We start from the raw sequence: 271,785 nt of genomic DNA on the forward strand, positions 1-271,785 counted from the left end.
TATGATACAATGTGACAAGAATTCTTGCAGTGACCTGGGTTTTAATGTCCGATTCCACAATTGCAATTTTTGACAATGACTCACTTTTAGGGTGCGTTCACACATAGGATCTGCTGTGAATTTGAAGTTGTAAAATCTGCAGTGTCAGATATTATAAGGCAGTTCTTATGGATTTTCAATTGCCTTGTAAAATCTGCAACTGCGGATCCGCAACTTCAAATCCAGTGTATGTGTGAATGCACACTTATAGCAGAGTGTTTCAGCTGTGAATGAATGCTGGTACATGAAAAGGGAAGTTGCATTCATGCTATATTTGGGAGTTATGTTCCCCTTCCTTTTCTGAAATTGCAGAATGGATCAGAACTCAGGGGGGAAAAAAGTTTGTTCAAAGAATTCATCTGTTCTTTGTGCTAGAGTGAATTTCGACCAAAATAAATACATCAAAGATCAGCTCTTCTAAAATGTTAAGAGGTTCTAGACTCATTTGTAACAACTTTGGGTTACAAAATGACAACTTTGACCACAATAGCTCATAAATTACGAATTCATTTAAAATGAGTTGTCTTCTATAATGCGTCTCTATCTATATTCTTAGGGTACATGGACTTTATAAAGGAATATATCCTGCTCTGGACTCTGTATGAAGAGGCAGATCAGATCATGCACCCATGCACATTACATGGATAGCTGCCCATCTGTGGCGATGAGATAACTGCTTCATTAGCTTCTTTTTCAACTCTACCATATCTGTGTTGTTGTGTATAACAAAATGATCACATAAACCCCATCAGCCCCTTAGTGTGTTAGCGCACATCTACACTATTATTGTTACTTGTCTGCATGCATAGTACTAGTTTCTGCTTTTTCATTGTCTGTCTGCTGTTTACTCCTCCCCTTGACTTTATAGCATGGTATGTGACCCGTTACAGTTTTGATTAAATATTTTCTCATTCTCATTTTAGTTATTTATTTTAGATTTCATCTCTTGTTCGCCAGCAATAATTTTCTGCTGTATTATCCAGAGAGAAGAGCCAGAAATTGTCATGAATGTAATTTAGTACTTTCTCCTCTTAGCACCTTGTTATATCTTTTTTGCACTGTGAAAAATGTCCGAGTCCTAAGAGATGATGTGTACGTTCTCACTCTCTGTAGAACATGTAACTAAAATGCACTGTAAATAACTGTAACATCTAATATATTTATATATATTAAATTTATTTAATGTTAACTGTGTACTTGTTATCTGGTTTGTTTTTCTTTTCCCAATGGTTTGATGGGCTCTAATCCTGTAAATTATGTTAGTTATAAAAGTGATTTGCAAAACATTATCACTTGATCCGTTTGATTCTTTAGGTCTGCCACCCTGCCACTATGGGCATATCATGAACTTGCCCCTATTAGCTTTGAGAGTGGTACACAGTGAAGAAGTACACAACTCTAAAAATTCGGGTCACAGATACACCAAAGCAGCACTTAATAAAATGATCGCTTCTGTCCTTGTTCAGTACTTTATTGCCCTTCAAACAGTACAATAATATATATATTAAGGATTCAACATGGCAATTATTTGCAAACAGCCGTGCCACCACTTTGCCACAGCTCTACCTTATATCAAATAACTGAAGGAATATGGAAACTGAGAAGATGCTGTTATTACCTGCTGTGTTGGTGGGTATCCGCTCACGTTGTTTAAAGCATTTGGATATGAATGTGTATCTCTTGACAATGTTCTAATGCAGCCAGCATCTGAGATCCAGTTTAGGGGTGCGGTACAGCAAGCCATTATTTCAGGTCTGTTGGGTGGGATCCTCAACATTGCTGCTTGTTATATCGAATAACGTTTTTGTGCACGTCAAGCTAGACCTGACTCTGACACATACCATATCGCCCCTAAAAAAGTGATGGAGCAACATTTATTATAGTCCACACTATTTAAGCTTACAACTTCCCTTTTTAATGTGTTTTTTTTTTTTTTTTTTTTAACCTCTCTCTATTGATTGATTTTCTCATGGGAAATCTGTTACTTAGTATCTGCACAGAGAAAAGTAAAGGAGCAGATCTTAAAGCAGAGTATATTAAAGTACATGCCCCTGCATTTTCAGGGAAGAAGTGTCTAGGGAAGGTTTTTGTGAAATTTAGACTGTTTACATGTTCAAGATTCTATCAAGATTTAGGTGTGGATTCTGCAACTAACTGCCAACTCCAAATGAATAGGGTATTATTTGGCCTATTCACATGCAGCAGCAAATGAGATTCCCTGGCACATCAATTCCAGTTCAAGCCTCATATTTCTGCCATATATTTTATTTGCAGTTTAGATTTGGCACTGTGTAGTTTATGTTCAGTTTGTGTCATTTTCCTACTTTTTCAAGTTATGGGAATAAAAATAACTTTTGAAAAGACTGGAGTTTTAATATACTTTGTTTCTGTAGCTAAAAGCTTTACTGCTTTAAAGCGTGCCTGTCATAGTTAAAAAAAAAAAAAAAAAAAAAAATTTTACTCTACCTAATCCTGATCATGTACATATAATTTTTATTTGTCTAGGACCTATATCCCTTACAAATAACATTTATATGTTGCTCCCTTGCTTTGCGTTCCTGCCTTCTGGAGGGGAATGTCCATCTCTCTCCCTCACTGTGGATGACTCGTCTGGGAGCAGCCTGTCAGTCTGCAGATCACTGGACTCTGTAACCCTTTCTTCCCTGGGTAGTCTACAAATCACTGCACAGTAGTTTTTATGCATACATTTTCTATCTGTTCCTAATAAAGCTGGATCCTAATCAACATAGCTGTCACTGTGTGTCATTCAGCTTTCACAGACTCCTGAATGTCTGATCAGCTTCTTTGTCATTCAGAAAGCTTTGGCTGTTTAAGCATGCTTGGAGTTGTAGTTTTGCAACAGCTGGAGCTGCAGTGTTTGTAAAGCACTGTGTTAGAGCAGTGTTGCCTTTAGCTGTTGCAAAACTACAATTCCCAGCATGCCCACACATCCTTTGTCTGTAGTTTTGCAAGAGCTGGCGAATACACAGCTCTAAAACAGAATTTTACAAAGATTGTACCCCCAGCTGTTGCAAAACTTCAACTCCCATCATGGGAGTTTTAGTTTAGGAACAGCTGAAGGCTGTAGTGGTGCAATGTTTATCTCCTATACTGGATACCAACACACTTTACGGCCGGTATCCAGTATGCTGCAAAATACAGAGTAGTCTGTCTGCATAAAGACAGATGACCCCTAGTGGCTGCTATTTTCATTGTAGATATTTTTTTTTTGTAAAACTGGCTTTAAAAAAAATAAATGTATATTTAAAAGTCATTGTACCAGTAGTACTACAAAATATAAAGTTTTTCATAGTGACAGTGCCTCTTTAACTACGCATAATCCTACCTCCTCAGCCAGCCTTCTTTTACCTATTACAAGATAGAGTTTAGGGATTTTCAGTGAGTAAATTAAAATAAATAAAAAATACTGTCTACTTCTTTACTGCAATGCTACACTGACCACACCAATCCCCTTGCAGTGCATTCTGTTATGTCCCAACCCATAGAAAAATCCTACTCATTCAATTTCCAGCTGAGGCAGGTGACCACTTTGACCATTGATTGATTGAGGGGGCATTTCTTATATTTTGGGACAAATAACAGGAAGCTCTAAGCAGCGAGAACAACATTGGTGGGGGATCCGCAACAAGTGGGTAAATTATTTTTATTTGAAATGTATTTCTGCCACCCTTAGCAGTTTCAACCCTTAAAATAACCTGTTTAACCCCTTAATGAGAATGGACGTAAATGTACGTCATGGTGATGTGGTACTTAACGCACCATGACGTACATTTACCCGCCACCATGATCGCGAGCATCAGAGCGGTGCTCGCATCATGCGCGGCAGGTCCCGGGTGCTATCAGCAGCCAGGGACCCGCCGGTAATGGCGGACATCCGCGCGATCATGCAGATACAGATCACGGCATCTGCGGCAGTGCCCGCGCTGCCGCGGGGATCCGATCATCCCGCATGGCAGCCGGAGGTCCCCTCACCTGGCTCCGGATGTCTCCTGGGGTCTTCTGCTCTGGTCTGAGATCGAGCAGACCAGAGCAGAAGATCACCGATAATACTGATCAGTGCTATGTCCTATACATAGCACTGAACAGTATTGGCAATCAACTAATTGCTATGAATAGTCCTCTATGGGGACATAAAAAGTGTAAAAAAATAAAAATTTCAAAAGCGTAAAAAAAATTAATAGACATACTTGGTATCGCCGCGTGTGTAAGTCTGAATTATTAAAATATGTTAATTTTCCCGTACGATGAACAGCATAAACGTAAAAAAAAAATTGGCCCAAAATTGCAGCTTTTTTTGTCACATTTTATTCCAAAAAAAATTTATAAAAAAATTTATAAAAAGTAAAACCTAAGCAAAAGTGGAACTGATAAAAACTACAGATCATGGCGCAAAAAATATCACCCCATATACGGAAAAATTAGAAAGTTATAGGTGGTCAAAATAGGGCAATTTCAAACATTCTAATTTTGTTAAAATGATTTGAGATTTTTTTTAAGAGGTACAATTATAGAAAAGCATATAACATGGGTATCATTTTAATCCTATTGACCCACAGAATAAAGAAAATGTAATTTTTACCGGAAACTGTACAGCGTGAAAACAAAACCTTTCAAAATTTGCTAAATTGCGGCTTACTTTTCAATTTTCCCACATAAATAATATTTGTTTGGTTGCACCGTACATTTTATGGTAAAAAAAGTGATATACTTACAAAGTACAATTGGTGACACAAAAAACAAGCCCTCATATGGGTCTGTGGATGGAAATATAAGAGAGTTATGATTTTTATAAGGCGAGGAGGAAAAAATGAAAATGCAAAAATAAAATTGGTCTGGTCCTTAACGACGCAGGACGTATATTTACGTCCTGCGCCGGCTCCCGCGATATGAAGCGGGATCGCGCCGTGATCCCGCATCCTATCGCATCGGTCCCGGCACTCATCAACGGCCGGGACCCGCGGCTAATACCACACATCGCCGATCGCGGTGATGTGCGGTATTAACCCTTTAGAAGCAGCGGTCAAAGCTGACCGCTGCTTCGAAAGTGAAAGTGACCCGGCTGTTCGGGACCACCGCGGTGAAATCGCGGCATCCTGAACAGCTTACAGGACACCGGGAGGGCACTTACCTGCCTCCTCGGTGTTCGATCGGCGAATGACTGCTCCGTGCCTAAGATCCAGGCAGGAGCAGTCAAGCGCCGATAACACTGATCACAGGCGTGTTAATACACACCAGTGATCAGCATAGGAGATCAGTGTGTGCAGTGTTATAGGTCCCTATGGGATCTATAACACTGCTAAAAAAAAAAGTGTTAATAAAGGTCATTTAACCCCTTCCCTAATAAAAGTTTGAATCACCCCCCTTTTCCCATAAAAAAAATAAAACCGTGTAAATAAAAATAAACATATGGTATCGCCGCGTGCGTAAATGTCCGAACTATAAAAATATATAATTAATTAAACCGCACGGTCAATGCCGTACGGGCAAAAAATTCCAAAGTTAAAAAAAGCGCATTTTTTGGGTCACTTTTTATACCATTAAAAAATGAATAAAAAGTGATCAAAAAGTCCGATCAAAACAAAAATCATACCGATAAAAACTTCAGACACGGCGCAAAAAATTAGTCCACATACCGCCCTGTACGTGGAAAAATAAAAAAGTTATAGTGGTCAGAAGATGACATTTTTAAACGTATAAATTTTCCTGCATGTAGTTATGATTTTTTCCAGAAGTGCGACAAAATCAAACCTATATAAGTAGGGTATCATTTTAACCGTATGGACCTACCGAATAATAAGGTGTAATTTTTACCGAAATATGCACTGCGTAGAAACGGAAGCCCCCAAAAGTTACAAAATGGCGTTTTTTCTTCGATTTTGTCGCACAATGATTTTGTTTTCCGTTTCGCCGTGCATTTTTGGGTAAAATGACTAATGTCACTGCAAAGTAGAATTGGAGACGCAAAAAATAAGCCATAATATGGATTTTTAGGTGGAAAATTGAAAGGGTTAGGATTTTTAAAAGGTAAGGAGGAAAAAACGAAAGTGCAAAAACTGAAAAACCCTGAGTCCTTAAGTGGTTAAAGGGGTACTCTGGTGAAAAACTTTTATTTTTATTTTTTAAATCAACTGGTGCCAGAAAGTTAAACAGATTTGTAAATTACATCTATTAAAAAATCTTAATCCTTCCTGTACTTATTAGCTGCTGAATACTACAGTGGAAATTCTTTTCCGTTTGAAACACAGAGCTGTCTGCTGACATCATGAGCACAGTGCTCTCTGCTGACATCTCTGTCCATTTTTAGGAACTGTCCAGGGTAAAAGGAAATCCCCATAGCAAACATATGCTGTTCTGGACAGTTCCTAAAATGGACAGAGATGTCAGCAGAGAGCACTGTGCTCGTGATGTCAGCAGACAGCTCCGTGTTTCAAAAAGAAAAGAATTTCCGCTGTAGTATTCAGCAGCTAATAAGTACAGGAAGGATTAAGATTTTTTAATAGAAGTAATTTACAAATCTTTTTAACTTTCTGGCACCAGTTGATTTAAAAATAAAAAAAATAGTTTTTCTGGAGTACGACTTTAAGTTTAGCTATTAGATAACAGTAAATTCAAAAGGAAATCCCTTCTTTCGGAAAAAAAAAAATCTCGTAAAAGAAAATATACTGCATTATAGGCTTCTATTAGAGAATAATGTAGAGGTTCATGTATATGCCTTCTGCTTACGTGTTTTTGCTGGTGTGAGATTTCTGCCATTTCTGATTGCAATTCCTAAATTTCCCATAAATACTCTGGCTGAGGGTGTGGTATCACTGCATCTGGTCATTTAATCAGGCTTACGGATTTTATGAAGTTTTAACTTTTGCTGCAATAAAATATCTATTTTGCCAAATTTATTTTTAATCACGGAGGAAAAAAATAATTACACCACAAGAAATGCATTGTGTTAACACAGCTACAGCAGTAGTGAATATCTACTACATATCCTCACTCATCCCATAGCAGCAGTATACAGATCCGGGATGGCTCTGTGAGCTAACAAGAGTTAGCTGACCCAGGAAGTACCTGTATGCCCTGGGTGCCTGGTACTTAGCACATCAGGATATACATGCATGCCCTGAGAGTCATCAGAACTATGAAGGGAGCGCAGCAGCTGCACTTACTTCAAATACCTTTTTCTTAACATTGAAAAAAATAGATCACAGCACAGAGAAAAAGAGAAACCTTTTATTTTTTTATTTTTTTTGAGTGCATTTTTTTGATTTTCAGTACAAAGACTCATCAGACCACACGCAGCATGATCACTGGGATCCGATAAATCAAGATGGCAGATGGAAATAGATTCAAAGGGTAGGTTTATTTGTCTTAGCTGTAAGATTAATAATGTCGCATATACAATACCGGGGGTTTACGTTCCAAATGAAGGCCAAGCGGCCTTTATAAGATCATTATTAGCAACTAAATTTTATCACTCTAAACATAAAGTTATTGTATTAGGAGACTTTAATGCGCCTTTATGGCCCTCGATAGACTCCACTACATCAAGAGTAATTAAGGAACAGACAGATATGTTTCAAATAATAGCTAAAAATAAATGATATGATGTATGGAGAATAGAACATCCTTCTGAAAGGGACTATACCTTTTTTTCTCATAGACATAAGGTATATACGAGGATTGATTACATATTAGTCACAGAATCACTTCTTAGTAATGTGAGTGACTCGTCTATAGGGACAATAACCTGGATGGATCGTGCCCCGGTTGTTGTCACTATACACGACTCACTCTCAAAACCTTGTAGAAGTATATGGAGAGCTAATCCATACATAGTGACGCATCCAGATCTGAAAGAGAAATTAGCGAGTAAGATGTGTGACTTTTTTAGATATAATCAGGATAGTGTAGCCAAACACCCCACTCTGTGGTGCGCTTTTAAAGCAAATTTAAGAGGCCATATAATAAATTAGAAATCTCTGCACAAAGGATTAAAATTTTACAGGAACTGTCAGAATTACATAGACAAAATAAATCATATTTTTCAAGAGAATTAAATCAGCAAATTTCTAAACCTAATGATAGGTTACACTTCTGGATTTTTATAAATATGATATTGCTATGAAGAAACTTAAGCTGCAAACGTATTCACAATCTAACAAAGCAGGGGCACATTTAGCCCGACAAATTTAGAGAAGATAAAGCTAGAATTACTTTTTTTTTTTTATTCCAGATGGTTCCAGAAGTTATGATCCTCAAACTATAGCAAACACTTTCTCAAATTATTACTCAACACTTTATAATATATCAAATGACACTCAAATTAACCACCCTACCCTCTCAGCTATACAATCTTATCTTGCGGGAATTACAACAAAGCCTCTCGCACCACTTCATATTCATAATTTATCAAGACCAATTGTAGAGTCAGAAGTGTCGCAAGTCATTAAGGCTCTAAAAACTGGGAAGGCTCCAGGCCCGGATGGGTTTATTAAGATAATTTCACCCCAGCTCACTGAATTATATAGGGAAATTAGGTATAATGCCTGCTGAAATGTTGGAGGTAATCATTGTTACTATTCCCAAGCCGGCCCCCACAAGTCCAATACATTTTAGGCCAATTTCCTTATTAAATACTGACCTAAAAATGTATTCAAAAATGTTGGCAGAGCGATTAGCAGAAATACTCCCCGATATTATTCACCCTGACCAAGTTGGGTTCGTTAAAGGCCGACAAACATCGGATGGAACGAGGCGGTTTTTGGATGTTATTGCAAAGGCAAAACACGGTCGAATGCCTTCTCTGCTCCTTTCTCTGGATGCGGAGAAGGCATTCGACCGTGTACATTGGGGATATTTAGAAGCAGTTTTGCGGAAATACCATCTCCCCCCTGAATTCATTAAGGCAATTATTGCAATGTATTCAGGACCTTCGGCAAAAGTATTTACAGTATGGGCCCTTTCTAAACCATTTTAAATTCTTAATGGAACTAGACAAGGGTGCCCCCTTTCTCCCCTATTATTTACTTTATTTATGGAACCCTTTGCCGAATATATACGCACGTCATCAGAAATTTTAGGAGTAGAAATAGGAGGCATTGACCATAAAATAGGTTTATTTGCAGATGACGTGCTAATAGCACTGACTTCACCGTCCGTCTCGCTTCCATCCATTATGAATTTTATTAAACTGTTTTCGGATGTTAGTTATAAAGTGAACATTAAAAAATCAGTTGTACTGCCAATATTGATCACAGATTCTCTTAGGAACGACCTAGAAGCTAATTATACATTAAACTGGGCAGAGGACAGTATTACTTATTTAGGGATTAAATTATCAACAGATTTCGTTAATCTTCCCCTACAAAATATAAACCCTCTTATCTCTCATTAAAGAAAAAGCTGATTCATATTCAAAACTTCCAATGTCATGGATAGGCCGAATTTCTGTGGTAAAGATGTTCCTTCTGTCCAAGATTATATACATATTTAAAAATTTACCAATCCTATATCCAGCAAAGCTATGACGCAATTACAGGCTATTATAAGGAACTATATATGGAAAGGTTGGAAACCCAGAATAACCGCTAACATATTACGCGCACCAATTGCATTGGGCGGGATGGGATACACAGATATTCCTACATATCACAGGGCAGTAATACTTAGTCAACTAAAATCTTGGTGGCACAACCACCATGATAAAGCCTGGTTTTCAATATAAACATCCATGTTGGAACTGCGAGATGCTGATCTAGCCCTGTGGTCTGTGGGAATCTCTCAACATAAAATTATTACAAATACACCAACAGTAAGGGCGGGCATTAAAATATGGAAAGAAATAATATCTAAAGACATTTTCAACCCCATAAAATATTTTGAAACGCCTTTTAGAGTCCTACAATTATTGCTCCCACAAACAGATTTTACCCAATGGAGTAAATTGGGAATGATAAATTTAGCTGATATATCTACAATAGAAGGGCTTACCCCTTTCTTGGATTTATGTTTTAAATTCAAAATTCCAAAGACAGATTTTTTTAAATATCTGCAATTAAGACATCTTATGAGTACCTTAAAATATAGTTCTTCAGAAGACACTTCCCTATACACAAAATTTTTCATAAAGGGATAATATGGAAAAGGCAATATCCTAAGCATATGCCCATATGGTCTATGTTAAGGAGCCAGATAGTTTTTCATTTCAAAAAGCTTGGGAAAAAGATTTGCGCCGTAACTTCTCTATGGAGGAATGGCATTTTTTTAAAATCTTCCACTTGAAATCTCTAGATGCTCCAACCACTTGGATATATCAAGGAAAATAATGTATAGGTGGCATTGGGTACCATACCGACTTAACCAAATTTCACAGAATTTTTCGAAATTTTGTTGGAGATGTAAAATAAAATATAGAATATATATAGAATATAGAAATAGACCAATTAGGTAATACCCTCTGGTTATGTAATATGTAACAAAGAATTAGATTGGAAGGAGTGAATGATTAGATGTGTGAATGTATGGTTTCTCTCTCTTTTTCCTTTTTTTATTTTATTTTCTTTGTTTTTTTCTTTGTTCTTTGTTTTTTTTCTTTGTTTTCTGTGTCTATGTGTAGATAGATGTTCTATACATATTTGACTGTATTGTTTATATGTGTTTGCAACAAAAAAAAAAAAAAAAAAATAAAAAAAAAAGATGGCAGTTGGAGATCTGCTCACCTGCTCCACAATCCTCTTGTGTAGTCTGACTTTTGGCAGTCCATACAAGTGGATCCCCAACCTCATTGAACAGTAATAGCAATCAAAAGATTATCCCCCATCCACAAAATAAGAGGATGGGTGTCTGATCATGGAGGGACCAACTACTGCATGTCTCCAAGGTGGGGGCCGCTCTGCTACACAATTAAGACACTTATCCCCTATCCACAGGATAGGGGATAAGTGCAGTTCTCTCAGACAACCCTTTTCCCCCTGGCCCTTTTTTTGTGAAACCACTTCCTGATCAGGGTGGCAGTCCCTCTCTTACTTTCTAGTGCAGAATAAAACAAAAACTGGTAAGGGGTAGAAACCTCTATAGCAGAGTCTGAAGTCACCCACACACGACATGCTATAGATATCTCTACCCCTTCCCCCCTTTTTATACTGCACAAAAAAATTAAGGAGGTGGATTCACCAAAAGGGCCAGGTTAAGTTTTAATACTAGGTCCAGGATATACCATGTTGGACCTGTGGTATATCTGTTCTGATCACTGGTGTGTGTTTTCAATGATTTGTTTTGTTTAGGTTGTGACCTTTTATTTAGGCTGTGACATTAATTTTTTTGGGACTCTGTGATCACTGTGGGACATGCCTACCTAATGATGGAACTACTTGCCTACTGTGGAAGACAGGGAGGGCACTGAAGAAATGTGGAGTCTTCATATGAAGAAGAAAAGGAAAGGGGATGACTGCAATCCGAGTCACCTATGAGTTGCTTGATGTAACTGTAATCACTGACATGGTATACAGGTATTGTGTACAGCTGGTATCTACTCCTAAATGATCCTGTATGTACTCACTTATATGGTATACAGATCCTGTGTACAGCTGGTATCTACCACTATATGGTGTATGTATGTGGGAATATTGGTCTTTTGTATAGTGGATTTTATTCAGTATCAATATAGCAGTGTTAGTCAGTGATACTGGTAGTGGTGGTCATGGTGTCACCTGTGCAGTTTTGTTTGAAGATAGTGACCATTTTTGTATTTTGTACTGTTATTATTGTTCTCTTTATACAGGATGTGGGCAGTAACAGTATGATGCTAATATGTATGGTCATAATATTCCTCCATGTATACTGGTATTATTGGTAATATTGGTCTCAGTATAGGGGATTTGGTCAGTAACAGTATGATGGTCATCGGTATGGTGAATATTTCTCCCTGTATACTCTTATTTTGTCACAGTATGACTGTCACGATTCGGCTTACGGGTTGTGGATCCGCTGTGTCAGCGAGGGATTGGCGTGGACCGTGCTAGTGGACCGGTTCTAAGAGGCTACTGGTTTTCACCAGAGCCCGCCGCAAAGCGGGATGGTCTTGCTGCGGCAGTAGCAACCAGGTCGTATCCACTAGCAACGGCTCAACCTCGCTGACTGCTGAGAAGGCGTGGGACAGAAGGACTAGGCAGAGGCAAGGTCAGACGTAGCAGAAGGTCGGGGGCAGGCGGCAAGGTTCGTAGTCAGGATGGATAGCAGAAGTTCAGGTACACAGGCTTTGGACACACTAAACGCTTTCACTGGCACAAGGCAACAAGATCCGGCAAGGGAGTGCAAGGGAGGAGATCAGATATAGCCAGGGAGCAGATGGAAGCCAATTAAGCTAATTGGGCCAGGCACCAATCATTGGTACACTGGCCCTTTAAGTCTCAGAGAGCTGGCGCGCGCGCCCTAGAGAGCGGAGCCGCGCGCGCCAGCACAAGACAGCAGGGGACCGGGACGGGTAAGTGACCTGGGATGCGATTCGCGAGCGGGCGCGTCCCGCTGTGCGAATCGCATCCCCGACGGCCATGACAGTGCAGCGCTCCTGGTCAGCGGGACTGACCGGGGCGCTGCAGGGAGAAAGACGCCGTGAGCGCTCCGGGGAGGAGCGGGGACCCGGAGCGCTAGGCGTAACAGTACCCCCCCCCTTAGGTCTCCCCTTTTCTTTGTCCGGTAACTGCCTCCCCTGGGATGAGGACACCGGGAAAGACTGGAGGGTTTCCTCAACGGCAGGCAGTACAGCAGGAGTGGGAATGGGGAGGGAGGGCAGAGGGCGAAGCCTGGCACGGGGCAGTGTGTCACCAGGACGGGGGCCATGAGGACGCACAGAGGCTTGCCTGACGGGGCTGGGAGGGGGGGAGAGGCACTTCTTATGGCAGGCAGAGTCCCAGTTCTTGATCTCCCCGGTGGTCCAATCAAGGGTGGGAGAATGAAGCCGGAGCCACGGCAGACCGAGGAGGACCTCAGAGGTACAGTTGGGGAGAACGAAGAGCTCAATCCTTTCGTGGTGGGGTCCAATACACAACAGGAGGGGTTCTGTGCGGTAACGCACGGTGCAATCCAGTCTGACTCCATTGACCGCGGAAATGTAGAGCGGTTTGACGAGACGGGTCACCGGGATGCAGAATTTATTAACAAACGACTCCAAAATAAAATTTCCAGAGGCACCAGAGTCCAAGCAGGCCACGGCTGAGAGGGAGGAGTTGGCTGAAGGAGAAATCCGCACGGGCACCGTGAGACGTGGAGAAGCAGACTTAGAACCAAGAGACGCCACACCCACGTGAGCTGGGTGCGTGCGTGCGTTTCCCAGACGTGGAGGACGGATAGGGCAATCCACCAAGAAATGCTCGGTACTGGCACAGTACAGACAGAGATTTTGTTCCCTATGGCGATTCCTCTCTTCCTGGGTCAGGCGAGACCGATCCACTTGCATGGCCTCCTCGGCGGGAGGCCCAGGCGTAGACTGCAAAGGATGCTGTGGGAGAGGTGCCCAGAGATCTAAGTCTTTTTCCTGGCGGAGCTCTTGGTGTCGCTCAGAAAAACGCATGCCAATGCGGGTAGCCAAATGGATGAGTTCTTGGAGGTTGGCAGGAATCTCTCGTGCGGCCAGCACATCCTTGATGCGACTGGATAGGCCTTTTTTAAAGGTCGCGCAGAGAGCCTCGTTATTCCATGATAACTCGGAAGCAAGAGTACGAAATTGGATGGCGTACTCGCCCACTGAAGAATTACCCTGGACCAGGTTCAACAGGGCAGTCTCGGCAGAAGAAGCTCGGGCTGGCTCCTCGAAGACACTCTGGACTTCAGCGAAGAAGGCCTGGACTGTGGCTGTGGCAGGATCATTGCGGTCCCAGAGCGGTGTGGCCCAAGACAAGGCCTTTCCTGAAAGAAGGCTTACTACGAACGCCACCTTAGACCGTTCTGTAGGAAACAAGTCCGACAACATCTCCATATGCAGGGAACACTGAGACAAAAATCCACGGCAGAGTTTAGAGTCCCCATCAAATTTGTCCGGCAGGGACAAGCGGAGGCTAGGAGCGGCCACTCGCTGCGGAGGAGGTGCAGGAGCTGGCGGAGGAGATGGTTGCTGCTGTAGCAGAGGCAGAAGTTGCTGTAACGTGGCGGTCAACTGCGACAGCTGCTGTCCTTGTTGGGCAATTTGCTGCGATTGCTGAGCGACCACCGTGGTAAGGTCAGCGAGACTTGGCAGCGGCACCTCAGCGGGATCCATGGCCGGATCTACTGTCACGATTCGGCTTACGGGTTGTGGATCCGCTGTGTCAGCGAGGGATTGGCGTGGACCGTGCTAGTGGACCGGTTCTAAGAGGCTACTGGTTTTCACCAGAGCCCGCCGCAAAGCGGGATGGTCTTGCTGCGGCAGTAGCAACCAGGTCGTATCCACTAGCAACGGCTCAACCTCGCTGACTGCTGAGAAGGCGTGGGACAGAAGGACTAGGCAGAGGCAAGGTCAGACGTAGCAGAAGGTCGGGGGCAGGCGGCAAGGTTCGTAGTCAGGATGGATAGCAGAAGTTCAGGTACACAGGCTTTGGACACACTAAACGCTTTCACTGGCACAAGGCAACAAGATCCGGCAAGGGAGTGCAAGGGAGGAGATCAGATATAGCCAGGGAGCAGATGGAAGCCAATTAAGCTAATTGGGCCAGGCACCAATCATTGGTGCACTGGCCCTTTAAGCCTCAGAGAGCTGGCGCGCGCGCGCCCTAGAGAGCGGAGCCGCGCGCGCCAGCACAAGACAGCAGGGGACCGGGACGGGTAAGTGACCTGGGATGCGATTCGCGAGCGGGCGCGTCCCGCTGTGCGAATCGCATCCCCGACGGCCATGACAGTGCAGCGCTCCCGGTCAGCGGGACTGACCGGGGCGCTGCAGGGAGAAAGACGCCGTGAGCGCTCCGGGGAGGAGCGGGGACCCGGAGCGCTAGGCGTAACAATGACTATCATTTAGAGCTACCATTTCATGCACAGATGTTACATTTAATATACTATGTTAACATATGTTCTTACTTATTTTTTTTTTTTTACTTTGTTAGAATTTTCTAAAGAATTTTTTTTATCTGTGAGATCCCGCCATGTCCAGGCTGTCAGAGGGTAATAAGAGTGAGGTTGCAGCAATCAAACTCCTATCGCCCCCAGGCTACCTGAGTATGTATAGGTTTGTGAGGGTTATGATGTGGTTGCAGCAATCACGCTCCTATTACTCTCAGGCAGTGTATTTTTGCAGAGATCTAAGGATGATAGGAGTGTGACTGCTGCAACTACACTGTACGGTTGCGCGCTGGTATTAGTGAGTATATTAAAGGAGGAGGCTGCGTGGTTAGGGGTGTGGCTGGGTCTGTGGGCTCTAGCCCCCAGTCTTTTAGAGACCTAGCAAAACCCTTGCTTATGGGAGTGGCGTGCGCATGAGACGCCGCTCTGATCACCCGGCCAGCTTATCGGGTAGAAGATCCCGCATATCTGATGCGTACCTGAGGGGGAGGGCGCCTGTTGCTGTGATGGTGCTGCGACTGCTGTGGAGTCCCTAGGGCGGGTGAGAGGAGTCCCGAGGGAGGCGGAGGGTGAGAAGCCGGTGTGAGGTGGTTTTTTGCGCCCCCGTAGATCCATGCGTCCGCTCCTCCCCCAACTCTCCGAACATTTCCGAAGCTAGAACTGGGGGAGGGCAGAGCAAGGGGAAGGAGGAGAAAGTTCACGCCCCCTCCCTCATCTCCCTGAGCTCGGCTGCTCGGCTGGACGCAGATCTCTACGGCACGCCCCCTCCCTGAGGACGTAAATCTCCATGGCAGGTCCGCTCCCTCATCTCCGCTCCCTGAGGACGTAAATCTCCACGGCAGGTCCCCTCCCTCATCTCCGCTCCCTGAGGACGTAGAGCAGTGCTCCCAATGAGCTCTATGTGTAAAGGGGGACATACTGCACGGGCTAAAGGGGGACATACTGTACGGGCTAAATGTCCCCCTTTAGCCCGTGCAGTATGTCCCCCTTTACACATAGAGCTCAGTATGTCCCCCTTTAGCTTGTGCAGTCTTTAGCCCGTACAGTATGTCCTCCTTTGTCCCCCTTTAGCCTGTAGCCTGTGCAGTATGTCCCCCTTTGAGGGGACCTGCCGTGGAGATCTGCTGGGGGAGATGAGGGAGGGGACCTGCAGTGGAGATCTGCTGGGGGAGATGAGGGAGGGGACCTGCCGTGGAGATCTGCTGGGGGAGATGAGGGAGGGGACCTGCCGTGGAGATTTACGTCCTCAGCTCGGGGAGATGAGGGAGGGGACCTGCCGTGGAGATCTATGTCCTCAGGGAGGGGGCGTGCCGTAGAGATCTGCGTCCAGCCGAGCTCAGGGAGATGAGGGAGGGGGCGTGAACTTTCTCCTTCGCCTTGCTCTGCCGTGGGCAACGCAGCAGGCTAGGCTACATTTTTTACAAGTTAAAAAAAAGGTTAAGAGAAGTAAATATTAGGTACTCGTTATTATTTCCGGCTAAACTTAGAGTGATACATAAAGATAGGTCATGGTTTTTTTGCCTCAGCAGAGGAAGCCCTTATACCGCCCTATATACGGAAAAATGAAAAAGTTATAGGTGGTCAAAATAGGGCGATTTTAGATTACTGATTTTGTACAAAAAGTTTTAGATTTTTTTTTAAGCATTACAAAAATATAAAAGTATCTAGCCATGGGTATCTAGCCATTTCCTCCCTAAAAATATTTTTTGGGGTTCGCCGTACATTTTATGGTAAAATCAGAGGTTTCATTACAAAATACAATTGGTCACGCAAAAAACAAGCCCTTATATGGGTCTGTAGATGGAAATATGAAATAGTTACGGATTTTAGAAGGCAAGGAGGAAAAAACGAAAATACTAAAATAAAATTGGCCTGTTCCTTAAAGGGGTACTCCGGTGCTAAGACATCTTATCCACTACCCGCCCCTGGGGACCCCTGTGATCTTCCACGCTGCACCCCATTAGAATCAGCCCCCAGAGCGTGCTCGCTCCGGGTCTGATTACTGGCGATCACGGGGACGGAGCATCGTGACGTCACGCTCCGCCCCCTCAATGCATGCCCCCTCCATAGGCTTGCATTGAGGAGGCGGAGCATGACGTCACACAGGGCCGAGCCGTGACGTCACTATGCTCCGTCCCCGTGATTGCCAGTAATCAGACCTGGAGCGAGCACGCTCCGGGGGCTGATTCTAACAGGGTGCGGCGTGGAAGATCACGGGGGTCCCCAGCGGCGGGACCCCCGCGATCAGGCATCTTATCCCCTAAGATTTAGATAGGGGATAAGATGTCTAAGCGCCGGAGTACCCCTTTAAGGTGAAAATGGGCTTGGTCCTTAAGGGGTTAAAGGCATCCCAGACAATCCCCTCTGAGGCTGTTCCATTATTAATCTCAAAATATGCTTGTATTTTATAACCTATTTCACTATCTTCTCCCCATACTTCTATCCAGAATGGATATATTCTCATGTTTATCTGCTGTGTCTTTTTAATTGCCATTTGAAGCATTAACAGTGCATAATCCGATAAACTCCAAGGTTTATATTTTATTTCCTATATCCATGGCATGATCTCCTTATCACCCACAATCATATCTATGCGGGATAGTGTTTTCTTGGATTTGTTATAACATGAATATACTCTCGAGTCTGGATTTCTCTTTCTCCAATAGTCCACCTACCCTAATTCCACCACATTTTTTAATCCTGTTATTCCACCATTCAGACTCTGTCTCCCTAACCTTAGCCTTAGCCTCTCTAATCTTTTCCTTCATTCATTACTGCATAATGTCACCCATCACCATGATTGGAATACCTCCTTTATCATTAGCATACCCACATTATTCCTTAAATACTCCAGATGAGAAGGGGGTGGCACATAGACGAAGGCGAACAGCAGTCTTCTTCCCTCCCAATTCAATACCAGAAACACATATCTTCCTTCTTTATCTACTTTTGAATTTAACACTTCTACCTTCAACCCTTTATGTATTAACACACTTACCCCTCTAGAGTAACAGGTGTGTGTTGAGTGAAATTGCTTGGCAATCCACTTTCTCTGCAAAATCTGGGTTTTATCCTTTGTTAGATGTGTCTCCAATAGACTAATAAGCCCCCTTCTGCCATCACAACCCCCCAGTTTTCTTTGATTTCTATAAGGAGTTATATACCTCACAACTGATAGCAGAACAAGATGATATACAAAGATATGTTGATGAATGGGAATTATAAAAATTAACAAAGGAAGATGTTGAGATATTGGAGGGTGAAATTCTAGAAAGTGAGGTGTGGAAGGTGGTAAAAGAAGCACCTAGGCCCAGATGGGTTACCATACGAATTGTACAAAAAATATGCTAGTATCCTTGTCCCCAGATTAGTGAAACTATTTAGAAAGATTTTTAGGAGTGGAATTCTACCCCACTCAGTGAAAAAGCTTATTTTGAAGCCTGGGAAAGATTAACATGAACCTGATGCGTATAGGCCAATCACACTGCTAAATACAGATATGAAGACACTGGCAAAGACCTTAGCAGTGAGATTGGCGAAGGTAAGGCCTTCGCTAATATCGAATCATCAATGTGGATTTATGAGCGATAGAACAACGGCGGACAATGTGAGAAGATTGTTCGGAAATCTGGAGATGGAAAAGGAGGAGGAAGGGGACCGCTTCATCCTGTCATTGCACGCAGTCAAGGCCTTTGACAGGGTGGAGTGGTCCTTCCTTTGTACTGTAATGAGGGGATACGGGTTCAAGAAGGATTTATGAAGTGGATGGGAATTTTGTATGGTTCCCCCAGGGCAGTAGTTTTGGTAAATGGGGCTCAGTCAGAAGGATTTCAATTAACTAGGGAAGCTAGACAGGGCTGCCCCCTGTGCCCCCACATCTTTGCCCTTTACATTGAACCATTAGCAACAAGAATAAGAAATATGGAAACAGTGGAGGGGTTTGGATGTCGCTTAGTATAGCAGATAGGATTAGTTTATTAAAAATTATAGTCCTGGCTCAGATTCTGTTTGTGCTGTCTAATACAGTGGGGATCAAAAGTTTGGGCACCCCAGGTAAAAATTTGTATTAAGGTGCATAAAGAAGCCAAGGAATCATTAAAAAATCTCCAAAAGGCATCAAATTACAGATTAGACATTCTTATAATATGTCAACAAAAGTTAGATTTTATTTCCAACATTTACGCTTTCAAAATAACAGAAAACAAATAAAATGGCATCTGCAAAAGTTTGGGTACCCTGCAGAGTTAATATCTTGTACTGCCCCCTTTGTCAAGTACCACAGTTTGTAAACGCTTTTTGTAGCCAGCCAAGAGTCTTTCAATTCTTGTTTGAGGTATCTTTGCCCATTCTTCCTTACAAAAGTCTTCCAGTTCTTTGAGATTTCTGGGCTGTCTGTCATGCACTCCTCTTTTAAGGTCTATCCATAGATTTTCAATTATGTTGAGGTCAGGAGATTGCGAAGGCCATGGCAAAACCTTCAGTATACACCTCTTGATGTAATCCCCCATGGATTTCGAGGGGTGTTTAGGATCATTATCCATTTGTAGAAGCCATCCTCTCTTTAACTTAAGCTTTTTCACAGATGGCATCAAGTTAGCATCCAAAATTTGCTGAAATTTTATTGAATCCATTTTTCCTTCTACTCGTGAGATGTTCCCTGTGCCACTGGTTGCAATACAACCCCAAAGCATGATTGAGCCACCCCCATGCTTAACAGTTGGACAGAGGTTATTTTCATTAAATTCTGTTCCCATTCTTCTCCAAACGTACCTTTGTTCATTCCGGCCAAAAAGTTCAATTTTAACCTCATCGGTCCACAGAACTTGTTTCCAAAATGCATCAGGCTTGTCTATATGTTAATTTGCAAAGTTCAAACGCAGATTTTTGTGGCGTAGAAGAGGTTTTCTTCTGATGACTCTTCCATGAAGACCATATTTGTACAAGTATCTCTTTATGGTGGAATAGTGTACCACAACTCCAGTGTCTGCCAGATCTTTCTGGAGGGATTGTGCAGTCAAACATGGGTTTTGAATTGTTTTTCTCACAATCCTGTGAGCTTTTCTGTCTGATATTTTTCTTGGTCTTCCAGATCTTGCTTTAACTTCCACTGTTCCTGATGACTGCCATTTGTTAATTACATTCCGAACAGAGGATATTGACATCTGAAAACATTTTGCTATCTTCTCCAGCTTTGTGAGCGTCAACTATATTCAGTTTCATATTTCTAGACAACTGCTTAGAAGAACCCATGGTGCTGATTGTTGGGGCAAGGTCAGATGAGTCTGGGCATTCCCAGATGACATCATCTGGCCTTCCCAGATGATGATTGAGAACAATCCATGACACTGGCAGGTCTCAGCTTTGCAAAGGGGGCAGTGCATGCTATAAATTCTGCAGGGTGCCCGAACTTTTGCAGACGCCATTTTTTGTTTTCTGTTATTTTGAAAGTATAAATTATGAAAATAAAATCTAACTTTTGTTGACATTTTATAAGAATGTCTAATCTGTAATTTGATGCCTTTTGGAGATTTTTCCATCTTTCCTTGGCTTCTTTATGCACATTGATACAAATTTTTACCTGGGGTGCCCAAACTTTTAATCCCCACTGTAGTCCAGAATGGTTGGGAGAACAATTTTTTAAAGAAATTGAAGCTATGGAAAGAGAATTGGTCTGGAAAGAGAAAAAAACAAGAATGAAACTAGGTTATTTATGTAAGGAACTGAAGAAAGGAGGATTAGCTGTTCCAGATTTTAGATTGTATTATATAGCAGCGCAATTGAGGTATGTAAAGAAATGGAGAGAAATGGATTCCTTTGTGAATATGGTAAAGGGAAAAAAAGATGTGTGTGAGGATATGGGGGAATTTCTAGAATCCAGGTTGAGTGGCAAAGAGCCTATAATAGAGATGGTGAGTAGAGTGTGGACACAAATGAAAAAAGTTATAAAGGTGGAAGGGTCATTAGATTGCACAAGATTATTTAATTATATGAAATTTGAGGAACAAAATAAAAATAAAATAAAAATGATACTGGATTCTGATGCTGTCGTGTGCATTATGGGTTGTCAGGGAACTGAAGTTTCAGAAAGAAAACTCCAGGCAAGCCTTGCGCTTGCAGAATATGTTACATGCGATGGAATGAACGACAAATGCCAATACAGAGGGAATGGAAGAAAACATGTATAATAAATAAAACTTTAAGCATTGGCATGTAATGTACCCTAATTACCCTGACATTTTTATAAAAGTGACAGTTACGCTTCACTTCGTGGTGCTGGGGCCCAATATGTCAATATGAGCTTCACTCACCAATCACTGACTGAGGCAGGACACTGTTGCAGCCAGTGATTAATTAAGTGGCAATGTGTCAAGAAGAATAAAAACAATACTTGCCTTTCATTCGGTCCACATAGCCTCCGGTATCATTGCTTCTGCTCTCTGCTGGACTTCAATACATCACATTGCGCTCAATCACTAGCCACAGGGGTGTCCCGCCTCAATTAGTGATTGGAAGAGCGGAACTCCGACATATTGGGCCCCAGCACCAGTAAATAAAGTTCACTGGAGACTGGGAGTAGTGATACTAAAGGCTACAGGGACCTAATGAGAGGTAAGTATAATTATTATTTTTTTGTCTGCTGACCGAAAGGAAGCCCAGAGGTCAGACCCTCAGTGATGGTATATAAGAAAAACCCATTTACTGAAATAAAAAATCCACAGTGGAACATAATATATAAAATAACTTTATTTCTTGTATTTTATGCAGAATAAAAATATTTGCACCATGGTATTGTGTTAGTGTATATGGCATGTCTGACATTTGTAATTTATGGAGTCCATTACAACACATTCAAAACTTTCTCATCCAGGCATCTTTTCCAGAATCTAGTTGGCATCTTAAAGTGTGTTATGTAATAGCACCAACACAGTTCTCAATAAGATTGTCAACAGGCATACTTGTAATGCGCTGCTACTGTTAGTGCCTTCAGTTGTGAAACAGACTGATGATGTTGGCGTAGGACTGCTTGTCTTTTCACTGAACTGGAAATTATAGATCATCGCAGACAGGTTTGAGCTTTCTGGTATAGTTATAGTCTTAAAAATTGATTTGTTTATCACTGTTACCTAAATAATAAAAAAGGGAAATTGTAAAAAGGAATACTGTTTGTGCATGAGGGTACATTCACACATGCGTATTTTCTGCTGCAGATCTGCTGCATGTTTTCTGTAGCAGATTTTTCTACCCATTGAAGTCAATAGCAATATCTGCAGCAAAAATCCGCATGTGTGAATGTTCCCTAAAACATGAAAACTGCCCTATGATTGGTTGCTATAACCAACAAAGCCTTTTTTCATTCTTTTAGACAGCTTGCATAAATCTTCCCCTATGATGGAATAACAACATTTTTAGCTGATTACGGTCAAAAACACAAAGGCCCAGATTTATCAAACTGTGTGAGAGAAAAAGTGGAGTGATTTTCCCATAGCAACCAATCACAGCTCAGGTAACAAGCTGAGGTAAAGTGAAAGCTGAACTGTGATTGGCTGCTGTGGGAAAATCTCTCCCCTTTTTCTCTCACACAGTTTGATAAATCTGGGCCTATGTTTTTTGTGTCGTTTTGTTTTGTCACAGCCATATTTTTTCTGTGTGAGAATATATCCTCATAGACAGTACAAGTTAATTCCTAGCAGTTATTCTATTTCTTGTTCTGTAGGCACCCACAAGAAGACTTGATAATATTACTACCATAACTCCTTTAGATTAAGTTCCCAAAAGTTTAGGTATACAGCTTTGTTACTTACATTGAATGTGTATGTTCCTGGACGAAGCAAAAGGTAATACTCTCCATTTTTATCTGTATGATAAGGGCATATACGTTGTCTTTCCAGGACATCAACTAGAGCATATTGGATGGGCACTCCGTTCATATCAAACACTTGTCCTTTTATTCCTACCAGGCCATTCAAAGAGAAAATACAACACAAATATTAAAAATGTGCTCCACATTAAATATGTTCATGCCATTTTTTAATGTTCACTCAAATAAATTCAACAAGAGCAATTATAGCACGTGGAAACCATTAATATGTTAATTAAGTCAAATTCCTCAAAGTTTTTCTTTATTTTAAATTATACTTAACTACAAGGTCAAAATGGGAAACCGCTAGGTTACTCACAAAGTAATGTATCTATTAGACCTATTTTTAAAGCCTCGGGCTTGGTTCACACTGTGTAAAGGGCTCCCTTCACAGGTATCTGTTTCCCATTGCGAATGGGATGCCGAAGTATACTGTAGCTGAAATCAGCGGAAACCACTCATTTCAGTGACCCATTTAAGTGGGCTGGACAATGCAGCAGACCATGCTTTCCAGTCCACTGAAAATAGGGTATATGGCCCAAACAGAGTCACTAGGGGACATTGTTTGGTCCTTTGAAATGAATGGTATCCACTGCACTCCTCTACAGTATAGGTTGGGATAGGTAGCTGGTTGCTACAAAAAATGCCAGTTTTTAGTGGGGGCGCTGCTATTTGTGTACGAAAGCACGGAGAGACTCAAGCCAGCACAGGTAAAACTTGTTTATTTTGCAAAAAAAGAGAGTGGACAACGCGTTTCGGCACATTTAAGGTGCCTTCCTCAGGTCCAAAGAGCACAATACTGAAAGATAGTAAAATCAAGGGTATAATAAAGAGACAGGGTAAAGAATAGAGGTACGATGGATATGCAGTATAGGGTAAGACAATTGTGTGCATGATCTAAAGCAGATTGGTTAAAAGTTGGTTAAAAGTAACAATAAATTTAACAATAAGTAATAACTTTTAATCAATCTGCTTTAGATCATGCACACAATTGTCTTACCCTATACTGCATATCCATCGTACCTCTATTCTTTACCCTGTCTCTTTATTATACCCTCGATTTTACTATCTTTCAGTATTGTACTCTTTGGACCTGAGGAAGGCACCTTAAATGTGCCAAAACACGTTGTCCACTCTCTTTTTTTGCAAAATAAACAAGTTTTACCTGTGCTGGCTTGAGTCTCTCCGTCCTTTCGTACACAAATAGCAGCGCCTCCACTAAAAACCGGCATTTTTTTATAGCAACCAGCTACCTATCCCGTCTCTCTACTGGCTCTTGCACAAGAGCCCAGATCCGGTCGGAGTGCAGCAGCTTTTGTTTAACAGCTCACAACCACAACTGGTGAGCCATCAGCAGGATCTGGCAACAGATCCTGCATTCCATTCCACCCTGGGAGCACCCCCCATTTTTTCGCCCTACTATCTACAGTATAGGTTGGCATCCCGTTCTCGATGTGATCTCAACAGATACTTGTGACGAAAGCCCTTATTGCAGTGTAAACCGAGCCTTATGGGCAGATTTAAAGGGGTAATCCAGGAATAGAAAAACAGAGCAAATTTGTTTCAAAAACAGCACCACTATATAGCAAAGGAATAACGTCACTTCAGATGTAAGCAAGGAAGTCAGCTATGTAGTGTTTAAAAATCCTAAAATTATAGTATACATGTGTCTCTAACAGGTAGCAGATGAATGGCATTACACCAGGTGTAATTAAAATTGGGGTTAATTACAGTCTGAGTAGTTGTCTCCCTTGTACCACCTCCATATCATTTATCCCAAATCCTTGTAAATTTCATACAATAACCTTTGGGAATGCAAGATCTGGATTTGGTAGAAAATGTATGCGCAGGTAAGGCTTTTTTCCCCTAATATACTATTCTGTTCTATCTCTGCCTACAAGCAGAAATGGGCAGCCCCACTTCTTAGTGGCTGATTTTTACTTGTGGCTATAAAACACCATACTACTTATCTATACCCAACACATTTCTCCTCCTTAATCTCAGGTTCATCAGGGGATTTCCCTTTATAACACAGGTTGTGAATAATAATCACCAAACAACAACAGTCAAATTTGGTGCTCACTTTCCTAATAATGACACCTGCCATAGCTTCCATTCCTGATGGGTACTGTTTGAATGTCTTCTTTGTCATTCAGTATATATGCATGCTTCCAAGTATCCAGTGCATTACCATAAAGTGATGTATAATTGATTAGTTGATCAATAACTGATTCTCACTTGTGTATTTTTGAAAGGGGAAAAAAAAGATACTCCAATAATTGGTTTAATGTGGCACCATTAGACATTAGACAAGTTTGTGCTTGCTAAATGTTAATGGATTAAACCAACAACTCAGGTTTTCATCCTAAATTAGGGTGGGTTCACACTACGTTTTGTCCCATACGGGAGCGCATACGGCAGGGGGGAGCTAAAATCTCGCGCTCCCGTATGTGACCGTATGCGCTCCCGTATGCGCTCCCGTATGTCATTCATTTCAATGAGCCGACCGGAGTGAAACGTTCGGTCCGGTCGGCTCATTTTTGCGCCGTATGCGCTTTTACAACCGGACCTAAAACCGTGGTTGACCACAGTTTTAGGTCCGGTTGTAAAAGCGCATACGGCGCAAAAATGAGCCGACCGGACCGAACGTTTCACTCCGGTCGGCTCATTGAAATGAATGACATACGGGAGCGCATACGGTCACATACGGGAGCGCGAGATTTTAGCTCCCCCCTGCCGTATGCGCTCCCGTATGGGACAAAACGTAGTGTGAACCCAGCCTTAGGCCATTTTTTTTCCAATGGCTTTATTATCATTGTCTGGACAAGAAGAGTTAATTTTACTGTACAAATTACAGCAAAAAACACAACATGTGAACTCATCCTTTGGATGGTGTAATATATAGCATTTGCCAGAAAAACGTAAAATTTTTTGTTGTGTTTTTACCAGTGTTTTTATTTTTTTAAACACTGTGGACAAATGTTAGTTGGAAGACAATAGGGAAATATAAACAAAACAACGAACAATAATTTTTTTTTGTGTGGCATTTCTCTTTATCTGTGGTAAGTTTTTGGGGTTATTCGCAGTTTATTTATTTATTTATTTTCTTTCAACTGTTTATTTTTCAAAATTTTCAACTTGTGTTGCAGCCAAAATTGCTTTGTAGCCCAAGCCTTAAAGAGTACCTCTTAAGATCTTGTTAAATGTTATAATCCTCCCAGTTCACTGCCCTCATCATGATAAACCACCCCCTGCCTTTATTTTTTATTATTTTTTAGTTTTCTACCTTGATATTGCTATGTATTTTCTGCTCAGTCCCAGTCAGATTCACAGACTGGGAAGTGACGTTACCTGGCAGGCGTGACATCAACTGAAGCCATACAGGGGAGAACTTCCTCCCTCACTCTGCTACACACAGCCCAGATCAGTTCAGTGGGAGATGAGCTATGAGTGGCTAAAGATTTTTTATTTACCATAAGGAGTGCAATAGCAAAAAATAGTTTTAATGAGAGTGCCCATTTAAGGGAAGGCTACATGGTGCCGCTGACCGCATGTACATGAAAGACAGACCCACATGCAGTAGGGGTGGTTTTCATGATTTTACAGTAAATCGGCAGTTTCACCCATTGGATTGTTTGGGTAAATGCACAGAGCATATTTTTTACGTATATTCCATTGGAATATGTGTGGAAATCTCATGTAATGTATATATCATAGTTAACAACACACAATTTTTTGCTGCACATTTGTCACACTGGTCATGTAATCCATTGCACATGTATTCTGGGTGGAAATTGTGTTTGAGAGCCAGGACATAGATTACAACAGGGCTATCCTGCATCCAAAACCACAGCAAAGCCTGTGACAATAGAAAGTTAAATATGTCTGACTCATTGGAGCTAATTTGTGCGTATTGGAACTAAACCAAAAAAAAGGAAGGAAACAAAAGCAAATTGGACATAATGTTACACCAAACTCCAAAAATGGGCTGGACAAAATTATTGGCACCCTTAACTTAATATTTGGTTGCACACCCTTTGGAAAAAATAACTGAAATCAGTCGCTTCCTATAACTATCAATAAGCTTCTTACACCTCTCAGCCGGAATGTTGGACCACTCTTCCTTTGCAAACTATTCCAGGTCTCTCTTATTGGAAGGGCGCCTTTTCCCAACAGCAATTTTAAGATCTCTCCACAGTTGTTCATTGGGATTTAGATCTGGACTCATTGCTGGCCACTTCAGAACTCTCCAGCACTTTGTTGCCATCCATTTCTGGGTGCTTTTTGACGTATGTTTGGGGTCATTATGCTGCTAAAAGACCCAAGATCTAAGATGCAAACCCAGCTTTCTGACACTTTGGCTGTACAGTACGACCCAAAATCTGTTGGTAATCCTCAGATTTCATGATGCCTTGCACACATTCAAGGCACCCAGTGCCAGAGGCAGCAAAACAACCCCAAAACATCAATGAACCTCCACCATATTTCACTGTAGGTACTGTGTTCTTTTTTTTGTAGGCCTCATTCCATTTTTGGTAAACAGTAGAATGATGTGCTTTACCAAAAAGCTCTATCTTGGTCTCATCTGTCCACAAGACGTTTTCCCAGAAGGATTTTGGCTTACTCAAGTTCATTTTGGCAAAATGAAGTCTTGCTTTGTTATGTCTCTGTGTCAGCAGTGGGGTCCTCCTGGGTCTCCTGCCATAGCGTTTCATTTTATTTAAATGTTGACAGATAGTTTGTGCTGACACTGATGCCCCCTGAGCCTGAAGGACAGATTGAATATGTTTGGAACTTGTTTGGGGCTGCTTATCCACCATTTGGACTTTCCTGCGTTGAAACTTTTCATAAATTTTTCTCTTCTGTCTACGCCCAGGGAGATTAGCTACAGTGCCATGGGTTGCAAACTTCTTGATAATGTTGCGCACTGTGGACAAAGGCAAATCTAGATCTCTGGAGATGGACTTGTAACCTTGAGATTGTTGATATTTTTCCACAATTTTGGTTCTCAGGTCCTTAGACAGTTCTCCTCTCTTTCTGTTGTCCATGCTTAGTGTGGCAAACACAGAAACACACTGTGCAAAGACTAAGTGAACTTCTCTCCTTTTTATCTGCTTTCAGGTGTGATTTTTATATTGCCCATACCTGTTACTTGCCCAAGGTGAGTGTAAAGGAGCATCACATGCTTGAAACAATCTTATTTTTCCACAATTTTGAAAGGGTGGCAATAATTTTGTCCAGACCATTTTTGGAGTTTGATGTGACATTATGTCCAATTTGCTTCTTTTCCCTCCCTTTTTTTTTTAAATTCCAATACACAAAATGGTAATAAACATGTGTATAGCAAAACATGTGTTACTGCAATCCTTTTCTGTGAGAAATACTTCATTTTCTTGAAAAATTTCAGGGGTGACAACATTTACGGCCATGACTGTATTTTTCAGATGAACAAACATGCTATGTGGAAATACCTGTCTGCATAGACCTATCACCTACATGCTATTCTGCAGTTTACATCATTCTAAATATAAAAACTAGTACAGACTTGTAGGCAACGTTCTTCCCCTAGCCCCCACCAGCTGTCAGACGTTGGCAGCTCTGAGGTGAAACCAAAAATGTAGATTTCTTTTTGCATCATTAGTTTTGATGATTTGCTACATACCCATATGGACCTGCTTCATGTACTCAATGAGAGACACTCTGTTGTCATTCCAAAACCCCTGAAGTGTGGATGAGTCTGGATATTTACAGCATGAAATCTCAAGAGTAATTTCCAAACACTGGTTGAAGATGTAGTTGTAATCTTGCATGCCACCTGGAATCATAAGAGGTAGGGGGGTCATATATTAATAACCACATAGGTAAACATAGTACCATCATCTATATCTATCTATCTATCTATCTATCTATATATATATATATATATAAAGATAAGGCCTGACTCATGGACTCATCAACGCCCAGCCTAAACCCTTGGACCTAGAAAGTTGTTTTTAAGACGTAGACGAGGAATAAGAAAGGATTTTTCTAAATTCAACCCTTAAGGGGGTGAAAAAGGGGTTGAAAGTTTGTATACGGAAGTCCGTCATTTTTTAAGATAAATGCAGGAAAATTTTTTTTTTAGGCTAACAATTAGAGATAAATAAACACCTGTTTTAACGTTTTCTAAAATTCCACCCCTGAAGGGGTGAAACGGGGGTTCAAAGTTTGTATGAATTAACCCCTTGCCACAGAACGCCAGGTATACCTGGCGCTGCGGCACAGGAGAATTATGAAGTAAGCTCAGGAGTTGAGCTTGCATCATACCCGCATGGTCCCGGCTGCTATCAGCAGCCGGGACCCGTGGCTAATGCCGAACATCGCCGTTATGGCAGATGTCCGGCATTAACTCTTTAGACGCGGCGATCAAAGTTCGGGTTGTTTAGACTTTACCCAAAGCGGCCTCATTACTATAGGATCATAAAAAGTAAATCTATGTTACCCCAAATATAACGCAAGCGAAGTTGCGGGCAAAGTCTAGTGTCCAAATATACACTGCTCAAAAAAATAAAGGGAACACTAAGATAACACATCCTAGATCTGAATGAATGAACTAATCGTATGAAATACTTTTGTCTTTACATAGTTGAATGTGCTGACAACAAAATCACACAAAAATTATCAATGGAAATTAAATTTATCAACCATGGAGGTCTGGATATGGAGTCACACTCAAAATGAGAGTGGAAAACCACACTACAGGCCGATCCAAGTTTGATGTAATGTCCTTAAAACAAGTCAAAATGAGGCTCAGTAGTGGGTGTGGCCTCCACATGCCCGTATGACCTCCCTACAAAGCCTGGGCATGCTCCTGATGAGGTGGCAGATGGTCTCATGAGGGATGTCCTCCCAGACCTGGACTAAAGCATCCGCCAACTCCTGGACGGCCTGTGGTGCAACGTGGCATTGGTGGATGGAACAAGACATGATGTCCCAGATGTGCGCAATCGGATTCAGGTCTGCGGAATGGGCGGGCCTGTCCATAGCATCAATGCCTTCCTCTTGCAGGAACTGCTGACACACTCCAGCCACATGAGTTCTAGCATTGCCTTGCATTAGGAGGAACCCAGGGCCAACCGCACCAGCATATGGTCTCACAAGAGGTCTGAGGATCTCATCTCGATACCTAATGGCAGTCAATCTACCGCTGGCAAGCACATGGAGGGCTGTACGGCCCCCAAAGAAATGCCACCCCACACCATTACTGACCCACCGCCAAACCGGTCATGCTGGAGGATGTTGCAGGCAGCAGAACGTTCTCCACGGCGTCTCCAGACTCTGTCACGTCTGTCACATGTACTCAGTGTGAACCTGCGTTCACAGGGCACCAGTGGCAAATTTGCAAATCTTGGTATTCTCTGGCAAATGCCAAACATCCTGCACGGTGATGGGCTGTAAGCACAACCCCCACCTGTGGACATTGGGCCATCATACCACCCTCATGGAGTCTGTTTATGACCGTTTGGGTGGACACATGCACATTTGTGGCCTACTGGAGATCATTTTGCAGGGCTCTGGCAGTGCTCCTCCTTGTACAAAGGTGGAGGTAGCGGTCCTGCTGCTTGGTTGTGGCGGCTTCCTCCATGTCTCCAGATGTACTGGCCTATCTCCTGGTAGTGCCTGCATGCTCTGGACACTACGCTGACAGACACAGCAAACCTTCTTGCCACAGCTCACATTTATGTGCCCTCCTGGATGAGCTGCACTACCTGAGCCACTCCGTTTCATGCTACCACTAGAGCGAAAGCACCGCCAGCATTTAAAAGTGACCTAAACATTAGCCAGGAAGCATAGGAACTGAGAAGTGGTCTGTGGTCACCACCTGCAGAACCACTCCTTTATTGGGGGTGTCTTGCTAATTGCCTATAATTTCCACCTGTTGTCTGTTCCATTTGCATGTGAAATTGATTGTCAATCAGTGTTTCTTCCTGAGTGGACAGTGTGATTTCACAGAAGTGTGATTGACTTGGAGTTACATTATGTTGTTTAAAGCGTACCTGTCATAGTGCAAAAAAAAGAAAAAAAGTGATATGTTACTCAGGACCCAATCCTGATCATGTGCATATAATTTATATGTGTCTCAGACCTATATATCCAGAGATATAAGCATTTATCTGCTGGTGAGTTACTTTTTCATTGTGCAGGCTGGAGGGGGCCTGTCAGTCTGTCTCCCTCACAGGAGCAAGCCTGTGCAGTCAGCCAATCAGTACTCTCTACTCTGTAACCCTTTCCTCTCTGGTTTTATGCTGTGTCAGGTGTCAGAGGAAGATACTTGGAGCTTGCCTGCAGTAATTAGACATTATGGTGAATTCATAACAGGATAAAATGTATAAATATAAGAATAGATCTTCATAAAATTAGTGCAAGGATTTTTTAGATAAAAGTAGAGCAATTTTATGAATACATGTTCTATCTGGTTTATCTTCTCCTAGTAAAGCTGGATGCTAATCAGCATAGCTGTCACTATGTGTGTCATTCATCTTTCACAGACTCCTGAATGTCTGATCAACTTCTTTGTCATTCAGGAATCCGAGAAAGCTTTGACTATTTCAGCATGTTGGGAGTTGTAGTTTAGTAACAACTGAAGCTGCAATGTTTGTAAATAACTGTGTTAGAGCAGTGTTGCCTCCAGCTGTTGTAAAACTACAGCTCCCAGCATGTCCACACATCCTTTATCTGTAGTTTTGCATACACAATAGAAATCTCCTATACTGGATACGGGTATGCTTTACGGACGGTATCCCGTATGCTGTAAAATCTAGACTAGTCTGTCTGGCTAAAAGACAGGCGACCCCTAGTGGTGGCTATTTTGAGCTTGAATTTCAGGTGAAAATGATTTTTTTTTTTAACAGGTGTATATTGTGAAATGTCATATTATAATGAGTCCTGCACTACATGAAAAGTTTTTAACAATGACAGTGCCTCTTTAACCCCTTAAGGACACATGACGTACTGGAACGTCATGTGTCCACTCCTGATCTATAACGCGGGGCCACGTCATAGCGGGTCGGACCCGGCCTCTAACAACGGCCGGGACCCGTGGCTAATAGCACACGGCATTGATCGCTGTGCTGCGCGCTATTAACCCTTTAGACGCGGCGTTCAAATTTGAACGCCGCGTCTAAAGTGAAACTGAAAGCATGCCGGTTAGCTCAGTGGGCTGTTCGGGATAGTCACGGTGAAATCACGGCATCCCGAACAGCTTACAGGACAGCAGGAGGGTCCCTACCTGCCTCCTCGCTGTCCGATCGCCGAATGACTGCTCAGTGCCTGAGATCCAGGCAGATCAGTGTGTGCAGTGTTATAGGTCCCTATGGGAGCTATAACACTGCAAAAAAAAGTGAATAAATATCATTTAACCCCTTCCCTATTAAAAGTTTGAATCACCCCCCTTTTCCCATTAAAAAAAAAAAAAACACAGTGTAAATAAAAATAAACATATATGGTATCGCCGCGTGTGGAAATGTCCGAATTATAAAAATATATCGTTAATTAAACCGCACGGTCAATGGCGTGCGCGCAAAAAAATTCCAAAGTCCCAAATAGTGCATTTTTGGTCACTTTTTATATCAATAAGATCAATAAGTCCTATCAATGCAAAAATGGTACCGTTAAAAACTTCAGATCACGGCGCAAAAAATGAGCCCTCATACTGCCCCATACACGGAAAAATAAAAAAGTTATAGGGGTCAGAAATGACAATTTTAAATGTATAAATTTTCCTGCATGAAGTTATGATTTTTTTCCAGAAGTAGGACAAAATAAAAACTATATAAGTAGGGTACCATTTTAACCATATGAACCTACAGAATAAATATCAGGTGTCATTTTTACCGAAAAATGCACTACGTAGAAACGGAAGCCCCCAAAAGTTACAAAACAGCGTTATTTTTTCAATTTTGTCTCACAATGATTTTTTTTCCGTTTCACCGTAGATTTTTGGGCAATTACAAAGTAGAATTGGTGGCGCAAAAAATAAGCCATAATATGGATTTTTAGGTGCAAAATTGAAAGAGTTATGATTTTTTAAAGGCAAGGAGCAAAAAACGAAAATGCAAAAACGGAAAAAACCCCGGTCCTTAAGGGGTTAAGTGTTCCCTTTATTTTTTTTTGAGCAGTGTATTAACCCTGCCAGTTTCATTATTTGCTACATGTCTTTCAGCCACAGCAGTCATCCAACACATTCTTAGAGATTCTAGCCTAAATGTTCTAAAAAGTGATAGTAAATAAAACGTAATGCTGAACTATATACAGATGTAGAAATTGCATTGAACATAAAGTGGAAGTTTATTGGCTGATGAGAACTGCAAGACTTACATGTGTTTATTGTGGACTACAGTACGGAATTAATGTTATTCAGTCAGGGCTATTTACAGGGACACAGAAAATATGTGTATATTTTAAAAACATAACATACACTACTGTCATCCAATTTGTACATAGAAAATGCCCATTGAAGTCTATGGAGAGGGATTAAAATATGAATTCATCTGTAGGTGTTCTGTGTTTGATCCGTATCGCATCAGTATGTTATCAGTATTTTAGTTTTTCCACATGCAGTTCAATATCCTAACTAAAGGACAGCTCATCACTATTTACTGTACAAAAATAAGAATGCAATGCTGATAACATACTGCTACCATTTTCTCCATAACACATTCATATTTCGAATTTGTATAATATTCGTGTAATATACATTTTTGTTTTTCTACTGGGTGCCTCTGTTTGAATAGGCTATGCTATTCCATATAGTTAAAAATATGCTGATGTATACCTGCCCAAGGTATGCTAAAAGAACGCTTTTGGCAATGGCAACTACAAAGTGAATGGGGTCCTATGGATATATTACGCATACGTGTCAGGAGCTACTCCAGTGCATATACCTAACATAGTAAAAATATACCCTTATTTTGATACCCACAACATATTACTGATAATTTGCTTTGTTATTGGAGTGATCCAATAATACAGATAAAGAACATTTTAAATACTCACCATTGCCCTGGAAATCCATCAGCCTGCATTATGTGAATGAGACACACATTAAAAAATGACACAAAGCAGCCTGTAATCTGCTAAAAACAGCCTGTTACTTTCCCTAGCAAACCTACCAATAATAATATGATATGATCACAATCCCTAAATATACATGTTCCTTCTCCAAAAGTAAACCTATAATTTCAAGCAGATTTGTCATGAAATTATGTCATATTTAAGGACAATATATTATAATCTCAGGGGGAATGAATATGAGGTTTTGGGGAAGCTTGTTTGGTTGTCATGCTGCCGTAATTTCCAAAATAGAAAATCTTCCCCTACTCTTTTGTATTGCATTTATTCCTCAATTCTGCTAAAAAACATGGCATATAGGAGAAATTATCTCCTGAACATAATATGAATGCTGCTTCAAACAGTCTATAAATGTTAGATTGATATCACTGTAGTAACATAGTTTGTAAGGTCAAAAAAACACAAGAGTCCATCGAGTTCAACCTAAAATTCTAGAGGAAACCATGCGGCTGATGACAATTCAGGGAGGAAAAATTCCTTCCTGATCCCAATATGACGATCAGAATAAATCCTCAGTCTCACTGCTCTTACAGTAAAGAATCTCCATCTGTGACAATGGGGAAACCGTCTTTCCTCTAAACAGAGAGGATGCCCCCTTGTCATTGTTACTGGCCTAGGTATAAAAATATCCCCAGAAAGATCTCTGTACTTTCCATTCATATATTTGTAAATTGTGATCAAATCTCCCCTAAGACGTCTTAAGTCGTGCTAAAGTTGAGCTTACTGTCCACCAGTACCCCAAGTCTTTTTCGGTAGAAGTTTGACCTAGTGACGTATTATTTAGCACATAATTGTACATTTTGGGGAGATTTATCATTAGGTGTCTATTGTAGACACAGATCTACCCCTTTACACTGCTTGTCTAATTTACACTCTTGCTCAGGATTTACTAAGGCTGTACACTCCTTTGATAAATTTTGTGCAAATATAGAAACGCCCCCCCTCGCTTTACCATACACTCCTTCTCTACCTAACAGGAAAAGTGGACGTAGGGATTTTGTTCTATTGCTTTGAGGCCAGAATTCCATTGAGGTTTTTTGTCCATCAGCAAAAACGACAGAAAAACTGTCCCAGCTTTTTCCTGGGTTTTGTCAGTTTTTCTTGTGTTTTTTTCTTGTGTTTTTGCTGGTGTGTGGAAACAAAAAAAATTTACTAAACTTTTTGTTGTTTTTCTTCTTCTTCGAAATTTAGATACATGAATGCAGAGGACTATGTCAGATTTGGTGGATTGCGACGATGAACAGTGTTTTTTTATGTCAATAAAAGGGTTAACGAGGGCTGTGGGGTGAGAGTTTTTTTTAATACATTTTTTCTTCAATGTGTTGTATTTTTATAATTGAATTTTCAGGCTTAGTAGTGGAAGGCGTCTTGTAGACAGAATCCATTATTAAGCTGGGGCTTAGCGTTAGCCCCCAAAACAGCTAGCGCTAACCCCAATTATTACCCCAGTACCCACCACCACCGGGGTGCCGGGAAGAGCCGGTACCAACAGGCCCGAAGCGTAAAAAATGGCGCTCCTAGGCGGTAACAGGCTGGCATTATTTAGGCTGGGGAGGGACAGTAACAATGGTCCTCGCCAACCCTGGTAACGTCAGGCTGTTGCTGCTTGGTTGGTATCTGGCTGATACTGAAAAAATTAGGGAACCACACACTTTTTTTTTAAATGTATTTATTAATAAACCAAAAAACGAATAGGGTTCCCCCTATTATCAGTATCAGCCAGATACCAACCAAGCAGCAACAGCCTGACGTTACCAGGGTGGGCGAGGACGATTGTTACTGGCCCTCCCCAGCCTAAATAATGCCAGCCTGTTGCCACCTAGGCCCAGGAGCGCCATTTTTGACGCTTCGGGCCTGTTGGTACCGGCTCTTAACGGCACCCCTGTGGCAGTGGGTACCGGGGTAATAATTGGAGGTTAACGCTAGCTGATTTTGAGGCTAAAGCTAAGCCACGGCTTAGTAATGGATTCCATCTATAAGACAGCTTCCACTACTAACATTGAAAATTCAAGAATAAAAAACACGACACATTGAAAAAAAAAAGTTATTTAAAAAAAACACTCTCCCACAGCCATCGATAACCATTTTATTGAAATAAAAAAAAACGCTGGTCATCGTCGCAGTCCACCAAATCTGACGTAGTTCTCCGCATTTGAAATGAGAATGAGAAGAAAAGAAAAACAAGAAATATGAGTTAGTAAATTAGTAAATTTTAGTTAGTAAATTGTTTGCGCTCTTCCCAGGGGAGAGCGCAAAAAATTTACTAACTCATATTTCTCATAATGGGGGGGGGGGGCTGTAGTTAAGCAACAGCTTAAATCTCCTTGTTTGGGAACACACTGCTCTGTACCCATTATGCAAAATGCATAATGTGAACTGAGATCTGCCCCTCTGCCCTTGGACTACTACTCCTATCATGGGGCAGAGTCTGTCCCATGATGGGAGTAGTTGTAGTACCACATCGCTGCTGAGGGATGGCACTTGCACATCCCCCGGATGCGGTACTTTTAGGACTACTACTCCCATCATGGACATACTCTGCCAATGATGGGAGTTGTAGTCCAGGGGCTGAGGTGCAGATCGCACCGGGTCATTCTGCAGAGACCCGCTGCGACCCGCATTTAAGTTAACAAGCCGGCGGTACATGCGGCTACAACGCGCTGCCCGCCGGCTCCTGTATACACTGTCATAATTCATAATCCCCACCGAGAGATGGGAGCTCTGATTGGTCAATAGCTATTCACAATCAGAGCTCCTGTGTTCCGGCGGTGGGGATTATGAATTATGACAGTGTATATAGATGCCGGCGGGCTGCGCAGGGTAGAGGCAGGTACAGTCGGTTTGTATAGTTAATAAATGCGGATCGCAGCGGATCTCCAGAGAATGATCTGCAGCGATCCGCATTTAAGTTAACAAGCCGGTGGTACATGCGGCTACATCAAACTGCCCGCTGGCTTCTATATACACTGTCATAATTCATAATCCCCGCTGCCGGAACACAGGAGCTCTGATTGGTGAATAGCTATTGACAAATCAGAGCTCCCGTCTCCTGGCAGGGATTATGAATTATGACAGTGTATATCGAAGCCGGCGGGGAGCGCAATGAAGCCGTATGTACCGCCGGCTTGTTAGCTTAAATGCGGATCGCAGCGGGTCTCTGCAGAATGACCCGATGCGATCTGCACCTCAGCCCTTGGACTACAACTCCCATTATGGACAGAGTCTGTCCATGATGGGAGTAGCAGTCCTATAAAGTCCCGCAGCTGGGGGATATGCAAGTGCCATCCCTCAGCAGCGCAGCGGTACTACAACTACTCCCATCATGGGACAGACTCTGTCCCATGAAAGGAGTAGTAGCCCAAGGGCAGAGGGGCAGATCGCAGCAGATCATTCTCTGGAGATCAGCTGCGATCTGCATTAACTATACAAGCTGGCGACACATGCGGCTACACTGCGCTGAATGCTGGCTCCTATATACAGTTCTTATAATTCATAATCCCCGCCGGGAGACGGGAGCTCTGATTGGTTAATAGCTTTTCACCAATCAGAGCTCCCGTCTCCCGGCGGTGATAATGAATTATGACAGTGTATACAGGAGCCGCCGGCAGCACAGTGTAGCCGCATGTGCCGCCGGCTTTTACAGTTAATAAATGCGGATTGCAGCGGGTCTCTGGATAATGACCTGCTGCGATCTGCACCTCAGCCCCTGGACTACAACTCCCATCATGGGCAGAGTCTGTCCATGATGGGAGTAGCAGTCCTTACTGTCCCAAAATAGACACTTTGGTACGTGTCCTACGAGGTGGTGTATATTTCCGCAAGAAAAGTCCTTTAGTGCATTTTTTTTCGTAAAAAAAACGCAGTTAATAAATTCGATTCTACAGTAGAAAGTGCTCTATGGTAAACTTAACCGTAGACATGGCCATGAAAAATTCTATCAGATTTTGCGGGGGAAAAAATGCGCAAAAAACCTCTTGCGCAAATTTTTGCTTAAAAAAAATACACCAAAAAAAGATCTATATGCAATGATAAATTCCCCTCTTTGTTTTTACGGCCCAAGTGCATAACCTTACATTACTCCAACTTAAACTTAATTTGCCATTTCTGAGCCAAAGCCTCCATCTTCCCCAGATTCCTCTGTAATATTAAGTTATCATCCTCTGTGGTGATCACCTTACCCAGTTTGGTGTCATCTGCAAATATAGAAATTCTACTCTGTAATCCTTCTACAAGGTCATTAATAAACATATTAAAAAGAAGTGGACCCAGTACTGACCCCTGTGGTATCCCACTTGTAACTGTCACCCAACCAGAATAAGTTCCATTGATCCCCACCCCCTGCTTCCTATAACTGAGCCAGTTGCTAACTATTTACATATGTCCTCCCCCAGTCACAGCATCCTCATTTTATGTATTAACCTTTTGTGTGGCACAGTGTCAAACGCCTTAGAAAAGTCCAGATATGTAACATCCACAGCTTCATCCCGGTCCAATCTATAACTGACCTCCTCATAGAAGCTGATCAGATTAGTCTGACAGGACCGATCCTGCATAAACCCATGTTGGTGCTGTGTCAGAAGGTTATTTTCATTAAGATATTCCAAAATAACATCTCTCAGAAAACCCTCAAAAATCTTACGCACTACGAGTGTTGAACTTACAGGCCTATAGTTCTCAGGATCCCTTTATGACCCCTTTTTGAATATTAGTACCATATTTGCTAAGCTCCAGTTCTGTGGAACAATCCCTGTCATTAAAGAATCTTTAAATATAAGGAATAGGGGTCTGTCTAGCACGATAATTAATTCTTGCAAAACCCTGGGATGGATGCCATCAGGGTCCGAAGACAATTTAATATTCATTCCATCTGTCCCCCAAAGGCAGATAATGGCAGAAGCAAGGCTTAGGCATGTTTGATTTTAACATTCTGAATGATTTGTTCTGGTAGTGGCATGTCTCTGTCTCTCCCTATTTAATTAAACATGCATGCTCACCATGATAGTAGAAAGGTAAAAGTATAAACTGTAAGGCCGTCCTTTAGTAACTTACACAAACATAAAAGGATAAGAAAATGCTATGTAATAGAAAGGCTTGTGATCATGCACACAATAGTGTTCTCACCTTTTATTTTGTACCAAACAGCACCATTTGTAATACCATTAGTAAAACCAAGTGAGTCAGGACAAGAATTGGCACTGGACATTTTGGCATTATTATTAGAATATAATCCCGCTATGTACGTCAATACATCATTGTCTGGGGGTGCTGTATGAAAGAGATTTTGAGATTAGTCACATGTTCTAGTAAGTTACCATTAGTATTTGTAAGCCCTAGGCTTAGAAATGTGCACACTACATACTTAAATACATCTTTCACATGCTCTAATTGAAGTCAATGGAAGTAACGCAAAGCGGCCCATGTGGTTTTTCAGCTTCCTGAACCATGCAGGCTGGAGATGGCAAGGGGGGCGGGGGGTCTTCTTAATTTCTAGATAGGTGTGGTTCCCAGAGGTGTGGCCTGGATTTACCACACAATTATGGCATATCCAGTGGATAAGCCAATAAAGGGGTTATCCATAAGCAGGAAAGATATTACCTGCTCTCTGATGCTCCACTTTTACTGCAGTGCTGTCTTGGAAGTGGTAGTATAAAGCACTATTGTGTTCTCAGCTGGCATGCAAAACTATGCCCCCATGTGATGACTAGAGTTGAGCGAACTTGACTAAGAGTAAATTGACTTGTAGCGAACCTCACGGCTTGGCTGTTGCTGTTGACTTTAGTCTGCATAAATTAGTTCAACTTTCCAACTGCTTCGGTTGCCTGGAAAAGGTGGATACTAGGAGACCACCTAAGAGACCTAAGACTGTCATCCCGGACTTTTCCAGTCAACCGGAGCACTTGAAAAGCTGACCTACTTTATGCAGACTAAAGTAATCAACGGCAGAGCCGCGAGGTTAATTACAAACAAATTTACAGTAAATTCACGAAACTCTAGTGATGACCCTTGGCCATGCAATGTTGTCAATGTTGCTGAACTTATTATTGATCTCTGAGAGGTTAAAAAAAATCTTACTGTTATACGAGTTATCATATGGGTAGCTGGCAACCATAGCACCACCATGGAAATTAGCAGAAAGCACAAAATGTTCACTTTTAATCCAATCCATAACTGCCTGTGTTTCTGGCTGGATTGGATCAGTGTTCTCCTCAAATGCATCAGGAAAATTCCTGTTTAGATCATAGCCATTTCTATTGTACCTAGAAACAGAAAATACAAGTTACAAATAGAATTTGAAAATGCAAAGTTTCTCAAATGTGGAAAAAACCTGACATGAGATATGGTACATTCTCTGTGTAACACTGCATTTATGATATGCCCCGATTAGTGACTAGTGTATGTTGGAACTCTTTGGCCTTTAAAGACACAGCAATTGGTCATAGCTAGAGATGAGCGAATCGAAGCTGATGAACCTGAATTTGTTACGAATTTCATGAAATATTCAATTCGCAACGAATGCGAATATCGCCGCGATTCTATTGCGCAAATCGCTTCATTAAACTACATTTACTGCGGTCCAGGTTCCAGGGCATCTAAAATGGCGGATCCACATGTCAGTACATAGGGGAAGGAACGCTGGGAAGGCGGGAAGGGAAGTAGGCGGGATGACCCTGAATCACATGCAGGATGCAGCCTATCAGCAGCCAGTCACACCTGTGATGTCACAGCCCTATATATTCAGCAGCCATTTTGCGGCTCGTCATATCATTCCTTACACTGCATACAGATAGGAAGGACATCGCTGCGTGTGTGTTACACAGAAAAGCTCATTCCAGCAGCGTTTCACATACTAGTCACATCAGCGTTCTGGTGGACAAAGAGCAGTGTTTTTTTCCACTGCAAAGGATTTTTACTGCAGCCATTAACCTTCCAGTCACTTTCTTCGGCATTGTATTACAGAGAGGGGCAGATAGCTGTGTGTTGCCTTATATATTTCAACAAGCTGCTTCAAATTCATAAACCTTGCAGAGAAGGCAGGAATAATTTTTCAGCACAATTCTGTGTCTTTGTTCTACAACAAATCATCTGCTGGTTATACTAGTCTGTAGACCCAGCAGTCCATTCCTAATAGTCTTTGACAGAGTGATATTTTGTGTTTAGTACACAGCTTTTTTGTGCTGCAGCACTGTTGTGTTCTGCTGATGTTGTGCAAAAATACTTTTTTTTAAGCGTACTGTACCATATTTTTCTTCCCTCATAAGTGCATACCACATACCTACATCTAAGTAGTGTAATATTTTGTACCTGTTAATCTGTCAAGGGCCTACATACTGTGAAAGTCCAAACAAAAGTAATCACCAGCCGGTGTTGTTACTCAGATACTTTTTTAAGTGTACTGTAGCACATTTTTCTGCCCTCATAAGTGCATACCACATACGTACATCTAAGTAGTGTACTATTTTGTACCTGTTAATCTGTCATGGGCCTACATACTGTGAAAGGACAGCCAAAATCCGGGGTAGACCACCTGCTTCACGGCAGCCTACCTTCCCTGGAGGTAGTGGAACAGGGGTTCCTGGAGACGGCAACAGTAGCAGTCAATTAGTGCGGAATGTTGGTGAGAAAATCAGCTACTCGGCGGTGTGGCAGTTTTTCATCAAGCATCCGGAGAAGGTTCACATAGCCACATGCAAGATATGTCAGCAGAAGGTGAAGCGTGGCCAGGTTCCCAATATTGGCACCACGGCCCTGCGTCAGAATATGCTTTACCACCATAAAGCGGCCTTGGAGAACCGTGGCTCCGATGTAGTGGTCCAGCCTGCTGCATCACCCAGTGGCACGCCGCTTCCTCTTTCAGCCAGCCAAGGCTCCACCACCTCAGCCGAAGGGAGCTGTGTGTCATATCCTCCTCCACTGCCCAGACAAGTCTCAGTGGCCATTCAGCATACCAAGTGTGCAGGGCATGGCTGTGTCACGCTGTTCTTGACATGGTTTGCCTTGGCGAAAAGAGTCACACAGGGGAGGAACTGCTAAAAGTTATTTGTAAATAAATCAGAGCATGGCTTACTCCATGAAATCTGGAAATGGGAACCATGGTGACTGACAACGGGAAGAACATCTTGCATGCGCTGCAACTGGGAAGGCTGAGCCATGCGCCCTGCATGGCACAAGTGCTCAATCTGGTTGTGTAGCAGTTCCTGAAGTGTTCCCCCCCCCCCCCCCCATTTGCAAGACATCCTATCAATGGGAAGGAAACTTTGCATGCACTTCAGCCACTCGTACACAGCAAAGCACACCCTCCTTGAGCTGCAGCGTCAGAACGGTATTCCCCCAACATAGTCTGATTTGTGACGTTGCCACACGTTGGAATTCCACCCTCCATATGTTTAACCGACTGTATGAACAGAGAAAAGCCATCACCGATTTCTTGATGATCCAAGCGGATAGGGGTATTCCCCTGTGTAACTTTAAAGTGAACCAGTGGCAGCTCATATGTGACACCTGCTGTTTGCTCAGGCCCTTTGAGGAAGCCACATTATTAGTAAGTCGACAGGATTACGGGATGAAAGATATCATTCCACTGCTTGATTTCTTACAACACATGTTGGAAACGATGGCTGGTCAGGGCACTGGAGACGTGGTGCTTACATCTCACTGCCACATGAGTCCTGTGGGGGCTGAACTGGAGGAGGAGGGGCACAGTGAAGCACAGTTTAGGTTTCGCCAAATGGGCGGGTTTTCTAGTAATCTGACAGGAGAGGAGGAGCAGCCAGAGGAGGTAGAGGACCCAGACACACCGTGGCAGTATGCAGTGGAGATGGAGACAGGGAGTCCCTCTGAGTCACTAGCACAAATGGCACGATGCATGCTCACTTGCTTGCATAGTGACAGCTGAATTGTCACCATTCGGCAGCGGGATGACTTCTGGATCTCCACCTTATTGGACCCTCGCTACCGCCACAAAATTGGGGCCTTTTTTACACCCACTGAGGACAAAGTGACCTACTACAGAGGCATCCTATGTAGTCAGTTGGCCGATACCTAACGGCACCATCGTACATCCTCTCGCAGGTCTGAATCGGGGAGCAACCTGTGCTCACCTTCCACTGCCATGGCTGCTGGGGAGGGGTGAAGTGGCAGGAGCAGTACCAGCTCCATCAGCAGCAGCTTGAGTTTACAGTCGCTTATGAGTAGCTTTCTTCACCCGCAGAGTGAAGCAACTCATCAGCAGCAGGTACACATGGAGAAGGACCTGAACCAGCAGGTGGTGGCATACCTTGACATGCCCATGCCAACACACCTTGAAGATCCACTGGACTTCTGGGCAGCCAAATTTGATTTGTGGCTCCAACTAGCAGAGTTTGCCCTGGAAAGGCTGCCCAGCCCGGCCAGTAGTGTGCCATCAGAGCGGGTGTTTAGTGCAGCGGGGGCCATAGTCAAAATGTGGAGAGACTGACCTTTGTGAAGATGAATCAGGTATGGATCAGCCAGGATTTCCAACCACCAATGCATGATGTATCAGAGTAGATTGACCATGGTGCCACACCAACACTTCACAAATATGGATAGTGCTAAACAGATTTAGTGCTCCCCAGTTACAAACATTCCTCTGCATCAGACCTTTTTTCACCCACCTTCCTCACCGGGTACTGGTATTGCCACCCACCGCACCACTCTGTCACTGGGTCACTTTCAGAATTCCTGATGCTGCTGCTGCCACCTCCAGGCTGTCTCATTCAGCCACTATATGGTCTCCTCATGCTTCGGCCACCTCCAGGCTGTGCCATTCAGACACTATATGGTCTCCTTATGCTTCAGCCACCTCCAGGCTGTGCCATTCAGACTGTATATGGTCTCCTCATGCTTCAGCTACCTCCAGGCTGTGCCATTAAGACACCATATGGTCTCCTGATGCTTCAGCCAAATCCAGGCTGTGCCATTCAGCCACTATATGGTCTCGTCTCATGCTTCAGCCAACTCCAGGCTGTGCCATACAGCCACTATATGGTCTCCTCATACTGATGCCACCTCCAGGCTCTGTCATTGTGCTGCCATGTGACATGTTGATGGATTTGGTCATTTGTACCCACACGCCGGGCCCGGGACACTAAAACTTGGGAGTTAAAATTTCTGTTTCAAAATCCTCAATTTCAAAATCTTAAATTTCTATTTTTAGAAATTGAAGATTTAGGGTAGCTAGTGCCACCATAAAAAAATTTAGGCCCAGACCCAGGCCCAGCAGCATCAGTAAACCATGTATTGGCTAAATGACACAGCCTGGAGTTGGCTGAAGCATGACGAGACCATATAGTGTCTGAATGGCACAGTATAGAGTTGGCAGCAGCATGAGTAGACACTAGGGCTTCACAATCCCTAAGATTAAAAGACGAATTTTGAAATTTAAATTGAAGATTTAGGGTAGCTAGTGCTACCATAAAAAAATTTTAGGCCAAGATCCAGGCCCAGCAGCATCAGTTAACCATATATTGGCTGAATGACACAGCCTGGAGTTGGCTGAAGCATCAAGAGACCATATAGTGTCTGAATGGCACAAGCTGGAGTTGGCAGAAGCATGTGTAGACACTAGGGCATTACAATTCCTTTTTAATATAGATTTGCCACAAATAAATTCAGATCGAACCAAATTTCGTCCGAATCGAATTTTTCTAAAGTTTGCTCATCTCTAGTCATAGCATAGATTCCACTAGGTGTTGAAAGCATTCTCCACACGATTGCGTCACTGCTATCAGCTTGATCTATTGTCACATGACAGGAACAGTTCACAGATTTATGCTGCGTGCACCCAATCCTGACCCATCAGCAATGTGCAAGAGGAATCTGGATCCATCTGACCAGGCAATGTTTTTACACTGCTCAGTCACTATATTTTTTGCTGTGCTTGCCCACTGGAATCTTGCACTTCTATTTCCCTTATACATCAATGGCATATAAACTGTTTTTCTGCTGTTATTGCCCCTTATATGTGAGCTGGAGCACCATTGCTGTATTCGGTTGCAGTTTTCGTGAATGGGCACCACCTATTCATCAGAACAATTGTTTACATCCAGAAGATTCCCTTTTTCTAGATGTTTTACCTTGTTCACACTATTCTTGGTATACTCTTACCACTGTTGTATGAGGAAACCTCCCAAGATTGTCATTTTTTTTTTAAATCCTGGCCCGGCTAGTCTAATTTTACTCAATTTTCTTATACTAACATGGAATTGATCTACAGAAAACTTGCTCAGTGATTTCCATACACACAAGATCTAATCAATAAAGGGGCAGTTCAGTGCATTTCCGGTATGTACGGGGGATTTCACAGCAATACATTTCTTTTTATCTTTTTCATGTGATAGGGCATTACCTCATGCACTTGTACTCTGCCCCAACTGTTCACTTTATACCTGTTTATAAAGGAGACATTGTATATTGTACAGACCTACTGGTCCCTTATACAGTTGTGCTGAAAAGTTTTCATACATTTGGTGAACTGGTAATAAGTGTAAATTTGTTAAAGAAAACAGGCAAAAAACACATTCTTTTAATTCTTATAGGATTTATATTTAGCTGTAGGGTATTATAGCCTGAATTTCTCCCGACTTTACATGTGGGTTTTTCTTTGTATCCCATACAATTCTTTTGGCAGTTGTGGTTGAAATCTTTCTTGATCTACCTGACCTTGGCTTGGTATCAAGAGATCCCTGATTTTCCCACTTCTTAATGAGTGATAGTACAGTACTGTCTGGCATTTTCAAGGCTTTGGATATTCTTGTTCTATAATTTTCCATCTATATAAAGTTCAATTACCTTGCTTTACAGGTCTTTTGACAGTTCTTTTCTCTCCCCATGGTTCAGTATCTATCATTCTCTGCGCGTCCACATGAGAGCTAACAAATCCACGATTTATACACAGACACTAACTGCAATTTAACAAGCCACAGGTGTGAATAATTACCCTTTAATTGCCATTTTAGCCTTTGTGTGTCACGTGTCTATGTTTGTAATGGCCAAACATTTAGGTGTACATAAATGTTTCATAAGGGCCATTTGGGATTTCTGGTATCCTTATGATTTAAAAAGAAGCCAAACAACTTTGTGATTATAAATGGCTTCATATGATCACTATCCTATAGCTAGTCTTTATTTTATGCTGACCTAATGCCATATCTAAATACAATGGCTTATGCAGGCTGGTTTGTAACCCTCACTCCTGGCACTCAGTGCACATGTCCCATCAGCTCACTACATTAAGTAAGAAAGTACACTATACTGCTGAAAGTATACTATTACTATAACTAAGCTAATTATTAGTAAATTCAAAAATCATTTATTGGTTCTTTATAATTGTTATCCTTTCATCACTGTTATGTATTTAATTCTCCTTCCTGTTATATACTTACATTAAGAGAAAGCACATAAAATAATTTAGATAAATATGATCTATGTGTTACGGTGAGTGCTCCGGTCCGGCGCTCTGACCGTGAGCACTCACCTCCCCGCTCTCCTGTCTGGGCCGCGATTCGCATTGCGGGATGCGCCCGCATGCGAATCGCGACTCGCTTCTCACCTGCCTCCGCTCGGCCCTATGGTTCCCATCCCACGCCCCCGTCTCCTAGGGTGCACGCGCCGGCTGCCTGAGATTTAAAGGGGCAGTACACCACTGATTGGTGCCTGGTCCAACTGCTATGTTGTATAAAGCAGCTCCTCCCTTTCCTCCCTGCCGGATCTCCACATACAGGACCGTTACAGCAAGATCCGGCCATGGAGCCCACTGGGGTTCCTTTGCCCAATAATTCAGATCTCGCTTCTATTGTGGCTCTCCAGTCGCAGCAGTTGGCCCAGCAGGTGCAACAGTGGAACCAGTTGTCCGCCATGATGCAGCAGTTGCTTTCAGCGCAACAACAACCGCAGCAGCCCCAGCCTCCTCCTGCTCCAGTGTTGTCTCTCGCTCCTGCAGTCACCATGGGATCAAAGCTCCGTTTGTCTCTTCCTGAGAAGTATGAAGGGGATCCCAAGTCTTGCCGTGGTTTTTTGACTCAGTGCTCCATGCACATTGAACTCATGGTGGAACAGTTCCCTACAGAACGTGCGAAGGTGGCCTTTGTCATCAGTGTTTTAACTGGAAGAGCCCTAGCCTGGGCAAGCCCGTTATGGGATCGCAGTGATCCACTCAAAGCTAATCTCCAGGCTTTCATGGCAGAATTTCGACGTGTCTTTGAAGAACCTGCACGAGCTTTCTCCGCTGAGACAGCCTTGCTGAGTCATTGTCAGAGCAACTCCTCTGTGGGCGAATATGCCATCCGTTTTCGTACTCTGGCTTCGGAGTTATCTTGGAATAACGAAGCTCTGTGCGCCACTTTCAAAAAAGGACGTTCTAGCCAAATTAAGGATGTCCTTGCTGCCCGGGAATTGCCTTCTACCCTGAATGAACTCATACAGTTGGCCTCTCGGATTGATATCCGTTTCTCTGAACGACGTGAGGAACTACATCAAGAAAGGGAGTCTGCACGATCTCGGCGCTTTCCTCGCCTGGCTCCAGTCTTCCAGCAACCACCGCAACCTTCTTCATTGCCTCCCGCCATGGAGGCTATACAGGTAGATCGGTCTCGCCTGACTCTGCAGGCACAAACTCGCCGACAAGCTGAGAATCTTTGTCTCTACTGCGCCAGTGCAGATCACTTCCTCAGAGATTGTCCTCAGTCATAGGGAAATGCTCGCACCTAGGGTTTGTGGAAGAGGCCTCCCTAGGTGTGATTACCTCCTCTCCACACTTGAATTTAACTGTCCAGCTTTCTCTTCCCTCCAAAGAGACTATTTCTGTCCTTGCATTCCTGGACTCTGGCCCTGCTGGACATTTTATTGATGCCTCCTTGGTACATAGGTATCGTCTGCCGGTGTCACGCCTATTGAAGCCTTTGTACATCTCTTCGGTAAATGGCGAAATACTGGACTGTACCGTGCTATTCCGCACGGAACCCTTATCTATGCAGGTTGGAGTCCTGCATAAAGAAGTTTTGTCTTTCTAAGTACTTCCTCATTGTACCTCCTCATTGTACCTCCGCTCTCTTACTTGGCCTTCCTAGGTTGCAACTACATGCCCCGCAGCTAGATAGGAAAACTGGAGAAGTACTCCAATTGCTGCAATAACAACTGTTTTCGTACATTACCATCTAAGTTGGTGTCTCCATCTACTCCTCTGCTTGATTTGCCATAATTTCTTCTGGACTTTGCTGATGTCTTCAGTGAGAAGCAAGCTGAAGTTTTACCACCTCATCGTCCCTACAATTGTCCTATAGACCTGCTGCCCGGGACCACACCTCCTCGGGGCTGAATTTACCCTTTATCTGTTCCCGAGACCCAGGCAATGGCTAATTACATCCGAGAAAATCTACAGAAAGGATTTATTAGGAAGTCTTCTTCCCCTGCAGGAGCCAGATTTTTGTTTGTGGAAAAAAAAGACGGATCTTTGCAACCTTGCATTGATTATCGAGGCTTGAATAAAATTACAATTAAGAACCACTACCCACTTCCACTAATCTCGGAATTGTTTGATCGTCTGCGTGGAGCGAGGATCTTCTCCAAACTTGACCTTTGTGGGGCCTATAATTTGATCCGGATTCGTGAAGGAGATGAATGGAAGAAAGCGTTCAATACTCATGATGGACACTTCAAGTATATTGTCATGCCTTTCGGACTCTGTAATGCTCCAGCAGTCTTCCAGGAGTTCCTCAATGACATATTTCGTGACCTCCTATACTTCTGTGTCGTGGTCTATTTGGACGACATTCTCATCTACTCGCCCAATGTTCAGACTCATCGCTCTGACCTCTGCCAAGTCCTACAACGTCTCCGAGACAATCATCTCTATGCAAAACATGAAAAGTGTACCTTTGAAAAAATCAGTCTTCCTTTTCTGGGCTACACCGTTACTAGTCAAGGTCTACAAATGGACCCTAACAAATTGTCTGCTGTTCTGGACTGGCCATGACCTTCCGGCTTAAAAGCTATTCAGCGCTTCATCGGTTTTGCCAATTACTATCGGCAATTTATTCCTTATTACTCCACCTTGGTAGCGCCTATTGTGTCTCTCACCAAGAAGACTTCTATTCCTAAGGTTTGGACTCCAGAGGCTGAAGAAGCTTTAAAACAGCTAAAGTCTGCCTTCGCTTCAGCCCCGGTTTTATCAAGACCCGATCCTAGCAAGCCTTTCCTTTTGGAGGTGGATGCTTCTTCAGTTGGAGCCAGTGCTGTTGTGATGCAGAAGTCTTCTAAAGGAAGATTTGTAACTTGCGTTTTTCTTCTCTAAGACCTTCTCTCCTGCGGAAAAGAATTATACCATGGAGATCATGAGCTTTTGGCTACAAAGCTGTCTTTGGAAGAATGGCGACATCTCTTGGAAGGCTCTGTACATCCGGTTACTATTTATTTTGACCACAAGAACTTGCTTTATCTTTCAGACTGCCCATCGTCTCAACCCTCGACAGGCCCGTTGGTCTCGTCTCTATTCTTCTCCAGATTAGATTTCTACATTCACTTTCGTCCAGCAGAGAAGGATTTACGAGCTGATGCTCTTTCTAGATCTTCTGATGTTCTTGACCAGGAATCTTTACCTCAACATATTATTCCTCCTGAACATCTCATCTCTGCAGCACCAGCAAGTCTTCAGCACCTGCCTCCTGGAAAGACTTATGTATCTCCCCGTCTAAGATTCAGAGTCTTGAAATGGGGTCATTCCTCTCTTCTGGACGGTCATTCCGGAGCTCGTAAGTCCTTGCAGCTCATCTCCAGACAGTATTGGTGGCCCAGTTTAAAACAGGATGTCTTAGATTTTGTCTGTTCTTGTTCGGTCTGTGCCCTGGACAAGACCCCTCGTACTAAACCTGCAAGTCGGCTACAGCCTCTACCAGTTCCAGAGCTTCCCTGGACCGATATTGCTATGGACTTTATTACTGACCTTCCCTCTTCTGGCGACAATACAGTCATCTGGGTTGTAGTGGACCCATTCTCTAAGATGGCTCATTTTGTGCCACTGCCTGGACTTCCATCTGCACCGCAGCTTGGTAAGCTTTTCCTTTGCCACATTCTCCTCTTACATGGATTGCCTTCTCATATTCTGGCGGGCCCTCTGCTCTCGTCTCAGGGGTAAGTTGGATTTTTCCTCATCTTATCACCCACAATCCAATGGACAGGTTGAAAGGGTGAACCAGGTTTTAGGAGACTATCTTCGCCATTTTGTTCCTGCTGGTCAAGATGACTGGGTCGAGTTACTTCCCTGGGCAGAGTTTTCATACAACCATAAAGATACAGAATCCACTGGGACATGACCTTTCTTTGTGGTTTATGGACTTCATCCTCATCCTCCTCTTCCCTTGTCTCCTTCTTCTGGAGTTCCTATGGTCGATGAGCAAGTTCGAAACTTTTCCACCATCTGGCAGAAGACTCATCACCCTCTATTACATGCCACGTCTCGTATGAAGTCTCAAGCAGACAAGAAGAGGCGTTCTCCTCCCGAGTTCTCTCCTGATGACAGAGTCTGGTTGTCTTCTAGGTATATCCTCTTTAAGGTACCCAGTTATAAACTTGGTCCTCGCTATCTGGGTCCTTTTACAGTTAAGAAACGCTTAAATCCTATTCTGGCCTATTCTGTCCATCTGCCGTCTTCTCTCCGGATCCCGAATTCCTTCCATGTCTCCCTCTTCAAACCTGTCATTCTTAATCGCTTTTAAAAAACAGACATTTCTCCTACTCCCATCTCAGATACTTCTGATGTTTACATTGTTAAAGAGATTTTGGATTCTAAGTTTATCAAAGGAAAAGTTTTTTCCTTGTGGATTGGGAAGGATTTGGGCCGGAGGAGAGGTCTTGGAAGCTGCAGGACAATATCTTAGACCCGGACCTGATTGAGAAATTATTTTCCTCCAAAAAGAGGGGGAGACCAAAAGGGGGGGGGGGGGGTTACAGTGATTGCTCCGGTCTGGCGCTTTGACCGTGAGCGCTCACCTCCCTGCTCTCCTGTCCAGGCCGCAATTCGCATCGCCCGCATGCTAATCACGACCCGCTTCTCGCTAAAAAAAATAGAAATTTCTCCTACTCCCCTCTCAGGTACTTCTGATGTTTACGTTGTTAAGGAGATTTTTGGATTCTAAGTTTATTAGAGGAAAAGTTTTTTCCTTGTGGATTGGGAAGGATTTGGGAGCCGCAGGACAATATCTTAGACCGAGACCTCATTCAGAAATTCTTGTCCTCCAAAAAGAGGGGGAGACCAAAAGGGGGGGGGGGTACTGTTACAGTGAGCGCTCGGGTCCGGCGCTCTGACCGCGAGCGCTCACCTCCCCACTCCCCTGTCCGGGCCGCGATTCGCTTCGCGGGAAGTGCCCGCATGCTAATCGCGACCCGCTTCTCACTTGCCTCCATTCGGCCCTCTGGTCCCCGGCATGCGTGCCCCTGTCCCCTATGGCATGCACACCGGCTGCCTGAAATTTAAAGGGCCAGTGCACCACTGATTGGTGCCTGGTCCCACTGCTATGTTATATAAAGCAGCTCCTCCCTTTCCTCCCTACCAGATCTTCAGTGCCCCTAGCCTGAGATTAATCGTTCCCTATTGTCTGTTGCCTTGCCTGTGTTTATTGACCCTTCCTCTACGTTTTTTGACTACGCACCTTTACCGCCTGCCTTGACCTACTGATAAGTCCGACTATGCCTCTGCCTTACCCTTCTGTACCTCGTCATTGCCCAGCTACCTGTGTGGTCGAGTCATATCGGGGGTAGCGACCTGGGTGTCGCCTGCCGCAGCAAGTCCATCCTGCCTTGCGGCGGGCTCTGGTGAAGACCAGCGGCACCTTAGACTCTGCTCCCCGATACGGCCTGTGTCATCTGCTACACAGGTTAGAGGATCCACATCCAGGACTGTTACACTATGTGACCTTGACAGATAATCTGCAGTGTTGCTGACCCTAAAGCAGAGCTTTCCAAACTGTGTGTCACACAAATATTAGCAACACCAACTTTGTATTTTTATGGCTTCCCCTTCTGTAGTATTCATGTACTGTATTCACATCTTGTTTGAGAGATTATACACAGTATATGAAATTCAGGTGAAACAGTAGAAGTGTTTCAATCACTGCAGGTGGAAGTATGATGTAAGACATCTTTACAAACACTCCTAAGACTGAATTACTGTGTTGCAAAAAGTGTGTCACTTATGAAAAGTTTGGAAAGCGCTGCCCTAAAACAAATAAATTAAATGAAGCAGATATTTGCAGTCATACATCGGAGCAGAAATGTACTGGCTACTTGCCTGCCGTTAACAGAGTCACAATCCAGAACCGATGACCTTTCAAAGCCATCTGGGTTCATTGAAGGCATAATATGTATTCTGGTATTGGTTATCAATTGTGTAATATTTGCATCCTTTTGATAATTTATTAGTAGGTACTCAATAAAATGGAGCATAACTTCTCTCCCCACTGCCTAGATAAAAAAACAAAACATATATTTAATACTCTTATCTCACTTTATTTGCACAGATTACATTTTCTGCAGATCATTTGTAGAAAAATGTACAGATTTTGATGTGGATTTGCCACTGTAGATTATTCTGTAGATTATGAAAAAATAATAGTCGTGAAATCTAAGTTGGAGATTTTGCTGAAGTTCCATAAATAATCCACAGCAAAAATTTACTTCAATGGGATCTTCAGCGCATAACCGCTTGGAAAAGAAGTGACATGTTTCTTCTTTTCTGCACGATTCCTTGATTCCCATTGAAGTTAACACACAAGTATATACTGCAGTAGCATACAGCATTATTACCTTTCTTTCCCAGTTCAGAAACCACAAACAATCCATTTAATTTATTGGTATGTAATCCTCTCCCCTACCATGTACTCTCAATACTTACTTGTTTCTCAGAACTACAATTTCCAGACTGTATTTCTGCCTCCCAGCTCTTCATCACAGCACTCCCACCTTGCCTGCATCCATCCCACAGCACCCTGCCAGTGCCAGTGCACCTGCTTCATGCATTCATTTCCTGTCTGCTTCTTTATTTGTGGCACTGCTCAGCACAAGGTGGAATTGTATAAATACACCTTATTTTTCTCTAAATGTTTCAGAAAGTGATGTAGGCTGTATAGGCTGGTCAGAGGTGGGGACAATACTTGGGGGAGTAGAGGTTAGAACTCAGAGCTGGGGGAGCTGCTGTGAAAACACCACACTGAAAATGAAAGGACTATACAACTTCCTGTCAGGGGTATTTCTTGCAAAACACACATAATTGTATTATTACATTTTCTGATACCAGAAACTGTTTTAAAGGGGTACTCCGGTGAAAAACTTTTTTTTTTTAAATCAACTGGTGCCAGAAAGTTAAACAGATTTGTAAATTACTTCTATTAAAAAAATCTTAATCCTTTCAGTACTTATTAGCTGCTGAATACTACAGAGGAAATTATTTTCTTTTTGGAATACAGAGCTCTCTGCTGACATCATGAGCAAAGTGCTCTCTGCTGACATCTTTGTCCATTTTAAGAACTGTCCACAGTAGGAGAAAATCCCCATAGCAGACATATGCAGCTCTGGACAGTTCCTAAAACGGACAGGCATGTCAGCAGAGAGCACTGTGCTTGTGAAGTCAGCAGAGAGCACTGTGCTCCAAAAAGAAAATAATTTCCTCTGTAGTATTCAGCAGCTAATAAGTACTGGAAGGATTAAGATTTTTTTTAATAGAAGTATTTTACAAATCTGTTTAACTTTCTGGCACCAGTTGATAAAAAAAAAATAAAAAAAAATTCCACCGGAGTACCCCTTTAACTATGTGAATATGCCCTAAAAGAAAAGGTCTAGGAGGGTTAACAATTGAAGACTGAATGGATATAATAACATTAGGCATATATATATATATATATATATATATATATATATAAAACACAACATTCTGATGTGAAGAGACCCATAGATGGAATTGCTCAACAGTTAGCAAGAGCCCTTCCTGCAATGCTGAAGAATCAGGAAGTCCTATTCTCATAATATTTCTAAACAAATAACATATAATTTGTGGTGTTTGTCAATTCAAATGCTGATTTTGCAAACAAAGGATGTTCTTTCCTGTTACTTGCATTTCCTTGCAAAAAAAAAATAAAAAATCAGTGTCTGACAATTTATTTGGTATACCATTTACTAGGATAACTGTAAGACATTGTGCAGAGATCCAGTGTGTGTTGCCCAAGCTGTCCATTAGATGTCACTGTTACTAGATGGAAGCCTAACTAGCTAAAACAAACCCTTTTAATAAATACTACTGTTCCTTACCTACATTGTATATAACATTGACAACTTCCTAAGCGATGCACAGAAACATTATAAACTTTAGGGACACTGTAACTAACACAAATAGTAATAGATGTCTGGGCAGAATTTACCAGATCTTCTTGGAACAAAACATCATTTACCTTTGATACAACTGAAGATGAATTCTTTTTTAAATGATAAATACTAGGAGATAAGTGCTAGCAGTTATTTTCACAACAGACACATACCTCATTCCCATGCATATTTGCAACATACTTAAACTCTGGAATTCCAACGGTGTGCATGTTTGGGTATTTTCCCACGACTAAAACCCAAAGATCTCTACCTAAAGAAAATGAGGACATAAAAACATGTTAGCTATAAGACATAGTAAAAAACTTACATCTCTCTGCTAACGCAAGTAAGCACGGTCAGATAACTCTATTTTAAAAGTTTAATTTTGGGTTCATTCACATCTGTGCTGTGTGGCAGTGTGGCAAGGAAAGGGTGTATTTCCCTTGCTATCTCTGCAGAATGCTCCACCTGTGGCCTGATTAATGAGGTATCAGGAAGGGAAAGTGTGTGTTTTAAAAGGAAAAGAGACAGAATAGTTGGGGCTCTTCCTAGGAGACAGCATGTGGGCTGTAGGGAAGAGACAGAGGCTGCTGAGGAGTACACAGCCCGAGCTGAGTGGCTCAAAGAGAGTGACATTGTGAGTAGAAGGTTGCAGGGGGACATATGTTTAACCGGCTGAGGGAAGCTCAGCGGTTGTTAGTCAGGACAAGCTGATCTGTTTAGTCAGTGACCAGACGGTCTAGGATTTTGTTTGTTCCTGCTTTTTTTGTTTATTTCTTTCCCTGCAACCTGTCTAATAAAACTGGCAAGGTGCCAGATTTGCATTATAAGCGTTTGTTTGCTGGTTTATTGAGAAGAAACGCATCCTGTGGCGTGGTCCAGGACGATCCCAGAGCTAATCCCCAAGACGGATCGTCACAGCTGCGACAGTTTGGGGCTAGAGATGAGCACATTTTATAAAAATTTTATTTGGCCGATTTGCCAAATTTTAGGAAAAGATTTGGTTCAATATGAATTTATTCACGGCAAATCGCTATTAAAAACGTCTATTTCCGGGCTTCAGAGAGCCTCAATAGGAGTGTAGAACACTTTGACTTGTCATAACACGCATAGGGAGTGTGTTAGTGAAATAATACTGTTATTCAGTATTACATGCAGATTCTTTTGAAAATGTCCTTCATGCCATGAGAATGTAGTGACAAAAGTTACCTTCCATTCTGTACTTCTTATCTGGCTTTTATGTATCGAAATTATTTATATAAAGGATATTAATTTATATTTAAAAATGTACAAGTCACTTTTCATCCATAATAAAAACGTCTTTAACCTCTTAAGGACTCAGCCCATTTTGGCCTTAAGTTTTATTTTTACGTTTTTGTTTTTTCCTCCTTGCCTTCTAAAATTCATAACTCTTTTATATTTTATGAGGGCTTGTTTTTTGCGTGACCAGTTGTCCTTTGTAATGGCATCCCTCATTTTAGCATAAAATATATGGCGCAACCCAAAAAATACTATTTGTGTGGGGAAATTGAAAAGAAACCCGCAATTTAGCAAATTTTTGAGGAGACCATATAGTGGCTGAATGACACAGCCTGGAGGTGGCAGTAGCATGAGGAGACCATATAGTGGCTGAATGACAAAGCATAGAGGTGGTGGAAGCATGAGGAGACCATATAGTGGCTGAATGACACAGCCTGGAGGTGGCGGAAGCATGAAGAGACATATAGTGGCTGAATGACACCGCATGGAGTTGGCGGCGGCATGCAGAGACCATATAGTGGCTGAATGATACAGCCTGGAGGTGGCGGAAGCATGAGGAGACCATATAGTGGCTGAATGACACAGTGCGGAGGTGGTGGCAGCATGAGGAGACCATATAGTGGCTGAATGACACAGCCTGGAGGTGGCAGCAGCATGAGGAGACCATATAGTGGCTGAATGAAACAGCCTTGAGGTGGCGGAAGCATGAGGAGACCATATAGTGGTTGAATGACACAGCGAGGAGGAGGGGGCGGCATGAGGAGAAAATATGGTAGCAGAATGACACAGCCTGGAGGTGGCATCAGCATGAGGAGAAAATATGGTAGCAGAATGACACAGCCTGGAGGTGGCGGAAGCATGAGGAGACCATATAGTGGCAGAATGACATAGCCTGGAGGTGGCATCAGCATGAGGAGAACATATGGTGGCTGAATGACACAGCCTGGAGGTGGCATCTGCATGAGGCAAACATATGGTGGCAGAATGACACAGCTTGGAGGTGGCATCAGCATGAGGAGAACATATTGTGGCAGAATGACACAGCCTGGAGGTGGCATCAGCAGCATCAGGAGTCCTGAAAGTGACCCGGTCACAGAGTGGGGTGGTGGGTAGCAATACCAGTACCCGGTGACCAAGGTGAGTGGAAGAAGGAGAACTTGGCATCAGATGTGTGGCATCAGGCAGGTGGCAGGATCAGAATAGTAGCTGAGGCAGGAAGGCAGAAGAAAACGGTCTCTTTTGTAAGTGTTAGTGTGCACAAGTAAGTATTGAGGATATGCATTACGTAAAACTTAACTTTTAATATTATTCTTAGGATCAAATATATGGACCCACATTTTTTTTTTAATCTAACAAAAGGAAAGCTGTGCAAAAAACACCATGTGCCCCCTACACCACCAAGTATTGATGTGATGCAAAGACCTCTAAAATGTAGAAGGGAACAATGTATGGTCCATTGTAACCGGTGGGGGAAAAAACTTCCCCTGTAAGGCCCTACTCTTGCACTATTAATTCCCTTCTTGGCAAGTGATACTCGCCCTAAAAAAGGCGGCCCCACACAGGAACATCTCCATATTTCCAACTAAAAACACTGACATTTCCCAGGGTTTTCAGTTGGAAATAGGGAGAGGTTCCTGTGTGGGGCCGTACTTTTTAGGACGAATACCACTTGCCTCCAAAAGGTGGAAGGGAACAACGTATGGTCCATTGTAGCAGGTGGGGGTAAAAACTTCCCTGTAAGGTACTACACTCGCCCTATTAATATCCTTCTTGGCAAGTGTTACTCACCCTAAAAAGGGCGGCCACACAAAGGGAACCTCTCCCTATTTCCCCCTAAAAACCCTGGGAAATGTCAGTGTTTGTAGGGGGAAATAGGGAGAGGTTCCTGTGTGGGGCCGCCCTTTTTAGGGCTAGTAACACTTGCCAAGAAGGGAATTAATAGTGCGAGAGTAGGGCCTTACAGGGGAAGTTTTCCCCCCACCTGTTACAATGGACCATACGTTGTTCCCTTCTACCTTTTTAGAGGTCTTTGCATCACATTAATACTTGGTGGTGTAAGTGGGTGGCACATGGAGTTTTTTGCACACCTTTCCTTTTGTTAGATTTAAAAAAAGATTTGGGTCCATATATTTTATCCTAAGAAAAGTTAAGTTTTAGCTAATGCATATCCTCAATACTTACTTGTGGTCTGATGCAGAGGAATTTTTTTAACTGGGCAGCAGCACCTTATATATGTTTTGCACTATTCATATTTGTGAACTGTTGGTGTGGCACCATGGTCAATCTACTCTGATGCATTAGGCATTGGTGGGTGGAAATCCTGGCTGATCCATGCCTGATTCATCTTGACAAAGGTCAGTCTCTCCACATTTTTGGTGGACAGACGAGTTCTCCTTGGGGTTACTATGGCCCCTGCCTCACTAAAAACCCGCTCTGATGGCACACTACTGCCCGGGTAGGACAACTTTTCCAGGGTAAACTCTGCTAGTTGCAGCCACAAATCAAGTTTGACTGCCCAGAAGTCCAGCAGATCTTCAAGGTGTGTTGGCAGGGTCATGTCAAGGTATGCCATCACCTGCTGTTTCAGGTCCTGCTCCATGTCTACCTGCTGCTGATGAGTTGCTTCACTATGCGGGTGAAGAAAGCTACTCATCAGCGACTGTAGACTCAGGCTGCTGCTGATGGAACTGGTACTGCTTCTGCCACCCCTCCAGCCATGGCGGAGGAACGGGAGCGCAGAGGGCCCCCTGAGTCAGACCTGCGAGAGGATGGACGATGGTGCAGATAGGCATCGGCCAACTGACTACATAGGATGTCTCTGTATTTGGTCAGTTTGTCCATTTTGTGCCAGTAGCGAGCGTCCAACAAGGTGGAGAGCCAGAAGTCATCCCGCTGCCGAATAGTGACAATTCAGCGGTCACTACGCAAGCAAGTGAGCATGCATCGTTCCATTTGTGCAAGTGACTCGGAGGGACTACCTGCCTCCATCTCCACTGCATATTGCCACGGTGTGTCTGAGTCCTCTGTCTCGCCTTCCTCATAACCTTCTAACTCCTCTAGCTGCTCCTGCTCCTCCTCTCCTGTCAGATGACTATAAAAACCCCCCATTTCTTGATTAATAAATTTTAGCAGTTTCTCCCCTGTGTGACTCCGCCAAGGCAAACCATTTGAAGAACAGCATGACAACGCCGTGCCCTGCACACATGGTATGCTGGATGGGCACTGAGACTTGTCCGTGCAGTGCAGGCTGAGGAGGTGGAGTCGCACACTGTCACAGGACCAACGGCCTAAGAGCGTGGAGGCAGAAGCGGCATGACCTGTCCAAGTTGCTGTTGTGGCTGTGCAGGAACCACATTCACCCAGTGAGCTGTAAAGGACATGTATTGTCCCTGACCGGAGTTACAGCTCCACACGTCGGCGCTGCTGTGCACTTTGGTACATACCGACAGGCTCAAGGACTGGCCCACCTTCTGTTCCACAAAATTGTACAGGGCTGGTTTTGCCTTCTTCGCAAAGATATGACGGCTTGGCACTCTTCACCTCGGCTCGGAACAAGCCATCAGTTCTCTGAAAGGAGTCCACCCCTTGAAAAGGAAGGGACTGCAGCACCAGCAACTTGGACAGGAGAACATTCAGCTTCTGCACCATTGGATGAGTGGGCGCATACTGTTGTCTCTTGGACATGGCTTCGCTGATGTATTGCTGGCGGAACGACTTACTCGAAGTAGGAGGATCAGGAGCATCCGGAGCGACAGAAGATGGGTATGACAAACAGCTCCCTTCGGCTGATATGGTGGAGCCTTGGCTGGCTGAAACAGGGAGCGGGTGATGCAGCAGGCTGGACCATTGCATCGGAGCCACAGTTCTCCCAGGCCGCTTTATGGTGATGCTGCATATGTTGATGCAGGGCAGTGGTGCCAACATTGGGATCCTTGCCACACTTCACCTTCTGCCAACACATCTTGCATGTGGCTAGGTTAACATCCTCCACATGCTTGATGAAAAACACTGCCGAGTAACTGATTTTCCCCCCAACAGTCCGCACTGATTGACTGCTACTGCCGCCGACTCCAGGAACCCCTGTTCCACTACCTCCCGGGAAGGTAGGCTGAAGCAAAGCAGGTGGTCTATCCCGGGCACGTTTGGCTCCAGACTTCCCACTTCTGCCACCATGCTGACTCCCAACCATGCTACCACCTTGCTGACTCAGCTGCTGCCTCACGGCCAACCTGCAACCCTCTTCTCCTGATGATGATGATGAAACCCCTTCTGCACCCAGCTCCCAAGTGCGATCAGCTTCCTCATCACGAGTTGTGTCTGCATGTCACTGATGTCCTCCTCAGGTTCCTCAACAGTGTCTGCTTCAGGAGCCTGTACACTCGCAACACCACCTCCCACACCACTCTCCTCATCACTACTTGCTCGCCTAGTGGAGGAAGCGGCAGATGTCTCCTCCACTTCTTGGCTGGGCAGTAGCTGCTGACTGTCCTCTAGTAGATCGTCCTCATTAAATAGTGGAGCTGAACCCACAGCATACGTTGCTTCTGTGGGGGAGGGTACAGCATAGAACAGAGGCAATTGGAGGACAGGGACTGCTCCCGGTTCATGCCAACTGAGGGTTGTGTTTGAGGAACCCAGCGACTGTTGACTGGGGGTGTCAGATGTCACTTGTGTTGAAGTAGATGACCGAGTAAACCAATCAATGACGGCAGATGGGATGGTGGTCGAGACACGACCGCTAGCTGATACCGGGAGCTCAGGCCTCTCGCTGCGACTCCTGCTGCCACTTGCCCCTAGTCTGCTGGGCCTGATGAATTTAGGCCTCTGCCACTCTTCTCTGCACGTCTTGGCACTTCTCTGCCTGACATACTTATAGACCAGCATGCGTGTATGTTACACTTATGAGAGGAGGACAATATGCTCCACTATGCTTAAAACTGTATTTGGCTACAAAAGAAGGTTTGTAGTTTTGGCTGACCTTTCAGAGTAACTAGGCCCTTAAGACTTAAACAGGAACAAAATCATACACCACTTAGGCACTAAAATCAGGTGACTATGGCTTTAAGTGCTCAGTGCCCTAACTGGCCCAGATTAGCACAGTGCCCTAACTGGCCTGATTAGTGCTGCAGCACAGAGTCGCTGTGTAGTACAGCCCAGTACAGTATTATTATGCACTAATAGCAGGTGACTGTGGCTAATAGTGCTCACCCTGACTGGCCCCTATTAGCTTTAGAGTTGTTGTACACCCCACTGCAGCAGTACACAGTCGCTGTGTAGTACACCCAAAAGTCTCTCTCTCTCTATCAGAGAAAAATACAAAAATAGGCCTATACTTATCAGTAAGAAAAAGGATGACTGATCTGAGATGTCCCAATGTGTTTCACGCCCCCCCCCCCCCCATTCATCAGGGGACGGTCAGGGGGCAAGATAATAGTAGGAGCCGATCCTTGATGACCAGCTGGAGAGCAGAGATAGCAGAGCTGCTGGTGGCCAATGCGTTGGACATCTCTGACCAGTCATCCTTTTTCTTACTGATAAGTATAGGCCTTATTGGTATTTTGTTCTGATTTGGATAATCGGAAATAGCTATTAGGAGTTTATGCTGTAGCTGATGACTTAAGCATGGCTTGAAATTGTAATATACATTGATTTTGGTTGCATGTATAAGTGTATTACAACATCTTTTGATACATCAGGTTGTGATTAAGACTGTTGGATACAGCTGTCTGAACTATATAGTACAGCTGACAATCATAGAATGGTTTAGAAATTGGTATATATACTCTTTTAGCTATGTGCATGAGTGGATTATATTATCTGTGGCACTTCTTTATTTTATATTACTTTATCCATGCTGGTGTAATATTTGTATAGCCTTTGCTATCTGTGAATCATCTAAAGTTCTATAAGATATGGTCAGCTATATAATTAAATCTCTGTGGCTTGGCAGCTATTGAAACCGTATTTACCTGTGATACCTTACCATGACTATATACATCCACCTAACCATTAGATTACATGCAATCTATTCTTAGCAATTTCTTCATTCTAGCCTGCATATCTATTTATTTTATATCATAAGCCATACTGAATACATTGAACCCAGTCTCATAAGTCGTCATATTTTCTCTTTTTTATGTAGGTGACATTATTGCCATCTCAACCTATTTTTTCTCACACTGGTGTAATCTGTGCATAGCTCAGGACATCATCTCCCTACCCATATAGCTATTCAGGGCACCCCAGTGAGAGAGAGCTATTTTCCCCTTTTTTTCCCTTATCATAGGGCATACAGGGTCAGTAGAGACTAGGTTCCAGCGTAAACTCCACCTAGGATTAGGGGTAGAGAGAGGGCATAATAGGGAGACTGTGAGGTAGTGGCCATCTATTACACCCAGGCCTGGCATATCCCTATACAGGCCCTCCCCATTCTCTCCCTTCCTATACCCATCATTTAGAAACGGAGTGAATTATCAATTATACCTTTTTGCATCTATTACAACTGTCAGAGTTTTATGAACATCATATTGTTTTTATTGGATTTTTCCAGGTGCGACCAGGACCAATACTGGGTCCTTGGCCCTGTGGTTTATCGATTGTTATATACTGTTTTGATGGTTATTGAGGACCTTATAGGTCTCCTTTTTTAAACGGCTCAATAAAGGTTAAGTCTTAGTTTTGTTTCGGTGATTACTAAATTTCTTTGCTAAGTAGTATTATTCTTGATGGTTAAATGATATTGTTATATGAAACTACTGTTTTGCACCTCCATGATGACACCATTTATGAGTTTACTACAGCCTAAATTTCACTTACAGGTGGTTTAGGGACAGACTCTCTTGCAATCCCATTGGTCACCATCATTCATTACTCACCATAACTATGTAATTACTTTGGTGTTATTAGTCTTACATGTACTATAAACCTCCTTGATGACATCACCATAAAATCTGGTGGTAGAAATGCGTTAGAATTGTTGTTTTATATTATCTATACAATTAGAGTGGTTTATGAGATACATATCCTCTATATGTGGCACCACTGTGGTACCACTGGGCAAGCTGGGCCCTGCAAAACCCACTGAGTGCCTTGTACTAATGTGTGAGGCCATAGTCTGATTTTGCTAAATTTTTGCTCCACTTGGAAACTCTTTTGATAATACTGTTTTAACTTTATTTAGACACATCCTGAGCACTGGTTTCTCTATTTTTGTTGGTAATCTGTGCTGGGTGTAATTTGTTCTATTATTTGACCCCAACTTTCTAACTATGTCCATTATTGACCTGCAAAAGACCCCATTCTCTGTGAAACTGGGCTTGAGAGGCTAAGGTTAACTACAGGAAGTTGGAGGTTATGTTCTGCAGAGTGGCACCTGATTTCCTCTTTCTTCTGCTCCATTTAAAGGGGTACTCCGGTGGGAAAAAAAACATTTTAATCTACTGGTGCCAGAAAGTTGAACAGATTTGTAAATTGCTTCTACAAAAAAAATATTTACCCTTACAGTACTTTTTATCAGCTGTATGCTACAGAGGAAATTCTTTTCTTTTTGAATTTCTTGTTTGTCTTGTCCACAGTGCTCTCTGCTGACACCTTTGTCCATATCAGGAACTATCCAGAGCAGAATAGGTTTGCTATGGGGATTTTCTCCTGCTCTGGACAGTTCCTAATACGGGCATCAGGTATCAGCAGAGAGCACTGTGGACAAGACCAAAAAGGAATTGTAAAAGAAAAGAATTTCCTCTGTAGCATACAGCTTCTAAAAGTACTGGAAGGCTAAAGATTTTTTAATAGAAGTAATTTACATATCTGTTCAACTTTCTGGCATCAGTTCATTTAAAAAAAAATGTTTTTCACCGGAGTACCCCTTTAACTAGACTTCATTAAGACTTGGTCAAAAAGCTAGGAGGGGCCCTAATGGCTATAGCTGACCAAAATATGTCCTATGGATCCTCAAACAGCTTACCTCTGAGAAAAGGACTCTTGTAATAAAATACTGACTGTACTTCAATGCATAGTACAAGCCTCTCCTTTCTACCTTATGTACTGTTCTCAGGGCCATTACCAGGAGTGTGTTTTACATTATTTGGTGCTTCAAAATGGATAGTATGTAGCAGAATGTTATGCACAAGAAGCTGCTCTAGAACAATACAGGAGTTCACAATGGGGGAGATTTATCAAAACCTGTGCAGAGGAAGAGTGGTGCAGTTGCCCATAGCAACCAATCAGATTGCATCTTTCATTTTCCACAGGCCTCTTTAGAGGCCTGTGGAAAATGAAAGAAGCAATCTGATTGGTTGCTATGGGCAACTGGACCACTCTTCCTCTGCGCAGGTTTTGATAAATCTCCCCCAATATCCCCACTTTGCTGCATGCTTTTTTAGTTTATGACTTTGTCTGCAAGACTTCGAAAGCTTTTAGGGGAAGATTTATCAAGGGATTTAGAGGAGTTTTTTGCTTACAAAAGCCACACAAAAAGTTGTACGTACACGTGAGCAACTTTTTGTTCGACTTTTGTGGGTAAGCAAAAAATACCAGTCAGCCCTACCTAAGCAATTTTCATTTTTTATTTTGCAGTGGTCGGAAATTTATCAAGTGCAAAAGTCGCAAACCCCTTTCAAAAAGTCACAAGTGGAAACCAGGTCAGACCTGGCTTACAAACTTGCTTCTGACAGCATTTTTAAAAAGTCCCACAAAAAGTTGCAGATGTGTCTTTTTGCGCAGCTCAGCTCCTCGACACCCGCTCACATCTACCACCCGTCCGCAAGCTGTTGGGACTACAACTCCCAGAATGTCCTCACTGTAAGGGCATGCTGAGAGATGTAGTCCTGCAGTAGCTAGCGGGTGGGTGTTAAATGCGGGCGGGTGGCTGGGGAGCGGGGCTTTACAAAAAGTTTCACAAAAAGTCACAAGTGAGGCCCGCTAGCTACTGCAGGACTACAACTCCCAGCATGCCCTTATAGTGAGGACATGCTGGAAGTTGTAGTCCCAACAGCTTGTGGGCAGGTGGCCGGGGAGCAGAGCCAGCCAACAGGAATATGAAATTACAGCACTGTAATTTTATATTTCCTGGGCAGACCTCTGATTGGTCTAGACCTCCTGGCCAATCACAGCTGTCAGAGGGAAATATGAAGTTAAAGTGCTGTAACTTCATTTTCCCCGCTGGGAAGCCAGGGAGCGGAGCACAAGCCACTCACTTTCCTGGCTTCCTTGTCACCTGTGCCACACTACTACCACTCCCAGCATGCCCTTACAATAAGGACATGCTGAGATTTGAAGTGGTGCAGTGCGGGCGTGTGACAAACTTGTCACCCACCCGCACATCTTCCACCCTGCAACACTACAACTCCCAGCATGCCCTTACAATAAAGATATGCTGGGAGTTGTAGTGGCGCAGGGCAGAAGATGTGCGGGTGGGTGACAAGCCTGTCACCCGCCCGCACATATTCCGCCCTCCCTGCACCACTACCACTTTCAGCGTGTCCTTACTGTAAAGGCATGCTGGGAGTTGTGGATATGCATCGGGGCAGGTGAGAAGCTTGTCACCCGTCCGCACATATCCCACCCACGCCGCATGACTACAACTCCCAGCATGTCCTTACTGCAAGGGCATGCAGGGAGCTACAGTCGTGCAGCGTGGGCGGCAGGAGATGTGCAAGTGGGTGACAAGCTTCCCTGACTTGCTTTTGACCAGCTTAATGCCCAGCTTGCCCTTACAGTGATGACATGCTGGAAGCTGTAGTCGTGTGGGGCGGGCGGATGACAATAAATGTACTAACCTATTTTCCGTGTTTTTTTTCTTCTCTTTTCAGATCCGTGTATCCTGTGGACTACTTTTGATTCGGTGGAGTGCTACTGCTACCTTTTTTTTATTTAATTTTAATAAAAAGGTTAACGAGGGCTTGTGGGGAAGTGTTTTTTTTTTTAAATAAAAGTTGTTTTAAAGTGTTGTGTTTTTTTTAATTTACTTTACAGTCTTATTAGTGGAAGCTAAGGAAGTAGAATCCATTACTAAGTTGGGGATTAGCGTTAGCTCCAAAAACAGCTAGCACTAACCCCCAATTATTCCCCTGGTACCCACTGCCACAGGGGTGCCGGGAAGAGCCGGTGCCAACAGGCCCAGAGCGTCAAAAATGGAGCTCCTGTGCATAGGTAGTAACAGGCTGGCGTTATTTAGGCTGAGGAGGGCCAGTAACAATGGTCTCAGCCCACCCTGGTAACCATCAGGCTGCTGCTTGGTTGGTATCTGGTTGAGAATGAAAATATTGGGAACCCTATGCATTTTTTGTTTTTTTTAATACTTAATTATTTATGAAAAAACGTGTGGTTCCCCATACTTTCATTCTCAGCCAGATACCAACCAGGCAGCAATAGCCTGACATTACCAGGGTGGGCGAGGACCATTGTTACTTGCCCTCCCAAGCCTAAATAACGCCAGCCTGTTACCACCTAGGCCTAGGAGCGCCTTTTTTGACGCTCCGGGCCTGTTGGTGCTGGCTCTTCCCGGCACCCCTGTGGTGGGTACCGGGGTAATAATTGGGGGTTAGCGCAAGCTGTTTTTGGGGCTAACGCTAAGCCATGGCATAGTAATGGACTCCGTCTATAAGACGGCTTCCACTACTAAGCCTGTTAAGTAAATAAATAAATAAAAAAACACAACACGTTTATAAAACTTTTATTTTAAAAAACACTCCCCCAAAAGCCCTTGGTAACCATTTTATTAATATTAAACAAAAAAAGGCTGGTCATCATACTCCACCAAATTGGAAGTGGTCCACAGGAAACTGTCACGATGCCGGCTGGCAGGAGGTGGATCCTCTGTGCCAGAGAGGGATGGCGAGGACCGTGCTAGTGGACCGGTTCTAAGACACTACTGGTTTTCACCAGAGCCCGCCGCAAAGCGGGATGGTCTTGCTGCGGCGGTAGTGACCAGGTCGTATCCACTAGCAACGGCACCTCTCTGGCTGCTGAAGATAGGCGAGGTACAAGGGAGTAGGCAGAAGCAAAGTCGGACGTAGCAGAAGGTCGGGGGCAGGCGGCAAGGTTCGTAGTCAGGGGAGATAGCAATAGTTCTGGTACACAGGGTATAAACACACAAAGAACGCTTTCACTGGCACTAAGGCAACAAGATCCGGCAAGGGAGTGCAAGGGAGGAGACTAGATATAAGCAGGGAACAGGTGGGAACCAATTAAGCTAATTGGGCCAGGCACCAATCATTGGTGCACTGGCCCTTTAAGTCTCAGGGAGCTGGCGCGCGCGCGCCCTAGAGAGCGGAGCCGCGCGCGCCAGCACATGACCGCAGGAGACGGGAACGGGTAAGTGACCTGGGATGCGACTCGCAAGCGGGCGCGTCCCGCTGTGCGAATCGCATCCCCAACGGCCATGGCAGAGCAGCGCTCCCGGTCAGCGCTGACCGGGGAGCTGCAGGGAGAAGGACGCCGTGAGCGCTCCGGGGAGGAGCGGGGACCCGGAGCGCTAGGCGTAACAGTACCCCCCCCCTTAGGTCTCCCCTTCTCTTTATCGGGTAACTGCCTCCCCTGGGATGAGGACACCGGGAAAGGATGGAGGGATTCCTCAACGGCAGGCAGAACCGCAGGAGTAGGAATGGGGAGAGAGGGCAGAGGGCGGGACCTGGCACGGGGCAGTGTGACACCAGGACGAGGGCCATGAGGGGACACAGAAGCTTGCCTGATGGAACTGGGAGGGGGGGAGGGGCATTTCCTGTGGCAGGCAGAGTCCTTAATGACCTTAGGGGGACCAGATACAGGAGGAACCACAGAGTTACGGCAAGGGTTACTGGGAACCGGTTTTAGACAGTTCTTGGAACAAGAGGACCCCCAACTCTTGATCTCCCCAGTGGACCAATCCAGGGTTGGGGAATGAAGTTGAAGCCAGGGAAGTCCAAGGAGAATTTCCGAGGTGCAATTGGGGAGGACCAAAAGTTCAATCCTCTCGTGGTGAGATCCGATGCTCATAAGAAGGGGCTCCGTGCGGAAACGTATGGTACAGTCCACCCTGGCTCCGTTGACCGCGGAAATGTGGAGTGGCTTGACAAGACGGGTCACCGGAATCCGGAATTTATTCACAAAGGAGTCCCGAATAAAATTCCCAGAAGCTCCAGAGTCCAGGCAGGCCACGGCTGAGAGGGGAGAGCTGGCTGAAGTGGAAATCCGAACAGGTACCGTGAGACGTGGAGAAGCCGACTTGACATCAAGAGACGCCACACCCACGAGAGCTGAGTGCGAGCGTGCGTTTCCCAGACGTGGAGGACGGATTGGGCAATCCACCAGAAAATGTTCAGTACTGGCACAGTACAAACAAAGATTCTCTTCCTTACGGCGATTCCTCTCTTCCAGGGTCAGGCGAGACCGATCCACTTGCATGGCCTCCTCGGCGGGAGGCCTAGGCGCAGATTGCAGTGGAGACTGTGGGAGAGGTGTCCAGAGATCTAAGTCCTTTTCCTGGCGGAGCTCTTGATGCCTCTCAGAAAAACGCATGTCAATGCGAGTGGCTAGATGAATGAGTTCATGCAGGTTAGCAGGAGTCTCTCGTGCGGCCAGAACATCCTTAATGTTGCTGGATAGGCCTTTTTTAAAGGTCGCGCAGAGAGCCTCATTATTCCAGGATAGTTCAGAAGCAAGAGTACGGAATTGTATGGCGTACTCGCCAACGGAGGAATTACCCTGGACCAGGTTCAGCAGGGCAGTCTCAGCAGAAGAGGCTCGGGCAGGTTCCTCAAAGACACTTCGAATTTCCGAGAAGAAGGAGTGTACAGAGGCAGTGACAGGGTCATCGCGGTCCCAGAGCGGAGTGGCCCATGACAGGGCTTTTCCAGACAGAAGGCTGACTACGAAAGCCACCTTAGACCTTTCAGTAGGAAACTGATCCGACATCATCTCCAGATGCAGGGAACATTGGGAAAGGAAGCCACGGCAAAACTTAGAGTCCCCATTAAATTTGTCCGGCAAAGACAGGCGGAGGCTAGGAGTGGCCACTCGCTGCGGAAGAGGTGCAGGAGCTGGCGGAGGAGATGGTTGCTGCTGCTGTAGCTGAGACTGAATCTGCTGTAGCTGCGACTGGAGTTGCTGAGTCATGGTGGTCAAGTACGACAGCTGGTGATCTTGTTGGGCAATCTGTCGGGCTTGCTGGGCGACCAGTGTGGGGAGGTCGGCGACAACAGGCAGAGGAACTTCAGCGGGATCCATGGCCGGATCTACTGTCACGATGCCGGCTGGCAGGAGGTGGATCCTCTGTGCCAGAGAGGGATGGCGAGGACCGTGCTAGTGGACCGGTTCTAAGACACTACTGGTTTTCACCAGAGCCCGCCGCAAAGCGGGATGGTCTTGCTGCGGCGGTAGTGATTAGGTCGTATCCACTAGCAACGGCACCTCTCTGGCTGCTGAAGATAGGCGAGGTACAAGGGAGTAGGCAGAAGCAAAGTCGGACGTAGCAGAAGGTCGGGGGCAGGCGGCAAGGTTCGTAGTCAGGGGAGATAGCAATAGTTCTGGTACACAGGGTATAAACACACAAAGAACGCTTTCACTGGCACTAAGGCAACAAGATCCGGCAAGGGAGTGCAAGGGAGGAGACTAGATATAAGCAGGGAACAGGTGGGAACCAATTAAGCTAATTGGGCCAGGCACCAATCATTGGTGCACTGGCCCTTTAAGTCTCAGGGAGCTGGCGCGCGCGCGCCCTAGAGAGCGGAGCCGCGCGCGCCAGCACATGACCGCAGGAGACGGGAACGGGTAAGTGACCTGGGATGCGACTCGCAAGCGGGCGCGTCCCGCTGTGCGAATCGCATCCCCAACGGCCATGGCAGAGCAGCGCTCCCGGTCAGCGCTGACCGGGGAGCTGCAGGGAGAAGGACGCCGTGAGCGCTCCGGGGAGGAGCGGGGACCCGGAGCGCTAGGCGTAACAGAAACATAGATCTGGAATAAGAAGAAAAAACAAACAAACAAAAAATGGGTTAGTACATTTAGGGTGAAAAAAGTGGTAAAGAAAAGTAATAAACACACACACACACACACATATATATATATATATATATCGCACATTTTTTTCACAGAGTCGACTTGAGCTGGGGTTACAAATTGGTGTTCTAAAGTCATTTATTGGCTTTTGCTTATATGTGCTCAAAAAATGGTATTCAAAAGTGATTTATTGTTTTTTGCTTATGTGAGCCAAATTTATCAACCCCCTGTGATAGTTTAACCCCTTGGGGACGGAGCCCATTATGACCCTAAGGACGGGAGCATTTTTTGCAAATCTGACCACTGTCACTTTAAGCATTAATAACTCTGGGATGCTTTTACTTTTACTTGATTCCGAGATTGTTTTTTCGTGACATATTCTACTTTATGGTAGTGGTAAATTTTTGTCGATACTTGCATCATTTCTTGGTAAAAAATTCAAAATTTTGATGAAAAATTTGAAAATGTTGCATTTTTCTAACTTTGAAGCTCTCTGCTTGTAAGAAAAATAGACAATCCAAATAAACTATCTATTGATTCACAAATACAATATGTCTACTTTATGTTTGCATCATAAAGTTGACATGTTTTTACTTTTGGAAGACATCAGAGGGCTTCAAAGTTCAACAGCAATTTTCCAATTTTTCAAACAAATTTCAAAATCGGAATTTTTCAGGGACCAGTTCAGTTTTGAAGTGGATTTGAATGGCCTTCAAATTAGAAATACCCCACAAATGACCCCATTATAAAAACTGCACCCCTCAAAGTATCCATAATGTTATTCAGTAAGTTTGTTAACCCTTTAGGTGTTTCACAGGAATAGCAGCAACGTGAAGGAGAAAATTCAAAATCGTCATTTTTTACACTCGCATGTTCTTGTAGACCCAGTTTTTTTATGTTTACAAGTGGTAATAGGAGAAAAAGCCCCCAAAATTTGTAACCCAATTTCTCTTGATTAAGGAAATACCTCATATGTGTATGTCAAGTGTTCGGCGGGCGCAGTAGAGGGCTCAGAAGAGAAGGAGCGACAATGGGATTTTGGAGAGTGAATTTTGCAGAAATGGTTTTTGGGGGGCATGTCACCTTTAGGAAGCCCCTATGGTGCCAGAACAGCAGAAAAAAAAACACATGGCATACCATTTTGGAAACTACACCCCTCAAGACACGTAACAAAGGGTCCAGTGAGCCTTAACACCTGACAGGTGTTTGACGACTTTTCGTTAAAATCGGATGTGTAAATGAAAAAAAAAATGTTTTCACTAAAGTGCAGTTTTTTCCCCAAATTTACTATTTTTACAAAAGGTAATGGGAGAAAATGCCCCCCAAAATTCGTAACCCCATCTCTTCTGAGTATGGAAATACCCCATGTTAGGACATAAAATGCTCTGCTGGCACACTACAATGCTCAGAAGAGAAGGAGCACCATTGAGCTTTTGGAAAGCGAATTAGTTTGGAATGGTAGTCAGGGGCCATGTGCGTTTACAAAGCCCCCCGTGGTGCCAGAACAGTGGACCCCCCCACATGTGACCCCATTTTGGAAACTACACCCCTCACAGAATTTAATAAGGGGTGCAGTGAGTATTTACACCCCACTGGCGTTCGACAGATCTTTGGAACAGTGGGCTGTGCAAATGAAAAATAAAATTTTTCATTTTCACAGACCACTGTTCCAAAAATCTGTCAGACACCTGTGGGGCGTAAATGCTGACTGCACCCCTTAATACATTACGTGAGGGGTGTAGTTTCCAAAATGGGGTCACATGTGGGGGGGGGGGGTCCATTGTTCTGGCACTATGGGGGCTTTGTAAACACACGTGGCCTTCAATTCCGGACAAATTTTCTCTTCAAAATCCCAATGGTGCTCCTTCTCTTCTGAGCATTGAAGTGCGCCAGCAGTGCACTTTACATCCACATATGGGGCATTTTCTTACTCAGAAGAAATGGGGTTACAAATTTTGGGGGGCTTTTTTCCTATTTTCCCTTGTGAAAATGAAAAATTTAGGGTAACACCAGCATTTTAGTGAAAACTTTTTTTTTTCCATTTTCCCATCCAAATTTAATGAAAATTCTTCAAACACCTGTGGGGTGTTAAGGCTCACTATACCCCTTGTCATGTTCCGTTAGGGGTGTAGTTTCCAAAATGGGGTCACATGTGGGTATTTATGTTTTTGCGTTTATGTCAGAACCGCTGTAAAATCAGCCACCCCTGTGCAAATCACCAATTTAGGCCTCAAATGTACATGGTGCGCTCTCACTCCTGAGCCTTGCTGTGTGCCCACAGAGCATTTTACGCCCACATATGGGGTATTTCCGTAATCAGGAGAAATTGCGTTACAAATTTTGGGGGTCTTTTTTTCCTTTTACTGCTTGTGAAAATAAAAAGTATGGGGCCTTCACCAGCATGTTAGTGTAAAAAAAAATTATTATTTTTTTTACACTAACAGGCTGGTGTAGCCCCCAACTTTTCCTTTTCATAAGGGGTAAAAGGAGAAAAAGCCCCCCAAAATTTGTAGTGCAATTTCTCCCGAGTAAGGAAATACCCCATATGTGGCCCTTAACTGTTTCCTTGAAATACGACAGGGCTCTGAAGTGAGAGAGTGCCATGCGCATTTGAGGACTAAATTAGGGATTGCATAGGGGTGGACATAGGGGTATTCAACGCCAGTGATTCCCGAACAGGGTGCCTCCAGCTGTTGCTTAGCTCCTAGCATGCCTGGATAGTCAGTGGCTGTCCAGAAATGCTGGGAGTTGTTGTTTTGCAACAGCTGGAGGCTCCGTTTGGGAAACACTGCCGCACGATACGTTTTTCATTTTTATTGGGGGGACAGTGTAAGGGGGTGTATATGTAGTGTTTTACCCTTTATTATGTGTTAGTGTAGTGTCGTGTTTTAAGGGTACATTCGCAACGGCAGGTTACGGTGAGTTTCCAGCTAGGAGTTTGCGCTGCGGCGAAAAATTTACCGCAGCCCAAATTTGAAGCAGGAAATTTACTGTAAACCTATTCTTCTATCTTCTCTGCAACTCATCCAGGACAGTGCTAGTACTACTCCTGTTACCCAGAAGGCTTGGCAGCGACTCCACCTTTGCAGTACCCCATTATCACTGGGGTGATATGCTCATTTTATCTAATTCATGGTGAGCGGCCATCTATATGGTTCCTATTTAAGTCAGGATCACTATTGCTCCCATCTCCAAGGGTAATACACCAGGAGCTGGTATCGGTGTCTCCATTTTTTTCTTCCCTACAGATTGCTTAACGCTTGTATGAGTATGTCAATTGTTCATTTTATACCTAACACTGTGTCACCTTTTATCAGATTAAATGTTTAATTAATCAGCTCTGGTCTTTGATCTCTAAATATAGGAGCTCGCCTTTCTGAAGAAAGCTCTGGTGAAACATGTTTATCAAAGGGTTAATGTGGTGACTTGCTGGGACTAGTAGTGAATACCCAGAGGTCTGGTGGCTTTAACCCTTCCACCATCAAACTCTCTCTAGCATCTTTGCTGGACCGATAGGGTGTGATCGTGAAAGGGGCAGATTCACTAATGTGTTAAAGCCTAGACCCTGTCATAAATTGTACCAAATATACCACATTTTGTTTTAGATTCGTTTATTATGTGTTTTAGTTCATGTGTGAAAGGGGCGAAACTTACATGAAAAGGGGTCTTGGCTAAAAATGCGTCAATATGGCGTAGATTATTAAAGCCAAACCAAACAAAATAAGCCAACAGTTAGTATAAAAAGACAGATAAAATTCTATCTGTCCAAGTTTAAGATACATTATTAGCTACTGTAAAAAATTTGGATAGATAACATGGTTAGATTGCTATATCTTAGTTTACTACATATTGCAAAGGATTAGCAAATTTACTGTATTGTGATCATTTCAATTTGTTATGTAAAAAACTAAAGTCTTACTATAAGCTCTGACACAAGTAGAGGCCTTACCTCTACAACTACTGACATTTGTGTATTCAAACAAATGACATCATTATACATTCCATAGCATGACTAAAAGGTTAAAGCTATTATGACAAAAGATACACATAAAGCAGTTTGAGTGTGAGTTCTACATGGCTTATGATCTCCAGGTTATAAAATAACAGCAGCTGCACCCACACATCATCCAGATCAATGCACAGCTAATGTCAACATTACCTTAGGCCATATTTGGCTCATTTATATATTTATAATATATTTATATATTTTCGCATTCATTCAGGAACATATAATTTCATTTTCACATATGGCTATTTGTATTGGTCATTTAGCATGGAAAATAGATACACTAGCATTTCCCTATTAATTTAACCCCATAAGGTCACAGTTCATTTACATTTTTGGGTTTTTATTCTTTCTTTTGCTTTTAATGACACTATTTATTTTATTAGCTAAACTTCGATAGTACTGTGTTGTCCACACATCTGCCAGGATATAGTCACCTTCCAGAATTAGATACAAAAATAAAAAACTGTCCCTCGAGACTTAATTATTAATAAAATCCACAGAATAGGTGAATTCCAAACATAAATACCAATATAGTAGAAAATAAATATGGTTTCTAAATCTCAGAAGTGTTTATCCATATAAGGGGACAATGAAACCTCATACAGATTTCTATAGAATTCAAGGCATATCATTTGATGCAACATACAAAGAAAGAACGTATACATATTAATACTAAATCAAACGCGTTTCTATCCAACCGAGGGTTCAAAGCATGGATGGACATCCTAAGAGGGTTTAGAACTAATATCACACTAATATAACATGCTATAAGTCACATGAGGTTGTTTCCAGACATAAGCAAAAATAACAATAATAGGACTGTAAAAGACCCATATTAGGGCTGCAGCTAACGATTATTTTAATAATCGATTAATTGCTGATTATTTCATCGATTAATCGGAAAATTTCAAAATGCCCAAAAAAGGGGTTCAGCTGATTCTACTTGAAAAGTTATGTACAATGGCCATATTAACCCCTTAAGGACCCAGGGTTTTTCTGTTTTTGCTTTTTCGTTTTTTCCTCCTTACCTTTAAAAAATCATAACTCTTTCAATTTTTCGTCTAAAAATCCATATGATGGCTTATTTCTTGCGCCACCAATTCTACTTGGTAATGACGTCAGTCATTTTACCCAAAAATCTTTGGCGAAACGGGAAAAAAAAATCAATGTGAGACAAAATTGAAAAAAAAAAACGCCATTTTGTAATTTTGAAATAAATAGAAAGAAAAAAGACTGGGGAACGGCGCCTCGTGTATTACCCTTAAACACAAACAGCAAGTGTAAATGTGGGAGAAACCCACGGCACTTATAGGTGGCTGCTCACCAGATGTAAATAGAAGTAACGCATATCACCCCAAATAGGGGTACTCACTGATGTCCAAAGGAGGGCTGCAAGCCGGAGGTCACAGGCACATACGTCCTGACGTAGTCATCAAACGGAAAATGGAAAAAGACCTCATTCATCCAGGCGCTGCCGGTTAGGTCATCAGGTGCACAAAATGATGCAATGTATACCTTGGAATATTGTATACATGAAAGTTTATTAAAAAATAATAAACAACATACAGATTACGCGTTTCGAGGGTGACTCCCCTCTTCCTCAGATCAGGTGTGCTGTCATACAACAAACAGGAAAGTATTTATGTGAAAAAAGGGCGCCAAAACACCTAAGGGGGCGTGGCCAGGAAGTGGGATTTAACCAAAAAGCAAGTGTAAACAGGTAAAATAAAGTAAAGAAAAAAAAAAAAAAAAAAAAAAAGAGAGGCTGTATAACGCGATGCGCTCATGTTTCCAAGGACGCGTCGCTAAGGTGAGCGCTCGGCTTTTGCTGCTCCGAGCGAGAGATGTTATAAAGCATAACTGTGAGGCAGAAACATAGAAAAAATAAAAAAATTAAAAAAATAAGGAAAAAAGTACCATATTAGATCCAAGATGAACGATGTATGTGTGTGTGTATCTATAATTAACATATCTATGTAGAAAGCAATCTAGTAGAGAAAATTGAAAAGAATGTAAAGAGCAAGGGGAACGCATTGCAGCGTGATTCACAGGCTCTATAGGAGTATAGTAGCCAGCCTGATGAATGAGTGTCGGCATTAAAGGGGTATATATAAAAAAAAATAAAAAATAAAATAAAATTTAATAATAAAACAAAAAAACAAACAAACAAAAAAACAAACAAAAAAAAAAAAACAGCGTGCAAAAATGCATAACATATAGAATGCATAACATAGTAAATTATGAAATATAAAAAATATACATATAAAATATATAAATAAATGTAAATAAATAATAATAATAATAATAATAAAAATACATAAAGATGGCATATAAAAGATAAAAAAATAAAAAAAATACAGATCCATGTATGTATACACATACATCCACACATCCACATGCACAACTACTCAGAATTATTGAATAACGACAATAGGATTGGGAGATACACATATCAAAATTAGGGCTGTAATGGATAAAAAAAAAAAAAAATTAATAATAATAAAATAATATATATATAAATATATATATACATATATATATATACATATATATACATACATATATATATATACACACATACACTACATAAAGAGCACTGAATGGATGATAAAAAGACAACGGAGGAAATTAGAAGTTACATTCGATCATTTCGTTTAATCCTGTAGGTATGAGAGTTTTTAATTTATATATCCAAAAATTTTCCCTCTTACGTAGTGTAGCAAATCTATGAGGGTCGTCTTTGGGTATCATTTCTATTGGGGTTAAACGAATACATTCAAAGTCTTGTTTGTGAAGTTCCGTGAGATGCCTAGAGACACTGTGTAAAAGGAAACCATTGTTTGTATTGCTCCTATGCTTTATATACCCCTTTAATGCCGACACTCATTCATCAGGCTGGCTACTATACTCCTATAGAGCCTGTGAATCACGCTGCAATGCGTTCCCCTTGCTCTTTACATTCTTTTCAATTTTCTCTACTAGATTGCTTTCTACATAGATATGTTAATTATAGATACACACACACATACATCGTTCATCTTGGATCTAATATGGTACTTTTTTCCTTTTTTTTTAAATTTTTTTTATTTTTTCCATGTTTCTGCCTCACAGTTATGCTTTATAATATCTCTCGCTCGGAGCAGCAAAAGCCGAGCGCTCACCTTAGCGACGCGTCCTTGGAAACATGGGCGCATCGTGTTGTACAGCCTCTCCGGCAGATACAGACGGGGATGGGCGCATCGCGTTGTACAGCCTCTCCGGCAGATACAGACGGGGATGGCGCACGCGCACCAGTGCGCTCACCTTAGCGACGCGTCCTTGGAAACATGAGCGCATCGCGTTATACAGCCTCTCTTTTTTTTTTTTCTTTACTTTATTTTACCTGTTTACACTTGCTTTTTGGTTAAATCCCACTTCCTGGCCACGCCCCCTTAGGTGTTTTGGCGCCCTTTTTTCACATAAATACTTTCCTGTTTGTTGTATGACAGCACACCTGATCTGAGGAAGAGGGGAGTCACCCTCGAAACGCGTAATCTGTATGTTGTTTATTATTTTTTAATAAACTTTCATGTATACAATATTCCAAGGTATACATTGCATCATTTTGTGCACCTGATGACCTAACCGGCAGCGCCTGGATGAATGAGGTCCTTTTCCATTTTCCGTTTGATGATTTTGTAATTTTGGGGGCTTCCGTTTCTGCACAGTACATTTTTCGGTAAAAATGACACCTTCTTTATATTCTGTAGGTCCATACGGTTAAAATAATACCCTACTTATGTAGGTTTTATTTTGTCGTACTTCTGGAAAAAATCATAACTACATCCAGGAAAATTGATACGTTTAAAATTGTCATCTTCTGACCCCTATAACTTTTTTATTTTTCCGCGTATGGGGCGGTATGAGGGCTCATTTTTTGCGCCGTGATCTGAAGTTTTTAGCGGTACCATTTTTGCATTGATAGGGCTTATTGATCATGATATATTTTTCATGATATAAAAAGTGACCAAAAATGCACTATTTTTGACTTTGGAATTTTTTTGCGCCTACGCCATTGACCGTGCGGTTTAATTAACAATATATTTTTATAATTCGAAAATTTCCGCACGTGGCGATACCACATATGTTTATTTTTATTTACACTGTATTTTTTTTTCATGGGAAAAGGGGGGTGATTCAAACTTTTAATAGGGGAGGGGTTAAATGATCTTTATTCACTTTTTTTTTCACTTTTTTTTTGCAGTGTTATAGCTCCCATAGGGACCTATAACACTGCACACACTGATCTTTTACATTGATCACTGGTTTCTCATAAGAAACCAGTGATCGATGATTCTGCCACAAGACTGCTCATGCCTGGATCTCAGGCACTGAGCAGTCATTTGGCGATCGGACAGCGAGGAGGCAGGTGGGGACCCTGTTCGGGATGCCGCGATTTTTTTATGTTTATGCCGGTTGCTGTCATTATTAATGATCCTGTACAGAAACCAGCGTAAATTTGATATTGCCACATGGGTAACTGTCTGAACTATTAAAATAAAATGCTAAAGATTCACTAATATTTTAATAGTTCAGACAGGTAGCCATGTGGTAGTATCAAATATGTAAAAGAAAAAGTTATTTAACTTTTTTTGTATAGCAATAGGAAAAGGGAGAGCTAATTTTTATTGGGGGAGCGGTTAATTAACTTATTTTTTTTTGCTTTTCTTTATATAGCACTCCTATACACATGGGGGTATATGCAGACCTGCAGAGCATTGCTTTTACAGACCCTAGGGTGCTATGCAGTCCTCACATACCCCCCCCCCCCCACACGTGTATAGCAGTGTATGTACATTCCTATACAGATGGGGGTATGTGCAGAGCATTGCACCCTTGTTGCCCCCTTTAGGCAGCAGGGCCACCCCACTTTAGACAGCAGGTCTACCCCACTTTAGACAGCAGGGCCACCCCACTTTAGACAGCAGGGCCACCCCACTTTAGACAGCAGGGCCACCCCCTTTAGACAGCAGGGCCACCCCCTTTAGACAGCAGGGCCCTCACTTTAGACAGCAGGGCCACCCCACTTTAGACAGCAGGGCCAACCCACTTTAGACAGCAGGGCCACCCACTTTAGACAGCAGGGCAACCCCACTTTAGACAGCAGGGCCACCCCACTTTAGACAGCAGGGCCATCCCCTTTAGACAGCAGGGCCACCCCACTTTAGACAGCAGGGCCACCCCACTTTAGACATGAATTGGGTATTGTTGTAATCATATGGACATACAGAATGAAGATAATCTGTAATTTTAACTGTAAAATATATTGTGTAGAAATGAACCCACACCCCCAAAAACTTTGCAAAATTGCGTTACTTTGCTATATTTTCTTTAGGAATTGAAAAATGCATTTATTGTATGTGGGCAGGGCATCTATATGGGTGTGGGTGCATGGGGGGCCCTATGAGTTGTCATTCCACCCCTGCTAGCTGGCAACAAGTCTCAGTGGGAGGGGAACAAGTCTCAGAGGGAGGGGGGACTGTCTTGGGGGCCCCATCATACTGAAGAGCTCAGTCTTCCAGGCAGCCTTAATCTGGCCCTGGTAGCAGCCCCTCCAGTAGACGGCAGCCCCCACCCTTGTAGACAGCACTCACTTGTGGCTGTCCTCTGCCCCGTTCTCCTGTCCGCATCATGTTGTCCTTTGGAGGAGCATGGGACATACACGTCACTCTGCTTCCTCCGTAGCGTTACGCTGGGCGCGGGGGAGGAGGTGGAGTGACGTGTTCGTCACATGCTCCTCCATGGGACGGGATGCGGGCGGGAGAACAAGAGAAGCAGGCATCGGTTTTGGTATCGGGGACACTGAACGAGTCCCCGATACCATGGAAATTGCAAGTATTGGCCCGATAGTTCCACTCACTGCCGCCGCCCGACATGTCCCTGCTGCTGTTCTACTCCTAGCGCAATTAGTGCACCGCCGGGACATGTCTATTCTCTGCTGTTCATCTCTGTCTGGTACAGAGATGAGCAGCAAAGAATAGACATGTCCCGGCATTGCGCTAATTGCGCTAGGAGTAGAGCAGCAGCAGGGACATGTCGGGCGGCAGCAGTGAATGAATGAAGCCTACATGCGGGACATGTCAGCTTCATTCATTCACTCTCTGCCGCCATGGACAATGAATCGGGTGATTATTCGATAACGGGATTCGTCGACAAAGAATCCCGTTATCGTATTTTATCGATTTTATCGATTAATCGTTGCAGCTCTAACCCATATATATCTTAACTGTTCCATATAACAGCAATGAAGTTCCCCTCTGATATTTAGGCCACAACCATGATCCAGTAGATGAAGAACGGCTGACCAGGAGAACAGTGCCCAAAAATGCTGAAAAGTTGTCTGGTGAGTAACGAGACCCTGCAGTGGCAGGATACCCGGCTAGTACCCTTTATTTTGCCAAAAAAAGTACAGTGAAATTTTTTTTTGTGAGGTGAAATTCAACCCCCCCTTCCTCAAATAAGCCCCCAATTTAAATCGATATATACTGACCACTATAACTTTTTTCTATTTTTCCATTTACAGAGCTGTAGTTTCCATAGATCAAACGTTTGGATCGCTGTTTATTCCATTTTTAGTATTGTTAATGTTATACTTTAAAGGGGTATTCCCATGAAAACCTTTTTTCTTTTAAATCAACTGGCTCCAGAAAGTTAAACAGATTTGTAAATTACTTCTATTAAAAAATCTTAATCCTTCCTGTACTTATTAGCTGCTGAATACTACAGAGGAAATTCTTTTCTTTTTGGAATGCTCTCTGATGACATCCCGAACACACTGTTCTTTGCTGACGTTATTATAATAATAAGTCTTTATTTATTGTTGTCCTTAGTGGGATTTGAACCCAAGTGCCCAGCACTGCAAGGCAGCAGTGCTAACCACTGAGCCACCATGCTGCCCTTAGCATACATCTGCTATGCATCTGCTATGCATGGTTGCTAAAATGGACAGAGATGTCAGCAGAGAGCACAGTGCTCGTGATGTCACCAGTGTTCCAAAAAGAAAGGAATTTCCTCTGTAGCATTCAGCAGATAATAAGTACTGGAAGGATTAAGATTTTTTTAATAGAAGTAATTTACAAATATGTTTAACTTTCTGGCACCAGTTGATTTAAAAGAAAAAGGTTTTCACCGGAGTACCCCTTTAAAGAGTTTGTCCAGGAATAGAAAAACAGAGCTAATTTTTCCAGGTTGGATGTTGTTCTTCAGCTCAGTTCCATTGAAATGAATGGAGCCAAGTTGTAATACCACACACGACCTTGGGACAGACGTGGAGCTGTTTTTGAAAGAAATTATCTCTGTTTTTCTATTCCTGGATAACCCCTTTAATAGTTGTGACATTTCCGATGCAACAAAATTAAATATGTTTTGTTTTGTTTTCTTTTTTTAAATTAATTTATAATGGGCCGTTAAGAGTGTATGGAGAGGGGTCAGGACACGAGCCTGCTCTCAGCAGTAGAGACCTGTTGCTAATAACCTGAATTGAGCATTTGCTGCTGCCAGCTATTAACTGTTTAGATGTCCCTGTCAAAGCTGACAGAGGCATTTAAACATGTTAGAGCCACGTTATTGGGGTTGCAGTGGCTGAATCGTCTGCACACAATGCGATCGCGGGAAGCCGATCTGTTGCCGTGGCAGCCTGGGGCCTGTTCTAGTCTATAACATAACTATTTTCCTATGGCAGCCTGTAGGAATAGAATGCCAATCGTTTGGATAACTCTAATACAATAGTGTTAAATTGATCTGTATAATCTATCTGTATGAGCATTCGAAAAGGGGACTAAAAAGTATAATAAAAAAAATTATAAATAAATCATCCCCTCCCCACACAAAACATTTTCAAATCACTCCCTGCTTCAAATAAAAAAATAATTATTAAAAAATGTATATATATATTTGGTATTGCCACATGCAGAATTGAAAAAAAAAATCAAAATTCCAGAATTGCTCTGTAGGATCACATTATATCACCAAAAAAAATTGATAAAAAAAGCAGGCAGTAGGAACAGATAACAGATGGCAGCCACAGAGGCCTATTACTGACCTCCTGCTGCCATAACAAGGGAATGGTTCAACTTCATTGTTAGCCAGGGAGCCAATCAAGCCCCCGCATCACCAATGATGTCATACCCTGTTTAAATGCAACTGTCAGCTTTGACAGCAGCACTTAAACAGTTAAATAGCCGCTCTGTACCGACAATGAATGCAGCAGACAGTCGCCGCTTATGAAGCGGGCTTGGTTCCTGAATCCCGTTCATTCCTTCTTAACACCAACATGACATCCTGGTATATCATGGTGTCTTAAGTGGTTGAAAGAGTATTCCATCTCATAATTCTGAATAGGCGATAACAAGTTGATAGATGGAGGTTTGACTTCTGGGTCTTTCACTGATCCAAAAAACAGGGGGCTATTACCTACAGGGGGTTACTACCTACAAGGGACAAGTTACTACAGGAGGCTGCTACCTACAGAAGACTATTGACTACAGGGGTTACTACTTACAGGTGGCTATTAGCTAAAGGGGGCTATTGCCTATAGAGGGCTGCAACCTACAGGGGGCTATTATCTACAGGGGGCTACTTCATACAAGGGGGCTATTGCCTACAGGGGGCTTCTACCTTCAGAGAGCTTTCAGTGACAATCATGAACAGCTTCCATAGTTTCTTTGTCCACCGATCAGCTCCCCAACCCCTGACACTAGCTGAAAAGCAACTAGTATTACAAGAATAATAATTATGATAGCAATATAGGTGAATTTCTATATAAAAACTAGCTAAAATGAAAAGGTTAATTAAATAAATACAAATGTACATACACAAAAACATACACACATTTACATCACACTCTGAAAAGAGAAATATAGACAGTGACAAAGCTGGGAACTTGCTGAGATTGCTGGAAATGTCCAGTTCGACACTTGTTTATCAAAACAAAACAATGTGACTGTGGGGGAAATGGATGCCGGATGCCAGATGCCTGGTGTCAGCAGATTATCCACAAAAAAAAAAAAACACTATTAGGTTATATCTTAATTACATATAAAGTAAAGCCATATAGATGACAACTTCTACCATACAGCTAAATGTGCACACAAGTCCAGAGGTAAGCTCACAAGACAATGCATACTGTCCACAATAATAACTGGCCCAGTCTCACATACTACCTGTGGTGGATATCAGTCAGCCCCCCCCCCCCCCCCCCCCCTAACGCGCATTTTGTGTTCGCTTGGTCACGGGATATCCTGTGACCAAGCGAACGCTAAATATGCGTTGGGGGGTGGGGGGTTGGGTTGACTGATATCCACCACAGGTAGTATGTGAGACTGGTGGCCACTAGGTGTACGATGCAATACATGATATGTACTGATATTATTTATTACCACATACCTGATAATATTGTTTCCCCGTATTCACTGCTGTTTATACTGTAATAACCTATACAAATCCTGTCTGAGTGACTATTATACTTTGCACCATACTCTGCCTCATATTATTACCCTGGGGATTTTGTTGTCTGTTCTTGTGCATTTGTAATGGATTTTATGTATTGTATGTGAAAATGTAATAAAGATTGTATTTTATTTGCACACATATTCAAGTCTACCGTGAATTCTTTCTAGGATTTTTCCGTCCCCAATAGAGTTTAATGGAGAGCCAGAAGAATCACAAGTTCTGCTCCCCTTATGCATCTAATCACCCTTCAGGATGTTTTGGAAGAACCTCTAGATCTACATTTATTCTCCAGTCCTGAGAATTCTCTGTGAAGATCCAGCTATAGAAACAATCGCATAATATCCTGACCCCATTCTGGTCCCAAAGGGTTTCTCTTATTGTAGAGGTTCTTAAAGGGCATGTTCTGGAAACTCCTGTATCAGAAAGGACTTTACCATCCAGACTTAGATAGACTATTGCACAGTTTGGAGACTAAGAGACTAAAAGAAAAAGGTTGTCAGATGCATCCATTAGCACTCTTCTTGCTGCCAGGAGACCCTCTACAAACAGAATATCTTCTAAAATTTGGTAAAACACCACCTGGGCAGAAAAAGTATTGGTGCTTCTTCAGGATACCCGCAATGCAGCTGGTCACCTTCCTCTACATATACCAGACATTGAAACACAAAGGAGAAAATGCTGGGGAAAGGTTGTACTGTACACCAATGGTGTTGCAATAAATATGGTACTATCTAGGGATACCCCAATTTAAAATATGGGCCGTATATTTATGAACTCCAATCTAAGATATGTTTTTTACCATTGTAATAAATAATAAAATTTGTGTCCTTTTGGATACATCATCTTTTTATAAATGACTCCGCTGTGCTCTTTTGTTTTTTTTTGATATACCAGACATTACTAGGAGTCCAGTCTTTATCACGGGAGTCATAAGTGCCGTGTTGCATTTATGACTTTTAAATTATTAGTATCATTATCTTCTAGTTGGGCGGTCCTTACAGTTCATACAAATTTTCCCTATTTTGTAAACTAAAATAGCTTTATATACTACAGGGATAAACTGCAATCTTAAAAAAAGAATGAAATGATGGTGACTAGAGATGAGCGAACTTACAGTAAATTCAATTTGTCACAAACTTCTCGGCTCGGCAGTTGATGTCTTTTCCTGCATAAATTAGTTCAGCTTTCAGGTGCTCCGGTGGGCTGGAAAAGGTGGATACAGTCCTAGGAGACTCTTTCCTAGGAATGTATCCACCTTTTCCAGCCCACTTGAAAGCTGAACTCATTTATGCAGGATAAGTCATCCACTGCCGAGCCGAGAAGTTCGTGACGAATCAAATTTACTGTAAGTTCGCTCATCTCTAATGGTGACCCATGAAGCTTTGTCTGAAATATCTATGAACAATAATCTACAATTATAATTTTCATAATGAAGTATCTATTAGTGTTTTAAAGGATCTAAATGAAGTTTAACAAGGCCTCACAAGGAATAACCAAACCTAAAGCTGTGGGGTGGGGACTACCACTCCTTGCTCTTAAAAAAAATATTTTCTCAACGAGTTCATCATTTTCTGCCTACAGGAAAAAGACAGGAAACATTTTACAACTTATCTGTGACAAAACGTTAAACACTGCAATTTCCTGGGAGCAACAATAAATGCTTCAATTGTTTCTATGACTGCAATACAATAACTAGCATCTCTGCAGGTTGTTACTGTGCTGTACATAAGGATTACAGTGTCACTGTCATGTATAAGAAAAACTTTGATACGTCATCGAGATATTTTAAAAGTTTTTATGCATCAGGATCTGGGTTTGCCAGAATAAGCAGGAAAAGTGCTAAGCTAATGGATTCTCTCCCCCTCCCACTGCTGGCTGCATAAGATGTACTCCACAGACTTGCTATAGAGTCCGCCTATGCAATGAGGAGGGATATGGGGAGAGAAGAACTTAGTTGAGCATTTCTACCGGCTCGTTCTAGATATGGCAGGGGATCTGAACAGCCAGATCTCGACTGATCAAAATATCTGAAACGTCTTTATGACACTTTATGCCATTTTAGAGGAGTGTGGTACAGCTGCAAGTATGTGTCTGTATTAGGCTTTACACTTGTTTTTACACTAAGAAAAAAAAACATAAAAAAACAAAACTGCCACACAGCATTTTTTCTAGAAAAACACTGGAAACAAAAGCAAGGCCTATTTTTTATTAAAAAAAAAAAACTCTGTGACCTGCCACTAGCTTGGAGTCAATAGAGAAATATAAAATGCAATACCTAAAATGCTTTCTAATTTGTAGAAGTCTTCTCTCACTTGGGGTACGTTATTTGTGTCAGTTTTTGCAAAAAGCCACAGCTTTAGTGTTTTTCAACAAGGTTGTGGCATTTGACTTCACCTGCAGATCTCAATTTTACTTTTCCTGCTTAAAACTACATGTGTAAGGGAACATTCACACATGAATACAGTGATCCCTCAACTTACAATAGCATCAACATACAATAGTTTCAGCATACAATGGTCTTTTTGTATGGCCATTGTAACTTGAAACCAGACTCAACATACAATGCTACTGACAGTCCAGATCTGCAAAATGTGTTAATGGCTGGAAGAACCGACCAATCACAGTAAAACCCCTGTATTCCTAAAGTGCATACACTGACTGGCTGTCTGGTAGCGCCCCCTACAGTACAGGGAGGTGCTACATGTTCTGTACTACTCTTTACCTGTACAATAATTAGCAAATAGCACAGTGCCTAATAGGTTCTACCAATATATCAATAATAAATTAATGATAAATGTATATCACTATGGGAGAGGGAACCTAGTACACAAAGGGCTTCATATATGAACTCCTTGTATTGAAAAAACTAAAGACAAAATCATCTAGGGATAAAGGATATCGCCGAAACGTACATTGGGGTGGCGTCACTCCTGCTGCACTCCCGCACTTCCTATTGTTTTAGGCTGGTACTGTATGTTTTCTGATGCATCTTAAAGACTTATGTCTATCCATTGTAATGTACAGCTTACCCACCCATTGTCCTTTTTGCACTTTATATTTATCTTTACATGTGTTGGCAGTAGTGACGCGTTTTTTTGTCCTATTTCCCCCCCCCCCCCCGGTGTCAGTTCCCCCCCCCCCCCCCGTGTCAGTTCCCCCCCCCCCCTCATTGTGTTTTTTAATTCTAAACAATAAAATATTTCTATTTTATCCATAAATGACTCCATTTTGCCATTAGTTTTTAGCTCCAGGTGGGGGCAGCTCCATTTTACATTTTTAGGACACTGTGTGAACTGTACAGGACCCTGAAGAAGCTCCTGTCCTCTACATAGACAGTGATTACAGCTCCCAGCAGATCTTTCTTACTTTTATATTTTGAGGACTTGCGTTATCAATATTAGTTATCTACTTATTTTTCTTTAATCCTCACTTTTTTTCGAATGACATTTCGAATGACATTTTGGTGGCTTCAGAACCAATTACCAGGTTTCCAAAGAGTCTCAACATACAATGGTTTCAACATACAATGGTCCTCCTGGAACCAATTAATATTGTAATTTGAGGGACCACTGTATTTTTGTGCAGATTTTGCTCCTCATTAGCTTCAATAGGTAGTAAAATATGAAGTAGAAAATAATCTACAGCAAAATATGCATGTGTGAACATATACTAATTTAACTGAAAAAATGACATATACTAATACATAGATGTTTGAGAGTATCATGACATAAGTCACGCATATACAATGCATTCATGAAGTCTTCAGATCCTTTCACTTTTTTACATTTTGATACAATGAGACCTGTGCTCACATATGTAAATTTCTCCCCCATCCATCTGCACTTAATGCCCCATAATACGAATGTGAAAACAGAATGGGACATTTTGAAAACTTTTTACAATTTTATTGTGTGTCTCCTTACATAGAGCTTGCCAGCTGTTTTATGTCCTTTTGTAGAAAATTTGGTCTTCCTGTCTTCCTTACTATGTGTTGATAATATTTGACCATGTAACTGTTAAATAAAATAAATACCTCTCTTAAAGGTTGCATACTTCCGAAAGGTTTAATAAAAATGCAGAGCCCTAGCACTGGGTAACCTGTCTAGGAGGCATTCTCCTATCTTCCCCCTTTCCTTGTTCAGCTTCATTGACAGGTTTCTCCCTATACATCTATAGAGACCTATCAATCAAGCTGAACTGGACTTAAAAAGCTATGGAAACCACTCCCATGTGCTTTATATGATGTTCCCGATTGGTTTTAGAGCATTACTGTCATTAAAAATAACTTTTGACATGTTGATCAGACATGTCAAAAGTTGTTAATTGCGTCTAGTCACGCTCCCCAGCCGGCCAACAGATCTGTGCATTTCTCTGCACAGAATTCTTTATTAATTTTTATTTTATTTTACTATGCTACAGGGGCTGTAAAGTTGGTGTAGTTCATAATACAGTGTCTGTGCCTGTCTTTGATGGCTGGTCTCAGATTCTTATGTGATCTTTGCTCTGGATGTTAATTTTTAACAGCATACAAAATGACTCCTCTCTCAGGTATTCCCAGGATGCAGAGCAGCCAAGACACGTCCTCACTAGTCAGGAGATGACAGGAAACCTGTTCTGCTTTAATGGGTGAAGCAGTCACAGGGAATTTGCAACAGCTGGAGGCACCCCAATTAGAAAGCACTGGTCTTTTGCATGGAATTCAGCTACTTGGTGGTTTAATGGGTGGGGTGGCTGATGTGTGGGAGGGAGAAAAGTGGAATTATAGGATTTGTAGAAAGAGAGAAAACTCAAACTGGAAAAACTTCACAAAAAAGATAGACACAGCTTTATGGTAATCTCACAGCAGAGCCATTTAGCCCAAAGACAAGCACAGAACCTTCCTAAACATGTCCATTACTGTCGGGGAGGTACGCACTAAAATCACCCTGTGGTGCATAACCCCTTTAAGAATGGATCCAGACTAAGAGGTTTAAAACATTTTAGATGTTTTTAAGAGAAAACTGTTTAATATGCTTGGAATTTATAAACCTCAAACTTTTGGTTCAATCATATTTTACTATTTTTGTTTATAGATATAGACAGTGAAAGCAAAGTAAACTATGTTTAAATACAAATAATTTTTCCATTATTTTAATAACACATACGGTATATGAAAGTACATAGAAAATGATCTCAAATATAGCAATGAAGAAGCCTAACCATTAGACCCGGCATTTGTATAATGCCGGGTCTAATGTATAATTTAGCATTATGTAAGGTACAAGTCCTATTACGCATGCTGATGGATATTGGACACTATAGGTAGTAATAACCTGTGAAAACAAAACAAGCTTGCAAAGAAACAAAACACTACCATATATCACTTCTGCATGTATCAGTTCTACCACTCAAACTTTAAACAACTACAAAGACGTGGTCTCAAATGGCAGGAGGTGCTCAACCCAAAATGCAGTTGTGCATTTGGGGTTGAGCACCTCCTGCACCTAGTAGTGCACCTATATTCTTGTAGTCTTGTATTATTCTATATGTTATACATCCACACCTATTTATCTGGCGAAGGATGCCATTGTGGTACTTGTAGTCGTCTGCAGGCATTGTATGCATATTGTGCTGGGGATTGCCTATAGCAACGGACCTCTCCCCCAGTATATATATGCACAACTGCATTTGGGGTTGAGCACATCCTGCCATTTGAGACCACGTCTTTGTAGTTGTTTAAAATTTGTTTATACTAATGTGCTTTTATTATCATTTTAGGTAGCATTAAGGTTCACCTGTGAGGCTGGCAACATATCAGCCAACGTGGGTGGGGCTTATAGCCTGTCTCCCCCTCCCATTGTATGTGTGCCCAGCCACACTAGAGGTAACCCAGGAGCAGTCTGTGAGTCAGACTCAATGCTGCCGCAATTGCCCAGTGGCCCCTGGTTTTGCTTATCATGCACAGGTAGGTTAGTGTTAGGTCCCGTGCCACTTGAGAAACCTTGGCGTTGGTGTGCGGGCTCAGGTATGTCCTTTATATTAAGGATATACTGGCTAATGTCTAAATTTTACATCATTTAGAGGGTAGCCAATGTCATTGTTTACATCTAGAACAGTAGTGCACCTATATTCTTGTAGTCTTGTATTATTCTACCACTCAAACTGTCTGTAATATGTGGCATCAGTAGAAAAATTGGTTTGTACTAGAAATGTTGTTACCAGTAAATAAGTAGAATTTCTAAACTGAACAAATGTACACTGAAAATAAGAAATGTCCTCAAGGATTGCAGTTTTTAGAATATGTTCAGACTCCAGATTTTTCTGTCAGAAAATTAAATCGCAGAAGTTCTGGGCATACTGTCACTTTCCTGCTATTAATTTTCAGTTCACAGGACACTGATTTTGTCTACGTGATTTTAGTATGGAATCCGCATCATCAGGTCACCATGTTTGATACGAATCTGTATCATTTTATGTAGTTATGTTGGCAGGTGCAAGTCTTTCGGTGTAATTACTTTCCTGGTGATCCCATATGAGCTCTTTTTGGATACCTGGACACAGACAAGTATAAATGTGCACCATGTGTCAGGAAGTTATGTCATCCTATGCTGTTCATGACCGTACCTTATGTGTTCAGGCACCTTTAATGACATAATAGTAACTTTATTTTTAATCCCACTGGTTTAAAACAAATGATGTAATAGATTGTTCTAGTCTGTAATTACCACTCCCTGCTTTCTTTTACATGCAATAAAACAGTAACATAATGCCATCCAAAATAATCCTGTTAACAATCTTTGCTTAAAAACTGGATTTTTAATACTCATACAAGTACAAATGTGACTTTTCCTGACTAATATAGCAAATTTTTCTATGTGCCTTAGGGTGCTGTCACATATGTCCGGCGATCCTTCTTAGTTTCCCTCCAGCATTGTGGAAAAGTGTCAGAGGGAAACTTATGATCACTGATCCTTTTTATTTGAATGGGATAGTTCAGATTTATCAGCACCTCAATTGGGACACGGAAAGCATCTTGCAGTGTTCCCCCATTCGGCATACAGGAATAATTGGGCACCAGTCTATACGCAAATTCTGCACTTTGCCAACAATTGTGGCTTGTGATCTGGCTCAGTATTGAGATGGATCACTTGAACAATGAAATGGCGCCCTGAGACAAGTGGCAGCAGAGAGCACTGTGGTCAGTAAGGATTAAAAAGAAGTAATTTACAAATCTGTATAATGTTCTGGCATCAGTTGATTTAAAATTGATTTTTAGTACCCCTTTAAAGTGTCTAGACTCGAGTTCAAGCTGGGGCTTACATCATTAATACAGACACAAAAATATATCCATGTTACATTTGCATAAAAGTGACCTTAACCAGATAACAGGCCTAATTCTTTAGCAGTTAGATACAGCTAGATACTAAACTGATTGCCAGGCAGAAATGATAGAATAAAACATATGTTCACAAAAAGAAAAAATAGAGTATGAGCCAGGGCTGTGGAGTCGGAGTCGAGGAGTCGGACGAAATTTTGGGTACCTGGAGTCGGAGTCAGCAAACAATGCACCGACTCCTACTAAATTTAGATTGGAATAAAAGAAAGAAAAAAAAGCAAGTTTAAATATCCCAATTCACAAAAAGTTATAATTAATGACTTCTCTTCTGTATGAATAAAGACCAATGCATGCAGTGCCTCACGTAACCGCAAAACGAACATGTTAAGTGTCCGTGAAGAAGCATGCTTTTCATGTGCATTACTATATGGCACACAATGCACATTAGGAGTGGCAATACTTATACTTTCCATAGTGTTGTGTTCTGCTGTTACAGGGAACCCATGGGTATCCTAGCCTCTCACTGATAAGGGATTAAGTAAATATGTTTTTTGCAGGACTAGAGACACTTGTATAAGTGAAGGGAATGGAGGGTCAATAGTTCAAGACTGAAGCTGTAAACCATTGGAGAAACTGCTGCCATTCAGCTAAGGCTATAAAAACTTGTAAACTCGATTGTTAGCTTAAATGGGTACTCCGCCCCTATACATCTTGAATAAGATGTCAGATCGCCGGGGTCCCGCTGCTGGGGACCCCCGGGATCGCCGCTAGGGCACTGCGCTATCATTACTGCACAGAGCGAGTTCGCCCTGTGCGTAATGACGGGCGATACAGGGGCTGGAGCATCGTTACGTCACGGCTCTGCCCCTCATGATGTCACGCCCCGCCCCCTCAATACAAGTCTATGGGAGGGGGCGTGGCGGTTGTCACGCCCCCCGGCCATAGACTTGCATTAAGGGGGTGTGCCGTGATGTAACGAGGGGCAGAGCCATGAAGTTACGCGGCTCCATCCCCTGTATCGCCCATCATTACGCACAGAGCGAACTCGCTCTGTGTAGTAATGAAAGCGCAGTGCCACAGCGGCGATCCCGAGGATCCCCAGCAGTGGGACCCCGGCGTTCTGACATCTTATCCCCTATCCTTTGGATAGGGGATAAGATGTCTAGGGGAGGAGTACCCCTTTAAACTTTAAACATGACTATGGGATTCTACTAGGGAAATCATGTTTTATAATAAATGCCCCTTCCTGGATCCTCCCACTGCCCTATCTTCAGCAGCAGATCAGCACACAAACTGTTCAATACAGTAGACTTCCCAGTCAGTAGTCCTGTGGTAATGACATGTATGTTGCCTTTCTTTCCTTCAAGGAATGTATAAAATACATTGGCATATTAATACAGAGGAGTCGGAGTCGGAAGTACAAAAAACTCCGGAGTCGGAACATTTATCTACCGACTCCACAGCCCACAGCACTCACCCGTACTGTAGAACTTGAATTTTAATTAGACCATTAAAATGCCCGCCGGCTGTAGAAAAGTTAAAATGGATGGCAACAGTCTGTTTCACGGGAGACTCCCGCTTCGTCTGGCCTTCAAGGCCTCCTGCTTCGTCTGGCCTTGCGCAGCACACTGTACATTGTATGATGCACCTCCATCTACTATAATAGAGTTCCGAGCGGGTCTTTTGAATATAGCATAATTTTGTATAGTAAAGCAGTGGTGCCGCCTGCTACTCTTCATTTCTCAGCTGAATATGTTTTGTTATAAGCCTTTAAGAATGAAACAAAAAGTAGAAAGAAACCAGAGAACTCTGCCCTTTTATGTTACCTCTGACCACGCCTTTGTAAAATCTATTACTACCACACCTGATTTGCAATGTTAACCATTGAAATAAATGTATTATGTCCCAGTAGTAATATGGTCAATAGATAAGAATATCATCATAAGAAAGAATTCTCTCATCATAAGAAAGGTTCTCTCCTGATATTTCTAGTAATCCATTATGCATGTATTTCATCTTAGTTATCTCAAGATGAGCTGTTAATATCACAGCCCCAGGGGGACATTCTATATACATTGAAACAAGCAGGAAATGTAAAGTATAGGAGAGGATTATAACTTGATCGCATGTTCCTGATCATATGTAAAGAAGTAAACACAAAGAACTGAGCTGTATGTCATACTATGCTAAGGAAACTGATATGGCCCACTGTCACCCAATTACTTGTTGGGTGTTTTTTATTACTAAGTGACCTATTTTCTAATGAGAGTCACTTACTAAAAAATATATGTTTTATGTTGGTTTGCATATAGTGGTGCTGTGTCGTGTAGTCAAAAACAAGTGAAACGTGAAAATAAATCGTTGGAGACAAAAACTGGAGTGATTTGCCAACAGCAACCAATCACAGTTTGATTGGTTGCTATGTGGTAAAACCAGACAGTCTTTTTAGCCAAAATCGGAAAAAGGCCAAAAACACAAAAAAAGGTGCAAATCGTTCCATTATAGTTTTAACCACAGCCACAATATGCTGTAAAATGCAGTCGTATAACCCACCAACTAATAATGAAAAAAGCCAATAAGCTACTTCATCCGTCCTATACTGAAAAAATCTTCAACAGTCCAGACCTTTCTTAAAGAAGTACTCCAGTGCAAAATAACTTATCCCCTATCCAAAGGATAGGGGATAAGATATAGATCGCAGGGGGTTCGAGCGCTGGGGCCCCCCGGGATCTCTTGGCCGGGGCCGTGGCAGTCTGCAGGAAGTGAAGTTTCATCCCCAGCAGAAAGCCGCGGCAGACACTCCCCCTCCATGTATCTCTATGGGGTACATGGAGGGGGCGTGTCGGACGCCGTGTCATGCGGGGACAGAACGCCCCCTTTCTTGTATATTGCTGCAACCCCGTACAGGAGATCGCGGGGGGCCCCAGCACTCGGACCCCCCGTAATCTATAACTTATCCCCTATCCTTCAGATAGGGGATAAGTTATTTTGCACTATAGATGTCCTTTAAGAAACTAGCTGTGAACAGCATTTGTAAAAAGTTGCACATTTTTTCGCAACAGGTTAAACAGTTGCAGAGGAGCCACCATACAAAGTGGTGTACTGAAGTGTCTTTTTGGAAACAAAAAGTGTACTAGCACCATATTTATCATGTCACTCAACCATTTAATAAACGTGGTGCACAAACACATTGCTACCACACAAATTAGAAAAATCATTCACATACACCACTCCTGATAAATTCCCCCATTGTTCTTACTAAGGTAACCTCCAGACATCTCAAAAGAGTTATGTCCTCAGGACAACTTATTCCCTATCCAAAGGATAGGGAATAAGTGTCTGATCACTGGGGGTCCGACCGATGGAACTCCATGTGTTCTCCTGCAAGGCACCCCGCTCTCCTAGTGATTTCCGCTCTGTGTAAGGAGACTGTCGTCCTCCGCATGAAGCAGGAGACAACACAACACGCCCCCTCCATGTTTCTCTATGGGAGCGGAGGTGATACAGGAATGCTGTATCTCCGCCTCTCCCACAGAGATACATTAAGGGGGCATGTTGGCCACTGCTTCCTTCTGTGGCCGACACAGTTCCTTCCCTGCAGAGAGCCGGGGCACCATGCAGGAGATTGCTGAGGGTCGCAGTGGTCGAACCCCACTTGATCAGAGACTTATGCCCTATCCTTTGGATAGGGGATAAGCTGTCATGCAGCACATAACTCCTTTAAAGCTTGTAGTGACTTAAAGGGTATGTCTGTTTAGAAAAATCATGCCACATTAGGGCATTCTGAGTTAAGAGGGGAGTCCCTTATTGTGGATCCAACATCAGCCAAGGATAAGAGTGTCTGAAGGCTCTCTCTGTAGGACAAATAGATAGATAAGAAACAGATGGAAAGATAGATACAAGGTAAACATGACATAGACATTAGGTAGATATATGAATTATAAATAGATAGATAGATTAGATTAGATAAGTAGATATTCAGAATAGAAGGAATATATTAAGTGCAGTGGCTTGAGAGGACATAAAAAGGTTCCAACAACAAAGCTTGCGTTTTTTCTTAGCTAGAGAACAAGCAGCTAAGAAATGGGTTACAGCACAAAGCTCACTTTGATACATTGATGAAGCGAGTGGTACAGGTCAGATTAATATCTGCCATACTGAATGCAAACAAAGGTCTTGAGTCTACTTCCCTCATTAAAAGGTAACTTATACGACAGTGTGAAAGCAGAGTAGAAGCCTCAGCTACTGTACAACATATTACTGTGTGGTTACTTCTACAAGACTGCTTGAGTCAGAGGAATCATTTACTTTACAGAAAAGGCAGCCTTAGGGCATGTTCACATGGCATAGTTTTACACATATGCCAATAAAAATTCCACATTGTATTACATCCGAAAACCCCATGCAATACATGTCCCATTGTTTTCAGTGGAAATACCCACACTGGTCTAAATCTGAAATCCAGTTTAAGGGTACGTTCTCATGAGCGGACCCACAGCATATTTTACGCTGCAGGTCTGCCACTGTAGGACCCCTGCATGGTGGCTTTACATGTACTTGCTTGTAGCGGCAATACGCTGCTATGAGCAGACACACTGCTATGTGCGAGTCGCAGCACGCATGCGCAGTATACTCACACATCGCAACTGCTCTCTGCCTAGCTCATGGAGCAGGGGGAGCAGCCGCGATGTGTGCGAGTACACCCCGCATGCGTGGCAACTCGCACATTGCTTCAGTTGTGGGTCCGCTCGTGTGAACGTACCCTTAGGTTTACTTAAAGGGGTTGTCCTATCTCAATGCTGCTTCACTTAGGGTCAGAGTTTGAGATATTGAGCAGAAATAGCAATTTTGAAGGGGTTCTTCGCTGCCCCAGTGTTGGAGATGGCGGGGGGGATTGCCACACCCCCTCCCATAGACTTGCATTGAGGGGCCTTGACGTGACATCACGAGGGGGTGTGACAGTGACGTCACGACACCCACAGCCCGCACCAAGCGTTCTAAATGAACTCCGGTTACTGCACAGAGATTGCGGGGGTCCCAGCTGCGGGACCCCCACGATCAGACATCTTATCCCCTATCCTTTGGATAGGGGATAAGATCTCTAAGGGCGGAGTATCTCTTTGAAGTTAATATCCAGAAACCTGAGATCCTTGATCCCTGAGAAGAAAGCACATCTTAAGATCAACTTTTCTTTCCATTGGCAAGCCTTATCTATCTATTCTGCCACTGAATCTCCCTGACTCATACTTATAGTGGCTGTGGAGATAAAATTTTACATTTGTAAAGGTACTTTTTAGGGTTAGATTAAGACACCTATTAATGTGACCTAATTGAGCCAGTGGCTTAAAGGAGTACTCTGGTGGAAAACTTTTTTTTTTTTTTTTTTTTATTGACTGGTGCCAGAAAGTTTAACAGATTTGTAAATTACTTCTTTTAAAAAATCTTAATCCTTCTAGTACTTAATAGCTGCTGAATACTACAGAGGAAATTATTTTCTTTTTGGAACACAGTGCTCTCTGCTGACATCATTACCACGGTGCTCTCTGCTGACATCATGACCACAGTGCTCTCTGCTGACATCTCTGTCCATTTTAAGAACAGTCCAAAGCAAACATATGCTACTCTGGACAGTTCCTTAAATGGACAGAGATGTCAGCAGAGAGCACTGTGGTCATGGTGTCAGCAGAGAGCACTGTGTTCCAAAAAGAAAATAATTTCCTCTGTAGTATTCAGCAGCTATTAAGTATTGGAAGGATTAAGATTTTTTTTAAAGAAGTAATTTATAAATCTGTTTAACTTTTTGGCACCAGTTGATAAAAAAATAAAATTCCACCGTACCCCTTTAAGCCACTGGCCCATTTAGGTCACATTAGTAGGTGTCTTAATCTAACCCTAAAAAGTACCCTTACAAATTTTAAATTTGATCTTTAAGTATTGTACTTATAAGTGGAAGGAAACATAATTTGGTTACACATGTGGTCCAAGGGGTCTTTTGGTTGCCCAAGGGCTTTGATGAAAAGGCTATAGACCTCTCTCCTTATCTGTCTAGGGTTTTGAATATTTATCAGAGCTTCGCTACTCTCCACTCCAGGCCTACAAACACCCCTCATAGGCTCAAGTCTCATTATCACATTCAGGTGACTATGGGGGCAAGTTCAGCAATTGCAAGGACACAGCTACATTATTTTCATTTCAAGAGAAATTGACAGGCTGTTCACCCGCACTATACAAAATACACTGTGTTATATCGCTGAGCAGAGCGCAGGCGCTGTTGCCTCGCTACACAACAATGGCAGAGGCGCCTGAGCATATTTCTAATGGGGCGGGCCGGACGGAGAATATTGATGAGGCAGAGCTCTGCCTGTACCCCCTGGTATCCAACGAATGTTGGAGATGCTATTTGAACACTGAAACTATGATACCTATATAGGGGGACATTTCTCAATGATTGCTTATGTATTCCTTTTCTTTAGTTATTTTATTCATACAATTTTTTTGCTTATCCACAACTTATTTATCAACTGATTTCAGTCTGCTGATAAATTTCTTCCCCTTTGGTAGTGGCTTTTTTTTTTTTTTTGTAGTGGCTTTTTTAAATTTAGTAGTTTTTTTCATGTGATGCAACTTTTTTGCATCTTTTTTGCGACTTTCGCACTTGATAAATCTGACCACTGCAAGTCAAAAATCACTTTGGCTTTGGTAAGCAAGTTTTTTTTTTCTTCTTTTTTTGCTTAGGGCACTGCACAATCAAAAAGTCGCACAAAAAATAGACAATTTTAGGCAAAAAAAAACAAACTACTAAATGCTTTGATAAATGTCCCCTATAGTGATTTTGCCCTCCATTCAACCATCCTTTGAACAAGGAACGTTTGCCAGATGTATTTAAAGCTAACACCAGAGAGGGCATTGCTGTTTGTATTTGCAGGTTACTTTTAAAAAATTAAGAGAAGTTTGTTTAGTTACTTCATCCTGGCAATGGGGAAATTATTCCTAGATTAATAAAGGTCCTTAATCCTCAAATGTCAGTAGAGGTCCTTAATTTCCTTATAAGAATGAAAGTACTGATGAGTTGTGCAACCATAGATTGTACAAACAATTTTGTTTAGGTAAATCTGGTGTGCCTCTTTATGGTATACATTCAAAGAATATTTTGGACAACAGAAAAAAGCACAGCAAACTATTTATTGAATAAATAAGACAATTAAATAGTAAGCCTAAATCTTCTGCTAAGGTCTTCCCATATTGTGTATGCAGTAAAATAAAGACATAGGGGGAATTTCTCAAGGGATTTCCACAGGTATTTTGTTTATATTTGTGCAACTTTTTGTGCGACTTTTAGTGGTAGCCAGCCTGCACTATTTCTCACTAAACAGATGTTTTACACGAGATTTGCTTTTTACTCTGCAGTGGTCAGAGCTTTACCACGTGCAACTTTGTCACACAGCTTACCTAGTTTACCTACACAAAAAACCTAAACCAGAACAGACCTGACTTACAAAACTGGTTTACAAAACTTCAAAATGTCGCATATAAGGGGCAGAGAAGGGAATCATACAAAGTGGTGTTCTGAAGTGAAATTTCACAAAACTGTGTACTGACCCCATATTTATAACAGACCTTGCACCATTTAATAAATTTGGGGCATTTACACTCCAACGACACCAACAAAACCTGTGTATAAAGTCGGTGCACCTACACTTACTTCGATAAATCTCCCCCATAGTTTCCTGCTACTCTTCTTTTAGAGAGAATTTTCTAGCAAAATTGACACATGCCAAGTATAAGTAAATAGGAAGCTAGAGCTGAATTTGTATATATATATATATATATATATATATATATATATATATATAAAACTCCCTTCTACTGTTGTAAGGCATGAATAATTGAGCTGAAGAAACAGATAATGTTTCTAGCAACACTGCCCAGTCCTGCTGCGTGATGTAATCAAGACTTACCTTATAAGTAATGCTATTTCTCCATTCACCAGGATGAGTAAATAGTGAAGGACACAGCAACAACATGATATGGCGATTCGGAAATGAAGCCTTTCAGAAGGTTGGAGAGATAGTGTAGAACCAATAAAACATGGACACCTTTTAATACAATATTTTTTATGATTATTTCATTGTATTTATTAAAGGGTCACTGTCACTTTAAAAAACTTTTAACATGTTCTAGAGACATGCTCATCTGCATCATAACATATTGGGAATAGATGCCTAAACTGCCCTTGTACCAGTACCGATAAGTATGGCCTCTTTTCTGTGATGCTGAATTCCCAATATATGCAAGAGTACTTAAATATTCACTTTACTCATTCATTTGCATTATGCTCCTAAAATAGATGTGTTTATTCTCACTTTTATCAGTGATATCCAACATGGCTTTATGAACATTGTTAAGGTGTTGTATTAAAAGGGTTGTCTGGGCACTCTCATTAAATGAGCATTCTCATTAAAAAAAAATTTTGTTATTGCACTACTTATGGTAAATAAAAAATCTTTCTAATGTACTTCTTTTAAAAAAACAATGAAGTTTTCTATTTTTTTTTTGTGTTTAAATAAAGCTGCCACTAGGTGTCTCCATACTTGTCCAGAACACATTCCTCCCCCCCCCCCCACTATCTATTGCACAGACTTTGGACTCCTGCTGGCCTGACAGAAGTCCAAAATCAGGAAATGCAGTCTGGAGTGCTGTGTGTGCAGCCTTATCCAATCATAGCTCATCTCACAGGCTGAACTGCTCTGGCTGTGTGTAGTGAGTGAGGGAGGAAGTTCTCCTCTGTATGGCTTCAGTTGATGTCACGCCTGCCAGGTAACGCCCCTTCCTAGTCTGTGAATCTGACTGAGACTGAGCAGACAATACAGAGCAATATCAAGGTATAAAACAAAAAAATAATAAAAATAAAGGCAGGGGGTGGTTTATCATGATGGGGGCAGTGAACTGGAAGGATTATAACATTTTAAAAGATCATGACAGGTACTTCTATTTAAGGTCACAGCCAATTTTCATTTTTCCTCCTCCTCTTCTAAGAGCCATAACTTTTATTATATATTTCCATCTACAGAACCATTAAACAGCTTGTTTTTGCAGGACCAGTTGCATTTGTAATGACATGCTGAAATATACTGTGAAACAAAAAAACTGAATTATTTGTGTGGTGGATTTGAAAATAAAAATGCTATTTTGCGTTATCTTTATTCCTTAGTTTAGTAAAATTCTACCCAATTTATACAGTTATTAAGAGGTTTACTATTTTTAAAAAATTAAAAATTTAAAAAATATTTTTTTTTCATTTATACTGTTCAGCATAAAGTTTGGAATCACACCATATAAACTCTCTAAAATGCACCCGGACTGCCCTGACTTATGTTGGAAATGCGATCAGAAAGTAGGCACCCTCCTGCATATATGGTGGGAGTGGGACGTGATCAAACCCTTTTGAGATCAGATTTTCCTATTGCTCCATACAATTTTAGGTGCTTCATTTCAATGGGGACCAGAAATAGCCTTGCTACACATGGGGATAAAGGATGAAAATATACCAACTAGAACTATTTTAGTGCACCTTCTTTCAGTTGTGAAATCAAAAATTGCAAATAAATGGAAAACTAAAGAACTTCACAACGTAAAACTAATTCTTAATGAAACCCATTCTAACTGTTTAATGGAGAGAGATCTATAGCCCTAGCAAACAACCGGTTAAATTCCTTTAACTCAGCTTGGGGTAAATGGCTTGAGTTTAAGCCATTAATGTAAACTATGATCCGCCCTGCCCCTTAGGGGACAGGGAGAAATTAAATGGGTACTCCGGTGAAAAACTTTTTTTTTTAAATCAACTGGTGCCAGAAAGTTAAACAGATTTGTAAATGACTTCTATTAAAAAAATCTTAATCCTTCCTGTACTTATTAGCTGCTGAATACTACAGCGGAAATTCTTTTCTTTTTGAAACACAGAGCTGTCTGCTGACATCACGAGCGCAGTGCTCTCTGCTGACATCTCTGTCCATTTTAGGAACTGTCCAGAACAGCATATGTTTGCTATGGGGATTTCCTTTTACTCTTTCAGTTCCTAAAAATGGACAGAGATGTCAGCAGAGAGCACTGTGCTCGTGATGTCAGCAGACAGCTCTTTGTTTCAAACGGAAAAGAATTTCCACTGTAGTATTCAGCAGCTAATAAGTACAGGAAGGATTAAGATTTTTTAATTGAAGTAATTTACAAATCTGTTTAACTTTCTGGCACCAGTTGATTAAAAAAAAAAAAGGTTTTCACCGGAGTACCCCTTTAATGATACGGGGAATAGGGTCCTTAAATGTAAGAAACTCGACAAGTTAATTAATTGCTAGATTAATCAAAAAACTATTAAAATACTTAGTAACCTAGACATGGGAAAGCAAGCCTATTAATTTGCATCTTTTTTTCTCCCCCTTTCTTTTTTTTTTCTTCTTCTCCTCTCTTTATTTCTTTCTTGATTATTGTATTTGTGTTATTTTTTGATTGTACATTTTTGTTTTGTATATGTTAAAAATAAAAAAAGTTTGGAATCACTTTTTATAAATTTTTTTCTGACATATGATGTAACAAAAAAACAGCAATTTTAGTTTTTTTGTATTTTTTTTATTTTACATTTATGTCATTTGTGCACTTTCATCAATGTTTTATGTTAATAGTGCAGGCAATAACACGTAGTGATATAGGGGGATTTTTTTTTTTTTAAACTTTTTTATTATTACTTTTTAGCTCCCCCTGGGGATTTTACCATGCAGCTGCTTTATTGTTCACTGCAATATGTTACAACTGTATATGTTACAATAAGCTGTTGTATCAGCACTAGAGAAGGCTCAGGGCTGCCAAATAAACTGTTCAGCTTCTTGCATTTGCGTTGCTGAGCAGCTTATTGGACCCCCCCCCCTGAACCACAACTGTTGCATATACCTGACTAGATGTTGCTGCCAACTTTTGCAGCACCATTTAGATAGTTAAAAAGTTGGCTACTGTCAGGGTCTGTACAAAAATGCAGGATGCGAGTGAACAGTCACAAAAAAATCCAGGACTTTCCAGTTAGCGCTTCCCCTCTTGAAATGATGCGCCTGCAGCACCCCTCATGTAAATCAAATCTGTATTTATTTAGTGCTTTATTTCTTTACAGCAAAGGCACCGTTTATGGTTACATCTAAAGGATCCTGGAGGTAGTATGGAGCCGGTATTGAAGTCCTTATGTTGTGTTATAACGCTGGGGGCGAGTATATTTTTGAGAGTCGGTGCCCGCCTAAAAAGTAACCTGTGGTTTACTGGGTAATTTCCCATTGAGCAGGTTATCATTATGAAGAATGTGCCAGTGACTGCTCAGAATCTTCTTAATTTCTGTGGCACAATTGCTATAGGTGGTTACAAAGCCCGGAACTAAGTTTTCTCCGAGGCTGATGACTGGCGGTGCAAGGGATGGGGCATCGTGACGTCACGACCCCGCCCCCTCATTACGTCACATCCGCCCCCTCAATGCAAATCTATGGAGGGGTGTCACGCCCCCTCCCATAGACTTGTATTGAGGGGGCGGGGCATGACATCATGAGGGGGTGGCCGTGATGTCACGATGCCCTATCCCTTGCACCGCCAGTCATCAGCCTCGGAGAAAAGTTAGCTCTGGGCTGCTGAGGTACTGGGCTGCTGCAGGGGGGATTGCGGGGGTCCCCAGCGGCGGGCCTCCCGCAATCGGACATCTTATCCCCTATCCTTTGGATAGGAGATAAGATGTCTAACAGCAGAGTACCCCTTTTAGAAGATTCTGAGCAGTCACTGGGACATTCTTCATAATGATAACCTGCGCAATGGGAAATTACCCAGTAAACCACAGGTCACTTTTAATCAGGCACTAACTATCAAAAATATACTCACCCCCAGCATTATAAAACAACATAAGGATTTCAATACTGGTTCCACACTACCCCCAGGATCCTTTAGATGTAACCATAAACGGTGCCTGGTTTACATGACAGGTGCTGCAGACGCATCATTTCAAGAAGGGAAGCGCTAACTGGAAAGTCCCAGATTTTTTTGTGACTGTGTTCACTCGCATCCTGCATCTCTGACCGGCTGACATGGGGTTATCTGGACAGGACATCACGGCTTGCTGACCTCCGCATCCATTGAGATTCTACATGCCGGCTTAGGTGTTGTGCCCTCAGCACAACATAATTTGGTAAGCCTCCTTTTTTACTGTGCAAAATATTGCTAAATTTAAAGCGTACCCATCAGATCCAACAAAAAAAACTTTTTTTTTAAAATATATCACTCAGTACCTAATCCTGACCATGTACATCTAATTTATGTGTCTAGCACCTTTATTTTTTTTTTATTATACGTTTACTTTAGCTCCCTAGTCTGAATTCCTCTCAAAGAGAGGGGGCGTGGCCTCACTGTGCAGGTCTCCTCCCCCTCCCTCAGTATGCTGTCTGCTCACATCTCCCCTAGCATTAGCAAAACTACAACTCCCAGCTTGTCCTCACTAACAATAGCGGGACACAAGCTGACAGTGGGAGGATTTTTCCTCCAGCTGTGAGTCCTGCACTCACAACTGTCAATCAAGGAAGTGTGTCCATGACATAGGTGATGATGCATGGACACAGCAGGATTAGTATGTGTCCAAACAGGTGGGGGGGGGGCAGTTGTTTGACTGGCTCTTTCAGTATGAAAAACTGAAAATTTTCTAATGAAAGCAATTGCAAAACCTATTGGTTTTGCATGCTTTACAACATATGAAAAGTTTTTGTATCTGGCAGTGCCCATTTAAATCCCCTACACTAGGAGTGCACCTGTGTTTTTTCTTGTCGTTTATCTAGGGTCTGTACAAAAGAGTACAACAATATAAAAAGTAATGGGTATCTGTAAGACAGTTAAGAGTTGATTGGATGCATTGATAAGCACATTGTTAGAAAACTTAAAGGGGATTTGCTAGGAATACACATTGATGACCTATCCTTAAGCTGGCCGAGCTAAGCATACATGTGTATGGCGGTGGTGGTGGGGGTTAAAAGGCAAATTAAGAGAGACAGCTGTTGGCAAAACACAGCTATCTTATCTGTATGGCCAGCTTTAGACTATGTTATCAAAGTGTGATTGGTGGGGTCCAATCCCTGAGACCCTAAGAACCCCCCCCCCCACTGTCACATTGATCATTGTTTATCAATGGGGGCCCTACTCTCTATGTGTCTGTAATCTTTATTAGTCCTGTAGTCGTACTCAAGGGCCTTCTGTTTCTGCTGGAATCAGTAAACAAGAGAAATGCACTTTTAGGGTATGTTCACGGAGCAGAATGTCAGTGTAGAAATCCACATTCTACAGCAGAAGAGTCCCATTGATTTAAATGGGATTCTGCTGCTCTATTCACATGGTAGAATTTCCGCGGCAGATGATTCCGGCATTCGAAAAAACATTGAACCTTTGTAATGTTTATGCGGATTCCACAATTAAATGAATTGCCGTCTATGAGACAGCGCATTTCCGAGCAGTCCTAGCACCGACATTCCACCGTGTGAAATTAAAGTGTACCTGTCATCAACAAAAACTTTTTATATAATGTAGATAATACCATTCTATGTATATTTGTAATATGCATTGGTTAAAAATTGTGTATATTTTTGGGTGACAAAATGCTGTCCTTGCAGCTATTGCATGTGTGTCTCTATGAGGAGTCCAAATACAGGAAGTGAGCGCGGGAAAAGCAGGGATCTGTGCAGGCTCCTGGCTTGTCAATCATCCTGATGTATGAGCAAGGGGTATGTTATAGAGCCTCAGTGCACAGCACTGTCCTGCTTTTTCTTAGTGCACAGAGCCCTGCTTGTCCTCACTGTACAGAGCCCTGCTTGTCCACCTCCCTTCCTGTATTTTGACTCCTCATAAAGACACAGACAGTAGCTGCAGGGACAAAAATATACACATTTTTTAACCAATGTATATTCCAAGTATACATATAATAGTATTATCTACATTATATAAAAAGTTTTTGTGGACGACAGGTACACTTTAACGCCCTACACTGACAATTCCACCCGGATGTGCTTCACTGAAAATGTTTTATTACTTCCAGCAAAGGAAACATCAGGAAGAAAACTGCTAGAAATATTATATATATTTTTTTAATTATTATTATTTTCAATAAAACAACATGGTGTATAAATACAAGGATTCAAGCAGAATTTGAATAAATGTATTGGACCAACTGGAGAAAATATACTTGTTTACTGAATTTCATACCACTAAATTCTACAATAGATGACAGCACATGCAACATTCTCAGTGTTAGGACTCTACACTAGCTGGTCAATGGTTTTCCACATTGACAAATAACTTTTCATTGCACCAATCTTTTACCACAAAACAATATAGTACTCTCTTTAATGGAATTATATCCATGTCTGACATATGATGTGTTCCACTTGATTCAACACATACATCTGACATTTTTGTGACAGAGGAACCTTCTTTCCCATTAGAATTATTTCTCTTCATATGGAGACCTGTTCTCCCCTGTACCCTCTGCTGTCTGCATTAGGGATGGTTGAGATAAAGTCTCAATGCTTTGTTGCATAATACACAAAAGGCTTACCACATCAATTGTGTTTATTTTTTGATTCATGTTTTTGCGCATGACAGCATTTTAAAGCTCTACAACTAATGCTCTCTATATATTGTTTGTTGGCAGTCATATGTATTAAAGTGGTACTGCGGTGGAAAACAACTTTTTAAAAATCAACCGGCGCCAGAAAAACAGATTTGTAAATGACTTCTATAAAAAAAAAAAAATCTTAATCCTTCCCGTACTTATCAGATGTTGTATGCTCTACAGTTCTTTTCTTTTATAATTTATTTTCTGTCTGACCACAGTGCTCTCTGCTGACACCTCTGTCCATGTCAGGAAATGTCCGGAACAGGAGAGGTTTGCTATGGGGATTTTCTCTGACTCTGGACAGTTCCTGACATGGACAGAGGTGTCAGCAGAGAGCACTGTGGTCAGTCAGAAAAGAAATTCAAAAAGAAAAGAACTTCCTCTGTAGTATACAGCAGCTGATAAGTACTGGAAGGATTAAGATTTTTTAATAGAAGCAATTTACAAATCTGTTTAAAAAAATTTTTCCACCGAAGTACCCCTTTATTGTCTTATTTTTTCTTTTTATCTACTTTAGTTGTTTTATGTGGTATTTTCCAATTTCTTGTCCATCCCTTGCAGCAACATGGGGTAAAAAAAAAGTGTGCTATAAAATGACAAAATTAGTATCCATCTAATTCCATATCTGATTTTGAAAAGATTTTTTTTATCCAGTATATAAGTAAGAGCTCAATAAAGGTAAAAGTTTGTTACACAGACATATGAACCAAACAATGAACAGAATTTCAGCTCACCCTCAGCAGCCCTAGAGCACACGGACTGTGCAAGGCAGCATCACTTCATGCAGATAGATAAAGGTGTCCAGCGCAGGTATTCGTGCAAAACAAAGTTCTTTATTAATCATAAAAAGCCATGAGTTACTTTCACTCCTGTCATGGCTTTTTATGATCAATAGAGAACTTTGTTTTGCACGAATACCTGCACTGGACACCTTTATCTATCCCTACAGATATATGAACAGATCACAACATGTGCCACCCACAGAGCCCCACATGTTCTGTTGCTGTTAGGCAACTTCCTTAGGGGTGTCTAAAGCAAAGTAATGCTGCCCTATACTTTATACACAGAATGGACTGGCTATCTTAAAGGGGTTCTCCGGTGCTTAAACATCTTATCCCCTTTCCAAAGGGGAGTCCCTCAATGCAAGCCTACGGGAGGGGGCGTGACAGCTATCACGCCCCCTCCTGTAGGCTTGCCTTGCGGGGCGGAGCGTGATGTCACACGCCGGCGCAGGCGTGACGTCACACGCCGCCCGCCTGTAGTCGTCGGTAATCAGTCCTGGAGCGAACACGCTCCAGGGACTGATTACAAACGGGGTGCTGCGTGCATGATCCCGGGGGTCCCCAGCGGCGGGACTCCCACGATCCGGCATCTTATCCCCTATCCTTTGGATAGGGGATAAGATGTTTAAGCACCGGAGAACCCCTTTAAAGAGCAAAATATAGCAATGAATGTAATAGTAAACATCACATAACATATTATAATATTCTGCATGTGAAGTGAATTTCCGAGAGGTCCCAGCACCGGCATGTTCTGCGGGCGCTCCACTGTCAGTGGGATATCCACACAGAAATTTCCGAGCTGACATTTCACCATGTCAACATAGCCTGGACTACTGCATAAGCACTGACTACGCTTCTGATTTTACTCTGTCTATATCCTCTATAGCTGATGTATATATGTGTATCAAGCTGTGGTTGATTGCTGAGGGATGGGAGATCCGGGGGAAAAATGCCACATACAAATGATATAAAGGCCAGAAATAGTGCTACACAAGTACAAATGACAGCTTATTCTAAAAAGTTATCTGAACAACAGGCACAACGATGTACGTGAATCAGATAACTCATTTATTACCTTGTCTTCAAAAGTAACGTCAAAAGTCTGGTTTCACTACAGAATGTTTTAGTGTCTTGAAAGGAATACAGGAATGAAGCTATACTTGTTAAAGGCTGGTGCAGGCAGCCACATGCTGCATTTACAGACCTTACATCCAGCATGTACTACTGGAGGAACACACAAAAAACAATCCTGAAACAAGGACCAGGAAGCAAACTATATATTAAGGGTTCTAAAAATACAAAAAATAAAATAAAATTGAAACCTGATATCTAGAGCTCTTTTTACAGGCCACCATTTTGCCACCATGGACATTTATCCCTTATCCACAAGACGGGATAAGCAGAGGCGTACTTATGGGCAGTCCCCCCTGGGTGCCACTGACGAGGGGGGTGACAAGTCCTCCCCAATCCACCTGTCCCAGTGGATAATGTGGGTAGTTTGGTCCAAACCACCCACATTATAATCTGCTTACTAACCAGGATATTCAGGACACTTGTCTCAAATCCCCAGGTCAGCAAACTGCATCTGATCGTGTAGTATGCAACCTGACTGCTGCTTACACCAGGAGTGGAGCGTGACCTTTGCCCTGTCAAAGATGGTGACGACATACACCGCCTGCACCGAGGCAGAGGAGGTAAGTATAGAGGAGGGGAGAATTTCTGGCTACTGGAGGATTACTGTCTATTGGTAGGATTTCTGGCTACTGGAGGATTACTGTCTATTGGTAGTAGGATTTCTGGCTACTGGAGGATTACTGTCTATTGGTAGGATTTCTGGCTACTGGAGGATTACTGTCTATTGGTAGGATTTCTGGCTACTGGAGGATTACTGTCTATTGGTAGGATTTCTGGCTACTGGAGGATTACTGTCTATTGGTAGGATTTCTGGCTACTGGAGGATTACGGTCTATTGGTAGGATTTCTGGCTACTGGAGGATTACTGTCTATTGGTAGGATTTCTGGCTTCTGGAGGATTACTGTCTATTAGTAGGATTTCTGGCTACTGGAGGATTATTGTCTATTGGTAGGATTTCTGGCTACTGGAGGATTACTGTCTATTGGTAGGATTTCTGGCTACTGGGGTGATTACTGGCTACTGGGGGTTGCAAATTGGTGGCAAATATTGAATTTGGCAAAAAAAAAAGTCCAGAAAATAATCACTGCATGAGAAAGTCATTCAAGGGATTATGCAATAATAATAAAAAACACAAGAGACTGCATAGTGCTCACATATTTAAATGTATTTCATGTCAATGTAATGCTACTTTACTGAGGCTCTGAGGCTTTAGGTTCATGAGGGTGGCAGACAGTCCGCTACTACAGCATCTCGGTCAGGTCTGAGGCCATGGCTGTTTACACTGCTGCAGAATTTTCTATCGTACGTGCTCTCAATTCACACTGCTGCAGAATTGCCTAATGTTTGAATAATATGCACCAATGACATTGAGGGGATTGCATAGTATTTTGTTCAAAGAGTATATATACCACAAAGTGCACAACATATTGCGAATGTGTAAATACAGTAGGTGAATGAATCCAGGTCATTGTGTACACCATACAGGTGCTGACTAGAAAATCTACTTTGTGCACACACGTCAGCCTGTTGTCATAGCAGATGTCACCCTTCACCTGTTTCACTGTGTACTCCTAAAACTGGTGCAAAACTGAAACTATTTTAGAGAGATAATTTATTTAAAAAAAAAAAACTTTTTACAGTTTATTTTAATGAGACCATGTGAATAAGGGGTATGGTTATGCAAATGGAGTATCATAAGGCATTACATCATTTCCTAGGCATTTCTATATTACACTCAACCTATATACAATACAACGTACTGCAGTAACATAAAGCTTATGGACATTACAGAGGGGTCTATTAACTTGAATTAACTTCAAAAAACTTGAAGCTCTGTGGACCTTGGATTACCCGTCTATTATTTGGCCAGTCATTTATCTGATGGCCAGCATATAATACAACATGCAAATATGAATGGACAGCCACAACTTTACCTGCCAATCTAATATGATCAACAGGCGTTCCAAACTTCATCAGACTAGAAACACACCGCGTTTCAGCTGCAGACACAAGCATCTGTCGGCATCCCGATAAAAATGTCATGCCGACTTGTAATGTGGCAGACAGCAGCAGGCACCATTCATTTTCAGACCACTTTCCATTAGTATACACTATTTTAACAGGACTCAATAGAGTAATCTGCTGTGTTATTGAGTCCAGTTGACAGAACAAGAAGCTGCTCAGTGTCACTAGGTGAATCTGTTCAGACTACAGTCATGGCCGTAAATGTCGGCACCCCTGAAATTTTTCTAGAAAATTAAGTATTTCTCACAGAAAAGTATTGCAGTAACACATGCTGTGCTATACACATTCCCTTTGTGTGTATTGGAACTAAACCAAAAAAGGGAGGAAAAAAATCAAATTGGACCTAATGTCACACCAAACTCCAAAAATGGGCTGGACAAAATTATTGGCACCCTTTCAAAATTGTGAATAAATAAGATTGTTTCAAGCATGTGATGCTCCTTTAAACTCACCTGGGGCAAGTAACAGGTGTGGGCAATATAAAAATCACACCTGAAAGCCGATAAAAAGGAGAGAAGTTCACATAGTCTTTGCATTGTGTGTCTGTGTGTGCCACACTAAGCATGGACAACAGAAAGAGGAGAAGAGAACTGTCTGAGGACTTGAGAACCAAAATTGTGGAAAAATATCAACAATCTCAAGGTTACAAGTCCATCTCCAGAGATCTAGATTTGCCTTTGTCCACAGTGCGCAACATTATCAAGAAGTTTGCAATCCATGGCACTGTAGCTAATCTCCCTGGGCGTGGACGGAAGTGAAAAACTGATGAAAGGTTGACACGCAGGATAGTCCGGATTGTGGATAAGCAGCCCCAAACAAGTTCCAAAGATATTAAAGCTGTCCTGCAGGCTCAGGGAGCATCAGTGTCAGTGAGAACTATCCGTCAGCATTTAAATGAAATGAAACACTATCCCAGGAGACCCAAGAGGAACCCACTGCTGACACAGAGACATAAAACACCTGTGGAGAGATAGTAAAATTGCTGTTGGGAAAAGGCGTCCTTCCAATAAGAGAGACCTGGAGCAGTTTGCAAAGGAAGAGTGGTCCAACATTCCGGCTGAGAGGTGTAAGAAGCTTATTGATGATTTCAGTTATTTTTTCCAGAGGGTGTGCAACCAAATATTAAGTTAAGGGTGCCAATAATTTTGTCCAGCCCATTTTTGGAGTTTGTTGTGACATTATGTCCAATTAGCTTTTTTTCCTCCCTTTTTTGGTTTAGTTCCAATACACACAAAGGGAATAAACATGTGTATAGCAAAACATGTGTTACTGCAATCCTTTTCTGTGAGAAATACTTCCTTTTCTAGAAGAATTTCAGGGGTGCCAACATTTACGGCCATGACTGTATTGACATGTATGACACTCATTGCTTACTCTCTGACACAGTATATGTTGCCATGCCATTTTTGGCGGAATGCTGATGGATACCTATGATGAAAACCTTAAACGCAGTGTGTTCCTAGCCTAAATCCCAGCCTCACGTGAAGCCCCATTTGTCAGTAGCCTGCCAGCTAAATATAGAAGGGATTAGGAGGAAATTAAAGGGGTACTCCGCCCCTAGACATCTTATCCCCTATCCAAAGGATAGGGGATAAGATGTCTGATCGCGGGGATCCCGTTGCTGGGGACCCACGCAATCTTGGCTGCAGCACCCCAGAAATCCGGTGCACGCATCGTACTTCGCTCTGTATTGGATGACTGGCGATGCAGGGCGAAGGCACTTGACGTCATGACCATGCCCCCTCAATGCAAGTCTATGGGAGGGGGCAACAACGGGTGCAGCGGGGAGATCGTGGGGTCCCTAGCTGTGAGAACCCCGCGATCAGACATCTTATCCCCTATACTTTGGATAGGGGATAAGATGTCTAGGGGCGGAGTATCCCTTTAAAAGGTAGCTATCTATACACATAAGAAAACTGTCAGGCAACAACTGTCTCTTGTGATCCTCTGATACATATCTGCGCTCAGCTCGGCATGAGCATCCATGTGTTCAGAATGGACAACAAGAGTAAGCTGCTACCAGACACCTCCCCCCATGAATATTTATCGGAAGAGTTAGGAAGCCGCATCAGATGGTTGTCCAGTCCTGTCAAAATTGACAGGTTTGGCCATTACATGTCTAATGCGTATAGGAGGCTTAAGATCACTATTCTCTGCAATGTTTCTGAGTATGCAAAATCCTGCAGCCTGACAAACACTGTGGGCAGGTATACGTTCATCATTCATTTCTAGTTTTATAGTTCCTCTAAAGGGGTTCTCCAGTCTTTAATTAAGCATAATCATAAGACTAAAGTAGGCATTTCTAAAATACATTCTGTCTCAATTTCTTACAGGCTGGAGTTCCACTGGGCTTTTTTTTTTTTACACCCAAAAACACCATATTCGCTGTATGTTGTTTTATGGGCAAAAATGCTGCAGCCATGTCTACTGGGAATTTTTTCTTTTAAAGTTTTTTTCACTGTTATGTGGGATTTTTTTTAGTTAATAGCTAGTTTTGCAACATGGAAACTTACATATGGCCACTTAGACAAATGTTTAGCTGTTTTACACCGACTGGGTAAATGTAAACAACAGAGCTTCTAAAGTTGAATAACTTTTCATAGTCCATTTATAAAGCCAAAGGGATACCCCTCGAACTGTAAGTAAAAATATTTCTATGCAAACACTATAACTCACTTCATCAAGGCAAAGAAGGAGAGAAATGAAGTAAACTTACCTTCCACTGACTTCCCGATACTGTGAAGATATGTTATTGCTGGGTATTGTAAGTTGAAGTTCTTCAAAACAGTCCCCAATTGTTCAGAATTGTGGTAAGAAAAATTTAGAATTTGTGCAAATAGAGGGAGAACTCTGAGCCACATAAGGGACACAACGGCCTATAATAGAGAATACACAGTACTTCAGCATGTGCACTTATGTTCATGTTAAGTTTCAACAGAATTTTTTAGTCTTAGAATTTAAGGAACGACTGAAAAACAACATCTAAAACAAATGTATGGTCTACATTTTCCCAGCCACAGGCTCAGCAATGCTGTCTGCCAGAATCAGCCATTCCCCGCGGAAAGCCATGGCCGACATGCCCCCTCCATATATCTCTATGGGATACATGGAGGGTGCGTGACGGCCGCAGCTTCCTGTGGGGGGTCGGCATGCCCCCTTCCAACAGACTGCTGTGGCCCTATTCAGGAAATCGCAGGAGGTCCCAGTGGTCAGACATCCCCCCCCCCAGCGCGTTCTATAACTTATCCCCTTTGGATAGGGGATAAGCTATATTTCACTACAGAACTCCTTTAAATAGACAAGAGCACTGCAGGTTGCTGTTGACGTGTCCTTCCCTTCTGCCACAATTCTCATCTGCATGTGATATCAAGTTTTCCTATATAAGCTTGAAATGTTGCTATGGATAAGGTCACATGTATTTTGTGGCATATTTTCCTACACATTGAAGTCAGGCAGAAAATATGCAGCAAAATACGGCACGTGTGACCCTACCCTTAGGCCGCGTCCACACAACGGAAAATCTGCACGGAATTCAGCGTGAATTTATTGCCCATTAACTCTAATGGAATCCTTCCCTGTCATTCACACAGCAGAATTTCCGCATGCGGAATTCCGCTGCTGAAATTCTGTTTTCCGGCTTATATTTTTCCGGCCGTGGAATCCCATTAAACTCAATGGGGATGACTTTTTGCCGAATTTGTGTGGAATTTGCGTGGAATGCATGCAGATTCTGTGCGGAATCCACACAAACTTTGACTGTTTACTTAAATAAAATCTATCTTTTACTGAGCTGCAGAATCCTGCGGAACTCTGCATACATTCTGCACGAATTCTGCACCGATTCCGCAAATGATAAAAAAAATTGGAATTCTGCACAGAACCATTGCGGATTCAGAATTTACGCAGATATGAGGAACTTCCGTCTGAAGTGGTAGTGGCAGTTTTCCAAAAAATGCCAGAAAAGAATCTACACACTATTACACACTACTTCCAGGAAAAATGCCCCAAAAATCTGCATCACAATGCAGCGGACAAAAAAAAGTGATGGGGAAGAACCTTTGTAGAAGAAGAGTAGTTCATTTTACCATAGCAACCAATCAGATCGCTTCTTTCATTTTTATAAAGGCCTCTGAAAGATGAAAGAAGCGATATGATTGGTTGCTATGGGAAACTGCACCGCTCTTCCTCTACACAAGGTTTGATCAATCCCCAATGTTTTTATAGGGCAAAAAAGCTATGAAATAGGTATAAAGAAAACCTAAAGGCCACACTCCATGTATAAAATAGTAAATTACATTATTCTACAGTCTAACAATTATTAAAATTGTACCTTGATCTTATAAGCTTATTTTCTCTTCATACCGAATAAGAAAGCTATTGGTTCCAGACCAGAAAACACCAAAAATAGAGAAATAAAAATGTTATTGTGTCATTGAACTTAACACAATAATACAGTATGGAGGAGAAGCCAAAACTGATGCAGAGGAAAAGTGGGACAACCAATTAAATTGCTTCTATTATCTTTCAGAGGTTTTTTTAAAATGGAAAGGAGCAATCAGATTGGTTTCCATGGGCAACGGCAGCACTTGTTTTACTACATCTTCCCCTATATGCTTTACATTTATACTTTTTATTTGCTTACTACAACCAAGCTACCACCGTGATAGTTCAGTCATGTTTCATTTAGAAACGTATTCATACGGAATGTGATAAAGAAATATTTTTTAAGGGAAAATGTTAACCTTTTTTCACACCACATCTAGTATCTATTTATCTTTCCATTAACCTATTTAACCAATATCTATGTATTCTTCCATCTATCTATCTCTCATATCTTTCCATCTACCAATCTATCTATTCCACTACTTTTTATGTCAGTGTTTCCCAACCAGGGAGCCTGCAGCGTTGGCAAAACTACAACTCCCAGAATGCCCGGACAGCCTTTGGCTGTATTGGTATGTTAGGAGCTATAGCAGTGGTCTTCAACCTGCAGACCTCCAGATGTTGAAAAATTACAACTCCCAGCATGCCCGGACAGCCGTTGGCTGTCCGGGCATTCTGGGAGTTGTAGTTTTGCAACATCTGGAGGTCCACAGGTTGAAGACAACTGAGCTATAGTTTTTTGCAACAACTGCTGACACACTGATATTTGTATTCTTCCATCTAACTATTTATCCATCTTCTATCTATCTATCTATCTATCTATCTATCTCATATCTATCTATCTATATATTAATTTATATATCTATCTCATATCTATCTATCTATCTATCTCATATCTGTCTATCTATCTCATATCTATCTATCTAATATCTATCTATATCTCTCATATCTATCTCTATCTATCATATCTATCTATCTCATATCTATCTATCTATATATTAATTTATATATCTATCTCATATCTATCTATCTATCTATCTATCTCATATCTATCTATCTATCTTATATCTATCTATCTATCTCATATCTATCTATCTATCTCATATCTATCTATCTCACATCTATCTATCTATCTCATATCTATCTATCTATCTTATATCTATCTATCTCATATCTATCTATCTTATATCTATCTATCTATCTATCTCACATCTATCTATCTATCTCTCTATCTCATATCTATCTATCTATCTATCTCACATCTATCTATCTATTTATCTATCTATTAATGTATCTATCTATCTCAATTCTATTTATCTATCTCATATCTATCTATCTATCTATCGATCAATTTATCTATCTCATATCTATTTATCTATCTCATATCTATCTATCTATCAATCAATTTAGTTATTGTATCTCATGTCTATCTTTCCATCTATCAATCTATTGAACTACTATCTATGCTATTAATCTATCTCTCTATTAATCTATCTATCTCATATCTATCTATCTTTTCATCTATCAATCTAACTACTACCTATGTCAGTGTTCCCCAACCAGTGTGCCTCAAGCTGTTGCAAAACTATAACTTTCAACATGGGAGTTGTAGTTTTGCAACAGCTTGAGGCACACTGTTTGGAAAACACTGATCTATATATTCTTCTATCTATCTATCTATCTATCTATCTATCTATCTATCCATCTTTGTTTATGTGTTTACCTACTATGTATTCTTCCATCTACTGTATCTATCTTATCTCTATGTCTCCATCTATATATTCTCCTATCTATCTATCTATCTATCTATCTATCTATCTATCTATCAATCATCTATCAATCTATCTATCTATCTATATTTTTTTTATGTGTTTACCTAGTATGTATTCTTCCATCTACTGTATCTATCTTATCTCTATGTCTCCATCTATATATTCTCCTATCTATCTATCTATCTATCTATCTATCTATCATCTATCAATCTATCTATCTATCTTCTATCTATATATTTTTTATGTGTTTACCTACTATGTATTCTTCCATCTACTGTATCTATATTATCTCTATGTATCCATCTATATATTCTCCTATCTATCTATCTATCTCTCTATCTATATATCATCTATCTATCTATCTATCTATCTATCTTTGTTTATGTGTTTACCTACTATGTATTCTTCCATCTACTGTATCTATCTTATCTCTATGTATCCATCTATATATTCTCCTATCTATCTATCTATCTATCTATCTATCTATATATCATCTATCTATCTATCTATCTATCTATCTATCTATCTATATTTGTTTATGTGTTTACCTACTATGTATTCTTCTATCTACTGTATCTATCTTATCTCTATGTCTCCATCTATATATTCTCCTATCTATCTATCTATCTATCTATCTATCTATCTATCTATCTATCTATCTATCTATCTATCATCTATATATATATCATCTACCTATCTATCTATCTATCTATCTACTATGTATTCTTCAGTAGACTGTATCTATCTTATCTCTATGTCTCCATCTATATATTCTCCTATCTATCTATCTATATATCATCTACCTATCTATCTACTATGTATTCTTCCATCTACTGTATCTATCTTATCTCTATGTCTCCATCTATATGTCTTTAGATCTATCTTCTATCTATCTATCTATGCACCTTTCCCTTTATCTCTCGATCATCTAACCTCCCTCCCTCACTACTGTGCACATTCTTTTACTACCTCAGGTAACCAGCACTCTCCAGATGACAAGTTCCTAGAAAGTTTCCAGTGGCCGGCGAATAACCTTAAGACAACACTATAAGAAGTCCGTACTGTTACCCTCACTGTCCGGAGCATCATCCTCATCACACTGCAGAAGGTTTGCTTGATCCCAGGAGTTCGTGCTGCCCCGGCTGCTGTGATCCTGGGAGAGTAGTAGTCACCACCAGCACAGGGCACAGTGCACTTCTCTGCTCGCTTCCTGGCGCCCGCTGAGCTATCTGCCCCTAGTGGCCGTTTTATGACACTGCTCTGACTGCTCTTTGTAACCAAATAGGGGTGGATCACACACTTACCCTAAACTCATCATGTATGTTTCAGCTTGTTCTGAAGAGGGCAGTACACGTCTATAGAAGTCTGTCTATTAGAAATAACTTACTCAATTCCCACAATATATTGATACATTGACGGGAAAATCGTGGTAATTCTAGTAAAACTGGTTTATTCCCAATTTAACCCCTTCCCCCATCACGGATTTTGGCATTTTTGAAACCCCACATCTTTTCAGATTCATAAATCTTATTTTTCCCACATACAGTGCCCTATGAGGGCTTGTTTTTTTATTTATTTATTTTTTTGGCAGACCAAATGTGCTTTGTGAACCATGTTACCATGAAATGTACTGCAAAACATATAAAAGATTGTTTGTTGGCTAAAATTGATGACTTGCATTTGGTGTTTCTGTATTTATTTAGGTCGTATCAAGGGATCCACAACATTTTTTTTAAATAGCTAAAGCATACCCAGATCCAACAATTTTTTTTAAAAATATATCACTCAGTACCTAATCCTGACCATGTACAACTAATTTTTATGTGTCTAGCACCTTTATTTATCTGTTTATTACACTTTTAATTTAGCTCACTAGTCTGAATTCCTCTCAAAGGGAGGGGGTGTGGCCTCACTGTGCAGGTCTCCGCCCCCCTCCCTCAGTATTCTGTCTGCTCACATCTCCCCTAGCATTAACAAAACTACAACTCCCAGCTTGTCCTCACTGACAGTATCGGGACACAAGCTGACAGTGGGAGGATTTTTCCTCCTGCTATGAGCCCTGCACTCACAGCTGTCAATCAAGGAAGTGTGTCCACGACATAGGTGATGACACATGGACACAGCAGGACTAGTATGTGTCCAAGCAGTATGAAAGCAATTGCACACCCTATTGGTTTTGCATGCTTTACAACATATGAAAAGCTTTTATATCTGACTGTGCCCATTTAAGTATTTCTGAAGATTTCGATAGCCCCATTTATAACAGGAAAATGGGGTGATTTAAGTTTTCATTATTGTTTTGTTTTTTTGTCTTAAATATAGAAAAAAAATTACACGTATTTACAACGATTTGTGCACTTGGAAAATTTGGGGAAAAACAGGAAAAATGCAGCAAAAATGCAATGTGTGAACACATCCCCAGGGGTGGTATGTTACTAGCATATACCCTGATCCCATAGAGACAGCAGCAGCCTCATACAGATAGAGCTTGCAGGGGACGGGCCTGTTATTTGCCAGGAGAGTTTGACAAACCACTTCCTGAGACACACAAAGCTATGTAATTTTCTGGTGGTCAGAATGCTGTCAAGTCCAAAGTACAGTAATGAAAGATATGGATCCAGCTGTGCAGGAATAAAACAGATGGCGCTGTAGGAATATTGATAGTGAATGTGTGGTGTCCCGGTACAGAACATGGTTCTATACAGTCCTAAAGTCCCCTCAGGTAGAGTCCCTCAGGTCCACAGGGCTCTCCTGCAGGGTCCCCCTAAGTCATTATATGGTGTTCTATTGTATTCTGTTGTATATTAAGTATGTACATCTATTATAAGTATTGTACAGTGAATGCAAACTGTATATAAAGGTTATTAGGATATTTACCCTGTATACGACTTTCCTAAGGTCATGTGATATGTCATGTGATGTGTGGTCACATGATACCCATAGTTCCATGGGCACAGGTAACCACAGGCAACCAGCTTCCAATGGGCTTTAGTCCAGCCCCCCTGATATATAAGGGTCTGTAGTCTCCACATTCACTCTCTTAGTTCCTGCAATCAAAGCAAGCAAAAGTCCTGTACAAGTCAAGTCCAGCATATCTAGGCCAAAGCTTATAAACCTGCAGCCACATCAAATCTGTGAGTATAAGTCAAGTCTCTCCTGTCCCTACCAAAGTCATAACAGTAGTACAGTGGCCTGCATCATTATTATAGCAACTACAAGTCCAAGCAAGCCTGAGAGGCTCCCTGTGTCCCGGTCACCTCTGTGGAAGTTGGCTATTTGTAAAGCCTGTTTTATGCCTTCTTCAGTAAAGTTCCAGTTGCATCAAAACTCTGCTTTGAACTCTCCTTTACTATATGCCATTTTGGGTTGGTTGTCGGCGGTGCCCTACACCAAACAACCACATCCTGGCGTCACGAACACTAGGGGTTAATACCATCTGGCCCCGCTACCTACACCGGTTCCCCCCCTTGGTCCCACTATAACACCGGTGGCTCACCATAAACTTTTGCGGTCACAAACAGGATACGGATGTGTGCCTTTAACTATTTAACCACCAGGCCACCCACAACAAGAAACGGGTGTATACCATTGCCATAAAAAACCACTAGTCCTCCCCCTATGCAGAACTGTGAATACAGAATTGTCTGGATCTGTCGCAGGCTGCGACAGGAATTGCTCCCACAAGTGTACAGGACATTGTTAGTGAAATTGTGCTTTGCCGGGGCTCTGAAAAAAGTAAGGGGGGAGGTGAAGAGTACTGCATTGCTGTTACCGAGATACCTGCAAGGTCGGCCCCGGGTCTTCCCGCACGCGCGAGAGGTCGCAGCTCCGCCCCGCTGATCCTCCGCAGTCACGCCTCTTTGGCCGTCTGAAAGGAACAAAAAGTCTCTCCTGTGTTGCAGTGGGGAAGTCCCCGGGGCGCAGCCAGACGAAAAGTTCCGGCAGCTGCGCCCGCATCATTATACCAACTAACCGTTGTGCAGACTCTGCAGAAGTCAGCAGGGGGTACTGGGGAGCGCAGCATACCTCAGGGGACTCCAAAAATAGGTCACCCAAGCTGCTGCAACACACCCCAAATTTCTTAAAGGGCCAGCACACTCTTAAACTCAAACTTCTCAAACTTCTTAAAATGACAGCGCATTCAATCAAGCCTGCAAGATGTCAGCACCCAGTTCTCCTGGACCACCGGACTAAGGTGCTTCTTCAACTCCATCGGTGGGGTCACCACCTGCTACCAGGAGGTTTCTGCCCTCTTCACCTCCAGTTCGGCGCAACAGTTTAGGAGTTCCTGTTGCTGCACCAGTCTTCTTGGGGAACCCCTTTCTTCCCACCTACAATGGGGACCCCTTCACTCTACAAGGTTTTAAAGAGAAGATCCAAAGCCTTTTAGTTTTTTATTCTTTTTCCCCTAATCAACAGGTGCAGTTGCTCACTGGAGAGCTACAAGGACATTCACGTGAGGAAGTCCGCACCTGGCCTGCCTCCGAGAAGGCAACTGTAGAGCAGATCTTTGAGGAGCTGTACCAAGTGTTTGAATCTCATTCTCCGTCAGAGGTACACCTCCGCCTGTATGAGAGACGAAAGAAACCAGGTGAGACCCTCCGAGCTTATGCTGTAGCCTTACAAAATGCCCTAGAGACTGTCCAGAGACTAGATGGTATAACTCCCAAGCAGGGCAACAAGGTACTAATGGACAGATTTATTGATGGGGCTCTCAACAAATGGGACAAAGCCCAACTTAGAATGTTAGCAATACAGAATCCTAGTTTATCATTTCCCACTTTTAAGAGACTAGCCATCCAAGTTATTGAGTATGGGGCTGAGGCCGAAGAAGTTAGCACTAAGACACTAGGAGCGTTTGCTAGGTCAGTGCCACTATCACCACCTGCTCCTGTACCAGTATCACCTGCCCCATCAATCCCTGCAACCTCAGAACTTGACCAACTGACCAAGGCAGTCAAAGACCAATCTGCCTAGCCAGGAATCACCAACGCAGAGTTTATATTGGGCATGAACATTATGAGACACTGTTTTGATGAAATGATAGGTTCTTTACATGCCTCTCTCCCCTACATGTCACCTTCAGTCCGGCGGGCTGCACAGCACCACTTGAAGATTCTTCAAGCGGAGCAGAAGTTTGTTAATCATCAGGGGGAAATTTGTCGAGTACGGATTCAAGACATCTGGTCAGTAGTCTTGCAGCCTCATATGGAGACCATCATCTGATGCTGTGCCTGACCTGGAATTAAGAACAAAGATTACCAAGCATTGCTGGAGCCGATACTGCTGGAAGATTTTCTTTTAGTCCAGGCGGCAAGAAGTCTAGTCACTGTCTCTGATGAGAAAGTCCCAGTCCCTCTGGTCAACCTATCTGACACTGCCACCATACTGCCGAAGTATACTCCAGTTGCTCAATTGTATTTTATCGGGTCAAAGGACATCCTCAACACAGCTGGTCCGGCAGCAAACAGCCCAAGCAGCCCCGGGGTCTTGCACAAGCAATCCTGAACCTTGGTGGACCCAGCTCCAAGTGGGTTATGAAAATACCCCAAGAGAACTGGTCAGTGGAGTCATCAAAGTGGCCAAGCAGTACCAGGAGGCCTTCAGCAAGCACCCCACCGACTTGGCCAGCCTACTACGATACAACACCGGATCTTAACAGGCGACAGTCTGCCCATCAAGGAGAGACACCACCCTGTGACACCGGGTATGTACCAGACAGTCAAGAAATTGTTGACTAAAATGAAGGATGCTGCCGTCATCCAAGAAAGTCCCTGGGCAGCTCCTTTGGTCCTCGTTAAGAAGAACGATGGGACTATCCGTTTCTGTGTGGATTATCGGAAGCTGAATAACGCCACACATAAAGAAGCCTATCCTCTACCCCGGATTGAAGAGTCCTTAACTGCTTTAGGATCAGCCGCATACTTCTTCACATTGGATTTGACTAGTGTATATTGGCAGGTGCCGATGGCTGAAGAGGACCAAGAGAAGACGGCTTTCGTGATTCCAATGGGGTTGTTTGAATTCAAAAGTATGCCCTTTGGGCTATGCAACGCCCCTGCTACTTTCCAACGTTTGATGGAGCGATGCCTAGGACATCTTAACTTCCAAAGTGTCCTGTTATACCTGGAGGACGTCATCGTATACTCCAAAACTTATCAGGAGCATCTTGACCACTTGACAGAGGTATTTCAAGTCTTGATCCGTCATGGACTGAAGATTAAACCCTCTAAATGTCATCTGCTGAAGCCTCAGGTCCAGTACCATGGACATGTCGTCAGCTCAGAGGGAGTTCAACCTGATCCGGGAAAAGTGAGTGTTGTCAAAGACTGGCCTACCCCACGCACGGTGAAGGATGTTAGGAGCTTCCTGAGATTTGCCGGCTACTACAATCACTTCATTCCCCACTTCGCACAGATTGCTGGACCCCTTACAGCTCTCCGCCGGGGTACCATGAAGGAAAACTATAATGGAAGACTACCTGTCCAGGCAGCCGAAGAGCAGGCGACAGCATTCCAAGCTCTTAAATACTTGTTGACCGAACCACCTATCCTGGCGTATCCCGATTATGGTCAACCCTTCCGACTATATACCGATGCCAGTTTTGAGGGCATGGGCACTGTCCTGTCCCAGGTTCAAGAAGGTAAAGAGCGGGTGATAGCCTATGCCAGCAGAGATCAGAGAAGAATGACTCCAATTACAGTTCTTTTAAGTTGAAGCTCCTCGCCTTGGTTTGGGCAGTGACCAAAAAGTTAAGGACTATCTGGCAGCTACACCTTTTACCATCTTCACGGACAACAATCCATTGGCCCATCTGAATACCGCTAAATTGGGAGCCATTGAAAAGCGTTGGGCCTCGAGATTGGCCAACTATGACTTCATAATCAAATATTGAAGTGGCAAGTCCAATGTGAATGCAGATGTGCTGTCTCGAATGACCCCCGGTGAAGAACCACCTGTGAGGGTGTGTGGGAAGACGGGGAGATGCCCCCATTTTATCAGAGGTTCGTGAGTCAGAGTGTCATGACTACACTAGATGACAGTGAACTCCGGCCAGAAAGGGTTCAGGAAGACCTCTATACGTGGAAAACTCTAAAAGACGAAAGTCAAGTCATGAGGGATCTGTTGGACTACCTGTTAATGAAAAAGATACCAACCCGTCTATGCCAGGCGCAGTGTGACTACGAGTTGAAGAGGTTGTGGTGACAACTGTTTGTGCACAAGGGACTGTTGTACAGGAATACTTTGGATCCTGTCTCTGGTGGGCATCAGATTCTGATTCCGCGGAGAGATGCTGCAATGGTCCTCAACGCCTACCATGATCAGTTGGGACACTTTGGAATCCACAAGACCGAGTTCACTGTCAGACAGAGGTTTTATTGGATTGGGATGCGAAGTGATATTGAGAAGTGGTGCAGCGAGTGTGCCGTCTGCAACGTCACCAAGAACTCGTGCAAGAATGCAAGAGCACCCCTCCATCATATGCAAAGCGAAAGACCTAATCAGCTGGTTGCGCTAGAACATGTCAAGTTGTCTCCTACCCGGTCTGGGTACACTTATGCTCTCACCATGGTGGTTCACTACTCCAAGTGGGTAGTAGTAGTACCTGTCAAGGACCTCACAGCCAAGACTGCTGCCCAGATGTTCTACTCTAACTGGGTACAGACCCTGGGTTGTCCGGAGTCGGTCCTCATGGATTGGGGAACAGCCTTCGAAGCTCAACTGTTCCAAGAGTTTTGTCGCCTCCACGACTGCAAGAAACTCCGTATTACAGCTCACCACCCCCAGGGGAATGGATTGTGTGAGCGCATCAATCATGTACTGATATTCTCCCCTAACCAGCCTGCAGTCTTCTGTGCTATGCCTTTCCAAAGACTGGTGCAACCATCCCTGGTCTCCTCACCGGCTCCTGTCCTGTCTCCCATGGTATCTGCTTCCATTTCGGATATTAGTTTATCAGTTCACGTGGATTCAGCAAGTTCAGGATCTATTCCAGTTCCAGAGTTCAGTCTGCAAGAGTGTCCTTCTCCTCCGGAAACACCAAGAGCTCCCGAAGAGGAGAATGTTCCTGAGTCTCAAGAGGTGGTGCTGCATTGGTCCCAAAGGTCGACACAAGGACATTTACCAGCTAGATATCTAGACTACACACATACATTCAGTACACATAAACCACAAATGTGAATTATTTGGGCATTAAAAAAAAAACACAAACCTGGAATGCTTCTTTAAGATGTGGTAGGCGATAATGCTGGTTAGGGTCTTTGAACTAGGGTGCCCTCTACTGCCCAATTTATATAATTACTTACAGAAGAACTATTTTGGAGACCTTACTCCTTTTGCTATGTGGTAATGTGATATCGCGGAGCCAATGGTGTTCAATTTATACCATTATATGTTGTATGGCGCAGAAGTACTCACTGTCAACGTGCTAGTAAGTTCACCAGGCTTGAAATTTACAGCAAGCAAATTGTACGCAAATTTACTGCCAGCAAATACGATATAATGAAAAAACAGGAGAAATAGGCTCCAAATCACAAATACTTTTGGCAACTTGACTAGTTTTCTGCACCACATATACACTGCCAGGCAAATGTGGTGTGAGGTAAAGCAATTCTGAGGTAAAAAGGTCTGTGTGACAAATTTATCATATGCTGTGCTTTTTGTCGTACCCCAAAATGACTGCAACAAAACTTAAACAATGCCTGATCTAGAATCGACCAGTATTGATAAATGCCCCCACCACTTAATGTCATCTAACAAATACAAATATGTCGCAGATCCTGAAAAGGGTTGTGTTTCACAATTTTGGGCAGATTTATCAAAACCTGTGCAGAAGAAAAGATGACCAGTTGCCCATAGCAACTAACCAAATCACTTAATTTCTTTTTTTAGAGGCCGGATTTTAGAAGAAGTGATCTGATTGGTTGCTATGGGCAACTGGTCAGTTTTTCCTCTGCACAAGTTTTGATAAATCTTCCCATGTGTTACTAATAAAGTATTTGCTATTTAGAAGAGCATAGCTAATTTCGTACAATGAAACTGTTATTAACCCCACCAGAAATCTGTAAACATTTTGTGAGCTGAGTCCTCTATGAGTTTGGTTGTCCGATCCTGAGGTCGGTATCCGTCATTTCTCAGAGTGTCTCAATGACTCACTGTTATGAAAAAATGTTCCAGAGTAAACATTTAAAGGTTAGATCTAAATATTTAAGAGCACAGTAACTGTGTATAATATACATGAGCACATTCATTTGTTTTAAAATGTACTCGATTAAAGCAATCTCTCCATGGTTTATACTGAATATATTGTTGTGGCTACAAATATTATTCCTGAAAGTAGGTATTTGTTATTTTACCTTAACTCTATGGTATTTATTAAAGTCTATAGCACCTCACAGCTTGTCGAAGCACTGGGCCATCCATCATTACAAGAACAGTACACGGTCTGTGATAGAGTGTCACACATTTTAGTGCAGCTGTTGAATTCTGTGGCAGTGCAGTACAAAAATATAGAGCACTAGACCTATCTTCACCCTATGTGGGTCAACTCAGCAGCTGCCACACTACTGTCCAGAGCCCCCAAAAAAAGACCTCGGATGTACATGTCATCTACGTGGCTTCTTTGTAAAGCAGATTTGACTTTAACAGCTAAGACCTGCCAATGTCCTGAACAGGGACCCGACTCTCCCTGCTGACTGGAGCTGTGAGATGAGCATGCGCACTGCCACTCTATTCATTCTCTATGGAGCTGCTGGAGATTGCTAAGTACAGATTTCCACTTATTTCTTGGGGCTCCGTAAAGAATTAATAATGTGACCAGGAGACTCAAGTCCCTGTTCGGGAGACAGCAGGGTGGGTGGGTGCCAATGGTTGGGCATCCGCGATCAGACACTTATCCTTTGTGGATAGGGGAAAAGTTATTGGGTGCTTGAATACCCCTTTAACTCATGAAAGTGGAGTTTTTGGTTAGGTCATATTGGTATAATCTCCTCTTGTTCTATTGTGTACATTGTATGAATAAATCTTTCAAAACGTCATCTAAACCTTCTACCTCTCCCTTTCTACATATCCTCTGCACAGAGGCGTAGCTTGTAGTGTGGTGTCCAGGGACCGGATTGCATCCGTTACCTTGTGGTGAGGTCCCCAAAGTCAGAGGCCCTAGCTACCGGTGGGGTCCTCATCAATAGTTAGCCCCTTGTCACCCCTTTAATAGTTAAAATTATTCAAATTCAATGTGTAAATATGTAGATAAAGTGTACTTACCTTGTTGTAGTGTCGCAGGACCTGCGGGTCACGTGATGCATTCCAAAACTCTATGGTTTTATGGTTCAAGGACCTTTGGAGGAAGTCAGGTGATCGCCCACCATGCATTGTAACGGTGAGTGACAGCTGACACGGACCAATCCAAAATGGCCCTGCCTCTGCCCATATAAGGGAGCGGCGGCCATTAATCGCTCTTTCCTCATGGGTTGCTGATGGAGGAAGATCTGCGCAGCTGTCATCAGCAGTGACTAGGCCCAAGCCTTGCGGCAATGGTCATCTTACAAAACTGTGAGTTATCTCAATCCCTGTTAAGTCTGCAAGATCACCGGACCTAAACAGACCCCTAAATCCGGACGGATCTCTGCATCAATCCTAATTCTACTAGTCCGTTGGATAAGCCAATGGTCCGCAGCATCTGTCAATCACTGCCGAGCTGTATAGAGACTGTATTGCTAAGACTGTTGCTGTTAATTGGATTTACCGCAAGTACCTCAGTAAAGTTTATGCAAGTTCAAGTTCATCTCTATTGTGGACCTTCATTCATTTAAGCACGCACCTATCGTTTCTGGGAAGGGTGGCGATAGGCCGAAGATTTACCTCAGCGTATTAACTCCCACCCTGGCGTCACGAGTGACAGTGGTTAAATTAACCCCTCATATACTGAAGTAACACCCCAACTACACTTCACCCCCTACCACAGTAGCTTCTGAGCCATGATGCAAAATCTGCAACATGGCACCATATACCAATTAATATACTAGTCGCTTGTGGGGCAGATGTGTTTTGGGGCCCCCTTAGGCACAAGGGCCCCAGGGCAACTGCTACCTCTGCTACCTCTATAGCTGAACCCCTGCCTCTGCATCATCTATCTCCCTTCATAATGCCCTGCACCTTCACTAATTCACAAGTACAAGAGTATTATACTAAGCTTTCATCTGCTCTTGTGTATCAGAAGAATAGTACAGTGTATTACAATGGGGAGTGCTGAGGGTTGTGTTACATACCCAATCAACAGCAATCAGGATGGGAGTGGTGGGGCTTTCTTTGGGAAAGACCTGGGTAACAAGTAGGCAGAGCCTGTGTGCTCCAGTGACTAGTATATAAATAGAATATTTCTATTTTTTTTTTAAATACATTTTTTTTTTAAAATCACATTGATCAAACCAAAATCAAAATTAATCTGAACAAAAACAAAATGTGCCCTGCAACTTGATATACCCTCTAGTGTGGAAGGGCTAAAACCTCTCTATGGCATCTCTGTGCATATTAGTAGTAATGCATAAATGTAAGCAGTACTTATACAGATAGCAGCTAAGGAAGGAAAAGGTTAAGAGACACTATTGGAAACCTCTGCAAAAATTATCTGTTGTAGGAAAGAAGACTCTCCTGGCATATCCTGTACTGCATCACAAAGCACTACATATTAACTATTGTATAAAACAACCAATAAATAGAAGGTTTTATGTCAATTAGTCTTCATTGTGTTAGTCAAAATATCTCCCCTCCCCTTTGTAAGCTGCTACATGTGTTATTGTGAATTTAGCCATATCCTTTGCATGTTAAATCTATTACATTGATGCATTCCCCCCAGGAAGTTCCCACACAGCACTTAAATATTTTAGTTAACAAGTCATTTGAACTGCGATGAGTCTCAACGAGAACTTGTTAATCCCATGAGAATTCAATACATTTTTAACATTGTAGGAAAGGACTAGTGGGAGCGCTTTGAATTCCAGAAACATTGTTATTTTATTAATGCAAATAAGCATAATACATTTTTAAATGCTTTCCAGTCTATGCTAAACCGATATTTGTCAGCAGGCATGGATATACACTCTGCTGAATTTACAAATAACTCTTTCCGAGGAGTAGTGCCAGTTTGTAACCCCCGCGATCAGACATCTTATCCCCTATCCTTTGGATAGGGGATAAGATGTATTAGGGCTGGAGTACCCCTTTGAGAAATGAGCAAGCATGTGTACATAAGAGGCACAGGCAGGAGCCCATAACAAGGGGGCAGAAATGGAGAGTAGGACACCAGCCAAGAAAAAAGATAGCAAGAGAGGTACTGATAAAGGACCTAGCAGGGAAGAGGTGTTAGGGAGCTGGCAGAACAGTTTAGGGTCCAACCACTTAAAGGGGTAATCCAGTGGAAAAGTATTTGTTTTAAATCAACTGGTGCCAGAATGTTATACAGATTTGTAAGTTACTTCTATTTAAAAATCTTAATCTATACAGTACTTATCAGCTGCTGTATAATACAGAGAAAGTTGTTACCATAAACTTGCCATCATACAGCCTTGTAAAATGTCTTTGTATGCTGTAGCATTAACATTGCCCTTAACTGAAAACCCAAACCATAATTTTAGAACAGACACTATGTATTCCATTCCATTCATCCAAATAGTGAAATGTATGTAATTATTCCAAATAACATGTTCCCAATGTTTTAGAGTTCAATGCTGCTGCTTTAGCATGGAAACCCAGTTCATGAAGCTCTTGATACACTTCTTACAATGGAGTCACTTTCAGAGGCAGTTTGGAATTTGGTAGTTAATGGTGCAATAAAGGATACCACACACTTTAGAACTTGGTGGCCCTACTCTGTGTGAGTTTACATGGTCTACTTCTTGTGGCTGAGCTGGTGCTAATCCTATAACAATTCCACTTCACATTAATGTCCCATACTGTTGGCCGGGTCAAGTTGTCCAGCTGGAATGGAGAAGAAAGAGAGGAGATATTGATGAAAAATGCTATAATGCTACAAACACCAAAGCCTCTGGTGTGCAGTGACCATGACCTTACATTGGCATGACGCCTATACCAATTAAGCCTCGATAAGCAACCTACCTGAAGAGTTGTCTCGACTGAACAGTGAGCCATACCCTCACCTGCCCACCATGTCGTCATAAATAAGATCTGAGGAGTGACTACCTGCAGCGAATGATGGGTTTCCTTGTCATGCACATTCCTGTAGATTTGACAGAACTCGTGTAACAATTTCGCCTATAGACTGTCGTACATGAACGAGTGACAGGTATCAACAGAATAATTGTGTCTTGAAGACATGATCGGTCTCTGCATGCCTATCGTACCTGTAGATTAGATAGGTCCTGCGTACCCTCGTGCCTATAGATGTGGCAGGACTTTGCGTAATCATCGTGCCCGTAACAAGACAATCTAACTCAAACCTCGTACCTGTAGGCGTGACAGATCTTGAGTAAGCCTGTGGACGTGAAGTACGTGCGCGTGATGTTGACATCACTGGAATAAACAGATTAATGCTGACCACGAACTACAAACGTACGCACCGTGGACTGCTACCACCGTATATTCAGTGCAAGTTTAAACGTATGCGAAATATACTGGCACAGAGGTATGTGCGGTGTAACTATTTGTGATTGTAGAGTACAAGCTATGATCATCTGTACAGCATGAAAGCTACGAACGTATGTGTAGTATACTCCGTATGCATCCATGAGCGTATGACCAGTGCGAGCTATGTGTAAGGTAAGACAGTACGAAGCTAGATACAACAACAGTTATGAGCATATGTTTCTGGATAGCGACCAGCATATGTATGAAAGGACGGCACGCGTGAGTGCAATATGACCACGACAAGCACACGAACAGTGCTCAAGGCCTGAGTGTTTAACACTGTCTGTACACATTGCATTTAACACAATGAGTGTATGAACAGTGCGAGCTATGTGTATGGTAAGACACTATGAAGCTAGATAAAACAACAGTTATGAGCACATGTTCTGGATAGTAACCCGCGTATGTATGGAAAGGAAGGCACACGTGAGTGCAATATGACCACGAGAAGCACACGAACAGTGCTCAAGGCCTGAGTGTCTAACACTGTCTGTACACATTGCATATAGCACAACGAGCTCATGAAATGTACACAACAGTAACTGTACCTGCTGCCTAAGACACTATGAGTGCATGTACTATATGCAACACCAACTGTGGCTCCTGCATGTGACACTTATGAGTGTACGTACTGTAAACAAAACACTAACTGTACCTGCTGTATTTAACACAAGCATTGTGTCCGTAGACATGATTGGTTTCCGCGTGCCTATTGTACCTGTCGATTAGACAGGTCCTGCGTATCCTTGTGCCTGTAGATGTGACAGGTCTTTGCGTAATCATTGTGCCTGTAACAAGACCAACTAACTCAAACCTCGTGCCTGTAGATGTGACAGGTCTTTGAATAAAGCTGTGGACGTGATGGACGCTCGCGTGATGTTGACCTGAATGGACTAAACAGATTGATGCTGACCACAAACTGCAAACGTACGCACCCTGGAATGCTACAAACATATGTTCAGTGCAAGCTTAAACGTATCAGAGGTATGTTCGGTGTAACTATTAATGATTGTAGAGAACAAGCTACGAGCATCTGTAAAAGATGAAAGTACGAACGTATGTATAGTATATTCCGTGTGAATCCATGGGCGTATGAACAGTGCAAGCTATGAGCGTGTGTGTGGTAAGACCGTATGAAGCTAGATACAACAATAGTAATGAGCATATGTACTGGACAGCGACCTGCGTATGTATGGAAAGGACGGCACGCGTAAGTGCAATGTGACCACGACAAGCACACGAACAGTGCTCAAGGTCTGAGTGTATGACCCTATGTCTGTACACATTGCGTGTGACACAACGAGCGTGTGAACTGTACACAACAGTAACTGTACCTGCTGCATGAGACACTATGGGCGCATTTACTGTATGCAACACTAACTGTGGGTTCTGCATATGACACTATGAGTGTACGTACTGTAACAAAAAACACTAACTGTACCTGCTGCATATGACACTGAGCATAAGCACTGCAAACTACCCTAACTGTACCTACTGCATGTGATACTATGAGCATATTTACTGTATGCAGCACCTATGAGTGTAACCCCTACAAATAACACTATAAGCATATATACTGGTGTACAAACTAACTATACCCACTGCAACAACCCTATGAGCGCATGGACTGTATACAACACTAACTACCCACTGCAATATGACCCTATGAGCGTATGTACTGTATACGATACTACAACGTACCCACTGCAAGTACGCCACGAGCGTATGTGCTATGCCTAACCCTGTAACCTACTGCATGCTACTATGATCTTGTGTACTCTATACGACACTGTAACTGCACCTTCTGTATATGATGCTACAACGCATGTATGTACTATATATATATATATATATATATATATATATATATATATGCATTTTTTTTTTGAGTGACTGTACGGTATGAACATTATGAATGACTGCATGAACGCTATGAGTGACTGCACGGTATGAAACGCTATGAGTGACTACACGGTATGGACGCTATGAATGACTGCACGGTATGAACGCTACGAGTGACTGCACGGTATGAACGCTATGAGTGCCTGCACGGTATGGACGCTATGAGTGCCTGCACGGTATGGACGCTATGAGTGCCTGCCCGGTATGGACGCTATGAGTGCCTGCACGGTATGGCTGCTGTGAGTGACCACACGGAGTGAAATGCTTTGAGTGACTGCACGGTGTGAAACGCTATGAGTGACTGCACGGTGTGAAACGCTATGAGTGACTGCACGGTGTGGACGCTATAAGTGACTGCAGGTAAACGCCATGAGTGACTGCACGGTATGAACGCTATAAGTGACTGCCCGGTATGAGCGCTTAAGAGTGACTGCACAGTATAAATGCTGTGAGGGACTGCACAGTATGAACGTAATAAGTGACTGCATGGTATGAACGTAATGAGTGACTACCCGTTATGAACGTAATGAACGGTATAAATGCAGCAAATGCACCGTGTACATATGTTATATGTTGTAAGAATGCACGGAATGCAGGCTTGCAAATAATGATCGCCCAGTTATGAGTGAATCTATGGTAATGGCGCAGTGAATGAAAGCGTGGAAACACTACAACCCGCATGAAATGAGCACAAGAACTACTTGCATACTGGCACCCTATAATGACATGGCTCAAATTGCCTCGAGAAGCTAGAACCCCCCCCTCCAGTACCTCCGAGGACGCAACATGGGGCTCTGAGGGCGACAGGCGTCCAGCATATAATGCTGCCAGCATGCAAACATCCCCCCCCCCTTACAACCCTAAATACCCTCTGCAATTCTGTGCTGGTAACGCTATGACAATAATACTATACTCTGGTCGTATGCGCTCCGGGCTCCCGAATCCTCAGGTCTGAGGCAGAGCCGGCGGAGGCTTTTTTTTATTTTTTTTTATTTTTATTTTTTTTACAACAGCATCACCTGCCATCTGCAGGCCTGCTGAGGCAAACAGACGCCGTCCGCCGCAACCAAGCCTGCCGTCACCATAGTAAGCAAAAGCACGTGGGATGCCGGTCCCAGGCTAGACACGTGGGACGCCGGCCCCTTCCCAGCAGCACGGCCACGAGCGAGCGGCTCCTGCCGGAGACCCCCGGGATAGAACAGTAGACCGCAAGCGGTTATCAAGGGAGCGCCAGCTGTGCAGACCAGCCGCACAGCCGGCTAGAACAATACTGGTGCCGGAAGCCACCCACTGGGTCCCGGAGAGCATAATGCTGCGGCTCAGGACACCAGCCAAAAGGTAAGAGACCTTGCCGGAGCCCGGCGCTTACTGAACCGCTTCTGACGCTATCTCAAACGGCTGCGCTCATCCTCTGCAGCACCATACACACATGGCCCCGCTCAGAGAACCGGACCAACTGCCGACGTTCCTCTGCAAACGTCACGTACGCCCCGCCTACATGATGCAGGGACATTTTATACTCCTTCCCTTAACATGGCTCTGCCTAGAGGTGCGAGGGGTGTGGGAATTCCCGCCCCCTCACACAAATTCAGCCTGATAGGCTTCCCACTTATTTGAAAATTATGGTGAAAAATAAGTTTTTGGTCAATAACAAAAGTTCATCTCAATACTTTGTTATATACCCTTTGGTTGCAATGACAGAAGTCAAATGTTTTCTGTAAGTCTTCACAAGGTTTTCACACACTGTTGCTGTTATTTTGGACCATTCCTCCATGCAGATCTCCTCTCGAGCAGTTATGTTTTGAGGCTGTCGCTGGGCAACACGGACTTTCAACTCCCTACAAAGGTTTTCTATGGGGTTGAGATCTGGAGACTGGCGGACCTTGAAATGCTTCTTACAGAGCTACTCCTTCGTTGCTTGGGCAGTGCGTTTGAGATCATTGTCATGCTGAAAGACCCAGCCGCGTTTCATCTTCAATGCCCTTGCTGATGGAAGGAGGTTTTCAATCAAAATCTCACGATCCATGGCCCCATTCATTCTTTCCTTTACATGGATCAGTCGTCCTGGTCCCTTTGCAGAAAAAAAACCGCCCCATAGCATGATGTTTCCACCCCCGTGCTTCACAGTTGGTACTGTATGGTGTTCTTTGGATGCAACTCAGCATTCTTTCTCCTCCAAACACGGCGAGTTGAGTTTTTACCAAAAAGTTCTACTTTGGTTTCATCTGACCATATAACATTCAACCAATCCTCTTCTGTATCATCCAAACACTCTCTAGAAAACTTCAGACAGGCCCAGAGATTTACTGGCTTAAGCAGGGGGACACATCTGGCACTGAATGATTTGAGTCCCTGGCAGCGTAGTGTGTTACTGATGGTAGCCTTTGTTACTTTGGTCCCAGCTCTCTGCAGGTCCTCCACTAGGTCCCCCCGTGTGGTTCTGGGATTTTTGATCACTGTTCTTTTGATAATTTTGACACCACGGGTGAGATCTTGCATGGAGCCCCAGATCGAGGGAGATTATCAGTGATCTTGTATGTCTTCCATTTTCGAATAATTGCTCCCACAGTTGATTTCTTCTCACCAAGCTGCTTACCTATTGCAGATTCAGTCTTCCCAGCCTGGTGCAGGTCTACAATTTTGTTTCTGGTGTCCTTCGACAGCTCTTTGATCTTGGCCATAGTGGAGTTTGGAGTGTGACTGTTTGAGGTTGTGGACAGGTGTCTTTTAAACTGATAAACTTCAGAGACTTATATATACACTGAAGCACACAGACAGGAACACTCAGAGACGTATATATACTGAAGCACACAGGCAGGAACACTCAGAGACACATATACACTGAAGCACACAGACAGGAACACTCAGAGACACATATACACTGAAGCACACAGACAGGAACACTCAGAGACACATATACACTGAAGCACACAGACAGGAACACTCAGAGACACATATACACTGAAGCACAGAGACAGGCACACTCAGAGACATATATATACACTGAAGCACACAGACAGGCACACTCAGAGACACATATACACTGAAGCACACAGACAGGCACACTCAGAGACACATATACACTGAAGCACACAGACAGACACACTCAGAGACACATATACACTGAAGCACACAGACAGGCACAATCAGAGACACATATACACTGAAGCACACAGACAGGCACACTCATAGACACATATACACTGAAGCACACAGACAGGCACACTCAGAGACACATATACACTGAAGCACACAGACAGGCACACTCAGAGACACACATACACTGAAGCACACAGACAGGCACACTCAGAGACACATATACACTGAAGCACACAGACAGGAACACTCAGAGACATATATATACACTGAAGCACACAGACAGGCACACTCAGAGACACATATACACTGAAGCACACAGACAGGCACACTCAGAGACACATACACTGAAGCACACAGACAGGAACACTCAGAGACACATATACACTGAAGCACACAGACAGGAACACTCAGAGACACATATACACTGAAGCACACAGACAGGAACACTCAGAGACATATATACACTGAAGCACACAGACAGGCACACTCAGAGACATATATACACTGAAGCACACAGACAGGCACACTCAGAGACACATATACACTAAAGCACACAGACAGGAACACTCAGAGACACATATACACTAAAGCACACAGACAGGAACACTCAGAGACACATATACACTGAAGCACACAGACAGGAACACTCAGAGACACATATACACTGAAGCACACAGACAGGCACACTCAGAGACATATATATACACTGAAGCACACAGACAGGAACACTCAGAGACGTATATATACTGAAGCACACAGGCAGGAACAGTCAGAGACAGATATACACTGAAGCACACAGACAGGAACACTCAGAGACACATATACACTGAAGCACACAGACAGGAACACTCAGAGACACATATACACTGAAGCACACAGACAGGAACACTCAGAGACACATATACACTGAAGCACACAGACAGGCACACTCAGAGACATATATATACACTGAAGCACACAGACAGGCACACTCAGAGACACATATACACTGAAGCACACAGACAGGAACACTCAGAGACATATATATACACTGAATAACACAGACAGGCACACTCAGAGACACATATACACTGAAGCACACAGACAGACACACTCAGAGACACATATACACTGAAGCACACAGACAGGCACACTCAGAGACACATATACACTGAAGCACACACACAGGCACACTCAGAGACACATATACACTGAAGCACACAGACAGGCACACTCAGAGACACATATACACTGAAGCACACAGACAGGCACACTCAGAGACACACATACACTGAAGCACACAGACAGGCACACTCAGAGACACATATACACTGAAGCACACAGACAGGAACACTCAGAGACATATATATACACTGAAGCACACAGACAGGCACACTCAGAGACACATATACACTGAAGCACACAGACAGGAACACTCAGAGACACATATACACTGAAGCACACAGACAGGAACACTCAGAGACATATATATACACTGAAGCACACAGACAGGAACACTCAGAGACATATATACACTGAAGCACACAGACAGGCACACTCAGAGACATATATACACTGAAGCACACAGACAGGCACACTCAGAGACCCATATACACTAAAGCACACAGACAGGAACACTCAGAGACACATATACACTGAAGCACACAGACAGGAACACTCAGAGACATATATACACTGAAGCACACAGACAGGAACACTCAGAGACACATATACACTGAAGCACACAGACAGGCACACTCAGAGACATATATATACACTGAAGCACACAGACAGGAACACTCAGAGACGTATATATACTGAAGCACACAGGCAGGAACACTCAGAGACAGATATACACTGAAGCACACAGACAGGAACACTCAGAGACATATATATACACTGAAGCACACAGACAGGAACACTCAGAGACACATATACACTGAAGCACACAGACAGGAACACTCAGAGACACATATACACTGAAGCACACAGGCAGGCACACTCAGAGACACATATACACTGAAGCACACAGACAGGCACACTCAGAGACACACATACACTGAAGCACACAGACAGGCACACTCAGAGACACATATACACTGAAGCACACAGACAGGAACACTCAGAGACATATATATACACTGAAGCACACAGACAGGCACACTCAGAGACACATATACACTGAAGCACACAGACAGGCACACTCAGAGACACATATACACTGAAGCACACAGACAGGAACACTCAGAGACACATATACACTGAAGCACACAGACAGGAACACTCAGAGACACATATACACTGAAGCACACAGACAGGAACACTCAGAGACATATATACACTGAAGCACACAGACAGGCACACTCAGAGACATATATACACTGAATCACACAGACAGGCACACTCAGAGACACATATACACTAAAGCACACAGACAGGAACACTCAGAGACACATATACACTGAAGCACACAGACAGGCACACTCAGAGACACATATACACTGAAGCACACAGACAGGCACACTCAGAGACATATATACACTGAAGCACACAGACAGGCACACTCAGAGACACATATACACTAAAGCACACAGACAGGAACACTCAGAGACACATATACACTAAAGCACACAGACAGGAACACTCAGAGACACATATACACTGAAGCACACAGACAGGAACACTCAGAGACACATATACACTGAAGCACACAGACAGGCACACTCAGAGACATATATATACACTGTAGCACACAGACAGGAACACTCAGAGACGTATATATACTGAAGCACACAGGCAGGAACAGTCAGAGACAGATATACACTGAAGCACACAGACAGGAACACTCAGAGACACATATACACTGAAGCACACAGACAGGAACACTCAGAGGCACATATACACTGAAGCACACAGACAGGAACACTCAGAGACACATATACACTGAAGCACACAGACAGGCACACTCAGAGACATATATATACACTGAAGCACACAGACAGGCACACTCAGAGACACATATACACTGAAGCACACAGACAGGAACACTCAGAGACATATATATACACTGAAGAACACAGACAGGCACACTCAGAGACACATATACACTGAAGCACACAGACAGACACACTCAGAGACACATATACACTGAAGCACACAGACAGGCACACTCAGAGACACATATACACTGAAGCACACACACAGGCACACTCAGAGACACATATACACTGAAGCACACAGACAGGCACACTCAGAGACACATATACACTGAAGCACACAGACAGGCACACTCAGAGACACACATACACTGAAGCACACAGACAGGCACACTCAGAGACACATATACACTGAAGCACACAGACAGGAACACTCAGAGACATATATATACACTGAAGCACACAGACAGGCACACTCAGAGACACATATACACTGAAGCACACAGACAGGAACACTCAGAGACACATATACACTGAAGCACACAGACAGGAACACTCAGAGACATATATACACTGAAGCACACAGACAGGCACACTCAGAGACACATATAGACTGAAGCACACAGACAGGCACACTCAGAGACATATATATATATACACTGAAGCACACAGACAGGAACACTCAGAGACGTATATATACTGAAGCACACAGGCAGGAACACTCAGAGACAGATATACACTGAAGCACACAGACAGGAACACTCAGAGACACATATACACTGAAGCACACAGACAGGAACACTCAGAGACACATATACACTGAAGCACACAGACAGGCACACTCAGAGACGTATATATACTGAAGCACACAGGCAGGAACACTCAGAGACAGATATACACTGAAGCACACAGACAGGAACACTCAGAGACACATATACACTGAAGCACACAGACAGGAACATTCAGAGACACATATGCACTGAAGCACACAGACAGGAACACTCAGAGACACATATACACTGAAGCACACAGACAGGAACACTCAGAGACACATATACACTGAAGCAGACAGACAGGCACACTCAGAGACATATATATACACTGAAGCCCACAGACAGGCACACTCAGAGACCCATATACACTGAAGCACAGAGACAGGAACACTCAGAGACACATATGCACTGAAGCACACAGACAGGAACACTCAGAGACATATATACACTGAAGCACACAGACAGGAACACTCAGAGACACATATACACTGAAGCACACAGACAGGAACACTCAGAGACACATATACACTGAAGCACACAGACAGGCACACTCAGAGACATATATATACACTGAAGCACACAGACAGGAACACTCAGAGACGTATATATACTGAAGCACACAGGCAGGAACACTCAGAGACAGATATACACTGAAGCACACAGACAGGAACACTCAGAGACACATATACACTGAAGCACACAGACAGGAACACTCAGAGACACATATACACTGAAGCACACAGACAGGAACACTCAGAGACACATATACACTGAAGCAGACAGACAGGCAAACTCAGAGACATATATATACACTGAAGCACACAGACAGGAACACTCAGAGACATATATATACACTGAAGCACACAGACAGGCACACTCAGAGACACATATACACTGAAGCACACAGACAGGAACACTCAGAGACACATATATACTGAAGCACACAGACAGGCACACTCAGGGGCATATATATACACTGAAGCACACAGACAGGCACACTCAGAGACACATATACACTGAAGCACACAGACAGGAACACTCAGAGACACATATACACTGAAGCACACAGACAGGCACACCCAGTGACATATATACTGAAGCACACAGACAGGCACACTCAGAGACACATATACACTGAAGCACACAGACAGGCACACTCAGAGACATATATATACTGAAGCACACAGACAGGCACACTCAGAGACGTATATACACTGAAGCACACAGACAGGCACACTCAGAGACATATATACACTGAAGCACACAGAAATGCACACTCAAAGACATGTATACACTGAAGTACACAGACAGGCACACTGAGAGACACATATACACTGAAGCACGCAGACAGGCACAATCAGAGACACATATACACTGAAGCACACAGACAGGGACACCCAGAGACATATACAGTCATGGGCGTAAATGTTGGTACCCCGGAAATTTTTCAAGAAAATTAAGTATTTCTCACAGAAAAGGATTGCAGTAATACATGTTTTTCTATACACATGTCTATTCCCTTTGTATGTATTGGAACAAAAAAAATTGTATGGTAGGAGAACCAGGAGGACCCCACTGCTTGCACAGAGACATAAAAAAGCAAGACTACATTTTGTCAAAATTAACTTGAGTAAGCCAAAATCCTTCTGGGAAAACGTCTTGTGGACAGATGACAACGAGAAGGGGAGAAGGGCTCAACCTATTCATTACAATAATAGGGGTGCTACTAACAGCAAAAAAGCATACAGTATATACAAAAGAAAAAAGATTTGCTACATAGAGTGCACACCCAGAAAATATAATGTCTGTATATATTCCAAGTTTATTATGGGAACCACATATAAACAAAGGAAGACAAGATACATTTAAAAACAATTAAAAAGGCCCAAGTTCAAGCCAGGCGCAACAACTAGAGGAGGGGCCATGAACCCCCTAACCCCAACCATGCCCTGTGTACACTTCAAAAATATGCTGCTAACGCTCCAAAAGAATATATACAGAAAAATGCATGCAATAATTATCATAAAATAGTAAGAGGAGTGCTATTCAAAGTACACAATGATAAACAAATAATAATAATAATAATAATAATGAAAAAGCAAACCACAGACAGAGGAGCAGATATATGGATGATGGCTGGGCAGGGAGCAAAAAAAAAAAAAAAAAGACCTTAAAACTCACTTTCCAAAGAGAACAATGATAAATCTCCATCATAGTGTTTTCCAAACTGTGTCTCCAGCAGTGACAAAACTACAACTCTCAGCATGCCTGGACAGACTTTGGCTGTCTGGACATGCTGGGAGTTGTAGTTTTGCAACAGCTGGAGGCACCCTATTGGGAAACACTGGTGTAGTCTGAAAACCACTTGCTGTCCCATCAGAAGCTCAAACTATTGTTCAGCCTCCCCCGACTGCTTTACACTGCAGCTCTTCTCCATCACATCATAGTTAGGCCCTTTTCACACTGCCCTTGTTCTCAGTCGCTAATGGCCGTTTTTTTATTATTTATTTTTTGGGCAACAACGGGTCCCGACGGATCCGATTGATTATAATGGGGTCTGTCGGGCGTCATTCTTTTTGTCGGCGAATAGTGTGAGAAAAAGACGGCTATTGCAGTAATCTTTCTCTGCTATTCTCCTAACGGGCGTCACACTGCTGTCCGGTTGGCGAGTGTAGCTTAGCTCCATTGTCTATTAGAGTCTTAGGTTACTTTCACACTGCTGGTATAACACAGTAATGTGACGCCCATTAGGAGGATAACGGGAGAAAAATTACTGCAATAGCCGTCTTTTTCTCCCGCTATTTGCTGCCAAAAATAATTATGGTCAATGGGATCCATCGGGACATGTTGTCGTCCCTTGTGCTCCAGTCTTGCTAACGGCCTTCAAAGACTAAAAAAAATTTATAAAAAAACAATGCGGGCATGACGGCCGTTTGCGACTGAGCACAACAGCAGTGGGAAAAGGGCCTAACTATAATGTGATGGAGAAATGCTGCAGTGTAAACAGTCAGGGGAGGCAGAACAATAGTTTGAGCTTCTGATCAGACAGCAAGTGGATTTTAGACTACAGTGTTTCTCAACAGGGTGCCTCCAGCTGTTGCAAAACTACAATTCCCAGCATACCCAGACAGCTAAAGGCTGTCCAGGCATCCTGGGAGTGGTAGTTTTGGCACTGCTGGAGACACCGTTTGGAAAACGCTATTACATGTTTACTACAATAAACAATGCTGGTACCGCTATGATGAAGCTGCGGGCTTTTGCGCCTGCACTGAACATATTACAGCAATGGCAAAACTATAACTCCCAGCATGCCTAGACAGCCAATGTCCGGCGTTCTTTATAGTAGTATAACATGTAATAGTGTTTTCCAAACTATGTGTCTCCAGCAGTGGCAAATCTATAACTCCCAGCATGCCTGGACAGCCAATGTCCGGTGTTCTTTATAGTAGTATAACATGTAATAGAGCCTTTGGCTGTCCAGGCATGCTGAGAGTTAGGCTAGGTTCAGACTACGGAATCTCCGAGCAGAAAATTTCCGCCCAGAGATTCCGAGTTCCGCCGCTGAATTAGTCGGCGCTAGGACTCCGCGGACACTGTAGTCTCCTATAGACTGCTATGTGTTCCGCTAGGATTTCAGCCTGAAGAAAGAGCAACCCCTTCCTTCAGGCGGAAATTATCTAGCGGATTTTTCATCCGGATCTTCCGCTTCACAAATTCCGAAGTGTGAATTTGTGAACGGAAAACCATTCACTACACTATGCATTATAGTAAGCGGAATTTCTGCCTGAAATTTCAGAGCGAAAATTCCGGCTGAAATTCCGTAGTCTGAACCTAGCCTTATAGCTTTGCCACTGCTGGACACACAGTTTGAAAACACTGCTGTAATGGATCAGCACAGCACGCAGCACGTAGCTTGCATTTCTATTAGACCAGGGGAGGGTGGGGAGAGGGATTTCATTAGGATGGGAGGGGATATGCATGTGTGAGGGAGTGGGGTGTTACTTTATTATACTTTCCTCAGTTTGGAGAGCAGGGGGAGGGCAGCAGCTTACAGGAAGTAAGAGAAGAGGATCGTGGGAAATGTAGTCTTTCATCCCTCGCCCCCACACAGGAAACTCTCCCTATTTCCAATTAAAAACCCTGGGAAATGGCAGTGTTTGTAGGTGGAAATAGGGAGAGGTTCCTGTGTGGGGCCGCCCTTTTTAGGGCGAGTAACACTTGCCAAGAAGGGAATTAATAGTGCGAGAACAGGGCCTTACAGGGGAAGTCTTTACCCCTACCGGTTACAATGGACCATACGTTGTTCCCTTCTACCTTTTAGAGGTCTTCGCATCACATTAATACTTGGTGGTGTAGGTGGCACATGATGTTTTTTGCACACCTTTCCTTTTGTTAAAAATAAAATAAAATTTGGGTACATATATTTTATCCTAAAAATATCATTAAAAGTTATGTTTTACGTAATGCATATCCTCAATACTTGTGCACACTAACACTTACAAAAGAGACCGTTTTCTTCTGCCTACCTGCCTCAGCTACTATTCTGATCCTGCCATCCGCCTGATGCCACACATCTGATGCCAAGTTGTCCTTTTTTCACCCACCTTCGTCACTGGGTACTGGTATTGCCACCCACCGCCCCACTCTGTCACCGGGTCACTTTCAGGACTCCTAATGCTGCTGATGCCACCTCCAGGCTGTCTCATTCTGCTACCATATGTTCTCCTCATGCTGATGCCACCTCCAGGCTATCTCATTCTGCCACCATATGTTCACCTCATGCTGATGCCAGCTCCAGGCTATCTCATTCTGCCACCATATGGTCTCCCCACACTGATGCCACCTCCAGGCTCTGTCATTGTGCCGCTCTTCGACAGTGATTCTAATAGCGACGCCAGTCATCTGCATGTCATACTGAATAACAGTTTTTTTTCACTAACACAGCACACTCCCTATGTGTCTTACGGCAAGGCAAAGTGTTCTACACCCCTATTGAGACTCTCTGTAGCCCAGAAATAGCAGTCTTTATTAGCAATTTGCCACAAATAAATTCGGATCGAACTTAATTTTTTCGGAAAATTATGCGAATCAGCCAAATCGCATTTTTCAATTCACTCATCTCTGGGAATTACATTAGCTTTGCCGCTGTAATTTTAGTCCCCCTCTTTTTTCCTTTTGAAGTTTTTGTTTTGTTTATGTACACGGGTAAAAAAAGGTACGTTTTATACACATTTAGACTCATCTTCTTGCTGACTACTGGGAAATTGGTCCTTTGTTTGTTCACCTCAGTGGTCAAAGTGTATAGCCAATAATAATGTCGGCACATGTGGGGTGAGTCTGTGTCGTGTCAGACTCACCACACGTATGCTGTAATCGTCATTGGTGGTGTATGGATTTTCAAAACAAACAGTGCTGCCCTCGGCAGGCGAGCCCTGTGTGTCATTCAAAGCAGTGTGACGTAGGAGCAGAGAGGCACAGTTTTGCAATTGCTTTCATTCGAAAATTTTCATACTGAAAAAGCCAGTAAAACTGCCCCCCCTGCCTGCTTGGACACATACTAGTCCTGCTGTGTCCATGCATCGTCACCTATGTCATGGACACACTTCCTTGATTGACAGCTGTGAGCGCAGGGCTCACAACTGGAGGAAAAATCCTCCCACTGTCAGCTTGTGTCCCTCTACTGTCAGTGAAGACAAGCTGGGAGTTGTAGCTTTGCTAATGCTAGGGGAGATGTGAGCAGACAGCATACTGAGGGAGGGGGCGGAGACCTGCACAGTGAGGCCACACCCCCTCCCTCTGAGAGGAATTCAGACTATTGAGCTAAATTAAAAGTGTAATAAAAATTAAAAAAAAAGGTGCTAGGCATAAAAAATTGATGTACATGGTCAGGATTAGGTACTGAGTGATATATTAAAAAAATGTTTTTTGTTGGATCTGACAGGTACGCTTTAAACTAACAGCTGATGATATTCCTGACAATATAAGCCATGCACATAAGCCTTGTTTACACTGGCCCATTATAATTATAATCTGCTTATATGTGTGAAATCATAACAATTATTGATGATGTAAGTTAAGAAAAAAATCTGTGGTAAATTAAAAAACTACTGTTAATCATGTTAAGGCCATGTTTACACAACAAAAAATGTGCGGAATGTCGGCTAGGAAAACATAGGCAGATATTTTGCACATTTGAATCTTCTGTCATGAGCAAGGACTGCTCGGAAATTCTTATAGAGGGCAATGCATTTTTGGTTGGAATCCGCAGGAAGAATAGACATGTCTGTTCTTTCTGTGTATGCCGGAATCAGGATTTCCGTGGCTGCTGAGATCAGTGGGACTGCAGTGGAATATTCCAACAGAATTCCGCTTGGAATTTCTGCCGTGTGAACATAACCTTACAGTATTTCAACAAAAATTTTTTACAATAGAAGGCAGTGATGGCACCTGTATGCTTAGTTTTCAGCCATATCATTTACATAATTTTTTCCCTTTAACCTGTTAGAGACGCAGGGCATAAACCTACTCCCCCTAAACATCTGGGACTTAACACACAAGGGCATAAATGTACACCTTGGAGTTTTAAAGGGGTACTACCGTGCTGACAACTTATCCCCTATCTAAAGGATAGGGGATAAGTTGCCTGATTGCGCGGGGTCCCGCCGCTGGGGACCCCCCACAATATCAGACGCAGCACCCCACTCTCATCAGGCCTCGGAGCGAACATCGCTCCGGGTCTGATGACTGCTGATCACGGGGCCAGAGTATTGTGATGTCACGGCTCCGCCCCCATGTGACATCACGCTCCGCCCCTCAATGTAAGTCTATGGCACTTGCATAGACTTGCATTGAGGGGCGGACCGTGACATCACACGGGGGCGGAGCTGTGACGCCATGATCACCGGCCCCGTCATCAGACCCGGGGCAGATGTTCGCTCCGGGGCCTGATAAGAGCGGGGTGCTGCCCAGCGGCGGGACCCCACGCAATCAGGCAACTTATCCCCTATCCTTTAGATAGGGGATGAGTTGTCAGCACGGTAGTACCCCTTTAAGTAATTATAGACTTTAGAGCAGCGAGTATCGGCTACCGTCAGTAGCCAGACTTCTAATGCCTATCATTAACCCTGTAGACGCCCCGGTTAGCTTAGTGGAGCTCATCATACTCCCGTAATGTAAACATGGGGGTACAATGAGTTCAAATGGAGGAGGAGAACCTCTTACCTGCCTCTGGCTGCCGATCGCCGACTCACTGGTGCAATGACCGATCTGACTGTGTAATGCTATTCCATAGGCATAGCATTATACAGTGACTGCAATCTAGGGATTACATATAAAAGTCCCCTATGGGGAATAACAAAGTGTAAAATTAAAAAAGAAAATAGTCTCTAAAAGTATATAAACCCCCACCCCAAATAAAAAAAAATCACCCTTATTTTCCCATTTTACAAAAAAAAGAATAAAATAAATAAATAAAAATAATAAACATATTTGGTGTCGTTATAAGTGTAATTGTTGAACTATTAAAATATAATGTTAATTATCCCACACAGTAAAACGGCATTAACATAAAAAAATAAAAACTCTCAACAATAGTACAGATTTTTAACCCCTTAAGGACTGAGCCCTTTTTCACCTTAAGGACTCGGCCATTTTTTGCAAATCTGACCACTGTCACTTTAAACATTAATAACTCTGGAATGCTTTTAGTTATCATTCTGATTCCGAGATTGTTTTTTCGTGACATATTCTACTTTAGCATAGTGGTAAAATTTTATGGTAACTTGCATCCTTTCTTGGGGAAAAATCCTCTGCTTGTAAGGAAAATGGATATTCCAAATAATTTTTTCTTATTCACATATACAATATGTCTACTTTATGTTTGCATCATAAAATTGACGTGTTTTTACTTTTGGAAGACACCAGAGGGCTTCAAAGTTCAGCAGCAATTTTCCACAAAATTTTGAAACTCGCTTTTTTTCAGGGACCAGTTCAGGTTTGAAGTGGATTTGAAGGGTCTTCATATTAGAAATACCCCATAAATTACCCCATTATAAAAACTGCACCCCCCAAAGTATTCAAAATGACATTCAGTCAGCATTTTAACACTTTAGGGGTTTCACAGGAATAGCAGCAAAGTAAAGGAGAAAATTCACAATCTTAATTTTTTACACTCGCATGTTCTTGTAGACACCATTTTTGAATTTTTGCAAGGGGTAAAAAGGAGAAAATTTTTACTTCTATTTGAAACCCAATTTCTCTCGAGTAAGCACATACCTCATATGTCTATGTTAATTGTTCGGCGGGCGCAGTAGAGGGCTCAGAAGGGAAGGAGCGACAAATGGTTTTTGGGGGGCATGTCACCTTTAGGAAGCCCCTATGGTGCCAGAACAGCAAAAAACCCCACATGGCATACCATTTTGGAAACTAGACCCCTCGGGGAACATAACAAGGGGTAAAGTAAACCTTAATACCCCACAGGTGATTCACGACTTTTGCATATGTAAAAAAAGAAATAAAAATTTTACCTAAAATGCTTGGTTTCCCAAAAGTTTTACATTTTTAAAAAAGGGTAATAGCAGAAAATACCCCCAAAATTTGAAGCACAATTTCTCCCGATTCAGAAAACACCCCATATGGGGGTGAAAAGTGCTCTGCTGGCGCACTACAGGTCTCAGAAGAGAAGGAGTCACATTTGGCTTTTTTGAAGGAAATTTTGCTCTGGGGGCATGCCGCATTTAGGAAGCCCCTATGGTGCCAGGACAGCAAAAAAAAAAAACACATGGCATACCATTTTGGAAACTAGACCCCTCGGGGAACGTAACAAGGGGTAAAGTGAACCTTAATACCCCACAGGGGTTTCACAACTTTTGCATATGTAAAAAAAAAAAAGAATTACCTAAAATGCTTGGTTTCCCAAAAAATTTTCATTTTTTACAAAGGGTTAAAGCAGACAATACCCTCCAAAATTTGAAGCCCAATTTCTCCCGATTCAGAAAACACCCCATATGGGGGTGAAAAGTGCTCTGCTGGCACACTACAGGTCTCAGAAGAGAAGGAGTCACATTTGGCTTTTTGAAAGCAAATTTTGCTCTGGGGGCACGCCACATTTAGGAAGCCCCTATGGTGCCAGAACAGCAAAAAAAAAAACCACATGGCATACTATTTTGGAAACTAGACCCCTCGGGGAACGTAACAAGGGGTTAAGTGAACCTTAATACCCCACAGGCGTTTCATGACTTTTGCATATGTAAAAAAAAAAAATATAATTTTTTACCTAAAATGCTTCTTTTCCCAAACATTTAACATTTTTAAAAAGGGTAAAAGCAGAAAATACCCCCCAAAATTTGTTAGGCAATTTCTCCCGAGTACGGCGATACCCCATATGTGGCCCTAAACTGTTGCCTTGAAATACGACAGGGCTCCAAAGTGAGAGCGCCATGCACATTTGAGGCCTAAATTAGGGATTGCAAAGGGGTGGACATAGGGGTATTCTACGCCAGTGATTCCCAAACAGGGTGCCTCCAGCTGGTGTAAAACTCCCAGCATGCCTGGACAGTCAGTGGCTGTCTGGTAATACTGGGAGTAGTTGTTTTCCAACAGCTGGAGGCTCCGTTTTGGAAACCGTGGCGTACCAGACGTTTTTCATTTTTATTGGGGAGGGGAGGGGGGGCTGTGTAGGGGTATGTGTATATGTAGTGTTTTTTACTTTTTATTTTATTTTGTGTTAGTGTAGTGTAGTGTTTTTAGGGTACAGTCGCATGGGCGGGGGTTCAGAGTAGTTTCTCGCTGGCAGTTTGAGCTGCAGCAGAAAATTTGCCGCAGCTCAAACTTGCAGCCCGATACTTACTGTAAACCTCCGCCCATCTGAGTGTACCCTGTACGTTCACATGGGGGGGGGGGGGGGGAACATCCAGCTGTTGCAAAACTACAACTCCCAGCATGCGCTGACAGACTGTACATGCTGAGAGTTTTAGTTTTGCAACAGCTGTAGGCACACTGGTTATGTATCACTGAGTTTGTGACCTTACTCAGTGTTTCAAAACCAGTGTGCCTCCAGCTGTTGCAAAACTACAACTCCCAGCATGTACGGTGCATGGTGTAAGGTGACTGCTGGGAGTTGTAGTTTGCAACAGCTGGAGGCACACCGGTCGTGAAACACTGAGTTAGGTAAAAAAAAACTGAGTTTCACAACCAGTGTGCCTTCAGCTGTTCCAAAACTACAACCCTCAGCAGTCACCGACAGCCAATGGGCATGCTGGGAGTTGTAGTTATGCAACCAGCAGATGCACCACTACAACTCCCAGCATGCACTTTAGCTGTTTGTGCAAGCTGGGAGTTGTAGTTATACAACAGCTGAAGGTACACTTTTCCATAGAAAAAATGTGCCTCCAGCTGTTGCAAAACCATAAGTCCCAGCATACCCATAAGGGAATGCTGGGAGTTGTGGTGGTCTGCCTCCTGCTGCTGCATAACTACAGCTCCCAGCATGCCCTTTTTGCATGCTGGGAGCTGTTGCTAAGCAACAGCAGGAGGCTGTCACTCACCTCCTGCTGCTGCTCCATCGCAGGACAGTCCCTCGTCGTCACCGCCGCCGCCACCGCCGCTCCTGGGGCCCCGATCCCAACAGGGACGCCGGGGATCGGGGTCCCCAGCACCCGGGGTCTTCTGCCCGCACCCGCTCACGTCCTCCGGAAGAGGGGCGGAGCGTGTGCGGGAGTGACACCCGCAGCAGACGCCCTGATTGGTCGGCCGGTAATCCGGCCGACGAATCAGGGCGATCGTGAGGTGGCACCTGTGCCACCTCACCCCTGCTGGCTCTGGCTGTTCGGGGCCATCAGAGACGGCCCCGATCAGCCAGTAATTCCGGGTCACCGGGTCACTGGAGACCCGATTGACCCGGAATAGCCGCAGATCGCTGGACTGAATTGTCCAGCGATCTGCGGCCATCGCCGACATGGGAGGGTATAATGACCCCCCTGGGCGATATGCCAGGATGCCTGCTGAATGATTTCAGCAGGCATCCGGCTCCGGTCCCCAACCGGCTAGCGGTGGGGACCGGAATTCCCACGGGCGTATGGATACGCCCTGCGTCCTTAAGGACTCGGAATGCAGGGTGTATCCATACGCCCTGCGTCCTTAAGAGGTTAATCAATCATATTAAAAATAAAGTTATAGGGGTCAGAAAAGGACAATTTTATGCATACCAATTTTGTTTAAAAAGTTTGCCTTTTTTTTGAGTAGTACAAGAATAGAAAAACTATATATATTGGGTATCGTTTTATTTGTATTGACCCACAGAATATAGAAAACATGTCAATTTCCCCCCACAAAAAATAATAGTTATTTTTTGTACATTTGTTTGCGCAAAAATCAAGCCCTCATATGGGTCTGTAGGTGGAAAAATAAGAGCTATGCCTCTTAAAAGGAGAGGAGGACAAAACTAAAATTCAAAAATGGAAATTGGCTGTGTTCTCAAGGCCAAAATGGGCTGTGTCCTTAACCCATCCAGAATGAAGGGCTTACAGGTACACCCTTGCGTCCTGGTAATCAAGGACCGAAGGCATACCTGTACAACCTGTGTAACACCTGCGCTCCGGCCAGACACGCCGGCCGTGAGCGCTCTTTGCTCATGTCCCTGCTGCCAGCGGGGCTGGGATTCGCATCGCGGGACACGCCCGCATGCGAATCCCAGCCCGTCACTCACCTTCCGCGTGCCCCCGCCTCCTAGGGTGCCCACCGGAGCTCTTACTCCTAAAGGGCCAGTGCTCATTTAATTAAGTGTCTACACCTGCACCCTGTCCTTAAATATCAGCTCCTCCCTTGGTTCCCTGCAGCACCTTAGACTCTGCTCCCTGGCACGGCTCACGTAATCATCCACACAGGCCCAGAAGATCCACCACCTGCCGTGTCCCGTTACAATACGATCCGGCCATGGATCCTGCTGGGGTGCCTTTGGCAGATGTCTAGGATCTTCCCACCGTTGTGGCTCAACATTTGCAGCAGTTAGCCCGTCCGGTGCAACAACTGAATAAACTCTCAGCCATGATGTAACAGCTTCTTGCTTCTCAGAAGCAACAACAGCAACAGCAGCAGCAGCCACCTGTTCCTGAACCTCCTCCTGTGTCTGCAGCTTCTCCTGGGACCAAGCTTCATTTGTCCTTGCCTTCTAAGTATGACGGAGATCCCAAGCTGTGTAGAGGCTTTGTGACACAGTGTTCTATCCACCTAGAACTCATGGCGGATCTGTTCCCGATGGAGCCTACTAATGTAGCGTTTGTGTTCAGTCTACTGTCTGGAAGAGCTTTGGCCTGGGCTACTCCTCTCTGGGATCGTAGATATCCGGTCTCCTTGAACCTGTCAGCCTTCCTTGCAGAATTCCACAATGCATTTGAAGAATCCGCATGAGCCTCCTCTGCTGAGACGGCTCTACTGAACCTCTGCCAAGGGAACTCCTCCGTTGGCGACTATGCAGTTCAGTTCCGCACTCTTGGAACAACGAGGCCTTGTGTGCTACCTTTAAAAAAGGACTTTCCTCTCGAATCAAGGATGCTGCATGATCCAGCTAACCTAAGCGAACTTATCCATTTAGCCATTCGAATTGATGTGCGTTTTGCCTAGAGGCAGGTGGAACTTCCTTTGGATAAAGAACCTGCCTGAACACGGAGTTTACCTCGTCTGGCCCCCGTATTCCAACATCCACCCCTACTCTGTACTTTGCCTCTTGCCAAAGAGGCTATGGAAGTGGACCATTTTCACTTAACGCAGCAGGAAGAATCCACCCGACGCAATGAGAATTTGTGCCTATATTGTGCCAGTCCAGAGCACTTTCTCAAAGACTGTTCTATACGTCCTCCGGGTCCGGGAGAATGCTCTCAACTTGGACAAGTAGGAGTGGCTTCCCTAGATGTTAATATTACCTCTCCTTGCTTGACCACCCCGGTTCAAGTTTTTTCCTTTGCCAAGACGTCTTACATCGCTTCTGCTCTTTTGGACTTCGGTTACGCTGGCAACTTCATTGGTGCCTCCCAGGTCCATAAACACCGTCTTCCAGTGTCTCGCCTTGCTAAGCCCTTCTACATCTCTTCTGTTAATTGACAAAATCTGAACTGTAAGGTGCAATTTCGCACAGAACCCCTCGTCATGCAAGTAGGAAATTAGCATAAGGAAAAAATTGAGTTCTATGTGCTACCATATTGTACTTCAGAGCTTCTTCTTGGTCTTCCTTGGCTTCAACATCATTCTTCACAACTTGACTGGAAATCTGGTGTAATCACTTGTTGGGGACAATATTGCCAAGATCACTGTCCTGTTCCCCCTGTGATATCTTCTCTGCCTGTTAAACGCAGATGTAAAGAATTGAATTGGGGACACTCTTCCTTTCCAGTTGGTCACCTTAGAAGACTCCATGACACAAGCCTGCAAGTTCCTTGCAGCCTTTGCCCATTCCAGAACCCCCCTTGTCTCATGTAGTGGGGAACTCTCTGAATTCCAAAGAAGAGGGGGAGACTAAAGGGGGGGGGGGGTGTTACTGTAATGCCTGCGCTCTGGCCGGACACGCCGGCCATGAGCTCTTGTTGCTCATGTCCCCGCTGCCGGTGGGGCTGGGATTTGCATTGTGGGACGCGCCCGCATGCGAATCCCAGCCGGTCACACACCTTCCTCATCTTCCTCCTCCAGTGTCCTCGCTGCCCCGTTGCGTGTGCCCTCGCCTCTTAAGGCACGCGCGCTGGAGCTCTTTCTCTTAAAGGGCCAATGCTCATTTAATTAAGTGTCTGCACCCTGTCCTTAAATATCAGCTCCTCCCTTGGTTCCCTGACGGATCTTTGGTTACCTTGTGCCATAGTGAAAGTCCTGTGCCCTTGTTATCGTGTTACTGTTCCTTGCTACCTTATCTCCCCTGCACCTGTGTTACCTGCCCTGACCTACTGCCATCTTGCCAGTCTCCTTCTGTGCCACGCCACCTCCCAGCTACCTGTGTGGACAAGTCGTGCCAGGGGTAGTGACCTGGTGGCCGCCTGCCGCAGCAAGACCATTCCGCTTTGAGGTGGGCTCTAGTGAAAACCAGTGGCACCTTAGACTCCACTCCTTGGCACGGCTCACGTCATCATCCACACAGGCCCAGAGAATCCATCACCTGCCGTGTCCCGTTACACCTTGGTCCCGTTAACGGGGTTTAAACCATTCTCACGAGCAGAGAACGCTTTAAACCTGGTTGGTCCAAGTTGCTACAAGCAGTCAGGACCCATGGTTAATGCTGGGCTCAGCCAATAGGGCAGATTTCCGGCATTAACCCTTTAGATGCCCCAATCCAAAGTTGATCCCTGCATCTAAAATGAGGGTTAACCGATGCCGGAAGCTCAGTGGAGCTGAACGGGACATCTGCACCAACAACGTGGGTCCTGATCCGAGCCCTTACCTGCCTCCTCGTCCTCTGATCGGTCTTTTGAGCACCGATAACACTGATCAATGCTATGCAGTGGCATAGCATTGATCAATATATGCAATCAAAAGATTGCATGGTACAGTGACCCTCCTGACATACGATGGCCCCGACATATGATAATTTCAACATATGATGGCCTCTCAGAAGCCATCGCATGTTGAAGCCTGCATCAACATCTGATGCTTTTGTATGTCGGGGCCATCGCATTAACGGCTATCCGGAAGTGCAGACTGCTTCAGCTACCGCCGGATAGCCGTTTAAGGTGCCTGGTGAGTGTCACTCACCTGTCCCCTATGCTCCAGACCTTGACAACATACAATGGTTTCAACTAACGATGGTTCATTTGGAATGAATTACCATCGTATGTTGAGGGATCCCTGTATAGCCCCCTATGGGGACAAAAAAAAAAAAGTTAATAACAGTGAATTAAACCCCTTCCTTAATAAAAGTTTGAATCACCCCCATTTTCCCATTTTTTTAAAATTAAATAATGTAATAAAAAAATCATATGTGGTACCACCACGTGCGTAATTGTCCAAACTATTAAAATATAATGTTAGCTAAACCGCACGGTTGATGACGCACATGTAAAAAAAAAAAAATACCAAAGTCCAAAAGTGCGTATTTTTAGTCACTTCATATATAATAAAAAATGGATAAAAAGCGATAAAAAATTCCCATCAAAACAAAAATGGTACCGATAAAAACTACAGACCAGGGTGCAAAAAATGAACCCTCATACATCACCGTATGCAGGGAAAAAAAAGTTATAGGGGTCAGAAGATGACAATTTTAAACATACTCATTTTGGTGCATATAGTAATAATTTTTTTAACGTAGTAAAATAAAATAAAACTTACATAAAATGAATATCTTTATAACCGTATGGACCTACAGAATAAAGATAAGGTGTCATTTTTACCGAAAATTGCACTGTGTAGAAACAGAAGCCCCCAAAAGTTACAAAGTGGTGTTTTTTTTTTCTTTCAATTTCACCACACAAATATATATATTTTTTGTTTTGTGGTAGATTTTGTTATGAAATGATTGATGCCATTACAAAGTACAATTGGTGACACAAAAAAAAAATCCCTCATATGGGTCTGCAGGTGCAAAATTAAAGTGTTATGATTTTTAGGGGAGGAGGAAAAAACGAAAGTGCAAAAATGAAAATTGGCCTGGTCCTTAAAACAAGTCAAGGTTGTTCTTTTCTGTCTAAGTGCTCTCTGAAGACACGTGTCTCGGGAACCGCCCAGTTTAGAAGAGGTTTGCTTTGGGGATTTGCTTCCAAACTGGGCGGTTTCCGAGACACGTATCATCAGAGAGGACTTAGACAGAAAAGAACAACCTTAACTTCAGAAGCTCATAAGTACTGAAAGGATTAAGATTTTTTAATTGAAGTAATTTACAAATCTGTTTAAAGGGGTACTCCGCGCCTAGACATCTTATCCCCTATCCAAAGGATAGGGGATAAGATGTCAGATCGCCATGGTCCCGCTGCTGGGGAGCCCTGGGATCCCTGCTGTGGCACTGCGCTGGGGAGCTCTGTGTGTAATGACGGGCGATACAGGGGACGGAGCAGCGTGACGTCATCGCTCCGCCCCTCGTGACATCACGGCCCGTCCCCTTAATGCAAGTCTATGGCAGGGGGCATTACGACCGCCACGCCCCCTCCCATAGACTTGTATTGAAAGGGGCGGTCCGTGATGTCACGAGGGGCGGAGCCGTGACGTAACGATGCTCCGGCCCCTGTACTGCCCGTCATTACGTGCAGAGCGAACTCGCTCTGTCCAGTAATGATAGCGCAGTGCCGCAGCGAAGATCCTGGGGCTCCCCAGCAGCGGGACCGCGACAATCTGACATCTTATCCCCTATCCTTTGGATAGGGGATAAGATGTCTAGGGGCGGAGTACCCCTTTAACTTTCTGGAGCCAGTTGATATATAAAAGAAAGTTTTTTCCTGGATAACCCCTTTAAGGTCAAAATGGGCTTTGTCCTTAAGGGGTTAAAGTGTTCAAACAAATCCTGCTTTGTGTGTGAGAGAGACTGTCTGTATGCATGTATATATGACTGTTTATGTGTGCAAGTGACTGCATGATAGTTATTGGATATGTTTGTGGTTAATTTTTACAGGACATGGAGAAAGTTTTTCCTCACTAAGGTGCAGCTAGAGAATAATCAGCATCACTTCAGTCTACACTGCAAAAAAAAAAAAAAAAAAATCTCACAGTGCTGAACAAACTAATGAGGTTGATGATGATCCCTGAGATCCTGGGGAAGATTTAACATTATATACAAGCCTGGAACTGGCAAGAAGACCAATGGGCCGCTCTGTTACTCTAGAGTTAAAGGGGTACTCTGGTGGAAAACATTTTTTTTAATCAACTGTTGCCAGAAAGTTAAACAGATTTGTAAATTACTTCTATTAAAAAATCTTTACACTTCCAGTACTTTTTAGGAGCTGTGTGCTACAGAGGAAATTCTTTTATTTTTATTTATTTTTTGTCTTGTCCACAGTGCTCTCTGCTGACACCTTATGCCCCTATCAAAAAGAAAAGAATTTCCTCTGTAGCATACAGCTGCTTAAAAGTACGAAAAGGGTAAAGATTTTTTAATAGAAGTAATTTACAAATCTGTTTAACTTTCTGGCACCAGTTGATTTAAAAAAAAATGTTTTCCACCAGAGTACCCCTTTAAGGATATGAAGCTACTGATTTAGGGAATGTTGAAAATTGACCAGTACAGCTTAAACTGGCACAATATCCTTCAGAACTCTTTGACACACACAAAAAAGTTTGTTTTAGTTATACGCGTTAAAATTGACAGCTAGTTGGAGTATTCAGTACAAAAATGCCTCATTCTGCAGAAATGCAGAAATTTGTCTACTAAACAAGGTCGAGAAGATGTATTTGTGTGCAAAAGTGGATACAAGAATTGGAAAAAGGCTTTAGATTCATTTAAGGAACACGAAAAATCCTCGGCTCATAAGTTTAGTATGCTGGAATGGTCAGCTTACGAAGATCATATACTACATGGTAACATGATGGTGAAGATCCAAATATGCAGAGAGGTTCAAATTCAAATGAGGAAGCAAGACGCTTCATTTATTCAAAAGCCATGATGAGTCAGACTGTCAGAAGATTTTTAAGACTGTTTGTTTAAATTTGCTTTCTAACATGGACCCTTTTCTCAAAAAAACATCAGCAAATGCTACCGCTACTTCTCCTTCATCTCAGAATGCAGGTATTTGTTGCTGCTTTGAGGAAGTTTCCTTTAAGATAGTCAGCAAATTGAAGGCTTCTGGTCTATTTGGTAATGGCAGATGAAGCAAGAATACATAGAATAGAACAAGTAGCCATATGCATCCGCTATATTCTACCTAAAAATTGTGAAGTGGAACATTTCCTTTCTTTCAAGGAACTAAACAATTGCAGATGCAATAACTGAATCTTTGCAGGAGTGTTTGAAGGATTATGGGCTAGATAGTCTTTTATTTGTTGCAAAAATTTGCGATGGTGGAGTGAGTGGTTGCATATAGGCAAAATTCCAGAAACACCACGCGGAAGTTACTCAAACATACTCAATTTTGTATTGCACCAGTGCAAAGCACTAAAAAAAAAAAAGCTATGGATTTTTTTCAATACAATGGAAAATCTTTACACATTTTTTCAACATCTCTTAAACTTTTACACATGCACAATCCACATTAGATTTGCGACCAGGTGAACTAGTTTAGTTCTCTTGCCAGATACACTCCGTGAATGCACTGATACCAAACTTTGCTCCTGTCTAAAAGTGCCTTTCAGAGCTAAAATCAAGTACTGCATCAGGTCGGTTGTCAAAACTAAAGAAAATCTCAGTAATGTTTTGTCAGTTTTTATGTTTCAGACATTATTCTGCACAACAGAGAATTTCCATAAAATGCTTCAAAAAGAGAATCTAACTAAAACTGTTGTAGTACCTTAAAATCCATGCGAACAAATGAGAAAGCCTCATAACTATTTCAGAAAGCTGAAATCTTATCGGCTAGTAGCTTTACTAGTTGTGCAAAGAAAAAAACATAAGTAAATAGAAAAGACTGTGAGTGAACCTAGTTTTCATGGATAGATGTCAGATGCCAGTCGTTACAAATCCGAACTCAAATCGAGAAAGCTTGTATGGAAACTGCATACAGAACAAATATCGACAGATCCTGTAGAAAAAAAAAACCTGTAAAATATTGAAATTTCTCTTGATATTCCTGTGAGCAGTCGTGAGAAATCTTTCACTGCTCTCAAACAACTTCCCAATTGGTTGAGATGTACAATGGGACAGTCTAGACTAAACAATCATGCAGTTGAATAGAAAAACAGGTTCTTGAATGTTTCTCAGAAAGATATTGTTTAGGCTGTAAACAAAAAAAGAAGTCGGGCACTTCTGTTTACTAGTTTCTGTTTACTATATATCATGCAAAAAGTGTTGAAAATCAGCAAAAAATATTTTTTTGCTCAAGCTCCAGCTATGCCTAAAAATTATGCAATTTTTTTTTTTTGCCATGAACCTCTGCACAAATCCAGTGAGCCTGTGGACTAGTGGGGAGTTCATTTGTACCATGTGTGAGATGCTGATCTTGATAAATCCAACCCAGCTATTTATTGGTAATGAACAGATGTGAAAGGTCAAATGGGCACTGTCACTTAAAAACTTTTGATATGTTGTAGATACCTGTCAAAAGTTTTGGTTGGTCAGGGTCTGGTTGTTCAGATCACAAGGACATCACATCTCTAGGACATGTCAAAAGTTTTATGTAAAGCAACATGTACACTATAAACTTATTTTTTTACTGTTAATGAATGAAATAAAAAATATTGAAAATGACCTATACCATACCTTGACAAATTTGATTTAAATCCAGGCTCCAACAAAAAAAGGTAGGAGCCAAGTTTTTTTTTTTTTTTTTATATCTGTGTAATCAAGGCATTTAGAGGTTATCAGAAAGTGATAGGAGTTTGATTATTGCTGCAATCACACTCCTATCACTCTCAGACAGCCTGTTCATGCTGAGCTCTGTAAAATCTCAGCATGTACAACAGGGCTGCCTAAGGGTATGTTCACACTACGGAATTCCGGGGACAGAATTCCGCGGTGTGAATTTAACATTAGTGAGAATGGGTCTCCGCGAGACCCGTTCACACTGCGGAATTTCAGCGGCGGACAATTCCGCCGCTGAAATTGTTCCGCACAAAGAAAGAACATGTTCATTCTTTGCGTGGAAGTCCGCTAGTACTGCATAGCCGTCAATGGTGACGGCACAGTGCCGCGTGGTCCTACCGCCGCCGTCGGCTGCCAGGCTGAATTTCCGCTCGCAGAATTCTGCAAGCGGAGATTCCGTTCACACTCTGTAGTGTGAACATACCCTAAGGGTGATAGGAGTGTGCTTGCAGCAATCAAATGTCTATCACTCTCAGGCAGCTGAAGCTACATAGCAGCTTTAAAACCCAGTGTACGCTGAACTGTCCTTGGGAAGATATGCAATTTCTGCACTCCTATCATTTAAAGATACAAGATTGCTAAATGCATTTGTGTGTCTTTAAATTCTGCAGGTAAGTTGAATGGACTACAAACACCCAGGAGAAAAAGGTCTTTTGAATGTGTCTCCTGTTATGACATCGGCCTTTGACCTAATGCACATTACACTTTTCCCGTTAAAAACCAGTTCATTAACTTCTCAGTTCTCATTTTTCTTCTTTATTTACTTTCAATTTTGCTAGCTCAATGCATAGATTATTTTCCTCTTCATTCACAGTAAAAACAATGTTTAGATGACAGGTACATACTCATTGTTTTGCACTATTGTTTACATGTTAAAGGGGTTATCCAGGAATAGAAAAACAGAGCTAATTTATTTCAAAAACAGCTTCACGTCTGTCCCCAGGTTTTATGTGGTATTACAACTTGGCTCCATTTACTTTAACCCCTTAAGGACATAGCGTTTTTCCGTTTTTGCACTTTCGTACTTTCCTCCTTACCTTTTAAAAATCATAACCCTTTCAATTTTGCACCAAAAAAATACATATGATGGCTTATTTTTTGCGCCACCAATTCTACATTGTAATGACATCAGTCATTTTACCCAAAATTCTACGGAGAAACAGAAACAAAAATCATTGTGCGACAAAATGGAAGAAAAAACGCCATTTTGTAAATTTTGGGGCTTCTGTTTCTACGCAGTACATTTTTCATTAAAAATGACACATTGTCTTTATTCTGTAGGTCCATATGATTAAAATGATACCCTACTTTATATAGGTTTGATTTTTTATTACTTTGGAAAAAAATCATAACTACATGCAGGAAAATGTATATGTTTAAAATTGTCCTCTTCTGACCCCTATAACTTTTTTATTGTCCCATGTACGGGGCGGTATGAGGGCTAATTTTTTGCACCGTGATCTGAAGTTTGTATTGGTACCATTTTTGTTTTCATTTGACTTTTTGATCGCTTTTTATAAAAATTTTTATGTTATAAAAAGTGTCCAAAAATACGCTATTTTGGACTTTGGATTTTTTTTGTGCGTAAGCCATTGACCATGCAGTTTAATTAACAACATATTTTTATAGTTCGGACATTTACGCATGCGGCGATACCACATATGTTTATTTTTATATACACATATTTTTTTTTTTTTTTTATGGGAAAAGGGGGGTGATTAAAACTTGTATTAGGGAAAACTTGTATTTGCAGTATTATAGCTCCCATAGGGGGCTATAACACTGCACACACTGATCTTTTACAGTGATCAGCCATAGCTTTGCATTGATCAGTGTTATCGGCGGTTGATTGCTCAAGCCTGGATTTCAGGCTTGCAGCAATCAATCGCCGTTCGGATGCACAGGAGGCAGGTAGCTGATCGGGACATCGTGATTTTCCGATCAGCCTGACTGAGCTGCCGGGATACTTTTCCTTTCCCTTTTAGACACGGCGATCAACTTTGATCGCCCTTCTAAAGAGTTAATGCTGGACATCTGCCGGAACGGCGATGTCCGGCATTAGCCACGGGTCCTGGCTGCTCACAGCAGCCGGGACCGTGAGCGTATGATGCGAGCTCAGCTCCTGAGCTCACTTCATAACCCTCCCATGTGGCAGCGCCGTATAAACCTGGCATTCTGCGGCAAGGGGTTAATGGAACTGAGCTGCAGAACCACACCCAATCTGGAAACAGACAGGGTGCAGTTTTTCAAAGAAATTAGCAGTTTTTTTCTATTCCTGGGTAACCCCTTTAAGATTATATCTCAAGAATAAAAAATTTTTACAACAAATTAATTTGTTACTACCAGACAATTTAAACATATTAAAATATATTTATTATAGACATTTTACTTGCTTAACTTTGGAACCAAAAACCTCTTTATGCAAATGTTTTCCTAAAATTTTTTTATATTTCTCGATCGCCTCATTGGGGATACATAGACCATAGGTATTATGCTGCTGCCACTAGGAGGCTGACACTAGGCAAAAAAAAAAAGAAATTGGCTCCTCCCAGCAGGATATACCCGCCCACAGACACAGAGCTAATCAGTTTTAGCTTAGTGTCCATATGAGGCAGACACAGGTCTGGTCTTTTTTCTTTGTTTGTTTTCCCCAGTTTCTGTCAAAGTTTTGTTTCTCTTTCCTTTGTTATTTTCTCTAGCGTGGGGCGACTGGAGCATGGCACTGCCTGATCCCCTACCTGTGAGCTAGGAGCACGGAACATTGCTGGATGGGCCGTAAACCCCTCCTCACCAACAACCAGTGCCTGGCGGTGTACCCTGGGTCCGGGACCCCATTTGCCCCTGTTTGCCAACTGAGCTAGCTTAAGGCAGGTGGCCCTGGCTGGTCGAAGACTTAGTTGGTGGGTAAGTAGGCTTCCCGTGGGTAAGTATCTTCCCCGTGGGTAAGTCTGCTCCCTGTGGGTATTCCCTGTGGGTGAGTATGCCCTAACCCCCCCTGTGGCAGAGCTCACTTCCCTGGGTGGGGGAGGGGGGAAGACACACTCAGGGGCCTTTTACTACCTGGCTCTTTAAGGGTTAATGGGTCTCTGACTCACCCATCCTCTGCACTGGTGGCGGTATTACTTGTCTCCGGGCCGCAAGCGGTGCTTGCAGCTGGGCATGAGGTGGTTCTGGCTGCCATTCCTGCGCTGCACAGCCCCGCTTCTTAGCGCAGCAGGCGCATATAGGGGCCGTTTTCCTCTGGCCCGTGCCACATCCGGCTCTCTAATTGAGCCCGCAGCTTGGGCTTAGTCATTGCTCTGCCCCCTTTTCTTCGGCGCTGTATCGCGCGCCTGGGACCTCTTGAAACATTCTGCCCTCGGCCTCTCTCTCCTCTCAGCGCGTGCTCCGGTAGCAGGGGGTGCAGTTTTGCCGAAGGTTCAGTCTTTGGGACAGTAACCTGCGTTACTCCCAAGGGGCTGCACAGTGGCTCAGTGGTTAACGCCGTTGCCATGCATTGCTACAATCATTTGGGATTTAGATCCCACCAAGGACAACAGCTGCATGGATGTTTTCTTCATGTTTGCACGGGGAGTGTCATTGAGCCTGTTTCCTTCTCCCCCGGCCACCCTTACTCCTTCCACTGCTCATTGAGGATGTGCCATCTGCCACTATCTCAGTACTCCACTGTGCGTGAAAGTTACCCGTTGTACAATGGACCCTCTAAACCATCCATGGCAGTTGGGTCGTCTGCTGCAGCTGCTATCCCGATACTCCCACTGTGAGTGTGAGTTGACCGATGTCCCATGGACCCTCCACACCATCCATGGCAGTTGGGTTGTCTGCCGCACCTGCTGTTCCGTTACTCCCCCGGCCACCCTTACTCCTTCCACTGCTCATTGAGGATGTGCCATCTGCCGCTATCTCAGTACTCCACTGTGCGTGAAAGTTACCCGTTGTACAATGGACCCTCTAAACCATCAATGGCAGTTGGGTTGTCTGCTGCAGCTGCTATCCCGGTACTCCCACTGTGAGTGTGAGTTGACCGATGTCCCATGGACCCTCCACACCATCCATGGCAGTTGGGTTGTCTGCCGCACCTGCTGTTCCGTTACTCCCACTGTGAGTGTGAGTTGACAGATCTTCTGCCACAGCTACTATTTCGGTACTCCCCAATGAGGGAGAGTTGACCGCTGTACAAGGGACCCTCTCCACCATCCATAGAGGGTTGGTTCGTATGCCGCAGCTGCTATTCTGGTACTCCCTGTGAGTGAGAGTTGACCGATGTACAAGGGCCCTCTACGCCATCCTTAGAGGTTACGACGTCTGCCACGTCCATGATTGCAGTTTCGGAACCCTGCTATCTGTCAGAGTTGACCGTTGTCCTTCCGCCCTCTGCTATAGCATTAAAGGACGTGCTATCCGCCGCATCCACGGCTGCAATCCTGGTGCACCGCGGCATGCGGGTGTGGTAAGGAGGGTGCTCTTCCATGCACCCAGGTTTTCCCAATGACCATGGGAGCGTGCCTTCCACCACATTTGTGGCTGGATTCCGGACCCTGCTTCTGGTGGGTGACAACCAAATGTCGTATCCCTGCGGGTGCATTGAGCTTCTATAGCAGCAGCATGTATGATGTCACATTGGTTTGCGGTCGATCCTGTTTTTAGTTCAAGGGATTTGATGGTGACCTTGCGTTTTCTCAGGGCGTTCTTTGATATGGCACCCACCAGGCTCACTGGTGGGGACCCTGCTCTGGCTGTTGCAGCCATTTCTTCTCTCTCCTTTTGGGTGGAGTTGTTTGCAGTGTCCCTGCCATTGCTGAGGTGCGGTCATGTCCAGGGTTCCATCTCTGGCCCATCCGGGGTTACATTCCCCACCCACAGCTGCAAAATTGCTCAGTGGATAGTGCACTGGTCTCATAATCCAGAGGTTAGGAGTCTAATCCTCAATGAGGATCTCAACCGTTCTGAAATGAAAAAGGATCTTTAACAGGGGAGGTGCTTTATTGGCTCTATAAGACTTCTGCTCCAACTAATCTATTGTCTCATCTTTCCTTCCATGGACAGGTGGTATTAGTGGTCAAGCTACGCACTGCTCTTACCTCCTAGGGGAGGCCTAGTGTTACCCAGACCATCATGGCACCCCCATGGTGTTGGGGTGGAGTTTTTTAGATCTCTGCTTGTCACGATGCCGGCTGGCAGGTAGTGGATCCTCTGTGCCAGAGAGGGATTGGCGTGGACCGTGCTAGAGGATCGGTTCTAAGTCACTACTGGTTTTCACCAGAGCCCGCCGCAAAGCGGGATGGTCTTGCTGCGGCGGTAGTGACCAGGTCGTATCCCCTAGCAACGGCTCAACCTCTCTGGCTGCTGAAGATAGGCGCGGTACAAGGGAGTAGACAGAAGCAAGGTCGGACGTAGCAGAAGGTCGGGGCAGGCAGCAAGGATCGTAGTCAGGGGCAACGGCAGGAGGTCTGGAACACAGGCTAGGAACACACAAGGAAACGCTTTCACTGGCACTAAGGCAACAAGATCCGGCGAGGGAGTGAAGGGGAAGTGAGGTGATATAGGGAAGTGCACAGGTGTAAACACTAATTGGAACCACTGCGCCAATCAGCGGCGCAGTGGCCCTTTAAATCGCAAAGACCCGGCGCGCGCGCGCCCTAGGGAGCGGGGCCGCGCGCGCCGGGACAGAACTGACGGAGAGCGAGTCAGGTACGGGAGCCGGGGTGCGCATCGCGAGTGGGCGCTACCCGCATCGCGAATCGCACCCCGGCCGGAGGTGGTATCGCAGCGCCCCGGGTCCGTGGAACCGACCGGAGCGCTGCAGTGAGGGGAGTGTAGCGAGCGCTCCGGGGAGGAGCGGGGACCCGGAGCGCTCGGCGTAACAGTACCCCCCCCCTTGGGTCTCCCCCTCTTCTTGGAGCCTGAGAACCTGAGGAGCAGACTTTTGTCTAGGATGTTGTCCTCAGGTTCCCAGGATCTCTCTTCAGGACCACAACCCTCCCAGTCCACTAAAAAAAATTTTTTCCCTCTGACCTTTTTAGAGGCTAAGATCTCTTTGACAGAGAAGATGTCCGAGGAGCCGGAAACAGGAGTGGGAGGAACAGATTTGGGAGAGAAACGGTTAATGATAAGTGGTTTAAGAAGAGAGACGTGAAAGGCATTAGGGATACGAAGAGAAGGAGGAAGAAGAAGTTTGTAAGAGACAGGATTAATTTGACACAAAACTTTGAAAGGTCCAAGATAGCGTGGTCCCAACTTGTAGCTAGGGACACGGAAGCGGACATATTTAGCGGAGAGCCATACCTTGTCTCCAGGGGAAAAAACGGGAGGAGCTCTTCTTTTCTTATCTGCGAATTTTTTCATGCGTGATGAAGCCTGTAAGAGAGAATTTTGGGTCTCTCTCCATATGATGGAAAGGTCACGAGAAATTTCATCCACAGCGGATAGACCAGAGGGCAAGGGGGTAGGGAGGGGGGGAAGAGGGTGACGGCCGTACACCACGAAAAACGGGGATTTGGAGGAAGATTCAGAGATTCTGAAATTATACGAGAATTCGGCCCAAGGTAGAAGATCTGCCCAGTCATCCTGGCGGGAGGAAACAAAATGTCGTAAATAGTCACCCAAGATCTGGTTAATTCTTTCTACTTGTCCATTGGATTGAGGATGGTATGCAGAAGAAAAATTTAATTTAATCTTGAGTTGTTTACAGAGAGCCCTCCAGAATTTAGACACAAATTGGACGCCTCTATCCGAGACGATCTGCGTAGGCAACCCGTGAAGACGAAAAATGTGGAATAAATTGCCTGTAATAATTGGCGAACCCCAAAAAACGTTGGATGGCACGGAGTCCGGAGGGGCGTGGCCAATCTAAGACGGCAGAAAGTTTATCTGGGTCCATTTGTAGTCCCTGGCCAGAGACCAAGTATCCTAGAAAAGGAAGAGATTGGCATTCAAACAGACATTTCTCAATTTTAGCATAGAGTTGATTGTCACGAAGTCTCTGAAGAACCATACGGACATGCTGGCGGTGTTCTTCTAGGTTGGCCGAAAAAATTAGGATATCATCAAGATATACAACAACACAGGAGTATAACAGATCACGAAAAATTTCATTAACAAAGTCTTGGAAGACAGCAGGGGCGTTGCACAGGCCAAAGGGCATGACCAGATACTCAAAGTGTCCATCTCTGGTGTTAAATGCTGTTTTCCACTCATCCCCCTCTCTGATGCGGATGAGGTTATAGGCGCCTCTTAAGTCCAATTTAGTAAAGATGTGGGCACCTTGGAGGCGATCAAAGAGTTCAGAGATGAGGGGTAAGGGGTAGCGGTTCTTAACCGTGATTTTATTAAGTCCGCGGTAGTCAATGCAAGGACGTAGAGAGCCATCTTTTTTGGACACAAAGAAAAATCCGGCTCCGGCAGGAGAGGAGGATTTACGGATAAAGCCCTTTTTTAGATTCTCCTGGACGTATTCAGACATGGCAAGAGTCTCTGGGGCAGAGAGAGGATAAATTCTGCCCCGGGGTGGAGTAGTGCCCGGGAGGAGGTCGATAGGACAATCATAAGGCCTGTGAGGAGGTAGAGTCTCCGCTTGTTTTTTGCAGAAAACATCCGCGAAGTCCATATAGGCCTTAGGGAGACCGGTTACTGGAGGAAGCACAGAGTCACGGCAAGGGTTACTGGGAACCGGTTTTAGACAGTCCTTGGAACAAGAGGGCCCCCAACTCTTGATCTCCCCAGTGGACCAATCCAGGGTTGGGGAATGAAGTTGAAGCCAGGGAAGTCCAAGGAGAATTTCCGAGGTGCAATTGGGGAGGACCAAAAGTTCAATCCTCTCTTGATGAGATCCGATGCTCATTAGAAGGGGCTCCGTGCGGAAACGTATGGAACAGTCCAATCTTTCATTGTTTATACAATTGATGTAAAGGGGACTGGTGAGACTGGTCACTGGGATGTTGAACCTGTTGACGAGAGAGGCCAAAATAAAATTTCCTGCAGATCCAGAGTCCAAGAAGGCCACAGAAGAGAAGGAGAAGGCAGAGGCAGACATCCGCACAGGCACAGTAAGACGTGGAGAAGCAGAGTAGACGTCAAGGATTGTCTCACTTTTGTGCGGAGTCAGCGTACGTCTTTCCAGGCGGGGAGGGCGGATAGGACAATCCCTCAGGAAGTGTTCGGTACTAGCACAGTACAGGCAGAGGTTCTCCATGCGGCGTCGTGTCCTCTCTTGAGATGTCAGGCGAGACCGGTCGACCTGCATAGCCTCCACGGCGGGAGGCACAGGAACAGATTGCAGGGAACCAGAGGAGAGAGGAGCCGAGGAGAAGAAACGCCTCGTGCGAACAGAGTCCATATCTTGGCGGAGCTCCTGACGCCTTTCGGAAAAACGCATGTCAATGCGAGTGGCTAGGTGAATAAGTTCATGAAGATTAGCAGGCATTTCTCGTGCGGCCAGAACATCTTTAATGTTGCTGGATAGGCCTTTTTTAAAGGTCGCGCAGAGGGCCTCATTGTTCCAGGATAATTCAGAAGCAAGAGTACGGAATTGTACGGCATACTCGCCAACGGAAGAATTACCCTGGACCAGGTTCAACAGGGCAGTCTCAGCAGAAGAGGCTCGGGCAGGTTCCTCAAAGACACTTCGAATTTCCGAGAAGAAGGAGTGTACAGAGGCAGTGACGGGGTCATTGCGGTCCCAGAGCGGCGTGGCCCAAGCCAGGGCTTTTCCAGACAGCAGGCTGACTACGAAAGCCACCTTAGACCTTTCAGTGGGGAACTGGTCCGACATCATCTCCAAGTGTAATGAACATTGGGAAAGGAAGCCACGGCAAAACTTAGAGTCCCCATCAAATTTATCCGGCAAGGATAGTCGTAGTCCAGAAGCGGCCACTCGCTGCGGAGGAGGTACAGGAGCTGGCGGAGGAGATGATTGCTGGGGCTGTGGTAGTAACTGTTGTAGCATAACAGTCAGTTGAGACAGCTGTTGGCCTTGTTGCGCAATCTGTTGTGACTGCTGGGCGACCACCGTGGTGAGGTCAGCGACAACTGGCAGAGGAACTTCAGCGGGATCCATGGCCGGATCTACTGTCACGATGCCGGCTGGCAGGTAGTGGATCCTCTGTGCCAGAGAGGGATTGGCGTGGACCGTGCTAGAGGATCGGTTCTAAGTCACTACTGGTTTTCACCAGAGCCCGCCGCAAAGCGGGATGGTCTTGCTGCGGCGGTAGTGACCAGGTCGTATCCCCTAGCAACGGCTCAACCTCTCTGGCTGCTGAAGATAGGCGCGGTACAAGGGAGTAGACAGAAGCAAGGTCGGACGTAGCAGAAGGTCGGGGCAGGCAGCAAGGATCGTAGTCAGGGGCAACGGCAGGAGGTCTGGAACACAGGCTAGGAACACACAAGGAAACGCTTTCACTGGCACTAAGGCAACAAGATCCGGCGAGGGAGTGAAGGGGAAGTGAGGTGATATAGGGAAGTGCACAGGTGTAAACACTAATTGGAACCACTGCGCCAATCAGCGGCGCAGTGGCCCTTTAAATCGCAAAGACCCGGCGCGCGCGCGCCCTAGGGAGCGGGGCCGCGCGCGCCGGGACAGAACTGACGGAGAGCGAGTCAGGTACGGGAGCCGGGGTGCGCATCGCGAGTGGGCGCTACCCGCATCGCGAATCGCACCCCGGCCGGAGGTGGTATCGCAGCGCCCCGGGTCCGTGGAACCGACCGGAGCGCTGCAGTGAGGGGAGTGTAGCGAGCGCTCCGGGGAGGAGCGGGGACCCGGAGCGCTCGGCGTAACACTGCTATTTCACAGGAGGTCCTTGCATTTCTTCTCCCTTTCTAGGTGAAGTGCTGTCAGTCTTCTGTACTTCCTGCTGTGACTGGCTCAGCCATCTCGTTTAACCCTTCCGCTACTGGCTTGGGTGTAGCTTAGTTGGGTGCCTTTTATCGAGATTCAGCCTTCACGCTCCCCCTTCTTCTGGGGGGTTGTATGGCCCTTGTACGGCTCCTACTCTTGCCTTTGCAGCCGTTGCCCCCCGACCTCCCTGTGTCGGAGGGTCTCTTATTTCACTCATGCCCTCGGTCTCTCCCTTCTTTTGGTGGGGTTCTGCTAGATATAGTTTTGTTGCAGCTGTAGCCATCCTAGTTTTCGCAGGGGCACTGGTTGCTCTGGCCGGGACAGTTCATGTTTTCTCCCCTCTTCCTCTGGGTGAGGTCCGGTAGAGTCCGGCTAGGTCCATACCCTGGTTTCTCCAGTCCCACGCACTACTCTCTCTCTCTTTCTCCCTGTCTGGATATGTCTTGCTTGGCAGACATCCTGGTAGTCCTTGTGCTTCCTTCTGGATGTGAGGGCTCTGCTCTTACTCTCCAGCGATCTTTCTGCTTAGGGTGTCTCTAGGCCTTCCCCTTCCGGCCTCTCTGGCAGGTGACATTTCCGTGTCTTGTGCTCTGGAGTGGTTGTTCCTGGAGCTTTCACCATCCTGGGAGTTCGTCTCTGGCCTTGGCAGGGTTCCAGTCCTACTCTTCTTCTCTGTTTCTCCGCAGAAGCGGTCTTTGCTCGCCGCTCCATGTCCTGCCTGGTCTGGGTGCTCAGTTAGAGTGTTCGCTCTGGCTTGGGGTTCTCTGTCTCTCCTGGTTGGGACTCCAGGGTCCCTCCTTTTTCTTCCTGGACATGGGTTCCTCTGTTTCTCTGGGCAGCTGCTCCAGTGTTCTGGATGGCTCTGCTCCTTCCCTCCTGTCTATTTGTGTTCCTCCTTCTCTCTTATCTCTTATCTCTCTCTCCCGAGTTTAGGCCAGGCCTCTGTGATTCCTTTCCTCAGGGGTGTTTTTTGCTCTCCTGCCAAGACAGGTTTGGCCCAGCAGGCCTCCGAGGCGACCATTTGTTGCCTTTTGGATGACTGTTGGCCCCCGTCTCTGCTCAATTCCTTCCTTGTGGGTCCTGCCTTGCCCCTCGTGTTTTGCAGGGGAGGCCTGGTGGTTGGTAGCTGGGTTCCGGTTTCCTCTGGGCCTCGACCACTGTCTTGAGTGACTGGTTAAAGATCAGTCTCTGGCCTGACCTTTCCTTCTCTGGCGGTTGTTTTTCCCACCCCAGGGACTGCTTTGGGATGTCCCATGGTCTCTGTGTCCCCCAATGAGGCGACCGAGAAAAGGAGATTTTTTTGTACTCACTGTAAAATCTCTTTCTCGTAGCCTTCATTGGGGGACACAGCACCCACCTATTTATCGTTCCTGGTCAGGTTGTTTGTTGACTTTTATTCTTTTCTGGTGTCCTTTCGGACTTTTTCTCCTTTTGGGGTTTGACTTCTCCTACTGCTTGTGACACAACTAATTAGCTCTGTGCCTGTGGGCGGGTATATCCTTCTGGGAGGAGCCGACTTCTTTTTTTTTGCCTAGTGTCAGCCTCCTAGTGACAGGAGCATAATACCCATGGTCTCAGTGCCCCCAATAAAGGCTACAAGAAAGATTTTACAGAGAGTACAAAAAAATCTCCTTTTTATCACACTTAATACATTCTAGTTTCTGTACTGGGGTGTACAATTGCAGACCTCAGGTTTAACTTACACAAAAGGACAAGACCATTGTTCACATAATTATAGATTTTTATTGCCAATTTTACTTTAAATAAAAAAAGACTTTATTTGCTTTATTTACTTTCTGCATATTATATTTATTTCATTTATATATAGTAAAAGTGGTAAAAGTATTTCTCTGTTTCTAAAACATTTTTAGATTTCATTGGGACACACTGCTGCTGGCAGACATTCCAATAATGAACAGATGCTCAGTATTCTAAGCAGCTGAGCAGCGAAAAAGGAAAGTAAACATTACAAAACTAATAAAACTTTAGGGGGTAATGTTTCTCCTTAAAGAAATGTCAGATCCAAAAAATAAAAATAAAATGTTAGTTAGTACCTAATCCTGACCATGCACATCTAATTTTGAAGCTTCTATCACTTATATTTATTATTAAAAATACCTACGGTATTTTCATTAGCTCACAGTGTTAGAAATCCTCTCAGGGGAAGGGAGTGTTTCCCTCGCTTGTGGTGGTGGGAGGTGATTGGTGTGTCTGATCATGCAGCCTTGTCCATCAGTCATCTCTTGTCCATGACTCATGGACAAGCCTGATGCTTCTGCAGGACTGGTTAGTGTCCCAGTATGTATGGGTGGGATTTTCAGGAGCGGTTTTCTTTATTAAATATTAAAAAAATAAAAATTAAACAACCATATTACAAAAGATCTTTAATTTTTATCAGTAACAACATTCAAAAAGTTTTTGGAACTGACAGTGCCCATTTAAAGAGAGTGTCCTTAAAAAGAAACAATACCCCTTTAGTCCTATAAAGATAGGCCTCTCTCTAACCAGCTAGCATCATACTCTCTACTGGCAAGGAGCAATAACCCAGAAACAGATGTCTGCAGATGTTTTTTTAAAAGATTTCTGGCTTGACATACATTCCCAGTCAGTTTCGAAAGCTCCCAATTGGAGTTAAACACTGACATGCGGTTTAGATTTACGTCTGGCCATGCTGATGTTCAATGCGTCCCACACTGTCTGCAGACTGCTTAGATCACATGACAGCGATGCATTGAACATCAGTGTGGCGGCACGTATAGCTGGACCGCGTCAACAGGGGGCTGCCTTGTCAGGGAAGACAAGAAGAAGCCAAGCCCCCTGTGATCAGCTGTTGTATGGAGCCAAACAGGTTCCTGGGAAAGGCTTGAAACAACAGTCATCCAGAGACGAGAGGAATGCTGAACCTGGGGGGGACCAGGAAAACATCCAACCCACACATGTAAAGCACTTAAAGGAGTACTCTGTTGGAAAACATTTTTATTTTATTTATTTATTTATTTATTTTTAAAGAACTGGTGCTAGAAAGTTGAACAGATTTGTAAATGACTTCTATTAAAAAATCTTAATCCTTTCAGTACTTTTTAGCAGGGGTTATCCAGCATAAGGTGATTTTAGTACGTACCTGGCAGACAGTAATGGACATGCTTAGGAAGGATCTGCGCTTGTCTTGGGCTAAATGGCTATGCTGTGAGATTACCATAACAGTGTGGCTAGCTTTCTGTGATCTTGTATTTCCTGTTTTGTGTTTTCTTGTTTGCCTACAAATCCCATGATTAAATTTTTCTCCTTCCCACACATCAGCCACCCCACCCATTGAAACTAAATGAACTGCAGACCTGTGGTCTTCAATCAGGATGCCTACAGCTGTTGCATTTGTTGCAGATTGATCCCTTCACCCATTGAAGCAGATAGGCCTCCCTGTCATCAGCTGACTAGTGAGTCAGGTCTCGACCGCATTGCAACCTGGGAAAAATTCAGAGACAGCAGTTATTTTGTATGCTGTTAAAAATAAATATTGGGGTGAAAATCACATAAGAATTGTGAGAAAACCATCACACACAGGTAAAGACACTATATTATGAACTACACTAACTGCACAGCCCCTGTAGCATAGTCAAATAAAAAAAATTCCGGAATACCCCTTACATTTTTGGGAATTTCTTTTTTTGTGTTGTCCACAGTGCTCTCTGTTGACACCTGATGCCCATATCAGGAACTGTCCAGAGCAGGAGAAAATCCCTGTAGCAAACCTATGCTGCTCTGGACAGTTCCTGACATGGACAGAGGTGTCAGCAGAGCGCACTGTGGACAACACAAAAAAGAAATTCAAAAAATAAAGATTTTCCTCTGTAGAAAACAGCTGCTAAAAAGTCCTGAAATGATTAAGATTTTTTAATAGAAGTAATTTACAAATCTGTTTAACTTTCTGGCACCAGTTCATTTAAAAAAAAAGTATTCCACTGGAGTACCCCTTTAAGACATACCTTAGCATCACAGGCACAATAGTGAAAAGTTAATAAAACCTCTTTAATGGTACAGCAATGTCGTGTATAGTTCTGGATATGGTAATTGGTATAAGTACGGGTCTGTCTTGCAGTTATAGATTGCAGTCCTCTTTAGTTCAGAATGGGTATCACTTATGCTTTATTGAGCACCGATTTTAAGCTAGATCTTCATGTATGTTCGCTTTTCGCTAATATATCATGAAGCATTCAGGCTATTATAATAGTAATATCACTTTAAGATAAATTCCTTTTTTCTATGTAAGTACTTCAGAAGGAGGCATGCATCATTAGGTTATAGTTCATGTGTCAAGTTGCCGTAAGCTTGTTTCTCGCTCTGGTTTGTCTACACATAGTTGTTACAGGCAAATTGCTCTTGGTAATCCACAAAGCCTGGCATTGTGTGATTTTTTTTAAAGTTGTAGTACGCATGTTACCTATTTTTCATGCTCACGTTTTTTTCTTGTACGGTACACAGAAACATATTGTTAGAGACAAATTGCCCTCACCAATCCACCAAAACCTCATGTTGTCTTTGTTTTAACGTCTGTCTTACGTACATTCATCACATAGATACCTATTTAGTTACATCACTGTTTGTAGGTAAGTTCTTGGGTTATATCCCAAGACTTTCAGAAGTGGTAGTTCTCAGGTTATAAATTGTTCACGACCATGTTCTCTTCCTTTGTACGTTATATGAGCCCTTGTTAGGGTATGTTCACACTGAGGAATTGGCACGCAAATCCTCCGGCGGAATTCAACGGTGTGAACCCCTAATATTAGTGTGGATGGGTATTCCTCTGACCACTTTACACTGCAGAATTTCAGCGGTGGACACTTCCACTGCTGAAATTGATCCGCGTAAGGAAAGAAAATGTTAATTATTTGCGCGAAAGTCCTGCGAATGGAAATTCTGTTCACATTCCTCAGTGTGCAATCTCCAATCCATGAATGTTATCATTGTCATTACTTTTGTCTCACGTCTTTGAATAACAATTGCATGTCATTGTCTTTAAGTTAGCAATCATTTGTGTTGAAAGAGTTATCCAGGAATAGAAAAACAGAGCTAATTTCTTTTATAAACAGCTCCCTGTTTGTCTCCAGGTTGGGTATGGTTCTGCAGCTCAGTTCTATTGAAATGAAAGGAGCCAAGTTGTAATGCCACACACAACCTGGGGACAGACATGGAGCTGTTTTTGAAAGACATTAGCTCTCTTTTTCTATTCCTGGATAATCCGTTTAGTCCTTTATCACATGTGTTAACATTTCATAACTTTCTGTTTGTTCTGCTTGTCTCTCCACCTCTTGGTGATTGAGTACTTTTGGTATGGGTATCGCTTTAAAGCCATATGTTCTGTATGTTATATTTCATGTCTGTTACACACACACACTACCGTCATCATTCTTGCTAACCTTCATATCATGCTTTCATAATTTGAAGGAACTTCCTTACTGGGTAACAAAGCCTCATGTTGTGTGTATTATGTCCTTCAAGTATCTAGGTTATGCAGGCTTTTGTATGATTTTCAACATTGCATATGGGATACCAATGTTCCCCTGTTAGTCAACCAATACAGTGGTCCCTCAACATACAATGGTAATCCGTTCCAAATGAACCATCGTTTGTTGAAACCATCGTATGTTGAGGTATCCGTGCAATGGAAAGAATAGGAAGTTGTACTCACCTGTCCCCGCCGCTCCGGACCCGTCACCGCTCGTCAGCGCTGCCCTGGATGTCGCCCTCCATCGCTGTCGCCGCGTCCCCGTGGTGTCCCCGACGCTCCGGACATCTCTGCTTCCCCGGGATATTCGCTCTCAAGTCGCCACCATCACGTCACTACGCACGCCGCTCCTATTGGATGACGGGACAGCGTGCGCGGCGACGTGATGATGACGATGGAGAGCGCTGGCAATGCAGGGAATCCCGAAGAGGACGCTCCGGAGCCCCGAGTACAGGTAGGAGACCATCACTGGAGCACACAAGGCACTGTAAACGGCTATCCAGCGGCAGCTGGAGCAGTCAGCGCTGCCAGATAGCCGTTTATGCAATGGCCCCGACATACAAAAGCATCGTATGTTGATACTGCCTTTAACATGCGATGGCCTCTGAGAGGCCATCGCATGTTGAAATTATCGTATGTCGGGGCCATTGTAGGTCGGGGGGTCACTGTATTACAGGCATTCAGCCACAAGATCCCTAACATAAATATTCAAGCCACATCAGCATAAAATGTTACCAGCTTCCTGATGGTTATAACTTATTGTAATAAAGCAGTTGTATTTATGATTAGATATCTATCTAGCAATGCTGTCCATATTTCAGAGTTTCCATTGCCGTTATCCTAGTTAGACACAACCAATATCAACTATATCCTAGTGGTTAATATTTTGCCACTTTATCCTAAAGGATCATATAGTACTATTTGGCTATAGCTCGCAGGGTGCCTTTTTAAAATTCTAATCAACCCTTGTTTTTACACGATTCACCCGATTACAGATATGTAATTAAATTATCCTCCAGGTTACCAGTCTTAGGTTGGCTTCACACCACTATTTGAGTGTCCGCTACACAGATACAGTTTCAGAAGCCCAAATCGGCTGAAATCGTATATGTGCACGGACATATACTGACAGATACGGAGCCATTAACTATAACTATAACTGGGGCTGCGGACCCGATCGTAGTCAGCTAGTGAATATGATCTGGTAATTTTCTCAGCATGTCATATTTTTGACACGGACTGAAAATGGTGGTCGTGGCCTAAGCCAACATAGTTACCAAATGGGCCGGGATTGGCCCTGGGGGCCAATGTATGTGTGTATGTGTATACAGTACATATATTGTATAAACATGTACAATGTGAGTAAAATGTATAAAGTTATGTCAAAACCACACAAAACACTAATATAATACCTGCATGCAGAGTATTTTTATAGGCCTGAAACATGCAGGGGTGTGAAAAAAAAAAAAACACAACAAAAACCAAACTACTTTTTAAATAGAAAAAAAAATTACTTCTATTTAAAAATCTTAATCCTTCTAGTGCTTATCAGCTGCTGTATGCTTCAGAGGAAGTTCTTTTCTTTTTGAATTTCTTTTCTGTCTGACCACAGTGCATTCTGCTGACACCTCTGTGCATGTCAGGAACTGTCCACAGCAAGGACAATCCCCATAGCAAACCTTTCTTGCTCTGGACAGTTCCTGACATGGACAGAGGTGTCAGCAGAGAGCACTTATGGTCAGAAAAAAAAGAAATTCAAAAAGAAAAGAACTTACTCTGTAGTGTACAGCAGCTGATAAGTACTGGAAAGATTAAGATTTTTAAATAGAAGTAATTTACATACCTGTTTAACTTTCTGGCACCAGTTGATATTAAAAAAGTTGCTTTCCACTGGAGTACCCTTTAATTGTTTCTGGGATATGATGTTATTAAAAAAACACACTTCTGTGGTTTGGTATTTTTTTATGTTAACGCCATTGACCGTATGGGATATATAAAGTTATATTATAATAGTTCTGACAATTATGCACACTCCAATACCAAATACTAGGAATGCTCCAAAATTGGCCTAAATGACACAGGGCATATAGGTACGCCCTGGGCACCAGGGACTTAGCGCACCAAAACGCACCTGTATACCCTGAGTCCCACCACTGCTATGACTCGAGTGCAGGAGCTGCATTTGCATCATAGCCCGTCGGTCCCGGCTTCTTTTAGTAGCCAGGGACCCACCGGTAATGGTAGAAATTGTAGGCGGCTGATGTTGTCGCACTGATGACGTCATGAGCTGCGCCGCGTGAACAGCTCCTGGTAGCCGTGGTAACCCAAGCCGACAGGGAGCTGTCTGCTGCTGAGCTACGGGACCATGAGTTCTGTGGATGAGGTGGCCGAGGTGGTGTCCATGGGGTCTGAGTGGAGGAGGTCGCAGGGGGTGTGCTGTGACTGTGAGTTATCTGCCATAGTGCAGCAGCTGCTCCGGATCATACTCAGTGGCCATCTTCATAAGAGTGAGCCCGGGAATATAGAGTGCAGTGTTTCCCAACCAGGGTGCCTCCAGCTGTTGCAAAACCAGCCTTCGGCTGTCGAGGCATGCTGGGAAAGGTAGTTTTGCAACAGCTGGAGGCACCCTGTTGGGAAACACTGATATAGTGTATGATCGTCCTGGATAGAGTACCCCCCATAACAGTATATGGCTTATAACAGTGATAAAGTACGCCCATAACAGTATATGGCTTATAACAGTGATAAAGTGCCCCAATAACAGTCAGAGTACCCCCATAAAATTATATGGCTTATAACAGTGATAAAGTACCCCCATAACAGTATATGGCTTATGTAAGGATTTCTCCCTGGGGATAGCTTTGGGATCATCCTTGACACCGCCACAGGACACGTTTCCACTTCAATCAGCAGGCAAACAACAGTACTTTATGCAAGTCCGGCCCCTCGCCAGACAGGTTGCAGGATAAATAAAAACATAACACAGGAACAAACAAAACCCTAGACCGTCCAGTCACTGACTAAAAAATCCAGCTCACTGACTAAAAAATCAACTGGTGGGCTTTTCCCAGCCAGTTAAACTTATGCCTCCTGAAACCTTCTACTCACTGTTCACACACAGCATTTGCAACCTCTTGCTGTGTGTCTCGTCCACACTTGGGGCCACTCACAGCTCGGGCTGTGTGTTCCTCACCAGGACCCCTGCCTCCCCCCACAGCCACCTTGCTGTCTTCTGGGGAGAGCCCAGATTATTCTGTTTGACTTCCTTTTAAACAGACTTCCCCTCTCTGCTACCTCATTAATTAGGCAACAGATAGAGGTTTCTCCAAGGTTAGCTAGGGGAAATACACCCTTTCCTTGCCACACTGTCACACTTATAACAGTGATAAAGTACCCCCCATTACAGTATATGGCTCATAACAGTGATAGAGTAATGGCGTAAACATTTAAAAAAATTATTAAAAGTATTTAAAAAAAACATCAGAACTAGAAGGGTACCATTAAAAACTACAGATCACTGCGCAAAAAATAAGCCCTCATACATCCCTGTATATGGAAAAATTAAAAGTTATATAAAAACATTTTTTTTTAAAAGTAGGCAGGGCAATGCATTTTCGGTTTCAGTTTCGGTTTTCGGCCAAGCACAGCCTAAATTTTCAGTTTGGGTACAAAATTTCCCTTTCGGTGCATCCCTACCAAATACGTTTATTTTTATTATGTTTTCATATTTTAATATGGAAAATGGAAATAGGGGGTGATGTGAACTTTTAATATGGAAGAGGTTAATGTGTGTGTATTGTTTTTTTTTTTTTTACTTTTATTAAACTAATTTTTTTTTCCCAATAAAGCTTAGGATTTTTTTTTTTTGAGCTGGAAGCCTGGTGTGTATTTTGTGTACATAGATACCTAAAAATCTTTATGTGCTCTATAAAAAGTTATGTAGGAATACTGCAGTACCCATTTGGCAGTAGTTGCTGGACAGCTTCTCTGTGTGAAGATAAATAAAGCCACTTGTTCATACACAAGGTTCATTGTCATTCTAGGAGTGAGCCACAACATTACAATGCAGATAATCTTGAAAGATTGTGAACCCCCTCTGGTGGCTGTTCACATGTATCTTTCATGTTAATGAGGAGAGGGCATTAACCCCTTAAGGATTCAGCGTTTTTCCGTTTTTGCATTTTCATTTTTTCCTTATCACCTTCTAAAAATCATAACGCTTTCAATTTTGCACCTAAAAATCCATATGATGGCTTATTTTTTGTGCCACCAATTCTACTTTGCAGTGACATTAGTCATTTTACCCAAAAATCCACGGCGAAATGGAAAAAAAAAATCATTGTGCGACAAAATTGAAGAAAAAATGTCATTTTGTAACTTTTGGGGGCTTCCGTTTCTACGCAGTGCATTTTTTGGTTTTTATTCTGTAGGTCCATATGGTTAAAATGATACCCTACTTATATAGGTTTGATTTTGCCGCACTTCTTAAAAAAATCATAACTACATGCAGGAAAATGTATACATTTTTTTCATTTTTTTATGATATAAAAAGTTAACAAAAAATGCGCTATTTTGGACTTTGGAATTTTTTTGCGCATGCACCATTGACCGTGCGGTTTAATTAATTATATAATTTTATAGTTCGGATATTTACGCATGCGGCGATACCACATATGTTAATTTTTATTTACACAGTTTTCTTTATGGGAAAAGGGGGGTGATTAAAACTTTTATTAGGGAAGGGGTTTAATGACCTTTGTTAACTTTTTTTTTTGCAGTGCTATAGCTCCCATAGGGAGCTATAGCACTGCACACACTGATCTCTTATGCTGATCCCTGCAAATCCATAGCTTTGCACGGATCAGCGAGATAGGGGCTCGATTGCTCAAGCCTGTAGATCAGGCTTGGAGCAATCAAACCCCGATCAGATGCCGCGGAGAGAGGTAAGAAGACCTCCGCCTGAGTCCCAGCTGATCAGAACATCGCGATTTTATCGCGATGTCCCGATCAGCCGGACTGAGCTGCCGGGAAGAGTTTAATTTCGTTTTCAGATGCGGCGATCAACTTTGATCGCCGCGTCTCAAGGGTTAACAGCACACGGCACAACGATCGGCGCCGAACGCTGTTAGCCCAGGGTCTCGTCTATCGCTAGCAGCTGGGAGCGACCCGGGGTGATGCAGGGTCACGGCGTGACCCCGTTTTTCACACCGGGACCGTGCTCAGGGCATACAGGTATGCCCTGAGTCCTTAAGAGGTTAAGTTCCCTGACCAGCTTTTTCAGCAGACAAGCAAGACATCTCCAACAAGGAGCCAAGGTGGTCATGCAAGCATGCTTACTGTTCTTTGCAGTTTACGGCAGTTGTCAACTGTTTCTGTAACTCATAAACAATGGAAAAATAAAATTATATGCCAAAGAAATAAAGCTGAATGAGTTTAAAAATCGTATCTGTCAGATGTAGGGTACATTTTATGAAAAAAATCATATAAGTTTTTCTGTTTCTCAATCTTTCCAGACTTTTCTTTTTTTTTAAAGCTACTGCACGTGTTAAAAAAAAATAATATTAATGTGATTCAATACAATTTACATAGACAGTAATGTTAAAAAAAAAAGTATACTATTTAAATCCATGTTTGAATTCTAACTTTATGTACAAAAATTAGTGCGCGGTGTCCCGATCAGCTGAGAAGACGGCAGGAGGGCACTTACCTGCCTCCTCACCGTCCGATCAGTGACTCGATGCTCCAGGAAGCATCAGCAGCCTGGAGCAATCGAGCACCGATAGCATTGATCAGTGCTATGCTATAATAATAGTCCCCTATGGGAACAAAAAAATAGTGTAAAAAAGAAAAAAAAAGTTAAATAAAAAAAGTTTTAAAAAAGTTTATAAATATGAATTAACCCCTTCCCTAATAAAATTTTCTATCACCCCCTTATCCCATAAAAAAAATGTAAATAAAAATAAAGATATTTGGTATCGCCGCGTGCCTGAATATCCAAACTATAAAAATATAACGTTAATTAAACCGTGCGGTCAATGGAGTATATATTTTTGGTCACTTTGTATACCCTAATTTTTTTTAATGAAAAGCCCCAAAAAATTATAAAAATCAAAAAGTCCCATCAAAACAAAAATGGTACCAATTAAAACTATAGACCATTGCGCAAAAAAAATTACCCCCCACACATTCCCAGATATGGGTAAAAAATTCAGTGCAAAAAAGGTAGGTATCATTTTAATCGTATGGACTTACAGAATAAAGATAAGGTGTCATTTCTACTGAAAAGAGCACTGCGTAGAAACAGAAGCTGACAAAAATTACACAATGGTGGGGGGTTTTTTTTTTCAATTTTGTCCCACAAATATTTTTTTTTGTTTCACTGTCGATTTTCTGGTAAAATGATATATGTCATTACAAAGTAAAATTGGCAGTGCAAAAAACAAGCCCTCATATAGGTCTGTAGGTGGAAAACTGAAAGCGTTATGATTTTTAGAAGGTGAGGAGGAAAAAACGAAAGTGCAAAAATGAAAAAAATCCTTAAAGGAGATATCCGGTGGTGAAAAACATATCCACTATCCTAAGGATAGGGGATAAGTTTCAGATCGCAGGGGGTCCGACCGCTGGGGCCCCCCACGATCTCCTGTACGGTCACCCAACAGCCCGCGGGAAGGGGGCGTGTTGACCAACGCACGAAGCGGCAGAAGACATGCCCCCTCAATACAACTCTATGGCAAAGCCGGCTCCGGCCAGAGAGCCGGAGCCTTGTACAGGAGATCGGGGGGGGGGGGGGGGCAGCGGTTGGACCCCCCGCATTCTGAAACTTATTCCCTATCCTTAGGATAGGGGATACGTTTTTCACCACTGGACTAACCCTTTAAGGGGTTAAGAACTTGTCCTACAGGACCTGTTGTAATTTTTAATGGCTTTAATTTTACCATCTTACCATATAATGTAATGCAAGACAAAAAAAATCTATATATTTTTTAAGGTGGAATTGAAAAAAACTGAAATTCTTTTAATTTTAAGTGGTTTAATTTTTACACCATTTACTGTGCAGTATGCCTGACATATCAACTTTATTCTATAGGTCAGTACAATTACAGTGATACCTTAGTATGTATTTTGTTTTACTAAAAAACACTGCTTTGTATATATATCGTGCTGCCTTCGCAATGTATTTTACATGCTTGGCACTCAGTAGGGTTTGTACCTTTAAGACCCTCCATTTTCTTGAAGCCTAGAGGCTGGCCTTCTCTCTAATGCCTAGGGCTAGCCCAGGCACGTCTCTTTCATTCCAGCTCCAGCTACCACAGTGATAAGATCCAAAGGACTTCTTGGAGCTAATACAGACTGCAACTCTGATAAATACCAAAGCCAGTGAGTAAGGTTTTGTTAGTTAGCTTGTGTAGAGAGATGCTAGGCATTTGTAGATAGATAATGTGTGTTTCAGTATATAGTAAGTGAGCACCTGTTAGACCCTATCTATGTATTAGCTATGCATAATGTAAGGCACTTGAATAGCCATGCTTATATTTGTCTTTTATATGTTTGTTTTACAGTTTTACCGTGTGCATTATATCTCAGTAAAGATTACATCAGTTAAGCAACCAGCGTGTCTTTCCTTGAGATTCGGTATAAACTTGATGTGAAGCTGTCTACTTAAAACAACACACAGCCGAGACATAATATATATTTTTTTTTTCTACAAAAAGTGTATGAGGGATCAAATTGGTAACATTTTGGAGTAGATAGGACTTCAATAATTAAATGCATTTTATTGCAAGGTCACCAAAAAGTCTGTTCTGTCTGTTTTTTGATGGCATTCACAATAAACAAATAATGTTACATGTAAATAGTATTATTTTATAGTTCAGACAGTTTTCTATGCCATGAAAAAAATGTCTTTCTTCAGTTTAAATTATTTTTGATATGAAAAAAATGTGGGAAAAGGGTTATTTGGAATTTAATTAATTGATTACGGTATGTTTATTAAAAAAAAACTTTACTTGTACAAACATTTGGACCCCCAAAGGGAGAACTAACCCCACTCATCCCACAGACAGCATATACAGACAACATACATAAGCAAAATAGATATGTACCAAACAGTGAAAAAGCAGCACAAAAATGCAGTCTAGTCTTAGATTTCAATTGACTAATGGCCTATATAAGTGACGCCCTAAAACAAGCCTTCATAGCATCCCAGAAAACAGACTTAGCAACCCCCTGAGGCATTAAAGGGATTATCCACCATAAGGTGATTTTAGCACGTACCTGGCAGGCAGTAATGGACATGCTTAGGAAGGATCTGCACTTGTCTTGGGGCTAAATGGCTATGTTGTGAGATTACCATAATACTGTGGCTAGCTTTCTGTGAACTGGTATTTCCTGTTTGACTTTTCTTTTTTTTATTACAAATCCCACAATTCCATTTTCCTCCCTCCCACACATCAGCCACCCCATCCATTGAAACATAAATGAGCTGCATCCATCAAAAGACCTGTGGTTTTCCATCAGGGTGCCTACAGCTGTTGCATTAGTTGCAGATTGATCCCCTCCCACCAAATTTTTTAATCAACTGGTGCCAGAAAGTTAAACAGATTTGTTAATTACTTCTATTAAAAAATCTTAATCTTCCAGTACTTATTAGCTGCTGAATACTACAGAGGAAATGGTTTTCTTTTTGGAACACCGAGCTCTTTGCTGACATCATGACCACAGTGCTCTCTGCTGACATCTCTGTCCATTTTAAGAACTGTCCAGAGTAGGAGAAAATCCCCATAGCAAACATATGCTGCTCTGGACAGTTCCTAAAATGGACAGAGATGTCAGCAGAGAGCACTGTGGTCATGATGTCAGCAGAGAGCTCTGTGTTCCAAAAAGAAAACCATTTCCTCTGTAGTATACAGACCCTAAAAATTACTGGAAAGATTAAGATTTTTTAATAGAAGTAATTTACAAATCTGTTTAACTTTCTGGCCCAGTTGATTAAAAAAAAATTTTCCCCACGGGAGTACACCTTTAACCTGTTAAAAACGTAGGGCGTACCTGTACGCCCTACGCCCAGTCCCGGTGTTTAAAACGGGGTCACACCATGACCCCGGATCACACCGGGTCGGTTCCGGCTGCTAATGATAGCTGGGACCCTGGGCTAACACCACACGGCACTGATCATTGTGTTGCGCGCTATTAACCCTTCAGACGCGGCGATCAAAGTTGACCGCCACGTCTGAAAGTGAAAGTAAACGCTTCCCGGCAGCTTAGTCGGGCTGATCGGGACATCGCGATAAAATTGCGATATCCCGATCAGCTAAGACGAGAGCGGAGACCCCCTTACCTTGCTCCGTTGCGTCCGATCGGCGTTTGATTGCTCGAAGCCTGAGCTACAGGCTTGAGCAATCGAGCCCTTATCATGCTGATCCATGAAAAGCTATGGCTTTGCAGGGATCAGAGTAAAAGATCAGTGTGTGCAGTGCTATTGCCCCCTATGGGAGCTATAGCACTGCAAAAAAAAAGTAAAAGAAAAATAAAGTTAACAAAGGTCATTTAACCCCCTTCCCTAATTAAAGTTTCAATCACCCCCCTTTTCCCATAAAAAAAACCTGTGTAAATAAAAATAAACATATGTGGTTTCGCCGTGTGCGGAAATGTCCGAACTATAAAAATATATCGTTAATTAAACCGGACGGTCAATGGCGTATGCGCAAAAAAATGCCAACATAGCGTATTTTTGGTCACTTTTTATATCATGAAAAAATTTATAAAAAGCGATCAAAAAGTCAGATCAATACAAAAATGCTACCGATACAAACTTCAGAATACGGCGCAAAAAATTTGCTCTCATACCAGCCTGTACGCGGAAAAATAAAAAGTTATAGGGGTTAGAAGATGAGAATTTTTAAGGTATAAATTTTCCTGCATGTAGTTATGATTTTTTTCCGAAGTACAACAAAATCACGACGCATGGACCTACAGAATAAAGATAAGGTGTCATGTTTATCGAAAAGTGCACTGCGTAGAAACGGAAGCCCACAAAATTTACAAAATTACATTTTTCTTCAATTTTGTCGCACAATTAATTAACTGCAAAGTAGAATTGGTGGCGCAAAAATAAGCCATCATATGGAATTTTATTTGCAAAATTGAAAGCGTTATGATTTTGAGAAGGTGATGAGGAAAAAGCACCAAAGGAGAGTGGTCAGAGAGGGATCTGCGAAGGCATTGTATAAAGCATAGGCAACCTAATACCCATCCAGAAGTAAAGGCCATGTCAATATGGGAGAGTGCATCATAAGAACAAAAATGGTAGGAATATTGCCATTCTCCAGGATGGTGCACTAGCCACAGAGCCCGTAATTTTGAGCCTGGATTGTCTCGTAAAGCAACATTTGCACCAGATTTATCCCAGTAAGGAATGGGAAAATTATTTCCCCAGTAACAACATACAGGGACATTTATCATTGTTGCTTTGGTAAGCGAGTTCTGTAGGCATTTTTATTTTTTTTTTGCTTTAGTTTTGCTTATGTATGACACATTTATTATACCATCACAGGGGGTGGATAAATTTGGCTCACATAACCCCTTCCCGCAGAATGCCGTATATATACGACGGATTACGCAATAACTTCGCACATTCCACCATAGATGCATGGTATACATTAAATATGCGATCCCTCGGCGATGATCATGTTAATTAGCTAAAGCCCCGGGGTGTCCGGCGGGAGACGACTCCCACCTGACACCCCAGGACCCCATTTGATTAACCCAATCAGCGATCGGGTGTGCATGTGCGGCAGAATCGACGGGTACGTGGCGGGATTGGGAGGTGTGCGGCCGGAGCGTAACTGGAAGTCCGGAGGTCCGACAGACCGCATACGACCCCCCAAAAAATGCAAAAAAATAAAAACTGTACCCCATAAAAAGCTTGGGGCAGGGAGCAGACCAGTGGTGGCCAAGGTGTGGCCCTCCATATGTTGGAAAACTACAACTCACAGCATGCCCAGACAGCTAACGGGTAACACCATCATTTTAGTGAAAAAAATCTAATCTTTCATTTTCACGTCCAACTTCAACAAAAATTCATCAAACACCTGTGGAGCTTTAGGGCTCAATCTACCCCTTGTTACATTCCTTGAGGGGTGCAGTTTCCCAAATAGCGTGCCATGTGTTTTTTTTTATTGTTTTTTTTGCTGTTCTGGCACCAGGGGGGCTTCCTAAATACAACATGCTCCCCAAAAACCATTTCAGCTAAATTCTCTCTCGAAAATCCCAAAGTTGCTCCTTCTATTCTGAGCCGTGTAGTGCACCCGCAGAGTGCTTTACATCCACATCTCTCCATACTCTCCATTCTCTCCGTATTTCCATACTCGAGAGAAATTGGGTTACAAATTTGGGGTGCTTTTTCTCCTTATACCACTTGTAAAATTGAAAAAAATGGGGCTACAAGAACATGTTACTGCAAAAAATGTTAATTTTGAGATTTCTCTTCCACATTGCTGCTATTCCAATTGTCATTTTGAATACTTTGAGGGGTGCAATTTCTATAATGGGGTCATTTATGCAGTATTTTTCACAGAAAGGCCCCTCAAATCCACTTCAAACTGAACTGGCCCTTGAAAAATTAAGATTCTGAATTTTTTGAGAACATTTTGAAAATTGCTGCTAATATTTGAAGCCCTCTAATGTCTTAAAAAAGTAACAACATGTCAACTTGATGATGCCAACATAAAGTAGACATATTGTATATGTGAATGAATATATCATTTATTTGGAATGTCCATTTTGCTTACAAGCAGAGAGTTTTAAAGATAGAAACCATCACGCTCCCATAGACTTGCATAGCGGGGGATGGGGGTGAAGTCACACGGGGGCGGAGTCGTGACGTCACGATACTCCGGCCCCGTGGTCGGCACCCGGCAGTCTGTGAGCTGGCAGCGGGGCCTGCAGCGTAAAGAGGTGGGTGCCAAATGCAAGATTGCAGGGGTCCCCAGCAGCGGGACCCTCGCAGTCAGACATCTTATCCCCTATCCTTTGGATAGGGGATAAGGGGGAAGATTCATCAAAACCTGTGCAGAGGAAAAGTTGCCCAGTTGCCCACAGCAACCAATCAGATCGCCTCTTTCATTTTTAACAAGGCCTCTGAAAAATGAAAAAAGGACCTGATTAGTTGCTATGGGCAACTGGGCAACTTTTCCCCTGTCCTGGTTTTGATAAATCTCCCAAAAGATGTCTTAGGGCCGGAGTACCCCTTTAAGGAATAAGCTAATTTTGACCTTAAGGACCAAGGCCAATTTTATTTTTGCATTTTAATTTTTTTCCTCCTAGTTTTCTAAAAATCATAACTCTTTTATAAGGGCTTGTTTTTTGCACTACCAGTTGTCCTGTGTAATGGCATCAAAACAATACAATTTGTGTGGGGAAATTAAAAAGTAAACCGCAATTTGGCTAATTTTGAAAGGTTTCGTTTTCACTCCATACAATTTACGGTAAAAATGACATGTGTTCTTTATTTTGTGGGTCAATACTAGAGATGAGCAAACTTACAGTCATTCGATTTGTCACGAACTTCTCAGCTCGGCAGTTGCTGACTTTAGCAACTTTCAGGTGCTCCGGTGGGCTGGAAAAGGTGGATACAGTTCAAGGAGAGAGTTTCCTAGGACTGTATCCACCTTTTCCAGCCCACCAGAACACCTGAAAGCTGAACTAAGGCTGGGTTCCCACTACGTTTTCTCCCATACGGGAGCGCATACGGCAGAGTGGAGCTAAAACCTTGCGCTCCCGTATGCCTTCGTATGCGCTCCCATATGTCATTCATTTCAATGAGCCGGCCGGAGTGAAACGTTCAATCCAGTTGGCTCACTTTTGCACTGTATGCGCTTTTACAACCGGTCTTAAAACCTTGGTTGACCACAGTTTTAGGTCCGGGGAAAAAGCGCACACAGCGCAAAAATGAGCCGACCGGACCGAACATTTCACTCCGGCCGGAACCTGCCGTGTATGACGCGAGCACCGTTTCGATGCTCGTTGTCATACACAGGACGTAAATGTACGTCCTGGTGCGCAAACTCCCGCCAAACCAGGACGTACATTTACATCCGTGGTAGTTAAGGGGTTAAAATTAATTCAATTGAATAAAATCTACAGAGCAAACAAACAATTTTTGCACTCAGCATCCACACAAGACCCCAAACATTCAAACGGGATAGATCTGTGCACCTGTAAACTTACCCCTGAAAATACCCTGCATGCGTCGAATGGTAACTAGCGCCAACCCAAGCCTTATGTAGCAAGTGTATTTGTTGGTTGTAGAATGGGTTTCCTACAGACAGATCACTGCCTGGTGTGGATAATCGAAAAATCCTTAGTGCTTTTGAGGATCACCCATCCCCCCTCCCTCACCCCCTCACATGCCAGCTAATAAGACACAGAGACAAACAATGACAAAAGTTAAGCCCGTCAGGGCAGAGCATAAGCAGGGCTGCCATCAGAAATTTTTGGGCCCCGTACACAGCTCACAGTACCGCCAATTGCACATATCATGTTGCGCGTCCTACGAGGTACAACGTTATACCAGTATCAGCATTACAAATCGGGCTGCTACCCCCATGCACTTTTATCCCCTCTCCCCTTGATCAACCCATTGTGCTATATATATCATTTGCCCCCCCCTCTGATCCCGCCTGTGCCACTTCATATCCCCCTTATGATCCCCCTGTGCCACTTTATATCCCCTCTCCGATTCCCCCCCCCCCGTGCCACTTAATTCCGTTTCTACCCAGTGCACTTTTCAGTAAAAATGATATTATCTTTATTCTGTAATTCCATAGAATTACACCAATAACCAATTTTTAAAGGCTTTGTTTTATTTTACTATTTTCTTAAAATAACTTTTTGTACAAAAATTTGTATACTTAAAATAATCCTCTTCTGACCCCTATAACTTTAGAATTTTTCCATATACTGGAATGTGTGAGGGCGCACCTTTTGCGCTTTGATCTGTAGTTTTTACTGGTACCATCTTTTATTTTTGATGGGACTGTTAATTTTTTTTATCGTATATGAAATGACTTAAAATTTGTAATTGTGGACTTATATTGTAATAGTTTGGACATTTACGCACGCGGGGATACCACATGTTTGGATTCTTAAATGATTTTATTTAAAAAAATGGGAAAAGGGAGTGTGTGGTGGGTGTGTTAAATGCAGTGGGTGTGAATTTTATAGTGTAGTGTTTTCCAAACAATGTACCTCCAGCTGTTGCAAAAGTACAACTCCCAGCATGCCCAGACAGCCGTTGGATCTCCGGGCATGCTGGGAGTTGTAGTTTGTAACAGCTGGAGGCACCCTGTTTGAAAAACACAGATATAGTTATTTGTGTGTGAGTGTGAATGTATTATAGGTTACCTTATCATGATAAACACATTCCCCTATACAGGAACTTCTTTCTGGGTCTCAACAGCACAACAGTCAGGCTCCTTCCACCCATGTGACTAATCACATGGTAATGACATCATCTAAAGTCCTCTACCATCCCATACACAGCCCGATGTTCGGTAGTAAATCACTCCACTGTGCTGCTGTTGCTGTTACCTGAAACCTCTGCTCGTACAGGGAGGAGAGAACAGATGGCAATAAGTATTAGGTTGTAGCTGCCAGTGGAAGCAGAAGACTTCTGTGCTGGGACTGCTGCAGGGGGGTGCTGCCAGGGCCCCTTACTAGAGTACTGGCTATACCCCCTCTGATGGCGGCCCTGAGCATAAGCATGAAATTGCATATTAAAATTTGTAAGAAAAAGATAAGCCATTCTTAAAAAGAACACTAGATGGCAGCAGAGTATAACCAACACCCCATACAGATAATAACGCACACTTAGTACATAGTGAAATATTGTGAAAAACTAAAAAAAGAAATACCAATGAAAAACAAGAAAAATCAGTGCCTACACCATTACATAGTGCAGGGAGTGACACCAGTTCTCCATACAGGTGTAGCGAGGCAACAGATATCCAACGGAACTAAAATGACAAATGCCAAAAGACTATCCGTGTTAAAAAAAAATGAATGTTTTCTTTATCTGGGAGTAAAAATAGCAGCCACGAATGATAGGTTTGTGATTAACAATATACGGCCCCTTTTGAATAGTTTAGCGAAGAGAGTAGAAGTATGGATTAAAATGCCCTTCTCTATGTCAGAAAGGATGGCGATAATAAAAATGGTGGTCCTCCCACAGATCCTTTTTTTTCTTACTGCCTCGCCAGTGTGGATCGGCAAATGCTGGTTCCGGAAGATAGAAGTGATACTGGGTAGATTGTTATGGGGAAGAAAAAGGGTTCGTCTGAAGTACAGATATTTTATGGCCCCTGGAGATAGGGGGGGATTGGATATGCCCAACTTTTTTGTTTATTACATGGCCGCGCAGTAGGTACGAATCGTGAATTGGAGAAATTCTAGATATCTGGAGAAGACTGTAGTAGATAAGGAGAAAGTGAACATATATGAGGTGTTGGAATTAGATGATTATGAGGAGAGTGGGTCAAATGTTGATTAGATATACTCTTAGATGTAAACAAGTATGGCTATTTGGCTTCTATGGCTTTTGCTTTTTCTCCCGATTGGTGATGTTGTTTTATCGGATTTGTCCAATGTATTTTTGTAATTGTTTAATATTAAAATTAAAAAAAATAAAAAATAAAAAATGACAAATGCAGCAAGGAATAATAGACTGTGGCTTTTGGGCTCAGTGATGTATAATCAGAAGGCAAAGCTACATAGAACACCCATGGGATCCCGGAGGCACAACACTTAACTGAAGAGACAGGATCAGTTCTTGCCACCAGCACACAATTAGCACTCATTAGCATCAAGCCAGCGCAAAGCCCAACTTTGGGCAAGTCAAAGAAGTGAGTGATGACATTGGCTGCAACCCTTAGGCCTTCTGGATACAACATGGAGTAGGGCACCAACAAAGCATGTAGGCGGCAAATAAGATCTGTAAAGATGGTTCTTCTAAACTTCTGAGAAGTAGTCAGAGAAGAAAGACACTTGCTGACCATCAATAGCAATATCCAGCTGATTACAGGCAGCACTGAGAATAGCATTCCATTCCTTGATAAGAACTGCCCATAGAGGAGCACCTGGCGGCAAGGGGCACGTACGCTCGCTCCAATAAAAACTTCCTTCCCAAAGGTAGATAAAAGCTACAGCTAGGGTTGGGCCCCTCACACATTTCAGGAACCCTCCACCAGGGAAATGTTGTTCTGCCTATGTATGTTTTCTATATTATCCGCATTAGATAGGAGAGAGGTAATAAGTTGCTCATGGCGGTGAACATATCTGGTTAGGAGAGGCAATTTGTCTTCCAGGTCGTTAACCCTCTCTTTAACAGCAAAGGTCTCGTCTGCTACTTTTTTTTAGGTCCTGGCACATATGTGTGGATGCCTCTGTAAGGGAGCCTAGATAAAGACTCAAAGAAGTTGCATTGTGTGACCACTCTGAAGATATCCTGTAGTGTGGGTTGTGCAGCAGCTTGCACTTTAGCAGGGTCTGGTGCTGCAGCTGGGTCTCAGGCTGCATCAGGGGCTGGAGCTGCAACTACCAAAAAAAGTTATTCTGTACAAGTGCCAGTTTGAGAGGAGTACTTGTTGTCTCCTTTAGATATTTATGGCTGTTTAGATAAGACAGATGAGAAGGCTATTTCACCAGTCTTGTGAATGTTATTCTGACCAACAATGAATTACTCATTTGACTGGACAGAGAAACATTCACACATCTATGTTGGAGAATCATGCATTGTATTATTATCTTCTCCATAAATTTGATAGTTTAGTGGAATGTCCTACTAGGCCCTGAGTTGTCTGAGAAACCATATTTTAATTGGTATATGTGTAAGAGGTAATCCCTATAATTCTAATTTAGGGCTCCATACATCAAGTGTGGAATGTGGGTTTAAAACCAACTTTGGACAATTAACCCTTACTGGTAATGATGCTAATTGCTTATGTAATAGCACCCCCTAGCGTATGGGTAGTTGACATTACACCAACCAGAAATGCATTCTGGGTATTATAGTGATGTCAAAGTCATTACCATATGCACACTCCCAACCTACATTCATTGGGGAATACCAATTTAGGAGGGTGTGTCTAACTGATTAGAACATGGTAATAAACCATGTTCAAGAGACAAAGGAAACTTAGGAAAGAGGGAGAACAAAGAACAGACCTAGAGAAAAGCCTTAGACAGACAAAGACAGAGAAGTCTGCCACTGAAAGAGGTCCACAAGATGGAAGCCATGAAAGCCATGTGAGATCCCAGCAAGCCAGACTGATTACACAGTACAAAACTATGGCTATCCATAACAATGCGATGATGGACCATCCAGCTTTCCTAAGAACAGAAGCGAGGTTCTTACATAGCCTTGGTAAGAGACACAAAAATCGTATTCCATTTAATTAAGACTAATTTGGATAATGTGGATGGAATTGTACCATTTAGATTGGCGAATAATTAAATAAAATAATTAATTATCTCCATATTGAGATTATAGTCTTAGGATATTGGGAGACTTCATTCTACCTGCAGAAGAATCAAGACTCATAATCTATCAAAGCATTAAATTATTGCTTATAGATATTGATATAATTCCTATGTCACCAAGCTAAGTTTTCTAGGTAAATTTCCCACACAGGAAACTTGCTTCAAGTTATTTCTCCTAAAATATAGTCTAGCAAGGTCATATATCTCTGCTATCAGTCCTTATAATCTTACCAACGTCATGTATAGACAATAATCTGGAATGGGGTGGAAGAACAGTACTCAAAAAAATAAAGGGAACACTTAAACAACACAATATAACTGGAAATTATAGGCAATTAGCAAGACACCCCCAATAAAGGAGTGGTTCTGCAGGTGGTGAATACAGACCACTTATCAGAACCTATGCTTTCTGGCTGATGTTTTGTTCACTTTTAAATGCTGGTGGTGCTTTCACTCTAGTGGTAGCATGAGACGGAGTCTACAACTCACACAAGTGGCTCAGGCAGTGCAGCTCATCCAGGATGGCACATCAATGCGAGCTGTGGCAGGAAGGTTTGCTATGTCAAAAGGGTTTGCTGTGTCTGTCAGCATAGTGTCCAGAGCATGGAGGCGCTACCAGGAGACAGGCCAGTACATCAGGAGACATGGAGGAGGCCGTAGGAGGGCAACAACTCAGCAGCAGGACCGCTACCTCTGCCTTTGCGCAAGGAGGAGCACTGTCAGAGCCCTGCAAAATGACCTCCAGCAGGCAACAAATATGCATGTGTCCACTCAAACGGTCAGAAACAGACTCCATGAGGGTGGTATGAGGGCCCAACGTCCACAGGTGGGGGTTGTGCTTACAGCCCAACACCCTGCAGGGTTGGAGGAGGCTTTAGTCCAGGTCTGGTAGGACATCCCTCAGGAGACCATCCGCCACCTCATCAGGAGCATGCCCAGGCATTGTAGGGAGGTCATACGGGCACATGGAGGCCACATACACTACTGAGCCTCATTTTGACTTGTTTTAAGGACATTACATCAAAGTTGGATCAGCCTGTAGTGTGGTTTTCCAATTTGATTTTGAGTGTGACTCCATATCCAGACCTCCATGGGATGATAAATTTGATTTCCATTGATAATTTTTGTGTGATTTTGTTGGCAGCACATTCAACTATGTAAAGACAAAAGTATTTCATACGATTAGTTCATTCATTCAGATCTAGGATGTGTTATCTTAGTGTTCCCTTTATTTTTTTGAGCAATGTATATTCAATTTCTTCCATGTTTATATCCTTAGATGGATTTGCCCATTCTTGGAGTCATGTGATGTGTAGTGGTTAGAAGGGGGCGTGTGTATTTAGCATTCCATATTGATATGGCTATGATTAGATATTGCCCATCTTGATATCATGAGGTTTCCTCTAGACAGTGATGTATAATCTTTGTCTGTAAATGATATCCTAACCTAGTAGCTCACGTTGTATCGTAACATAGTTGCTCACTACTCACATGTATTGTTCTACTGTAATGTAGTCAATTAACAAATCTAATTGATATTCATTTGCATATATCATTGTGTTTATCATTCATTTATCTTTATAACCAATAAATCTGCATACTTTTATAATACCTGTGTATTATTGTATATTGCAAAACTACATCCTTAAGTGTTCATGTCATCCCGTCATAAAAAGAACTTGTTGATATCTGAGGAAATAGTCTGACTCAGATGTGAATTGTATTGATTAGCTTTGTCAACAATTCCCCAGGTCACAATTTTGATATTTTTAATAATTTTCAATTTTTTTTATTTTTCATAATTAATATTTTTTAGGACCTGTAATAGATGTATCTATGTTTTTTTTTCATGTTAAATGTTCATTTAGGAGCTACCCCTCCCCCATCTGCTCTCTCCTATCTTGCCCCCACCATCGTGTAGAGGAAGCTGCAGACCACGAGGACAATCCTACTTCCCCATCTGCTCTTTCCGGTCTCACCCCTCCCATCGTGTGAAGCTTTTGAACAAAGAAGCCCGCCAACTGTTCAGGAAAGGCATATCTTTCCCCCTTGTAGGGGGTGGGAACTTATGCTAATTACAGAGGTGATATAACCAAGTGAAGGACTAAATAAAGACAGAGAAGCATTTGAAACCGACATGGCTCTGTTCTGTATACGGATTTGGCCGGGAGTAAGATAGTTACAAGAGCGTTGATAAAATCTATATCAACTGGCGCCTATCAAAGTGGGGCCTGGGCTTTTTCGATCATAATCCAGTCTCGCTGATTGGGGAGGAAGGCAGTGGATCATCTCCGGAAGTACGGTAAGGACACCTTCTTGTACCTAGCCACAGTGCCCCTGCCCCTCCTTTGGTTTATCTTGATGCCTTAAGTTGACTGGTTTGTGATGAGAAAAAGACAAAAAAGGAGCGCTCCATAGTGTAATAACGCCAAATCGTGCAAGATGCTCAATGTAAATGTGCGCTTACCAAAGAAGGTTGTGCAAGGGCCAGCACAACATAGATAAAGGTATGTAGTAATGATCCACTGCTGCCGCTCCACAAATAGGGCACAGAAAAAACAATCACCTCCAAGGAAGGGTGGAACTCAGGCGCTGAAGGACCAGGCAATTCTCAGGACAACATAACATTTATTCACGCATAAGCGCTTCAGCAGGCATATGAAATTATATGCCTGATGAAGCGCTTATGCGCAAAACGCGTTGCATACTGGGAATAAATGTTATGTTGACCCGAAATTTGCCTGGTCCTTCAGCGCCTGAGTTCCACCCTTCCTTGGAGGTGATTGTTTTTTCTGGTTTGTGATGAAGCAGAGACAGGTAATAATCTTGCCCAGAGCCAATTACCCTTGTACCTGTCATAAAAGTAGCTATCTACTGCCTGAGTGTGTATGAAATGTGAGTGAGTGAATAAGCTGCATCCTGTTGGGGAAGAGTTGATTGAGTTGCCTTGTTTGGGGTATGATGTCTCTTGGGGGATTTCCAGGGACTCCCAAAAATTACAGATTCTCGGGACTCTTTCCTTGGTCGCCTTGGAGGATTGAGTTTTTTGGGTTGAGCTGATGATCCGAAGAGAGGGTATGAGTGGAGTTTTGGCACAGGACGCCGATTAAACGGGCCTAAGTCCCTTGGGGGAATTGACTTTTGGGGTAGACTGTCATCTAGGACAGTGTGTCTTAAAGGGGTACCCCTAGACATCTTATCCCCTATCCAAAGGATAGGGGATAAGATGTCAGATCGCTGGGGTCCTGCTGCTGCTGCAGCAGCACCCACCTGTACGGCTTCCACTTCACACCGGCAATGCTGGAGGCTTCGGATCCCGACCACAATGCTGTGGGCCCCCGGGATCTCGGCTTCTGCACCCACCTGTACGGCTTCCACCTCACACCGGCAACGCTGGAGGCTTCAGATCCCGACCACAATGGCAGACGAGCGTGACGTCACGACTCCGCCCCGTGTGACGTCATGCCCCGCCCCCTCAATGCAAGTCTATGGGAGGGGGCGTGATGGACCTGCAGTGGAACCCCGGCGATCTGACATCTTATCCCCTATCTAGTGTTGCTCGCGAATATTCGCAATTCGAATATTATTCACGAATATCGCATATTCGCGAATTCACGAATTTCGCGAATATAGCGCTATATATTCGTAATTACGAATATTCGTTTTTTGTTTTTTTTTTTTCTTCACAGTACACATCACAGTGATCACCCCTCTCTGCTTCCAGCTTGTGTGGTGTAAAGAAGGCTGTAATACTACTGTGTGAGACTGACGTGCGAAAATTCGCATATACGGAAATTCGCATATGCGAACATTAACATATGCTAATTTTCGCATATGCGAATTTACGTGCGTGTTAATTTTGTATGCCAATATTCACATGTTAATTTTCGCATACGCGAATATCCGCATATGCGAAAATAAAACGAGAATATAACGAATATGCGAATATTCGCGAATATATGACGAATATTCGTCCATATATTCGCGAATATTCGCGAATTCGAATATGGCCTATGCCGCTCAACACTACCCCTATCCTTTGGATAGGAGATAAGATGTCTAGGGGTGCGGAGTACCCCTTTAAAATGACATATTTCCAGGGACTCCCCAAAAATAACATATCCTCGGGACCTTGTCCCATTATAGTTGATTGAATATGTGGCATATGTATTGTGTTTTGTTCTAATGTGTCCATGGATTATTGTTAAATTAGCTAATATTAGAGGTATGCTAAAAGAATATTTTACATTAAATAATAAGACGGCATCTTTACAGAATGTATGGGAGGCTGCAAAGGCTTGTATTAGAGGAATCTTCTTGAAGGCTATTGTGAGGGAAAAGCGTAGAATGACCTTGCATACTGATTTATTGCAAGAGGCAGTACGCCAAGCAGAAAAAAGTTTTATTGAAAACCCGTCAGTCAGGTTACAGCAGGATCTGATTAGATCGCAAGGTGAATTGAGACAACATCTACTTGAGGCCGCCAATAATAGGCGGATGATGCAAAACCAAGTGCTATATGCAGAAGGGAAGGCGGCAGGCTATATGTTTGCAAATATTGTTAGAGCGCAAGAACCACCAGCCAATATATTATCCTTGTTAGATGAAATTGGAGTGAGATTAATAATAATTAAGGCATAGTAAAGGTTATGTTAAAATACTATTCAAAGTTATATGTGTCTAAATTACAGAAAGGACCTGAGCATATAAGGGCATTTCTACAAGGAATAAATCTCCCGAAATTATCAGTAGAGGATAGGAATATGCTGGAAGCCGAGCTTACTCTAGAGGAACTTGAGCTAGCAGTAAAAGCGACCCCCAATAATAAGTCACCTGGAGTGGATGGAATTCCAATAGAGGTATATAAAAAGTACGGAGATATTGTATTACCTGAATTGCTAGATCTATTTAAACAAGTGTTGGTCGATGGATCTATCCCTTTATCGATGCGACAAGCAATTATTATTGTCATATTGAAGAAGGGGAAAGATCCTCCACCACCCGCATTATATAGACCAATTTCATTGCTTTGCAATGATGTTAAATTACTAGCAAAAATCCTAGCAACCCGCTTGAACAAAGTAATAACAACACTGATACATACAGATCAAACAGGTTTTATCCCTGGAAGATCGGCTTCAGAAAATATTAGACGCCTCTTTTTGAGTATACAAATTCCTCCCGACTCTCCCAGAGACAGGGCCATATTCTCATTAGATGCAGAAAAAGCATTTGATTAAGTGGAATGGCCCTGTCTCTGTACGACTCTGGAGGAAATGGATCCAACTTCTATATAATAATCCGCTAGGATGTATTAGAGTAAATGGCCAGGTGTCGTAAAAATTCCCTCTGTCTCGAGGCACGAGACAGGGGTGCCCCCTGTCTCCATTATTATTTGCCATTATAATGGAGCCCTTGGCAGAATATATTCGTGCAGCTCCGATGATAGAGGGGTTTCAGTACAGGGCACATAAAAATAAGATAGCTCCTTATGCAGACGATGCGCTACTGTTTCTGAATGATATGGGCCCCTCACTGAAAAATGCAATAGAGAATTTCTTGTTATGGAGAGCTCTTGGGGATTGTAATAAACTGGGAAAAATTGTTTTTAATGCCGTTAGATCGATCAGTCACAAATATTCAAATAAATCAAAACATAAATATTACATGTGTAAAACAAATTAAATATTTGGGAATAGAAATATCACCAAATATTCAGGAGTACCAAAACAGAAATATGCTACCTCTGCTAAATCAGTTTAAACGCAAAAGCGCAGCATGGCAGAAGCTTAAACTATCGCCTGTAGGGAGGATTAATCTCGTTAAAATGATTTTAATGCCTCAATTACTATACCTGCTACATAATGCACCGGTTTGGTTACCATTTAGTCTTTTTCAGAGGATTTACACACAATTCAGGGAACTAATTTGGAATGCCCGTAAACCAAAATTAAAACTAGAGTATTTACAGTGTACCAAACATGAGGGGGGCTAGCCTTATTTAATCCTTGGTGGTATTTTTTGGCAGCTCAGTGTCAATACTTTAGGAATTGGTACAAAGGAGACGATGGAAATGTTCTGGTTGGAATGATAAAAAGCATATTAAGTGGAGACAAAAACCTAATATTCTCTTTAGAAAAAGGCGAGTTTAGGCAAAAAAAAAGTCAACGACTTCCTACTCTTGATCTAATGCATAGGGTATGGAATAGCCTAAAAAAGGTTAGAGGAGTTGGTCAGGTTAGTGAGTACACTTCGATATGGGGGAATGACACACTTAAGGAGCTAAGTAAATTACAAGGCTTTAAAAAATGGGAGAAAGCGGGAGTAAGGATATTAAAAGATATATATTGGGGAAAATATACGCTCCTTTTCGGAGTTTCAGGAGGAGTTTGATATACCTCAAAATGCCTTCTTCCAATACCTACAGTTGAGGCATGCGATGGCTGCCCAACAAAAATATATAAATATTAAACTAAGCAACGACCTGGCATTGGATTTTATAATAAAGGACGAAAGGAAGACAGGATTCATTTAAAAACTGGGATGGGAAAAACAAAATATACCAGCCTTTTATAAATGGAGAGAAGAGCAAGAGGTGGCAATGGAAAAATGGAATAATATTTTGAGTAACGTACCTGACCAGGCACTAGGAGAGGGTACGAGACCTTCCCAATTGTATATATTGTGTATCAGACTCCGGCACTGCTAGCTAAAATAGGGTATGTAGAAGTGGCAAAATGTCCTCGGTGCATATGCTCTAGTGCTAACTTACTTCATATGCTGTGGGAATGGCAGTTATTAAAAGATATTGGGAAGGAATGATAGAATATATTGGCGCAATATATGAGTTGGATATTGATAGGGAGGTTAAAATATGTATATTGGGTTATGTGGAGGAATTGCTGATAGAAGATAACAGTAAGTTAGCGGTGGGAAGATTATTATATAATGCACGGAAGTTGATAGCCCAGCGCTGGAAAAACCCAAATTCACCATCCAGGGAGCACTTTGTCCAAAAGATGGAAAAAATAATTGCTTGGGAAAAGGCCATGTATACTAAAAGAGGGAATGAAGATAAATTCTGGTTGATATGGCGGAGATGGACTGATAGAAATTGAAAAAAGAAGATTAACCCCTTAAGGACCAGGCCATTTTACACCTTAAGGACCAGAGCATTTTTTGAACATCTGACCACTGTCACTTTAAACATTAATAACTCTGGGATGCTATTAGTTAACATTCTGATTCCGAGATCATTTTTTCGTGACATATTCTACTTTAACATAGTGGTAAAATTTTATGGTAACTTGCATCCTTTCTTGGTGAAAAATCCCAAAATTTGATGAAAAAATAGAAAATTTTGTCTAAGAAAAAAAAAATACCCCATATGTGGATGTAAATTGCTATATGGACGCACTGCAATGCTCAGAATGGAAGGAGTGAAAATCTTGTTGAAATTGAAGTCGGGGGTCATGTGCATTTATAAAGCCCCAAACAGCAAAAAAAAACAAAAAAAACAAACCCACATTAGAAACTACACCCCTCAATGAACGCAACAAGGGGTACAGTGGGAAATAACACCTCACAGGTTTTTTGAAAAGTGGGCCATAAATTGAAAAATTTTATTTTTTTACACTAAAATGCTGGGGTTACCCAATTTTTTACATCTTCACATGGGGTAATATGAGGAATTGGGTTACAAATTTTGGAGGGCTTTTTCCCCTGACTATAAAAATACATCCACATATGGGGTGAAGTGCTGGACGGGCGCACAACAAGGCTCAGAATTCATAGAGGTCAGTTTGTATTTGTGGCCTATGGCATACATTCCGAGCAAAATACAAAAATGAAACATCCACATGTGACACCATTACAGAAAGTACCCTGAGGAATCGGTATAGGGGTAAAGAGGACATTTTGAACGCACAGGTGTTACCTAAATTTATTTTCCAGGAATGGATGAAGGGAAGCTTTTTGAAAATTGCAATTTTTAACCTATGCTCTGCTTCATTTTTCTGGGAACAACTAACATGTGACTCCGAATTGTCGCCTGGAAATACGACAGAGCTCAGCGAGAACTCTTCGCGGATGAGGCGGATGTTTGTTACGGACCTAACAGTTACATACATGCAGAGAAAAATACAAGAAAGGAACACCCACATGTGAGCCTATTACAAACAGTACACCCCCTAGGGAAGGTGTATAGGGTGAAGTGGAGATTTGGAACAGACGGGTGTTCCCTTAATTTATTTTCCAGGAATGGATGAAGTGTACTATGGGGGGAAGAAAATTGCAATTTTAGTACTGATATGCCAATTATTTTCCTAGAATGATGACCCAGAGTACAGCCAAAAGTAAAAATGATGCCCGCCCCAAACCCTATACTCTGAATCATCATTCTGGGAAGGGGATGTGTGGGGCCGTTCCTATTCTGTTACCTCAAATGCGCAACCCGCTCAGGTGGAGAGAGAGAGCATTGCGCATTTGAGGCAACTGCAAACCTCCAATGCTGTTGACTCTGTGTCCCATGGCCCATTTTTTAGGGGGAAGAAAAAAAAAGATATTGGGGTATTGGGAAAAAGGTTTTGTTTGTTTTTTTGGAGGGGGGGGGGGTGTTTTGGTTTAAAATTTGGAAGTCAATGTACCCTGGACTGGTACATTGGAGCCGAATTCTGGGGAATGAAAATTAGGGCAAAGGATGGAAAGTGTAGTACTCCATGGAAGTGTGATACTCCCTGAAGCAGCCTATGCAGAGGCCCTGATGATTGCGGCAAGTGTCACATTGGTACGTGGTGTCCTTCCGTCTCCCCTTCCTGTAACGCACTCTGCATTTCTTCTGGGTTCGTCCCGTCCTTCCAGTGTTGGTGATCACACCTGAAAAGTGTTGGCCGGGGACGATCCAGGGAGCTAAAGTTCCAGAGGTGCTCTGACCCGCTCTTTGGCGGGCACCAAAGATGAGGGCCTTTAGAACTACCTCTTTACAGGAATGTCCCTGGGTTGCCAGCATTCTGGTACAGTATAAAAGAGTTGTACATGGCAACCTGTACCATGTAGACCGCAACCTTTTTATACCATACGCGTGTTTTCCGCATGGCATTATATGGTTTCAGGACTTGATCAGAAAGATCAACTCCCCCCATATACCAATTGTAGTCCAGAATACAATCGGGCTTGAGGACCGGTCTCGCGGTACATCGCACAGGGACAGGGGTGCTGCCGTTCCCATGAATAGTGGTGAGCATAAGGATATCCCTCTTGTCCTTATACCGGACCAACAACAGGTTCTCATGGGAAAAGGCACAGGACTCACCCCGGGGGATAAGAGCATGTAGGGGATGGGGAGGAAGGCCTCTTTGATTCTTCCGGACTGTCCCACTAGCAACCGTGGATCTGGCGGCGAGGGATGTGAAGAGAGGGATACTAGTATAAAAGTTATCCACGTAAAGGTGGTAACCTTTATCTAGCAATGGGTGCAAAAGGCCCCAAACGATTTTCCCGCTAACACCCAGAGTGGGGGGACATTCTGGGGGTTCAAAATGGGAATCTCGTCCCTCATACACTATAAACTTGCAAGTGTACCCGGAGATACTCTCGCAAAGTTTATACATCTTCACGCCATACCGAGCCCGCTTGGTAGGGATGTATTGCCGGAAGCTGAGTCTCCCGTTAAAGCTGATGAGAGACTCATCAATAGAGACCTCCTGCCCCATGACATAGGCCTCCCAAAATCTGGCCCCGAAGTGATTGATGACCGGCCTGATTTTATACAGGCGGTCATATGCAGGATCAGTTCGGGGGGGACATGCCGCATTATCAGCATAATGCAAACATCTCCGAATGGCCTCGAACCGGGAATGTGCCATGGCCATACTGTAGAGGGGTGTCTGGTAAAAGACGACCCCACTCCAATATTGCCTGACACTGGGTTTTTTAACTATAGCCATATGCAGCACGAGGCCCCAAAAGGTCCTCATTTCGGCTGCATCGACTGGAGTCCAGCCGCCGGGTCTAGCTAAAAGTGAGCCCGGGTTAGCGGCGACGAACTGTTGGGCATACAGATTCGTCTGTGTAACCATCAAATTAACAAAGTCGTCACTGAAAAAATTACCGAAAAAGTCCTTTTCAGTGAACCCGGCGATGTTAATTTTGATTCCTGAGTCGCCAACAAACTCAGGAATCACGGGCTCGTGGTCCTCTGGCTCAGCCCAGTCAAGTTCTCCGGTACGATGTACCAGTGATCTTGGCTGGGGGGCTTCACTAGTATGAGCGCCAGGGGGACTCATACTAGCATGGGGCACAGGGTCAAGGACAGAGGAGGTTTGCGGTGCCGCACGGCGGCGTCTCCGCCGCCTTGGTGGCTCATCATCAGAACTAGACGATGAGGAGGATGATGAAATAAGGAAGGTGGGGTTTTCATCGTCCTCTGAGCCGCTCTCGGTGTCGGAGTCAATTATGGCATATGCCTCCTCCGCCAAAAACGCTCTGCGGGCCATTTCCCTACTCTAATGGGGATACGGGTGTGTTTGTGGGGGGGGGAACTTTATTGATGTGTGTGCTGTGTGTGGTGTGGTGCGAGACTACCTCCCTAACCCGCCCTAACCCTCCCTAACCTAACTAAACTAACCCGCCCTAACAGAAAAAAATATAAAATAAAAAGGGGACTTCTAGCGCAAAAAAGCCCTGCGCCAAAAAAAAACGTTTATCTAATCAGTGGTGTGCGCACTGATTAGTGCTTGTGGCGGCAGGGGGCGCAGAAGTCAGTGGGGGGTCCGGCCACTCAGCCGAGAACAGTGGCTGGTGGCTTGTACACAGACCCCCACACAAAAAAAAAACGAAAAAGAAAATACACGCAGCTAGGTGCTACGGACCCCCGGACACCCACTGATGTACGCTGAAATTTTTTTTTTAACCCTAACCTGTCCCTACCTAATCTAAAACTAACTCTGGGGGATTTCTGTGCCAAGGGGCCACAGAAAGGGGCAAGGGGCACTTTTTTTTAACTGAGGGGATGGTGGGCAGCACGGGGCTCCGTCCTGCTCGCCAGATCTCTGCGGAATGGCGGGCAGAACGGAGCAACATGCTCCTAGCCCCCACCATCCCCTCCCATTACACTGTGATTGGTGTGGCCACTTTGGCCACCCAATCACAACTGTACTGAGGGGGGTGGCCACAATATATATTACACCACCAGTCACCATCTATATCCGGGTCACAGGGTCACACGTGACCCTGATGATGCGGAACCGCTGCAGAACGCCGGTAAGTAGTTACCGGCGCCCTGCAACGATCGCCGGTATAGGAGGTCCTGCCGGGATGTCTGCTGAATGAAATCAGAAGACATCCGGCTCCGATCCCCGCCCGGCGAGCGGCAGGGAACGGAATCGCAGAACATCGCTCGTCTGAATTGACGAGCGATGCGCTGCGATCGCCGACATGGGGGGTCATCTTGACCCCCCTGGGTGATATGCCGCGATGCCTGCTGAACGATTTCAGCAGGCATCGGGCACCGGCTCCCCTCCGGCTAGCGGTGGGGGGCTGGGAATGGACAGGACGTACTCATACATCCTCGGTCCTTAAGGACTCGGAAACGGGGACGTAGGAGTACGTCCATTGTCCTTAGGGGGTTAAATATTGAGTAGGTGTTTTTTTTTTTCTCTCTCTCTTCATGGATTCCTCCCTCTGCTAAGACATAAGTAAATGCTGGGAGAACACTTGTGTTTAAATTTGTGTGAAATATAACATGCTTTTGCTGAGTTGATGTATAAATGAAAATCTTAATAAAAATTTAATTATAAAAAAAAAATTAGCTAATGCAGACGATGGAGGGGAATCGACTTCCCCTTTCTAATACTAGACTGAAACTTCATTTAAATGTATTAGTGTTTAAAAGATATCTCGTAAAGTACAAGGGTTAAGAGGGGTTTTAGTTGTACAACAGCTGGAGGCCCACCAGGGAAGGGGGCTTATGGGCTCTGGATGAGACAGAGGGGGCTGAAGTTACACAGCTGCAAGACTGTGCTGAAAAAGAAAGGAGGGGGCTATGAAGTTTTCAGATGTAACCTGACCTCACTGATAGAGTTTCTGACAGGAAGTGTGGGGGGGGGGATGCAGAGAGTTGTGATGGAAGTTTTGATGGAAAACATGTGGTGAGTTCAGAATGGAATGGGTAAATTATAGATATTAAGGCAGTTGCAAGTTTGAAATATATTGATGGTTGATAGAATAAGAAGGTTTATATATATATATATATATATATATATATATATATATATAGCAGTTTAATATAGTTATATACAACAGTGTGATTCTTGAGAAGAATTGTGATTTAACTTAGTTATATTGTAATCTTCTGAATAGATATAGATAGGCAGAAGTTGTTGGCTGAAAGTATGATGAAAATATTTAGGTAATGAAATTAACACCGATGTACAGACATACATTTTTTATAAACTAGTGATAGGATAGTAAGAATTATCATATATTCAATGAAGAGAGCCTTTGTGTTAGGGTGGGGGAAGGGAGTGCGAAAATAGAACTGTCTGTATAATGCTATCATTATGGAGCTAAGAATCCCTTATGGAGTGACACCCTAAAATCACAACCCCAGATAATGTTAAGATTTTACCTTTATTCATCCCATGCTCTGTCTCTCTCTCTCTTTCTGGAGCCATGAGGCTGCTAGTCTCTGCCACGTACTTACTCCATATGGGGGGCAGCCATGTTACCACCCCCAGAAGTGAAGTTCCTCCCCCAGCAACCATTTTGGCTAACCCAATTAGTTCCCACCTCCTCTCCCCAGCAGCCATTTTAACACACCTAGTATAGTGAAGCATATATGATGAATTAGGAATACATGGAGTATGATCACTGAATGGTTTTGGGTGAAGCTGTGCATGAACATGTTTATGTCATAATGAACCTATTTGATGATATTTTATTAATTCCTTAATAAGTTTGTTTTCACAGGAGTGCAAGATGGAGGGAAAAAAAATAATGAAATTTATGAGGAAATGCAATTAATTGTCTGATTATATTATAGGGGTAATCAGAGAAGAAGTTTGGCCAAGGAAAATAAAATAAAACATAAAATAAATTAAAAAGCGATCACTATTTAATTAATGAATCTTACCTTAAGCATTTAAAATCAGCTAATGGTTTATTGATTATAAATAATGCGCATTGAAGGTGATTTTTCCCAATTTTTGAAAGAGCTCTGTATATTTTCAGTCTTTTACATTTTGTTGTTGGTGAGAATGTGGGCCCTGTGTGTTGTATGTTGTGTATTTGTAAATGTTGGTATTGTTACACGTTACATGTGTATTGTATGTCTCCATGTAAATAACACAGGAAGCCAAGCAGATACCTAGATGTTCGATAATTATTGAGGAATGACTAAACCAAAGGGAGGACAAAAAGCCAGACTCGAAGGGGTGGTGACCAGTGACATAGAGGAGTGGGAGGAGAAAAGCGGGGCTTATAGGAAGATTGACAGAACAGCCTTGGTCTACTGAAACACAGTCACATTAAATTGAGGAAACTACATTTCTACTATTTAAACTTGAATGTGTTTACAGGACCTGCATACACAATGTGATATACCTATGCATTCTACATTGCATTTATTTGAAAAACATCAATTTTGAGTGGATAACTTTATAATGATAATTTAGTGTAACACGAAGATGCTGTTTGTCTTAAACTCATAAGGTTAAAAATTCAAGAGCCATGATAGGATATCAGAGAATCCATGGTTGATGCTGAGTTATAAATGTAAGTTTGTTCCATGTAATGTAAAGATGTAATACATAAGACGGGATATATGGTGATCAAACGCAGAATGAAGTTCTACTACAATAAACCACTCGATCTGAGCTGGTGGTTCAGAGAAGTAGAGTTGAAGGTATTCACTGAGATGTGTAAGATATCTGAAGGCATGACACAATGAGTTATGGGTACACTTTAATTACCGCCTACAAGTATGGGCCTATTGGAGTAAAAGTGTTCTTGAATCCTTGAGCGAACCAATCTCTAGTTTGTAATTCAAGTCTTCAAAGTCCGAGAGTGGCCAGAGAAAGTGGCCATCGAAAAGATCAGAGCCAAATGAAGGAAACAGCCCCAGAAGCCAAGGGGACTAAATGGTGAAAGAGGCTGTCAAGGCTGCAGTGCTCCTGTTCCCCCACAGTTATGGTACAAAGTGTACAGGTGGATGGGCAATGTGGAATTGTACCCCATGGTAACATATTTGACCACATACACTAAGCAGAGGGGAGCTATGTGTGTAGTACTGTCCATACATTGGGTGGCCTCAGGATTCAACAATGCAGAAAGAAGGTTTGTACAGACTTCATTATTTACATCAGGGGTGTCAAACTCCCGGCCCGCGGGCCGAAATTTTGCGGCCCGCGGCCCCCTCCCCATACTGTGCAATATTTTGCGGGCCGTGGCCCCCTCCCTGTACTGTGCGATATTTTGCGGGCCACGGCCCCCTCCCTGTACCTTTCCCGCTGCCCCCCGTACTCATTGTATCTCTGAAGTACCTCACAGACACCGGCAAAGCAGGGGTCTGTGTCAGGTGACGTCAGCGGCGTGGGGGCGGCGCCGAAGTGACGCGCCGTCTGCACTGATCTGGTGCGACGAGTCTCGGCTTGCTTCGCCTACATACGTAGGTAGTGCGGTGCACCTGACCCTGGTAAGTCAATACCAGTACTGCCAGGGAGAAAAAGGGGCACTGGGGGTGTCGCTGATGAATTGGTGCGGGGTGTGCGCAGGCCTACAAACTGAATGGTTAGGGTGCTACTGCTGTTATCACAGGGGGGTGTTGCTGGTGGATGATGGGGGTGCTACTGCTGGGGGGGGGGTAGCACTCCAGCAGTAGCGCCCCCATTATCCACCAGTAACACCCCCCTGTGATAACAGCAGTAGCACCCCAGCAGTAGCACCCCACCCACCCAATCAGTAACACCCCAGCAGTAGCACATCACCCACCCAAGCAGTAGCACCCCAGTAGTAGCACCCCACCCACCCAAGCAGTAGCACCCCAGCAGTAGCACCCCCATCATCCACCAGCAACACCCCCTTCCCATTCCCCCCTACCCCCCTGTAGTAGTAACATGAGCTGATGGATGATGGGGTGGATGTTGCAGATGGATGATGGGGATGCTACTGCTGAAGGGGGTGTTGCTGGTGGATGATGAGGATGCTACTGCATCCCAATGATACAACAACACCCCACCCCCCAGCAGTAGCACTCCCATCATCCACCAGCAAAACCCTCCTCCCCATTCCCCCTACTTCCTGTGGTAATAACATGAGCTGACAGATGATGGGGGTGCTACTGCTGGGGGGGGGTGTTGCTGGTGGATGATGGGGGTGCTACGGCTGGGGGGGGTGTTGCTGGTGGATAATGGGGTGTTGTTGGATGATTGGGATGCAGTAGCACCCCAGCCACCCAAGCAGTAGCACCCCAGTAGTAGCACAACCATCATCCACCAGCAACACCTCCCTCCCCATTCCCCCTACCCTCCTGTGGTAGTAACATGAGCTGATGGATGATGGGGGTGCTACTGCTGGGGGGGGGGGGGTTGCTGGTGGATGATGAGGGTGCTACTGCAGGATGTGGGGTGTTGTTGGATGATTGGGATGCAGTATCACCCTCATCATCCACCAGCAACAGCCCCCTCCCCATTCCCCCTATCCCCCTGTGGTAATAGCATGAGCTGATGGATGATGGGGGTGCTACTACTGGGGGGGGTTGTTGCTGGTGGATGATGAGGGTGATACTGCATCCCAATCATCCAACATCACCCCCCCCCCACCCCCACCCCCAGCAGTAACATCCCCATCATCTGTCAGCTCATGTTATCACCACAGGGGGTAGGGGAATGGGGGGGGGGTGTTGCTGGTGGATGATGGGAGTGCTACCTCTGGTGGGGGTTGTTGTTGGGTGATTAGAGGCGCATGATGGGGCATTATATGTGAGGGGCACATGATGGGGCATTATATGTGAGGGGCACCTGATGGGGCATTATATGTGAGGGGCACATGATGGGGCATTATATGTGAAGGGCACATGATGGGGGCATTATATGTGAGGGGCACATGATGATGGAGAATTATGTGTGAGGGGCACATGATGGGGCATTATAGGTGAGGGGCACATGATGGGGCATTATAGGTGAGGGGCACATGATGGGGCATTATATGTGAGGGGCACATGATGGAGCATTATATGTGAGGGGCACATGATGAGGGCATTATATGTGAGGGGCACATGATGGGGAATTATATGTGAGGGGCACATGATGGGGAATTATATGTGAGGGGCACATGATGGGGACATTATATGTGAGGGGCACATGATGAGGGCATTATATGTGAGGGCACATGATGGGGCATTATATGTGAGGGGCGCATGATGGGGGCATTATATGTGAGGGGCGCATGATGGGGGCATTATATGTGAGGGGCGCATGATGGGGGCATTATATGTGAGGGGCGCATGATGGGGGCATTATATGTGAGGGGCGCATGATGGGGGCATTATATGCAAGGGGCGCATGATGGGGGCATTATATGCGAGGGGCGCATGATGGGGGCATCATATGTGAGGGGCACATGATAGGGGCATTATATGTGAGGGGCACATGATGGGGGCATTATATGTGAGGGGTGCATGCGGCCCAACCTCACCCAGCCGCTACCTCCAGTGGCCCCTAGATAATTTGAGTTTGAGACCCCTGATTTACATCTATTATGACCTAGTTAAAACAATAAAGGTACCTGACCAACACACTCCATAATCATCTTACCTGTTTCAGAGAATATGAGTAGACTTCATCTAACTGCCTGGGGTAGGCCAATATCAGTATCTCCTTGTCTGATTGTACTGATCCCTAACCATAGATACAGTAAAGAATACAATTAAGAACCTTTTGTAAAATTGTACCTAGTTCAGATTCTGTAATTGTCACCCATTTCTTCAAAACCTATGCAGGAAATAAGTGAGGAAATAGACAATTACATATGATGATCCCGTATAGATGTATCTCTGATAACTGTTAAATCTATGTCTGTGCATAACCATGTTTGTTCCAAAGGGAAAGATAATCACAACGGATTGTTATGATGTGACATTGTATGAGGAGAATCAGTAGGTGAACATGTACAAATAGCGGGGTGCAACGAGTATTTCAGTGAGTGATAAGATTATAGAAAGGATAGACCTAGCTAGGGGGATGAGTAAATGGTAACTATCGTAAAGTATGGGATACTTGGGGATATGAAACTCAGAACTCGATTAGAAGGGAACTGGACTGGAGAATGCACACTAGCTAAGGTTCTTACGCCCATACACATTTTCATTACTGAACATACAGAGGAACCCAAATCAAACTCTAGATTTAAACGTGCAGCCCCTGCTGGGAGCTTTGACCCTCATGTGTATATTGATGCTATAGAAGTCCCAAGGGGGTTCCCAGATGAATTTAAAGCTAGAGATCAAGTAAAAGCTGGATTTGAGTCTATAATACCCCAGATTTCCATAAACAAGAATGTAGATTATAATGTAGATATTATATCTATTATAATCAGCAGCGATTTATACATTTCTCAGTGGATGCTCTTAAAGGTCAAGCCGAACAACTAAGTGCCACATCAACTATGACATTACAAAATCGTATGGCATTAGATATGGTGTTAGCGGAAAAAGGGGAAGTATGTAAAATGTTTGGAGAAACCTGTTGCACCTATATCCCGGCCAACACAGGACGCAATGGTAAAGTAACCATAGCCGTAAAGACCTATCGATAGAACTTAAAAAGAATTCTGGAATCTCAGACCCCTGGGATCAATATTTTGATTGGATGGGAGGGTGGAAAAAGACTTTGGCCGTGGTAGGAATAACCATACTTATAATCCTGATAATCCTTGCTTTTGTTGTGTGTTGTGTTTTGCCTTGTTTAAAGAAGATGTGTGAGAAGGCTGTCGAAAATGCAACGCCGGTGATGACAAATTTGGATTTTATGACAAGACAGGAGGCATTCGCATTATAGTGCATTTCTTTCTTTACTGCAGGGTATATAGCAGCAACATTAAAACGTTTTTTCAATAGTTAACAAGAAAACTTTGAGGTATACAGGTGTTGCAATCATAGGTATGTATCAATCATGCTGTATCTAGTAGTAACCAATGAGCATATAGCCTAGGTAATATAAGCTCTAGACTGACAAAACTATCCCTCTTTCTTTGCTGCTACACTTCAGATAAGTATTCATTATATTCCTTACTTATTTTAAGTGTATAGCTTGATATTGTGGCTTATTTATGCTCAGTGTTATTATATGCTTGTATTCCGTTCTTATACTAACAGTATTCCACTACTATTAATCCATCCTTACTGTATTTTTTCACTCATTACATTCTAACTTTCTGTTGCCCGTTTTCTCTACATTACTAATTCCTTTTTTCTGTCTGTTCCTTACCTACAAACACTTTCCTTAGCACCGTTAACTTCTCCGTTATGGGCGCAGCTTTTTCCTCTATATGCACGGCCTTTTTTCCCTTCATGCGCGCGTAATCTTGCAGACACAGCGTAGTCTCGCGAGATTTGGTCTGAAGTGGTGATCACTTCAAACCACTCCCACTCTATCCTTTCAGACGCGTCCTCTCCTCACAGCCGCTCGCAGCTGATATAGCTCACAGCCTCCGCATTCCTGTCAGCGCTCCTATAGTATATTTTTCTGTTCCACTGTCCTTTTCAGGACGGTATATAGATATTCTATACTTATCATTACTTATTATATGAACTATGTCGTCCATATATATATATATATATATATATATATATATATATATATATTATTATCCATTCTTAGGTCATAGCAATTTAGATATATTACTATAATTACATAGTTACATAGTTAGTATGGTTGAAAAAAGACATACGTCCATCAAGTTCAACCAGGGAATTGAAGGGAAGGGTGTAAGGGGATAAGGGGAAGGGATGTAGTTTTATAATTCTGCATAAGCATTAATGTTATTTTGTTCCAGGAATGTATCTAACCCTGTTTTAAAGCTATTAATTGTTCCTGCTGTGACCAGTTCCTGCGGTAGACTGTTCCATAAATTCACAGTTCTTATGGTAAAGAAGGCGTGTCGCCCCTTTAGACTAAACCTTTTCTTCTCCAGACGGAGGGAGTGCCCCCTCGTCCTTTGGGGGGGTTTAACCTAACCTGGAACAGTTTTTCTCCATATTTTTTGCATGGGCCATTTATATACTTATATACGTTTATCATATCCCCCCTTAAACGTCTCTTCTCAAGACTAAACAATTGTAACTCCTTTAATCGTTCATCGTAGCTAAAATGTTCCATGCCCCATATTAGTTTAGTCGCACGTCTCTGCACCCTTTCCAGCTCCGCAGTGTCCCTTTTATGGATAGGCAATCAAAACTGAACAGCATATTCCAGGTGAGGCCGTACCAATGCTTTATAAAGGGGGAGTATTATGTCCCTGTCCCTTGAGTCCATGCCTCTTTTTATACATGACAATATCCTGCCGGCCTTGGAAGCAGCAGCCTGACATTGCATGCTATTCTGTAGTCTGTGATCTACAAGTACACCCAGATCCTTCTATACCAGTGACTCTGCCAGTTTAATCCCCCCTAAGACATATGGCGCATGCATGTTATTTGTACCCAGATGCATAACTTTACATTTATCCACATTAAACCTCATTTGCCAAGTGGATGCCCAGACACTTAGTCTATCCAAGTCATCTTGTAACTTATGCACATCCTCTATAGACTGTACTGTGCTACAAAGCTTGGTGTCATCTGCAAAGATAGAAACAGAGCTGCTAATGCCATCCTCTATATCATTGATAAATAAATTAAACAACAGCGGGCCCAGTACAGAACCTTGGGGTACACCACTAATAACCGGGGACCAATCAGAGTATGAATCATTGACCACCACTCTCTGGGTACGATCCATGAGCCAGTGTTCAATCCAGTTACAAACTAAAGTTTCCAAGCCCAAAGACCTTAACTTACCTGTCAGACATCTATGAGGGACAGTATCAAACGCTTTAGCAAAATCCAGAAACACTATATCCACAGCCATTCCTCTGTCAAGGCTTCTACTCACATCTTCATAAAAGCAAATTAGATTGGTTTGACAACTTCTATCCTTAGTAAACCCATGCTGGCTATCACTTATAATACAATTATCCCCTATGTATTCCTGTATGTAATCCCGTATAAGTCCTTCAAACAATTTACCCACAATGCACGTTAAACTTATCGGTCTATAATTGCCTGGGGAAGACCCTTTTTGAAGATTGGCACCACATTCGCCTTGCGCCAGTCCCTTGGCACAATACCAGACACCAGAGAATCTCTAAATATCATGAACAAGGGTGCAGATATTACTGAACTTACCTCTCTAAGAACTCTTGGGTGTAGTCCATTCGGTCCTGGAGATTTGCTTACATTTACTTAACTTACCTTGTACCATCTCTACATTAAGCCAGTTCAGTACATTACATGATGTGTTACCAACACTGACCTGTCCAATGTCAGCTCCTCCTTCTTCCATAGTATATACAGAACTAAAGAACCAATTCAGTAGCTCCACCTTCTCTTGATCGCCCATGACAACCTCCCCATTATCATTATTAAGGGGTCCTACATGCTCTGTTCTTGTTTTTTTTGTATTTATATATCTAAAAAGATATTTAGGATTAGCTTTGCTTTCTTGGGCCACCTGTCTCTCATTTAGAATTTTTGCTGTTTTCATTACATTTTTACAGATTTTATTAAGCTCCTTGTACTGTTTAAATGTTATAGCTGACCCATCAGATTTGCATTTTTTTAAGGCAATTTTTTTGTTGTTTATTGCTCTTTTAACATCATTTGTCAGCCATGTAGGATTTAGTTTTAATCGTTTATCGGGGTATACCACGCACCGGCCTATAACAGGCACCCTCATTTTACCAAGGATATTTGGGTAAAAAAAGTTTTTTACCCAAATATCCATGGTAAAATGAGGGTGCGTGTGTGCGCGTGTATACCCCGATATACCCCCAGGAAAGGCAGTGGGAGAGAGGCCACTTCTCTCCCCCTGCCTTTCCTGGGGTCTAGAGTGCTGCTGTCGGCCCTTCTCACCCCCTGGCTATCGGCGCCGCTGCCCGTTCTGACCCCCTGACTATCGGTGCCGGCGCCGATAGCCAGGGGGAGAGAAGCGGCGCCGACAGCCAGGGGAAGAGAAGGGGCAGCGGCACCCATTGCCGGCGCCGCTGCCCCGTTGCCTCCCCCCATCCCGGTGGCATAATTACCTGAGTCGGGTCCGCGCTGCTGCAGGCCTCCGGCGTGCGTCCCCTGCGTCGTTGCTATGCACGGCGCGGCGCACTGACATCATGCGCCACGCCGTTCAGCGCATAGCAACGATGCCGGGGACGCACGCCGGAGGCCTGCAGCAGCGCGGACCCGACTCAGGTAATTATGCCACCGGGGATGGGGGGAGGCAACGGGGCAGCGGCGCCGGCAATGGGTGCCGCTGCCCCTTCTCTCCCCCTGGCTGTCGGCGCCGCTTCTCTCCCCCTGGCTATCGGCGCCGGCACCGATAGTCAGGGGGACAGAACGGGCAGCGGCGCCGATAGCCAGGGGGTGAGAAGGGCCGACAGCAGCGCTCTAGACCCCAGGAAAGGCAGGGGGAGAGAAGTGGGCAGCGACGGCCTCTCTCCCCCTGCCTTTCCTGGGGGTGTATCGGCGTATAACACGCACACAGACTTTAGGCTAAAAATTTTAGCCTATAAAGTGCGTGTTATACGCCGATAAATACGGTATATATTTAGCTATATAGTTATTTAGAGTTGATTTAAAAATTTCCCATTTACCTTCTGTATCAGTATTTGAGAACACCTCCCCCCCAGTCTATGTCCTGTAGTGCAGCTCCCAGCCCAGGGAAATTTGCCTTTTTAAAGTTATATGTTTTTGCCTTCCCTGTCTGTCTTTGTTTTCTACATTTTAAGTCAAAAGTAACTATATTGTTGTCGCTATTACCAAGGTTTTTCCGCACATTTACATTACCAACCAGCTCTGCGTTGTTGGAAATGATCAGATCCAACAAGGCATCACTTCTTGTTGGGTCCTCCACAAACTGGCCCATAAAATTATCCTGCAATAAATTTAGGAATTTTCTCCCCTTTGTAGTTTTAGCCAGCCCCCGACCCCAATCTATATCTGGATAGTTAAAATCTCCCATTATTACCACTTTACCTGCCTGGGCAGCCCTCTCTATTTGTTTATGCAGCCGACCTTCTATCTCTTCAGTGATGTTAGGGGGTCTGTAGATTACACCAAATACTATTTTTCAGTATTTCCCTCCTTTTGTAATTCTACCCACAATGATTCCACATCCTCAAAATCATCACACACTATGGCATCGTTCACACTGACTTTCATACCACTTCTTACATACAGACAGACTCCACCACCTTTCCTGTTCATTCTATCCTTGCGAAACAATGTAAACCCCTGCAGATTAACAGCCCAGTCATGCGAGGAGTCCAGCCATGTCTCAGTGACCCCAACTATATCAATATGTTCCTCCAGTATCAAGGCCTCAAGCTCCCCCATTTTATTTGCTAGGCTTCTGGCATTTGGGAACATACACTTTACATTTCCATTAAGTTTTACACATATAGTCTCACTAATGGGATTTTCTGAGTTATTGGGGTTAATGTTATTATTTGAGTTATAAGGGCTAATTGTACTATTTAAGTTATTGGGGCTAATGGGATTTTTTGAGTTATTGGGTCTAACTTTATTATTTAAGTTATTGGGGTTAATGGGACTTTTTGAGTTACTGGGTCTAACGTTATTATTTAAGTTATTGGGGCTAATGGTATTTTTTGAGTTAATGGGGCTTATTTTAGTTATTGAGTTATTGGGGCTAATGGAATTTTTTTAATTATTGGGATTACAATTTTTCGGGCTACATTTATTTTTATGGCTGGTTTGTAACCCATGAATCTCCTTATCCACTACTCTTAACCTCCCCCCACAGGACTCCTCTCCACCCACCATTATGTCCTGACCCCTCTCTAACCTATTCATCCCGTTGTCTTCTTTCCAAACCCTTCCCCCTTACACCACGACTTAAGCTATGCATTTAACTCCCTAAGCTATCGCTGTCTTTCCTGCGATGCGCATGGCACAATATATACATATATTTTTTCTCTGTCACCATTGAATTAATATCTAATTTGACATATTTTTTTATTATGGACTCGTCCAATCCCAAAGAAACAATGTTTAATGACCAAATTCAGTTATTAGTCTATCTCTAGGTCCGTGCATTCTGCTGTTAATAATGCCACGACAGCTATCCAGGAATCTCTAGTAAAATCTGTTGCTATGGCAATTTCTCAAACGTCTGCACATAAAGAACATCAAGCTCAGCAAGCTAAGAAGTGTTCTTCAAAAAAGAGACATTTATCTCATTAAAACCCCCTTGTTAATAAGCAAAGAAAAATTATATCTAATGATAGGGGTTTACAATCTAATATTGATTTACCTTCCACCAGTAACCATGATTATGATGCGGAACAATCCCATCCTATACCCTCTACCCGGGAGGAGAATTGTAATACACGAGTCACTAATGTCTCAGACACTGTTAACCCCTCGAACTACTATGAGAATACTGAGGGCGATAATGCTGTTACTAATACTGTTGTATTTGACGATGAAAATGATATGGCAGATGACTACTCCGAATTGTCGGATGATAATGACCCCTCCTACTTACCTGAAAATAATAAGGGTGAAGACATTTATTTTGATAGTTCTAATACTTTTCTGAGTCCACCATCCTTGATGGCCAAATAATACATCCCAGATCCGGGGAGTGGACACCTAATCCCGAAGTAGAAAAATTAATATCTTTTTGGATTAGGAAGAGTTCAGACAGTAAGGCTAGAAATAAACTCAGGGCGGAGTGCCCGAGACCCACACTTTCCTTAAATGCTGCCCAGACACCCGAACTAGACCCAATTCTAGTTAAATATATTCAAAAATCGGGTAAAAACCTCAAAAAGGGTATGGACCAAAATTTTAAAATTTGTCAAGACAAATTTTTAGATTTATTAGGTCCCTTGACTAAGATTATGGAAATTACAGAAAATGCCTATAACTCTGGTATTATGGTGGATACTAACACCCTTAGGGGTTGGATACAGAGGGCTATCTGCCTCTTTGGTAACATTAACGAAGCGTTCTGTACAGAGAGGAGACGTTCACTCCTATTAAAACTAGACCCTCAACTTACGCATTTAGCTTCTACACAACCACCTTCCCCCACAGAAGGTTTTCTCTTCGGAAAACAATGTGGGTATGTGAAATATGTGGGTCTTTTTTTCTTCACTAGACAAGGCCCAGTCATCCCTCAAAAAAGTATTTCCCCAAAGAAATTTTGGAATGGGCGGGAGTAGTAGGGGCCGTTTTCCTGCCCGATATCCCCAATATAGAGCACAATATTGAGGCCTCTCTTACCAAACAGACAGAGCATCCTTCAATATCCCACCTCCACAACCCCAACCACAACCCTTCTTCCCTTACCGGGCACGTCCATGGAGACCGAGAGGACAACGGGGATACACACGTTCCAGACCCCAGGTAAGACTTCCTCCAACATTTTCTTCCCATCCTCCAGTGGGCGGAAGACTCCTTCTTTTTTCCCATCTTTGGGCTGGGATTTTTTCCGACCAATGGATCCTCAATACTGTGAGAGGTTACCAGATAGAACTCATATCCAATCCTATACAGACAGAGATTCCTCATCCCATTCATTTCTCAAAAGAGGATCAAATTCTGATACAATCAGAAATAAAAGACCTTTATTCTAAACAAGCCATTATCCCGGTCCCGCTAAATTCCCCAGGTTTTGTCAGCAACCTGCTTTTAGTAAAAAAGAAGGATTCAGGTTATCGTCCAGTAATAAACTTAAAAATACTGAAAAATTTTGTATGTTATCGACATTTCAAGATGGAGGGCATCCATCTTCTCAGAGATATCTTTCTCCAATACGACTGGCTGATAAAAATCGATCTAAAGGATGCGTATCTCACAGTCCCAATCCATCCATCTTCTCAACCTTTTCTCCAATTTATTTGGAACAACACGAAATGGCAATTCCCTTGCCTTCCCTTCCGTCTTTCCTCGGCCCCTTGGTGCTTCACCAAGTTAATGAAGCCAGTAGTAGCTCTGTTACGAGCTAGGGGGATTCGTCTCATAATATATCTGGATGACATCCTTATTGCGGCCAATTCCATCAATTAAGCTTATTCCCATATGGAATGGACTCTATCGCTCTTGGTCGAACTAGGTTTTCTGATCAATGTCGACAAGTCAAGCCTTATTCCTTCTCAAGAAATAGAATTTTTGGGATTTCTGATCAATTGAAGACTATCCACAAAGAGATTCGGTCACTTATCAACAAGGATCTAATTTCTCTTCGTTCCATAGCACGTATCGTAGGACTACTTTCCCCGCCCATCCAAGCTATATTTCCAGCCCCTTTACACTATGGGGCTCTTCAGTGTCTAAAAATCCAACATTTAAGAGAAGGTCTTGGATATTCGGACGAAGTTCCTCTCTCATTAGAAGCCAGGGAGGAGCTCTTATGGTGGCTTCAGCACATACAAGAATGGAACGGCAAGGCAATTTTCAATTCCCTTCCAGACTTAATTTTGGAATCGGATGCGAGTCTCCTTGGTTGGGGAGCTCGTTGTGGTTCTCTCTACACAGCAGGCAAATGGTCTCCCCTAGAGGCTCAAAATCACATCAACTGTTTAGAACTCCTAGCGGGATTCTTTGCTTTGAAGAGTTTCGCGAAGGACAATTTACATATCGTCCACCATGACAGCCCACATGAGAGATGGTCCCATAGGACCTAATAGGAACAGGAAACAGAAAAGGGTTAAAAGCCTCTCCCCCTGGCACCTTCCCCAGTGTTTTCCTGTTCCTATTAGGTCCAGGACAGAGTGGAGCCTCATGGGGCTCCTATTTTTTGGGTTAAACTTTTTAATTTTATTTTTTGTTTTGAATTTTTCCCTGGGACCGGGGCTATTGCTGCTTCCCTCCCCTATGACAGCCCTATGGTCGTGGGGGTCCTCTTTCCCCGGCCTCCGGGAGTACAGGTTATGGCGCTCCTGAGGGGGTTAATGTACCTGTACAGGAGGGGAGGCCTCCTTTCTTTAGTGCGGCCTCCCCTCGTCTGGTCTCGGGATCCCTGTGCTTCGCGCGCAGGCTTCCCACATCTCTGGGGCCGCATGTCGCTGGGGGTTACCGGAGCTCTGTATGTGCGGCGGGCATGCTGTAGCAGAGTTCCAGTGGCACTTCTTGGCTGGCTGCGTCCTTATGCAGCAGCTTGCGTGGTCCCCCGGGAACTGGTCAAGAAACTTTGGTTCCGGGCAGTACGGAGATGCAGCGGACCAGAAGTGACATCAAGGGGCGCCAAAATTCAAACTGCAGAGCCTAAAGGTAGGGAACCAGCATCTCCACTGTGTCTGTGCTGTGTTTCTATTCTAACCATGGACTCTCAGGCTTCCTCCAGAGCTGATTCTGCGGAGCAGCCTGTTCCTTTGGTCTCTGTAAGTAATACCTTTCCTGCTTATGGATATAGGGCTGCAAAGATATGTTTGCTCTTTTACTTAGTGGGTCCCTTTTCTCTTTCAGGGAGACAAGGAACCCTCTCAGAAACCTAAAAAGAAATGTGTTATGTGCCTAGCTAAAATTCCAGAGAAAGGAAAATCCTTATGTAAAAAATGCATTTCAAAAGTGGTACAAGAGGAAAAGTTGGGATCTTCTGAGGTTTTGAGGTTGCTTAAACGCCAAGAAATTCAGGCTTCTTTAGCGAATTTGAATCCTCTTCAAAATCCTGGTGTTTCTGAAACGCCATCTGGATTATGGATATATCTGATTCAGAGGAGGAGGATCTTGTCGCCAGATCAGATATTGAAGGGGTGGAAGAGGGCGAAGTGTTTTCTGTTCCTCCTAAGGAAAATGTAAAATATTTTTTCTCAGCAGAGGATACTGATATTTTGGTCAAGGCAGTCGGAGGTGTGATAGGGTTGGAAGAGGTTGATAAACCTATGTCCATCCAGGATCAAATGTTTGGCGGGTTAAAACCGGCAAAAAAATTAGTTTTTCCTATCCATGAAAATCTGAAAAGTCTGATTCTGGATGAATGGCAGGACCCTGAAAGGAAATTACAAATTTCCAGGGAAATAAAAAATAGATTGCCTTTTGAGGGAAAAGACATCGAATTATGGAATGACATTCCTAAAATAGACTGCCAATTATCAAAAGTGGTAAAGAAAACATTTCTTCCTTTTGAAGATTCATGCCAACTCAAAGACCCCATGGATCGAAAAATGGATGGTCTATTACGAAAAACCTGGCAAGCATCTACTGCCATTTTGAACCCGAACATAGCAGCTACTAGTGTAGCTAAAGCTCGTTTTATCTGGCTTTCTCAGTTAGAAGAACACATTGAGAATAAAGCGCTTAGAGAGGACTTATTGGCTTCTGTACCCATGTTAAAAATGGCGGCAGGTTTTTTGGCAGATGCTTCGGCTGAATCTGTGAGAATGGAGGCTAAGTCCGCTGCCTTATCAAATTCATCCAGAGCTTTATGGCTAAAATTTTGGAAAGGGGATCCCACTTCCAAGAATAAACTTTGTGCCATACCTTGTATAGGGAAATCTATATTTGGGCCAAGACAGCAATTTAAAAGTGATTTTTGTGGCCCCATACTGGCCAAAGAGGGGGTGGTTTTGTCTGTTGAAAAGTCTAGCGATAGAACCCCCCTTATCTCTACCTCTAGTGGAAGATCTTCTGTCTCAAGGCCCAGTATTTCATCAGGGTCTACAGAACCTGCATCTTATGGCCTGGATTTTGAAGAGCCAAATTTGAGGAAACAAGGTCTGTCACAAAAAGTCATTTTTACATTATTGAAGAGTAGGAAACCCTCTACTTCAAAAATATACCTAAAAATCTGGAAGAAATTTCTATCCTGGAGTAAACAAATTGATCCAGACCCATCTCATCCCAATTATCCACGAATTTTGTATTTCCTTCAAGAGGGATTTGAGAAAGGACTCTCGCTTAGTACAATAAAAGTCCAAGTGGCAGCATTAGGGGCTTTCTTTGATCATCAGATTGCAGATCATTGTTGGATTAAAAGGTTTTTTAAGGCAGTTTCTAGACTAAAACTCCAATCCGTACACCCTCTTGGAACCTTAACTAGGTGCTATCTGCTCTCACTTCTCACCCCTTTGAACCTCTAGATCAGTGTTCTATAAAAATTTGTCACTCTAAAACTAGCTTTTCTCATAGCTATTACTTCTACTAGAAGAGTTGGAGAAATTCAAGCCCTGTCAATCAATGAACCATACATGTCCATATCTGATGACAAAGTAACCCTCAGATTAGATCCTTCTTTTCTCCCTAAAGTTATTACTGACTTCCACCAGTTTCAGGAAATTTTTCTTCCTTCTTTTTGTAATAATCCAAGAAATCCACAGGAAGAGAAATTTCGCATGTTAGATGTTAGAAGATGTCTTCTCTATTATTTGGATGTCACAAGTCTTTGGAGGAAAGACTCTTATCTTCTTTTGCAGTTCCAAGGTCCGAATAAGGGTAGGAAAGCTTCCAAAAGTACTATAGCCCGGTGGATCAAGAGTGCCATTGTTGAGGCGTATAAAGTTAGTGGGGAACAAGTCCCTAACGGTCTGAAAGCTCATTCTACTTAAGCAATGTCAACATCCTGGGCAGAAAGATCTGCTGCCTCAATAGATCAGATTTGTAGGGCAGCTACATGGTCAAATCCCCATACCTTTTTTAAACATTATAGGCTCGACTTATCAGAGTCTCATGATTTGGCCTTCGGTAGAAAGGTTCTGCAGGCCACTGTCCCTCCCTAATGATGTTTATTTGGTATTTCTCATGTGGGCTGTGATGGTGGACAATATGTAAAGATAGAATTATTTACTTACCGATAATTCGGTTTTCTTGAGTCCACCATGACAGCCCCATTATTTCCGTCCCTTTTTTTGGTGTTGGGGTTGTTTTCTTCGACTGGCATTACTTTTTCTGTTGTCCCTTATTCATTTCTAAAACACTGGGGACGGTGCCGGGGGAGGGGCTTTTAACCCTTTTCTGTTTCCTATTCCTATTAGGTCCTATGGGACCATCTCTCATGTGGGCTGTCATAGTGGACTCAAGAAAACCGAATTATCGGTAAGTAAATAATTCTATCTTTCCATCAATGTGTCCTACTTCGTGTGGACAATATTTCGGCGGTTCAATATATTAATCGTCTAGGAAGAACACCATTCTCTATGTTGTCCAATATAGCCAAGGACCTATGGCACTTTTGCCTGGACAGGGACATTACCCTCAAGGCCGAATATCTTCCAGGTCTCTCCAACACCATAGCAGACTGGAATTTGCGTTATCTAAAAGATTCCAGCGATTGGATTCCGTATTCCAAAAAGTACAACAGGTATGGGGTCCTCCCACGGTTGTTCAGTTGGCGTCCAGATCCGGAAGCAACAGGGACGGACGCCTTCATTCAAATTTGGCAAGGGGAAATACTTTATGCCTTTCCCCCATTCAATCTTATTCCCAGACTTCTGGTTCAAGTCTCAATACAGAAAGCAACTGTAGTTCTGATCACTCCATCGTGGCCTTCTCAACCATGGTTCCCGCAGATTTTGGGGATGCTGATCGATTTCCCGAGGATACTTCCCACATTCCAGAATCTTCTACTAGACCCACTAGGGAACCCCCATCCTCTGATATTATCTCATCAACTTCCCTTGGTGGCATGGCTAATTTCGGGACAACGTCCACAGAGTCAGAATTTTCTCGAACAACTAGAGAAATTCTCTCTGACGCCTGGGCCCCAGGTACCAGGATTGCTTACAGATCAGCCTGGAAACTTTGGGCTGATTGGTGCATGCAACGGGATTTGGATCCCTTATCTGCACCTATCTAACACATTCTGAATTCTCTTCCGGACGCTTTTGAAGCAGGTAAAGCATACCGTACTATAAATCTTTATCGTTCAGCCATTTCCTTTTACCATATTCCTGTTAATTCTCTCTCCATCGGTAAACATCCTTTGGTTTGTAAATTACTTAAAGGAATTCATTGTAGACGACCTCAGACTCCTAAGTATCAATCTACTTGGGATGTTAATCTTGTTCTTGACCTTTTTAGGGGTTGGGAAGATAATGATTCATTATCTTTAAAACTCTTATCTTTTAAATTTACCACTTTACTTTGTCTCATCTCCATTAAAAGAATTTCGGTTGTCAAGGCTTTGGATATTTCTCATAGACAGTTCTATCCTCAGGGAGTATCCTTTTCGGTTCATAGACGAACCAAAATCAATATCCATCAGATATTTTATCCGTCTTTCCCTCACAATGACAAACTCTGTGTTGTCCGTTGTTTACTCGCTTATGGAGACAAAACGAAATCTATCCGTCATCCTTCTCATTCTCAACTTCTTATTTCTTACTGTAAGCCACACTTACCTGTTTCTTCTACGACCTTAGCCAGATGGATTAGATCAGTCATGGCCATGGCTAATATTGATATATCAAAATTTGGAGCACACTCCACCAGAAGCGCAGTTTCCACTAAACTCATCCAATCTGGGGGATCATTATCGGATCTCCTTAAAGCTGCCAACTGGACATCGGAATCCACTTTTAAATCTTTCTATTTCAGACCGGAACACCATGTTTCTATGGCCCTTTTATAGATTATTCTGTATTTATGATTTTGTTATTAATGTATAATTATTATTGTGTATTTAAGCTTTGAACATGCACTATAATGCGAATGCCTCCTGTCTTGTCATAAAATTGGAGATTTTCCTATCCTAGCTGACGGAAAATATGGATTTTATGAAAGACAGGAGGCGAGCAATATCCCTCCCTTATCCCATCCCACTAAAATTTTTTATTTTATTTCAGCCTACTAATCGCCAGGACATGTGGACTGTTACGCCGAGGCTCCGGGTCCCCGCTCCTCCCCGGAGCGCTCGCAGCGTTCTCTCATTCGCAGCGCCCCGGTCAGACCTGCTGACCGGGTGCGCTGCGATATTACTCCCAGCCGGGATGCGATTCGCGATGCGGGACGCGCCCGCTCGCGATGCGCATCTCGGCTCCCGTACCTGACCCGTTCCCCGTCTGTGTTGTCCCGGCGCGCGCGGCCCCGCTCCTTAGGGCGCGCGCGCGCCGGGTCTCTGCCATTTAAAGGGCCGCTGCGCCACTGATTGGCGCAGCAGGCCTAATCAGTATTCTCACCTGTGCACTCCCTATTTATACCTCACTTCCCCTGCACTCCCTCGCCGGATCTTGTTGCCATTGTGCCAGTGAAAGCGTTTCCTTGTGTGTTCCTAGCCTGTGTTCCAGACCTCCTGCCGTTGCCCCTGACTACGATCCTTGCTGCCTGCCCTGACCTTCTGCTACGTCCGACCTTGCTCTTGTCTACTCCCTTGTACCGCACCTATCTTCAGCAGTCAGAGAAGTTGAGCCGTTGCTGGTGGATACGACCTGGTTGCTACCGCCGCTGCAAGACCGTCCCGCTTTGCGGCGGGCTCTGGTGAATACCAGTAGCAACTTAGAACCGGTCCACCAGCACGGTCCACGCCAATCCCTCTCTGGCACAGAGGATCCACCTCCAGCCAGCCGAATCGTGACATGGACCTTCTTGGGTTACTTCTATTCCTTTTGGATTATCATCTCGTTCCTTGTCCTGAAGTTTTTCTTCAGATTCACAGATGAACGAACTTTTCTTCTTTTGCCTGATACTTCTTTCCAGAAGAATTTCAACCTTCAAGTTGTTCCAGTTATTTTATGAACTTTATCATATATTTTTTCTTCATATAAGTGTTCTTTATTAATTGTTCATCATAGAAAGAGCTATAGTTTTGTCAGTCTAGAGCTTATATTACCTAGGCTATATGCTCATTGGTTACTACTAGATACAGCATGTTAGGTTGTACATACCTATAATTGCAACACCTGTATACCTCAAAGTTTTCTTGTTAACTATTGAAAAAATGTTTTAATGTTGCTGCTATATACCCTGCAGTAAAGAAAGAAATGCACTATAATGATCGCCTCCTGTCTTTCATAAAATCCATATTTTCCGTCACCTAGGATAGGAAAATCTCCAACTATGAGACTACAGAAGAGGCCTATACCCCATTACGGAGCTTCAATGCCATCTATAAAACCAGTAAACCTTGTGGACAGCATTTGACTCCATATGTGTAAAGTCTGAAGCTAAGGGGGTCCATGGACAAGCCATGGGTCATCTAAAGTACAGTGAAACGTTTGAGAAAACACATTGGGGCAGATGAGTTAGGATGATGGAAATTAGGGAAAGGTAAAATGATCATTTTAGGGGGGCTTGTAATAGATGTATCTATGTTTTTTTTCATGTAATGTTCATTTAGGAGCTACCCCTCCCCCATCTGCTCTCTCCTATCTCACCCCCACCATCATGTAGAGGAAGCTGTTACGCCGAGCGCTCCGGGTCCCCGCTCCTCCCCAGAGTGCTCACGGCGTTCTCCTGTTCGCAGCGCCCCGGTCAGACCCGCTGACCCGGTGCGCTGCGATTATGTCCCCAGCCGGGATGCGATTCGCGATGCGGGACGCGCCCGCTCACGGTGCACATCCCGACCCGCTTACCAGACTCGTTCCCCGTCTGTGCTGTCCCGGCATGCGCGGCCCCGTTCCCTAGGGCGCGCGCACGCCGGGTCTTTGCGATTTAAAGGGCCGGTGCGCCACTGATTGGCGCATGGGTTTTAATCAGTATCTTCACCTGTGCACTTCCCTATAATACCTCACTTCCCCTGCACTTCCTTGCCGGATCTTGTTGCCCTTGTGCCAGTGAAAGCGTTTCCGTGTGTGTTCCTAGCCTGTGTTCCAGACCTCCTGGCGTTGCCCCTGACTACGATCCTTGCTGCCTGCCCTGACCTTCTGCTACGTCCGACTCTGCTCTTGTCTACTCCCTTGTACCGCGCCTATCTCAGCAGTCAGAGAGGTTGAGCCATTGCCGGTGGATACGACCTGGTTGCTACCGCCGCTGCAAGTCCATCCTGCTTTGCGGTGGGCTCTGGCGAAAACCAGTAGCAACTTAGAACCGGTCCACTGACACGGTCCACGCCAATCCCTCTCTGACACAGAGGATCCACCTCCAGCTAGCCGAATCCTGACAGAAGCTGCAGACCACGAGGACAATCCTACTTCCCCATCTGCTCCTTACGGTCTCACCCCTCCCATCTTGTGAAGCCTTTGAACAAAGAAGCCCGCCAACTGTTCAGGAAAGGCATATCTTTCCCCCTAGTAGGGGGTGGGAACTTATGCTAATTACAGAGGTGAAATAACCAAGTGAAGGACTGAATAAAGGTAGAGAAGCATTTAAAACCGACATGGCTCTGTTTGATTTACTTTGGTATACTTTGGTATATAAATTCTGTATATGGATTTGGCCAGGAGTAAGATAGTTACAAGAGCATTGATAAAATCTATATCAGACCATAATTCATAATTGAATTACTACTGCACAATACTTGAAAACTTAAATAAGTGCATTTCCCTTTTTTGCTTCCTCATGAGGCTTTTACCATGAGAAATGCAGGAAATACCGTATTTATCGGCGTATAAGACGCACTTTTTAGGCTAAAATTTTTAGCCTAAAGTCTGTGTGTGTGTTATACGCCGATACACCCCCAGGAAAGGCAGGGGGAGAGAGGCCGTCGCTGCCCGCTTCTCTCCCCCTGCCTTTCCTGGGGTCTAGAGCGCTGCTGTCGGCCCTTCTCACCCCCTGGTTATCGGCGCCGCTGCCCGTTCTGTCCCCTTGACTATCGGTGCCGGCGAAAAGGTGGCGTGGTCACATAAAAGGGGTATGTTCCCGACATTTTCACAAAAACCCTACATATTTACTAAGGTTTCCACAGAAAATGTGATGGATTTGAGCTGAGGAAAACCCTACAGCTCAGAGCATGTGTAAAAAAAGATGTAGGGAAAAGTGCAAAATGTAGGGAAAGCTTAGTAAATAGTGTGGAAACAAAATTGTAGGAAATTAAAACCCACAAAGAAACCTACACAACACTCTTAGTAAATCAGGGCCATAATGTCAGATGCTTACCATGTGCAGGACATTAGCTAGGTATTGTATGGTTACCCTGGTAACTGTGCTGCTCAGCATGCAATTGCTTCTCCAGCTGCAATGTCATATTGATCAAAAGAGTATCCATGGGGGTACTTTACATTTTAGGGTACGTTCACACAGGAGCGCATCCACAGCGTATTTAACACCAAGGATGCGCTGCCGGCACACACAGACTTACAGCAGAGCGAGCTCCCTGCTGTTGTAGCTCTGTGTGTCCGCTCCTGACTGCCGGCAGCGCATCCACGGCATCAAATGCGCTGCGGATGTGCACATACAGTATTCACACGTACAGTGAGGGAGATTTGTCAAGACCTGTCCAGTAGAACAGTTGCTGAGTTGTCCATAGCAACCAATCAGATTGCTTCTTTCATTTTTAGAGGCCTTTTCATTGATTGATTGATTCATTGAGATTCCTTGCTATGGGCAAATCAGCAACTTTTCCTCTAGACAGGTTTTCATAAATTCTGAGTAGATTTGATGCTGTATTCAGTCATTTAATTTACATTGAAATCTGTAGCAGAAAATCCTGCACATCAAATCGTGGCATTAAATCTGTGCAGAATACTGTACATGTGAATACACCATAAAAGAGAATTTCTGGGTGCAAGCAACCAGATTCCAGCCCAATTCCAAAGCAATTCTGAAAATAAAAAGTGGTGTGATTGGTTACTATGTGCTATACTGACACATACGGCTATATATGTACATAGAAGAGCTGTATGCTACTGGCAAGGATCTACTGAATGGTGCTGCTGTCCACATACATGCTGTGGAAAATCTGGTAAGTACACACAAGCAAGACAAAACAGAAATGCACCAGCGCACCATGTGCAGACTGATTAGCGGAAGCAATTTCATAGCAGGGAGCACAGGAGGAGACGCCATATACTCAGTCCAGGTAAGTGTAATCCAATTGAAATTCCATGTTAAAACTCTATAATCTAAAAAACAAAAATGGTGCTCAAGTGAGATAAAAATCAGCAGCAAAATCTACAATGCAATTAACTTTTGTTATATGCAGATTTTGTATTACATATGAGGTCATGGCTTTCCCCCCATTGCATTGCAATCCACCATTTACCAATGAAGGGCTCAAGAGCGCCAATGACTGCCCGCCAACCTGATCGGCACACATTTGTAACACAAGCTAAATTTTCCAAACTTTTAAGATAGAAAATGACTGATCATGCATAGTAAATGGCTTAAACGTAAAATAATACTGAAGACCAAAATTGCTGAATTTTGGTCACATCACATCCCAGAAAAAAATGAATCTAAAAGTCACTTATATGCAAAAGTGGTACTAATAATAACAAAAGATCATGAACAAAAAATTGGGCCCATAACCCCTTGTGGACCAGGTCAATTTTCATTTTTTTCTTCTTTTGTTTTTCTTCCTTCCCTTCTAATAGTCATAACGCTTTTAATTTTCCACCTACAGACCCTTGTAAAGGCTTGTTTTTTGCTCCACAAATTGTACTTCATAATACCATCGATCATTTCATTAGAAAATCTGTGGTAAAACGAAAAAAAATTTGTTTGTGGGGTGAAATAGAAAAAAAGATGTAATTTTGTAATTTTGGGGTTTCCGTTTCTACGCAGTGCACTTTTTGGTAAAAATGACACCTTACCTTTTTTTCTGTAGGTCCATATGGTTACAGGGATACGGAATTTATGTAGGATTTATTTCATTTAACTACTTTAAAAAAAATTATAACTACACGCGCCAAAATTTGTATGTTTAACCCTTTAAGGACCACAGGTTTTTCCATTTTTGCACTTTAATTTTTTCCTAATCATAATCACAAATCATAACCCTTCCAATTTTGCACCTAAAAATCAACATGAAGGCTTTTGCACCACCTATTCTACTTTGCAGTGACATCAGTCATTTTACCCAAAAATCTACGGCAAAACAGAAAAAAAACATTGTGCGATGAAATTAAAGAAAAAACGCCATATTGTAACTTTTGGGGGCTTCCGTTTCTACGTAGTACATTTTTTAGTAAACATGACACCTTATCTTTATTCTGTAGGTCCATATGATTAAAATCATACCCTACTTATCTCGGTTTGATTTTGTCGGACTTCTGGAAAAAATCATAACTACATGCAGGAAAATGTATACGTTTAAAATTGTCATCTTCTGACCCCTATAACTTTTTAATTTTTCCGTGTATGGGGCGGTATGAGGGCTCATTTTTTGTGCCGTGATCTGAAGTTTTTAACGGTACCATTTTTGCTTTGATAGGACTTACTGATCGCCATTGACCGAGCGGTTTAATTAATGATATATTTTTATAATTCGGACATTTCTGCACGCGGTGATACCATATATGTTTATTTTTATTTTTATTTACACTGTGTTTTTTTTTTATTGGAAAAGGGGGGTGATTCAAACTTTTAATAGGGGAGGAGTTAAATGATATTTATTCACTTTTTTTTTTCACTTTTTTTTTGCAGTGTTATAGGTCCCATAGGGACCTATAACACCGCACACACTGATCTTCATCATTGATCACCGGTTTCTCATAGGAAACCAGTGATCAACGATTCTGCCGCATGACTGCTCATGCCTGGATCTCAGGCACTGAGCAGTCATTCGGCGATCGGACAGCGAGGAGGCGGGTAGGGGCCCTCCCGCTGTCCTTTAAGCTGTTCGGGATGCCGCGATTAGCCGCGGCTATCCCGAACAGCCCGACTGAGCTAGCCGGCAACTTTCACTTTAGCTTTTAGCCGCTGCGCGCTATTAGAGGCGGGTCCCGGCTTCACTATGACGCCGGGCCCACCGTGATATGATGCGGGGTTACTGTGTAACCCTGCGTTATATCAGTAGAGCAGGACCAAGGACGTACCGATACGTCCTTGGTCCTTAAGGGGTTAAACTCATGTCTTCATATATATGCAAAAGCGTTCTTAAGACACAATAACTGAAGGACTTGCAAAATGAGGGCCCAGCATATATAGAAAAAGGATTACATTTCCCTCAAAAGTGAACATAGTATAGTATATAACTATAGTATATAGTATATAACTATGTATATAGTATATAACTTAGTATATAGTATAGAACTTAGTATATAATCTGGAAGAAGAAGGGCTGGTGCTAGGATTTTTGCCACCTTAGACAAAACCTCATTTTACCGCCCCTTCCCCAGCACTGAGGGACACAGCAGCGGCTGTAACAGGTCTCCCACCCGCCGCCTGTACTCCTAAGGCACGCAGCGCGGACAGGAACAGGGGCAGCGGCAGACCGCTCTCCATTTGGCAGCCCCAGGACTGATAAGGGGCTGCCTTTCTGACATCATACACTCCTGCCACGCTATATAGAGGAACTGGCATTTTCTCTGTGAGGTAAACTCACGTGACACCTCTGCAGCTGCCTCCATCTTTGCCCCAGTACAGAACTGTGCAGGCTGACTTAACACCCCAGAGCTGCTGAGAGCGTCCAGGGACTTCTCTCTATCTCACAGCTGAAAGTGGATTCCATCTGCATCCCCTGACCCCAGCTGTGGCGCCTCCCACTCTACCTATGCTAAAACCAGCCCCAGCTTCTACCTCAGTGTCCTCCAAGGGCGCACAGTTCCATTCTGTTGTTTTGGATATCGATAGCAGCCAGCTGCTGTTCACCCCTGAGGAAGGTGCCCAGATGCCACCTGTACCCATTCAGTTCCCTCCCTTTGTGGGTGCCTCAGATGTCTCCTTTTCTTCCCCCATGGATCTTCAGACCTTGGCGGCAACCTTAGTCAAGCTGATTTCTACTACTATACAGACAACCCTTGAAAACACCATGCGCTCGATGTTAACACAACTGCAAGCAGATTTGGGTGCTAAATTGGCTCATCTGGATGAAGCAGACCAGCTTATGATCGCGCTGGAAGATGAAAATAGTGGTCTTGATACCAGACTTCGCCAAGCTGAAATGGATCTCTGCTACGTTAGTGAAAAACTTGAGGATCTGGAAAACAGATCGCGCCATAACAATTTATGTAAAGTGGGGATTAGCGGATTAGTGAATCTCCTTCTGATCTGCAGGACTTTTGCAAAAGTGATTTACCCAAAGCTCTAGTGCATACGCATAAATGTAGAGTAGAGAAAGCACATCGAGTAGGATGGCCTCATTCAGACCCCTCCCAGGCTCGGCAGGGCGAGGATTCACGCCCCCGGCAATACATATTCAAATTGCTGGATTACAATGATAAAGTGGAACTCCTGAGGGTCTATAGGAAGCTATCCTCCCCACTCACTTTCCGCAACAAGAAACTATTGTTTTTTGAGGACTTCTCAGCAGAGGTTGCCAAACGCCAGAGGGCGTATAGTAAAATCTGCTCTGAACTGTTCAAAGCCAAACAACGTTTTCAACTCCAGGATCCGGCCACTTTGAAAGTTTTCAGATTGGATGGCTCCTTTTCTTCTTACCAAGCTCCAGCTACGGTGGAGGCCGCCTTACCAGAGCCTTTGAGGGAATCTGCCCGCACTGCCCGTTCTCCCTCTCATCCCTCTCCATTTTCCAGAGACCATCTTATCATTCTTCCAGACGCAGGACCAGCCACGCGAGATCTCCGGGTGACTCCAGGAAACGCCACAATTCAGTGGGGAGAAGTAGCAGGAGTAGAAGTAGCCGCTCATCATCTCCAGACTGAGTATTCTCTCTGTGACTGTCACTTCTTATCTTCATAATATGGGTGGTTATGCCACTCTTGAGTAGTTCAGTTGGCCCACGGGGCTGCTTTCTCTACTGTCCTTGGGGTCATTTTACCTTGTGCCTAAGGGGGGTTACTGTCATTTGCTGTTTACTGTTAAGTATATAGTGCCCTTTGTTGATGTCTTGAGCCACTGGATGTGTTCCACCACACATCTTCTATTCCTTCATGGGATTGCCTGATATTGTAATATTTTGCTGCTTAGGGTAGAGGTTGGGTGCCTTCCTCCCGCCATTAGTTTCCCCGTGACTCACTGAGGGCTTTCCTTCCTATATATATATACCAGCATGGTTATAGTAGTTGTACACTTCCCCTGGAGGCCCCTATTTCTTTATTTCTACATTCTTCTCTGGAATCCTGGCCCAGTGGATTGGATTATATAGGGGGTCTGGGGTGGGAGTTCTAGTTGCTTACATGTCCTGTGGAGTCCTTTACCCAATTTATGGCCGTCCTTATTTTATTCTGGGGATCGGTCTGTCCGGAGGTTTTTGAGTTTTTGTTGTTGCCCTCCTTATGGTTGCCTTTATTTGTTTTTGTCTCTTTGCCTCCCTCCCCCCCTTCTGTCCTTCTCACGATGCAAGGTCCACTTCTGTCCTAGCTTCGTGGGAATTTCTGATTCCATCCACTATCTCCTCCTCTCCTTCTCCCGCACGTTGTCCTCTTGTCCACCCTGCTCCCCTCTCTCTCACAGCTATTGTCTGTTAAATGTTTGGTCTAGTTACCTGCTGCTCTCTCTTACCCTCGAGGGGTTGTTAGTATGCCATGTGTAAATTAGTGCCGTGGAATGTTAAGGGACTGCGTTCCCCGCAAAAACGCATGAAAATTCTGCGCTTTCTGAAAAGCCTGCGTCCAGACCAGGGCTGTGGAGTCGGTAGATAAATGTTCCGATTCCGCAGTTTTTTGCACTTCCGACTCTGACTCCCCGACTCCTCTGTATTAATATGCAAATGAATTTATAAACACTTACAGATGAATCCAAGAAGCTGTTCCCCCAAGTTCTTCTAAGCTCTTCTAGCAGAGAAAGGTATTTGCACTCCTTTTTGTCTGCTGATCTGCTGCTGAAAATACGGCAGTGGGAGGCTCCAGGAAGGGGCATTTATTATAAAATATGATTTCCCTTGTAGAATCCCATAGTCATGTTTAAAGCACAATTGTCATGAACCTTTACTGCAATAACCTGCACGCAGCATGTGTACTGTGTGCAGGTGGTTTGTATAACAACCTTTCTACCTAATAGTTCCCGGCTTTTATTACCCTAAGAAAGGCTTTTTATGAAAGCCATGGACAGACGGGTAGGCATAGGGTAGGGTAGGGCTTGCCCCCTGAGGAAGGAACGAAACAGAGGTTGTAGGGGTCCGGTAGCGTACAGACGTCTTTATACCATGCGTGAGTGCACATGATATAACGCAATACTAGATTTATAATGTACAGTGTGTGTAGCACATATACACACACTGCAACTCATACTTTAGGCAGTTTATTAGTAGATGGAAGTTTTTCCCAAGTGATATACATTTAGCCTTTAGTCGTTATATACTTTCCAATAATTCATGTGCAATATTATGATACCGGCACTTTCATTTTATGTATTTTCTGTATCCCACTGTAATTTTATTGGTGTGTCCTTGTGAGTTATACCTCATGTTTTTATCTTTTCTATGATTTATAATAAAAACTGTAAATTTTTTGGAGATTGCTGCAGCTCTATTTTTTGTTGGTATACAATTTTGCATATAGAGCCCTCCGAGTGATAGGAGGTTAACATTATGCCCAGACCCGCTATGAGGCGTTTATATAATACTGTTACGAAAGGTCTAGTGGGACTATTGTTTTTAATTTTTTATTACAATCTATTTTATTTATTCTTGAGCACAAGGTTTTTTCATTTTCTGGCACCTTATTCAGGCAGATCAGGGGCTGTGCTATGGGGACACGCTTCGCCCCCAGTTATGCAAATCTATTTATGGGTAGGTTTGAGGTGCTCCACATAGCACAGTCCCTGATGTACAATACCCACATTGCTTTTTTCCGTCTTTTCATCGACGACTTGTTTTTTATTTGAACAGGGACTCATAAACAAGCTCTGGGGTTTGTTGATCATTTAAACTCTAACACTTGGGGATTACAATTTTCCCTGCATTTTTCTAGGGCAGTTATTCAATTTCTAGATTTAGAGATCTTTAACCATGCAGGTCCTTATTCTAGCCACCGCTGCTGCCCCATTGCCTCCCCCATCCCCGGTTTTATAATTCCCTTTTCCCAGGGCCTGGGATCCACGCTACTTCTGGCTCCGGCGGCGTCCTGAGCTGTCACTGTGCGCACTGACGGTGATGTCGCACTGAGGAAGTCATTCGTCATTGCACAGTGCACAGCGTAACGCAGGACGCCGCAGAAGCCAGAGGTAGCACGGACCCCGGGCCCCGGAAACAGGTAATTATAAAACTGGGGATAGGGGAGGCAATGGGTCAGCGGCAGCGGCGGTCTCTGGCTGGGGCGGTGCGGTGCAGGGGGGGAGCGGTGCGGGGGGGGGGGGGTATTATCGGATTATCGGCAAGGTACCGATAACGTCCAAAATCAATAATATCGTCCAAACCGATAATCGGTCGATCCCTATTGGGAACCACAGGATAACATCCTAGATCAGGATCTTCTCTAAAGATTCTTGAGCCGTAAAAGGAGGGGAGACCAAGGGGGGGGGGGGTACTGTTACACACTGCGTTCCAGCCGCAAGCACCGGCCGTGAGCACAGTGTCCCTGTATCCCCGACCACTGGCGGGGCCAGGATTCGCATTGCGGGATGCACCCGCATGCGAATCCCGGTCCGTCTCTCACCACGCTCCGGCAGCTCCTTCTGTCTCTCAGCTCAGGCACACGCGTCTCCGTCCCTTAGGGGGTGTGCGCGCCGGAGCTCTGAAATATAAAGGGCCAGTACGCCTATAATTAGTGAATACACCTGAAACCACATCATAAGTTGTTTGCACCTCCCACACTTCCCTGCCGGATCTTCAGTGCCTATTGCCTGAGAGAAAGTGTTCCTATTACCTGTTGCCATACTCGTGTATCCAGACCTTCCTGCAACGTTTTTTGACTATGAACCTTTGCCGCCTGCCTTGACCTTCTGCTACGTTGACTACGCTACTGCGTCTTCCTTCGGTACCATGCCTTGCCCAGTTACCTGTGTGGTCAAGCCGTGTCGGGGGTAGCGACCTGGGTGGCCGCAGCAAGCCCATCCTGCCTTGCAGCGGGCTCTGGGGAAGACCAGTGGCACCTTAGACTCCGCTCCCCGATACGGTCCGAATCATCAGCCACACAGGTAGAGGATCCACATCCAGCTCCGTTACAATAGTGTATCCCGTCACTTTTCTATGGTACATAACAATATTAATGACTTGCATCTTATTATTTTAGAAACCATACCGGAAATAATTCCTAACCGTTATCAAAAATTGATCAACCGTGAATCTTATTGGATTTTTAAACTAGCCACATTAGTCCCTCAGGGGCTTAATGAAGCAATAGAAAATGATCGGTGACTTCTTATAGTATTTTATATTCATATTAAAATTTTATGTTATTAATAATTTTGAATTATTATTATTGTATTTTTTTAAATGTTTTGTAATCTATATATATAAAACTCAATGGGGGACATGTATCAAAGATTTTACCCCTGTTTTGTGTGTATTTTTTTGCGCACGTTTTGGTAGAGCATGTCCTCCAGATGTGGCTGAATCGGGGTACCTTGGAGTGACATCTATAGTAAGCATGGATTTATTAACTGCGTACTTTTGCTTTACACCAAAAATTTTGCCGCAAGAGCTGTTTTTTTTGCGCAAATATAAGCCATCTTGGACTTAACGTAGCAAGATGCTCTAAATCATCGATTCTATTTTCCAAAGAGTGGATTGAGGAGATTACTACATTTACCCGCAATTTATGAAGCTCATTGCGCTTGATTGATAAATTTAGCTCTTCTGCACATAATTTAGAATTCGGGAAAAGGGGTTAAAATGCTTCTACCATACACAAATAATGATACATGTCCTCCAATGTGTGTATGTGTGTATATGTGTATGTGTGTATGTTCCAGCATCACGTCCAAATGGCTAAAGATATTAACATGAAACTTGGCACACATGTTACTTATATGTCAACAACAAACATAGGATAGGTGATTTAACCCTTACTCACCCCCATTTGCCAGGAGCGGGGTTTATGTTTAAAGTCTCATACAAGTTAATGGGAAATATATGTTACTGCATAACTTCCAAACGGCTGGAGATATTTCGATAATACTTGGTCACATGTTTCTTATATGTCCACTTAAAATATAGGATAAGTAATTTAACCCTTAACTACCCCCATTTGTGAGGGTCTGGGTTTTTGTTTAAAGTCCCATGCAAATCAATGGGAAATGTATGTTCCCACATAACTTCCGTACGGATGGCGATATTTCAATACCTGGTACACATATTATGGGTCGGGATAGGAGGTTGACATAGGAGGTTGGGATAGGAAGTCAGGACAGGAGGACGGGATAGGAGGTCAAGATAGGAGGTCGGGATAGATGGACTGGATAGGAGGACGGGATAGGAGGTCGGGATAGGAGGTCGGGATAGATCGACTGGATAGGAGAACGGGATAGGAGGTCGGGATAGGAGGTCGAGATAGGAGGATGGGATAGGAGGACGAGATAGGAGGACGGGATAGGAGGACAGGATAGGAGGTTGTGATAGGAGGTCGAGATAGAAGGTCTAGATAGGAGGTCGGGATAGGAGGACGGGATAGGAGGTCGGGATAGGAGGTCGAGAAAGGAGGACGGGATATGAGGATGGGATAGGACGTCAGGATAGGAGGTCTGGATAGGAGGACGGGATAGGAGGTCGAGATAGGAGGTCGAGATAGGAGGACGAGATAGGAGGACGGGAATAGTAGGTTGTGATAGGAGGTCGAGATAGGAGGTCCAGATAGGAGGTCCAGATAGGAGGACGAGATAGGAGGTCGGGATAGGAGGTCGGGATAGGAGGTCGGAATATGAGGACGGGATATGAGGACGGGATGTGAGGATTGGATATGAGGTTGAGATATGATGACGGAATAGGAGGTCGGGATATGAGGACGGGATATGGGGTTGGGATATGACAACAATGATGACGGGATATGAAGTCAAAAGCTTCCTCCTTTGTTTATTTTCCTCCCCAACAAGGATTAGGAAGGAAAAACCGGGCAACGCCGGGTATTCAGCTAGTATTCTATATAATTTATATTCTATTTCTGTAATTTTATATATTGTAGATATCTCTCACGTTAACTACACATTGCGATTTGTCACGGGGGTTGCATCTTGCAATCGTCTGTGGCAACTTGCAATGTGTGTAAGATTAGATATACAAGGGGTTAATTTCTCAGATTTTCTGTTTTGTTAAATAAGGGGTTAATTCTTACCGTTATAAGCATGCTGTTGTACCTTCCTTGTCATGCCTTAAGAAGCTGCGCATGCGCAGTGAAACGCGGTGCATCTTGGTCAATAAAGTCCTTTTGTATCCTCCATTCCTTGTCCTGGTCGGTCAGCGCCGTGTGAGCCGGATTCCTACATTGAAGCCATTCTCTTCTACTGCATACACCATTTTTCTGGAGGGTAGCAGACGACCTACCATTCTTGTGCCATTATCATTGTTGTGTATGAAGCTACACAACGACCCAGGGAGAGCAGTCAATTGTTTTCTACCTCACACTGGGGATTAACAATGTTACTCTATGGAGCGCTTGTCCTTCTATTTCTGGAGTTCTGACGTGGCTTCCGTCTGGGTTCCTAAGGAATCAATTTGAAGAGCTGCTCCTGGAGGATTCACGATTTATAAACTATTGACTTTTTAGGACCACTTTGTAGTAAGGTTGTTCTTACGTGGTCATTAATAATTGTTTTATACATTGTGTAGACTTCCTGATAACATGTAATTTTTAACAGACTGTGCTTGTGCACGTGATAATTTTATTTCTCAGCTAATTGGCATTTCCAATAAGCTAACACACCCTGCTACACCTATGGAGGGTGTTTTGTCTTTAGAACAGGACTTGAAAAACATGATAGATTTGTTTCATGAATATGAAAAATTCTGTAACCTAGAAATGCAGCATAGTATTGATGTTTTATTTTTACAGAGATATTTAACTGATAATTTCACACCTCAAGGGTTGCGGTTGCCGTTTGATTCCTTTTCCTGATGATAATAATTTTCCAGAGAATGGGATAAATATACTGAATTATGTTCCCGAGGTCTTATGGAATGCCTGATAGAAAAAAGGAAATCCCTGGCAAGTGTTCACACACAGCAGGCTTTGGCAATCAGGCATTCCCTAGCCCGGTTTATGAACACAGCAGACTATAGAAAGTTGGATAGTTCTATTTATAATAGGTTGCATAAATTAGAGATCGATATGATTAACTTGTTTTAAATCGTTTTCTACCTCACACTGGGGATTAACAATATTACTCTACGGAGCGCTTGTCTTTCTACTTCTGTTATAGTGTAGTTATAGATACATATACATGAAATACCCAGAATGATACCCCCATTTATCTGGAACTCAACAGTCTATCATGACTTATTAGAAAAGGGGCATGGCTTGGGTGGAAAGAGGGGTAGTCTAAAGTGTAATGCTGCAGCTCACAAAATTGTCAAAAACATTGATGCACTGTTTTGTCCTAAGGTACAAAAACAAAACAAAAAACTAAACATGCAAAATAGACAGTCTATAGATTTATCAATCAGCCTGAGCCACTCTGATAAATCCACAGCATTTTAAAAATATGGGCTATCTCTATCATATTAAAGGAATTATAATATAATATATATATATATCATTAGAATATGAAAAAAGTTATAAAATTCTTTGGAAAACCATTGAATGTCATGCATGTATTTCATGGGCCTGAGGTCTGGGATTACCAATAGTTTTTCTATTATCTCTTACTCAATGATGCTGGTGAAGGTAAAAAAAGACCATGCTAAATAAACATTTGATAAATGAAGTTTATAGAGTATAAACAACTACGGGGGTGTGGCCTGGATGCCGGCGTGAGTGGTCGGCACAGCTTGAGAGCTCCCGCTACCCTGCCGTTTTTTCTCCTGTAACTTACCCTGTCTGACTGGTCCTTGGCTGTCTCGGTCCCTCCTGTGGGTCGGGATAGTGGGGTGAGGCTGCGGACCGACTCCGGCGCTGCAGTGTGATCCGGGAAGCCTCCGGTGCCTGGGGCTAGTGGTGCTGGGCGGAGGTGTGCGGCACAGCTTCGGGAGCAAGGTGGTCACTGGCGGAGGTCCCCGGACGCCGGGCAGTGCTGCGGTGGCCTGGTGAGGTGTCCTCCTGTCTTCTCTGGCTCCGGTGTCCTCGGCCATTCTGAAAATGACGGGCACCATCTTCGGCCTTCGTGGGCGGGGCCTGCGCATAGCTGCTCCTGCTGTCAGAAGAGAGACTCTGACGTCACCAGGAGAGCAGGGCCGGAGCCCACCGCCGACGTCCTCTCCTTGCGCCTGTAAAGCTCTGAGGACCTGAGTGAGTACTGCCTCTGCCTGCATTGCCCTCTGGGCCCCTGTGGAGCTCTCAATACCCCCTGTCACCCCCACCCCCCCTGGGCTACTGGGTGACCCTCCCTGTCTTCCACCTGCCTTTAGCTGTGTTGCACTAGTGACTTTCTGCCTGCTCCTGGCTGTGAGGCTTGCTGGGACTTGTGGTGCTTCCCTGGCTCTCTGAGGACTGGCTGCTCTCCTTGGCTGTTCACTGCTGGTGACTCTCTACCTGCTCACTATTTGGACTTGGCTGGCTGGGACTTATGGTACCTCTGCTGTGTTCTTGTGGACCACCTCTGAGAGATCCCTATACTCTCTGGACTGTGTTCTGGTGCCTGTATACCTGCTCTGTGTGTGGCCCGGGTTGGCATGGGTGGCTCCCGCAGAAATAAGAAGCCCAGACAAGGTGCTGAGGCACTGCGGCTGACCTCTGATGAGGATGCCTCTTCCGATGACGGGTCCTTACGCTCTTTTGGCCCCTCTCAGCAAGATCCTGGTGCTCCGACCCCCCCTTGCCACCAAGGTTTCGGCACAGGCAGCCAAGGTCCTGGGCCGGTTCTATAGATCTCCGGACCGGTCCAGGGGTGATTCTCCTGATCCACCTCTCTCCTTATTTGAAGGTTCTCCAACCCCACTGCAGTCACATTCCCCTGACCTGTATATGATGCTGCGGCTATGGATCATCGGTTCTCGGAGTTGCTGGCTGCCTTCACCTCCTGTCAATCCATCATGGTGTCCAAAGTGGATGAACTACGGCAGGAATTCGTCATCCTCTACCATGAGACCCAAAAGATTTGTGAGCGCACTGAGTAAGTGGAGCGCCGGGTCTCTACCCTCTAGGATACAGTCCATCCCTTGCCGGGCAGGTTGATTCTCTCGAGCGTCAGGTCACGGGAGTACTAAACCGTATGGACGACATGGAAAACCGCCTGAGACGTAATAATATTCGCCTTGTCGGCCTTCCTGAGAAGGTGGAGGGGCCTGATCCTGTGATGTTTCTTGAAACTTTGCTGAAGGAGATTCTTCCAGTGGACACCTTCTCTCCTTATTTCTCTGTTGAGCGGGCTCATAGGGTCCCTATTAGCCCCCCCCCCCCTCCGGGGGGTCCTCCTCGTCCCTTCCTGGCCAAGCTGCTGCACTTCAGGGACAGGGATGCTATTCTCCGTGCAGTGCGCCTTAAGGGACAAGTCCTTTCAGGCGGAAGCAGAGTGTCCTTCTATCCTGACTTTTCTGTGGAGCTCTGGAAGCAGTGGGTGCAGTTCACTGAGGTCCGGTCTAAGTTGCGGGGAAAAAGGCTACCGATACGCGATGCTGTTTGAACTGTCCTGGACTGTCCTGCTCCTGGCTGCTTCCCTGCACTGTCCTCTAGTTAGTTGCTAGGGAGGTAGGGTGGATAGGGTGGCCCTAGGTTCCGGTTTCTTTAGGCTTCCCGGGGTGATTCTCCTAGTTACTGGCCTTTTTCTAGGAGATGGTGGGGGTGGCGGGAGTGTTCTTACATACTGGTTTAGGTTCACTTGGTGTCTTGCCGACACCCACAACAGTTGTATTCTGGGTATAGGTCGGCACTGTGTTAGGGCGTAGTTGTTTCCTATGTGCCATTTAGTGTTAGACAGGGGTTCATGGGGATTTTTATGGTTCTGTTTTGTTGCATTTGTTACATGTTTGTGCCCTGTCTGTCTGTATGTGGGGTGTCTGTGGTGTGTGTGGTCCCGGGTCCTGGTCCTTCCTCCTTCCTTCCTGCTTGTCCATGTGGTACCCTATGGGTACCCTAAAGGTAGTTAGCTGAAATGTCACGGGGCTTAATTCCAAGTTCAAGAGGGCCTTATGCCTTGATTTTGTGAAGCGTCAGTCCCCTCACATCATCTGCTTGCAAGAAACTCATATTAAGGGGCCAGTAGGTACTTTCCCTGAAATGGGCGTGGATAGCACGGGGCTATCATGTCTCCTTCTCCAACTATGCTAGGGGCATAAGGCGTGCGCAGCCTATTGCATTAGGGTGTGCACCCTAAAGCACAAACTCATGCTGCGCGCGTGCATATATATATATATATATATATATATATATATATATATACGCACACAGTTAGTATAGTTCCCCCACATTAGGTGCAGTATAGTTCCCCCACATTAGGTGCAGTATTAGTCCCGCCACATTAGGTGCAGTATAGTTCCCCCACATTAGGTGCAGTACAGTCCCCCCACATTAGGTGCAGTACAGTTCCCGCACATTAGGTGCAGTATAAGTCCCACCACATTAGGTTGGCAGTATAAGTCCCCGCACATTAGGTTGGCAGTACAGTTCCCCCACATTAGGTTTGCAATACAGTTCCCCCACATTAGGTTGGCAGTACAGTTCCCCCACATTAAGTGCAGTTCAGTTCCCCCACATTAGGTGCCACCTAATGTGGGGGAACTGTACTGCACCTAATGTGGGGGAACTGTACTGCACCTAATGAAGGGGAACTGTACTGCACCTAATGTGGGGGAACTGTACTGCACCTAATGTGGGGGAACTGTACTGCACCTAATGTGGGGGAACTGTACTGCACCTAATGTGGTGGAACTGTACTGCACCAGTACAGTTCCCCTACATTAAGTGCAGTACAGTTCCCCTACATTATGTGCAGAACAGTTCCCCTACATTAGGTGCAGTATAATTCCCCACATTAGGTGCAGTATAGTTCCCCCACATTAGGTGCAGTATAGTTCCCCACATTAGGTGCAGTATAGTTCCCCACATTAGGTGCAGTATAGTTCCCCCACATTAGGTGCAGTATAGTTCCCCCACATTAGGTGCAGTATAGTTCCCCCACATTAGGTACAGTATAGTTCCCCCACATTAGGTTGGCAGTATAGTTCCCCACATTAGGTTGGCAGTATAGTTCCCCCACATTAGGTGCAGTATAAGTCCCCGCACATTAGGTTGGCAGTACAGTTCCCCCACATTAGGTGCAGTACAGTTTCCCCACATTAGGTTGGCAGTATAGTTCCCCACATTAGGTTGGCAGTATAGTTCCCCCCACATTAGGTGCAGTACAGTTCCCCCACATTAGGTGCAGTACAGTTCCCTACAAAAGCAAAATAGACATGGAGGCCACCAGCATCTGGGGGTGCTACCTTCCTACTGGCAGGAAGAGGGGGTTAATTTGAGGGTACTACCTTCTTACTGGGGGGGGGGTTAATCTGGGGGTACTACCATCCTACTGGGGGGGAGGGGGTTAATCTGGGGGTACTACCTGCCTACTCGGGGCCCCAGATTAACCCCCCCCTGTAGGAATGCAGTACCCCCCAGATTAACCCTATCCCCCACCCTGTTAGAAGGTAGTACCCCCCTGATGACCCCCTCCCCCCCCCCCAGTAGGATGGTAGTACCCCCCAGTTTAACCCCCTCTCCCCCCCTGTAGGAATGCAGTACCCCCCAGATTAACCCTATCCCCCCACCCTGTTAGAAGGTCGTACCCTCCTGATGACCCCCTTCCCCCAGTAGGATGGTGGTACCCCCCAGTTTAACCCCCTCTCCCCCCTGAAGGAATGCAGTACCCCCAGATTAACCCTATCCCCCCCACCCTGTTAGAAGGCAGTACCCCCCTGATGACCCCCTCCCCCCAGTAGGATGGTAGTACCCCCCAGTTTAACCCCCTCTCCCCCCCTGTAGGAATGCAGTACCCCCCAGATTAACCCCCTCCCCCCAGACCCAGTAGGCAGGTTGAAATAACATTCACTCACTCAGCTCGGTAATCCTGCGAACCGCGTACCGTCACGTCACGCTCTGGGGCCGGCGTCCTTGAATACAGCGTGACGTCCTGATGGTCATGTGACGGCAGTAACGCGCCGTCACATGACCGGACCAACTGAAGGTGAGCCAGAGCGGAGCGGGGCGGGGCACAAACAGGTATTAGGAGGCAGCGCTGTGCGGTGCGCCTGACGGAGAGGCGCACCGCACAGCAGGGGAGCGGGGGTCTGGGCTGGTGAAGGACGGTCGGGCACAGATGGGGGGTGCTGCGGAGCGTCTTGGTGTCACCCGATGCGGGCCGCACCCGGGTCGCAACGCCACTGGATTAGGGTGTGCCTGGGCACACCCGGCACACCCCGTGCGCACGCCTATGGCTAGGGGTGTTTCTGTTTTGATTACAAAGTCCCTGCCATTGATTGTCTCCCAGACAGCCTGTGATCATTTTGGCAGATTTGTCATTTTACACTGTTCCATAGGCTCCTTTTCCTTTGTGCTTGTCTCTGTTTGTGTGCCTCCTCCATTTCAGATCTCGGTATTGGAGTTAATTGCTAACAAATTGTTCTTTTCCCTCTGATGCTGTCCTCTTTGTAGGTGATTTTAATGTGGTTCCTGATCCTGTGCTCGACTGCACCACTGCTGCAGACCCTGACTCCTCCTCCTTTAACACCTGGTGCCTGAAGTTGGGTCTGACTGACATTTGGAGATGGAAATAACCAGATGCAACTTCCTTCTCCTTTTACTCCTCAGCCCATCTCCCGCATTGTTCTGGCCTTGGCATCTGCTGATCTGCTTCAGGCAGTAAGAGAAGTTTCCTACACCACTAGGGGGATCTCAGACCACTATGCGGTAGTAGTCCTCAATTTAGGTCCTAGCCCCCCCCCCCCCCTTTCCCATCTTTGGCGTATGCACCCGGGTTGTTTACAGGCTGACGCTGTGGGGGTGGCTTTGAGAGGTGCTCATGCTGCTTATTGGGACCATAATGCCTCCCATCCGGACCCTTTAGTTCAGTGGGATGCGTACAAGGCCACAGTAAGGGGTACTTTCATAGCAGGGGTCTCGGGTCAACGGAAGATTAGGTCAGCCATGGAACGCAGACTGCTGGAGGAGGTGAGAATTTTGGAAGCGGTATATATCAGAGACCCTTCTCCTTATAATGAACGGGCGTGGGCCAGGGCTCAGAGGTCCTTATTGGTGGTCCAGAAGGATGGAGTCCAGTTGCGGCTGGCGGATAGGAAAGCCGCTCTTTTTCAGTTTGGGGATAAGAATGGGAAGATGTTGGCCTATTTAGCGAGGTCTAGCCGGCCTACGGCTTCTATCCCTTGTATTAGGAGTGGGGATGGGTCGGTAGTGTCTGACCCCCAACTGATTAATTCGGTCTTTAGGGACTTTTACTCATCCTTGTACTCGGCCCCTCCTAAGCCCTGCCAGGGGGAAATTGTCTGTTTCTTACAGGATCTATCTCTCCCTTTACTTAGTTGATCTCAGGTAGAGGCGCTGGATGCCCCCTTTAGTGCTGAGGAAGTTGGGTAGGCTATTTGTGATATTCTCCATAGGAAGACCCCGGGTCTAGACGGGATGGTTGGGGACTGGTACAGGATGAATGAGGAGTGTTTGACCCCTATATTGCTTAAATTGTTCCACTCAATTGCTGTGGAGGAGTCTCTCCCAGATTCCATGAGGGAGGCGCTGATTGTTGTCCTTCCCAAGCCGGGTAAAGACCCTCTGTTGCCTGATTCCTATCAACCGATTTCTCTTTTAAATGTGGATATAAAAATCCTGGCTTGGATATTGGCTACCCGCCTACGGGGTGTCGTCTCCTCCATCATTCATCGTGACCAAATGGGTTTTATACCGGGTAGGACAACTGATGTGAATGTGTAGCGCCTTCAACTTAATATCGCGGCTGTGGGGGAGGGCTTTCCTTCTGGCATGGTAGTTAGTTTGTATGTCTATAAGGCCATTGACTCGGTGGGGTGGCCCTTTTTATGGGAGGTTCTGGGTTTGGTCCCCGCTTCTGTGCCTGGGTTCGGTTGTTGTATGACAGTCCCAGGGCCCGGGTTCGCACTAACATGGATGTGTCCACCCCCTTTCTCCTGGGTTGCAGGACGAGGCAAGGGTGCCCGCTTTCTCCATTTCTTTTCCCTTTGGCGGTGGAGCCCTTGGCCGCAGCCATCCGTAATGACCCTACTATTTGTGGCATCCCGGGGGTCAATTGTAGAGAAGGTTTCACTCTATGCAGATGATACATTAGTGTATCTAGCGGATGCGGAGGGTTCTCTCCTGTCCTTAGTAGATCTTCTAGATTGGTTTGGGTCGCTCTCGGGTCTAAGGGTGAACTGGACTAAGTCTTCATTAATGGCGCTCTCACCTACGGTCTCCCTCCCTCTCTACCGGCTGGGGTACAGTTGGTCTCCCGATTCAGATATCTAGGGGTGGAGGTTACTGCATCTCTGACAGATTATATCTCCCTGAATTTAGATCCGTTATTATGTTCCACCATTGAACGGTTGTCTGGTCTTCGCTCCCCCTTTCCCTAGCTGGCAGGATCAATATCTTCAAAAAATGATTTACCTCCCTAAATTCCTGTACCTTTTTCATTTATCCACGGTAATTGCCCCTAATAAATACTTTAGTGTGCTTTGTGGTGCTCTGGGATCCTTCTATTGGCAGGGAAAACCTCCTAGACTAGGTCAGGCTCTTCTCCAGGCTCCAAAGCAACACGGTGGCTTGGCCGCCTCTGATGTGTATAACTATTTTCTTGCCACCCAACTGGTCTATGCAGCGTAGTGGATCAACCTGGATTTGTCGAACTCGGCTAACGCCTTGGCTGGCGCACTTATGGGTTCGTATGAAGCTCTCACTAACTCATTGTACAGGTACCACTCTCACTCTACCTTCTTTTTTCCCCTTCTGCCTATTGCTAAAGTTTTCTCCATGGTGTTAAGTAGATTCCCGCAGCTTCTGGTCTCTCCTAGAGCACACTTGTGGGGGAATGTACATTTACTTCACCTATATGGGTTACAGGGGGCCGGTTTCTGGGGTTTTAATGGAGTCAAATTTGTGATCCATTTGCTTGCTGAGGATCAAGTCTTCTTATCCTTTGCAGCCATGAAGGAACGCTATGGCATCCCTGGAAGTGCCTTTTATAGGTATCTTCAGCTACGGCATGCAGTTCAGGCACAGTTTGGCTCCCTGACATTTACTCCGGCTTTTTCTGAAGTGGAGCTTCTCCTGGGCACTACGGACCTTTCTAAACCTCTAACTTAGTCCTATGCTCTCCTTCAGTCACTGGGGCCTAGCCCCTTTTATGGGGCTAGGGTGGAGGATGTTCTGGATTTATCGGACTGCCATTGGAGGGAGGTGGAGGGTACTTACTATTCTACTGTTGTTAGTAACAGAGACATGTTGATCCAATCTAGAGACGTCTTGCAGCTGTATTATACCCCTGCTAAACTGAACCGTATTGGTGTTTCTGCCTGATCTGTGTTTCTGGTGCTCTCTGGACGTTGGTACCTTTCTCCATGCTGTCTGGGATTGTCCTGTCATCGCCTCGTTTTGGAGGGAGGTCATGGGGTTTTTGGCAGATAATCTGGATTTCCCCTTTGGTATGCCTGTTGGGAGTCATCAATGACATTGTGTCTGGTCCTCATAGACGCTTGTTAATTCGCTTTCTGCTATTCTGTGCCCGTAAGGTAGTAGTGACGTCCTGGAAGGATACTTCCCCGCCTCCTCTGTCTAGGTGGCTGAATCTAGTGAACAGATATATTCCGTTGTATCTGGTTCTCTACGTCAGTCGCACATGCCCTAGAAAGTTTGACAAGGTGTGGACCCCTGGCTTCTGCTGGACGTCTCAGCTGACTCTTCGGCTTGATTGATCTAGTAAATCTTGTACAGTGTGTTCCTGTTTCTTGGATCGGGGGGGTTGGGGTGTGGATTGGGTTTACCGGGAGGCGTGTATGTGTGAGTGGATGTGTGTTTGTTTGTACTGGGCTATCCCTGGTGGGGTCTCTGATGCTGCCATCTCCTTGCTACTGGCTTGACTGAATGCATATTATCGTCCCCTATGGTGGTGGGGTTGAGCTTTTAGACCCTGAGGGGAGTGTTGTTGCTGTATACCTTGTTGGTTGTTATTTAATATGGCAAAAAATACATAAATAAATACTTTAAAAAAAATAAAAAAGAGTATAATCAACTACAGACTTACCTCTTTATTGGGCTTGCTATTATGGACGCTTTGGTTGTTTAACAATCTCTCTAAATACAGAATGTTATATATATGTGTATGTGCATATGTGTGTGTAAAGAACAGTTTCTAAGTATCAACAGCTCCCACCAGTCTAACCCTCCAAATATTGCTGTACAATCTTATTATTTCCCCCAGGTAACAAAATATTATATAATAGTCACATATCAGATGTATTGTCCATTGATGTCTTGCTCTACTCTCCTTATCTGGTACTTGATTTGGACTCTAGTGGCCCGTGTCAACTTCTTGTTTATTTTAACCTTTGAAAGCCATTCACACACTGAATCATCTCAGTACATAAAATAAAGGTTTCTATTCTGCCATCTGATAAGCAGACCATAAAAAACAGGCAGGAATTTAAGAAAGAAGCAGATTCTAATTATGATCAATGCAATGAACACTGCACTGAGTTTGTCAGATAGTTGTTTTCTTCATAAGCATTGAAACCTCTTCTATGCATAATATATTGTGTAGAGGAAGAGTGGTGCAATTGCCCATAGCAACCAGATTGCATTTTTCACAGGCCTCTTTAAAAATAAAAGAAGCAATTTGATTGGCTGCTATGGGCAACTGCACCACTCTTCCTCTACACAGGTTTTGATAAATCTTTTCTAAGGTCTTTGAGAGGTTTGATGTAGTTAAAATACTTTTTAATAACTGGTCTCAATTCTGTGTGGTCTTGGAATATCCACTTTGTGTGAGCATTTCACTTTATTGTCTTTTTAAGTCACAGGGCTTGTGGTTACTATGTGGAGTAGATATTTATTAGATTGCTCGGTAAAATAGTTTCAGGCAGACCTGTTATATGCAGTTTCTTCTTCCTTGACCTGTTTTCCAGGACATCCATTTTCTCTTTGAGATGTTGATTGTTTTGGTGCATTTGTTTATTCTATTAGGTGCCGTTTTCTATTTTATCCTCGATCGCGTCCCCTCCCCCACAAGCTCTGCACACATCGTCAGTGTGGCGAAAACAAGAAAAAAGTTGCATCATTTTGGAGCAAGGAGCTTTCTAGCACAAAAATTATGCACTTTTTTTTTAACACTTTCACCATAAGTCCAATAACAAACGTTTATCACCTTTATACAAGCATTATTTTTTTTTAATCTATATTTTATTCTTTTATTTCATAAGTCTTAAAAGTTTACTAGTAATGATAAACACTTTCAATACAATTTCAACTACCAGTTCAATGAAGGTGTTCTGAAAAGCCAATCTATTTGAAACCCTCATAAAACTAAAAAAAAAAAAAAAAAAAAAAGTATTCATAAACTTAACACATTTTTATAAACTAAACCTCTCAAACTATTGAAAACTTATTTTTTAAACCTGCACAATGGTTAGCTCTTTAGCTAATAAAAAGGGAATCTATCTGTCTGCTTTATTTACTGCTAAGAACAGCGTTGGATAGTTAAGGCATAAAAGCAAACAGGTTGCCCCTGCCTCAAATTGCCATACCCGCTTGTACCTGTGATGCTGCTGTTCATTTAATAAAGCACCGTTCCGGATGGTGAGTGCCGCCTTCTCTGCCTATATTGTTTGTTTGTGATGTGCATCTCTTTTCTCAGGCTGAGCACCACTGCTACCAGCTTATCACGGGTCACATTGGACTCCATTTACCACAGTGCTCTACCTTTCCTGAAACATACGGTTGATGTCAAACATATAAAACTCAACTTTTTTCCCCTCAGTGAAATATCAAAGTGGTGGAATCAAGCTTCTCAAGGTCCATGGCTTGTAATACCTCACAGCACCTCCTTTAGAAAGAAAGGTGCTCAACAAGGCCTTGGCACTTGAGCAGCCTAGCTCCACTTACCTGATACTTGACTGAGAAATAAAAAAGTTATTTTAGGGGGGAATGTTGTGAATCATCTATTATGCTTGCTGCGCTGTGCAGGGACACTAATCAGTCCCCATAACAGTTGTCTGACGTTACCCATTCTTTTTCATTGACACTAGCATTGGATCACTGTACCTTAATGCTCTAATCTTTACCCCATAAGCTGTAGGTGAAAAAGGAAGGGAATTTCTGTTACATGGTCCTCGTGCCCTTTTATTTTATTGGGGACCTGGCACTTACCATTAAATGTTGTATACATAATAAAGTGTTTTTTTGTTATTTTATGTATTTCATTTAAATTGTATTTTGATTTATTTTATTCGGCAATAAAAGACTTATTACGGCCGTTGGGGGATTGTCCCAACCAATGTCTATTTCTCTCTGTTATGGTTTAACCCCTTAAGGACCCAGCCATTTTACACCTCAGGACCCGGCCATTTTTTGAACATCTGTGAACTGTCACTTTAAACATTAATAACTCTGGGATGCTTTTAGTCATCATTCTGATTCTGAGATTGTTTTTTCGTGACATATTCTACTTTATTTTGATGGTAAATTTTCGGTGTTACTTGCATCCTTTTTTTGGTGAAAAATCCCAAAATTTCATGAAAATTTAGAAAATTTAGCATTTTTCTAACTTTGAAGCTCTCTACTTGTAAGGAAAATGGATATTCCCAATAAATTTTCTTTTTATTCATAAATACAATATGTCCACGTTATGTTGGCATCATAAAATGGACATATTTTTGCTTTTTGAAAAAATTAGAGGACTTCAAAGTAGAGCAGCAATTTTCAAAAATGTCATGAAAATTGCTAAATCTGAAGGGACAGATGTTACAGAACTACAACTCCCAGCATGCTTGGGCCATCTAGGCATGCTGAGAGTTGTAGTTTGGCAACATCTGGAGGGCTACCGTTTGGGCACCACTGTAACAGTGGTCTCCAAACTATGACCCTCCAGATGTTGCAAAACTACAACTCCCATGTTTGGGCATGCTGGGAGTTGCAGTTTGGCCTTCCTAGTGGTTGCCACAGTAAAGATCACTTTACTTTCACTTCCCCCCCTCCCCACTGTCGCTTTCCTACCTGAGCAAGGATCCAGCAGTCTCCAGCGACGATCAGCTGTTCCCAGGCATCTTCAGGTAAGGTACCCGTCCTGCATCTTCTTCCCACGATCCCCTCGACATCCAGAGGTGGCCAGAACAGGGGGTTGCCATGGCAACCCACTGTCCTGCTCTGCCATTGGTCAGAATCAATTCTGACTAATGGCAGGGGATAGGAGGAGATCGCAGCATTGCGACTTCACTCCTACCCTGCAAGATGATCAGGGCTGTCACTTACAGCTCCAATCATCACAATTTTCTGGGTGATCGGGTCACCAGAGACCCGATCAGCCCTGAATAGGAGAAAATCGCATGTCTGAATTGACATGTGATTTTCTGCGATCTCTGACATAGGTGGGTCCCGGGACCCCCCTCGGCATTTGCATTTCTCTGCCCGGTGAGCGGCAGAGACCGGAAAACGCCATGACGTACTCATAAGTCATGGGTCCTTAAAGCCCAGGGTGCCGAGACGTACGCATACGTCATGGGTCCTTAAGGGGTTAAATGCAATAATGGTTGCAAAAAAAGTTATTTTATAAGTTTGACAACTATCACCAGATTCAGGAAAGGTACAGTTTGCTTTTGTAGCTATCCTACAGTGTCTGTACGTCTTAGCAGCAACTATATTGATTAAAATTGTGATTTAATTCTACTTTATAGCATAGCAGGTATTTATTAATATGTTATAGTTATTTGGGGAGGAGAAAAAGCTGTGTTAATATTGTACATATTGTGATATTGTCCCAGATTTATCAATGACCAAGGACAAAAATTGATTTGCCACTGCCACCAATCACGGCAATTTGATTATGATTTATATTTTTATGTTGCTAAGATATAGGCCCAGATATATCAATCTGCCTGAAACCAAAACATTCTGTTTTACCCACAGCAAAATGTTATTTTTTCGCCCATTCATTCATAACAGCATTTATGAGATTAGGCACTTATGTGACACAGCATTGTTTCATAGTGTGATTAACTCCTAATCTATATGCTATTACATGTTGTTAACACAACAGCTGTGTATGACCGGCTTGTCTGGCTGTTGTGATCTCTACCATGACTGTGATCCTTTGTCTGTATGTGCAAGGGTACGCCTTTAGTGGACCTCTACGTAGGTTGCGCTATTCATGAAGAAATACAGGACGTAATCTTGGTCACCTGATCCTTTGTGCTTCTGACCGCCACAGATGCTATCAGCCTGAGCAGTCTGGTAGTCCGTTTGTTCCTGCCCATTGGATCATAGGATTGCCGGCCGGGATATAAATGCATATTCTATCATGTGTAAATAACAAAGTGAACCTACAGGTGTTAATAGCATGGGTATCTGGCAATCTATCTGGGCCTATCCATATTGGCTTACTGGCATATTTCATTTCAGGTATGCTGTTCCTGAAATGACTATCACTTGTTGCACATCCACAACTTACCATCATTATCCCCAATCGTGTGGGGCATTAAACGCATTGAAACACTTTGTACATGTATCTGGATGTAGATAATTATGTTGAGTCACAATATGAGTTTTCATGAAGCATTATCCCTTTGTTGTTTAGTATCATACACAAATATGCCTTATTACGGTTAAACACTGTCAGTATCACTGATTGATGCAGGGTCGTCAACTTATGGTATCTTTGAGTATGACATATAGTTGAATTTATCTGACTATGGCACTGCTTTATTTGTAGGCCAGTGATTGAGGTATATGTGACATCCTGCAATGCTGTATTCATGTTATAATAATGCAATTATGGTTTCTTTTCAATAAATTGACATAATCAGACATACATTAAATGACATTTGCATAATGTCATTTATTGGCATACTGAGCAATATGGCCACAATTTATGTGTAATAACTATTAGCTACACATTTACCTGTTTATTTGTTATGCAGAGGATTGTTAATACTGTATTTTGTGGATAGTGATTTGGTATTGGTTATGTGATTTTGCATGAGGCCATTTTCCCTTCCCCTATACCAATCCAGTTAGACAGCTTATCTATAGTGAGACAGAGAGTCTTCTTATTGTCAACACTAAAGGGATATATACAGGAGAATACGGCATAGGTTCCAGAGCGGGCCGTCCTTTTCAGGAGGTTCACTCTAAAATTACGAATAGTGTAGGACGCTCTAACATAGGGAGCAGTAGGGTAGGGGCCATTTTACCTAGGTTCTCTTGTATATCCCTGACACATACTATTAGGTTCTATTTTGATTGATGTGATTCATGCTATGGTTTGTTTTCTTATACTTCTTGCTTTTGGCGGTATTGTTTGGCTTTTTGGCTTGGTGATTGTGGTTTTTAATTGATGAATTATAAATTGCATTTTTTCTGTGATTTTTGATTTTGGCACACTAACAATAATCTACTTGCAGCTATAACACTTTCGATGACACCCTTTACAGATTATCTTGGAATATCTGGAGGGTAGAAATAAAAAAATAAAAAAAAATATATATATATATATATATATGTGGGAAGCCTTTAAGGCTGAATTTGTGCATAGGGGCGTGAATTCCCACGCTCCCCGCACCTCTAGGCGGAGCCATGATGGGGGCATGACTATAAAACGCCCATCCACCATGCAGGCGGGGCGTACGAGTCATTTTCGGAAGGAGTGGGTGTGTGCAGGGGGCGGAGTGGTTCCAGTACGGTAAGCCCGGGTTATCCCGGTTTCATAGCAGTCACCCACCTTCTAATGTTCCCCTCGCCCGTGCACCGCCACGCTCCCGGTGTCCGCCGGGGAACCTCGCCCCGTCATTCACTCCCTCACGCAGCATCCATTCCCTGGCAGCAGCGGCAGCAGCGTTCACAGCCGCCCCGTACGCTGCATCGTGCCTCCTGGTGGGCATCCGCGGTGGTGCAGCGGCCTGATCGGCTTTCCATGGCCGATGCAGCACGGCGGACCCACGTGGGAGGCCGGTCACGTGCCTGTGACGCTGCTCTGGCCTCCGCCGGCGTCCCGTTCACTCCTGCGACGTGTTTCGGCATCTTGTTGCCGGGGCAGCGCTGCGGGGTCACGTGGTACGTGCGGGGTGGTTCAGAGCAGCGCAGCCTGCTGGCGAAGTTCAGAACTGGCCAAACGGGCTGTCGCTGGTCAGCGTGCAGGATACGGACAGTGGCCTCGCTAGTGTGGGGCCTGTCTGTGCCCTGCTTGGGTGTGCTTTGGGGGATGGGCTGCTCCTAGGCTTGGGGTGGCCCCCCCCCAGAGGATACCCTCCCATATTTCTGATGTAGACCACCAAGTGAAACCCACACTGGTTGTCCTGTGGCACCTTGAATTCACTGCAGAATACTCTTCACATGTGTGTGCATGCATGAATTACAGAGTCCGTGCCTCAGCATTTGTCCCATAGCTCTCACAGCATGTATACCGTGTAGTCATTTATAACATTCACACAGTGCAGTCATTTATAGCATTCATACTGTGCAGTCATTTATAACATTCATACCGTACAGTCATTTATAGCATCCATACCATGCAGTCATTTATAGCATTCGTACCGTACAGTCATTTATAGCATCCATACCATGCAGTCATTTTTAGCATCCGTACCGTGTAGTCATTTATAACATCATACAGTGCAGTCATTTATAGCATCCATACCATGCAGTCATTTATAGCATTCGTACCGTGTAGTCATGTATAGCATTCATACCGTGCAGTCATTTATAGCATTCATACCGTGCAGTCATTTATAGCATCCATACCATGCAGTCATTTATAGCATTCGTACCGTGTAGTCATTTATAGCATCATACAGTGCAGTCATTTATAGCATTCATACCGTACAGTCATTTATAGCATTCATACAGTGCAGTCATTTAAAACATTCATACCGTGCAGTCACTTATAGCATTTCATACCGTGCAGTCATTATAGCATTCATACAGTGCAGTCATTTATAGCATCCATACCGTGCAGTCATTTATAACATTCATACCGTACAGTCATTTATAGCATCCATACCATGCAGTCATTTATAGCATTCGTACCGTACAGTCATTTATAGCATCCATACCATGCAGTCATTTTTAGCATCCGTACCGTGTAGTCATTTATAACATCATACAGGGCAGTCATTTATAGCATCCATACCATGCAGTCATTTATAGCATTCGTACCGTGTAGTCATGTATAGCATTCATACCGTGCAGTCATTTATAGCATTCATACCGTGCAGTCATTTATAGCATCCATACCATGCAGTCATTTATAGCATTCGTACCGTGTAGTCATTTATAGCATCATACAGTGCAGTCATTTATAGCATTCATACCGTACAGTCATTTATAGCATTCATACAGTGCAGTCATTTAAAACATTCATACCGTGCAGTCACTTATAGCATTTCATACCGTGCAGTCATTATAGCATTCATACAGTGCAGTCATTTATAGCATCCATACCGTGCAGTCATTTATAACATTCATACCGTGCAGTCATTTGTAGTATTCGTACCGTACAGTCGCTCATAGCATTCATACTGTGCAGTCACTTATAGCATTTATACCACACAGTCGCTCATAGCGTTCATACCGTGCAGTCACTCATAGCATCCATAACCGTGCAGTTACTCATAGCGTTCATACCGTGCAGTCGCTCTTAGCTTCCATACCGTGCAGTCGCTCATAGCCTCCATTCTGTGCAGTTACTCATAGTGTTCATACTGTGCAGTTACTAATAGCAGCCGTACCGTGCAGTCACTCATAGCGTCCATACCATGCAGTCACTCGTAGCATTCATATTGTGCAGTTACTCTTAGCATTCACACCGTGCAGTCACTCAAAGCGTACATACTGTGCAGTTACTAATAGCATTCATACTGTGCAGTTACTAATAGCATTCATACCGTACAGTCACTCGTAGCTTTCATAACGCACAATCACCTATAGCCGTGATTCCGTGCAGTCACCCATAGCTGTCATATCGGGCAGTCATAGCGCCCATACCGTCCAGTCTCTTAACATTCGTGCGGCATATTGCTTATACGCTTCCTACGCTCACGTCGGTAACATGAGTACAGTATTCACACTCACAGCATCACTGCTCTTACTACATAGCAGTTCTACACCGCACGTAGGTTACAACGCATACACGATCACGGCGTCTCACGCTGCGTGGGGGCGCTCGCGGCATATGCTCTGCATGCGCGGACCACATGCGCCCTTAGGGAGACATGCGGAGCATGCACTCAGTGTTTGGCGCGGGGTGTGCGCCCATGGTGTCACATACTGTGGGTACAGTCAGGGTTGTGTTCAGCTCACACGCCCGCAGTGTCATGCTTTGGGTAACAGTCAGTGTTGTACACAGTGTATACATTCTCACTGCCGTGCAGTAGGTACATTTTACAGTGTCGTGTAGTTAGTGTTGTTCACAGTACATACGCTCATAGCGTCACATACAGTAGGTACAGTCAGTGTCGTATATAATACTTACGCTCGTAATGTCACATACAGTGGGTAAGTTGCAGCGTTGCATTCAGTACATACGCTTAGTGTTCATGTTAGGGGTACAGTTCAGTGCTGTGTACGGCACATGCGTTCATGGTGTTATGTGCAGTGGGTACAGTTAGAGTACAGTATGCAGTACATATGCTCACAGTGGCATATGCAGTAGGTACAGTTACAGTGTAGTATGTAATACATACGCTCATACTTCATACGCAGTAGATACAGTTACTGTTGTACACAGTACGCACGATCATAGTGTCACATGCAGCAGGCATGGCGAGTGTTGGATACAGTACATGCGCTCTTAGGGTCACATGCAGTAGGTACAGTTACAGCGTGGCATGCAGTACACACGCTCACAGTGCCATATGCAGGAGGTATGGTCACATTGTTGTATAACAGTACATACGCTCACAGTGTCATATACCAGAAGGCACGGTCAGTGTTGTGTATAGTGCACGCACTCATTGCGTCACATACAGCAAGTACAGTCACAGGGTTGGATGCTCATACCACCAGCACCACTTATGTGCTCGTCGTTGTCATGTTGCACTCACGTGTGCATTCCATCTCACACGTGCGGCTATACGGAACGTTCACTCATGGTTGTTGAGGTGTCTAGCTTCATACTGTGTTATCGTACACATGCTCATAGCTCATACAGGTCATACACGCATAGTTTCACACGGTGTACACTACACATAAACTCATAGCGTCATACTGTTCAGATGTTCATTGCTTGTACGGTACAGTCACAAGCAGTTACTCTGCACATATGTCTGGCCATTACACTTTATACGTTGTGTTTCACGGAACATACGATTGTAGCATTCTACGGTACATACGCTTGTAATATTGGTTATCACATGGGCGTTTCCCGGTACATAGCAAATGCTGTATATTGTTTAACACTAACATACCTATAGAATTTAGGCACATGTTACAGCATTTTTCAGTTACTGGGTATAGGCTCGCAGCACGCATGTTGTATTTTCACTAAGTTAAGTTGATGTTAGGCATGATCATATTTGCTATAATACTTGTCCTTAGTGTACTTTATGGTAGCAATCAGTGTAATGTTGTTACATTCCATTACTCGCGTACTCTGCTACAAGTCAGGCATTTACGAGACGGCTTCTCATCATGTTCATCCACATAGTGTTGTCACAAGCTCACTACCATAAGTAACATACTATGCACACATTAGTTTCACCACGCTTATTTTGCTCTGCACTACAGTTGATGTACTGGCTATTGGTTTCCGTAGCTGACAGGATTCACGTACATCACCATAGTAACTGCACATAGTCACAGTTTAAGCGTCTGTATCTCGTCACACACTCACTAGTTACCTTTCATCTTGTCCAAAAGAATGCATGTCTTTGTTGCTGGAATATTCTTATGCATAACGTCATGTCCTAAAAATTACTACGTCACGACACCTAGGTGGTTGTACCAGTCATACCTGCCACGTCTGCGGCAGGAGGCACTGCTTATTAGTTGTTACAGACACGTCTTGAGAGCTACTACCTCACGATCCATAGGTGGCTTTGTATTCCAGTCATGCCTGCCACACCCGCAGGGGGTGCACTGCATAGTTGTTACTGACTCATCTTCAAAGCAACTACGTCATGACACATAGGTAGTTGCATACCCGTCATGCCTGCCACGTCCGCAGGGGGGTGCACCGCATAGTTGTTGCTGACACATCCTCAGAGCAACTACATCATGACACATAGGTAGTTGCATACCCGTCATGCCTGCCACGCCTGCAGGGGGATGCACTGCTTAGTTGTTGCTGACACGCCTTCAGAGCAACTACATCTCGACACATAGGTAGTTGTATACCCGTCATGCCTGCCACGCCTGCAGGGGGATGCACTCCATAGTTGTTACTGACTCGTCTTCAGAGCAACTACATCATGACACATAGGTAGTTGTATACCCATCATGCCTGCCACGTCTGCAGGGGATGCACTGCATAGTAGTTTCTGACACGTCTTCAGAGCAACTACATCACGACACATAGGTAGTTGTAGACCAGTCATGCCTGCCACGTCTGCAGGGGGATGCACTACTTGGTTGTTGTTACTGACACATCTTCAGAGCAACGACACAGTCATACTTAAGGGTTCCACATCGTCATCTCCTGCCACACCTGCAGGGGATTTACAGCATAGTCAATGTTTCCCTTACACAAGTCATAAAGTTTATAAATTTCACGACGCACAAGTGGTCATTGTCTCGAACCAACCGATCTCGTCCACACTTGTCAGCGTCACGCAACATCTGTCACGTCCACAGACACTAGGGTTACTCAAGACCTGTCACACCTACAGGTACGAGGTTCGAATCAGGTTTGTCTCGTCAGGCAAAACGTCTACGCAAAGACCTGTCACATCTACAGGCACCAGGGCGCTTAAATGCCTGGCAAAATCTACCGAGGGTCTGTCACATAGGTTGTGCGTCACCAACTAACAGTGAATTTTTGCCACTTATTTAGCAGGGAGTGGAGGACACCTCATGCCTGACAAGCTTTATTGGTTTCCCCTTTCTGCAATGGCACAGTAGGTATGTCGACATGCACGAATCAGCTAGTACGTAGTCAGGTCCCATTTCCAGTGTCGGGCCGCTCGTAGTAGGCATGAATACCATGGCTTTGCTACACCAAGCACTGCCTCTTGTGTTTGCTAGCCAGCAGGCATAGCTCTTGTTTCTCTAGTTCAGTTAGTACAGTTAGGGGAGATAGATATGACTAGTGTGTGGCCTTGGTCATCATGGTTAGGAACAATGTTATTAATTCTACTTCTTGATTTTTTGCCCTCTATAGGCGTGCCCTCATACTCAACCGCTTCGTTAGTCTTTCTCTTTTTATAGGTGTACAGGTTTGCATGTAAAGTACAGTCTCAAGTATGAAAGAACTTCAACCACCTGGTAAGTCAATGTAGGGCCGTGTATAATCTGTATTCAAATGTTGCAACCACGAGCCCGAATGTAAGCCCTGTGCACAAGTGGGAAGCCTTTAAGGCTGAATTTGTGCATAGGGGCGTGAATTCCCACACCCCCCGCACCTCTAGGCGGAGCCATGATGGGGGCACGACTATAAAACGCCCATCCACCATGCAGGCGGGGCGTACGAGTCATTTTCGGAACCCTCCCAACCCGCCCTTATTTTCATCATTTCACCATAGGGCATGCCCTCTATAGGCGTGCCCTCATACGCAGTTTTGGGCACAACTCAACCGCTTCGTTAGTCTTTATCTTTTTATAGGTGTACAGGTTTGCATGTAAAGTACAGTCTCAAGTATGAAAGAACTTCAACCACCTGGTAAGTCAATGTAGGGCCGTGTATAATCTGTATTCAAATGTTGCAACCACGAGCACGAATGTAAGCCCTGTGCACAAATATATATATATACATACTAATTGCGGCAGAGGAATTCTATTACAGTACCATCCATCCTTTCACAAATGTTTGTAAAGGCAGACTGCATTGATAGGTGCTGTATTTTATACACTAGTGGCAATGGGACTGAAGGAAACCTCTAAATTAAGTGTTTGAATTTAGCATTCAAATGAATGTCAATCTTGTACTAGGGAATACGTGTCTTATGCGATGTCATAATCTGAGTAGAAATACCAGAAATCATTGAGGAGTTTCATAATGTGACCTAACTATTGGCACCATATATTTTGAAATCATCCATTAGTTTATGGAAGTAAATTAATTTTGTTGCATCATTTCTTTAAAATAAATTGGAAACATAAAACTATTGGTGTAAGTCATTTTGCAGGCAAAATCAGTGCGCTGGAAACCAGCTAAAACATACAGTATTACAAAAATATAGGTGAGACTGACTAATACAGGATGATCCCGTCTACAAAGATATTTAAATTCTTGCAAATAACTAGCTTTAATCCCCCTTTAATGACAAACATCAATGGTTATTTTATTTCTACTGGCAAAGAGCAAACATGTTCACCAATCCAGAGAAAACAGATAGGAAATTAATTTGTAGTTGATGACTAAAGATGACTAAACATGAATTCAAGCAGAGGATTGCAAACAATGTTCTACAAATAGATTACTCTTCTATATATTCACGGTTTCTGGGGGAATATATGGTCCTTTCATAAACACACAGGGGGAGATTTATCAAAATTTGTGCAGAGGAAAAGTTGACCAGTTGCCCATAGCAACCAATCAGATGGCTTTTTGGCATTTTGAAAAGGCCTCTGAAACCTTTCCACAGGTCTTATTTCCTGAAGATTGGGCCCAGAGTATACAAAAAATGTTTCTCTCTCAATCCTAACAATTTCCTATTGTTACAGCAGTGTTGCACAGATTAGTAACCTGGCCAGCTATATGCCCTTTTACAGAGGCTGATTATTCCTGAAAAAAAAAATTATTATAAGAAAATAGCTGCCTACTGAAAATGCTGTGGATTTTGCAAAGGAAATAAATACTGCAGCAAATATACCACAGTGCCCCTGCCCTTAGGGTGCGTTCACACGGTATTTGTTTTTGCGGGTTTTCCGCTGCGTATTTGAAAGGGGGCGTGCTCTTCTCGGCTGTCTGCAGCAGATTTTCCATAGAGGAATTTACGCTGCGGAAAATCCGCTGCAAGCCCCAATGAAGTAAGTAGGGACTGCGGCGGAAATTCTCCTGCGGAAAATCTGCTACGGCCAGCCGAGAAGAGCACGCCCCCTTTCAAATACGCAGCAGAAAACACGCAACAACAAATAGCGTGTGAACACACCTTTTTTTTTTTAAAACCACATCATACCTGTCCTCCGGTTGTATGTGATATTGCAGCTCAAATCCACTGAAGTTAATGGAACCAAGTTGTAATACCGCACACAACCATAACAGGTTTGGTGGTGTTTTGTAGCAATTAGCAGCTTTTCTATACATGGATAACCTCTTTATTGAGTTGTCCTATCTGGACATCATCGAGGGTATGCTCAGGAATTTCCCTCTATAAGTAGACTCTTCTAAATAGCCTTTATACGATTTCATATTCCTTAGCTGTTTGCTGGATTCTTGAGAAGCTGATCTATGTTATGCCTCAGTTTGAGGTGATTTTAACATCTCTGAAATTTTTGAAGATTTTTAGTCTCTATATAAATAACTTCTGTCATAAGTGGGATTCAAACCCACACCTCCAGAGGAGACTGCGACCTGAACGCAGCACCTTAGACAGCTCGGCCATCCTGACTTTGCTTTGTATTACACCTCCACCAATGCAAAAAAAAAAAAAAAGAAGCCATGCGAGCTGTAAAACCGTTGTTTTAACACATGAAAAAACATTCCTATCGTTGGGGACATTTTACAACACTGTGCCCTACACCACCATCTGTCGACAAGGTCTGTTAGCCGAAATAGCTCAGTTGGGAGAGCGTTAGACTGAAGATTTAAAGGTCCCTTGTTCGATCTCGGGTTTTGGCAGTTTCCTTATGTCTCAAAATCAACTGAAGTAAGTTAAAGGGTAGCTCCCACCATCATGATTTTTTTTTCTGTCCCTGCCTATTGCCCTTCTATCCCTAACACCCTCCCTGCCTTTATTTATTTTTTTTACTATTTTTAAAATGGCATTTAGTCTGCCTGGTAGTGTGCTCACTACCAGGCAGACTTCCCCAGCAGGCACCACGTCACTGATGCCTGCTGGGGGGGGACTTCTGCCCTTAGTTCTCCCAACAGAGTGCCTCCAGCTGTTTCACCACTACAACTCATAGCATGCCCTGACATCTATTGGCTGTCAGGGCATGCTGGGAGTTGTAGTGGTAAAACAACTGGAGGCACCCAGGACAGGAGTTTCATGGGGGAAGGAGTGAGCCAGGAGCCGATGCGGGAGAGACTCTTTCTGCCGCTCGGTAAGTAACCCCAAACAACCCCCATCCCCCCCCTCCCCCGTACCTTGCAGCAGCGCCCCCCATCCTCCCCCGTACCTTGCAGCAGCGCCCCCCATCCCGCTCGTACCTTGCAGCAGCGCCCCCCATCCCCCCGCACCTTGCAGCAGCGCCCCCCATCCCCCCGCACCTTGCAGCAGCGCCCCCCATCCCCCCCGTACCTTAGAGCAGCACTCCCCGCACCTTGCTGTAGCAGCCAACCCCCCGCACCTTGCAGCAGGGCCGTCAGCCGATGCGGAGCCCTGGCTGTTACTGCGCCTGCGCAAAATTTCGACTGATGCCCTGCCGGAATCAGTCGGAATTTTGCTGTGACGTCACTCTGCACTGCATTCGGCCACTAGGAGGGCGCCCCCTAGTGGCCGAATTTCAAATTGCTTTTAAAATGTTTTAAAAGCATTTTTTAAAATAAAAGTATATTAGAGATATGTTGTAGTACTTGAGTACTACAACATATCAAAAATTATTTTTCATGACAGTGCCCATTTAAGTCGTTGATGCGTTTAGAGTTTTAGCAGCTTAGGTAATATACCTCAAAGGCACTATTTTGCATTGTGGAGAAAATAATTTTACATATCCCGTTAGCATTTCATGCCAGTACAGTGTTTGGTTTTCATTTTGAAAATTTTTAATTTTTTTTTTCTTTATAAAAAGACATTTTTACACATGAAAAACCATTCCTATCATTGGGGACATCTTACAATGCTGTGCTCTACACAACCATCTACACAACCATCAATGCACTAAGTGTGTTAGCTGAACTAGCTCTGTTGGGAGAGCGTTTGACTAAATATCCCTGCTTTGATCCTTGGTTTCAGCAGTTTCATTTTAACTCAAAATCCACTAAAGTGAGTTAAATCGTTTATGCGTTTAGAGTTTTGGCAGCTTAGGTAAAATACCTCAAAAGCCCTATGTTGCATTGTGGTGAATATAATTTTACAAATCCCGTTAGCATTCCATGCCAGTACAGTGTGTGGTTTTCATTCTGAAATTTTTTGAAGATTTTTAGTCTCTATATAAAAAACTTCTGTCAGAAGTGGGATTCGAACCCACGCCTCCAGAGGAGACTGCGACCTGAACGCAGCGCCTTAGACCGCTCGGCCATCCTGACTTTGCTTTGTATTACACCTCCACCAATGCAAAAAAAAAAAAAAAAAGAGGCCATGCGAGCTGTAAAACAGTTGTTTTAAAACATGAAAAAACATTCCTATCGTTGGGGACATTTTAGAGATAAAAGGCCCTGAAATGTGTATGAAAATAATATGCTCTCAACTGTACTTACTCTGTACTGTGTATAGAGCCCCAATTTTCTTGCAGACTAGGCTTGCACTGATTCCTTTTGTTGTTGTTGTGGGCAGGTTGATGCGATTTTATTGCAAATGGTCTAGGATTGCCCTTTGCTTATTCCCTTTTGGCAGGAGGTGGTGGATAACATACGTAGGATCTATGGAATACAGCGTCCTTTCACGCCTAAATGCTGCATCTAAGCTTCTTTGAATGTAATAAGGGGGGCCTGCTGACCTCAGGTGGGAGTTCTGCAGATTCTTTATTTGGCAAGGAAACTTATTGCTCCTCTTTATTCCCCGTTCTCAATGAGTTAGTTACCCAGGTGTTCCTTGTTGTTTGCCTTGAAAGGGGATCTATAAAGTGTTGCATAAGTTTTCTTCAGTTTGGAGCCTGTGGTTTAGGGAGTACAACAAGGGAGGTTAACAGTGGTAGGCGGGTCTGGGTCAGGTCTTTAATTTCATCTGAGCTGCTGTTAGGGGGGAGGGTGTCTCAGTTACAGACATTTCCTCATCTTAGTACAGGCTTTTTTCCCCCTTCCTATGGACTAAATGGAGTTGAGTACAGATGGTATGCAATATATTCTTTATATGTATATTAGGGCAACACAGTGGCTCAGTGGTTAGCACTGTTGACTTGCAGCGCTGAGGTCCTTAGTCCAAATACCACCGACGACTCTTCCTATGTTCTCTTCGTGTTTTTCTTCCGGGTACCTCCCACACGTCAAAACATACTGATAGGTTTAGATGTGAGCACATATCTGAATGCACAGCGCTGTGGAATCTGTGTGCGCTATATATAATAAATTATTATTGTCTACTTAGGTATTCTTTTGTAAGAATTTTTAGTAAGAGTGAGAGAGTGCGAGTGTGAGTGTGTTATTGTGATTTATATGTTTGTTAAAATTTTGGAAAAAGGTCAATAAAATTATCTAATAAAGAAAATATGCTACTTTTGTTTGACATGTTTTTTTCTCTCTTTCTATAATTCTAACTTAAACTAATAAAATTATTCAATGGGAGAATCAAATCTGGACAGCACTACATTTAAAGTAGACAATTCCCTTTTCTCTTGTCATCTTTGGTAAGAGTATATTTGGTATATTATTGTACATTTTTGGCCAGCTTTTGAGATACACAAAGGATTATACATTTTGAAGTAATACAAAAAGATGAAAGATACATTTGTTTCTGTACAAAATGACCCAACAGTATTTATTTTTTTTTTTAAACTTTATTTAAAAAAATTGAAAAAAAAAGGAGAAAAAAAAAACCACCACTAACATGACGGACACTTTCTTAAACAAAAGTATTTATTTTTCTTCTGATGCAAAACAGCAGAGTTATATATCAGGTTTAAAAAAACAAACAAAAAAAAAAACACATACATAATGCTAAATGTATATTGTTTACACTGGCTTACTTTCTATACACACACAATTTTAGAAACTGTTAAAGAAACTAAATATGCCTAAATGGATAGACAATTGTATAATGCAAACCAGTATAAACATTGTAATGGCAACTAGAGTGTTACGGTCACTATAAAAAAACAAAAAACACTTGCATGTCATGCAGACATGTCAAGAGTTTTGATCAGTTGGGGTCTCAATGCAGAGACTCTCACCAATTGCTAGACACAGCTAGGTGTGTACTTTGCTTCCTTTCTTGGTGGTCATTGTAGGAGACTGGCACAACATAACTGACTGCAAGTTTAACCCCTTAACGACCACGGACGTAAATGTAGGTTATGTTACGGAGGTACTTTCCGCACCAGGACGCACAATTCCGTCCTGTACATGACCGCGAGCATCGGAGTGCTCACACTTCAGAGCGGCACGCTCTTGACTCAGCCTGCCAGCCGCGTCCTCGGGCTCTGAACCCTGACAAGAAAAGCCTGCGCGTGCTGGCCCTGAGTCAGTGGAGCGCTGCTCTTCTTATCTTATTGCGCATATTGAGTCTACGAGCCCCAGCAGGCATCAGATGACGCCGCGCCTGCTGGGCCAAGCCCACTTCTGCCCCTCACAAACACCAGGCTACTGAGCTACCAAAGATAGCTCAAAAAAAGGCATTTCAAGGGGTTTTTATAAAAAATAAAGGACAGGTATAGTGTTCGAGTCGGGGAAAAATGGAGATGGGGAATTAAGGAGAGTTAGGATGATGATAGGTACTCTTTAAGCGAGAAATTAAATTGCTGGCAGAAATATAAACAGTATTTATAATCTTTATTGAAAGATTTTTCCTGGACTTTTTAAATTTATGGCCTATCCACTGGATGAGCCTTTAATTGATGCTTGGCAGAGTATGAGGACCCCCCACTAACCAGTTTCTTGTGAGTCCTGCATTATACGGTGAATGCGGTTGGAAGCTGTGTATTGTATGGCACTGGGTAACTGCAGATAGATTCTTATTAAATTGGTGCTGAGCTGCTGTTACCCAGTGCCATAACTATACAATGAATGTCACAGGGCTCCTGGCCACATTTGCTGTTTAATGCAGGGCACCAAACAGCTGATCAGCAGGGTTACCCCGCTAATCAATGGCCTGTGGAAAGGCTATTAGTCTCAGAAAACCCCTTTAATAAAAGCAAGCAAGTCTATTTTTAATATTAAAGACCTACTTTTTTCAACCTTTGTCTTTGCTAGTCTGCATTTACACAGTACGCAGCAACGTTAATACGTTTCCAAGAAACACTTATCTCCTAACCCTAGGTAGTAAATGTTTGATCATTAAGGGGGAGATTTATCAAAAATCTGTGTATAAAAAAAAAAAAAAAAAAAAAAAAATAAGTGGTGCAGTTGCCCATAGCAACCAGAAAGCTTTTCCTTTTTGAAGAGGCCTGTGAAAAAAGAAGCGATCTGATTGGTTGCTATGAGCAACTGCACCACTCTTCTAAAAGCCCAGCTGTTGGGGCAATTAAGGGACCCACTTAATTGTACTCCTTGGGGAAGATTTATAAAAACCTGTGTAAAGGAACAGTTGCCCATAGCAACCAATCAGGTCACTTATTTCATTTTTCAAAAGCCCTTTCATGAATGAAAGAAGCAATCAGATTGGTTGCTATGGGCAACTTTTCCTCGGCACAGATTTTGATAAATCTGCCCCCTTGTGCCAACTCTCTAATATTTGCCAGCAGCAATACTATTTGGTGGTCAAGTGTATGCAGTAACCTTTCACTCTGACCAGAAAGGTCAGGTACACATACTGGTACCTCAGCACATGCACTTTTATATTCCATATCCTCTGCCCCTGGAACACTCTAGACCCACTTATACGTAGTAGAAAATTTCATAGTCTACTGCAAGCCTAGTGATACTTATATGAGGCAACAGCTCTTCACAATGGCTCTCATTAGAGATGAGCGAACTTACAGTAAATTCGATTCGTCACAAACTTCTCGGCTCTGCAGTTGATGACTTATCCTGCGTATATTAGTTCAGCCTTCAGGTGCTCCAGTGGGCTGGAAAAGGTGGATACATTCCTTGGAAAGAGTCTCCTAGGACTGTATCCACCTGTAGCTCTCATATTTCCTGTGCTTTAACCCCTTAAGGACTCAGCCCATTTTGGCCTTAAGGACAATTTTATTTTTACATTTGTTTTTTCCTCTAGTATGAGGGCTTGTTTTTTGCACAACCAGTTGTCCGTTGTAATACCATCACTCACTTTACCATAAAATGTATGGCGCAACCAAAAAATACTATTTGTGTGGGGAAATAAAAAAAAGAAAACCGAAATTTTGCAAATTTTGGAAGGTTTCGTTTTAACTCCGTACAATTTGTGCTCTTTATTCTTTGGGTCAATATGATTAAAATGATACCCATGATAAACATATTTTTCTATTACTGCTGCGGTTAAAAAAATGCTAACTTTTTAACCAAATTAGTACGCTTAAAATCCCTCTATTTTGAAGACCTATAGCTTTTTCATTTTTACGTATAAGCGGCGGTATGAGGGCCATTTTTTTGCCCAGTGATCTGTACTTTTTATTGATACCATATTTGCATATATAAAACTTTTAATAAATTTTTAATCATTTATTTTGGAATAAATTTAAAAAAAAAGCAGCAATTTTTGATTTTTTCTCTTTACGTTCACCCCATTGTACAGTATCATTAACATTATATTTTAATAGTTCAGATATTTACGCACGTGGCGATACCAAATAGGTTTATAGTTAATTTTTTTAACACTTTTTGGGGGTCAAATGGGACAATTAAAATTTTTATTGGGGGAGGGGACTTTTCCCCCTTTTTTTTTTTTTACTTTTATTTTTACACTTCATTCTATTATAATCATTCGATTGCTAATACTGTTCACTGCTATGCATAAGGCATAGCACTGATCACTGTTATCGGTCATCTGCTCAATCTCAGACCAGAGCAGAAGACCCTTGGAAGGCAGCAGAAGCAGGTGAGGGGACCTCCATCTGCCGTTCTGGATGATCGGATCACTGCGGCAGCGCTGCAGGCGATCTGATCATCCATTTTAGTGACCGCAGCTGCCATAATCTGTATTAATCATGGCATCTGAAGGGTTAATGGCAGAAATCCGCGTGATCGCAGGTGTCAGCCATTACCGGTGGGTCCCTGGCTGCGATCAGCAGCTGGGACCTACCGCGCATGACCCGAGCATCACTCCAATGCTCGCGGTAATGTATAGGACGTAAATGTACATCCTGGTGCCACCACACCAGGACGTACATTTACATCCTGTGTTGTTAAGGGGTTAAGATACATTAGTATGCTCTTAAAAGGGTAGTGTGGGGGGACTAGTGGGTGAGTGGCACCTCATCGAAGCGAGGCAATATCTACTCACAATTTTAAATACAATGCTGAAGTACTTACTTCACATGGGATAAGAAAAATGCAAAAAGGTTTGGGCTTCAATTACAGACAGCATTTAAAACACTTTACAGTCCATAAATGAGATGGTATTTACAGAATATAGTCAATATGACTAAATAGTCTACGTAGTGAAAAGAGTGGGAACAGCCACAAAAGTTTACAAGGTTATTGAGAGAACCTATGATAAATGCATATTAAGGCATTACAGATCATGAGAACTGGGGGTCCATGTCCGCTATCTGAATGAAGTGGTGCTTGGGCACATGGATGCTGGATGAAGCAGCAGCACACATTCCTCACTGCTCCTCTACTTGGGACCCCTGATTTTTTTCACTATGGATCCTAGAAGGGAAGCCCCAAGCAATGGGATACTTATAACTAGGGATGCATCGAAAGGGAAATTTTAGGCCGAAACCAAAAATTTAGGCTGTGCTTGGCCGAAAACCGAAAATACATTACCCCTCCCACTTTTTAGTTTTTTGTAAAATTGTATTATCAAAGTTTTTTTAGTTAAATAAATTCGTTAAACCAATATGGGGACTTTGTTTTGTGCGGCCACCAATTTTACTGCGTAATAACATCACTTATTTTACCACCAAATCTACAGTCAAACAAGAAAAAAAAATAAAAAAATTCTGGGTAGAAAAAGCAGTGTTCCTATGCAGAGTTTCTACGCGGTGCACTTTTCAGTAACAATGACATTATCTATATTCTGTAGGTCCATACGATTAAATGATACCAAATTTTTCTGTTTTAATTTACTACATAAAAGGGAGATTTATCAAAACCTGTGCAGTTGTCCCTAGCAACCAGATTGTTTCTTTGATTTTTAAAAGGTCTCTGAAAACTAAAAGAAGCTAACTCATTGGTTGCTATGGGCAACTACTCCATTTTTCCTCGGCACGTTAAAAAAAAAAAATTATATATATATACACACACACAGTGCATAGTGAAAGTATTCGCCCCCCCTTGAACTTTGACCTTTTGCCACATTTCAGGCTTCAAACATAAATATATAAAGCTGTAATTTTTTGTGGAGAATCAACAAGTGGGACACAATCATGAAGTGGAACAACATTTATTGGATATTTCAAACTTTAACAAATAAAAAACAAAAATTAGGCATGCAAAATTATTCAGCCCCCTTAAGTTAATACTTTGTAGCGCCACCTTTTGCTGCGATTACAGCTGTAAGTCGCTTGGGGTATGTCTCTATCAGTTTTGCACATTCCTCCTTGCAAAACAGCTGGAGCTCAGTGAGGTTGGATGGAGAGCGTTTGTGAACAGCAGTTTTCAGTTCTTTCCACAAATTCTCGATTGGATTCAGGTCTGGACTTTGACTTGGCCATTCTAACACCTGGATATGTTTATTTGTGAACCATTCCATTGTAGCTTTTGCTTTATGTTTTGGATCATTGTCTTGTTGGAAGACAAATCTCCGTCCTTGTCTCAGGTCTTTTGCGTACTCCATCAGGTTTTCTTCCAGAATGGTCCTGTATTTGGCTCCATCCATCTTCCTATCAAATCCATTTTAACCATCTTCCCTGTCCCTGCTGAAGAAAAACAGGCCCAAACCATGATACTGTCACCACCATGTTTGACAGTGGGGATGGCGTGTTCAGGGTTATGCTTTTACGCAAAACATAACGTTTTGCATTGTTGCTAAAAATTTCGATTTTGGTTTCATCTGACCAGAGCACCTTCTTCCACATGTTTGGTGTGCCTCCCAGGTGACTTGTGGCAAACTTTAAACAACACTTTTTATGGATATCTTGAAGAAATAAATGGCTTTCTTCTTGCCACTCTTCCATAAAGGCCAGATTTGTGCAGTATACGACTGATTGTTGTCCTATGGAAAGAGTCTACCACCTCATCTGTAGATCTCTGCAGTTCATCCAGAGTTATCATGGGCCTCTTGGCTGCATCTCTGATCAGTCTTCTCCTTGTATGAGCTGAAAGTTTAGAGGGGCGGCCAGGTCTTCGTAGATTTGCAGTGGTCTGATACTCCTAATTCAATATTATTACTTGCACAGGGCTCCTTGGGATGTTTAAAGCTTGGGAAATCATTTTGTATCCAAATCCGGCTTTAAACTTCTCCACAACACTATCTCGGACCTGCCTGGTGTGTTCCTCGTTCTTCATGATGCTCTCTGCGCTTTAAATGGACCTCTGAGACTATCACAGTGCAGGTGCATTTATACGGAGACTTGATTACACACAGGTGGATTCTATTTATCATCATTATTCATTTAGGTCAACATTAGATCATTCATAGATCCTCACTGAACTTCTGGAGGGAGTTTGCTGCACTGAAAGTATAAGGGCCGAATAATTTTGCACGCCCAATTTTTCAGTTTTTTTTTTATTTGTTAAAGTTTTAAATATCCAATCAATTTCGTTCCCCTTCATGAGTGTGTCCCACTTGTTGATTATTTACAAAAAATTACAGCTTTATATCTTTATATTTGAAGCCTGAAATGTGGCAAAAGGTTGAAAAGTTCAAGGGGGCCGAATACTTTCACTATGCACTGTGTGTATGTGTGGGACGGTCCAAGCTATTTGACCGCCGGCGGAGACAAATTTGCGAGCTAAGTGCCTCACTATTTCATAGTTTCACATTTGCATCTATTACACCATAGCTGTATAGCGCTCCATGTTTTCACTGCATATTCATGTTTCACCTATATCCTTGTGCTGGCAGTGTGCTGCTGCATTCTTCTGTTGCTGTATATCTAGCCTAGTAGCGTGCACCTGCAGGCCAGGTCCATATAATAGTTTGCCCCCCCCCCGATATCTCCTGCACAGCGCCCCTGGCTCTCTGCATGAAAGGAGCAGTTTCAACCACAGCACAAAGCTGCAGCCGACACACCCCCTCCATGCAGCTTTATGGCAGAGCCGGAGATTGCAGAGAGCCGCGCTTTGGCTCTCCCATAGAGCTGCATGGAGGAGGCATGTTGGCTGCAGCTTCATGAGGTGGTCAATACGCCCCATTCATGCTGAGAGCCAGGGAGCTGTGCAGGAGATCGCGGGGGGCCCCAGCAGTCAGACCTCCGCAATCTGACATTTATCCCCTATCCTTAGGATAGGGGATAAATTGTAATGCCCCAGAGTTCTCCAATATTTTAATGGCTCGGACATTTATGCACGCGGCATTACCAAATATGTTTGTTTATCTGTGCTCTGTCCATTCCAGGAACTCTCCGAAGCAGCATATGATTGCTATGGGGATTTTCTCCTGCTGTGGACAGTTCCTGACATGGACAGAGGTGTCAGCAGAAAGCACTGTGGACAGACAGAAAAGAAATCCAAAAAGAAAAGAATTTCCTCTGTAGTATACAACTGCTAATAAGTACTGGAAGGATTAAGTTTTTTTTTTTTTTTTTTATAAAAGTAATTTACAATTCTGTAACTTTTTGGCACCAGAAAAAGTTTTCCACCGGAGCACCCCTTTAAAGTTCAACAATTTTAAATTTTTTGCATTTTTGTTTTTTTTCTTGTCTTTTGAATAGCCATTAGTCTCTTCATTTTTAGGGCTATATGAGGGCTAGTTTTATTTATGACCAACTGTACTTTGTAATGACATCACTCATTTTATCAAAAAAAGGGAACCCCGCAGTTTTGTTGGGCAAAACAAAACAAGAACGTAATGTTGGCTAGACAGTGCAAGTTAGTTAAAATGACATGTTATCTTTATTCTGTATGCCAATACAGAACCTTGGGTCCTATTCTATTTAATATATTTATTAATGACCTTGTAGAGAGGTTGAATATAAAAGTAGCAATCTTTGCAGATGATACTAAACTCTGTAAAGTGGTAAACATCATAGAGGACAGTAAACTGTTACAAATGGACCTGGATAGGTTGAAGGTTTGGGCTGGGAAGTGGCAGATGAGGTTCAACATTGATAAATGTAAGGTTATGCACATGGGGAAGAAAAATCCGGTCTGGAATGATGTATTAAATGGGAGTACATTTGGGAGAACTGACATGGAAAAGGACTTAGGAGTCTTAGTTAATAGTAAACTTAGCTGTAGTGACCAGTGTCTGGCAGCTGCTGTCAAGGCAAATAAAATCATGGGGTGCATCAATAGGGGCATAGATGCCCACGACAAGGAAATAATTCTACCGGTGTACAAATCACTAATCAGACCACACATGGAATACTGTGTACAGTACTGGGCACCAGTGTACAAGATAGATATATTGGAGCTGGAGAGGTTTCAAAGACGGGCAACCAAAGTAATACGGGGAATGGGAGGACTACAGTACCCAGAAAGATTAGCAGAATTGGGGTTATTTAGTTTAGAAAAAAGGCGGCTATGGGGAGACCTAATAACTATGTATAAATATATCAGGGGGCAGTACAGAGATCTCTCCCATGATCTATTTATACCCAAGACTGTATCTATAACAAGGGGGCATCCTCTATGTTTAGAGGAAAGAAGGTTTCTACACAGCACAGACAGGGGTTCTTTACTGTAAGAGCAGTGAGACAGTGGAATTCTCTGAATGAGGAGGTGGTCATGGTGAACTCTGCAAAAGAGTTCAAAATTGGGTCTGGATGCATTTTTGGAGATCATCATCATCGCTGGTTATGGATACAAGATTTAGAGGGAGAGAACGTTGATCCAGGGATTTATTCTGACTGCCATATTTGGAGTCGGGAAGGAATTTTTACCTCTACTATGAGGGTTTTTTGCCTTCCTCTGGATTAACTCAGTTGGGACTCAGGGTTATAGGTTGAACTTGATGGACTCTGGTCTTTTTTCAACCTTATAAACTATGTTATTATGATACAACAATTTCCTATTTCTATAGGTTTTGTTTTACCACTTTTAAAAAATTAAAAATATAATAGTATGCTTAACAAAAATGTCCTCTTCTGACCCCTAACACTTATTTTTCCCATATACAGGGGTGTATGAGGGCAAATTTTTTCACCTTGATCTGTCATTTTTATTAGGCATATTCACATTTATTAACTTTATGGTTTACATTTTATTCCTTATTTTTTAGTCCCCATAGGACACTACTACCTGTAATGTTTAGATTGTAAACACTATTTAACCCCTTCCCGAACCAGGATGTACCGGTACGTCCTGGGTCCTCTCCCTTTCTATAACTGAGTGTCCCTGCATCATAGCGGGTCGGGCCCGCCACCTAGCAATGGCTGGGACACGTGGCTAATAGCGCACGGCACTAATAGCTGTGCTGCACGCTATTAACCCTTTAGACGTGTCGTTCAAAGTTGATCGCCGCGTCTAAAGTGAAAGTAAAGTAATGCTTGTTACCTCAGTGGGCTGTTCAGGACCGCCGTGGCGAAATTGCGGCGTCCCGAACAGCTGGAGGACACGAGGAGGGTGCCTTACCTTCCTCCTCCGTATCACATCGCCAAATAACTGCCCTGTCTGAGATCCTGGCAGGAGCAGTCAAGCGGCAGAAACACTGATCAATGCTATGCTATGGCATAGCATTGAACAGTATGAGAGATCAATGTACTGCATGTTATAGTCCTCTATGGGGACTATAACACTGCCAAAAAAAAACATGTTAAAAAGATAATAAAGATCATTTAACCCCTTCCCTAATAAAATAAAGAATCACCCCCCTTTTCCCATTTAAAAAATAAAATAAAAACTTGTGTAAACAAAAATAAACATATCTGGGTTTGCTGAGTGCGGAAATGTCTGAATTCTAAAAATATATTGTTAAATTAAACCGCACAGACAATGGCGTAAGCGCAAAAAAATGTAAAGTCCAAAATAGCGTATTTTTTGGTCACTTTTTATATAATGAAAAAAATTTATAAAATGCAATCAAAAAGTCCAATAAATACAAAAGTGGTATCGTTAAAAACCTCAGATCGCGGTGTAAAAAATGAACCCTCATATAGTCCTGTACGCAGAAAAATTAAAAAAGTTATAGGGGGTCAGAAGATGACAATTTTAAACATATAAATTTTCCTGCACGTAGGTAGGATTTTTTCTAGAAGTATGACCAAAACAAACATATATATGTAGGGTATCATTTTAATCATATGGAGCTACAGAATAAAGATAAGGTGTCATTTTTACAGAAAAATGTACTGTGTAGAAACGGAAGCCCCCAAAATTTACAAAATGGTGCTTTTTCTTCAATTCTGTCGCACGATGATTTTTTTTTTTTTTACCGTTTTGCCATAGATTTTTGGGTAAAATGACTGATGTCATTAAAAAGTAGAATTGGTGGCGCAAAAATAAGCCATCATTTATTTTTAGGTGCAAAATTGAAAGAGTTAGGATTTTTAAAAGGTAAGGAGGAAAAAACGTAAGTGCTAAACAGCCGGGTCATGAAGGGGTTAAAGCACTGATTAGTATTATTGGTGTTCTGCTTCTCTAGCCTGCAGAACAGGGCTGGGGAAGTAAAGCACCATTTGGACGGGAAAGAGGCAGGGATGGACCCCTCGCCCCATCATGCAGGCTGATCAAAACCCTGCAATTGTGCTACGGAGGTCCCAATAAGCACCCCCAAAAGGACCGGCGTGACATTTTAAATTGTTTTAGATGTCACAATCAACTTTGACTGCAGCACTTGAAGAGATTTATGCTGAATATCAGCAAGTACACCTACAGAGTGTGACGCACGCTTAACTTTTGAGCTCTCTTAATAAACCCTGACCATGACCAGGACTTACATGAACGCCCTTGTGTTGTATGAGGGTTAAGATGACAAGTGCAGAGTCTCAAAATATTCAACAAAAGCAATTTTGTTAAGACAAAAATAAAATCAGGACAGATACTAGAAGGAAAATAAGCTACATACATATAATTCTATAATGACTGTTCCAAAACTCTTCACTAACCAAAGTATAATCTTAAAGCGTTACAATCATTAAATACAACTTCTGACATGTTGATCAGGCATGTCAAAAGTTGCTGATTGCATCAGGTCTCACAGCTGAGACCTAAAGGAAAACTCTCAGCCTGGGTTATAATGTGGGTGAACAGGAGTCCAAGAGGG

The 271,785-nt window shown here is 43.3% G+C and overlaps 1 protein-coding gene and 1 non-coding gene across 9 annotated transcripts; both read right to left on the reverse strand.

Annotated features, from left to right (window-relative positions):
* Positions 1-21,833: 21,833 nt before the first annotated feature.
* CPM (carboxypeptidase M) lies at positions 21,834-206,713 on the reverse strand. Of its 8 annotated transcripts, none has more exons than XM_056574171.1 (9): positions 206,644-206,713; positions 111,783-111,942; positions 54,583-54,680; positions 52,344-52,516; positions 40,118-40,302; positions 39,167-39,310; positions 28,599-28,751; positions 22,881-23,029; positions 21,834-22,202 (listed from the first exon to the last, which is right to left on the reverse strand). In XM_056574171.1, the coding sequence occupies exons 2-9, from the start codon at positions 111,925-111,927 to the stop codon at positions 21,975-21,977; spliced, it is 1,275 nt and encodes a 424-aa protein (XP_056430146.1). In that variant the 5' UTR covers positions 111,928-111,942; positions 206,644-206,713; the 3' UTR covers positions 21,834-21,974. The 8 variants fall into 8 exon arrangements, with proteins under 8 accessions (XP_056430146.1, XP_056430151.1, XP_056430153.1 ...); XM_056574176.1 differs by lacking the exon at positions 206,644-206,713 and adding an exon at positions 186,704-186,779; XM_056574178.1 differs by lacking the exon at positions 206,644-206,713 and adding an exon at positions 179,511-179,564.
* A 52,973-nt stretch (positions 206,714-259,686) lies between these two features.
* On the reverse strand, positions 259,687-259,769 carry TRNAL-CAG (transfer RNA leucine (anticodon CAG)). The gene has a single exon. It is a non-coding gene; the product is annotated as a tRNA-Leu (tRNA).
* Between the last annotated feature and the right edge of the window lie 12,016 nt (positions 259,770-271,785).

This window comes from Hyla sarda, chromosome 4, assembly GCF_029499605.1.
Source record: "Hyla sarda isolate aHylSar1 chromosome 4, aHylSar1.hap1, whole genome shotgun sequence".
NCBI classification, from domain to species: domain Eukaryota; kingdom Metazoa; phylum Chordata; class Amphibia; order Anura; family Hylidae; genus Hyla; species Hyla sarda.

Excerpts from the sequence above, each read along its gene's own strand:
- CPM (XM_056574172.1), bottom strand. The coding sequence starts at position 116,316 with ATGAGGATGATGCTCCGGACAGTGAGG. Across the intron at positions 111,943-116,289 it reads TGATGCTCCGGACAGTGAGG|GCCGTTGTGTCCCTTATGTG; the intron begins GTAACAGTACGG and ends TCTCTATTATAG. Across the intron at positions 23,030-28,598 it reads CATGAAGCAGGTCCATATGG|GAATAAAAGGACAAGTGTTT; the intron begins GTATGTAGCAAA and ends ATGGCCTGGTAG.